Source organism: Astatotilapia calliptera, chromosome 16 (assembly GCF_964374335.1).
Source record: "Astatotilapia calliptera chromosome 16, fAstCal68.1, whole genome shotgun sequence".
NCBI classification, from domain to species: Eukaryota; Metazoa; Chordata; class Actinopteri; order Cichliformes; family Cichlidae; genus Astatotilapia; species Astatotilapia calliptera.
The window spans coordinates 32,496,630-32,727,107 of record NC_137437.1 but is presented as its reverse complement, the minus strand read 5'-3'; the positions used below and the strand labels follow the sequence as shown (position 1 = coordinate 32,727,107).

General features: G+C 39.6%; 3 protein-coding genes across 19 annotated transcripts; all 3 read left to right on the top strand.

Moving 5' to 3' along the window:
* The first annotated feature begins 28,824 nt into the window (after positions 1-28,824).
* Positions 28,825-70,576, top strand: col18a1a (collagen type XVIII alpha 1 chain a). 6 transcript variants are annotated; one of them, XM_080291176.1, is made up of 42 exons: positions 28,825-29,540; positions 37,529-38,067; positions 40,869-40,952; positions 44,306-44,377; positions 49,165-49,225; positions 51,179-51,241; positions 52,053-52,171; positions 53,448-53,474; positions 53,820-54,017; positions 54,389-54,415; positions 54,508-54,570; positions 54,690-54,767; positions 54,839-54,889; positions 55,001-55,132; positions 55,268-55,330; positions 56,114-56,158; positions 56,953-57,102; positions 57,764-57,832; positions 59,348-59,374; positions 59,717-59,815; positions 60,122-60,157; positions 60,341-60,430; positions 60,516-60,548; positions 61,595-61,630; positions 62,033-62,092; positions 62,184-62,261; positions 62,391-62,426; positions 62,543-62,596; positions 62,754-62,825; positions 63,492-63,566; positions 63,665-63,689; positions 64,086-64,139; positions 65,494-65,528; positions 65,616-65,738; positions 65,838-65,982; positions 66,185-66,249; positions 67,578-67,706; positions 67,856-67,888; positions 67,966-68,286; positions 68,696-68,893; positions 68,999-69,114; positions 69,227-70,576. In XM_080291176.1, exons 1-42 carry the CDS (start codon positions 29,018-29,020, stop codon positions 69,438-69,440), a joined length of 4,518 nt encoding a protein of 1,505 aa, XP_080147302.1. In that variant the 5' UTR covers positions 28,825-29,017; the 3' UTR covers positions 69,441-70,576. The 6 variants fall into 6 exon arrangements, with proteins under 6 accessions (XP_080147302.1, XP_080147301.1, XP_025999546.2 ...); XM_080291175.1 differs by having other exon boundaries at positions 37,526-38,067; XM_026143761.2 differs by having other exon boundaries at positions 28,825-30,536; positions 37,526-38,067; positions 56,953-57,084.
* A 10,516-nt stretch (positions 70,577-81,092) lies between these two features.
* On the top strand, positions 81,093-165,580 carry pcbp3 (poly(rC) binding protein 3). Of its 12 annotated transcripts, none has more exons than XM_026145923.2 (17): positions 81,093-81,439; positions 113,167-113,228; positions 113,385-113,451; positions 114,738-114,843; positions 115,213-115,334; positions 140,238-140,397; positions 144,182-144,205; positions 144,285-144,317; positions 144,526-144,642; positions 146,964-147,095; positions 150,121-150,249; positions 151,685-151,759; positions 155,964-156,005; positions 156,978-157,053; positions 160,566-160,618; positions 161,047-161,216; positions 165,393-165,580. In XM_026145923.2, exons 6-17 carry the CDS (start codon positions 140,323-140,325, stop codon positions 165,427-165,429), a joined length of 963 nt encoding a protein of 320 aa, XP_026001708.1. In that variant the 5' UTR covers positions 81,093-81,439; positions 113,167-113,228; positions 113,385-113,451; positions 114,738-114,843; positions 115,213-115,334; positions 140,238-140,322; the 3' UTR covers positions 165,430-165,580. The 12 variants fall into 12 exon arrangements, with proteins under 12 accessions (XP_026001708.1, XP_026001707.1, XP_026001706.1 ...); XM_026145922.2 differs by having other exon boundaries at positions 156,975-157,053; XM_026145921.2 differs by having other exon boundaries at positions 144,511-144,642.
* Positions 165,581-193,398: 27,818 nt separating this feature from the next.
* Positions 193,399-196,536, top strand: lrrc3 (leucine rich repeat containing 3). Its single transcript, XM_026145232.2, has 2 exons — positions 193,399-194,048; positions 195,198-196,536. The coding sequence occupies exon 2, from the start codon at positions 195,555-195,557 to the stop codon at positions 196,353-196,355; it is 801 nt and encodes a 266-aa protein (XP_026001017.1). The 5' UTR covers positions 193,399-194,048; positions 195,198-195,554; the 3' UTR covers positions 196,356-196,536.
* The last annotated feature ends 33,942 nt before the right edge of the window (positions 196,537-230,478 follow it).

The following is a 230,478-nucleotide window of genomic DNA, read 5'->3' as shown; positions in this document are numbered from 1 at the left end:
ATATCTTTCAGCCCAATTCTACTTTTTCTACATAATCCATCATACAAAATGTAATCAAATGGAAAAGTATCTTCTTTTTAACTTGTTTTATCAGTTTTAATCTTTTAACTTTATGCATCAAGCAAAAATTTAATTATATGCAACATTCTCTGAGTTGAATAAATTAGTTTAACATTTAAACCTATTTTCTGCACATTCCAGCACATAAAATAAAATATTTTTGTGTTTACACTCAGTCTTTCAAATACATGCAAGTAAAACACTAATGTTTTTGTCACTTTTTATGGAATCAAACTCAAAGTAAGGTCAGTACTTCCACGCCTTAAACGCTGCACGCTCATACTCTCTCCTGCACTCGATATATTATCCATTGTTGATCTGCACACAGCTGATGTCATGAACGTCGCACTTGCTTACGTCACTGTCGTGAGACATTCTCGCAAAAAAATCACGGTTTTAGTAGCGCAGTAACGCAGCGTTCCTACGGGAAAGTAACGGTAATCTAATTACAGTTTTTGTAATAGTAATCCCTTACTTTACTCGTTACTTGAAAAAGTAATCAGATTACAGTGCCCATCTCTGTTCAGGACACTCCTGCAAAAGAGATTTCTGAAGATTGACAATTTCTTGGTTAAAAGTTAAAAGTTTCAGTCAATAAAAAAAACCTAAGTGACAAATATCTAAATCATGGAGTATTCAGCTCTAGAAGACATTAACTTTGTAACAGTGTATAGACTGGAGCATGTTCCCAAGCCTCTTGAAGAAGGGTGAACACAGCTCATAGTGGCAGTGTTGTAGTTTTAGACACCCAAACGAAACTTGCAAAAGCCGCTGAGCTCCTTTAGAAAGCATTACATTTTCATCAGGGCTCACTTTCAGTTTATCAGCACTGCTGGCTCTCGTTTGGATGAAAACTGGTTTCCATGGCCACCAGGTGCAGATTTTTCCACCACAAAGCCGTATTTGGCTGTAGCAGGGGAAACTGGATCTATCTACTGGCACTTTGTCCCAGTCTCCAGCTTTAGGTAGTGTTCACTTGTCCTCACTGACAGCCTGTTGAACACAGAGGCATGAAACTAGAGACCCCCACTCCACCCATTTACATTCTCTTGTCCTAAGAAATCGAAGCCGTGGGCTTTTCACTCTCCACAATCTATGACTGGTTCAGAGGGACCATATAGACTGCTTTATGTCTTTAGTTATGATGTGATCTTCTTACACTATTTAGAAGGTACTTTGGAGATTTCAATCTGAAATTAGCTTATTTTAACTGTCAGATGTGAACACTGTTAACACAGGCACCAGCTACCACCCAATGTGTTTAAAAAAAAAAAAATGAATGAATAGACCATTCAGCATTTCACGAGGCCCCTCTCAGGAATGCCATTGTGCGTTTTGAACCTCATGTTGCCGTTATATCCCTCTTTTTGCGCTCTCCACGTCGTCTTATCTTCTGATTGACTCTCATGATGTAGAGACTGCTTTTCAAGGCATCCTTGAATTCCACTCATTCACCCGTCCCTCAAGAATCTGCTGTGTCTGTAGGCACTTCTCTTTTTACCCTGTCACAAATCTCACGTGGGGGTGTGGGCTGAAGAGAATCCCTTGGGAGAGGGAGATTACCATCAAACCGAGAGATCTTCTCACAAAAGAGGGATTTGCCGAGTCCTATAGCTCGATCCTTTACTTTCCTATGTGTTTGCCGGAAGTAGGACTTTGAGCAAGGTATGAGATTTGATGACCTATCCTTACTGTACCTGCCAGAAACCAAGAGGTGAGGTTTCCAGGTGCACTTGGTTTGAATTAATAAGATAGAAAAAGAATTACAGGAACAAATTAACTGACAACTGAAATCAGCCATTGACTCTACTGCTGTTTTGTGGACAGCCCGACCTTAAAAATGCATCAGTTTGCTCTGAAGGTGACTTCCTTTCATCATCAACTTTGGAAAGCATCCAGTATCCAATCCTTTTCCATTCATGTCATTGCTTATCACTACAGTGAGATGGAGGACTTACGGTCTTGTTTGATGATGTGCTAAGCCTAGACTTTTACAAAGTGAATGCCTCAGCTGCTCATAACTTGGAAGCTGCTAATTGTTGTGTGAATCATAAGCTCGCGGATAATAAAGGATGCCCTCCATTCACTCTGTGGTTGTTACGGACCAGGTGGCACAGCGCCATCCATTAATAAGAGACTTAGAGAGGAGGAACATAGGCCAACCATGGGGATGTTAAATATTTAGAGGTCCAGTGAAAGATTTGCAGGGTTATTTGTTTGCTGAGACAGCCTGGAAGGTCTGCAGTCAAATTCTCTTCCACACTGACCACCTCATTGGCTGAAACATCCATTGAGACTCTGCGCTGGAGTCAACTGAGCCCTTTTGTTTCACAGCTCATGTTTATAGCCTTGTTATTTAGGCTTGCTAAGTAGTTGTGGTCATGTAAAGTCCTTGTAACCTTAAGTTTCCTTTTGCATCCTGTCTTACCAAGACAAGAACAAGGTAAGAATGCAGTGGTGGACTAAATTTACCTCCCTTTGGAACATCTTGCTATCTTGTTTTAAACTCTAAATTAATGAATGGTTTGCGCAGCAACTGTTTCAGTCGTTCATTTCATATGAATGTCTGTTTCAATCTCCTCAAAGACCCTGTAATTTCATACAGATCTGACTCTCACAGTTCAAGTATGTTCAATATATTCAACCCAACCTAAAACTGACCCCCTCTCAGATGTACATCTTGGATAGAACTGCTAATGCACTACAGTGCTTACAAAAGGGTAAATCTTCTAAATCCAGTGTGTAGTTTACCTTGTGTTTTTATTAAAATACATGCATTTTCTAATGATAGGTCTTATATTGCCAAGCAGACTTTCATGTTTCATGTGAAGTGACAAAAACAATTATTTTCACAGCCTGTTTGGGTCACTTCATAACACAAGAATGAGATCAGCTTTCAAATATCTAGTCCCTCATGTCACCTTCAAGTCACCCCTATCACATCATTTCTACTCCAGTTGAGTGTGCTGTAGAAATGCATACTCTCTGCACCTGTGTGAGAGGAAGTAATCAAGTCTGTATTTGGCAGTTAAACGTGACCCGACTGTATCCGCATGATACGGTCCAGGCCCTTGAACAGGCCTGTGTTCGCCTTAGGCTTTGGCTAGTTTTGTGCTGGTTTTCAACCAGTCTCTTATTGCCTCCCTTCTTTTCTTTCCCTGTGTGAAAGTCAGACAGCATGTTAAGGTCACTGTTCTATGAATGCCCTCAGGTAAGAGTAACTGTGTTGTTGTTGTTGTTTTGGGTTTGGCATACCGTACATAGATGGGACCTGTGGAAAGTGGCTGTATTAAATTCTGCAGTCTGTGTTTATTTTTGATGTTTATCTGGTCATTTGTTGGTCTGTGTTCAGCCCTGAAAATAAATGTTTCCTGTTACTCCTCTGAAAAGCTTGTGGAGCAGAGTCAAAGTTTACTTTGGAATACCAGTAATATCTACTATCATTTTTCAAGTCCTCTTTGTGGGGATATTTGTTCCTACCTTGTTGGTTCACAAAGTTCACTTGTTTTAAACCAGGTTGGTGCACCAGCTCAAACAAAGTAAAATCCTAGTCATGTGTATTTTAACATGCCTTTGCTTAGCTTAAGCTGTAGTACAGGAAAACCTGTGGACTTTTTGTGCTAAGTGGCTGGTGGGGGGACAATCAATGCTGGCACCCTAGTCTCCAGTCTGGCTTGCACTAATTGAGAGCTCTGATATTGTCTTGTGGATGAAAGGCCTCTTTGTACCACTTATTTCTCTTCATCTACTGTATCCCCAGGCCTCTGATATAGCTATAGGCATAAAGTCCAGCCACTGTCTCTGTTCATTACAGGGGATTAAAGTGTCAGTTGAAGGTGGAGTATAAGCTGGCCAACATAATTCACTGACAGACATTTGAAGGTGTTGCCTGGTAAGCTAAATGTTTATGCCCTTCCAAGAGGGTTTAATAATATATGTGATTCTCATCTGGGGCTGTTGTCTTGGTCAATATTTTGATATCAAACATTGTTGTTTATTGTTTAAAGCATTATGCATTTACTGAACTAAAAAAAAATCTTTAGCTTTAAATATATAAATAAACTGGAAAAAAGGAGGCGGAGGAGCTGGGAAATGGGCACTTGGTGTGTTGGACCCAACGTCGCAGGTGTTTTTGACCATGAAGTTTGGCCTGCAGTGCCTGCTGTGGGAGATCTGTGGGGACAGAATCGACCGGAGAGAGGCTGTAATGGCAGCAGACTTGTACACCTTGAGTGACCTGAGCCAGATAGCCAGAGGGAGATTGATGGAAATCCACAACTGACAGCAAACCACCATTTTGGTTGCACTCTACTGAAACAAACTGCAAGACAGTGCGATCTTGAGGCGAAGGCAGCTGCCTAGGCTGCAGAACAGCTTTTATTTCCTAAATAAGTCCCTCACTGACCAAAAGGTCTCTTGGCATCATCTCGGTTTAAGCTGAACTCAGTATTGAGTAAGTTCTGAGTTTTATGGAAGAATCAAAGTGCACTGCTATAAAGGAAAAGGCTTCCTTGATTTCATGACAATTAAGGAAAATTAAGGATTAAAATCAATCTTTGGGCTCCAGTTAAAGTCGGTGTTTCATTTACTTACTTACTGTATGTCTGCATTAGCCAGTGAAGGGCAAATATGAAGGGAATGATATCAATTTCTTCTCTTTGTGACAAAAATCGAGCGTTTTAGCCTCCTTGGATTTACTCTCAAAGCGTTGATCTGCATTGACATGTTCTTGAAAAGCTGTACAAAGCTGAAACTCAACACTTGAGTTAGGCCTAGCAGGCTCAAAGAACCAGAAAAGAACAAAGGGACGGCACCGGCCAACAGAATGAGCTAACAGTTAATTCCTTACACGACTGAGCTAGTGCAGAAACAAGAACTGTGTGTGCATTCTTTCCACTTGAAGCCCATGACTTCTGCAGAGGATGCTGTTTACTCATGCATTCAGAAAGAACAACAGGAATGGAAAGAGATTCATCTTTGGCGCATACTGAACGCTGAAAGGTTGTGCACATGCATCTGCACCTTTGCCAGCATTTTTAGCTGCTCAGTAAATCACAGACCTGTGTAGGCAGGTAGAAATGTTGCATTCATGGTGAATACCGTTTGTGTGAGGGAGTATTTGAAATGGCACGATGCGATTAAAGCCTTCAAATGGGGAAAAAAACGTACTGAAGCTGAAAGAAAAACTTTTCTTTATAATTCAGAGTTTTAAAGGTTGAAGTCAAATCTGAACCACATAGATTTTTAAGCTTGTTGCACTGAATAGACTCTAATCTGGGAATACTCAAAATGACCAAAAGGGGTGAAAACCTGAGGTTTTAATTAAAAATGGTCTCAAAATGACACTTTATAATCTTGGTTACATGTAAGACACCATACAAGTTCTCTGACATACTGTGATCTAAAGTTTTGCTAGGTAATACTGTACAAATGACTGAAAATCTGAGAGCCTCAAACACTGAAGCACTCCTAGCTATGGATGATTCCTGATCTCTCTGGCCAAACCTTTTCATGTCTTAAATAATTACAATGCAAGATTAAAATCAAGCAGGCAAACACTGTCTGCTGTTCTCTTATTTAAGAGTACAACATTTGAATATTGTTTGAACAATCATTTCCTAGACACATGCCTGGACATATTCCTTTCAGTTCATAGCCACTGATCCAGACTTCTCTGTTGGGTGTTTGATCTTTCGGAGTCTTAAGTGTGTCAGGCTGATGAAAACGAACCTGCTCCTGCCAAAACCTTGACGTGTCAGTGTTTGTTGAGCAGATGTTAGGGTTTTAAAACACTGTTGTTGTGCAGCTTACAGTATTGTTATGGTTTACTTGTGTAATGAAGGAAGTGAAAAAACTTGAATTTTGTGTTTGGGAGCAGTTGCTAGATGGTCGGTCAATAAGTTGCCCTTTGTGACTGACAGGAGAATCTTAAGAATGTCGATAGCCTGGGAAATTTGTCAGTGGACAGTCTGAACACTAAAGAGGTGGGCCTCTATTTTATTAGATATGAACATGTCTCGGAATGTGACCATAATGCAGCTTTTGACTCACAGAACCTCGAGACCTTTGAATGCCTCACTGTTTGTTAAAAGTACTGACTTATGGAGAATTTTTTTCTTTTTTCATTTTTTCCCACTTTTGTCACATTTTAAGCTCTTGAACTGAAAGGACTGATTGATATAGTCAGATGAGCATTTTTAACCAGTGTTTGGTACCCTCGCCTGTTAGCAGAAAAAGCAGACGGAGTGACTCGTCAGTCAGTGCTTTCTATAGCTTAAAGCTATCGGGCAAATTAAACTCAGTCGTGTGCTACAACACAGTAACATATTGTTAAAGTGAACTGCGCTGTTAAATTACACTCAAGGGCATGTATTCTGACATTACATCAATGAGTCAGTGGTTGCGGCTTCAGTTTAATTTGATCTGATTAACATCAGCAGACACTTATCATCATCATCATCATCATCATCATCATCATCATTAACACGATTGTCTGGGTGAAAATCGATCAATCAGCCAATTTTACAAACGTCTAATCAGTCAGACATTGGGTGCTCCCAAATATTTGTAGAATATTAAATCTTCCATTTTTTTAAAGCTTTATGAATGTGTTAATTTATAGTAATTAGAATAAATATGTTTTTTAACATTTCTCTTAACAGCTGTATTATTGCTTTTTTTAAAAACCCAATGCGTTCTGAACAGAATCAAACTTCCTGGTGGTTTTTCTGTTTGAGCAAGCTGCTTTGAAAATGGGTCAAGAGGGGAGATTAGAGTGTTAAGCACACAACGTGTGAACCCTGTGGTCTGTGGTTTAGGCCCATGATGTTTGGGGATTTGTCTTATAGCAGCAGTCTCTGGTTACACTGTGTGCAGATTCTTTTCTTTCCGCAATTCACGTTGTTAGAAAAGCTGCGCTTCGTTCTTGGTTTCACCTCCAAAGAGAGTTGTTTTAGTCGATGACATCTAGCATGCCCTTACGAGTTCGCTGTCTGGTACATCATATATGAAGTCAGAGAGAATCTGCCTCTGAAAGGAGTCTGACAGGCAGGGTATTGATTTAGCTCATGTTGTTTATCCAAGTTTGGAAAAGATGTTTCAGGCATGTTGAAAAAATCTCACTATTTGAGGTTTAGTGTTTTGTTTTTTTTTTATTTAAAAAGGTGTGATTTATGAAAAGGTCTGTAAGAGCTTTGTAAATATTACATTTTACCACATTCGATTGAGAGTAGATGTCAGATTTAAAGTCAAGCAAGAAGATTGTTGGTTGCTTATTACATTTCTTATCGCCATTACTCAGGGTGCATCATGGAAGAAACTAAGCCTCATGCCTCTTGTAATCTCTTGTATGTACTGGTTGTTAAACCTCACAATGGTTGTTGGCCTGATATATTTCTAACACTTGATCTCGGGTTGATCTAGATCCCCGTGTTTCAAACCTTGCACAAGAAAAATAACATCACAGCCAATTCCTGTTGCAGTGTCAGATCAGAGAGGCACATCCCAGCTCAGTGTACAGGCTTCAACTCGTTCACAGAGCCACCAAAAGTCTTCCACGCTGAAGTAACTTATAGGTTTGAAATGTCTCCCTCCAGCTACAAGATAATTTAACATTATAGTTATTGTAATGATGATGGTTTTTATTGTGTGTAAATGCTGTTTTACTGATATGGATCAAAGAGATCATTTACCTTATCTATGACAGTAAAGATCAGTTGGAGTTTATGTTTGGATGTGACATGGGAATATTCAGGCATGGGTTTTCTTTACCCACCCAAACCCCCCACCCCCAATACCACCAAACTTGCCTTGAGGGCAATTCAAACCTCCCACGTCTCCACCCCTCTAAAGATCTTGCCTCAGGCCTGTAACTGTGTCTCAGGCCAGGACAGAAAAAACATTGGGTTGATGAGGTTTGTCTGTACGTGGGTGGGGGGCAGGGGGGTTCCTCTAAGAGTTTGGCTGTTTTCCAAAAGTTCAGTACATCACTGAAAATTCACAATAGGGTGAAAAGTACATGGGTGACAAATAACTCCTTGATAAACTCAGTGCGAGGCTGAGCTAATGGCAGCCTATTTTTCAAAGGATTGTAAAGGTGTACTCAGGGTACTGAACAGAATCAGTGTATTGTGCTTTGTATTTGAATAGTGTCAGGATGAAAAAAGCTCCAAGGATGTGTTGGCTCACATGCAGTGTGCATTTCCCTCCACTGCCTACTCTTTACCTTCCATATGTCTTATTCATCCCGCCATGCCACGCATACCACCACTCAGCCCATACAGCTGAACAATACTATTGAGTTACTGCAGAGCTACCTAATAGGTCTAAGCTAAAGAGTGCTGTAGTTGCAAGACTGTCTTCCTTTTATTAAGCTAAGGAAGCAGAGGAAGTTATGATATAAGAGCTGAAGCTTTCTACCTACTGCAATACTTAAAGACCCTACAGCTGCATGATTTCCTTCCCAAAAAACCCTTAAAAGATGAAAGTTGACCTACTGGTGGCAGATCAGCAACTCTCCCAGGGGTTGTTAAAGGCTTTTTCAATGTTAATCGACTTCTAACAAACCATGACTGATAGTTTCCTGGATTTTTATAATGAAAGTGGATTTTTTCCCCCCTGTTTTTCTTGGAGCAAGAGAAGGCAGAATAAATCTAAATCTGCTGAATGACTTAATTCTGGCAAAAAATTCTTACTTAGCACTTGGTAATGGGACAAAATTATAACTTGGCATGCTGCTTCAAAAAGAATTCGAGAGCTATTAAGGCTCTCACGTAATTGCTTTATCTCTTGTGGGTGGCTTTGTGAAATTCAACCTCTGAATGTCCTTCCTGTAACAATTTGTAGCTGCAGCGGCATATTTTTGTAGTTTTTGTTGTATTTATTCTCCAGTTGAATGGTGCATTGTTTGTCAGAAAGAGGAAAACCAGGCCCCACACACACACACACACACACAACACACTGGAGTTCACCTTCCTCCACTGCCAGAAATACCATGCCACTCAGCTGCAAGTGTGTGTACTTTCAGATTATGGTGCATGTTAAATCAGCTAAAGAGTTTTCTGTCACTTACAATTAAATGGTCCCTTACTACTCTCCTTCACCCCATCTTTATTTCCAGACTTCATTTTGCGTCTGCTCCCCCTCAGTGAGTCCAAATAGCCATAAGCTCAGTGGCTGAAGTCGGGTCAGCATGCCCTCTCTGACAGACACACACACACACACGCACACAAAAATCTCCCTGGTGAATAGTCACAACTTGTGGGGAATGCCTCAGTGCAGACAATAGCAAGTATCCCTGCTTAACTTCTCCCACCATCCAACTGAAACTCTGAGGAATCTGAGCTCTTTTGTGTGTTTCCCCCTTGGCTCAAAGTGCCCCAGTCTGACACACATAACTGAGTGTGTAAGTAGCCTGACATTGCAGATTTTTAATCTGTGAGAACAGCTAAATGCTTGTGACAATGATCCAGACAAAAATGTTGCGAAGCTTAAAACGATCTTAAATCTCTTACGTCCCGGGTTTGGGCTCATTTTTCTGGAGCAGAAATGATGGAAATTTGACTAGAAAATTCACTTTTGCAAGAAAGTCTGTAAATTTGTGCAAGTAAAGTGAATATTCTGTCAATAAAACTGAATGCAGTACAAAGCAGTGCAGATGAAAGAGACAGATTAGCTTTGCATGGGCAGATGAGTGTTAATGTTTCTTACATGAACACATGAAACAACCTTGATTGTCTTTGTTGTGCTGGGAGGGTAACTTTGTAAATGTATTTCACTGCAGATTACAGAACACGTGTTTGAAAGCAGATATTAACGTATTCTGTTTGCTCAGCGTGAGAAGCACAAATACTTTAGGATTACTGCACAACTGTCTTACATTTTATTGCATGTGGCTGTATGCGGCATTTACACAGTACTGCTGCCTAAAGTCTGATGATGAAGTCACTTTTAGTTCTCTGTCAAACATATCCAAGACCCAGTTTTCTAAAGCATGAAGTTAAAATTTTAACTGAACTGTTGAAAATAAAGATGAAAATAAAACTGTTCTCTGAACATCTTTTCATTTTTTTTCATGAATGACACAGTTTGGGCAGGAAGATTAATCCAGAAAAGAGAGATTTTTATCTTATCAGCAATGCACAATGTGGGTAAACTAAGATGCATAGAAAAATATTGTAGCTCTCAATTGATTATTCCAAATTAAAAAGCATGTAATCTGCTGATTTTAAACAGTGAATATATTCATTCATATGTGAATGATTATTTTTATTTATATTATACCTGTAACTAAAAACTTTGGCAGAATCAGATCCCGACCTTGCGCTGTGTGCATTGGTGGGAGTGATGCCGAAATAGTCACATCCTATCTGGGAGTTCAACTGGATCACCAGCTGGAGTGGTCTGCCAACACGGACGCTGTCTACAAAAAGGGTCTGAGCCCACTTTACTTTCTATGAAGGCTCAGATCCTTCAATGTATGCAGCAGGCTGCTTTATACGTTTTATCAGCCTCCTCAGGAGGCCCGAGTCTGTCTTCCCACTGCTATCCGACGCTTTAATTCATGCACTTAGGTCAGGTCCACACATGTGGAACAGAACTACTCACACCTCAATGCACCCTGATTCTGAAAAACACCTACATTTTGTATTCTTGAAGTATAACTTTGTTATGCATGCAGTGCCCAACACGTGTTTGCACCACTGTTTTCCAGTGTTTGATGGTTAACTCTTTGACTGAATGACATGCTGACACCAGCATGTGCAACACTCTTCATAATTGAGAACCTTTTTTATTGCATCACTTTAGGATTCATTACATGGGTGTCAGCTTTTATTTTTCTGGACGTTTACTTTCAATACACTACATTTAGATTCAAGTCGTTATGTGTCTGTGTCTTTGTTCAGCACTAACTTTGGTACTCAGTGGGATTGATGTTTGTTTAAAATATTTGATCTTTTGCTCTTGTGATCACTGACCCATTATTGTAAACACTGGTGACCATATTTGTATGAGATGTTGGAAAACAAGACTAAAGAAATTCAAAATAAGAGCTGTGTGTGACTAGACTTGGACATAATGATTCTTTTTGTTTTTAACTGCAGAAATGTTCACAAGTAAGTGTCAACACAGGCTGCAGATGTTTTACAGGTTGTGTTTCCCTGTTTTAATAACTGCCCTGAGCTGATTTTCAGTTTGTACAGCTGAAACTCGGTTATTATTTTTACAGGTGTTTCACCGTTAATGTACTTTTCCTCTGTCGTGCCAACATTTCACAAATGCAGCAAGAAAAAAAGAAAGTTGAAAATATTCCAAGAAGTAGATGGCAATATTGACAGTCACTTTGTAAAGACAACAGGTGTAGAGGAAGGAAATACCGTAAGAACATGACTTGTTTAATAAAAATACACTTTTATTTTCTTGTAGCAGCTGAAAGGCTTTACTGTTGAGCCCGGGTTCACTGCGTCCTGTCGGATTGTTTGGTCTTGGATTGAAAGCGTGTAGCCTTCAAGTCTGTATCAGTGTCCCCCACACCCATCATGTTTTCCACCTGGACAAGGTAATAAAAGTTACCGTGGAGGAGACAGAAAGAGAGACAAGTAAAGAGAGCTTGCAGTCAGATGTAGTCAGACTGTGAAACTTGCGTACCCCACCCAGACTTTAAAAGGTAGTGTTGTATGTAGGTGACACAAACCTACAGACCTACAGACCTCTCTTACTTTGTGTTTTATTGATCTCAGACCCTGCCTTGTAACTTTTTGTTGACATTTGTTTGGTTTGGTTTTCCTGCCTTCCTTGAAGCATGTCATTAAAGTTTTAAAATAAAGTCAATAGTAAAAGCATGACTGGATGTAAAACTTGTTCTTTTCACTTTTATTTTATTTTTTTCAATTTTTGAACTCTTACAAAGAGAGAGGATATATAAACACACTTTCCATAGCTGTGTTTCACAGGCCTTGTTTGTATGCACTTTTTCTATTAAAAAATTCAATTGAATCTATTTGGTGCACCAGCATAGTAACACCTGTACAGGTTTCCTGACAGGTAAGATGTTGGAAGCAGCTTCTGTGACTGGTTTAAGTGGTAGGAGGATGTTTGATCTTAACCTTGCTTGCTGGCAATGTGACACTATCTACACATTATAACGCAAACTGTGGAGGAAGGTAGAAAATGTGTTAGGAGATAATGAGAAGGCGTCTTGATGCATGCTCAGTCATCCAGGTAAGTAAATCCCAAAAGGTTGATTCTGTTCATCTGGACGTAGCATTTTCAGTGGGAGAAGGTGCTAATGTTTTTTCAGGTATGAAGAATAATTGACACAGTTATGTGAAAGACTAAGTACATCCAGTGATACAAGAGCTTATAGAACCACCTTTTACTGCAATAACTAGAAGCTGTTTTCTGCACGACTTTATCAGTTCCTCACACCACCGTGGAGGAATTTGGTTGAACTTAAACCAAGCTTAAAGTCTCAGCTTGTCTGTCAGGTTGAAGTCTAGACTGTGACTCGGCAGCACATTGATTTTTATTTGTTCTTTTGGTAGATTTGCTGATGAGCTTGGCATCATTTTCAGGGAGAATGGCCTCCGATTTCACTCTTATAGTTCGTGGTCATCTAAATAACATGTAAGGTTCCCAAGACCTGTGGCTGCAAACTGAGCCGAAATCATTACCCCTCCACCACCGTGCTTTACAGCTGGCAGAGGTGTTTGTGCTGATACAGTGTTTGGTTTTTACTATGACCATGCATCTGCACTTTGGTCTCATATGTCTAAAGGACATTGTTCCAGAAGTCTTGATGTTTGTTCAAATGGCTCTGTAGTGTTGTGGTTGACAGATAATGGGCAACCAGGAAACGGGCCTGATTTGATCCCAGGAGGAGGCACAGATACTCTGGGGTTTGCTTTAGGAAGGGCATCTGAGGTAAATATGTATGTAATGTAATATCCTTGTGAGTAGGAGAAGAGCTGAAAGTAGCTTTTCTATGTGGTTTGTTCAGATGCAAGTTTGCAAACCTTAGCTGTGCTGCCATGTTCTTTTTTTAGGGAGAAGGGGATTTCTCCTGGCAAGCCTTTCAAATAAGCAATGGTTCAGTTTTTTTCTAATTGTGCTGTCATGACCTTTACCATTTAACATGCTGAGTGAAGCCCGTAGAGTTTGAAATGTTGCTCTTGGGTATTTTTTGCAGTTTCTTTGAGCATTGCATCGTCTGACCCTGGGGATGAATTTGCTGGGAAAGTTGTGGCATTGTATTAAGACACAGCTGAATGCTTCAGACCGACAAATGAGTTGATGGACATCAGATATCACATCATAATTTTAAGTTTATCATATTTTTAAGTTCAGCTAATGAGTTTTGACATGTTTGTACTTGGAGAATTGAAATGAAATGGTGAGAAAGCTCTTAAAGTGCTGACAGTGTAGAAAAATTTCCACGTTCATCACTTTAGAGATGCATATGATCACTTCAGGTAGGATTTAGTGATATTCTGAATCACCTATAATTGAGACCACAGTAATTTCCCCATCTTCAAGTCCTCGCATGATGAAAATGATTATGCAGCCATCTGTAGCCATTCAGTGACATGACTAATGCAAAGCAACACCGGAGGAAATCCCTGTACGTCTGTTTAAAAGATTGAGGGTCATTGTAATACAAATTCAGCCATAACCTTTCCCTTTCTTTCTCTGTCCTCCTACACCCTCAGCTATACTTTTTTCCCCTAATGCGTCACAAAAGTGTTACGGGTATACAGTAAATCACATGTGGACTGAAAAACCTCTCCATCTTTTCCCCACGCCACATCCCTTTAGAAATCATTTAGACATGCACAACCAGAAACGCTGGATTTTTTGTGTGACTCCCCCGCTTGCAAATGTGGACCGTAGACAGAAGATTCATTATTTACAGCTTGCTTGTTGCTTTCTTAAAGGAAAAGGGAGGAATTCGCAAAGAGTAAAACTGCTTTCTTATAAGCTCATCTTATGCCTCGGGGGGGTAGTTTTTCACATTTGTGGGATGGGATGTTGTAAGATGTACCACTGTTTTTAAGACTGAAAGAAATAAAGTTATTGTAGGGACAAATCTCAGACAGCCGGACTGAGTCACACTGTCTTCATTCCAGGCAGCTGTAGGTGGTGGGGAGCTCCACCCTCTTTAACTGACCACAAAAAACATCAGCACCCAGGGCGATACTTTTGGTGACTGCCGTTCCTCTTTCAGCTTTTTGGTATTGCAAAGCCTGAAGCAACATGAGTGGAATGCCTTTTTATCCGTCTTTTGTCCCATTTTCTTGAACAGACACTCTTTTTGTTTTAATTGGTTAATTTAACTAGGATTGTTTTCACTTGAGGCTCTGGGGATGGGAGGATGTTTTGGGTTGTTAGTAAAGAATGAAAAGATGGACATTAATAAAAGAGTTTTGTTGGTAAGATGCGGCCTCCCCAGTTTGTTTCAGCCCAGCCTCCGATGCTTTATTTCTTTGATTAAAGTCAGAGTTGGACCATTTTTCATCCTGGAATATTTATGCAATGCTGACACAGCATCTAAACAGCTCTCTGCTCTCTTCGTATCAGATCTTTCAAGTATGCGCTGCCTGCCCTGATTGCAGTTAAAGGCGAACTCCAATTTTACAGGCTATTAGTCATGGTTAGTTTACATCAGTCTGTAAAAACATCATTAAATTTGAAAAAATAATCTCAATCATGTGAAATTTATAACGGAAAGCCTTCGTTCAGACGGTCTGAGAAATGCAGGGTTTATTTATTGAGACAAGCGGCTAAAAATGTTTAAATATGTTGTCGTAAAATGAGAAGACCGCCCTCATCTATGGTTTCTGTGGTCTAAGATATGATGCGTATTCTGATGATGACTCAGCAGCATTTCCAAGTTTAATAGCACAGCCTTTACATGCCTGTGTCGTCTTGTCTTGCATGAAGGCTTTTCTTTGCTTACGGCAGATTATGTAGATGAAGTTCCAATGAGAACTCAAGCCCTGAGAATTTCCTCCTTTTTATCCCAGATTTCCCAACACAACATCGTCTTATGCACAGATCTGCTGAGCTAAGAGAGCAGTTCCCTGTGGATGGGCTGCTTTTTTATTTATTTATTTAATATCTAAAATGCTATTGAATATATATGGTGAAATAACAAGTTCATTGGAAGAAACTTTGGAAACTCTGACTCTAAACTCTGACATTCATTAAAAAAGGGGTTAATTTATAAATTTTTAGGTTTTCAACAAACCATTTCAAGGGACTTCATGCTTGGTTGGCTGAGTAAAGCTTCTGGAAATGACTCCCTTTCACTGGGAAAGTCACAGAAGAGTGCCCCTGTAACGGCCACCATCTCAGGACCTTTTGATGTTTGAACACATGCTTCGCTCATTATGGGATTAAGAGGCTGAGGAAATTGTGCAGTTGGCATTGTTGAAATCACTCAATGACTTGCAAAACTGCAAAAATATTCTGGGTTATATAGTTTCAAAAGTGAGCACACTTTTTGGTGGCATTGTTCCTGGAGTTATAGATATGGGACTATCTCCAGTGAAAATGCAAGAAGGTGTAAGGATAATGCTGATGTCTCTGTCCTCAGACCTGAAAGGATTGTGGCAAAAAAAACGCTTTGTCTAGCAGAGGCACAAATGTTTGTGAAGGTATAAACGTTTGCAAATCCTTCTTGCACGACAGTCGCCGGTGTATTGGCCGTGTGGTCAGAGAGACGTCTGGATTTCCCCTCCATCTGTTAGCAAGTTGGAGAAATTTCCGATCTACATCCGCTCACCCTGACTCATGCTCTTTCACGGCACACCAAAGTTTTTGTTTTTTTAAACTCAGTTTGGAATGAGTCAGTGAGTGGAATTAAACACTGTGTGAGGCTTTTTGAGAATAGATAACATCTTTAATGAATCCATGTAGGATGTAGGATCTGTGACACACGACATGGACTTTTAATTTAAACCTGTTCCAGTGGAGGAGAATTCAGTAAGGGTCTACATTAGGTAGCTTTGTGAATTACACAAAAGAGCTTTGCCTCCTGTGAGGTGAATATAACTAGCCACAAAAGATGCTTCAGATCTTCTGTGAATTCATGTCTCGGCATATCACCGTCTCAATCCGTTCCTGGCAAAATGACGACAGTTGGTTTGTGCTGAAGCCAAGTCTGCCAGCCTGTCTGCCGTGCCTGTTTGATTAGATGGGTGAGAAACTTTAAAGAATTCACTGTTAAACAGCCAAAGACTTCCATTGTGTAGATAGACGGCTAATTACCCGTATCTACAATCATCACAGAAGTTCAACGTGATGTGAAATCCCAGCTAAAAGAACAATAGCCACAATATTTCTGTGCAGTTTTCGTGTAAATTGCTCTTTTTAATGCTACATTGGACAAAGCGAGGCCAAACAAACACCAAAGTTCTTTTTTTTTTCTTCTCAAATCGATGGTTTGATCTTTCACCACGGCGCCGTTTTCCATCACGGGCGATAATTTACCTTTAAACAATCTGGCACTTCCAAAAAACCTGTTTTTACTTTAAAAACAACAACTTTGCCAAAACTTTTTTTTTTCCCCTTCACAAGTCTGACATAAACTGAAGGTTTTTCAAGATTTTTTTTCTTGTTTTTATGCGGTTCTCGCTTCAAAGATCAAAGTTTGCTTCTGCGCACCACTTCCCTGAGACGACACAAACTGACAGGGATTCTCATAACTCACTGTCTTTGTGTGTGTTCTCATGTGGGGAGTAATAATAGTAAAGGCAACAATCACCCACGCACAAATAAATATGTACCAGGGCAAATCTCCAGAGGACAGTCACTTTGTATATGTTAGCACGGACATTTCACAAATGCAGCCTCTTTAAGAGAAGATGGAGAGGTCAGGGATTATTTCCATTTCCATTTCCCTGCAGTCACTTCAGATGCCTCTCAGAAGTATCAGGATAATTTGTTCTCTTCTGCCCATCCGGTTATGGATCCTAATCCCCAGAGTCAACACGGCCAATTCCAGACTTCCGATCTCCGCGCTGTTTCATCTTTGTGGGAAGCAAGAATGACAGCATTGTCATCACCAGCTGGTCAAACCTCCCTTACATGCAGCTGATCAGGTAGCAAGCATTGGGGTCCCCTCCCCTCTCTGATTGGTGATGGGTTGGAATTCTTTTTCCGAGCTGTGGTCGAGACCAGTTCGCTGCTCAGTGCTGATGCATTTTTGTCTTTTGTCTTTTGACTTTTTCTTATGAGGTGATAAAATTTTGCCCAAAATTGGCCTCTTTCATGGCAGTCATATGCACAGAAAAGGAAATGTTCAGACTCGCTGTGGACAGAGTTGTTTGTTAGACAGCCACAAAAGGGAAGCAGCTGCTATGTGCAATCCATCTGCTCATCTCTCCACCTCCAGAGACACCACGACTGGTGTTTAGCAGTGGACTGTCTCTGGGGCGGGAATTAAAAATTTAAAGAAGAGACACTAATCAGACTTCACACAGGTTGTATTTACAGCGTGTAGCTTCTGGCAGTGTGTGTGTGTGTGGGGACAGGAAGGATTTCAGGGACAGGTATTTAATACATAAATGGAATTTAAAGAAAAAAAAAAGCCACAGTTATAGTTGAAGTGCATAGTCACAGTGTTTACCTGGTCAGTAGCTCTAGTAAGAAGTCTAAGGACTGTTTTGTTCCAGTTTATCAGAGGAGAATGCAACTTTCCTGATTTCCTTTTGACTCCTTGGGGATCTTTTTCCATCTATCTAAAAGGTTTTTGATTTCTGTTAGCGGCATTAGTCACAAGGTTCTGAATGGATTGCCATTAAAGTTTTACCTGAGGCAGGTCTTGGGCCAAACTTGCTAATCATTAACTTTTGAAGTCATCCTATAAGACTTCTTTACCATCATGAGGGCAAACATGGAAACTGCATGCTTTGTCAAATGCATATCCTATAGAAATAAGAAAACTGGGAGGAGACGCTGTCTTTATGAAGTCATGACAGTCTCCCAGAATATTCCAGTTCGGTTCATGTGTAATGTAGAGGGAATTTTCAGCTCTGCTGAAGGTATGCATTCATGAAATGCTCTTGTTTTAACCTGAGGTGATGCCTCCTGCTGACCCATGAAGTACTGCTCAAATAGCTTCTTCTTCTTTTTTGCATAGTCTACAGATATCAAACTTCCCCTCCCCCACCAAAAATGCTATTGGGTAAAAGCCCAGTCATTCGTAAATATTTTTCTCATTTCCGCGCTCAAGTTTAGTACGGTAAATATGTAGCTTTACACAGTGAGACATTTTAAACCTGGTGACCCTCAAACCCTGCCCATGCCAGACAAGAAGTGTCTGGATTCCAGGTGTGGGAGAGTCCCTCTCCATTCTTTTCATGCCCACAAACCAGGTAAATGATTTGTCAGAGCAGGATGACCCTTCACTTCAAGTTCATGCAATGACTTGTTCTGCTGTAGATTTGAGGGGGAAAAAAGTGGGTGGGTGGGAGTGGGGAATTCATTTTAGGATATACAGTGGATTTATGATTTAGAGAAAAAAAGTTTTTAACTTTGTCGTTTTTTGCTTATAAATTGTAAATAAATAGATTTATTTAATAAATGCATAAATAAATATAAGTAAATTATTAACTTGAATTTTCTGTCATATAATTTCAGTCTCATTTACAGCCCAAAGCCTCGGACTGCTTTTTTTATACTCTCAGCTCTGTGATGTCATAGATGAGGGGCTATCCCTGATATGGTTATCTCAGGCACACACAGCAAAGAAAGCTTACCCACCCACTGTTTGTGAGGGGCAGCCAATCAGAAGAAGGCTTGGTTAATGTGAGGATGGCCTTAAAGGGAGAGGAGCTAAAATTAGATAAAGAATATTTTAACCTGTAGGTCATCCAGAGTTCCTCTGCTACAGTCAGGGAAGAAAATATGGTGTTGAAAATGACGTCATAGGTTCCCTGAAGTGAGAATTATAGCAACTATGAAGGAATGTGATGTTGAATAATGGTTAGAGGAAGCTATTCATCTAAAACTCCCGCGTGCAGGGTGGCTCTTTCCTGAGGGTTACCGAAACTAAATATTTAGGGTCTGTTTCCCATGACGACCTGGATGGACTGTGTCATCCTGCTTGCCTTCAGCACCGGCTTCCTGTTTCATATGCGTGTGCTGTTAGGCCCCATAATTAACCCCTCACTGATTTGGTCTCCCTCTACTGGAGGACATGGCAGATGAAACGCTTCCCAGTGTATCTGAATTTTTCACACTGTGTAAAACAGGCTTTCTTTTTGGCAGGGATTCAAAAGTAATCGTATGAGCTTCAGTCGACACATTAAACTCGTCAATTCCCATCATGTAGGAACCAAAACATCTAAACACATGTTTGTGGGGTTTTTCTGGGCTGTCCCATCAACAGCCAAAGTGTGTTTGAGTGTTGTGCCGAAGGCTTGACTGACGCAAGATTGTAGCAGAAGGAAATAAAAACCTTGTAATTACTCTAGTAGCTCTTTGAGCATCGATTGAAATGTTGACTGTGGGAGAGATAATCGTTCCCCTTCTTTTCTGCTACTCAGATACACTTTTAGTAGCAGTTTTTTTTTCTTCTTCAAACATGCATATTTTGACTTGAGTGGCTGTTGGCACTTGACAGGCCTCGTGTACGCTGTGTTTGGTTTTCCACAGGTGTGTTTTTGTTAGGCGAGCAGTAAAGTTTGCTTTTGGTCATTTGGTGAGGCCTGCAGCGGTAAGCATGCGGGGAACTAAATTTTACATGTCATTGTAAACATGTAACGTATGTTAGCACTCATTCATTTACACCTGTAGTTGTCAGCAGGAGAGGTGCATGACCGGGACGCATGTTGATCTCCTTATGAAAGACATTAAGTACAAAGTTGGCTGATGCTGTCTTGCTCGTGTTCATTAAAATTGCACTTGGATTACTTTTATTCCTTATGGATTTATAAAAAACTGAAGTGTGGAGGAGTGGAGGAATTTTTTAGCTTCTTAAGGGAAATCAGAAATGGTTTGAGAACCACTAAAGAAAAAAAAAACATGTTTTCATCTTTGAGGCATAAAGAAAGTTTAGTTTTAAATACACCTCAGTATTAACCTGTTTATAGTATAAACCTTAAGAAAGGATTAGTTTGAGGCAGGATCTCAGGCTTCTGTATTCCTCTCCAGAAAGTTGTGGCCCACTTTGTGGACAGTAGAGGGAGCTATTTCCCCATAGCTACACATCACCGCTGGGGGTGTGAGCTCACACCAACAATCAGATTTTCATTTGTAGCCAGCTGGTTCAAATTAGTAGGTCAGGAAAATAGCAGACATGCACATCCTAGCACCTTATAAACGCTGTGCTGACGTTCTGGTTCTCCCCTGCAAACATTCACAAACCGGCCACACAACTTGTAAATTTCAAACTCAGCCGAGCACACATTTAAATGAAGAACCCTTTCAGCTTATCTCCCCTCCACGTACTTCAGTCAGCCAGGTTTTCGTTTCAGGCAGAAGATTCAGTTCTCTGTCTGTCATTAGTTGCGATAACGGCTGGCAGGCATGGTGTTGAAGGCCAATTACAGTTTAGACATTTCCGGATGCTCTGACTTGACAGTGTGCTAATTAGTGGAGTCATCGCAATTACAAGAGGCCTCGAAGTAGTCCCTTTGGAGCTGGAATTTTTTAAAGATCACCAGCAGGCAGCAGGCTCTGAGCTCTTTGGTAATTTCCTGCATTGCACCTCCTTTTAATTACTCTTATCATTTGCCTGAGTGATGATTGAGCAGAGTGGAGCTTAGAGTGGTGCTTGTTGGTCTTAGATCTTACTGGTTTAGTAGACTTGGGTTACAGAAACACTGTTTGTAGTTAACTCTCACAGTCACTGTAAAGAATTCGACTTGCTGGTGCATGAGTAGAGGTTCCCAAAACATACATGTGTCGTGGGGTTTGATTAAATCTCAAGAATAAACAAAGAACCAAACTCTTAATAGCCAACAGGGAATTTTATGGTACATATACTTGACATGTTCTCAGGGTTAAACCCATGTATGGAACAGTTATCCATCTTTGATCTGCCCTGGATTGATGCTAGTGTTTACTGAGAAAATGACATTTCTCTAATGCAATAATTATGGTAAAGCATGGGTGTCTGTCTTCTATCGCATATACGGTGCACGCCTTTACCTCCTTCCTATACTGTAACAGTTGTTTAGGCACCACAGGCTACATATTCCTCTGTGTTTGTGGAATGTGTCTCTTTCAGAGTGACAGCCAAGCTGTTTCTGCTTGTCTGAGCAGGACTGCGTGGATCCCTGCAGGGCTCTGTCTGCCTGTCTGTCTCTTTCTGCAGGATACTGGGTCGCTCAGTGCAAAGATGCACCCTTTAAAAAGAAAAGAAAGAAAAAAGCAGTAGGTCTTTTCTGCTGCTTTTCAGCACATAGATTACGCACAGCATCTGCAGGGATTTCATGGGGTTGTACCTCGCCATGTGATGAGCTCCTAAGTCTTCTTCCTCTCTTTGAAGATGGAATAAGTGACGAGTTAACAAAAACAATGTTGGAGCAACTAGTCAGTGATTTAAAAAAAGAAAAGAAGCTTAAGATTAGAATAATAGAAATGGTAAACACCCCTGATTAGTCTTGGGTTTGGGCCTGTATTCAGTTAACCTGCATGTCTTGAAGGAGTAAATCTTTTAAAGGACAGGAACAAACTGATGGTTGGGGAAGCTGACTCTCGTAATGCTGCGGTCTCTTTATATCGGGCAGTGGCAGAGGATGACCATGTCCATTTTAAACGATGACTCCACCCCTTATATGGGGAATTTTAGCTTCTTCAATCTGGGTGAAGATTTGCAGTGAAACAAAGCATCACAGAAGTAGCTTCATCTGAATTGTCCATCTGACTAAACTATGGGAAACTATGCACATATCTTTTCCATTTATTCATTTTTTTAATGGGAAGCTATTTATTTATTGTAGTATTTTTAGCTTTTTTGTATTTTAGCCTGAGGGTTATGAAGTTGTGGTTTTAGTGAAGCCAGGAGCAATGCTTATTTTCTGCATCTGGTAGAATAGTTGCCCGCTCTATTAACAAACCTACCTAAACGCATCAGCAAAGGAACCTGAATCTAAACGTGGAAACGGGTGTGGGTTAATGCATGCTTTAGCTATCAGACATCACAGCTTACAGTTTGTGGCAGTGTCAGTGAAGAGCTAACAACACATTGTTAGCTTACATAATTATGGCTCCAGAAAATGCCTGGTTTCACAACAATACATGTGTTACTCATACTTGAACAGCAAAACATGAGCATCACAGCCAACACCAGCTCATAAGTGAAGAGAATCTCTGACAGAGCAATCCATCAGTGTCTGGGCGCGAGTCTCAACTCAGTGTCTTTTCTTGGTATTTGTAGTACATCTGTTTGTTGTATTATATTATAATATTACTGGAATAACCGTTAATGTGAGCTACTCCTACTTATGGCTAATTCATCTGCAATTAGAAGACATAAGTCGTAAGAAACCTTCTTCATATTGAAATGAAACCCAATGTTATGTTTGCTTTTCATCAAGAGATTTTTGATGCTTGACTTTTTTGTTTCTTCCTCTTCATGTTGAACTTCACTGGTTATCTTTTCTGTTAATGGTCAACTTTTTAACCAATCAGCAATCAACCTAAGGATTACCACACTGTGCATTGCTTCACGTGTTGGCTGTATTTCCATAATCCCTCTCTTATTGTGCAACCAAACGTGCAGCCGTGAATTTGCCCCAATCCAGAAACACATCCATGAAGAGCGTGCATTACACGGACAAGATCCACCCGCATGTTTCTATTAACGGGTACTTTACATATGAATTTGAATGAGAAACCAACCACGAAATCGACCAGTCACATGTAGTAGAGCTATTGAGCCAATTGCCAACTTTAAATACTACCTCCATATTCCACTTCCTGATTCAAGTTCATTGGAGTGGAAGTTTCTATGTATTCTGTATGTTTAATTATTAATTTAAGACATTTTAACAGTTTCTAGTTTACAACAGTTCAGATGTTGCTACAGGAGGCATTTAACATGGTACCCTGCTCCTACAGGTCACTCCTGGACTGTGATAAGTGTCTGTGGGAAACAGGACGCTCTTCCCTCCTAATGTGATAGCTGTGACCTTCTGACCTCCATTCTTATTAGCCAACCCCCACCTCTCATTTCCTGGCTGTCTCTCACACACACACACACTGACATACATTCAGCGGTTGGAGATCCTGCAGATGTAAGAGGATGTGATTTGAATTAGGTTCTTTCATTCTGACTGAAAGCCAGAGCATAGTGGCAGTATAGGAACACTATCTACTATCTGTCCATCTACAGCTGATAACTTGAATTACAAGCCTATAGCACGCATGTCCTGAAACAAGTGCTTCCCAGGCCTAACCTTAGGCAGTGGATTACTCCACTTCACTGACGACTGATTGTGCTTTGAAACTGGGTAAAAATAGATCCTGCTTGCAGCTTTTTTCTGTTTTGGACTCAGCTGTTTACCACTGTGTTGAAACCTGTTGCTCGGGGTTACATGAGAGAGCTTTTCTGTTTGCAAACAGGGACTTGCAGCCTGCAGAGAGAGAGTGGAGGCATGGTGCTGAAGATTATCAGATGATAGTATAACAGGCGCTTCCTCGTGCTTTTAATTTCTCCAGTTGATTCATTTTCAGATGTACTGCTGCTCGACTGTGACATGCTGGACTGATGCCCTCGCAGCTGCAGCTCAGACACGGGTGTGGTGTGTGTTTCAGCCATATATTCACTATAGTTTGTATATGTTTTTGTCTGTTTTTGTCCAGCAGATGTATTTCAACCATATGTGGCTTCGTACTGGGGATGTTAGGATGTCCTAATTAGTGTGTGTCATTTAAAACTCCCAGCTCTCCGATTGCCGTGGAACGTAATGCTTGTATAACCACTAACACTGTGACTACACCATGACTCATAGCGAGAGGTTAACAACTCTCACATGCTGAAATAACATAGGTGCATATGGAGACAAGGATGTGTAAACGTGTGTGTGTGGTTGTTGCCAAAAGGCCCTTTAGCTGGACTGCCCACATGGTCTTGTGTTGTCACCCTGGATTGTGCCTGGTTGGGGGTTATTTTTTCCTTTAGGGTAATAGAGACTGCATAGAAAGTCGATGGTGGAACGCATACTTTTCTCCTCTGTCAATAGTCTAGGCTATTGTGTTTCTAACTGTTATTAAATTATTTATAAATGCTATATTTAGCACATCATACAAATTGTGAGTCTGCACATGAAATGCAATATCTGAATGACAGTCAAAGTGGCGTAAAATAACGATGCGAAGTGACGGATAATTGGCTGCCTTCGGCCTCTTCTGGATTATGTTCAGAAGCTTTTTGTTGGTGTTGTAATTAGTCGATCATTCACTTCCCATTGATGGTCTCAGTCTTCAGACGCGGTCCTGGTATTAGGTTTCATGCTTTTGTCTGTGCATTGTGAGGACAGACACAGGGGAGGCCTGGAATTTCTCCTCCTTAAACATCTGAGGAGTTTAAAGATCAGGCATCACAGAAATGCAAAAGAAAAAGGCCTACCACCAAGCAGGATCTTCATAATCCTATAATGCATAGCCGATGTACCTTCATTACCTGTGGAGGACCCGAGACTTCTACCTCATGGTCTTCCTAAGCACCACCTTTTGTTTCACATTCTTCATTCATAATTTCCCCTGGCAAGTGTAGTTCAGATTTTTAGCCATCATTTTAGGTAATAATTTCAGCTAACAGTTAAATTGTTATTGATGCTTTTTTTTTTAATTTAAAAAAATAACATTTAGCTATAAAAATCAATTGCTATCTCAACAATAAGCTAATCAACAGTTTCTTTATTTTTTTATTTCAACCTTTTTTAACATTATTTGGACATTTTATTCCTTCATGCATTCATACCAGCTGCTATTTTGTAATCCATATGCATTCGTTTTAGTTAACTAGTAACTGCTCAGCTCAGACTGGTTTAAGTCCCTTGTTTGTTCATTTATGAATAATTAGCTAATATTTCCATTACATGCATGGGTAGTGCAGAAGTGCTCCCCTGGGTACCTCTGTTTAGATTCTTTTCTGGATGGATCCAGATACAGCGTTTAGGGCCAAACCATAACAGTAAAAACTGATAGATTTATAATCTGAGTCCACATAACTGTTAATTAAAAACAAAAACATATTTTAGTATTGAGAAATGTGCATCGTTTTAATTTCTTGTCTTGCTAGGATATCCACTGTTCCGTTAATGTGTTTTTGTTAATGGGTGAACTGGTCCTTTGAACAAGTAGGAATCCCTGCTGAGATTATAACCCTCTGTTAGTGTGCAGGCGACCAGCACGTGACCTTAGTTAAAGGGCGGCTCTTATAGAAGACATGGTTCAACTACACATAAGCAATTTTGTCAAAAGCACCTGTTCCTTTTAAATGTATAAAAACAGGTTGTTTAACGTGCACGCCTATTCTTGGCACATTCTAGTGCACCTTGAAGGCTTTGCTGTTTAAATGTAGGGCTGATGCATTCAATGAAAAGACTTTAACTAGTCTTGCAGTAATTTTCTAGCTTCCAGCTGTGTTGTCTTCTTCTTTTATGGTTTGTACACATATTAAGGACACATATTACTTTTCACATTTTCACATGTTCATGATATGGAGATTGCCTTAGTCTAAAAGACTGATGAATGTCCTGCATTTTTTAATAAATAAACTAATCATTTTCTAGTTGTAGTGACAATCTTGACAGGGGGGGATGCATTACACGTTGGACATGCTTCACTGTCTGGCAAGTTCTAATGAAAATTTTAAATTGCGTGTCTTTGACTCACACGTGAATATACCCCCGGGGTAATTCATTGTCATCTTTAGAAAAATAACACTCCTGGTGATTCATTTTCTTTCACGCAGTTTCTTCTTTTTGTCTGGATTTAGAACGTCACGGAGGTTTGCTATCTGATTTAGTAAAGGAAACATGAAGGGCTTAGTTAAAAGAGCAAATCTTGCTGATGGGACTCCCCACAGTCTGTGGATCGTGCAGAACAGCTAGGTTTTTGTTCATGTAAAGGATGGATGGATTAGGCAGGGAATGTACCACATGATGTTTCTATTCTGCTGAGATCAGGTGAAATTTAACTTGAACTTTTCTGGGGGGAAAACAGCAAAACCTCTGTAAAGTCTAAGCTACACCATAATGAAATGCACAACCAAATGCCTGACAGAGGATTTCACAAGCTTTAGGCTAATCATTATCCATCACAAGACTCGAGTCTGTTATCCTAAAGTTTATTACCCAAGTCGCTACCACAAACTTTGGGTTTGTTTCGGTCTGCAAGACAAAGATTATCGAGCTTGTCTGACCAGTGCTCCAGACTTTCAGTTCTTTCTCAAACATTTTGTGATGGACTATGTTGCACAGCAATGCTTAAAACTCAACTTCTCAGCCCTTCTGGAACTCTCTCGCTGAGCCTGGGATCTCAGAACTGTTATCTTTTTATAAAGTAGATAAAATCTCATTTTTTTAAAACTTGCTTTAGAGTATTCTTTTGTCTTTCTGTCTTGTTGTGTGCTTTATTACTTACTCTTGGGAGTTATTTCCCCCAAGAGATATTATTACAATGACTTATTTAGTCAGAAGCAAACTTCTTATCATATGATTAAAGATAACAGTTTCCTTTCATCAGGATGGAGAGCGTGAAAAAGCTTGGCCTTGTGTGAAATGAGCCATACTTTCCTTCATAGGGTAACCAGTTAACAGAGCTAACCATCTTCTGCAGTTTTTATGAACTCTTTTGCATTAAATGTGTGTTGTTGAAGACTGCATTGCTCTCCTGGCGACACCCTACCAGGGCTCCAGGCTGTGGCGGTGTGAGTGTCATCATTTCACATGGTTGCATTTGTGCAAGTGCATGATGATCATTAGTCTGTTTCGGTGCGCTGCTGGCACAGCCAGCTACCGTCACTGTGGTTGAAAGTAGTACTTTATCTCTTTTTCATGTGCTTAGCAGGTGATGATGAAAGAGTGAAACACTCCATTTAAGCTGTTGTAGTGTTTTAAAGATGAAGCAGTCTGGAGCTGATTACTGTTTGCCAATGAAAGGTCCCGGCTCAGACACTTATGATGAAAGGAAGTGCAGGTGAAGGGAGGAAGAAGTGGAAATGTGAGAAAGTGCAGAACAGAAAATGTATATCAAATTCTATTAACCATATTCGTGAATGATGCCCATTAATAAACTTTTGGGACAGGAAATTTTACTGGTTCCCAGAAAAGTGGGTTCCAGCCTGAGCTCCAGCTCTAATGAAAGAGCGGTGCTGAAATGGATAAATGTTCTTCTTCAAGTAATCAGTTCTGAGAAATAAATCCCTGTTGATGCCAAAGTTTGTGTAACCTTTTGCTTTTTTTTTTTTTTTAATTCCTGGATTTTGTCTTTAGCACTCCCTTAAAATTTTAATTTTAAAGTGCAGCCACCTTTATTTTCCCCACCAAAGGTTAGGGTTGTGTAATGTTTACACTTGATCTACACATTGTCATTTAGTACTGCACCACACCAGCTACACATAAGTAGAGCGAAAATTGAGTTTTATAGTTATAGTTGAAATTGCTAAATGATAAAATCAGATAATGATAGAAATGTTTGATTTGAGTTTTGCTGCCTCACGTATCAGCCACATTGATCACGAGGCGGATTTTGTTCTTTTGTAGCACCAGTGTTACCAGTGAAAAAGTTAGTGTAGGCCCCAGTTTCTATAGTCCAGACACACATAATCCTGCAGGCAGGGGTCAGTTGCATCGTTAGTGACCCCAGGCCGAGAGAGAGTGTTACAGGGTAAAGTTGTCAAGCTTGTGTCAAGACATTTCCCTATATCCATGTGGGAGCTTTATGGAGATGACCTTCTGAGTTCCCTTCTATCAGCAACTGAAGCTGCAAGCAAATGCCAACGTATAAGAAAGACACTTACGCGAACCTCCTGTTCCTTTTATCGCTAAGATCCCATTAGCAGTCGTCGAGGGTCTCTGTCAGCCAGCCCCACGGCGATATGAGAAACCAGTCTGGACAAGAAAGCGAGGCTTGGATTACTGTGTACCCACAGAGCACTGAAAACAGGCGTGTAAACTAGACTGAACAATAAAGGGCACCCTGTAGACAAGGGACAACTAATGCACAGACAATGGGTTATGTTGGAGCGCTTAAGCTTGTGAAAGAAAATGGGACCAAGAATTTGCATTAAGAGATGATATTGATGATCAAAAAATGGACATTTCTCTTTCTTTACATGAGTCTTGACTGTCATTTGGAGATATTCCATACAAAAATACGATTACGCCAATAAATGACTGTTGTTAGATTATATTTAAATATAACCACACCGCAATGGCAACTTCTTTTCAGTAATTGGTGGCAATGGACCAAGACTAATTCAGTCTTTGAGGGATCTCAGCACCGCTCCTTGTGCTTCAAGCTTGTAACAGTATATAATTGAATCTTTTTGTTGGAATGTGACCACAGTTTACATTTTTTTGTAAGTCTGTGGTTTTCATATTATCGTAGATTAACAAAGCAAACAAATCAAGGGCAAATTGCTCCTGTCTGTAAAACACTAGAAAGCATCAGTATTGTGCTGTGAAAAGAAAGGCTGCTGTAATTTCAAGGTATCAGTCAGCGGGAGAGCTCGCTTTTCATTGCTCTGACAAAGGGGGAAGGAGGAGTTAGGGGAATAAATATTGCCAGAGCAGCCAATACGGAGACCACCTCCTCCTCCTGCTTTCCCTCTCTGCACTCTTTTGAATGGGGCACTCCTCTTCAGTTCTCCTCTCTGTTTAGTGAAGTGTGTGTAGAGACAGAGCTGAAGGAAAAGTGTGTGTGGAGTGACTGTGTGGACATGTCATAGTTCACTCTGTGAGTCTAATCGAGCCGGTGGACGTGGTTAAGACTTGACATTATGGTTATGATGAGGATCCAGTTTGGACTTGTGATTTTGTTGGCTCAGTGGGTGGTCCACTCTGATGCCTGGCTGTGGTCCTGGACTGATACGGCAACTTCAGCCCCAGCGGTAGACCCCGAGGGATCTGGCAGTCCAGCAGGTAGTGGAGAAGCGGCGTCAGAAACTATTGCGAAAATTGGAGAAGAGATCATTGATGAAGGACATCAGATGGAAAAAGCTGTGCAGACCTTGGATCAGACTCCTGAGGCTCTTAAACTGAACACTGTAGTGTCAACAACAGAACCAGAGAATGAACATGAGTCAGAAAACTTTGCTACAGGGATGTCATCACACACAAGTAAACCTGGTAATGCCACATCTTCACCAATAAGTTCTGAAGGATCTGAAAACTCAACCTTTACAGGAAATGTAACAAGACTCAGATCTGACTTTGGATCTGAATCTGCATCAGACAATGGGTCTGCAACAGGAACTGAAACTAGCTGGCGATCAAGATTTGGAACCCACAAGGCTCAAAAAGGTGCAGTAACGAACACCACTCGTAGTGAGTTAGATGGTAGAGTTAGTGGAGATGAGGACCACAGTCTTGGCAGCACAAAATCAGGGCAAAGTCTCGAGTCCCCCAACAACACGAGAGGAAATGGAAACAGTAGTTCTAGTTCGAATGCTATTGACTTCAAATTAACAATATATTCACATGAAAGCCAAGAAGATTTATTAACCCCAACTGTAAGCTACAACTCCCTAACGACTATTGAGGTATCTAAGGATCATCAACAAGTGAAAGTTACTCATTTACTAAGTGGTAAATTTATGGCTAACCAGAAACTTGTATCTAACCAAGCATTACAGAGTAGCAAAGCTCCACTTGCCAGCCAGGTACTTTCTACAACTAAATCCCCCCAAATCTCTAAAAGACAACCACAAATAGATAGCAAGAGCCCAGACACGACCTTAAGATCTATAGATTTCCAACCCAATAAATCACTGATAATAAGCCAGAAAACTGGTCACATCCCAGATGCTACTCAGTCAACAATAAGTGGGAAAAAACTGAACCAAGCAATCTTGTTCAGCCAGACAGTTGCAGTTAGTGAGCCAACAACTATAAAACAACCAGAGGTAGGTAGGCCAGCACTGGATGCTGAATCCCCACAATGCTTGTTGCTAGACACCGCTCTTCCTTTCTGCTCCTCCATGGCTGGGCAATGGTTTGTCGTGCCCAATTACTTCAACCAGAGCAGTGTGGAGGAAATCCAAGCACTCCTCAATGAGTGGGCTTGGCTGTTGAATTCTCAATGCCATCATAGCGTGGAGTGGTTTTTCTGCCTCCTTTTGGTACCAAAGTGTGGCTCTTTGGCCCCGCTGCCTGTGTTACCTTGCCAGAGTTTCTGCGAAGTCTTGCGGGACAGTTGCTGGACGCTCCTGGATGAGGGACGCCTCCCTGTGGAGTGCCACACTCTACCTGATGAGGAGGAGGATGGGTATCAGTGCTTGTCAGTTAGTAACCAGAAAGGTAATTACTGGCTCAAATGAATCTTGTTTTGGGATTCATTTTGAACCAGTTTTGAAACCCCCCCCCCCCCCCCACCCCCCCCCCCCCGAGTCCGTCTGGTATTTTTAACACTATGAAATACCCTCTCAATTAATCAAGATTTGTCCCTGTCAGCACCGAATGAGATGTATTAATTAATTATTTCCCATCCCAAAAGAGCATGCATACTTATTTTTAACTTGAAGTCTAACAAGCATGATGCCAGTACTTTGTTTAACCTGCTGCATGTATATGTGCTGTGTACTGTATGTGACTTACCTTGTGAAGGTCATAGTATACCAGCACCCTCCTACACACACACACGCACACACACACACGCATGTATTTCCTTTTTGAGTAATTATATTCAAAGGGTAATACTTTGCTCAGATGATAATTATTTGCTTTATTACAGTAATGTTATATGTAATTATATACTCAGTCTTGCCAGATGAAATAATTTCAATTCAAACAACCTTTCCAGTTTAACTACAAAGCTCTTAAAGCCAGACTGTAACACAAGAAAACACAAGTTTGCGAAAAGATTATTTTGGCTTTGCAATTATCTGGCATAAAATACAAATGTAATTATAATTATTTAATCATATTTATATAATTTTCTTGTTTGGTTTTTTTTTTTGCATTGCATTGCAAGACTAAAGAAATTGTAGATGCCTCTAATGAATGCATCTGAAACTGCAGAAGGCAATCTTCTCTGATATGTGCATGAAATGTATAACTTCAGCATATCTCTTTTGACAGTGAGTGGTTTGCAGGCTTGATGTGCGTTTGTCTGTTTAGGAATGGACACAGTAGCTTGGCATGCATGGGAAGCACTCATATTTGCATCAGTGCTTTTTAGATATGTGTTAATTTTTAGAACAAAATATTTCTCACAGCTGGACTAGGATGACATATTTCAACAGGTAAAGAATTTAAAGGTGGAAATAAAAAGAAATTAAAAGCAGCTGTTTCTCTCCTGCTGTGGTTGCACAGTTTAAAAAGGTGCTTTATAATCAATATTTTATAACAAATGATAGGATGGTTCTGTCACTCAGAAGTGTTAAGGTGTAAATTTCCAAAATAAACTAGTAGTTACAAATTGCTGATAAATATTTAAAGATTATAAGGACCAGTGTGCACTCAGCTGTCCTCTCAAAGACTGATATGTGCAGCACATGCCCCTAGTGACCATGAAATGCTGGAAAAAATGACTCATCTGTTTATTGCCAGTGGGCACCGATTCATGAGAGAAGTCTAACTCTGTTTTAGATGATCTTTTTCTAGAAAATCTTTTTTTAAGCCTGTTCCCTGATGCTGCACTTCTGCCCTGTCTCCCAACACTCTCCGTTTGTATCTCTGGGAGTTCAAGATTATGTCTTTTTACAGCTTCAGTATCTCTGTGGCAGCTTGTTCCACTGACAGACATGAGTGAACAAGATGTTTCTGGTTCCTGGACTAAGTGACACGCGTGAGCCTAAATAAATTTGAACTGTTTTATTTTTGGTTTATTGGCAAATGAAGTCATGGAGGATTAGGGTACCTTTACTGGTCGTCAAACTTAAAACATTATTCTGCCACAACCGCATGCACGTTTTTTTTGTGGGTTTTTTTGTGTTTTTTTTTTTTTTTAAATGTTGTAGACACAGTAATGCGGAAAATGCAGACAGGCCTGCAACACACTGGAAGGATCAATCGTGTTGCCTTCTTTATATCCTGAGGGCAGGTTTTGTTGCAACTCTAGAAGATAGTTCATCACCCAAGCATGCACGTTGCTTGTGAAAGTTGCCTCAAGGTATAACCGGAGTGCTCTCAGTTACTCTAAATCTTTCTGGGATAGATTGAAATCCACTGCAGTCAACACCATCTGGTATGACTCAAACAACAATCCACTGAAGCACATGGCTTGGTTAGAGTGATGGCTGAATAGATGTGATGAAAAGCATTGCTCTGCTGTAGAGTTACTACTGCACCTATAAAGTCTCCTCAGCCCCAAGTACTAAGGATATCTAATAAACTTTAAATTCTACTGTATGCTGCCTGTAAACAACTGCCTACTGATTTTATATTCTTCCTAATAACTAAATATGTCTCTTCCTGTTTCTCACTGCAGCAACCTCTGCTCACGCTTAAGGTTACACATACTGTAGCTGGCCAAGAAAATATTTTAAAGCCAAAAGTGCTTTATTTCTCAGTTTATTTGCCCAGTATCTTTCTCTAAGACTGTGCCCACCCGCTTACAAGCCTTTCAGCTTCTAAACAGAGCCCTTACATGTAGTATCTGAAAAGCCTCAACCCCACTTTACTATTTCAAGTTTGGGAGGAGGGCAGTCATACTCTCTATTTTGTCTTTGACCTTAAACCAGCACACTCCTACGTCATGCAAATATAACTTGTAATGCAAATGTTTCATGACATGCTGCCATCTTGGTCAGTTGATATTTTGGGTGAATTGAAGACAGACCCACTGGCATGGGTTGAAAAATACAAAGGAACAGTTTATACACTAAAATTACTGGCTGCAGTGTTGATGCATCCAAGCGGGAGATTCATGTGGGGAGTTTGTTTGAGGGTGGTGGGAAGGGAGATTGTTTTGCTTTTTGGCCTTTTTAGTGATGATTTGCATGGTTGTCTCTTCCCAGCTTGAAAGACGAGCAGTCAACCATGTCAGGCTCTGGAGGTCAAGCTTAGTTAATATTTAATATTAAACCATATTAATTTATAGCAGATTGGAGTTTTTATTGGAAATTACAAGCTATATGGGCTGTGCTGACAGACCTACATGTTACTTTTTTTTAATGCTACTTAAATGTCTGTGAACATTTTAGCTTATGTTTTTTAGCTAGTGTACTTTCTTTGGTGTTCTGTATGTTTTTTTAACACCATGGTTCTACTGAGCTGAGACTGATGTTTTATCTTATGACAAGAGGAAGGCCCAAAGCTGGCTGCAGTCCTTCACTACACTGCTTGCCAGGGAATCCTTTTGACTTGGCTCTCAGGAGGGTGCCAATTATGGGCACAGTGTGGTCTGACTTCTTTGCTGGCAGAAACCCGTTGCCCCCTCTGGTTTGTGTTGCAGAAGTAAAAAATGAGAATGAGGCTGTGTTGCAAAAACAGAAAAGAACAAAAGCACCGGGATGTTTTAAGCTGGTTAAGTTCTTAAAGTTTTTAATGGTTTACCAGAGTGATGTAATTGTGAAATTCTGGTACTGGTAACCATTTAGATCCTAATCACGCCATATTTGAACATTTAGCTAATTCAATATTATATCCATAAATGTCTTTTCTTCTGATGGGCTCATATGTCATAGTCAAGAAGGCCAATACGTTGGCTTAAACTGTCCCATCAACATCAAGCTGACACGGACATGGATACAGATGTTCAGCTGTTATATCCTGTGCATGTTTGAGGTGCTGTCTCTACCATTTGTATAGACGCATTTGCATTTTTTCTTTCTGTAGTTAAAAACACATCTGTGAACACAGCAGCATGGGGCAAGGGGGTGTATTGCCTAAAAAAATGTTACTTCACAGGTAGAGAACTGAGCTCTTTTCCAAAGAGTGAATTTCACAGCTGGCGGTAGACTCGTGCTCCTTTTTGTGGTTTAAGAATTACAGTTTAGTCTTCAGGTTGAGTCAGGATAAAATCTCCTTCCTGGACTGTGATGTGGGTTTGTTCTGAGCATTCGATTTAAAAAACAAAAAGTGGACTGCAGAACGGAAAGAACTTTATTATTTATTTATCTAAAAAAATCAGTGTTTAGTTTTTATTTCTTAAAACTACATTTTTTTCTATATTCATGTAACTTAAGACTTTTTTCAAAGTTCTCAGAGTATCACACATCCTTGACAAGAAGAAGATTAAAACAAATATTATACTGTTTTAAGCAACAGTGTAGCTTTATATTAAACTTCCACTAATCATGTGATCATGTGAGCACAATGAATTTGCTTTACTTTAAATTGTCTGAGAATTGCTTCACATATATGATTCATGCTGCAGATGCACAAGGATTATGGTGAAAAAAAAATCATGGGACTGTAATTTCAGCTTTCAGAGATGAACTCTGACCCTCCAAACACAGGGTCAGACCACTGCCCCGCCTTCTGTACACTGAGGGGAGAGATCGTTGCCCTCGTCTCAGCAGGCCTCAAGGGATGTTTTAAATGCTGATAGATTTTGTTGGGAAAAGCCGCACAGTTTCTCACTGTCCAGATGTTTGAATGTTTTCCTATGGTTTATACAGGATCTTGTGCTCTCCAAAGCTGTGCGTACAGCTGACAGTGTATATACAGCTTTATCAACAGGGTACCACAAAGTCTGCTACACCGTCTTGAAATGTGAAGAAATGAAAAGGAGTCAGTAAGCGGTCTTCCTGACAAGACAAACTAGCACCGTAAACCCTGCAGTGCTCCATTCATCACAGATCTTTTCTATTCCCAACTGACCTTGAAGCTGTCAGCGTTTAACAAAAGCTATTTAAGAAAACCTGAATTGAGATTGCACTTAAAATGCTAATGGTGACCTCTCTGAGGCCCCCTACAACTTTTGATGTCTGAGATGGAATGGCTGGTTGGCTCTTTGCTGACAATGCAGACACACTAAACCAGATTCAGTAAAAGCATTCCTCCGAAATCCTAAAGCAGGTCAAACCTTTCAATCAGCTTTAGATCTGAAGATGACATTTTAAGTCTCAAAATGGCATTAAGCACAGTTGCATCACAGTTGCATCAGGCTGTAAATGGAGATACCTTTTTTGGTCAATTCTAAGCATGGCTCAAAACAGTGCACATCTGGTCGGTGTAGCTCATTGCTAATAGGTGAGATGTTTTGCTAATTAGGGGTTTGGAAAGCTCGAGTCCGTGCATCCGTGTTCCAACAGCATGTCGGCTTTTTATTTGTTGAAGGAATCAAAATCAGATGCTTGAAATCCAGGTGAAAGAGAAATTGCGAGGAGTAGACGGTGAGGTCATATCCTCAGTTTGCACTGCAGAGAATTGCTGCATGCTGAAGGACAACCAGGATCTGTGTACGCATTCCACCTTATTACAGACCTTTCATTTTAATTTGCACACAAATCAAATCATTCTCTCCACTTTGCTTGCAGAAAAAATACATTGCATGTTCAGTTATGCACTGTAGCTGCATTAAAACTTCAACTTCCAACTGCTTCAGCCCCCAAAGCAGAAGGATTTACAATTCCCCAAATGATGAATTTCCCCTTTGAATTATTACAAGGTTTTTACCTTTTTTAAAACCTCCTTTGGCCAATTATGCACAAGACAGCGAGCCAGGATCAGACATGTCAGCACATGCCCACTGAAGGGACCCTCAAGGTGCCTCATTCTGATTTTATCAGAGTAAACATCTGGTCAGCCGGGTGCAAACCACAGTCAGTGACCTACGTCTGAGCTATTCTGAACCTGGAGGCTGTTGTGTCATCCTGTGGTGATTTGTTTCCCTTTCTTTTTTAATTTAGATAGGTTATACTGAAGTTTTGATTGTTTTGGGACTGTAAATTTAATTATTAGTTTTGATGTGTTGGCTTGTAATATGGCCTCTAACCTTCTAAATGATATAACGACTTTGGCTATGACTAAGTGTTTCCCAGGCTCCAGTAAAATATTTATCAGTCTTTGGACTTTACTTATATGTCTGTTGACATGCATATATGTATGTGAGTGTACATCTATTAATGGTCTCATCTGCTTACTGATAAATCTGTTCTAGAAGTCTGATTGGTGCAGAGAGGAACTGCACAATGGAAGGTATTTTTATTGCCATCCTGTTGCAGCTTGACTGGGTTCTCTGTTAGCGCAGATTCAAATAAATGCATCTGCAGTCCTCCGATAGTGAGCAGAATATTCAGACTGGTGTTTATGATGGTACTGAAGAGAGCGGGATCTTCGGCTCAGATAAAATATCTCGTGTGTTTAGGCTCTCGACGCAGCCAACTGCTGATCCAATTGATCTCCAGCACTCAGGCAGTGGAGAGGCTTTGAACTGAGCGATAGAGCTCGCTTGTTAGTCACCAGGTGGTAAACCAAAGCATTTCTTCAAAGAATCAGAAATGCATCACATGTTGTCCAAAAACAGTCATTTTGGTCATTCTGTTTTTAACACATGGAAACATTTTTTTCTTTTTTGGGGGGGGGATCAAAGAGCAGAGGTTTGGTTTGATGTCAGTACATCAAAATCTGTGTCCACAGTGCATGTGCATGAATACACATTGCTCTTTGTGTTTTTTTTTTGCCTTTCTTAAACACTTTAAATTATGCACTGACTTTGCCAGCGTCGCCCAGGGTGATGGAAGTGTCAGCACAGACATGCCGGAGGCCCAGCTGTTGGTCCCTGCAGTGCCCCAAGTCATGACATCTAGCAGATGTCATGCAAGTTTTGCGTGTTTTTTTTTTTTTGTCAGTGTCTTCAGGAATGATGCATAAATATTCATCTGTTCCATAGTCTGCATCAGGCTTTTCATCTACTTCCACTGTGCATGAGTAGAGGATAAACCTTGACAAGGTTTCTTTCTTTCTTACTTTAGGAAGTTCTTGCTTTTGGTGTGCAAGACTTCCAACGTCTGAGAAAGTGTTCCTTTTCTTACTCTCGCATTCTCCCTCTTTTTGCAGATGTTTTGCTTTCCATATTTTCAAGTAATAAAATCACTTGTTTGTTTGTGGTCCCTTGAGAGTAGCTGCTTTCCCCGGGCTTCTAGGAAAAAAAAACATGGTTTGCTAAAAGCAGATGTGGTACCATTTACATTCTCACATACATTTCTTTACAAAGGGCATTGTGACTGATTCAGCTGCAGTTAGTGCAAGTACCCGTCCTACCTCCATCACAAACATCCACATTTTGTCACCTACCAACAGCCTCCTGGTCTAACCCCTACTCTGCCATGCTGCCCTCCCTTTAAACCTCTGCTGTTTTATGCTCACTGTGGCCTGACATCTTGTTTCTCTCCCTTTAGAAGACAGTGGAGTCTCCCTGCTACAACTGATTGGAGATCCTCCTCCAAGTGAGATCACCCAAATCTACGGACCAGACAACACCCCTAGTTTTGTCTTTGGACCGGATGCCAATACGGGCCAGCTGGCACGCGCCCACCTCCCAAACCCATTTTATCGAGAGTTTTCCCTCATGTTCAACCTGAAACCCACCACTAACCAGGGCGGGGTCATCTTCTCCATCACGGATGCTCGGCAGAGTATCATGCATGTGGGAGTTAAACTGTCAGCCGTGCAGGACAACAACCAAAATGTCATTCTGTACTACACCAAGCCCAAGTCAGCTCAGTCCTTTGAGGCAGCCAGGTTCCTCGTGCCCTCTATGACGAACACCTGGACCCGTTTTTCTCTCGCAGTGATGGACGACAAGGTGCTATTCTACTTCAACTGTGACACAGACCCTCAGGTGGTGCACATCGAGAGGTCAGCGGAGAACATGGAGCTGGAAAGTGGTGCTGGCGTCTTTGTTGGGCAGGCTGGAGGAGCTGATCCTGATAAGTTCCTGGTGTGTAAACAGGCTTTCACCTTTTTAACCAAAACACTGATATAGTAAATACAATACATTTATTTTATATCCTTTCATAACAGGTAAAGAACTATCTGTCGATTGTGCATCGAGTAAATCAGACTGTTGCATTCCTAAACTAAAGCTTCATACAACCAACATTAACTTAGAGACCGGATTCCTGCTGCGTGAAGTCTTGGAAAGGTGCAGATCAGTGTTTTGATTTTTCACGGTTGTTATTATCCTGTGAAACATTTTGGCTGAATAACTCTCATGTGATCCAATTGCTCAAATTGCCTACTCCAAACCAAAACATTAATGTCTGTATTGCATCACCATCATCTGTAGATTCTACAAATAATTGGAAGACCTCACAGTAGTGATGTAATTAGTGCCAGTCGTTTGACTGGTGTACATCTCAGCGGTTGGCCACCACAACTGGCGGCCTTAGCTGCAGGGGTTGCAGTAGTTCAACCATGGCTAATTACACATTTTTCATTCTGCCTCTGAGCATGCAATTATTTTAAGTTTATCAACACAAAAAACAAGAGAAGAACTCAATATAAGAACTGAGTTATTTTTCATACTTGAGATCTCAATCAATCATTGCAGAGTGATTGTTTTATATCCATGTAATGCAATTATGCACTCTTTAGTAACAGTTGTGATTAAAATCGCTGAAAAGATTTATATCTTTGAGCCTTGACAATTCAACCAAACCCTTTTGGGTGTGGAACAATCTTTCATTTGTGCAATTTTGTTTTTGGAAAATAAAAAATGGAAGCTTTTTAGATTTGAATTTCAACACTTAATAGACAACACTCATGAAAGTCATGCATGACCTTATATTAATAGACAAATATAAGTATAAGTGAATCATTTTTGTCCCAGTTTCCACTTTTTTTAAGGTTACATCCATCAAGACTGACGGAATCTCCTACGTTCCCCTGGAAACTGATAGAAAATAAAATGAAATGGAAAAGAAATGTAGAAAAAGGGAAAAAATGATTTGCCTAATATGGGCACTGTTTTCAGCTTCGTCCCAGACTGCTCTCAGACTTGTATACTGGAAGCTTTCTGGTTTCGCTCTGTTGTGGTATTGACCAATCACGTTTGAACAGTGCTTTGGGCACGGACATCAAAATACCAGAAATGTAATAGTCCGTACCAACATCAGCAGATTTACATGATTCTTGATACCCAATCTGTGCCGTGGTTCTTTTTGGTAGATGCTGCACCACTTCTTTAAAAGTTCGAGGTATATGAACACCAACACAAATTTATTTCAAATTTTATTCGTCACATATATAGTACATAGTACAACATGTAGTGAAATGCTTGTGTCTGAGCTGCGGAAAGGCTGCAGACATAGCCGTGCCAATCCAGGCCTTGGTTCTAGCATGGGGGGGTCTAGCCAGGACCCTTATTGGATACCGGGTGGGAATTGAACTTGCAGCTCCTCCTCCAAAGGTGTGTAGTCTAGCCGAGTTAGCTTAGACATTTATAGAATGCTCTCATCAGTTTGTCTTCTCAAAGAAAATAGTAACATGCATTTCAGGACCCCATTAAAAAGGATCACACTTTCAATGTTGTTAATACGAAATAAAAGTCTTCCACCTTAGATACTTTGAACTGACTTTGAAATATATCTGAAAAGCATGACAGCATCGTGCATACATATACCATCTACGATAACTACTGCTCCATATTCAACATAATTTGTCTAACACATCCATTTGCTAAAAGCATCTATTTAATGAAATTGTTACATAAATGATAATACAAGATAGAATTTTGTTAAATATGTATATATATTTTTTTTTCAAACGACTACGTCCCATCTGGTTAAAACCCCTTAAATCTCGAGCCATCTCCCCGTTGGAAAATCATCTCTCGCTTCCTCTCTCAGCTGTAACACTAGTTTCAGTCTTTTTTGATGACTGACGATAGCTGCATATGTTGCTGAAAACCTAAAGCATATATATAATCCTAAAGCAATTTTTTTTAATAATCTGAGGACTTTTTTCCCCCATGTGTTATGTGTTGACCTGAGCATGGCCCTAGGGCTCCAGAGGTCTTGTGAATTTAATTTCCTTAATCAAATCAAGACTTGGCAAGCTCTTGCAAACATCTAAATATTTATATTTTGCATTTTGAAAATGGACATTCCATTCTAAAGGGGGATTTAGAAGTATTTTAAGTTCATCAGAAAACACATGCTGTAGTGACAAGTTTTGACCTTCATGTGAACAAAATCGAAGATTTATTGTGAAGATCTGAAGCAGTAAAGATTAAAAGGGACATCCACAGTATGGAAATGTTACTGAATAGGCCTTAAAGGTCTGTGGAGAGACTGGGTTAAAATGTCAAAGAGCTCTTTATCTTCAAAGTTCTCTTAAAAAATCCATTTGACTCTTTTTCTTGGGACATAAATGTGTCCTGAAGAAGAGTTGACTTCAAATAATGCCACAGCAGAGAGACCACCTCGACATGCACAGCTAATGAGCCTTTCATAGGCAGGAAGACGGTAAAAATGCTATCTGCGTGAGTGTCCTGTGTGGGAACGTATCAGATGGTGTGTTTGAGGCACAGATAGTGGTACTTCACAGACAGAGACATCAATAGCCCTTCTGATTTTGTGGAAGGGGAATTCCCTAAGAAATATAATTAAATCAAAGCACTGCTGAAAAAGAAAAAGCATACATGTTCTGGCAGCTGTACATGTTGTATATGTGAGAAGAAGAGCTGTACTGTTCTTTTATCATCAAACATTTAAATATCACATTCATGTTTTGCAACAGGGCGTGATCGGTGAGCTGAGGGTGATGGGAGATCCCTTTGCTGCCAGCAGGCACTGTGAGGAGGATGAAGATGACTCAGACATTGTGAGTAACAACTTATCACATACATACTGGATGACTCACTACACTGAACTCACTGGACATATGGCATAAACTCGTCAGGAAAGTGTTTACAGAGGTAAAGCTTCAGTGCTGTTTTCACATAGAGTTTCCAGGTTGGTGACTAGTCAAAAGAATGCCAGTTTAAACATTGTGTAAGGTGTGGATGTTAACCTCCAAGGAAAGGTGACTCTGGGTGACAACGTTAACATTGGCCTGCAAACTAATCTGGCATCATGCACTCAAAGTTATGCATGGTGCAAAGTGCCACAAATATCAGTATAATATTATTTGATCAGAAGTTTTCCTCTAAAACTGTATTAGTAGTTTGATTTTTTTTACAAAAAGGGTGCTGTGCTCACACCACATTCAACTCTGATAAATGCAATGCTACCAGCATTAGCTATGTGTGCACAATAGTGGCTACATACTGCAGTGGTCTACACATTTACTTAGTAGACCCAAATCTTTTTGGTGTTCGATCACGAAGTCCACCTTGTGTAGAAATCTGTCAAATCAAATATACGTTGCTACCTGTTGTGAATAAAGAGGCAGACAAACGTATGCTATGTGTATGTGATAAAATTTAAACAGGCTGCACAGTTTGCATTCGCGCTTTTTGTCATTTTGCAGCTACCTTTATAGTTTGGACAGTATGGCTTAAAAAAAATTAAGCTGACGATAATTCCACTTTGTAAAAGTAATCCAATCCGATCCATGTTTAAGATCTGTAATAAAAAGTTTTAAGTAATTTTCAAGGCTTCAAATTCAGATAATTGCACATTAGAATTTTTTAAAGGATGTGCTGAATCCCAGTTAAAAAATGAAATGTCCCAGCTTTTGACCACTTGTGTCTTTTAACCACTAATATCAGGGATAATTAGCTAGCTAGCTATCTAGCTAGATAAAACTGTCTCTGGAGTAGTTTTTGGAACTGGCAAGATGGCCAGTTCCAAAAAGTTGCTACATTATGTTTATCACAGTCTCAAATCAGGGATTTTGTTCTATGATATCTTTTTTTAGTTACAGCCAGCAGCATGTGTGTGCAGAAGAATGGACAGCTAATCATCGACATAGCCAAAGCTAATGATTTATTTCTGCAGTTTTGAATCAGTTAATCATGACTTTAAAGGAAATAACAACAGCCAAATCGTGGAAGAGATATCCTACAGTAACACAAGTGATGCCATTTTACTTAAAACTGATGCTTTAGTTCAGTATGCAACTTCACTTAAACCAGTAAGACCCTACCTAGGGATGGGTATCGAAAACCGGTTCTTGTTGAGAACCGGTTCCCACTGTTTCAATTCCTTGGAATCGTTTGCCACTTTTATAAACGATTCCCTTATCGATTCCAGTCGCCCCGAATGACGTCATCACGTTGAGTAGCGTCTTTTACCCAGTAGGAAACACGGCGCCTGAGCGGCACAAACGCTCAAAAGTTTGGTTACACTTTATGAGAAAGGATGACAACAGGGCAACGTGCAATACTTGCAAAGTAGAGATTTCATCAAAGGGAGGAAACACTACGAACATGCAAAAGCATTTGCTCAAAAAACACGCGATTGCGTTCAACGAATGTCGTGTTTTTGATCCGCTCCGGACTAGCGAAGCTCAACCCAGCAGCAGCGGTAGCGTTTCCACGTCCTCTCCCGTTAATACTGCAGGTAACTAATCAATTAGCATTGCACATTATGTTAGCGCGATTTACCTTATTACAAAACCTGCTATTACTGTGCGTTGCATTTAGATAACCATGATGAGAGAGACAGAGTCTGGCTCAGATGCTGGCAGTTCTCGCTGCAGTCTACCGGTAGCGTCTCCTTTCAGGCCAGGATAGACGAATGTCACCGAGCAGTGTCTAAGTTTGTGGTCAAAGGCTTGCACCCATTTGCCACAGCAGATGCCCCCGATTTCACTTTGGTAAGTGAATGTGTTTAATTGTAGGCAGGGACATTACTGGATATTCTTGTGTAATTGCTACAGAATAATTTATGTTAAACTTTGTTATTGCTACAGGAGAATATTTATTTTATTATTTTACATATACATTTTTTTTCCTGGGGACCCTGTGACACCCCATTGAAGAGCCGTAGGCTGTGGATCTCTTAAGATCTCACTGTTGGGTTTGTAAGGCCATGTTACTCCTAAATTTCTATCTTGTTCAAAGAGAAGATATAAAACACAGTTCTAAGCTAATCGACTTTAGTGTTCTCCTTTTTAAAAAAAAAGAATCGATAAGAGAATCGATAAGGAATCGAATCGTTAAACAGAATCGAAAATGGAATCGGAATCGTTAAAGGCTTATCAATACCCATCCCTAACCCTACCCATTAAAAATAGCCAGAAAATTCACATTTTTTGGAACTGAGATGTTTATTAACCTTATAACTACCTATAATTTTATTATATATTTTTTGTATCGCATTTGATACATCGGGTGTTTTTGGCAACTTTTTGTTAACAACAATGTTAATTTTATTCAAAAAAAGTTTTGTCCATAACATTTTGAAATTATGGCAAGTATTAATCATGTATCAAATATGATACAAAGGGCATCATAGGGTTAAAATCACCAGTAAATCTGTAAGGGCTGTAAGTCTGAGAGCAGCCTTTGCACCGCTGACCCTGACCACCCAGACACAAACACAGGTGCCTCGCCGCAGCCCACCAGCAGCCTTAACTGTTATTTAGTAAAACATTCACAGCTGTTCTGCTCACCCAGACCACCAAAACCATGTCTTTACTGACAGAATAAAGTTTGTGACTTTACTGCTTGTTGTCATCAAATCTTTTAGATGTTGTTTGGATTAGATGAGGGAAATCACAGGTTTCCCATTTCAGGATGTGCCTTTTATCTCCAATGGCAACCTAACAGCTGTTTCCATGTTTTGTCAACACATCAAATACGCTGATATATCAAGAAAGGTTGAATGTAATGGGAGTTTATTGTATGAAAGCTTCTTACTCTAAATTAGTATAGCAAATATGTATGCCTTTGACTTACTGGTGTTAATGCAGACATAAATTCTGTGTAACATGGAACCTAGCCAAGAAGGTAACACGAATACTAGATTTACGACAATAAACACAACACGGTCGAGCAAAAGAGGCCACATACGCTGTGACTGAGAGCGCAGGAAGGAAAGAGCTTCTGGTCTTAAACTATATATGCACACATATTTTATTAAAACTCTCCCACAGATCAGAACATTTCTTTGCACACAGTTAAAAAGGACATTTTCAGGTTTATAATGGTCAGAGCACTGAATAAAACCAAGAGCGTGGTCTTGTTAACAATAAAATGAAGTGTAAAAATGTATGATGGGTCTCCTCAGGCTTCAGGGGAAGGAAGCGGTTATGTGGAAACCAGACCCCCAAGACCAGGCACGGAAAAACACACATGGACGGTATGCAACATCTTTTGTGTATTCTCAAGTTTCTTTAGTTCCTATGAAGGTTTATCTTTGTCACTTTGCATTCTGCTTGATCGACTGCACTGCTATTTTGCTTGTTCCTCTCGATGCACTGTTGTAAACATGCTAATGAGTTTGCTTTAAAGTTGTGGATCAAACGTGCACAAGAATGCATTAATACATCATAAGGATTCAAGCCGGTGATCAAGTAAGACACGGAGTGTGTGCAGCAGACTGTGCTTCTGTAAACTCAGTGTTAAATATACCACTGATGTCTCAGATTACTCGATATAAGTGAGTGACCACTCATCCCCCCGTGGGAGATTAAAAACTGCTGAGTTGATGTCTGGAACACGAGCTGCTTCTGTCGTATACATTTAGGGACAAAGAGCTTTTACAAAGCAAATTTTAGGAGAGCGTCATTTAAGGCATTGCTACATGGTGGTTGACAATGACCAGGTATGCTTTCCACATATAAACTTTAACTTGCCATGCAGGTAAGTCAGCTGTTAGCAAACTAGATTTGGAAATCATCTCTTTATCACTGACGCTTTACTGATTTACTAGTGGACAGTTGTCTTGACCTTTTTTTTTTTTTTTTCTCCCCCCAAACATTCACTCACAGCTAACCGGGTAGCTCGGCTCTTCCTGTCATGTCAGGCCGGCTAGCTTGCCACTGTTGCTTTGGTGCACATTCATTCTGGTCTTGTGGTCAGATGAACTCCAACTCTAGTGTCTTAGATGACAGCTGGCCAAGACACAAGAATCCCTGTTGTCCTCTTGAGATCTGCTGCAACACAGCAGAGCAGAACACGGGCTACAAACTGCAATCCAAGACCATGCAGCTGGGGTCCATCCATGTGATGAGAGTCCCTGTTAAGGCAGCTCATTCTATTAATCCATCATCTTATGTTTTTGGACTGGAGTGTCTTATAAATGTATTATTTAAAACTTTTTTTGAGAAAGCATGCATGTGTAACCACAAAGATCAACACACAGATCAAAGCAGCACGCCTCCTCTGGTCTGTCCAATTTAACGTGAACGGAGCTGAGGCTTCAGAACCATTAGTCTGAGGTTAGAGACAATCTACTCTAAATGATCTTGTTTTTGTTTATTGGTGCCCTAATAAAAAGCAATAATTGCTTTCTGAGCTGTTACGTTCTGTGTATGTGGAGCTATCGCTGGTTCAACTTGTAACATGGATCAAACATGGCCCACAAACATTGCTGGGTTCACTTACATGCTCATGTTGTTTTGCGCATGCATCATCTACGACTATCTTTTAGTGACTTCCATCACCTCCCTTTTTGTCACTCTATCTGTAACCTCTTTGTCTTTCTGTCTTCCTCTCTCTGGTTTCTGTCTCTCTCACTCTCATAGATTCCACAGTCACCCACTCACATCTTCCCACCCTCACAGATAGCCACGCAGGCTGAGAAGCTAGCACAGTCCTCCACCCTGCACTGCCATGCGCTGTGCTTGCACGCATGCACTCCCACTCACAATTATAGTGAAGCGTTAGAAAAACCAGATGTCAATTTGGACTAAATCTGATCCAAGTTAGAGGCCCCCGGCCTCAAGGCTTTGTTATTCTGACTGGTTTCTCAATCAAACGTGTGTACAGGAACTGACAGGGGTGGAAAGAAAGTTGGAGAGGGCAGGTACCTCCAGTCGGAAGTATCTCCATCATTACAGGCCTACATTCACTGCCTTAGTGCCTCGCAGCATTTACAAAGGGGTTTTTTTTTCCACCTTCGCAGACTTTTACTAGCATCATATAATATACAACGCAATTTAAAAGACAACAGCTGGCATTTAATGCCCACATGTTAGTGTTTTCCATCTGATGATGATGATCTGTTCACACAAAGTATAACTTACACTCTGCACAATTGTCCAACTGGTGCAATTTAGGCAAGTCTGGGCAAGGACAAGTTAGACAGGGAGAGTTGTATAAGTGAGACTTTCCATTTTGTCATCCTGGAATTCACGGTGATAGATGGGAGAGCGAGTCAGTCATCCTTAACGCTGTCACAGCTGGGAGTGAGTATAGAAGAGTTTAATGCTTGAAACAGTTCTTCGTTAGCCAAGAGTTCGGTGGATTTTATCAATTCTAAATGTGAACAAGTGCACACTTCTCTCTAAAGTTCACGGGAGGACTTGATTCCTGGGTTTATCTCTACATGTTTCTCCCATTTCAACTATCTTAGATATGAAAGCATGCAAATAACGGTTCAATTGTTCAGCAATGAAACCGTGAACCTGTGAAAACACAATTTCATATTTAGAAGGGAGAAGACGGTGAACATTCAGACTGATACACTGAATGAACCCAAATCATGTAATTAGATTAAATGGCGAAGATAAAAATCTGCAGAGATCGCTGTTGTGAAATGACCTGTAACTCCAATGTGTTGCCTTTCTAGATAACTGCTGAAGAAATCTCCTTTTTCATCGTACCTGTAACCGTGTCTCACATTTTGTTTGCAGAGGGGTTTTTAATGAGACGTAGCATTGTTTTGGTGAATTGTTTCTATTTAGATCATTTCTTCTTCTTTTTCTTTCTAATTCTAATTCTTCAGTTACCCAAAACCCTGTTTGTTGCATTTTCTAAACACACGGGCTGTTTTCCCTTCGTCCTCAGGCCAACCACAAATATGTGCAGATTTCAAGAAGTTTCTCTGTGATTCTTTAGAGCGCAGAAAAAAAAGAGGGGAGAAAAAAAAGAGGCTAAACTGCTGTGGAGGTGGGATATGCTCGTTGCTGAGGGAGCTGCATACCTGCTCTTAGATTCAGGGGGTCGTGTGGTTCAAATCCATCAACACTATGTTCTAAATGAGCCTCCCACCCGACATCCCCCACTATGATGGATCGGTGAAGAAGTGAACAAGTATGGTATTCTCCATCACATTGATGCAATTTAGAGGAGTCAATAATGCTCCAGCCAGATTCTTGGCATAGTCAGTGCTGTGAAACGCAGTGGGAAGGAGTTTGTCCCGCAGAGGAAACTGGTTAATTATCAACAGTGGCATCACTCTGGCCCTTCATCTCCTCTCTCTTACATTCTTCAGCCCACTCCCCGCTCGAATTCCTCAGGTGACCATCTGAGGTGTGTCACCGGTGAAGAATGAGCCAAAGAGAGGGAGTATTTGCATTATTTCCTGTTGCTTTGGGAACGTTACTGACCTCGCCTCAGCTGACCTTTAATTGTTCCTGTTGCGTCTCTAAGGCCCGCTGATTTTAGTAACACAGGATTGTCAGCAGACTGCATGCTGTCTTTTCTAGGTCCAAAGAACCTGCTCAGAACTTTTCTATTGAAGGGACAAAAACAAAGACATGAGTCTAATTACGCTTGTATGCGAGCACTTTGCCCTTGTCAATCCTTTGAATTTAATGACTGCCTGAAATGTAGAATTCATGGACAACACCAAATTCTAAGCCTTTATTGCTCACATAGCTTAATTGTGGGGTCTCTCTGCCTTCAGGTTGCTCTTTATTAACTGAAAAGTCTGCTCTTTCTGGGGTTGAGATCGGGTGACTGACTTGGCCATCCAAAATATCAGATTTCTTTGTCTTGAGAAACTCTTGGGTTGCTTTTGCAGTAAGCTTTAGATCGTTATCCGTTTGCAGTGTGAACCTCTGTTTCAGCTAAGCAGAGAGTATAGCTCTGTACACTTCACAATTCATCCTTCATAGACATATGGACCATGCCATAACACCTACCTCCAGCCTTTCTGACAGAAAATCATGGATCACGAGCTGTTTCTCTTGTTCTTCATGTTTTTCTCTTCTTATCATTATGGTAAGAGATTGTTTTCAAAGCCTAATCACTGGTAACCACGGGTTTGTCCCTGGTTGTACATTCTCTGTATTTCTATTTCTATTAGATATGTGCATTTTAGTTGGAGTTGCTTTTCTTAATTATGGAAATAATTCTGTTCTGGTCTTTCAGTCCTTTTGGTGTTACTGAACTGAAGTAGCAGATTGTTGATTTGGCCACTGCCTCCGTCTGTCTGCAATATCTCAACATATCAAACAACACCTTTAACCGCCTTGAATTAAAGCTGAACATCTGCACTTTAACTGACTTAAAATCCACTGTGGTGGTGTACAGAAGTAAAATTACACAAGTTGTATTTTTGTCTATTACACAGTCAGGTCTATGGACCTAACTGTGTAATTCGCTTGCTAATCAAACAGTGTTCGCACAACATTTTTCTATTAATACCAAACCGATAAGGCAGCAGCAACAGCATGACTGAACGCACCGTGGATTGTGTTCCTCGTCAGCAGAGGAGGTCTGCTACAGAACCCAGGCATGAGACGTCTGACAGCGATTAACACAAAAATGGCAATTACAGTCGACTTGACAACAAAAGCAGTTTGCCAGTAAATGAAGGAAAATCTGGTACTGGTTCTCTAACTTGGAAAGCACATGTTGACTCAATCATGTTTTTCAAAAGGTTTGGTGTAGAGCTGGGAAACAGTTTTGTTAGTTATTAAGAGAGCTTTGGCTGCATAGTCTGTAAAGATTAATGCAGATGAATGGCACAGCAGTACCGAAACATGACTCATTTTGGTTGCCGTTGTTTGGCATCAATGTTAACAAGGATAACTTTTTCCCAGGCTGCAGGATTATTTCCAGGGCTCTTCTGCGGAGTGGATGGAGGGAAACTGAGCCATAAAATCTAGAGCAAGATCAGTGCAGCTTCCAGCAAATGTCGCCTCCTGCCCTTTTTAAATATGCATCTCTGTCTGTCATGTTGTTATTTTTCTGCAGACGGCTCGTCCAACTTTGAGGCCCATTCCGCGCCCACCGATGACCAGGAATGATGAGACTGGTGAGTTTATGTGACACCAGACTTGGATTTATTCATTTTCAGTTCATCATTTCATGCAACCCCCGTGTTTTTACAGGTTCTTTTGAATCAGCCCCTAGCGAATGTCAGTGTCTTTAATAAATTTATTTTACTTTCAAAGATAGAAAATAAGCTCTACACTTCCACATGCTGACACAGGCTCACCTGCCGGGTATAACTAGAGGAGTTTAATGGCGCCACATGTTGCCACTGAGGTCATATTCGTTTAAAGTGCATAGCTGAACCAGTCCAGGCTCGTTAGGAACAGATTTGCTGACAAATGTCTCCATCTAGTGGTCAACAGTAATGCACTATGGAAGCTGAATTATTTCTCATTGAACAACAAAAATGTCATTTCGCGGGTTTTTTTTTTTGCTTTCATGATGAATTTATACAAGAATGTATTCAGAACGATGTATCCTCATATACTAGCAGTATCTCACATACTGCTAGTATAAATAATAATTTAACTTCTGTATGTTAAAGACTTAATCTACACCATTAGTGGTATGTGTACTAATTAATAAAGGGGAAAGTGGAAACCATCAAAAATCACAGTATTGATAATTTTGTATGTAAAAGATGGAAAAAGCCAACCTCATGATGATTTTTTTCTTCTCTTTTTTAAGAGTCAGGAGAAATGTTATTTGAGAGAAGCACGTGCTAATCTGTTAGCTAAACTTTGATTATACACCATTAAGGATACAGTGTCAGTCGATGGACCCACGTGCTCACCATCTCATGACAGAATTTACGTCACTCTGGCCCCAGTTGATCCGACTCTGAGCTGTAGAAAGTATAATCAAGGGCTTAGACTAGCGGTCCCCAACCTTTTTTGCGCCATGGACCGGTTTATGCCCGACAATATTTTCATGGACCGGCCTTTAAGGTGTCGCGGATAAATACAACAAAATAAAACTAGTACCGCTACCGAAAAAAGAAAATTTATTCATAACACACGTGAAAAGACCCAGGAAAACCGAGTAAACGATAAAAACGATGACAAAATAAAGCTGAAAACCTATAAAAACCCTGAAAACTATACATTTCACACTTGAGCCTCAACTCTCGCGGCCCGGTACCAAACGACTCACGGACCGGTACCGGGTTGGGGACCGCTGGCTTAGACTGTATGTGCACAGTCCAAAAACACACTTACATACTCAAAGTAGTGCAGAGTAAGAGACGAATAAAATGCGACATGTTCAGTCATCAAGCCTGAAGCACAAACTGCTTGAAAGGTCTATATCTCACAGCAAACTATATCATTTTCAAACTGCTCTAAAAGGCACAAATGGCATAAACAAAGTCTTAAGGTCCACTTTGTGACTGGAATTAACAGATATGAAACCTAGTAGACTACAAGTTGTTACAGCTGCCTGCATCTGGACACCTGCCCAGGAGTTAGTGATGTTGGCCACTTCGCCATTTTAAAGTGCTGCCCTCTTAAGCTACAGGCTTTCTGTATTGTCTGGCTTACCTTAATCACCAGTTTATCAACACTTTCCTAGTTATGCTTCATCTAATCTTAAAGTCGTTCAGTTTACTTAGCTCAGCTGTTTACTAGTACATACTGCCCTCTGATGGTGTTTTTATGTAGTGTGCTATAATACATTACTTCAATTCAGCCAAAATATGTTTGGATTACTAAGCACTCTGTGTACTCTCACTGTAGTACTGCCCAAGCCTAACTATCGTTGCATTTTCAGGTAGGCTGCAGATCATGTCCAAGCATTATGTTGCTAATGGCTCTGGTTTGCACCCACGCTTGATGATGACAAAACAGTAACAAAACTTTTGACACAGGAAAAAAAAAACTGTTTACTATTAGAGCTTAATGAACAAAATGTTTGGCTTGTGTCCCAAAACTACTTTGTAGCTGACTCGAGGAATTCTGGAAACGTCATTTACACTGTATTTTTATATTGTGTTCAGCAAGGGACTCCCAGTACGTTTCACTTTCTGTGGAGTCCAGCCCCTTCCTTCGCGGGCCACAAGGTGGGTTGAGGGGAGTTTTAAAAACACAGACAAAGCATCCAAATCCTGCATCTCTTCTGCTGTCTGTCGAGATGCTCTGCTTATGGCATGTGTAGCTATCAAGCACGACTTCACATGGATTAAACATGCAAACAGGTACAGGAGTGCATGCATATACGTAAATGCTTCTGAATTCATTAACGGTGGTGAAATGTTAAAGTTTGGGCATTGATGGCTGTAATGCCCTGAAAAACTACATTCACAGAGAAATTTAGAAGAACTAAGAGTGAATGAGCAAGGAAGTGGAAAAAGTTAATATTTAAGAAATATTAAATTTCTTAAACAAATTAGAGAACTGAAGACGTGTGCAGGAATAGTTTCCTGTTGGCTTGGGCTGCTGATGCTGTTTCTTGTGGCATTATTTTATTCCAGCTATTTTTTTTTTCTTAAACCTGGAATACTAAAGATGTTCTTGCAGTGGGCATCATTTTGCTGTGCATGTGAGCACTGTTAAAAGTGACCAGCTTCATGTTCAAACTGAGAACAGTTGGAGGTCAAACCCGGTCACACGTGAATATCATCATGGTATCTGTGCATGTGGGTGTGACCACCGTTAAACCTTTGCGTGGCTGAAAATTATGGCTGTGCACACACACAGATTCATGCGCCATCAGGCAAAAAGTAATTTTCTTTTACCCCTTCCTCTTCTTTTGGGAGCAGGAAATATCCTGTTTATTGTTTGGGATGTGGGATACAGTCGTTACTCATTTTTGAGAGGTTTTCATGAGGATATTAACGACTCTCCCCTCTGCTGTTGTTTTTCTCGGGCCAGTCGAGGCTAAAGGACAAAAGGGCGACAAAGGGGACAGAGGAGAGAAGGGAGAGAGGGGTCCAGCTGGGCCGAAGGGAGAAGCAGGCTCCAGCTCAAGGAGTGGATCCCGTGGAGACAAGGTTTGGACTCAAAGACACGTTTCAGCCTTTATGGTGGATAAAATAAATGTAGTTACCTGGTGATGCTTGAAACAGTTTCTTATTTAAGGCTTCCTGAAGGATGCATGTTTGGACAGCACAACCGTTTGTCTGTAGAATAGTGAGTTTTGGCTTAAAATTGTTATTTTTATATTGGGTTATGAAGTTATGTCAGCTTTGTTAGTTGTAATAATGTTTGTCCACGTTTTAAGGGCTCAAATTAAATGAAAACGCTTTCACGGCCTCACTCTATGTGCTATATCATTAAACGATCGTTGATGAATGAAGCATACATTAGTGTATCCTTTCCTTATCTTAACATAAGTTGTTACTAAGAGCCACACTTCAAGAGCCTTACCATTGGTTGGAAAAGATAAGAGTAGCAGTGAAGAAGATGTGGTAAAAATACCCTGAAGGAACACTAGAGGGTGCAGCAAATTTCTAATGGAATATCAACACATTACTGACAGTCTTGTATTTTGTTGATTGGCCTATTTGTGCTACTGGCAAACTAATGTACTTTATCACATTGGGGGGTGCTAGATGTTGTTGATATGCTGAAAATAATTAATTTAGCACATTGCTCTGTGTTTGCAAGGGAACATAATATATAATATAATTAAACATTTGTGGCTATAAATAGAATGACAGGATGCTTTTATAAGGTGCTGTTGGATAAAATGGGCTGTTTTTAGCATCTAAGTGGTTGCCAAGCATCATGGTGATATAATAATGTCCAACATAGATGAGAACCTTCAGGGGCTTCAGAGATGGACGTGTGTCCCAAGTTTGGTTGCTTAACTTCTGATAGTCTAGAAAGTTTTTTTAGGCAAAGAAACAAACACTCTGACAGACAGCTTCATGCGTCATAGTTTTTATTTTATTCTGAAAGAAAACTACATTTGTGTTCTTATTTCGTAATTGTGAAAGTCAAAATGCACAATGATCACGGAAAACGAGAAAATCAAAATGAATCTATACTGACCTCATTATCTTCTGCCATGACACACATGCATAAAGTGAGGTGATCTAAATTTATGCACAGGCAAAATTGTGAAACTGACATGCAACAAGTGAAATATGATCATGTGTAGCATTTTTTTTAAGTGAATGTGGTTTTGATTCTGGATTTGATTTCTATTGATGCCACCTCAGCCACAGTATGAGACACTGGGGATGTGCTTCATGCCTGCTATTTTTTCAGGTCTAAATAGAGAAATTGTTTCATCATTGACTTTACTGTCTCTTCTATTTTCAGGGAGAATCTGGGACAAAGGGAGAAAAGGTAAGTAAGAGATTTCCCTCTGGCTCACTTGTAGCTCTATGATTTTGGTCGCTGAATAACACAAATGTAATAAACTACTAAAATTAAATGGGTGTGCCTGCTCTTCAAACCTCTTAACGTGCATCAGATTTCCAGTGATGCATTTGGGCTCTTAAGTAGCTAACATTTAGCTGTTAAATGTTAGCCACACTCCAAAAATAGTGCCTTACAAATCCAGTTTAACTGTTTGTATTGTTTCTCTAGTTGTTATCACTGAGAAGAATGTTACAGATGCACTTTAGAAAGACAAACAGTGAGAATATTACATTTCAACGTTTTTCCTGCAACAATGCTTTCCATTTCTAGGGCAGCGCAGGCTTTGGATATAAAGGTGTAAAGGGCGAGCCAGGCCCACCTGGACCCCCGGGGCCCCCTGGTTCTCCAGGACCTGCACCCGAGTATACAGTCGGCAGTGACGGCTCAGTTGTTTCGAGAGTTCCCGGGCCCAGAGGACCACCCGGAGCACCAGGACCCCAGGGAACTCCAGGAGCTGATGGAGAGCCAGTTAGTGGACTGAAAATTATTTGCTTACTAGAAAACACCAAACACAACAAATGTGCTGTTACTGTTGAACCAACGTTACTGTATCTGTCACGGTTTGCATGTTTACATATATTATTCTGATTGTTTTCACATAGTGCTGAGAGAGTGCAAAGCACCGAAACTTGAGAAAACACAAACTGATAAAATACAAGAAAACTAAGGAAGCTAATTAATCTGACAACACATCAGTTTGCTTGAATGTCAGTAGTTCCTGTTGTGAGATACTTCTACATCCTACTCACAGGGCCCTGAATTTAAAATCTGTGGCCAACCTGATTTATTTACATACTAGTCTGACTTCTAACTCATGTCATTCTTTATTCATCCTGCAGGGTGATCCTGGTGAGGATGGAAAAACTGTAAGTTGTTTTTAATAATGTATGACTTTAAATACAGAATAGGCATCTCACAACATCTCAACTGCCCTAACATGATGATTTTCTCAATACAGGGTGCTCAAGGACCTCCAGGCTTCCCTGGAACCCCAGGAGACCCTGGAGCCAAAGGAGAGAAGGTAAGATACACTGACAGGGTAACAGGAAAGGAAAAAAAACAGAAGCTGTAAAAAGAATCATTTAATGTGCACATGTGCTGAGCAGACCTACCTTGTCTTAACAAATGTTGTACCTACAGGGAGACCGTGGAGAAGGTCATGCAGGCCCGAGGGGGCCTCCAGGTCCTCCAGGACCCCCAGGACCAGGATTCAGATCTGTGAGTTTCAGCTGATTTTAGTACTTAATGATTGTTTTTAAGAGATTATCCTAATTTCAAATATATTTCAGACCTTTGAGGATATGGAGGCCTCAGGATTCCCTGATCTGGAATCTATTCGGGTGAGAAAAAAAACATTACTTCTTTAATTATCCAGGGTTTTGTTTATATATGTTTATATTGAGGTGAAAGTCTAAATGTAATGAATGTTTTTGTTTTGTTTTTAAATGCAGGGTCTACCTGGGCTACCAGGTCCACCAGGCCCCCCCGGACCACCTGGTCTTCCCGGCGCCTCTACAGCTGAAACAGCATCGAGTTCTGCAGCATTTGGACCACCAGGAAAAGATGGAGCACCTGGTAAACCTGTAAGTGTCAGGCTCACAACATGACTAATTAATACATATATCAACACTCAAACTCTCTGAAGTAACTTCTCAGTCTAACCAAATATCAATAATCAGCTAAGAATGTCTATCTGATCCTAATCTTTTGGCCTCTAGGGCTTGCCTGGCATACCAGGTACTGATGGCAAACCAGGAGCTCCTGGTCCCAATGGGGAGAAGGTAAAGACTATGAAGATAACGGTTTCTTCTCTAAGAACTAAATAAATCTGATCTAAAATGACATTTCGTCTAATGTGTAATAAACGCTAGTTTATTAAAGTGTGCAGTAGCTGCTGGGGTTCAGATATCAAGAGCAAAAATTAAAATCCAGAGAGAACTGCAATAAAAAACGTTTTCAAGCTATGCTAACTAGCTTTGACCTTCCAAGTGTTGGATAGAAAGGAATGTGTGGATCTCCGGGCTTTCTAGTTTCCCCTCCGGACTGGACAACTGGTAGTCCTAAATTTTCCATAGATGTAAATGCGAGTGTGAATCCTGAAAGACACTGGAAGCCTCTACAGGAAGTCTCCGAGAAATTTCAGTGATTTGGTGGTGTGACAGGTAAGCTAAGTGTTGGCGATCCAAAGTACTTGGTACTGGATTAAACGAATCTAAATTCCAAAAAAGATTCATCTAAGCTGAGTACCACTGGGAGCAAAGGATACTGTGACACATGACACAAACGCTACTCATTTCAACCAGAAATATTAGGGGTGGGAAATACAGTAGCAAGAGTTTTCTATGCAACTATATCCTTAAATGTCTACTGGCTACCAACTATAAGCTACTAAGCGAATGCTGATGAGTAAATTGCTCAGTCTTTGGACAGGCATTAGACACAACATGTCCACAGCCGCTTTTAGATTTTCTGAAAGTAAGAAAATTGTTCATAGTTCTTATTTCAAGTTTCTATTCAACTTTAAATGGTGTTGATAAGTGTTGTCACTGTGTTTCCTAAAATAGGGTGATGCTGGCGAGCTGGGTCTTCCAGGAGCAATTGGAGAAAAGGTGTGAATTGATGACCTGTTTTTTTTTCTCTCTCCTTTCCTTTTTAAAGATTTTATCTCAAAGTTAGTGTCATAAAGTGCTCTTGATGTAACTTGTTTTAGTAATTAAAAATTGTTTAGACAATCCTGAGAAGAAGGTAAGTACATTTCAAAGTTTATGGCACACTTTTGGGATCTCCAACTATGTAGAGGCACCCACAGGATAACCAGTATGTCATGTAATACTTCTAAAACTTTTCCTATCCCTTTCTCTTCCTCAGCCAAGTTCCTACTTTTCTTTTCTCACCAATCTGCTGCCTCACTATTTATCCTCCTCCTCCTCTCCTAAGCCTTCCCATCTGCAGGTAACTGGGCTCCAGCGTGTCAGTCATCAAAGAGGATTTGTGTCTTCTAACAATATGCAAATGTCTGTCAAATACTGTCAGTTGCAGACTTGACTTTAAGTCTAATCTGAGAATTGGATGTGTTTTATTTCACATATTCTGACATCTAAATTTAGTCCCAGGACAGTGAGCATGGGTTTTGTGCAAAACAGTGTGTGCTTTGAAAACTCCTTCCAAGTACTCTGATGGCTGCATGTTTAGTTTTGGATGATACATGATGCCAATTAATTAAAAACACATTGTAGCTTTATTTATTCAATTCAGTTTTATATATATATATATATATACAGTGCCAAATCACAAAAACAGTCACCTCAAGACACTTGTGAGGCGACTGTTGTTTATTATGCAGTCTACTAAGTATTAAATCTCTTATTTGCTTTGATTAATTTATTTAATTTTTGCCCTACAGGGTGCTCAAGGAGAACGTGGTTTACCAGGAACTCAAGGAGAGCCAGGATTAGCTGGTCTGCCTGGACCCAGGGGACCAGTTGGATCTCCTGGACCTCCCGGGCCTCCTGGACCAAGTTATCGAGTTGGATTTGTAAGTTATCATGATAAGGTACATTTTACTTGTATAGCACTGAATCCTAGCAACCATTACCTCAAGGTGCATTACATTCTAACAAGTTCCTATATCTTATTAGAATGTTGCTTTGTAGCTGATTTTGTCTTATTTTAAGTGTAATGAGATATTTCTACTAGAAATAAGACAAATATACTTGGCAAGATTTTGAGTTTTTGCAGTGCACTACAATAATACAGAGGAAACCCCAGCAATCAGACAACCCGCTATGAGCAAGCAGTTGGCAACAGTGGAAGGGAAAACTCCCTTTTAAGGGAAGAAACCTCAGGCAGATACGGGTTCAGGGAGGGGCAACCTCCACACTGAGGCATGACCTGATCTTTGAAGAGGTAGAGGAGGTGGGCAAGCAGAGGGAGGTCTGGTTTCTCTGCTTAGACTGCTGCGCCCATCATTCCAACCGGGATAAGCTGCAGAAAATGGATGAATGGTTGGGTGAAAGTAGACATATTTAGTTACGTATATATAGTGATTGGCTTATAAGTTAAAATATTTACTGGAAATGTTTCAATCAGTTTCCAGAGTTTTCCCCTCCCACGATCCAAAATGTGACAGACTAGTGACATGCTAGCTTTACTATGTTTCTTTTGCAAAAAACATTTAATCTCCAAAAATGCAATTTAAAATATTTCATTTGAAGGATGACATGGAGGGCTCTGCTGGTGGTTTCAATGGACGTCCTGGCATCGGAGGACCAGATGGAATACAGGTACACGTGTTCTTATCGACTTTGGAAGATAATTTTATATAAGGCTTAAATTCAGAGTAAAAATTTGAATAAGCAATAGTACTTGCTTAACCCTTTATAATACATGGAAATGTTCATTCACCGAACTGAGCACGTGTATACACCCTTATATAGGTTGTGCTGTTCTACAGTATGGTACTTGATGGGCTGGCTTCCATAAAAGAGACAAGCAGGAAGCATTTTAAAGCAAAATCCAGGCAACTTTGAAGGAACAATAACAAGGAAGTTTAGAATTAGTGAAAACAAAATATATTACCATAGAAACTGAAAATATAACAAAGTAAGTTAAAATAACATTATGTTGCAGCCCTTTTTTCATTCATAAATCAAAACAAATTACAAATATTGACTGACTAAATCATTTTAACGGTACTTGGATTAAAAACGAGGCGATCGTGGCTCAAGAGTTGGCAGTTCGTCTTGTAATTGGAAGGTTGCTGGTTCGAGCCCCGCTCGGACAGTCTCGGTCGTTGTGTCCTTGGGCAAGACACTTCACCCATTGCCTACTGGTGGTGGTCAGAGGGCCCGGTGGTGCCAGTGTACGGCAGCCTCGCCTCTGCCAGTGCGCCCCAGGGCAGCTGTGGCTACAATGTAGCTTGCCATTACCAGTGTGTGAGTGGATGACTGAATGTAGTGTAAAGTGCTTTGGGGTCCATAGGGACTAAGTAAAGCACTATACAAATACAGGCCATTTACCAAACAAACAAATTTACATATTCCTGTATATGAAGCCTAAAAAGCCCTTAAAATGGGGTAAACCTTGTATTCGATCACTGTGTAGTCATGGCAACATCCAATATACTGTTGACCACTACTGTCCTACAGTGAGTTTATGATAAGGTACTTTTTCTTTTTTTTCTTTTTAGAAATAACAAGTATGGCTTGGTAAATGCTTTTGGTGCATTCGTGAATAACTGACCTACCACCACTTGTGTTAGTTTTAAATGACCAAGTCATGTGATCCAATATGGTATCACCAAATTTCTAGAAATCCAACCCTAACAATACCTATTGAACTATATATAATGCAAGGGTTTCATCAACTTACCACAGTTAGTTCTGATATTATAACCATAAATTTTGGCGTAGGTAAGGATGAAAAACTCAATTTTCCAAATTCTGACATGGTTCTGGGCCATTGCTGATAGGTCAGATACACTAATGTCACTAGCTGTCACATAACCCGATCTTTCCTGATTGGCTAGAAGAAACTCAACCTTACAGTGAGTTATGGGATGGCCAGTTTTGATGTCCATTTAAATGATCAAATATGGTTCCATCAAGGGTTTATCAAGAGTCTATTAAGCCATCTGATTAAAAGGTTTCTGACCAACATGATCTCTCGCTTGCAGATTTCTGTAAGAATGTTTTTAGAACTGTTCAAACAATTTTTACGAGGAAACTGCAAATACATGATGAAGGATGAAGAAGCTATACATGAACTACCAAATAACCCAAACAAATATGTGCTTTCAGGGTCCTCCTGGATTACCTGGACTTCCAGTAAGTAAATTATAATTTATGTTGAGGTGGAAAGCTTGGAGTATGATCACAAATAACAACAACATGTCCTTAAATGTAATTAGTTGTTGACCAACATCCATCCAGCCAACAGTCGACACTGATTATCATTGTCCTTTGCATTAGGTTTTGCCCTCCTGCTTGCAAAACATAGTCCTACGCTGAGTTTGAAACATCAAATCTAGCTTGATGTGTTCCACATTAAGTCAAGGAAGCAAGATTTAGAAGTTCAAGTTCCTGCTCTGTTTCCTGTTTGCTGCCATTTTCTTCTTCTTCGTTTATAATTTTGTTTGCCACCAACTCAAATTGAGTGTTCTTCTGCAGGGTAACCCCGGCTTGCCCGGCAGACCAGGTGAGAAGGGTGATGGAGGTCCTGCTGGAAGAGATGGGCAACCAGGCCTGGATGGCTTCCCTGGACCTCCGGTAAAAACCCCCCGACAAAAACAACTTAATAAATAAAGATTAAATTAAATCTCTGAATTAGACAGATTAGTTGAAGAATATTTACATATGATATAATTTCTCCAAGTTTTTATCTTTATCTTTGGAATAGAATTTTTCATGTTGGCATTCATGGACAACTTGTATATTAAAACTGATATATGAAAGAAAAAAAAAAAACAACGTTTGTTGTTTGAACGTTTCATGTAATTAGGTTAGTCTGCAGACCGGTCATTTGACATACAGGTTTCTCTGTTGCTAAAGTATCTCACTCTTTGAATTTTACAGGGATCAAAGGGTGATAGAGGAGACAAAGGACAGATGGTGAATATCATTTGTAATTATGATTGCACTTGTTTTACTACAAAGCACTCATTACTAAGATATAACACGAATGATATCTCCTACCACAGTAGCCTTCCTTAACCTTCTGTCATGTTGATTATGTGATAAGCTTTCACTACTGGATGCTAATAAATTTTTTTTCCTCTTTCTTTCTGGTTTTAGGGTGAACCAGGTCGAGATGGAACTGGACTACCCGGTCCACCAGGTCCACCTGGACCACCAGGACAAATCGTCTACCAGACATCAGGCAATGTAAGTAACAAGAGATGAGCACTGCTGTTTGAGTCTGTATGAAGCTAAAATCCAAACCTGATGGTAATGTCTGCCTTTTCCACAGTTTGATGAAGTCGTTGGCAGAGCTGGCCCTCAGGTATGTTTGAACTCTGAAGGTGTTTTTGGACTAAAGACAAAGAGGAGTTTCACTTCATGTTACTTGCACAGATTCAAGCATGCTTGTGGTCCATGTCACAACCCAGAAATGTTACAATTGGTATTAACACTAACATTTTTTTATACAATTTACCAGGACGTCCTACAATTTTGTTTCCTAATGTTGAATCATGCAGCTTTGGTTACCCTCAAAGGGTACCAGTAAGTTATTCCTTCATTTCTAATCATCAGGCGAATCCACAATCTGTGGGAGAATCTCAGCCGATGGCCTTTGAAAAGAAAAAAAAACCAAAAACAATTTCAACCAACTAATGCTTATTCGCCTTTATGCATACTGCATGAAATATGCATAGGCTCTGTAATCACACAGTGGAAAAACCTGGACTTACACAATATTGCACAATAATACCAATATCAACATGTTACAAAACAGCTCTAACACTGGTATCACGGTGAGCATGGACCTGTAGATCCATACCAGCCTCGATATTTGCTGATACTGGCAAATAAGGGCCAAAGCCCATTTTGAAGTTGATGTTGGCAGCAGGGTCCCACTGGAAAAGTAAGTCGTACTCAAAAGAAACATCCAGGGGAATATTTTACAACTTCTTCTGCCATATTTTTAAATGTTTGCATTTGTGACTATAAGGAATAGTTCCCTTATAAAATGGGCTGTCAACTGAAACATGACAAACAGCTTCTACCAAGATTTATACCGCACAGCAGAGTATACAATTATGATGTTCAAAAGAAACCTCACTGCTCATTACAAATTTACAGTGTTGTAACAACTGTGGAAAAGTGACAGCCAAGAAACAAACACTGGTTTTCATTCACCTACACCAAGCAAAAGCAGCACTTAACTTCACAACCTGCATTTTTAGCCTTAATTTGTGTTAGCCATAAACTGTGTGTGGATTTGCTCATAGTTACTGGTAAACAAATGTTTGGCTGGTATTAAGGAAAATGAATAAAACTGATCTAATCAAGTTAAACAGAGGTGTGTGGTTTTGTTTTCCTCTACAGGGTGGGCCTGGTTTACCTGGTCGAGCTGGATTTCCTGTGAGTTTGCCTCTGTTACATAATTGTGTTTTCTTGCATAACTATATGCACAATATTAAAAATGTAATATGTAATTACATGAATGTGGGACATCAGATGATATCATTTTATTCTTTTGAAACAATACTGTAATGCTGTATTAGTCAGGGATTACTTTGAGATAAACACGTTTGGAGCGCTAGCTTGTATGTAAATCAGGAGGATAGGGTGTGTAGGCAGGTGACGTACCAATATCTGTATTTATTAATTTAGCCATCAACAAATGATTCTTTATACGAATGTCAATGATAAGGCCCATTATATTGGCTTATTTGCTTCATGGTAACAAAATGTTGGGTGCTGTCAAATCTAACTCATCTAATGTTTTCATGTATTTTATTGTATTTTTTTAATATATTGCAGGGTCCAATGGGGCCAAAAGGTGACCGAGGAGATCCTGGTCCTCCAGGCTATGGTGAGAAGGTAAAGTCTACATTATATGTTAGACTCTTAATTTGGCTGCTCTGATCATTTCTGTCATTGAGTATTTGTTGTCTTGGTGCTCTGTGTTCAGGGTGAAAAAGGGGAGCCAGGCTTGGTTATTGGCCCTGATGGAAATTTTCTGAATTTGGCACAGCTAGCTGGTCCAAAGGTGAGTCTCAGTGAATTTGACTATCTGGATTTCTTTCTATTATGCATTAATGTACTCATGGTCTTTGGTGTATTTTGTGATGATCATTTTGTTCTTGAAACTAATCATCCCCCCAAACCATGCATGCAGGGAGACAGAGGACTTCCAGGACCTGTTGGGCCCCCTGTAAGGTTTTCCATTTCTAAGACTTTTTTTGGTTAATGTACTGAAACTGTTTCAATTACCTTATTAAATCACCAGTCAATTGACAGCGCGTTTAATTATATAATTTATATGTGCAGGGACCATATGGGCCTCCTGGACTGAAAGGTGAAATTGGAATGCCTGGAAGACCTGTAAGTGCTTCTTTCTTATTGTTTTACTAAATACTGACCATAGTGAAGTGTATTCTATACCATTTTTTACTTTTGACCTTAGTGTGGTTTTTATCTTTTTGTTTCTATTGTCCAAGTTCAACAAAAGACAAATAAATCAATAACTTTCTCCCTTCAGGGTCGTCCTGGGATAAATGGATATAAGGGTGAGAAAGGAGAGCCAGGGGTTGGATCTGGCTTTGGCTACCCTGTAAGTATTAATACTATTATCAATACCTTAGCTTGGGAGGCTTAGCAGCAAAGATGGTTTGATGACATTGGCTTACTTTACATCCCTCAAGCCTGTATTTTACAGGCATTGTGTGACTTCCCTGCTCCCATGTTAAAGGTCACTTTAAAACACAACTGGCAATCACACAGAACTCTTGACACTGAGTGTAAATACAGAGTCACTTTCAACTTAAAAGGTTAATTTTAGCACATTATAAAAGTTTTTTTTAACCCCAACAAATATGTAAGTCTTTTTTCCCCCTTTTCTATTTTTTTGGTTTTAGCTTTCATAACTAAACATATACTGAGCATCATTAATTTGTTAGCTCTGTTTTTTAATCTTTTAATGAAACTAAATTCAACAATGACACCTTAGGTTCTAAATACTGCATTCAAGTGAACTTTCATTTAGCTAAGCATTACTAAAGCAACTTGTGATTCATTAAAAAAGAGCTGCACTTCTTTCCTCACACAAAACAACCTACTCTACTCTTCTTTTGTTTTTAAATGCCAAATGTTATGTTGCCAAACACATTTCTCCAAGAGTGGCCACATTTAATCCCAGCCAAAGCTTTACAGTCAGTTATATTAAACTCACAAAATTATTGAGTCCTCCAAAAATATTGAATATCTTTGTTTTCATTAGGGAGTGCCTGGCCCTCCAGGACCACCTGGGCCACCAGGACCCCCTAGCCCAGCCAGTCCTTTAGACCGTTTCAATGTGAGTACACAGCTTCCCAAAAATCTGGTCATGTCTCATCTTCCCTACCGATTATTTTCCTCTGTTGTTGTTGTTGATTGTTTCCCTTCTGTTAACAGCGCTATGATGAAAGGAATTATCCAGGTATGTCATCTTCACTTGTTTTATTGTTTTAGTGTGTAAAAATAAATACATTACAAAAATATATGGTCAGATTAAATTAATCAAAAAGAAGGATCACAGTAGAGAGGTTCAGTAAATATGGGAGGGGAAAGGAGGAAGGATTTTTAAAGGGTTCAAAGTGTCTGCAGAGATAAACAGTGCAATCTATGAATTTAATTTCAGTTCTGCTCCTTCAGCCTGCAAAGGATATACACTCCACTGTCAGGAGATTAAGCTTTCAAGTCTAGATTTGAAAAAAAAGAATGAAGAAGTCACTGGCAGTAGAGCACATGGCTTTCAAGGGTTCAATGATATTTAAACCTGCAGAGAGCTATGAGTAATTTTGTAATGTGAAAAACTTTGTATTTTGTGTTGTAGCAATTAAAGGAGAAAAAGGGGAGCGTGGTGAGACTGGACTTCCAGGGATCCCAGGTAAATCCTCATTTTTGAATTAAGAATAAATGAAATTTCATTCCTTTATGATTGTAAAGGGTTGTGCAATCTTTTCTGTTGACGTTTCTCACGTAAAGTCGTGCATATACTGCTTAAAGAGTTATGTGCTATACTGCGAGGGAAGTGTGTAATCTGCGATTGGTTGGGAATAGTTCCCGGAAGTTTCTGGCTCTCAATAAGTGAAATCACATACAAAGAAGGTGCTACACCAAAAACCTCCTAGTGATTGCTTTGGTCGCTAGCAGATTGCAGCTGTTGTCTGTAAATGCGCGTTTACTACTAACCCAGCAATAGTAAAATCTGAATAAGTGCAACACAAATAATCTGGATTAGAGTTGTTCCTGGTGACTAATTTCTTAGTCGACTAACCGACTAGTCTAAGACTAAGAAACACTCAGATTTAGGTTAAATTTGAGAACTGTTTAATTGAAAATATCAAAAACTAACAAAGGCATTTTTAACCATTTATTGCGTCCTCTACTCTGAACAGCTCCCAGTTAACTGAACTCCTCACCCTATCACAGGTGGGAGAGAGCCCATCCACCTTTTGGAGAAAGCTCATTTCTGCCAATTGAACCTGCAATAATAGTTTTAACAAAAACTCTGCTAACAGATTTATGGCTTTTCTCAACAACAATCTGATGGCAGATGGCTACAAAATTTTTTTTAGGAGACATTAATTTTCTGGCTTTGGGCATCAATTAATATTTTAACAATTAGATTAATGACTAGTACGTCTGGTATCAACTAGTGACAACAGCGATGATTAGTCGACTTGTTGACCTCCCTAATCTGGATCCAAATATACTGGTAGTATTGACTGAATGCATTAATGGAAAAATAAATTTTATAAGGAAAGACTCACACGTGGTCATTGTTTCAACACTTGAAGGTGGGCATGTGTGACATTTGCGGGGGTATATTTGTTGGCAAAATCTCACAGGGATGACAGCTAAACGTTGACATGCTAACCAGCTGTTTGATTGGCCCTTAGTATGACACAGACTGCTCGTGTAAAACACTGTGATTACTCACTGCAATGATTACCTTCTCCTTCATTTTGATTCTTAAACAACTACCCTGCTCTCTGAGGATTACAATGGCGTGGGGCAGTGAAACAGTTTCATTTGATTTACCAGCTGATCTACTAGCACCTGAAAAGTTGAACTATAGTGCTAAAGCCTGAAATTCGTACATGTGAATTACATGTCTTTGTGATCACACTGACCATTGTTGATCCCCGAGATCATGAACTGTCAGCACAACTATAATGCTGCATATCCAGCACGCTACACAACTGCTTCACTAAAGCATCTTTTTTTTTTTTCCCCAGGAGCATCCCCTAATGTTGATATCTACACATTGAGGGTAAGCTAGCTCATTGTTACTCCAGTCATTTTTTTTTTTAGTTTATTACTTCTTCATCAACAAACAAAGTTGAACTTCTTCTGACAGAATGAACTGAAGGGAGAGCGTGGAGAATCAGGTGTCAAGGGAGAAAAAGGAGAGCCCGGTGGTGGATATTATGACCCTCGATTTGGAGGAGTCCAAGGACCTCCAGGACCACCTGGCCTCCCAGTGAGTTCTGAGACCTTATTTGTTAATACAACCAAAAAACATTTGGCCCCGATCTAGATGTGATATTCCAGAAATTTCTGATTTTCTTTTCCACATTAGGGTCCAAAGGGAGATTCTATAATTGGGCCACCTGGACCATCTGGACCAACAGGGCCACCAGGAATTGGTTATGATGGTCGTCCAGGTCCTCCAGGACCACCTGGACCCCCGGGGACCCTTTCAGGATCATATCGTCCCAATTATCGTAAGTGTCTTTTTCCACAAAAAAAAGAAAAAAAAGACACTTCTTTATTGGGGAAAAAAACAATTCAGATTTACAGGTTTTAACCTGTAAATCTGAATTGTTTACAGGTAGCCACATCTTAATCTTACTGAATGCACTTTACTGGTTGAATACTGGAGATAAATTGCACTTCTGTTTCTAATTTTTTTTTTATATATGTAAGCTGTCAGTGTCCCTGGTCCTCCTGGCCCACCTGGGCCACCTGGAGCTCCTGGACCATCCTCTGGAGTGAGTACTATCACTGAATTTTAATCATGGCTCCATCACAAGACTCTGAATTCACAAAATTCATTTATCTGTAGAATGGCAGTTTTTGATTTATTTTTTGTACCCACCCATTCATATATCCATCCATCGTCTTCCGCTTATCCAAGGGTTGGGTTGCGGGGGCAGCAACCTAAGCAGAGAAGCCCAGACCTCCCTCTCCCTAGCCACCTCCTCCCTGGCAGAGTCCATTACCCACTGGGAACAAGTCCAACTTATTGCCCGAATGAAAACCCTATTGTTTCTCCTGTATCTGAGGTTCACTAATGGACAGACTCACCTTTTCAGCACCCTGGCATAGACTTTCCCAGGTAGGCTGAGGAGTGTGATCCCCCCATAGCTGGAGAACAACCTCCGGTCCCCTTTCGTAAAGATGGGAAACACCACCCCAGTCTGCCAATCCAAAGGTACCACCCCTGATCTCCACACAACATTGTAGAGGCGTGTCAACCAAGACAGCACTGCAACATTTAAAACATTCAGGAACTCAGTGTGAAGCTCATCAACCTCCAGGAACCTGCCACTAAGGAGTTGTTTAACTGCCCCAGTGACTTCACCCCCAGTGTGAGCCGTCCCCCTCATCCCGGGACTCTGCTCCTCTACCGAAGACGTGTCACTGGGATTAAGGAGATCTTCGAACAATTCCTTCCACCAAGCAGAAATATCTTTAAAGTCAGCACTACTCCACCTGCACTACATACAGTGCAGGTAGAGCACTGCTTTCCCCTTCTGAGTCACCTGATGGTTCAGCAGAATCTCTGAGGCAGTCCAAAAGCCTTTTTCCATGGCCTCTCTGAACTCCTCCCACACCCCAGTTTTGCTTCAGCCACTGCCCGAGCCGCGTTCCACTTTGCCTGTTAGTACCTATTGGCTGCCTCCGAAGTCCCACAGGCCAGATAAGCTTAGTCAGGCCTTCAGCCTGATGGTTAATTTGACTTCCGGTGTCCACTGTCTGGTTTGGGTTTACCACTAAGACAACAGGCACCAACCACTTCAGCCACAGCTCAGTGCAGCAGCTTCAGCAATGGAGGTGCTGAACATGGTCCATTTGGACTCAATGTCCTCAGTGTCCCTGGAATGCTGTCAAATCTCTGCCTAAGTCGTGTGTTGACATGAGCCCAACTATATCTAGCCAGTACCTCTCAACCTCAAGCACTAGCACTTGCTAGTTTTAGTAGAGATCAGTCCGCCACGGTCTCTGCCCCTGCCCGCCAGCACGCACTGTACCTTTTGTAATTTTTCTTAAATATATATGTCTGATGTATGGTGGTCTTTTTTGTGTGTATGTGCAGGTGACAGCTTTGAGATCATATGACACAATGATTGCTACGGCCAGACGTCAGGAAGAGGGCAGCCTCATCTACATCATAGACAGAGCAGACCTTTATTTGAGAGTACGCGATGGAGTGCGGCAAGTCATGGTACTTTTATCTACTTTTCAGTGCAGTGCTTTGAATTTGATAAAATCAACTTTAAAACCAGTTTACACTATTATAATGTATCACTAGTTTATAACATATGAAAAACTTAATGTAAAGCGACACTAAATGGTTGATTCCTCTCCTTTCAGCTTGGAGAGTACAATCCTTTCTTCAGAGATCTGGTAGGTTTCACAGAACCATGAAATAAAATGTTGTAACGTTCATATGACTTAATTATTTCTTCTATTTTCACACAAAGGAGAATGAGGTGGCAGAAGTCCAACCTCCACCTGTGATTCTGTACCCGCAGTCGCAGGACCAGTCCCAAAACAACGGAGCAGGCCATTACTCTGAGGGTTTCACTTTGATAAAACCCATTGAACCTCCAGCACCCACACCCGCAGACCCCCGTTACTTTCCAAAGTATGATCCCAGATTCCCAGACCAGACACACACAGGCCATACCGATGGAAGATTTGCCAACCAGCAGACGGAAAGCAGATTCCCTGTCACTCCTCAAAGACAACCCGTCCCTCCTGTGCTGGAGCCTGCTGGCCATTTCGACATACAGGGATCAGGAGTGAGTAAAGTGGATACTCAAAAGCTCAAAAATATAATAAATATTAATTTACCTTACATAGGGATGAAAACTAGCTAGCTTGCCTAAAATGAAAATCATAAAAACAAAACAATATTATGTAGAATCCCTTCTTCTTTTAACAACAGTCGGCAGACATTTGGGAACTGAGGAGCTTAATTGCTTGACTTTTGGGAGAGGAATGTTATCCCATTATTATCTGATAGAGGATTCTAGCTGCCACTTCCATAGGCTGTGAAACCCAGCCCAGGAGACGTTACGTTACTTAGATACTGATATAAACCATTAATCATGTAAAGCCCTGACCTTTGTAAAACATCTTAAGTTGTTCCACAGTTGAAGTAAAATGAAAATTTGTGTGATTTTCTTCTTGTGAATCTGTCTTTATCAGCTGCATCTCATCGCCTTGAACAGCCCTCACACCGGTAACATGCGAGGGATTCGTGGGGCAGACTTCCTGTGCTTCCAGCAGGCTCGTGCTATCGGCCTGAAGGGAACATTTAGAGCCTTCCTGTCCTCTAAGCTTCAAGACCTCTACACCATCGTCCGCAGGTCGGACAGGGACAGCGTCCCCATAGTAAACCTCAAGGTAAGACCCAACATTCCAACAAGGACAGCTGCATGACTGACACCATCTTTCTGAAAAACTGAATAAAGTCACTATGTTAAATGTTATTTTTCTTTTTCCTTGCAGAACCAAGTGTTGTTTAGCAGTTGGCACTCTCTCTTTGGTGACAATGCCAGCAAAATGAGGGAAAACGTACCAATCTACTCCTTTGATGGTAGAGACATCCTCAGGGATAGCGCTTGGTGAGTCTTTGTACCCCCCAAAAAATAAATATATTTAACACCAGCATGCGGTTGTTAACCAGCTTTCGTTTCTTTTGCTTATTTGCAATCTTTTGTTCTTAATCACCTCCAGGCCTGAAAAAATGGTCTGGCACGGATCAAGCAAGAAAGGCCACCGGCAAACAGACCAGTACTGCGAAACGTGGCGAACTGGCGACCACGCTGTGACTGGTCTGGCATCATCACTACATAGCGGCCACCTCTTGCAGCAAAGCCCTAGCAGCTGCTCCGGCTCCTACATCGTCCTTTGCATTGAGAACGCCTTCACATCACCCTCCAAAAAATAAATGTCCATTCTCCTGCTTTTTAAAAAAAATTGTCATAATTCTGGGCCCTAGCTAAACATCCATTTTACATCCAAACAGACATGTTTTGTTCTTAATTCCCTGATAACACAGCTTGTGAACATGTGGCGTCCAATGAACTGGCCCAGCGGCACTTCGCCCGGCAGGGAGACTTTGCATTGTCTGCTCCTCCCCTCCATACACGCCAAAGAGATGGGTTAAACCGAGGGGTGTTGGTCCCTTTTCTCGGGGGCATTGGCACATATTTTCTTCAAGGGGCAGAACAACAGCAGAGAAGCTAAAAGCCTTCTCAAATTTTAGCCCTTTTTAAAAATTCTGTATATTACATGTTTTTAATTTGTTTTTTAATGTTATCAGTGTCTTACCTTTTGTTAAAAATGCTATATCCATTTTTTTTCTCCATAACATAGGTATTGATGATTTCAACATTTCTTTTCCTCTGAATTCTTGTTTGGAATTGTGGGTTGTGATGGGGTACAGCAAACTTTTAAGGACTATTTTAAATTGAAATAAGATAATAGATATTTATTTTTAAATGAAGTTATGTAAGTATAAAAGAATGGAAAATTAAAAAATGCTAAATACCCTCATTTATAATCTACAAAATATGGAACATTTAAAAAAAAAATTTCTGTAAAGAGCCTGTGCCTTACTACACACACGGAAAAGCTTTACACAATAAGCGCATACTTCTTTTTTACTTGTTCTGGTGATAGCCGAGCATTAGAACAGTTTTTGCCCAGGTCACGACACTCCTGTTATGAATAATCATGTATCCAGAGGGCAAGATTCCTTCTCATAGAAATTGAGCCTGATGATTCTAAAGTGATTATTTCCCCCTTTTCGTCTTTCCACCTTATAAAAGCCTATCAGCGATTAAGCTGGAAATGATTAGCTTGCTGCTAATCTTTGTTGGAGTGATTGCTGTCTCAGGAAGCGGAAAACCGGAATAACTTTTTTTTTTGGCCTTGTCTTAAATTGCAGAGAGTAACGGCATTAATGCTACCGCTGTCTGAAACAAACCTGTGGATATCAGTGGGGGGAATTGTTTTATTATTATAACTGTGCTGTACTGTTTCTCCCAGGCACTGAATTAAAGTCTTTTTTTCAACCAGTAATGTCATGTATTGTACACAAATCTGTACACCGTGTTGAATTCTTCTCTGGAAGTCAGAGCCATGACCTTGAGCCCTCAACATTACCACAAATCAGATTATCCAGCAACAATTAATGCCCTTTTAACACTTTGATCATACGCCATCTAGTAAAACTTGAAAATTTATAGAGAAATATTTTACTTAACTAAAAAAAAAAAAAAAAGACTCGAGCCTATCCCAGCTGTCATAGGGTAAGAGGCATGCTACACTCTGGACAGGTCCATAACAGGGAAACACAAAATGTCCAGTGAACAGCAGTTCTTCAGATAAGAAAATGCATTGTTGATGTGTAGACTGTCAGCAACTTAAATAACCAACATATGTAGAAGAGCATCTCTGGACACACAACAGGTTAAACCTTGAAGCAGATGGGCTACATCAGTAGAAGTCCACACAAGGTACCATTCCCATCAGTTAAAAATAGGAAATTGAGGTACCAGCTTGCACACACTCACCTAATGGAACAACAGACGACTGGAAAAATGTTGCCTGGCCTGATGACTCTTAATTTCTGCTTCGACATTTGGATGGTAGGGTCAGAATTTGGAGTAACCATCACTGAAGAAAAACTAAATAAATTCTTCCTTAATTAAACTGTTCAGAGTGCTGCTGGTGGTGTGATAGTATGGATGCTACTTTCACTGCACATTTTGGGCCCTTAGTACCCTAACTGAGAATTATAGCACAGCATACTTTAGTATTGTTGCTGATTATTTCCATCTTTTTATGGCTAGAATGTCCCTAACTTCTGATGTCATGTCCCAAAACTCCAATCATCTCAAAGTGGTTTCTTGAACAGCTTCTTCTTTGTACTCAAATGTCCTCCATAGTCACTAGATCTCAAGATAATAGAGTACCTTTGGGATGTGATGAAAAGGAAGAGTCACATCAAGGATGTATGTATCTGCTGGAACTGTGTGATGTTGTCATGTCAGTATGGACTAAAGTCTGTGCCTTGAAAAATTCAGGCAGTGAAAGTAGGTAACAAGCTATACTTAAAGTGGCTAGTGTGGGTGTACTGCAATACTAAGACTAATACTAATACCACAGACTGGTCTTAACCAGCTCAAGCACTGGTGGTACAAACTTGCTTCAGCATGACAAGCCTGACTTGTTTCCAAATAAAACTGCCACTCAGTCATGGAGACATTGGCTGTAGTTTTATGAGAAAGGGAGATTTTAAAGGACTGAAGTAGGTCACCAGTCATTTGTGATGGCTTATGAAATTCTCTTAAAGCTCTTCCTCAAAGTTAGGAGGTGTTAAAGATAATATTTGATTAAGAAGATTATTCAAATTACTCAGAGTTGACCTAAATTGGTAGTTACTTTAAAATGAGAAGTTTAAGGTAAAACACCTACAAACCTAGATCACGTGGCATGGCAAAAGTAAAAGATTCGGCTAAAACATATGGGCAGCATGTCTTCTCACTGCTGTGTACAGGTCATCTCTAGGAACGATAGGTTAGGGATTAATTCTCCTTCAAAGTGCCCTTGACAAAAGCACTGGCTTAGAACTAGAGCTCTCCTGCCTAGGACCACAAAGATTTCCAAAAGTAAGCTACTACATTTGATGCTGTCAAAGTCACGCACCAAATTTCAAGAAACAGTTATTTGTCAAAATCTTTCCTTACATGTCATGATAAAAACCTGCAGTGAAGATGGTGGGTTTGCCTCAAACATATTTAATGTGGTGTGCATATTTATGCACGAGATCCTGGAAACCCTACAGCAACTTGTTTAATGAGCTTAACAGACTCAGATAACACATCCGAACTCTTCAAAGTTCTATACACAGGTACCCAATACACTTTTGAGCCGATGGGTCGATTGAATAGCCACCACGCACTAGCCGTGCAAGTGATGGCAACAGGCCATTTGCTCATTATCATTATTGACACTGTGTTGCCCAGTCAAATCTCCTAATGCAACCAATACATACATACATGCACGCGCACACACACACAGCCTGAAGTTACATGGAACACAATAGTGTTCCATGTAACTTCCAAGGACTCCAGGCCTCAAGGGCCGATGTCCTGCAGGTTTTAGATCTCATCCTGGGTCAACACACCTGAATCAAATGATTAGTTCATTACCAGGTCTCTGGAGTACTTCAAGACATGTTAAGTTAGCCATTTAAATCATCTGTATTGGATCAAGGACACATCTAAAACCTGCAGGACATCGACCCTTGAGGCCTGGCATTCCCCCACCCCTGCCTTAAACCAACTACCAGCAACTAAACTAACAGTTAACTGAAAGACCTCCATTTAATTAAAGAAAGAAGCTATGCATCATTTACTGAACTACTGCAGGCGTTGGGCTCAGTTCTCTGAGCTCATCACTATGTACTTTAGCAACACTTTGGTATCGGCTACATTTTCAGACTGATAAATGTGTTATAGTGAATCACTTCCTGTGGTGATTCACACAAAACAAGACAGTTTTTTGGACAGACAAGCCAGTGTGCATTGCACAAACTTTGGGGTCAGTTTCTGTCAAGTTTTATATTTTTTAGAAACTCTCACAGAAGTCAGGATTAAATAGTAGGAGCTGGAAGGCATCATCTGTCACAGCGTGTCATTGAAGAATCAAGGCCCAAACTTATCCATTCGCCCACCCCATAATAAGATGTTAGGGATATCCTAAAAATAATCAGTAAATGCAGCAACTTCCCACTCAATTCCATCAAATCTTAAGCATTGAAGCTTTAAGAGTGCTATAAGGCTTATATTAATTGACTGGGGGGCTCAGTGTCACAGCAGTGTCCCCAGATGAAAGAAAAATAAACTAGCATCATAACTCCTGTCCACAATGTCCTTGACAGAGTAAATCTTGAGGAAAAAAACCCCCCAACAAAACTCACAGAGTGGCATATTATTGAAGTCTAAGTAAGGTTAGAGTGGGAGGGGGTGGTTAGGATGTAATAACCCACAGCTGCAATGTGCTATCACACCAGCTGCCTGAGGACAGCTATATTTAGTGGGCACTAAGTAATAAGTAAGTACAGTGAAATGATCCAGCAACAGTAATGATACAACAAGGTGACAACCAGATATTGGGGGACTTAATTACATTGGCGGAGGAAGCGAAAAGCCACAGTTGTCAGATCTCTGGGTGGTGTTTATCCATTGGCGGTGACTCACTGTCACTTTAACCCAAATCTAACAATATCTAAACAGCGCGGTGCCATAGCCACTTAGTTTCTTCCAGTGTGTTCTCAGAGAAGAGATGCCTTTGTTTGGTGGTGTAACAACCTCAGCAGCACACAGGAAATAAATATGTATAAAAAGACTATTGTACTTATACACTATCAGTAAATGTGTGACTTTACTTTTATTAGTTTTAATGCATTCTCGATCAACATATTTAAAGGGTAATAAGGAGATGTGACGTTACATTTGTGTTGCATCTCAGTACTTAAAGCGTTCTATGAGGCTTTCACATCTCACTGACATTTAGATAGATAATGAGTAACACTCTTCCTGTCTTTAAATCCCCTTGTGAATCTTCTGGCATTTAAGTCTATTTTTTTTTTTTTTACATCTCGTCTTTAAATATTTGATGAGGATGATGTTATCTCCAGTGGATATTCCTGGCATTGTGGAGATGAAGGCTTTGACCACATCATCATACCTTTGCTGTCTTTTACACTGATCCAGGTATGTTGCTCTGATGACTTTTGTCACTAGGAAGTATAGTTCAGCATCAAAGTAGGGCCCATCAATCAATCAGTCTCAACAGCCTGGATGTTTTTTAAGCAAAGCAGATTGATATGTCACACTGCCTTGTACTGACTTTTTATTAGTGATTGCCTATATTGAGTTGATGCATTTTAATTAATGCAATTTGTGCCCGTGCTCTTGCTTTAATGCATTTTTTATGTTTTCCTTTTTCTTTCCTCTAAATGAAAATGTCGCTTGGCAGCAGCGAGGGAAGAGAAGACTTCAGCTCATGCCAAAAACTCTCAGCCAAACTGTAGCAGCTCACGGATAATATAATTACTCTTTGTTAATTTCCGAAGAGCCGTAAAGCTTTTCAGACTTCCTCCTTTAAATAAACGATGGTGTAGCTACTATAGATAAAAATAAACATTTTGCTCGGTTTATCAAGCTTCCAATTTTGTACTTCCGTGATGGCATAATTTAGAATTCACTCAGGTCAGGTCTGCAGCGCCGTGTTCGCTGCTACCACGCCAACCTTACACAGCTCACTGCCCGTGGTCGTCGGTGCAGCTGGGTACATATTCGATGTGACATCTCTTTCCATCTTCTAATGAATTTTTTATGTCTCTTCCTCTCACGCTCTCACACACACACACACACACACACACACACACACACACACACACACACACACACACACACACACACACACAGGCTTCGTTTCAGGCCTATTCTGAAGAACTATGCCACTGTAAATGACAATGTTGCCTCTGTCCATAACCCTTCTGCTCTGTCACTGCTATAGATTTCAGTATGGTTCCAAACTGATTGTATATGTTCAGAGACATTCATCCATACATGAGATCCTTTACAGGATGTGCTGTTAACAGGGATAGTCGTGGTCATGAAAGGAGTGGAAAAAAACCCAGTCGATGGGATAAATAACCGTGAGGTTATTTTTTTCAGATACACACTTATGCATTTATATCCAAGCCTAACGGCCATTTCACAAGCAAAAGGCCAACACAGATGATTATTATTATTACTATTTTAAGAAAGTCTATCCCTGTTTGAATTCATTTCAGAGAAAGTTAAACTCTGGGGTTTCATTCACCACTAAACTGAGTGTTTGATGTCATGTTTTTGCTGTGCACATACAGTATAAACAAACTATAATGCACTTGTGAGTGCATTGACAGCCCCCACTGATTTTCAGTGCTACTGGAAACCTGCAGCCCCTAGACATGCACAGAGTCTGACCCTGGTGATGCCTTTTCTCCAATTCTCCAAAGAGCTTGGATCATTTTTTATAAAGTAAGTCACTGACTCGTGTTATCCAAATATAGTTCCATTAATCTTACAAAACAGTAATCGTACCAGGTTGACCCCAATGACAGTTCGGTGACCTCTCCGAGTCTAATTAAATGCTTTGCAGCAACACTATTAAAGGTGTAGTGATAAATTTGTCAACTAATTACAGTTGAAAGGGTTATTCAGGTGTCCGAGTCATTCAGATTTGATGCTCTTCTTTACATGTCCTCCAAAACCCTCTGAAGGATATACAAAATCTAAAACCAAGTGAAAAGCTAACAACATAACCACTGGGAAATTGTCTGTCCAAACAGAGTTTATTTATTTATTTATTTTAAATAAATGAAAGAATGACACAGACCCAATCAATCAATTAACTAGTGGCATCTCCATCCATCTTCTCCTGCTTATCCAATTCAGGTTTCACCAGTCTATTCCAGGGATACCAGAGAGAGACATACAACAATTCACACTCATATTATCACCTATGGGAAATTTAATCAGCTGCAAACCTAACCCCACAGAAATGGTGTGGAGTCATGCTCTTATTTTTGAAAGTTCAGTCACTGCTGACCACCAGCTCCAACCCTTCCCTCCCCAGGTTTCCCTACCATCTGACTAGATTAATTCTGTGGAGATCCTCTAAACCAGGGGTGCCCAATCCCGGTCCTCGAGAGCTACCGTCCTGCAGCTTTTAGATGCATCCCTACTCCAACACAGCTGAATCAAATGGTTTGATCTCTACAGCATGCCATCATGTTTGGCAAAGGCCTGATAACAAGCCATTCATTTGATTCAGGTGTGTGGGAACAAGGATGCATCTAAAAGCTGCAGGACGGTAGCTCTCGAGGACCGGGATTGGGCACCCCTGCTCTAAACCATTCAGCTGTCTCTCCAGTGTGCTTCCCGTCCTGTGGACATAATCCAACTCCAGTGTCTCACTGAGGCTGCAGAGCTGAAAGAGGACCAGGTAACTAGTACCTAAGACGTTCAGCCTGACTGCAAAAATAAGAAGCAGCTGGTTCTCCGCTAACCATCTGTGGCTCTCTGGCTAGGTTGGTAATGCAGTGATCCAAAATGCAGCAGTCTCACTAGTTACTCACACCACAGTCAGACAGACAGACTCTAAATCCACTGGGTGTGACTGAAGTTGGTAATAGTAGTACTTCTCCTTCTCTGGAGATGCACTGCATAGGTAAGTGTAACTAGAACCTGCAGCAACTGGAGAACTGGTTTGTGTAACCAAAGATTGATCCTACAGAGCAAAGAAATGACCTACAACCTGCAGTCTAAGACCATCAATGAGAACTTTTTAAAGTGATGCACACGTATTCCTCTAAGATTAGGAGCAATATGTTTGCATACCTTTTCTTGCAGACCTGGATAGGATGCAAACACATTTTCCAGGATGTCATGTTGCGGCCAAAGATAACTGAATGAGAGCCATTTGAATAATGCTTCTTTATAGAGGTATTCATGAGTTAAAAAGTCTGGCATTTAGCGTCTGCTCTTCTCTTTCCTTTAGTGTGTGGCATCATCATGCTAAGAGCTAAAGAGCTCTGTAAGGCCTTCAGAAAAAAGGTTGAGAGTATCCAAGAGCTTGCCAAGGGATTTAAATAGATTTCCAAATATATCTACAAGTGGTGTAAAACTCAGATTGGTCCATGATGACCCCCCGTCCTCAGGAGAAAAAAAAAAGACAAAATCAGCCTTGGAGCACGCCATTTGCTACAAATGCAAAAGTGTTGATCTCAAAATACTAAAAAAGAAAAATACTTGATTTATCAAATCATGTGTTTAAAAAAATAAATGAAAGAACAGTGAGGTGAAGGTCATGATTAACCAAATAACATTTTTCTTTTTTTACATGACGCATTTTAACATTTGGAAAAACCACAAAGACAAAGCCCAGGCATTTAAGTGAGTTACGTTTCAGACATTTTAAAAAAAGGATGAAAACATAACTTTTATATAAGAAATGGAACACAAAAAGGAACGACTAAAACAGAGGAGGAAAAGAAATTTCAGCCACGTAAGAATCAATTAAAAACAATGCTTGAGTAATTATTGAGCTATTCCTCACAGGAACCATCCCTGAAGGTGAAACTGAGCACCATGGTGGTTCTCCACAGGGGTGGATCGTTGCACAGGAAGCAGATTGGCGTCTGGTGATTGGTGAACAGCTTCAGTCATGCTCACAGAGCTGAAGAAAATTAAATAAAAGGTACCAAAAAACCCAGAGCATGAAAAGATTTGTGTGCACTGAGATGGCTTGTCTGAATCTTGTTGGCCTTTTCCAAACACGAACAAGTTGCTGGCACTTTTGTGAAAGATCACTGCACTAACTGCACTCACCAGCTGCTTAATCCTGGAGTAAGGCAAACTCAGGTGGTATTATTTCTAACAATCAGTGTGCCTTTAATAATCATGCTTTGTTCATTGTTCTTTCAGCGAGCTTCCATCTTCCAAGCACGACAGCTTACAGGATGAAATTTTCCAATGGAAAAAAGGTGCAACGTTTCTTAACTTTTCTTCTCATAAGTAATTATTATCTTTTTGCAAAATTGCAAAAGGCACAAAACACATTGCAAACATTGGTATTAACACCAAGTCCCCATTTCCCGCGGTTAGAAAGAAGAAAATGCAAAACTCACTTCACACCTGACAAAATATCAGCTTGAACTGAAATTGATCAAAATGTCATGTGTGTTTAAATTACAATTATTTAAAATAGTAGCAATAATGTAAAAGAACACTACACAATAGAAAAATGCAACTTGTTCTTTGCCATATCTGACTGCACTTTCTTTCATGGCACTTTGATCACACACTTAGCCGCTCTAATACTGAGAACATGGTGGGTAAACTGGCCCAAAGCACGTCTAATTTATCAACTTTATCTGGTCGCCACTGTTTTTGAACAATTATGCTAATTGGACTGAGAGTGTGTTTTGTAAATGTATTCGTAATTTACCTTCTCCCGGAGGGGAATATGCATGCACAAGGTCAGGGTACCATCTAAAAATACATACACATTGCAACATATAAGATCACTGATTAATTCTACGCATGGAAACCTAGGGTAAACCGTGCCCCAGGCATTAATGTGCTTTGGAAAGGAGATACAAAGACAGCACCGGTTGGTAACTGTAAATAAAGCGTGAACCAAAGCCAGCTTTTCAGGAGAACAAACGGAAATCAACTTCTGGTTTGCGGCTGCTTCACTGCCTCGGGGACTGGGCAGCTTTGACCTATAAATAACAAAAATTTCTACTAAAGGCGACTCTGATGTGGATCTTTAAACAGTATGCAAATAGTTTTCACCAGGAACAACACCAAAAGAAGATAAGGGTGTTTATGAGACAGACTGGAATCTTACTTAAAATGTGGCTGAAGGAATTTTACAGGACAAGCAGTCAAATCTTCAGCAGTTTCACCAAATTTCTCCATATTAAAGGAAAGTTGAATCATACAGCTCCAGCACAACTTTCTTCCAGAAGGATTTTGCCTGAGATCTTGTCATATGACCTAAAAAGAACCACTGAATCAAGACATCCCAAAAATACTGATGAAGAGAATGAAGGAATGGTCCAAATTACCATCTCATTGTTGTGCAAGTCTCATAAAGAGGTTCTCTGAGTTGAGTTCCGCAATTTCAGTTTAGTGTGATGAAAATAATCAGTAATTCCATATATATGTATGAAAACTGGTTTATCCACCATGCTCTCAGCCACTGGTTTGTGAGGACACTTTATAAGCCTAAAGCTTTTGTGCGCATCGTGTTGTTTTGGAATCAAATATGATGAAAGACAAGACAGCCAATGAGAATATCATAGATACTCTTATTTTCTGACTAATTTTCAGCAGAAATTACTCGAGCCCAACCAATATAGGACTTTTAGACCTATAACAATATTTGGTGATTTAAAAATCTAATTTTCTGATATTTCAGCATTTTCCTAACATTTTTTATGTGCAGTTAATTATTTATGTGCTTACGCTCCACCTGACTACACTCTGACCAACTAGTTGTTGCGTTTGTGGCTACTACACAATGTCAACACTTCATGGCTGAAGGGTGTTTCTCCCATCTCTTCTTTACCTTTACATTTTGCATTTACCAACTCTTCTAAAAGCTGATACAGATAAATATTCAAACATCTAATATAATATCAGCCTGTGGATCTAAAATTTACTAAAGGAACACAGTGTAAGTATTTTGGCAACCAAAGAATTTGCCTCCTGCTGGCTAGGAGAAAGAATGCAGGTTCACTTTTCAGACCCAGTAGCTATGCAGATCATTTATGGTATTTATGGGTTTATTTATCACTATTCATGTTTCTATTTCACGTATCATCCCTATGTTTTCCTTTGTGCTAGAAAGTTGTGGGCTGTTCGTCATGACAGGCATGCACACGTTTGGTTACTGGAAACATTTACACGGTGCGAGTGTGATTTAAGGCGTCTGTCTGATCAACTGCCGGTCTCTCCACTCTATACTCACTTCTTATCCAATGGATGCTGGGATAGACTGTAGCAGAACTCAGAACAGCAGTTAAGAAAATGGGAGTATCATTTTCCTTGAGGAATGTTCTTTTTTCAAAAGGATATCAGGGTATTGTTAATTGTGAACCAAGTGAGGAAAGTGCTGGGTTTCATAGCGCCGTTTCAAACCCTGCATCCTCCACAGCTGGCGGCCCTTGAGAATTCTTAAAAAAAAAAAAAAATCTACTTTTCAGCAAGTCATCAAAATGTGCTGACTAAAAGAACAACCACTTTTCTGTTTTTTTGATGTAATAGTATAACTGGTGTTTCCTTTGTTTCCTGAATTGGTCATGTGCCTCTCATTCCTCAACCTGACCGCTCACCATTGATCATTTATTATGCCCGCTGCCTGCCGGAGCCATCGATTGAGAGGGAGGAAATAAAATAAGACTTGTGGAAGTGAGGTATGGTCCTCAGTGAGCGTGAGAGCAAAGGTGCCTGATGAAATTTCACACTCGGTTCTTATTCTCCGCTCATAGTTGACGAGCCTGTAGATGTTCAGCGTTAAAGGTACAGAGCGTGACACATGACAATTCATAAGGTTTGCATGTGACAGCCTGTGAATATAAACACATGAGTGCTTATGCTTTTTTGTGTGTGTGAATGACTAATTCTCAAACTCCAGTGAACTAGAACCCTCTTTAGTTTTTACTGTCAAGCAGCAGTGGTATGGTGCTGGGATGATTGGCCCAGAATCTAATCACTCTAATGTCTGTGGCAGCCCTAAATCACACTCTGTGGCAGGAGTGTGACGCCTGTTCTGTCCTTCAGAAGGGAAGCCTTTCATGACTCCTTCCATATTGTAATTATTCCAACTGGATATGAGCTACTGCACTTATTGGCTGGGGTAAGGCACCGTCTGCCTCTGCTTTCATTGGCTGGCTGGACACCTCTCTGCCACCTGCCATTGGCTGCCTGGAGGAGAGTGGGAGGGGAGCTCACCCCATCCTCCCCCTGTGGCAGAGCTTGTAAATGTAAAGACTCTTTCTCTATCTATTATCTGAGTGACTCGGGCTTTTGGAGTCTGCCTCCGAGCGCGTGTGTGTTTGTGTGTGTGTGTATGTTGGAAGGAGAAAAGAGATAAAGAGAGAGAGAGAAAGGGAGGGAGAGGCAAGCGGCGTTTATTCTCCCCCCTTTAGCCTCCCCGTCTCCCTGCTCCCTGTCACTCCATCCTTCCTCCCCTCTCCTGGACCACCCTCCAGCCCCGCTTCGAGCCGGACCGAGACCCCCTACCACCCAGACCACCCCGGGACCCTTTGACTCTCCTCACTTCTCCGTCCCACCAGCCACAACCTCTGAGCAGGTAAGAGTCTGCTTTTCTCAGTCTGCACTGAGCTGGAAAAAGTACTTGCTGCCCTCTCCTCTTCTTTTTCTTCTTCACTCACCTAAAGCACCTCTAAAACTGCCGCTCTTTTCTGTTCTCTTCTCACCTTTTTCTGTCTTCTTTGCCTTATCTATACGCATATTACAAGTTTTCCCTGCAGCACTTCTTTCCCCTTAGAAAAGTGACACGGAGATGCTATCAGTGAGGTCACCATATTTTTGTTCTTGCACTGATATTCTGCTTTGATATCAACTTCCTCCTCCTTCTCTACCCTGCAATCGCTGCATCTCCTCCCCTTTTGTCTTTTGCAATCTCATACCCTCCAGCTTTAACCACGTGCAAATTCACTGAGAAGTCTTTTCTTTTTTTCTTTTATTTTGAAGTCTGCCCCGGAGCACAAATTGACAAGGACAGCATGCTGTATTTTGGTAGCGGAAAAGGCATCTCTAATTGATTTCTGAAAAGTGTTTATGTTAGTTGGTGATGGCTATTTATAGCTGCTGACGTGCAAGGCACACATGCTTTCGCTAGGCCACTTCCTAGCAGAACATGGGTCCGTCCGCTGGCTCCAGAACACATGACATTGCACAAAGTGTAATGACTTTACAAGGCAGCGACTTGCTTGATTGAATCAAGTAATCTTTCTACCCAGAGAAGTCCAATATTAACATGGCCCATAAAGCATTCCTGGCAACAGCAGAGGAGGAGAAAAAACTGCTTAGTTCTTGAGCCGCACATCCTGTACTTCACCAGGAAGGGGAAGTGGAGTGTGTATATGTCTGTGTGTGTGTGTGTATTTGTGACTGAGACAGAGATACAGCTAAAGTGCTTTAGACATCAATACTGCCAGCCAAGAGATTTTAAAGCCACTCAATCATTTCTGAAAATTGGACCTTACAACAACATCAGCTGCTGCTTCCCATGTGGGGTTTTGAGGGTGGTTTTTGAGGCGCAGGTAGAATGCATAATACTAATTTAACTTGTGTTTTCACTCCACCGAAAAACCTCCTCTTATATGCAGAGTTACAGGTGTGAAGAGCTGAAACGATTTTTATTATCAATCTCTCTGCTAAATGCAACACGGCAATTAAAAATGCCCGTTTCTTACACACCACTTTCAACTTTGCATAGTTTATTTACATGTTCACATTTTCCTATGTGAGAAGTTAAAAACACCATCATTTGCATGTATATTCACATTATATTTCCATAATGCAATCATACTAAGCCTGCCTGTGACTTTTAACTTAAAAAGAGCTCATTGTGTCTTGCAGACAGTTTGACCTTTCTCTCTGTGATAATCATTTTCTAATTTAGACAAAAAGAGCATCTGTGACAAAGCCTTGTGGGAGCGTCAGTCGTCCCAATAGGGCCGCCTCAGGGGAGAGCAGCATCGTTAGTGACAAACAAGAACAGAAAGAAAACACAGAAATCTGTAACTGTGAGCAGTACTTTGATTTGGCATCTTTACGGTGTTTTTGACTACAAATATGTCAGTGTAGAGAGGATTTATGATGCTGCCGACTGCATGCTCATACTCATTTCTTCAAGTGTCAGGCTGTTAGTTTATTAGGAAGTGTAAATTAAGAATGAAGGAACGTGCTGGTGTGTGTTTGCACCAGTGCACAGCAGAAGCTCAGCTGGCTGTGGCCAAGATGCTGACTCTCTTCTGTCTTTCATTAATCCAAACAATTAATTGTTATTCAGTAACGAAATCTTAGGCTTAATAATGTTGTAGAGCTACTATGGTGAAAGTTCTAATCAATAAGTGTAATCTTGATTAACTCAATTAGTCCTTAACTTGATAAACATCCATTTATTAAACTTAAAATGTGCCTTTTATATGGAGACATTCCTAAAGACATTATGGGGGCAAAAAAACGCTATGGTGGGGGTGGGGACATGGTCATCCAGTACCGAGTTGGGACCAGGCTAGCGGGTGCTTTTGACATCGCTAGGGCAAACTGCTGCCCCGCATCCTCTACTGTGGGACATCTCCAGGTGGCAATGACAGAGGCAATTATGGGCTCAGGTAGCAGCAGATTCATGCGCCTGAGGATACCTGCACCATACCAAAAGGCCACGCTGACAATCAACCAATACCTCAGTTGAGCACCATAAAGTGGAGTTGATGGCAGACCCTTGCAGGTGCAGACGTTAATGCTTCCACGGGGTCACCTACAGACGCTACCTGACGTCGGTTAGATGAATCCCACTGACAAAAGCTTCTCTTCTATATAAAGATAAAGACAATTCTTAGTGAGTTTGGAGATTTAGAGAGGCTTAAAAAACAGACCTCTGTAAAGGAAAGGGGTGCAAAACCAGCAAAAGAGTATAGCAGCAAAAAAAAGTGATTTATTGTTTTCCAAATCATTGACAGACAATTAAATGAAAGACACAAGAGGATGCAAGGGACAGGGTGACAGGGAGGCTGTGGTGACTGCTCAAAGGAGCATCTGAAAAAAAGACGACGGCCTAAACGGAAATTAAACAAAATGGCAAAAGTTGGAATAAAAGATGTAGGTCTGACCAGTAAACGCCATCATTGTGAATGCACCGTTTTCATCAAATAGTCAGCTGCATTTAGTGAATCACAACTTATATTCATGAATTCAGACAGTAATTCTACTGTAAGTAAAAAACATACACCTCAAAGCAAACCTAAAAGGACTATAGGTACATGAAATAAAAGTGGCCTTGTTTTCCTTCTTATGGACACAACTCTCTCATGAGCCCAGGAGCTCCCGTGCAGCTATATTTAATGCACTTACTGCGCTCTTGCACCGTAAGCTCTCATAAGAATGCATATGCAACATCCCTAGAAGAATGAGATATTTATGAACCCCTGTGATGTGTTTGCACACGCCTGCTTGCGCACTTGCGTGGCTTTATAAGCCACCACTTTATGCTTAAGCTGAGCTGCGTGTATTTAATGCAGACAACGAGTGTTGCTCACCGTGTCATGGCAGTTTTATACCTTCACTTCACAGAATGCCACAGCTGTCAGTTTAGGGCACTAGGTGTTTGTGGAGGTTTGACTTGAGCAAAACACACAAATGAAGTGCTGAAAGAGCAGCAAATGAAATGTGAACAGGCAGGAATTGTTTTTACAAAATAAAGACTGATTAAAGCTGAGCAGAGATCTATTAAAGGGGTGCAAAATGTGTTAATAGAGCTTGTTCATTTCCCCTAATTTTCCAAATCTAATAACTGCACTGGAAAAAGATGCATCACATGTATCCAGTACTTCCTCCTATGTAAAGCCAATGCAATGCAAGCAGCTGGCCCTTTGTGGCTTGGCCCTTTTGAGCCATTCCGGATCTCCCACTGGCCTGGCCCAGTGCACAGTGTGGTGGGAGCTGCCTGTGTGGGGACTGGCTCAGTGTGAAAAAGACCTGTGACACTCACTGGATGCTGTCATGCAGTAAAGGAGAGCAAACGGACACGAACAAAAGGCCTGACAAAGAATTCCTGTCTTTACACTGTGGAGTTCTTCCCTTTGAGCCAATAAATGATAAACTAACTGAGGACTAGTGTATATATTTCCATAATAAAGATTGATTACAGCATATGAATAACATGGAAAGTCATTTTTACTTCATCTTTGCTTTTCAAGTGGCATTTCAACCCCACCTCTCAAACCCTGAACCCTCCCTTTTTGTGGATGTGATTTAACACCATAAAATGACAGCCTTAAGGATTAAAATGTGTACACATGTGGCATGCTGTTTACATTCAATCATCTAATAGCATAAGATTAAGGTCTTGTTCTGTAAACTACACTTTCAGGATAAATCCACACTATTAAAAACCAAAAAAAAAAAACCCAGAAAAATCATCAGGGTTCTTGGTTGTTTGTTTGGTATTTTAATGAAGCGTTCCGTAAATAATAAATTCAATGTGTAGGTAAATTTAAAAAAACTGGGTAAAAAAAACAAACAAATAATCCAGAAAATTCCTAGAAAATCGTAGAATTTCTTCTAGCAGTGGAGGGAACCTAGGTGTTTGTGGAATGATGACACAGAAAAATAAAATGAAATAAAATAAAAATATAAAATAGCTGCAGGTATAATGCCATGTCCATACTCTGCACATGATATTTGGCATACATATAAATACAAGTGTGTCTTTAAATTTTTCTCTTGCCAACACAAACCTGGTGTGTACGTATGGACTGAAGCCAAAGTGGTTTAGTTCTCCTAAATCAACTGTCAAACTGGTACATATACCAAATCAGATGACCTACAATAAAAAAAGCCTAAAGCTGCTCATCTACGGCAAAAATGATCATGATATTTAACAGGGGTGCTCATTAACTTTAAGAACACGTTGCATTTACTGTATATATTCTTTTAACAATGGATTTCCTGGAACCATGATTTCCTGCAACTGTGACTCAACAGTCAATCATTCAGTGCAGACTGAACTGAGCCTGACGCAGGCTGGTGGGAGTGATTTTGGACTTTTAGGAATGGGTACTGTTGTAAAAGGAATGGGGGTGTCGGTTTTATAGAACACACAAGGAAATTATCATGAAACAATTTGTGGCAGCTATTTCAATTATCTTGTTTTCATAATTGGAGGAACCCAAAATTTAATTTGAAAAAAGGTTAATTTTCCATGTATTATACAAACCAACTGACTCCAAGTACAGCAGACGAGGTTCATGTGGTTTGAGCAACAGTAATGAAAATGAAATTAAAATGTGCTTCACTACTACAGTCACACTATTAGACAAACCAAACCAATCATCTAGTCACCTGTGTTGCATGTTTACAGGAAAAAAAACGACATTTTGTAATGAACAACTAATGGTCTTGGTGTCACAAACATTTAAAGCCACTGTGCATCAATGCCACTCACATGAGCAGGACAGAAAATTTAAAACCATTTTCCATACTGTATAATTAACCAATACACCTTTAATTTGGGGTGTACCCGCCATAATTATAGGGTGTTGCAAAAACTCTGTGATACTTAGTGAAGCTGCTAGATGGCTAACTTTAGCTAGCTTGCTTCCTTGCCAACGTTACCATTAGCAAAATACTGAAATCAGTTCTTTGTTGATATCAGTGATTAGTGGAATACATTTCTAAGCTACCATTCATCACTGTTGATGATGTTGGGAGCAAAAAACAGCGACTGAGGCAGTCAGAACTTAACAGGCTCTTTGAGGCAGCTGTGCTTAGGCATGCCATATTTTTTAAGATACATTACAGTACTTTCATACATCAGACAACTAAAAATGAATAAAACAACTTCAACCACATTGAAAAGACCCTTGCACTTAATTCAAATTAGCAGTTGGTCAGATGCTATTAGGTATAGCCATACCAAAACATGAAAGTATATATATTTTTTCATTCTAGCTCGAGTGGTTGAGAGCATCAAGCGGTACAGCAACCAATGGGCATTTAGAGAAATTATACCCTGGGTAGTTGATAAAACACTTGCATAGGAACTGTGCAAACAAACCAGTGGGCACTCCTGAGGCCACCGTCTGTTTTTTTACATTTCACTCCTGCCTTTAGACCAGTTGATTTGTAAGCATTTCTCTGTCACTGAGCTGGGCCATAAACTTAAACAATCTATCAGGTGTCATAATTCAAAGCAATGGATGGGTGTGAGGCACTGCTGAAATTGAACATGGCATCTCTTAAAAGTTGAAGCTATTGGAGAGAATTATGATCTATGAAACCCGAGGGCCGTTCTGTCTCCGCGCAAAAGCCACTGGCTGATGTAATTTAAGCTAGCGAAGGTTTTTGAGATCAATCAGGGAGGATGGAGAGTAGGGAGGGGGCGAAATGGAAGAGGCTGCTGAGGGTTAAGAAGCAAAAGGTGAGGCAGGAACAGAGCTTTAGCCTTCCCCGCTGCTTTCCTTGCATCGCTATGGGTGGTGAAGTATGGTCATAAATAGGCAACCCCTCTGCCCCGTGTACTATTTTTATACTCGCTAATACGGGCAGTGGTGAAGTGACAAGAAAATATTATTGTTGGCTTGGAGTAAAGCGGACTGTAGTGATTAAAGAGCTATGCACAAACCCAGAGTGGAGGGTTGTGTCAAAATTAGCCTTGTGCTCCTCTGTTTTTAGGTTTTTTCTTAATTAGATTAGAGCTCCACTGTGTTCATTTATTACCGTGTCTGACATGTGTTGAAAGGTCCATTTTATGCTTTGAATACGAGTGCAGTTACTCATTACTTTTCTATTTAAAAGAACAAGCACTTCTATGCAGATTTATTGTTTTCTCAGTTAAAACAACAGCAAAGCTGTGACAGCTTCAAATGAATTAAATATTCCAATTGCCCATGGGAACACTGATATTAAGATTTCTCACGGGAAATTTAAAAAAAATGACCTGGAAGAAACAAGCACAATGGAATATAAGATTGATAGAGTTTGAGTAGTGCTAAAGAAGAAATTGAGTGTCCAATTTTCCTGTAATTCCATCCATGTCATACCAATATCAGCTGCTCTCACCATTTCAACATCGACAGTTTACACCTGCTGATGCAGTCACATACTGTGACCCAGATTGTGACAGAGGAACACTGTGCATACCTTATTGGTGTCTCTCACATGTAACAATCAATTATTCAGAGGACTTTTTTAAATCCACACACCCACCCACTGACTCAGAATTTCCAACCACTCCTGCCCCACCCTCCAGAGAATCATCAGCCTCATGACAACAGCCCAAAACCGGTGCTATTAATTTTATTTTTGGCGTTTGACCTCAAAATTCACCTCACTGCTATATGGTATGCACCTAGGTCATTGTGTGTGAATTTAATTAAGCTACTATTTATTCATCTACTAGTATCATTATTATTATTATCATAATTGTTCTTCTAATGACCTAAACAGCACAGACTAAATGATGAATTGCAGTCTTTTTACCCAACTCTATAATAAATTAGTGTAAAGACTCTAAGATCCTAAATTTTTCAAAACTCCTCTACAATTAACAGTCTTACAGCTTTTCAAATCAGTCAGATTTTATCCACTTTTGACAAAGAAAATTGTCAAAACTCTTCCTATGAGTCACACTATGCCAGCTGGAATAGAATCCAGCCCTTCAGGCACCAATAAGTAAGATAGGCAGTTAAGAATATGGATGGATGGAAATAAATAATCAATGGTTGGTTAAAAAGTTTGTGTAACCCCAACCCCTCACTGTTCTTCTGAATGAGCAGCTGGCTTGCAGTCTGCCATTTCTTGCTTCATCCAAGTCTGAAATGTGTCAGAAGCAAGCAAGACACTAAACATTCTGTTGTTTGCTATAAGAAACAACATAATCAGTATTATGCACACACACGTTTTTTTATTTATATATATATATATATATATATATATATATATATATATATATATATATATATATATATATTTATTATATACATTTTTTTTATCCCTGCAACATAAAAATATGTTGTATATAATTTAGCTTTTTTAAAGATACTTTTCCAAAAGGCACGAAACTGATCAAACAGTGGCCAACATAGTTGTATGTTAGTCACTGCTCTGCAAAGCTAAAGTCTCGATCTTATAAATGGTCTTGCCACAACAGCACTATTATTCTTCATGGTTTGTGCTATGCAATAACAGTTTGTCACACAGCTCAAGAGCTCTTATACAGCGTTCAGGTCTAAATTAGTTGCTGCACACTGGACTGTCAGTGAACCGCAGAAACAAAGCATTCAGACATCGAAGCTAACATCAACTAAAAGCTGAAATTATGTGTCTGAACTTCCTGAATTACACAACACAAGTCTGTGTTTGTATTGGCCATTTGAGAGGAAAGGTGGTTTCCAATCCAAGTAGACATGTTAGGAATTTTCTTTAATGCTTAGGTAGCATGTTGTGGGCAGAAAACGTATACATACCTTAGATTTGTTATGCGTTTCTGCCCAAGAGGAACAGATTTAACAGAATATGTTCCTGATGGGTCTGTGAGCTGATATGCTATGTTTGGCTTTCTCCAAATGTACCTCTGTGCATTATGGCCAAACATCTCTACTTTGTTCTTGTCTGTCCAAAGGATAATGCTCCAAAAGTCCTGTGATCGTTTAGATGCAGCTGCTAAAACCTAAACAGTGCTGCCATATTCTTTTGTAGAGACGAGAGGCTTCCTTCCAAACAAGGGATACTTGTTCAGTCTGTTTCTAATTGTACAGTCAATAAGTTTAACATTTAACATGCTAGCTGAGGCCCATAGAGTCGGAGATGTAGCCCTCAGCCTTTTTTAAAATTTCCCTGAGCATTTCACATCTTGGGGTGAAATTGCCATCTTTAATGTTTTCAACTTGTGAAGAACCTTTCTCACTGTAGAATGACGGACCTCAAATTGTTTGGAAATGGCTTTACAACTGTTCTGGAAGCAACAATTGCTTCTTTAAGACCTTTACCTTTAAGACCTTGCCATTGTGTTAACACACAATTGCCAAAACTTGAGCTTTTATGAAGGTGCTCACACGTGTTGATGATCAATTAATCAAGCCCAAGCATCACCTACATTCTACCCACCCCCTTATTTCCTGTGGCAGTAAGGGTGTATTTTAGTTTTTCCACAGTTGCCCTTTGATTTTGTCCAATCCAAGGCAGTAGATAACGTCTGGGTTCATAATCTAAATTAGACTGTCACAGTTGAGCAATGCTGTAACTGCGCTCTGCACCAGGGTCTCCTGTAGTGCAGTAGGTCATGAAAAAAATGAGAACAATAGACTAGAAACTACACAGATTGCCTTCATTCACAGTAAATGTGAAAGCCATTTGTAGAACGCACACATGAATCGCGCTACAAGGCAGCTACACTGAATATGATGACTCACATGGAGTAAAGGACTGGAGAAAATGACTGTGTCCTCTTTAAAGAAAAAAGGAAAGAAAAAAACAGACGTGTCTGCAGCTTACAGTGAAAATGCACGTCTGGTAATGTCAGGAGAAAGTGTAACAGATATTCTAAAGCTCATCTCTTAGCCTGGGCTCCTGGCACTCGCCACTGCCTCTCAGCATTTTTGCTTGATTAAAAAGCACCCAGGAGTTAGTAAGCGTGTGGTAGGTGCGAGCGCACACCCTGACAGCTTAACATACTGATTATTCAAGCCTCTTAGGCTAAGCCACGGCACTCGACTGATGAACGTCAACTCCCCTCTCTCCCTCACACAGTCTCGGTTTCTCCTCTCTTTTATTCTTCAGTTGAAAGAGTGGAAAGCCAGTGACAGCTTGCAGAAGGCAAACCTGTTGTCTGGGAAGCAGAGGGGATCAGTGACACAGTGATTCATACAGTGCAAGGCTTTATTTAGACATAATCCAGCCAATGTTGGGTCCGCTCACTACTTTTTATGTGCAACTGGCTAACAGGAGCCAGGCTCGAGTGTTTCTCCTGTGGGGTTTAACACATTATCAGAGCTTGTCTATGGCAACATTGTGAGGTTAAGACATCAGTTAAAAACAAAAAAGATCAGTCGTCCAATGTACGTCTTTGATCATTTCTGTTTTGTTTTTGTAGATGAATTGTACTTTCCACATCACTGCCCCAGTTCAGTTACAGTGATGGGAAACACTCTGATTTCTGTCAACTCAGAGAATAATGTTCCTGTTTCTATTTAGATGCCCTTCAAGATTAAAAAGAAACATTTGAAGAACAATGAATTGCCACCAGAATACAGTGTGGATTTTATCCTGTGTGTTGCACTGCAGTGTAAGCAGTGTTCCTTTCTGTATTTGTGCTGTGTGCACTCTCAGCTTGCTGGCAAGGCCATGGCTGCTACCGCTGAGCCACACCTGACCAACAGATTGGCCCCAGCTGGAGGCCGAGGCCTGAACAGACACTGTGGAGGCCAGTGATTCAGCCGATGTCGTGGACTTGTACAGGTGTAAAAAAACAACTTCAAGAGCTGTGCATAAATCCTGGGTAGCAGAGCTGCTGATTAATAATCTTTGATTTTTTTTTTTTTTGTATTAGTAATCTTGATTATTATTAAACAAATTTCATTATGTTGTTGCTTCTCAACTTATAGGATATTTTCCTGAACTTTAAATAAAATTCTAATGAAAGAAAAATAAATAAATGAGAAAAAAGGGATGGCCTTTATTATGGAGTATTTTTGACACCTGTCCCACCTCAGGGTGGCAGATGGGGGGTGGGGGTGAAAGAGAAACTTAGGTGGTAAAGGACAATGATGGGAAATAGAAATCAACTTTAACTGCTCAATCTCCACCACCCAGGAATAATGAGGATCTGACACATCCTCTCAAGCTGATCAAAATAGTTTGGGGTGGGTTTTTTTGGGGTTTTTTTTTTTTTTTACAGAAGCTGCCCAGAGCAGATGAAGAGGCAGGAAGTCAGACACGAGAACAGCACAGAGAATCAAGACCAATTTCAAAATAAAAGACCAAGTGGAGAATTAACGCTCCACTTCTAACACACTCTTGGTGTGACTTGAAAGATGAAACTAATTGTAACGCAAAGGCAACGTCAAAGGCACATGCTGGGTATATTCCTAGTGTGACCCTCTGCAATCCAGAGACAAAAGTAGCAGCAGGCAACCATTAATGATTCTTCCACACACTCCCCTACAGATACAGTCTTTCAGTCATCTCAGCTCCAGCTGGCCTAGGTGCTAGGTGACTCTGGGTTTTATGCAAGGGGCAAAGGCACATCACTGTATAAAAATGGGATGCATTTGTTTTATAGCACAAGACAAGACATGTAATCTTTGCATATCTTGTTTTCATAACTGTTGGAAGCTAAAACCAAAACTAGGATGGAGTACAAAATAAACTGCAGCATGATTTGTTCAGTGGTTACACTAGATTTTCTCAACGTGTGAGTTTGAAGGACAAAAATAAGAGAGACATTGACTGAGTGGCTATTTTCATTTCAAGCCCCTCTCACAGCAAATATGCAATTCATATTTTCCCCCATAGTGACAGTGGCAGGCAGATGTTTTTGCCTGTTTCTAAAGAGGCAAATATGAACTAAATGGGCTCAACTGGGTACTTGTTTGAGCATAACACTTTAAGGGAGACTGCTGCAGAAGAGACTGTCATTCGGATTGGCGTCCATGGCTCAGACAGTCAACTTTTCCCGTCTTATTTATTTGTTGTGAAGGCTGAGAATGCACTTGACTGCTACACTGTAGACTGGAATTACCAGAGATGCTTCATCTAAAGCTTTTTAAAGCAAGGAAGCATTTCTCCAAGCAAACTTGTTGGAAGTTGGTAAGACTGTCTAAATATTGGACTCCCTGATTCTGCAAATTCTCGCTTCAGTGGACGGAAATCTTGTAGCATGCACTTTGTCTGCACCCAGCTGAAGCTCCACCCCTCAGAGTAAGTGGTCAGGGAGCTGAAGGGGGGATTCGACAGTGTTATGTTCGACATACTGTTAACATTGAATCATTAACCTGAGGTGGCACAGCATTGAAAAAAATTAATTAATAAGAAAAAAAAAGCTAATTGCTTAAAACTTAATTATAAACAGCAGGGGTCTTATTAACAAGTCACTCTCAGGTAATGATGTAGTATACACAGGATCATAAATAACAGTTTAAATCACACTAAATATCCTCCCTGTTTGAAGTCTTACACATACAAGAAAAAGAAAGAAGAAAATCCTTGGACACCGACCATTTAGAGTTTAGGAGTCTGAAGCCTGAGTGCATCAACAAGCATTTCAATAGAACTAATAGTTAATAAAATGGTGTGTGAGTGTGTGTGGCATCCTATTCGCATACTACTTTTAACAGCCATTACAAAGTGTATTGTAGGTGTGCTATCAACAACATTTAAAATAAGATTAAATATAGGACAACTGTCAAAATCGAGTAAAATCAACTAGAGTAAGAGTATTGCTGATAAAATTAAAACCACATAGAAAAGTAATACAAGTATAATTCAGAGACCTAGGACTCAGAAACAACACTAACATAAAGATGATTGAGCATGGTGTTTCATGTTTGTCTCTTATCCTTGACCTGCAAGGGGAAAATAATGGTATAGCAGTGTTTTCCGTTTCCCTGACACACTTTTTCCCAATGCTGTCTTTATTTATTCTTTTTTAATACATAGGTGTATATATATATATATAAAAACACACATACACACTTCTGTGTGCAGCTCCAGAAGCATCCGCAGAAGAAGCTGCTAAGTCAGCGAGAACTCAGCCAAGTGAGCTTAAGCAGAGGGGGGAAAAAGAAAGAAAGAAAAAAAAAAAGGAAGCAAGACCGCTTCAGGAGCTTGAAAAACTGTTCTCCGGGTTGCTGCCACTGGCGTATACTCAGCATCTTAGCTAGTGGGTTTGATGGGAAGAGGAGGAATGATGAAATAGGGGTAGGTCTGAAAGAGGAAAGCTTCAAATCTTATTAGCCAAGGCCGCGATTTTCCACCTCTCTACGTGTACAACCTAATTCATTAATCAGTAAAAATTCCAGACATCCTCCAGGAGACACATTTAAGAATTCAATCATGTACGATCAGGGTTGACATTTGAATGCTTTGTTGCTCTGAAATAATGCTTTAAGTGTGCAGTAACTCCTGCAAAACCTAACAAACATACATGCCTTAGTGTAGATGCTTTCCCTTCTGTCTTTCCCTTCTTTCCACATTAAGAGGAAATGCTCTTAACCCTCCCTTCTTCCTCTATTATTCATTCAATGGAATACTGAAACTGCAACTACTCATACACTGAACCAGCACTCCCTCTCCTGCCTTGTTCTCTTTGCTTTCTTCTATGCTCACTAACTCATCCTCTAATCTCCCGTTTGCTATGTCACCTCATGACAGAAGAGACATGACATTTCACAATGCTCTTTGAGACACACGGCATCTGTTTTAGCACGGCACATAATAACAGCGGCAATAAGGGAGACTTGTCGTTCACTGTCTTAATGCTTCAGTCAGCTTTTCTTTAACTAACAGACACAGCTCTTCTACTACATTTACCTCTCTGTTGGTTGACATTGTGACGCCAAATCTGGCACAAAAACTATAAGAACATCCTCTTGATGTTCTTTTTAAATTTTGCACAGCTTGATATGAGTGGAGCTACAGTCTTCTTCCCTGCAGGGAAATCCAAAGCGGAAGCAGATTATTTAAACAGCAGGGTGTGATCTCCGTGCGCCCAGATTTAACAAAACTTGATCCACTGGCTAATTTGCTTTTGTCGTCCTGTAAAACGGAGCTGTGTGACGTCATTGATAGCCCATGCAATGACAAGCACACACTCTGTAATTTCTCTGTAAACTTTTTTAAATTATCAGTGTGAAATCCCAAGCTACCACTATAAAACTACTTGTCTTTGTGTGTACAAGTTCAGAAACATAAATTTCCTCCCTCCCTCTTTGGGATTAAGTGGTTACATACTGGGACATCAAAGAGCTTTGGTGCCATCTCGATATTAAGGGAAGGCTCTGTGATGAAGGTGTGAGGATGTCAAATGCTGCTTAACAACACAGGATATTCCCCTGACACACAAACGGAAAGACAAGCACAGTCAGTGCCTGTTTAACACACCAATGAGCCAAACACACCATTTCATGATTTTGTGCTGCTTGTCTTTTTTGTGCAGTCGCCTGCATCTTGCACCTTTCTATACTCCTTCGTGCTGTCATTCATGACCCAAATTTTCTCTCTCTTTCTGAAGGCTTTTCACAGGTTTAATCATGTTGCACAGCTAAAAAAAAATGCTTGTGAGTGGGACACAGGAGGGGCCATGTACAGGAAAATTGCATCAATTATAGATTCAGCGACTGGTGCTCAACCTTCTAGAATCAATAGCCAAATACAGTCACATGTCACTAATTTACAAGACTGATGCAAACAAACAATATGAGTTCCTTTAATGGAGATACCATCATTTGGAAATGCAAGGAGAGAGATTGATGTGTTTGATATGTTGTGATTGTTGTGTATGTTTAGACTTTACTGGGCAAGCAGTGCCTGCCTTGCTTGCACAGATAGCACACCCATAATATAAAGAGGACATATACACAACCCTAAAGGCTTTACTGCTTGTCTTAATGATGCTGACAGTTGGATATAACAAAATTTTCTTTAACCTAATACCTTGAAATTCAAAATTGCCTTGTTTTATTCATACACACCGACAGAATTAGATCTAGCACTAAACTTTGAACCTGACCTTAGAAAAGTTGTCCAGTCCTTCGTTTTAATAAGATTAATGACCAGAATTGAACTGATGTGCCATTTCTAACTTTCTGGAATAAATGAAATGGTAGTTCAAAATGCAGCATCGAGGTGTGTTATTGGTTTTACTGATCAGTTTAGAGCTCTTCTAGCGCTTGTCCTAAACAACATGGTAGAAATGTGGACCCTGTGTGAAACATTTGAAGCTTTAAATCCTCCAAGGCACTCCTGTCTGTTTCAAAGTGTCAAATCTAAGGTAGCTATGGTTTGACATCAGGATCCCTCGGTTTTCAAATGACCTGTCTGGCTCAATTTTTTTTTTTTTTTTTTAACTGTAATTTTAAGACAATTTTATATCCCTGTGCAACATTTTCTCAAATTATTGCAATTATGTATGTGTGTTTGTTGTTGTTTTTTTTGTTTTTTTTAATTGCTTGTCATTTATTAAGTTGACAATATTGTTGCTTTTTTGTATTAGGTTTTGTAAAACGTATGGCCCTCAACAACTTTAGATTTGTCCTGTTTTGTTTTTTTATCCCTAATGGGCATTTGATTGAACTTAGCATTTAGCATTTGCACCGGTATCAAAGGATTCTAAAACTTAGTTCTCAGTGGTACAATATAAATAGAATTGTTTTTATTCCAGATATAAACACACATTATTAGCACACACATGACTGCCTCTTTCAGCAGTACAGAATTGGTCTACACTAGGCTGCAAAGGATATTGAGATGTGTATAAGCACAGGGGCAGTCACATATTGAAATCTCCCTAGACCACAAATAGGACAACTACAGTATTTTAATCACTGCAAATCTGCACATCCAAACTTGTAACATCAGCTCACTGGTACAAAAAACAGAAATAAGACTGGATGATTTTTACATTTGATGTCTGGCTCCATTAATTTGTGTTTTCCTCAGAGTTCCAAGTGCCATCAAAAGGTCTTGTTAGCCAGTGACCTCATTAATGTGGTTGGATCAAACAGACTTGTATCTGATTCTAGCGACCATTTAGCAACAGGGTTCTCAGCTGCAGGGTCAGAACACCACAGGGGGTCAAAAGTCAATTTTACTTCACTGAGTCTTTATTTATGGGTCACCAGGAGTACTTTCATCCCCTATAATAATTGCTAAATATACAGGGGCACCTCAAATAAGGTAGTGCAGCTTATTAAGACATTTTTTGATATACTTTGGATAAAATATGTAAACACATTTTTATCTGCCTATATGATTTATATACTGTTTTACCTTTTAACTTTGGAATCTTTTGTTATATGGATTGTTGGAATGTACGATGATGACTTATGATGCTAACCTTTTGAGTCAGGGCAATGGTTGGTCACAACAATCCTGCACACCTTGTGCAATTTGATATGCAATTAGTAAAATATGTGATCAATGCTGGTATGAATGTTTTACATTTTCAAAAATCGAAGGTCTGATATAGGTTAGAAACTGAATGTCCTTGTGGCTTTGAGCCTACATGGACTACCAGGCCTTGTAGAAAAAAAAAAAAAAAAAAACCTAAGTAAAATAAGGCCGAAAATAACATGTTAGAGATTTTTCTTTTCAATGCTAGGATGATACTGTATGCATCTCATGAAGAGGGATCATAATAGGGCATTCCTTTGATCATTACCCATAGGGGTAAACATCATACTGTATTCAGCACAACAACATGTCAGTCAGGCTCTATTTATTATTCAAGGAAGCAATTATAGTAATGATAGTAATTTTATTCCAAAAATAATAGCTCCTTTGTGTACATCTGCTTATATCTTTGCTTGTGTTTGAGCAAAGGAGAAACTGAACAGCTGAGAAACTGAGTAACTGGCTCCTAACTGAGAAAATTCAATTGAGATGAGAATGCTCAGTTAGTTCAGCATTATTAAATCTGTAATTTACCACCGTAGGGAGCAATCAAGCACCATATGCAATCCATCTTTATGGAAAGGAGAAACTCAGGTAATACACCCTGTCAGAGAAAGTGACTGGTCAACAGTTTGCAACTGGTAATTTATCAGATTTATTAACGCTGGCAGTTTTCATCTGCTCAAAAAAAATTGTACTAGTAAGGGAAAAAACAGCTGCACAATTTCCACACACAAAAGGGGGTGTGTCTCATGATGCATGAAACATATTTGGCTGACTACGTCTTTGTGTACAAACAGGTGACAAATTAAAGGAAAATCTGTATAACACATCTTAGTAGGCGTTGTGACACCAAGTGCCACCACACCAGCTTCAAAAAGCCTCATCTTTGGAACTATGCTGAAGGGATAGACACAGTTCTTCCAAAAGTTATTCCCGCAGGAGTCCAAAATCTCTCACAGGTGTTCGGTTGAGTTGAGTTCTGGATACATTTTCAGTGCCCTAAGGATGGTGGCTCATGCTGGAAGAGACCATTTTATCAAAGGATAAAGGTCACTCTGAAAAACTACAGACTCTCCATGACTAATGTGAGACGTGGCCCCTCATTTGTATTTGTTTCTGTAGGAGGTACTGTGAGACTTTAGGGAGTCTAAAGGCTATGGAGATGCACTTGTGGGCAGTGCTCCAAAAAGGCAACAGCTTTTTGTCCAGGGGAGACTGCACAATCTAGGGGAAAGCTCACTGGTTATAAAGTTGGCATGAACAGGACGATAAGAGACAACAGTTCTTTCTGTGAACTATAATTGATGGCAACTAAATTCTATTTTTTATATCCATAATAAAACAAACTATTACACATTACAAATCCCACAAACTACACTAAGTTGCAACAGCTTCTCTCACTTAAACAACTCAAAATAATGTGCATATAATTTTTAAAGATAACTGGATGTCAACTCTTTTCTCTTTTTTAATCAATTCCATAATTTTCCTTGAAACTGCTTTGAACCCGTGTTCATACCAGCGCTCATGCTGGGGCTGGTGGCTTGTAGCTGGTTAAGCTTAGCCTTTGTTAGTTTCTTTAAATATATCCATGTTTACCTGGATGGAGGTATTTTAAATGTCTCAGTTTTTCTGGTGTCTCTGTGGTTTGTTTTGGCAAAATCTCTGTCTACACTCATGGTGAAGAGCTGCAATGTCAATCAGTCTTAGGTGAAGAAATAAATAATAAATAAGTTGCCTTTTTGTCTTTTCCATAGCAGGGGGTAAATTAAAGGAGAAACAGAGAAAAATTGGTGTGTTTCAAGATAGTTACAGAGTGGAGAGACTTGCTTTTAGAAGCAAAGAAGAACAGTGCATATTTTCATTTACTCAATTTTATTCTGATACTGCCCCCTGGTCACAACAGACACCCCCAACATGACACGACTATGCTGGACCTAAAGGGGAACAACTGGACCAAACCTTGTTCAGACACCCCCCAACATAATAGAGCCATAAGACCTAACTTTTTTTCTTGGATACGTCAAACGCCAGGACGAGTGGAATACATTGTACAGCTTAAAAGGGCTAATTATAGACTTTAATTTCTCTTTCATTAGAAATATTTGAAAGAAAGATATGAATACTTGAGCTGGACATAAGTGGAGCAAAGAGGTGGTTAGCTTCTTTCCTCCTGAAGATGTGTGCAGGATTAATAAGGCTCATATCCTCTACTCAGGGAAATACATTACTCCTAAAGCACAGAGGAATAAGCTAAACTATAATTAGAGTGATAAAAAGGAAGAAAAATATTGATAATGTCTTTAAAAGATTTACATTAAATTGGGTTTAAGTCTTCAGTGGAAATGAGTAAAGATATCTTGCTTGAGCCATATACTTTCAAATGAAAGTTTCTTGGATGGATGAGCAACAATTATCTGTTCTAATATCAGCATTCAGAAACAGACGGCAAGAGATTAATAAACACCAGTGGCAGAATCTGATCAAGGGTACTTGATCTGATGCTTGCAGGGTACCTATCCCGTCAGGCAGAAAACAGACGTGGCTGTAAATCAAAGGAATACTCATAAAACTGACCTAGCAGGTCCTGACTCACTGCTGATCAAGGAACTAATTGATGGCAAGACTTATTTATTGAACAAGTTGCATGTCGCAGCAGATAAGACCCAATTCCTCTATGCAGCTTGCAAAAAAAGAAACAATCTGTGGGTGACCACCAACTGCTGGCTGGAGGCACTACACTCACTTTTAAAACAGGACTTGAGGTTTGAAAACATTAACTTTTCAATTTGTGCATATTGTCAGATTAAAACATGGCTGTTCAGAACATAGATTGTTTACTTGCTTTGACACAAAAATGGCAGCATTTTTCACATGGGCAGTTATATACACGTGTATACAACTATCAGTGTGCTCAAAATTCACTCACACAGGTTGTGAATTTACCTGTAGAGGTGGGTGGAGCTGTGTATAACTAATCTGCATGCAGACAATAAAGCAGCTTATGGCAGACATTGTACGCCAAATGCGTTGCAGATAAGAGACCCCTTCATTTTGTAGAGAGATACTTCCATCACATCAGTCCTAAGCTTAAATCTGAAATGAAACAATCAGTGATTTGTTTCACATGATAAAAACCTTTCACACTGCACAAATATGTGGGTAAATGCCTTTTAACTTAGTCTTCAAAAGTGACAAGGGAAGTGTCAGAAGAAAACAAACAAAAACATTTTTAGAAATGTGCCATTAGTATTCCCAGCTCCGTGTCTCAGTGCTCATTCATGCAGATGTCACACAGGATGAACTGATTCTAATAACCGCTGTGAAACGTAATTCATCAGACAGTAACGTAACAGCCCATAAAATTAACCTGACAGGCCTCAGTTTGCTCTCTGCATTTGTCCTTTATGCAGTTTGACTTCATTAAGTGGACGCTCAAGTCACATTTTCACATCTCAGGGTCAGGCTTCCCCTTTTATATATATCAAGATTCTGTTTTGCTGCACACACAGTAATCAGAAAGAACTGCAGCAAATTTATGGAATAAAACAAATTTGGTGAAAATATAATATATAATAGGACAGGATGCGAGACAGATATTAAAACGTGAGGCTTATAAAATTATAAACAGTATAGAAGATTACTTTATTAATATAGTGGAAAAATACCCAATTAAAAAAATATTTCTCATTTATATATAAAAGGCTTACAAATGAAAACATGCAGAACACTGCAAATATTAAGGAAAAAAATAGGAAAGTAAATATTATAACTGCTGATAAAGTGCGGGAGGAGTCGTGTACAGTTTGCCATAAAGGAATTGAAAGCTAACTATGGAAAGAATTTGACTGGAAACTAAAAAATCTCTCACAATCTCTTCATATGTGAAAGAACCCAACTGTTGGAGAAAATGTGGAAAAACAGGAGCACTCACATATCTTTGGGACTGCCCAGTAATCCAAGGATTTTGGCTACGGGTCAAAGAAGAAACTGATCAAATCTTACCAGTGAATTCTCCATTAGAGCCACTGATCTTTTTTTGGGAGCTACACCAACAGAGACATACAGCTCAGACCAAAGGCACAGTCTACTGATACTGATTGCTAAGAAAATGATAACTGTAAACTAGAAAAAAACAGAACCACCATCCATAACTCAGTGGGTACAGAGACTGAAAAAGGTCCAACACAATGGAGCGAATGACGACAAATCTGCAACTGAAACTGGCCATTTTTCAACAGAGGTGGAACTGCTGGGTTACACCGTACCTGAGTGACTGAAGGATTTGGGTTATTGTAGCAAAGCCACTATTGTGATAGAATAGTTAGAAGGAGCTGTGCTTTTCTAGGATCGATATGGTTTTGTCACAAACTTCCCTTTTTGTATCCTTTTTTTAAAAATATGATTTTAATTCAAGTCGTATGTCAGTGAATACTGTCGTTTTGTGGAAAGATGAAAAGAAGTTAATAAAGACAGGGTTTTTTTAAAAGTGAGGTGCAGTTAGTTTCATGTGTTGGCCTCATGGTCTGATACGCTCTCACACAATTAAATCTTTTTTTAAATACTTTAGAACAAAAAAAAACATCCTTACTGAAATTTTCATACGCACGATGCAACTGTATTAACATGTAAAAATGCTAATTCTGAAAATTGTGTAGCAAGTTTTCATGTGTTGTATCTTTTCAAAGACAGAATTTATCATGTTTGCTCTTCCTCCAGGTTAATATTTTTGCCTCATATTGATAATAGCCCGTTTCGACTAAGTGCACTATTCTTTATTTTGTATGTCTTTCTTAGTTTGCCTCCGATTCTTGTTGTCCAGCGGTTGTTGTTTTCCTAATTTGCACTTATTTTAGACTGATTAACGAGATTTCAGTGGGACCATTTTCTATTTAACTGAATAACCAGTTGAGATAGTAAGTAGAATGTTTATACTGGTTTTGTGCACCGTTTTCTCTCCAATCTAAAAATGGAATTGGCCTAAATGAGCTCAGTAACCATTGTTCAATGTGTTTGTTAGAATCACAGACAGTACAAAAGATGGACATAGCTTCTAAAGTTGGAAAAGTAGAGCAAATGCTTTAGGGTTTAAACCTTTATTACTTATTATTTTTAAAAGCCACCAGGGGGCGATGCCTGCGGTTGCTAAAAGACTTCCAGTCCTGTTGAAGTTTAATGGAACACAGTCCTCTGTCCTGGCTTCAGTGATCACATTCCTGATGATTTTATAGCCACACTCTCATTTTACATCACAATGAATAAAACATAATTTTGTAAACTTTAAGTGTCAGTAAGGAGGATTAATCAGAGAATGCTCCTTTGCTAATCACTTCTAACAGTTTGACTCTCAGACATGAGTCTTGCTGAGTCTTGTCACATCTAATTTAAAACACCAAGAAATCATCAAACTTCTCACCTCAAGGTCTCAAAACAGGATTTCACAGTGGCTACTTCCATCTTTTACACCATCTATAGTTAGATTGTATAAACTATGCATCTATTTTTAAATCACAAAATAAAAGGTTATAGTTCATGTTCACCAATTCTGGCAATACTTCTATCATCACAGTAAAACACATGTAAACTTAATATTTAGCAAATAAATGATAGGAAATAACTTCTCCCACCTTACATTAGAATTTAGGGGATTTGTAATTTATTTACATCAAACACAAACAAATAAACGTGTAATCGCATACAGTAAAAAGTATGCGCATGCAGTGGGTCTCGTCTTATCAACACTGCACATGAAACGAGCAGAAACCCCACACACCACACGGTTGACTACCAGACAGTTTGTGTGATGAGCAGGCAGAAAGGCGAGCCTCTCCGGACATAAATATGTCCAGCTTTAAGATATACAACTGGCAATTCCATCTCCAGTCGAAGTCTCACCAATTGCTTTTTGCCCCTTCCCTACAACTCATGCAGGCGTATAATCCACAAGACAAAAACACGGCCTTGCCCACGTGCAGGTGCTGCACAGGCTCATAATCACACCGTGGCAGTGTGAGAGAATGGATATTTAAAACAAAATGAAAACGATGCCTGCGTTTAAATGGAGGTCACACTAACAAATCCATCAATGGGATGTGGAAGCTCTGCGCAGTCAAGTAGAAATCCAAGAACACAGATAGAGTCTTATTCATGATAACTAGCAATATTCGAGGATCGATACTCTCGGACTGAGGACTTTAAAATGTGCTTTGCTTAAATGTTACTTTTGGACAAAAATTGAAATTTATAAATTGTCCCAATAAATAAAATGTTTTAGTCCAATGTCTCCAGTGCTTCCCATTTACAGGCCTTATTTTGATTGGGCATCTAGGTATGCTAACGGCAAACCCCTATTAGCATTATTTATTCATATTTTCCATCCATTTGTGATTACGAAGCCATTAGTGGTCAATTAACTGGCCATCTAGCCTCGGCTCCTTCACTGTACCCATTTATTTTACTAGCTCAAGTCAGGTCTACTTACATTGATATATGTTCTCTGGTATTTTACTTTATGTCCACATTTGAAACTGAAGTTAAGACCATAACCTCTAACATCTGAGTGCTCATTTTACATGGAAATAATGTTAGAACCATATATCTTATGTCATTAGTGGCAGCTGGGCTTGCCTTTGCATCATTCTAATCTACAGCTTCTCAAACCTCAGGAGAAACTAAAGTATTTCTCCTGCTTGGGCACATAAGCCGATTTCTTACCAAGAAAGCTTTCCCTCTCTTTCACAAAGGCCCCAAACTGGCTGTCATTTGTATCAGTTGGATACTGTTGCAGTTTTGCGCTGGCAGCTATTTGGCTTATAGTTCTTTTTATTATTATTATTATTAGTATTAGTAGTAGTAGTAGTAGTAGTAGTAGTGTTAATATTATTATTAATACCTTTTCTTAGTAGCTGCTGTGTGAATCTCCTTTCGTTGTGTCCTGAATGAGCCGGGCTTAACAAAAATCATAGCAAAGCCACTGTCATAAGTTAAATTATGACATCAAAATTTAAGCAGTGGAAAAACAGCAGCTTGAAAGTGATTGCGAGTTAACGAGAGAGAGAGAGAGAGAGAGAGAGAGAGAGAGAGAGAGAGAGAGAGAGAGAGAGAGAGAGAGAGAGAGAGAGAGAGAGAGAGAGAGAGAGAGAGAGAGAGAGAGAGAGAGAGAGAGAGAGAGAGAGAGAACACTGGCTTAATCTGTAAATTGACTGGTTCCCTTCTATTCTACTTGAGCAAGTCTAAGTGTTCAAGTAAAAGAAAAAATTATATGAGTATGTCTGAATGTTAGAGCATAGCACCTCTATGCTCTAAAATCCTGCTAAATACTATAAGGTATATATAGCTTATATAGTTCATAATTTATAGCTTCTAGTTTACAAAGAACTTTAGACTTGGCAATGTGAACAAAGCTATTTTTATAAGTCAGCTGTATCAGAATTTAGTGCAGCTGCAAAGTGATAGATTTCATCCACAGCATATCATTGGCTTTAATAAATAATATACAACATGTGAGGTATGGATAATATCACTTTTATAACTAAAGATTTAGTTATAAAAGTGATATTATGTAGGCCAGTGACGCAGCAAGTGCACATCAAAGTTCAGCAAACTTTAATTCTCTGTGAAGTCATAATGGAAATTCACGACAATGTAAAAATGTTTCCGTGTGTGTTGCTCACAGAGTGTCAGTGACGGGCAAAAACACCTCAGAAGCAAAAATCCTTAAAACGCAGCACTCAAGAAAGCTGATGCACACTCTCCAATAAAAATAGCATGACTAATCCCTCCTCACAAATGACAAGGCCTAGTCATCTCACACACAATGACTTCAAAGCTAGGCATTTGCCACGATTCAGACCGGAGTGATGGAGCTTCATTTCTCTCCGTAGCATATAGGGTTAACTAAACAAGCAATTTCAGTGCGGCAGCATTTACTAAAAAGCTTGATGGGGCCAGCTAAGCTCCTGTGATTGGCCTTTGTGTGTAAAAGTGACCACTTAAGTGCTGTGCAGCCTCTCCTGAGTGTGTTTGTAGGCATAAGCATTTCCTCTGACTTTTTGCCTGCTTGCACTGTGCATTTGTGTGTGTCCTTGGGAACGTATTGGTGTGAGTTCCTGCTCGCTGGTGCATTTGGGGTTGATCTGCTGTGTGCGCATGTGTGCAAGAGAGCCATCTGTGTTTTTAAATGCCTTGATTTGTTGTGGTGCCGTAACAATTTAAACAAGCTTATGGTAATATGCTCATTTTTCAGCATTCACAGAGTCACATGGAATTTTCCTCAGTTAAAATATTATTTGTCATCATTGAAATGTTTTTTTTTTTTTCTTTAGCGTAATTTTTATGCCCCCAAACATTACTTAAAAGGCGATATAATCATTACAACACTGATGTAATTTGAAATGTTTTCATTTCATTTGTTGACATTCAGCTGGATGATATATGTTTAAGTTAAAAGCATCTATCCACTTGTTAAGTGTGACAACATGTCCAGGTGCAAATGCTAACTCAGTTCCCTGAAAGAAAGTACCTAACCAGGGCATCTTTCAGGGCTAAAATGGTCTTTTAACTACAATCAAGTGATCAGTGTGGCTGTTCTTCAAAGTGTCACAATCAAGCAAAGAGAGAATCATAAGGCTGAACGAAATCAGACATAGCTGTAGTCTAGCTAGCTCAAAATTGACATCTGAAAATTATAGATGTCAGTTTTGGGGGGTTAAGCTATTTGGCATAGCTTAAAATTCTCATTAAAGTGGCGGGGCTCAACACCAGTGGTCTGGATCAAGGCCAGTTAATGTACCCTGGCAGGGCTAATGTTTGGCCAATGTGGGGTTTGCTTTGGTTTGACATGCTGGTGCTTTAATGTGAACTTTAGTTTTTTTAAGTTCTACTTACTGCACACTGTTCACATTCATACTATACAGCACATGACTTTAGAAGAACGTTTTATGCTCGTGGTCCATTTAAAAAAAAAATGCAGCAGACAAGGCAACTAGCCAAGTGAGGAATTGTTTATGGCCAAGTACTGGCAAGGTTTTCAAAAGCCACCACAACCCTTTTAATCTCAATGCAGCTTTTGAGCATCACTTACTGACAACTGGGCTGACTGCCGTAGTGCCTGACAGATTATCAGAAGTGTAAACAGCTGTATTATAGGCCTGGCACAGCATTATCAGGTAATATGTGATTGCCAGCATTCAAGTAATTGTTTAGTTATTGATTACAAAGGATAATGCTGCTAAAATATAATGTTATGGCATTAGAAATACTTACTGGTTTATCATACAAGTAATAAGTATTATTATTATTACTACACACTGGTTCAGTAGCTATCCGTCACAATCAATAGCTCCCCTTACCTTACCCTATATATGTATTAGCTGAGAAAAGTTTAAAGTAAAACCAGTTAGCTCCAGCAGTGTTTTGATCTAGGAAATGAAAATCAGCATTCAGGCTGTGTCCGAATGAACTGACATATAAGCATTCAACAAGACCAACAACAACAACAACAACAATCTTTATTTATAGAGCACATTTAAAAGCCTTGGGCATACCAAAGTGCTTTACATAAAACAATAAAAGGTTCAAACATTGATAACGGATAAAAAAAATAAAAAATAGTTATGTAGAGTTATGTTCATAGATAAAAGCTACCAATAAGAATGACTACAGCACATGGGTAATAGCAAGATAAAAGCTGTACCACCATAATAAAAGACACCAATAGAAAGATAGGAGGGAATTAATACAAGAGGTCAATAGGTCACAGCAACCAAACAAACAAACAAACAAACAAACCAGCAATTAAAAGGTGGAGAAGGCAAGTTTAAAAAGATATGTTTTAAGCTGTGATTTAAAAGAATGAATAGAATCAGATGCCCGGATGCCAATCGGGAGATTGTTCCACAGCACAGGTGCAACAAGAGCAAACGATCGATCACCTCTAGTCTTAAGTCGAGATCTGGGCTGAGCCAGCAGTAACTGTGACGATGACCTTAAAGCCCTAGCAGGAGCATAAGGGTTTAAAAGGTCCTTAAGGTAGCTGGGTGCAGTGTTGTTAGTAATTTTAAAAGTAAACAACAAAATTTTAAATTGAATACGATATTTGACAGGCAACCAGTGCAGATCGGCAAGGACAGGAGTAATGTGGGCAAACTTGCTGGTTTTGGTTAGAATGCGAGCTGCAGCATTCTGAACTGTCTGTAATCTCTGTAAAAGGGAAGAGTGGAGACCACAATAAAGTGAATTACAATAGTCTAGCCTCGACGTTACAAAGGCGTGGATGAGCTTTTCGAGATCTTTATGCGGGATATAGCGCCTAGCCTTAGAGATAAGACGAAGCTGGTAAAAACTAGATCTGACAACAGCAGACACTTGTTTGTCAAGTGAAAAGGAGCTGTCAAATAAGACACCCAGATTCCTGACATTATCAGAGAGAGAACAACTAAGAAAACCAAAGGCATCCCGGAGTTTGGCACGAAGGGCATTACTACCAAAAATCATAATCTCGGTTTTCTTCTCATTAAGGATAAGAGAATTCGACAACAACCACTTCTTGGCCTCAGACATGCATTCTCGGAGGCTATTCAGAGACAGAGCAAGATCGTCGTTTAGCTCAAAATAGAGCTGGATATCATCTGCATAATAGTGATAAGCAATATGGTATTTCTCAAAGATGGCACTTAAAGGAAGCAAGTATAATGAGAAAAGGGTAGGGCCCAGCACAGATCCCTGGGGGACACCACAGCAAACAGGTACAGCCGAGGAAGAGGATGTAGCCAGATGTACCGTAGAGAGCCGATTGGAGAGATAAGATTTAAACCAATCCAGGGCAGCGCCCTTGATGCCTACAGTGTGCTCAAGTCTCGCTAATAAGATATTATGGTCAACCATGTCAAATGCCGATGATAGATCCAAAAGCACTAAGACTGAGGGGCGTCCATTGTCAGCCATTAGTAGGAGATCATTGAAAACACGAAGCAATGCTGATTCTGTGCTGTGATGTTGTTTGAAGGCCGATTGAAATTTATCATTTATATTATTCTCATCAAGGTAGGTCTGCAGTTGGAGCAGAACCACCTTCTCAAGTATTTTAGCCAGAAAGGGAAGCTTGGAAATTGGCCTAAAATTGGCAAAATCACTAAGCTCAAGGTTCCTTTTTTTTAGAACAGGTTGGATTATGGCATGCTTGAGAGCTGAAGGTACATAGCCAGAAAGCAAGGAGAAGTTCAATATGGACAATAAACAAGGTCCAATTACACTGAAACAATCCTTAACAATACGGGATGGGAGAGCATCATGTACACAGTTAGTATTGTTCAGTTTATCAATTAGACGCTTCAGAGTGGAGAGAGAAACGGGTTCAAATTGATAAAAAGTGGCCGAACAATCAGGAGTAGACATACAATCAGTCACCAGAGGAAGAGTAGATCTAAGAGATAAAACTTTATCTAAAAAATAGTTTGAGAATTTTCCACAAAGACCCGGGGAAGACAGCAGTGGCATAGAGGGACGGGGGTTCACCACAGAGTTAAAAATTTTAAATAGAATTCGTGGATTATCACCATTAGTGGTAATAATTTTAGAGAGAAAAGCCGCTTTAGCCGTTCTGGCAGCAGTTTGGAACTTCGAGCGGCTAATACGTAAAATATCATAAGAAGACTGAAGTCTATCACTCCTCCACTTCCTCTCATCACGCCAACATATACGTCGTAGGGCACGAACAGAATCATTTAACCAGCATTGTGAGAAAGTTCTAGGGCGTTTCATTTTGATGGGTGCAACAATGTTAAGAATCGAGGAACAGGTGGTAAAAAGAGTATTAGTAGAGTTCTCAAGTGTGTGTGGGGAAGAACAATCCAGCATACTAAATGGGGAGTTAACAAAAGACGTAGTAAAGTTGACCACAGTATTGGCATTAATAGTGCGCATAGGATAAAGAGGAGAGTTTAGGTATTGTCCAGTATCACCCAGGTCTACATCGAAGATGACCGGGGAATGATCAGAGAGACCAGTATTCCTGATTTCCTTAATGCAAATGTCCACATTGAATGAAAAAACCAAATCAAGGGTGTGGCCTTGAACATGGGTAGGCTCATTCACCCACTGAATAAGATTAAAAGAATCAGTCAGCACAAGAAAGTCTTTAGCCAATTGGTCATCCATACAGCAGACATGAATGTTAAAATCTCCAGAAACAATAACAGAATCATATTTAAAAAGAACGGATCCCAAAAAATCAGCAAATTCAGAGATAAACATCTTATAATATTTAGGCGGACGATAGACCACGACACACAAAGTGGTCCGAGAGCCCGTCAGTTCCAATAGCTGAACTTCAAAACTGGAATAGGTTGGAGAGGATAGCAGCCGTGCATCATGTTTATTATTGAAAACCGAGGCTAAGCCACCACCTCTACCAGTTAGCCTAGGTGAGCTAAAGAAGGCACAGTCAGGAGGTAGAAGCTCAGAGAAGGGGATGAACTCACCCGGAGAAGTCCAGGTCTCCGTTAGAAATAGGACATCCAGTCCCGAGGTGCGAAAAAAGTCATTTAGGAGGAAGGCCTTATTAGAAAGAGACCTGACATTAAATAAGGCCATCCGAATCCGGGGGGCCAGGACCTTTGTAGTAGCCCGTCGCAAGGAGCAAAGGTTGTTATGTTGAACACCGCGGCCAGGCGGTGTTATCCAAAATCGGGCAGAGTGATAAGCCACTGGGCGAGCAGGGTAGGTTTGAAGGCCGACGGAGCAAATCCAACGGTGGGTTAGCAATCTAGCCGCAGAGTGGCTGCTGAGATAGTGGAAGAAACAGGATAGCTCACGGCTTGTAGAAGGGAAGTCCATAGCCATGGCTCTGATATAAGCCTTAACGCGGACACGGACGCCGCTCCTCCTACCCCGTTTCCTGAAGCGTTTCCTACGGAGCATGGGAAGAGGAGGATAGGTCACATAGGTAGGGGAGACAGGCATCAGGGGGATAGTGGCACCGGCGGTCCCAAGGCAGTCAGGTCGTTGAGAACAGGAAAACCGAAGATTCAGGAGCGTGTCTCTGTCATAAGTTATTAGTGTACAATCACCTAGAGAACATAAAACCAAAGATAAAACAACGAGAAGTACAACGCCAAGGCGAAGACGTGGTCGGAGACGGTCAGCCATGCACACCGGCGCCATCTTGCTTCCACGTAAGGACCATTCACTACAAACTCATTCACTACAGCTAAGTGGCTGCTAACCTACAAACATAGACAGATGCTGCTGCCTCAGTGTTAACAGTAGCCATGCTCTGAGTGACCTTACTTTTAAACTAAATGATTAGTCTAAAAGTAAATTAGCTTTTAATTGAATCACAAAATTAGTAAGTACTTTCTTTCTTGTTTCTTTTATTCCTAGAAGACCAGATGAAACATCAGGGGACTGAACAGAGATCCACTGTGAATTTTACACTCTTTATTCACAACTTCCTTGTTACAAATACTTCATATAACCTGGCCTAATCTCAAACTTGTAACCCAAAATAGTCTGAAACAATTCACTCGTTCGCTGACTACGTTGGGTCACCTTGTTTAACAGCTCTCTGAGCTCAGCTATTCAGTATTTAGTAATAGTATTTATACACATGTATCACGGGAACAACAACTTTGCTTTAAGACACAGCTAATGGGGATTTTATTAAACAAACAATTAACAAATTAAGCAAAAAGCCTGTCTAAGTTTGCTGGTTTTACATAACACATGTCACAGATAGCGCTGAGACACAAGATGTAGTTTCCTTCCTACTCTTTTGATTTAAACACTCACAGCTTTTCCTGCATACGAGTCACTTTTTAACACCTCCATATTTCATATGGTCTCCCCTTAAACACATCTTAAACGGCACATTAATTTCATTCATGTCATGTGTGTGTATGAGAGAAGGATGCATTTACCATCAGTGAAGGGTGAGTCCTTCAGTAGACAGGGTCAGTGCTCTAATCTGAGGAGGTGATGATATTGTGAGGATATTTAATGAGAGGATAAGAGCAGAAGCGAGAGGTGGGGGAATTAGCCTTTTTAGATATCATTAAACATTAATATTCTCGGGGGACTGGAGCACACTGGGGTCCTTTTCATTGACTTTCATGCTGCGTGCTAATAGAGTTTCACCTCTGGGGACCTCAGCACCCCTCACCCACCCCTAAGTGCAGAGCTAAAGCTAATGGAAGATCAGATCGCCATCCCGCTTCTGAGGATGAGATTAGTGGGTGTGTGTACGTGAGTGTGTGTGAGTGTGTATTCGCTGTATATTGTAAGATTTCGTACTCTCTTTTGCACCCTTTCTATCTTTTGCTCACATATACATGCAAGCGTAGCATACATTAAATATAGCCATTAAAAGCTATTAAAATTCTAATGGACTTGCATATGTTACCATAATACTTAATCTGGGTGCCTAACATTGTCTCCTATGGCATGTTATTCTTACAGTATTAAGCAAATTGACGTTACCTGCTCTGTTGTTCAGGGGTTCAATCTGAATGACTGTTTAAGATATTTGCATTTTCACCTGCACGTTTGTGGGATAATCTATAATAAAGTTCAGGTTCTTCTGTGGTTTATATCAGAGACTGCTATAAACGCTCTATTTCAAACAGCTTCTTTCCAGCCTTGGATCTGTGTGATGTCATGTTCAGGTGATATCCCTAATATAGCCATGTCAGCCATACAGCTATGGGTGTCAGCACTGACGTTTAACTCACTGGCATTTACAATCTTTCATTTTTCGTTTTTTTTTTTTCTTTTCTTTTTTTTTTTTTTTAATGAGAGACAACCAACAAGAGGAACATCGACTTAAAGCTTAGGGTGGACTTATAGGGGGACATTTCAGACAGTCAATAAAATGAGGGGCTGCATCAAGTAGAGATGTACCAGTCCAATATTTGGATCAGATTTCTGTCAGGTCCCGATTCAAAAAACTGGATGTGATAGTATATGCGAGTCTCGTCCTCGCAGTGTACATTACAGATTAATTTAGCACTGGTACAGGATCAGTACTCTGCGTCGGCAGATCCGTTAACCCCTGTGTCTGTATCAGCTCAGAAATGGTAATGGCTGGATTGGTGTATCTCTAGCATCATTATAAGGCAAATGAAGATCGCAAATCACCAGATACTACAGTAGCTTTGCATGAGTCACAGACCAAAGTCCAAGAATATAAATATTCAAATGGAAATGTGCATGAGTCACATTTAAAACTGACCAGATTACTTTGAAATATGTTTTTTTAACTTAAACAAACATAGTCTGGACGTTTGGAATTTCATGTGAATCAAATCATGTAAAAGCAAATGGGTGCTGGTGATGTACTGGATGGTTTTAACCACCTGAGGCAAAGCCTTCCCATACTGGGCGGCGCATATTCCCATACCAATTTGTGATTTTTCCAGTTAGCACGCTTTCTATAGCTCCCTGACACGGGATTAGTCGTCTTAACATTCCTCAAGAAGATTTCTGAGTTTTCTTCGCCAGTGTGGAAGTGTGTGTCGAGCATGGCAGCTGTTCTGTGCATTCACCTTGTCCACCTGAGTGCGTGCCCTTGCCTTCTTTTTAGCTAGAACCTTTTAGATTAATAAAAATTAATTAATTATCAATTTTAATTAATTTAACATTAACTAATTTTTTAATCTAAGCACAGGTTACAAATGTGCATTTTGGACTGTACAATGTTTGTGTGTGTGTGTGTGTGTGTGTGTGTGTGTGTGTGTGTGTGTGTGTGTGTGTGTGTTATGCATTATATAACAATCAATTATGGAAACAATTATCCAATTGTCCTCTTTATGGCTCCTTTTCTATTGTTCTAAATATCTTTAAAATGGGTGGTGTATGGCACATGGAGCGCCAGCAGAGGGCGGTGACTCCCTTCTAAAGAGAAGAGGCTTGGCCATCAATACAGGAGCTCCTTTGCCCTGTGTGTGTGTGTGTGTGTGTGTGTGTGTGTGTGTGTGTGTGTGTGTGTGTGTGTGTGTGTGTGTGTGTGTGTGTGTGTGTGTGTGTGTGTCGTTCAGCTGGGTGTGGCTGCGCCTGAATGAGCCCATGTGCCCACTCTGCTAAGTGGGATGTGGGCAGATGGTGACACAGGGAGCTGTTATCGTACAAAACCCAAGACACACTGATACTGCAATTAATAAATGAATCCTTTTCCCCCCCCAGGGATTCCACTCGGGTCCTCTCCTCTCTCGGAGTGCTGTCTGTGAACATCTCAACCGCACAATGTAAGAAACATTAAGCACATTTTCATTTTTAAAGTTGAAACCCTTTAAAGCTTGCAGTTCATGCAGTTTGATAACATAGAAATCATCATGGAGTGAACGATGTGCTTTTAGATATTACACATCACCCTTACAGCAGTATTTTTCTTTCTTCCACAGATCCACTTAACCCAGCTGCCACGCTTAATTTGATCTAAATAAGCTTCTGCTGACCAGGCGCAGCAAAGTAAGTGCTTGTACCAAATTTGATTTATCTAAACACACAGAGCAAATTCACATCTTTTCCACGGCCTCAATCACAATCCCCTCCTAATGAATCACTTTTCTCCTCTTTGCACCTGACTTGCATTTTTGGAAAACCAAAGGAGTAACCTTTGCTTTGGGGGGAAAAAAAAATATCCACAGAGTTTTCGGCCTTCCTCCACAAGCTCAATTTTGAAACTTAATTTACTCGAGCATAAAATAAATGTTTGCTTATTGAACTAACTGTAAAGTAACACATAGAAATGTCTTTAATTATGTGGCCACCAATCATGCTTACATGGCTGAAAGGACCTTCCTGAACAAGGACCCTTGGTTATGGAGGTCACATTAGCCTTAGCCACAGATTTACAGAGGCCATGGGAAGCATGTCAGTCATTTTAATTTAAAGGTTTTTCAGTTCAAATGGTTACTATGAGAATGTCTTTCACACATCCAGCCATGCAGCCATAAGTAATACATTGTCAAAGATGATTACGCCTCAGTACGAGAAAAGTGTAGGTATGCATTTGAAAGTGTCTGACAACTTTTATTTCCAGGCTGGAGAGCTTCTATTCTCTCCTAGATGTGTTGACTGGTGTTAGAAAGAGGATCGATCTCACAGAGTTAGCAGAAGTTATATTTGTGACAGTGACAGCACAATAAAAAAATATGATAGTAGCACAGCTGGGCAAATATACATTTTCAAATGAAAATCCCCACTGCTGATTACAAATTGATAGGCACTGACATAAAATCATCAGTTGTTAATACAACTAATGATTTTTTAAAAGCAGGAAGAAGGAAGGGGAAACTTATCCCGTTGGATTATTGTAGACCTAATAAACAATATTTTTTTTGCAGATTACAGATGATAAACTTAGTAAGTAAGACCATCAGACAACCATTGATTGCTGATATTTGCATCTGATATTTGCAGATGGGTGAGTGTGCAGCAGAGGAACAAGGCACCACCTTGTGGCTATATTCATCAATTGCCCCTTACAGGCCAATTATTAGCAGACTTCTATTCTTAAAGAAAGAGACTACTAACAACTATGTGATCAAAATTAAGCACCACAAAAATTACCCTACAAAATCAGTGTGAACAGTAGCTGCAGGAAAACTTAAATAAAGGATCTATATTTATGTGTCTATATCTAATTTGCATGTTCCGACAAGTTTATAAAATCTTAAAACTAGTAAAAGCCTCATAATTCAGCCAACATGCAATAATTTAAACATGGCCACGCTCTCATATGATCTGTTTAGGTCCATCAGCCAGACGTCCAGTCACCTCATTCTGCTGAAAGGCTGATAGCCACAGGTCACATGACCTGGAAGAAAAAGCCTTGGAGACTTTTGGGATCCCTCTTTGGTCAGACACACCTTCTCATTGTTATTTCTTGCACACACTGTGAGTAACTTGACTGATGGGCTTGTCTATTCTGATTGAAAATCTGTGGTGGGAGAGGCTTAGTTTGCTTCAAAAGGAATTGATCCAGTGCAGAAGCACAGGTTTTATCAAGAAAATCTGCTCATTTATTGATAATCTATACTGCAATGCAATAACAAACGCGATTTGAAGCGAGCTACCAATTTAAAGTACGTAATTATAAAAATATGTGAAAAGAGCAGATTAGTGCTGCTATGTCTCGTGCATTAAAATGTATTCAAACTGTTTAAAGCACAGCTACAAAGAAAAGCTGATAAAGCTTTTTTTTTTATTAATTTTATTGTGTTTTAGCATGGACTGGTTATCAACCTGAAGGGAAATCCAAAGGCTGATGAACTGATCCGTGTCTGTGTGAGACCACATTGCTCTGGTGTCCTATATGCACTGCGAACACACCACGCAGGGCAACTCTGGTGAGTAACACCACTCATTTGATCATTCAAGGTTAAACTGATGGGATTTACTCCATTTCATTACTGAAACATTTTAGTAAGCAGGCGTCCTTGCTTTGAAGTTTTGGAAAGGACAACAGTTGATGAAGGAAGGCTGATGATGAAGAGGACGCTGATGGTGTCAATGATTTTTAAATAGTCTCATCTTCCAATGACATGATTTTGTTTATTTGAAATCAAGAGCAATAAGCAAAAGCACTGGTCAACTAAACAATTAAAACATAACCCTAACTAACTAGAACCAGACATACTCTCCAGTTTAACTAATAATTCATAATATACACATTTTAATTGCCAGTTCACTGTTGGTTTCCTCTCTCTCTACATAATGGGAAGAGAAGAAAAAAAGCTGTGTGGCGCAGGGCAGCTCTGCAGTACTTCAATCTGTTTGTGTATAGACCGTATAAACGTAAATTGGCTCTCAACCAGAACAATGCACAAATGTGTAGATCCTAACCTGCTAGGAAGGAAGGGTGTTGTTGTGCCACTGCTATCCACAGACAGAATAAAAGATGGACACAGTTTGAGAAGTGAAGCCAACATCAAACTGCCTTAAACCTGCGTTCTTTTCACTGGCCACAAGGGGCGATACCTGTGGATGCAAAAAAGATTCCTACTTCTATCAAAGTCTACTGCAAACGGGACCTCAGTCATAACCTCATCAGACACTTTCCTGATGAGGTTATAGGTTCACTCAGTCATTTCATGCCACACTGAATAAAACATGAAGCCTATTTTTGTGATATTTGGTCATTCTAACAGGAAGGACGATCATCAGGGGTATGCTTACTGGCTAATGACTTGAGCCTGCAGTTGCACTGGGAGTTACACCCCTTGCTCATCACATTCAGTTTAAAACAGTCATATCAAGGCTTCAAAGACAAAACTTCATAAACCAGTGGGTGAAGCCAAGGTGACTTTGTGCATCTTTTGTACTGTCTCTGCAGCTAACATTAGCCTAAACTGACCTTGTTTTTGCGTAACCTTCTGCACAGTGCAATTCAGCAACATGTTACTTGATTATTGAAGAATGTGATTAGTACAGGTAGGGTTGCAAAGCGAATAGCTCATGTGTAGCAAGCAGTCAATGTAACATCTATTTACTTATGTCTACTACAAGTAAACGTTCTTTGTCTAGATTTTATTTAGTGTTTAGTGTGAGGTAGAATTCCTGAAGGGGAAATTTAGCCTCTAATGCTTTAACACTTTCCAACATAGAAGTGGTCAGTGGCTGCCAAAGAAAGGAATGACCAACATTTTTGAAAACGGCACAACAACGACAAGTCGACACTAATACAAAGCCACAAGAACAGCCATAAGGAAAAACATAGTGCTTAAAGTTTACAGGGAAAGTTCAGAGTTTAGATGTTTTTATCTAACTGATTTAATTAAGATTTGTAGTTAATGGCCTAAAGGCAGATTATCTCAGCTTTCACATTTTACCTAAATGAGATGGTCTACACTCACAGAAAGCAAAATTAGAAGTACATTTGTTTTATTTTGGCCAACTTGTGAAACTGAAACTTGCTAACAGTTTTTTTTTTTCACTTAAACAGCTTCCCTTATTCGAATGACCCAACATTAAGACAAAATACACTCCAGCAGCATCAATATGGTAATCCATTTGGAATTTGCAATATTAGCTATAATGTCCTAATAGACAAACAGTGTAGAAATGGTTTAAATTACAGAAATCATTAGCCCTAAATCAAACTCTACAATAGATTCTTGATTGTCTAGTTTATGAGGTGAATTTGCCGCTAACTGGTGACAAAAATGTAGTTGTAGTAGAGTGGCAACAATGCATTGGTCAACAATGGATTATCACACATAGAATAATTATAGAAGTGCTTGTGTGAATTGGTGAATGGGACATGTTGTCTTAAGCGCTTTTCTACTCTCCTGGAGTACTCAAAGCACTATATATGAATCAGTCCATTTACATGTAGCTGAGTAGGCATCACAGCTGCGTAGACTGTATAGAGTCATGTAGTCTTCATGGTTCAGTGAATCCATGAACTGTCAAGGATACACCTGCTAGGTCTTGGCTTAAGGCACCGGAGTATTGCAGCAGTATTTGGTGAAGTCAGTAACCAAACAGTCTAATTAGTTTTGAGACATTCAGTCTTGAAATGTGGACTTTCAAAGAGGCAGACACATAAAAGCCACTTATCCACGTGACTCCAATGTAGAGTTAATTAAATCTGCCCCAACAACAATAACTACAAATTCATTTACTTTGATGGTACAGATGCAGAATACCCCTTATTCCCAATTAGCTGATATTGGTCTTCCTGCATTTGACTTCATCTTACAAACTACCCTGATGCGCTTCCGGCGATTGTTTATTTCCTAAAGCTATTCAATGCATTTCTACACGTAATCCTATATAACTGAAGTAAATTTACAGTTCAAACACCCATGTGGTAGAGTTATTGAATGTTATGTTATCGAAACATTTCCCTCATTGTTCCTTCTCAGCTGCTTTTCCAATACATACAGTCAATATAAAAATACAAAGCTATTGTGTGGCGAATGTAAACAATACTGAGGCACCAACTAAATGCGGCAGACCATAATGGCCACATATTATAGTTGCTGTGACTGATAATGGCCACCTTCAGCTGTTTTGAAAGCAACAAGGAGGAAAAGGAATAAATGTGTGCAATTCCTTTCAGGTTTTTCCTTCACTGATATATTTTATATTTGTCTGACCGTCTGCCTGTCTGTATTCAAGTCCTTTGAGCTTTTTATACATGTCACTGCATACACATGTATGTGTGTTTTGACACTTTAATACTGGCAGCAAAGCTTCAAGAAAAAATATCTAAGCCGGCTCCCTCTACAGAGAACTGCTCTGTACTGATAGGACTAAGTCAGGAGATACCGGCATTCTTTTCATAACTCTGTAGGGGAAGAAAACTGCTATTTCTAACCATAGCATAATTCATAAATACACAAAAACACGCTAGGGTATTCATACATATACATATAGTTCAGACAATTTCTCTTTCACAAACTAAACTGAACAGGCTAAACTATTCATACAGTAATCAATGTAAAAATCATAACTAAAAAATCCTGTGTGGAAAAATTGAAAAACATAAAGTACATTAGATGCTGTTTAGCTTTTGTGAATGCAACTACTTTGCCTAATGCAGACAGTACCTTGTGTTATTTTGTGGCCCTAATGATCAAGCATTAACAAACTAACTAAAACTGACTTTATGTGCATGTTACGTTCTGTTCTTTCAATAATTGCTGCAGTGTTGACTTTGTCAATAATGAGGATAATTAGAGGCTTGTCTCAAAAAAAGAGCACTATACTGAGTACAGTAGGATCTCTGTTGGAACTGTATGCTGAGTAATTCTGACAAAAGGCTATCTCATGACTAACAGCGATAGAAAGAGTTCATTCCAATAAGTGCAGCACATCAAACTGAAACACTAAGGCTTGCAGCGAGTTATACACACCATTTCTAAAAATGCTGGGATGTTCTTTAAAATGTAAACAAAAACTGAATTAATTACTCAGTTACACTACATTTAACTGAAAAGAGTATATCAGAGATTTTAATTACCTTTAGTATATATATATATATTTATTTTTTTTAATTTACTATAATATTTTACTTTATGAAGCATCCTTATTCCATTACATTCAACTTTTTACTTTTTATTGTATGCTATTTAGCTTTGTACTTAATGACCTCTTCTGTGTTATTTAATCTGACTTAATTTTTTGTATTCTAAAACAATTCTCATTTTTAAACTGCTTGTGAAGGAGAGGAAGCCTCTTCCTGCTAAAAAGAACATGGCACCATCGCTGCATGGTTGCATCTGAACAAACTGCAAGATGTCTGGAACAATGTGCTTTGGCCAAACGAGAGCAAGGTGGAGTTGTCTGGTGTACCACAGAATGACTAAAACAAAAATGACCCAGTCAGTCGTCAGCCTGATAAAGATGCTGTAGCTGGAGCCATGCATTAACGAACAAATAAGCAAAGCAAGAGCAGGTCAAAGTTGATTCTACAAACTACTAAATGATGGGGTTTTCAAAGTTGTCTTTAGTCTATTTAAATTAAACTGTGGTTTCTTTTCTCCCCTCGGTGCAGCCAAAATGCTTTGTTTATGGTGTGAGCGTGATTCAAACCAACTACCAGATGTATGTTATCAGTTTGAGCTAAAAAAAAACAACAACCCCAAAACATTATGTAGCCACGTATGCTTTATATTCTCAATGCAGGAATGTACTGTAGATCTGCACAAGTGAGTACAGGCCAGGAACTAGCTGTGAAATGAATGTAAATTCTCTGTGTTCACAAATAATTCAGAACACAGCACCTTCTTCTGTACTTACTTTTGTTGCTCCCGCCCCACACACATCTGCCCAATGAGCAGACTGAACATTCTCACACAGTTTGTAATGATGCATTCTGGTTTTCTTGGAGTTCACTTGGATTTGTTTTTCTATGTGAAGGCAAACCTACAAGTTTGTAAACTCATCAACTGATTTTGACCAGAGTAAAGGAACTATAGGTGTGAAAACATTTTTTCACAGGACTACTAAGGTTTTGCATGTCTTCAGTTCAAAAGAGGAGAAACATGCTGATAAACCCTACCCACTTTTAAGGCTTTTAATTCAGTCAAATTCCCACTGAAGTAGAGCTGGGCGATATGAGATTTTTTCATATCACGATATGTTTTTTTCATTTCAGGCGATAACGATATCTATCACGATATAAGCCAAATAACTATATTTGTAAGATTTAAATGTGCCGTTGCTCACAAGTAAAATGTGAAAGAATCAGCAGCTTGTTTTTATTTAAATATTTATTTCCCATAATAAGTTCAACAGGGTAGATGTACTTAAGGAACATGAGTTTTTCAGATAAATAAAGGCAAATATTGCAAACTACACAAAAGGCAGCCGCTAAAGCGTTTAAGTTTCAAAATAGAACAAACAAAACAGACTAAATTGTCAATTCCACTTAGAAACAAAATATTAATTCTAAAAATAAATCTTAGTTTGTTTTACAGAAGAACAGACAAAACTGACTAACTTTTGTCAATATCAAATAAACTGAGAACTAAAAGGAAATTCTCAATCTCTCCTTGTTGTATAGCTGAGCTTTTCAAACAGTTTTAACAGTTACTTTAGTCTGACAAAAGCCGAATTAGCGCTTCCAGTCAGAGACTGAGGCTACGTCCACACGTACACAGGTATTTTTGAAAACGGAGATTTTCCGTTTTCGTTTTAAAAAATAATCCCGTCCACACATAAAGGCAGAAATGAAGGAAAACGCTGCTATGAACATGCCAAAGCAGCAGGTGGCGCTAGATTCCTAACTGTGCAGAAATGTTGGCCAATCAGAAGTCTAGAAGCCTCGGTGGGAAAAAGTAAACAAAGCTGGGGCATAGAAGCAGAACCGAGTCGTATGTGTGGAGGGACAGTAACTGTGTGTATATGTAAGCATTTAAACACTGCAGAGAGTAGAATTAACAGTAACAGTATTGTAGAAATTCATTTCACCGAAACAATAACGTGGCGCAGTGTGACGCATGCACCAGTTTATTGTATTTCCAGACTTGCTTTCGGCACAATTTACAGTGCACGCTACTCTGTTTTTTGTCAGACTTGAAATAGCCGAAATACCTTCACACTACGGAACTTCTATGGCTCTTCCGTTTGACAATCTCTCCGGCGTTGGAACCATCATCTGTTTTCTCTTCGGTCACGCTCGGTTGATTTTTCTAGTCGGCACACTCATTTCCTCCATTACGCGCTGGCTCCATTACCCGCTGGCTGCTTCCCAAACAAACACACGTGCGGCTTGGCACTTGTGCTGTACGTAACAAGTCACGCGACGTGACGCTGCGGCTGTGATTGGTTCGGCTCTGCGCTACTTAATTTGGATTGGCTGACCTTTTTTTTTTTTTTGAGGACAAGAGCGGCGAGGTCTATTGCGATAGCTTAATTTCTCTATCGAGTAAAAGTTATATCGCGATACATATCGTTATCGTTCTATCGCCCAGCTCTACACTGAAGAGATCAACACAGGGCGATAGTTTCAGTCAGAAATAAGCCTAGTTCACAGATTAAAAGGGTATTTATTTAAATTTCGAAAAAGTAGTTCTCTAGGGATCTGTTAACAGAACAAATATTACTGATGTGGTTGTGATACTTTATAATTTAGCATCCTTTTTAATGAATATCTCTTCATTTTAAATTTAATATGTTCATAAACTGATTTGTTTACTTGTGCTTACAGACTGCTTTTGATTCCAATTAGACTAAAGTTCAGCCCACATAATAAGCTTGTGCGTCAGTAAATGACGCACACAGCTCAGACTGGGTGTGTCAAACACAAAAGTATTTAAAGGTGCAAGATATGACAATTTGGGAGTAGGAAAAAAAAAATGCAGCCTTTTCATGACAGCTGACGTGCATCAAAACGCTGCCAGTGTGGGCCTATGTGGAAAACAATGGATATGGGTGTTGTGATGAACATCAGTCATACTGTGTATTTGTGTGCTGCTCTTAATTCTTTGCCAATTTAAATAACAAGCAGAAGCATCGGGATAGGGGCTGAGATTTTAGAGTGCTGTCTGACCAGTATAGCTATTTCTTATCAAGCATTTATAATCACTTGTGTCTCTAAAGCCAGAAACATCTCATTTGGACTTCATATCAGAGAGTATATCTGCAGACTCTACGTCATGGCCTGTTTTAATTAAACAAAAAGCTCACGGGCAGGAGGTTTCCATTCACCTTTTTCCTGACTATTTACAGCTTCACAGCTGCATGCCATGGCCACATCTGAGTGAACATCAAAATGTGTTTTAATGAAAGGATGCCATCCTCATGATGACCCACCCATTATCACTCAGTTCCCCAGATCAAATTCTGATGCCAGGGTTACATATGCCTGAGCAACTTAATGAAATAAAAACAAGTATTTAAATATGCATCAATCACTGCCACCCTGTACTGCATCCAGAGAAAACTATATTTCTCATTTTCTTCGTCATTGTGGTCAGTTCCTTTGATATAAGGCAGCAGAGAGTAGTCAGACTGGGAAACCAAATGTGACATGTTTCTCAAAGTTAGTCATTTTCAAACATTTACTCACTGCCTGCAAGCAGCAGCTGCCAACATATCTTTAAAATGCATATTGAAAAGAGGCAGGGGAAGCTCTGTACACACACCAAAAGCAACATTTTTTTGTATCACAAGAAGGCCTCTGCTTCTGATGGCCTGACAGTATAAAAGTGAAAGCTATTTAGACAGCAGCTTTCAGTCATGCAGTGCTTATTAAAAAACACTGCATGACTTTTAATAAGTGCAACAGCAAAAATGCAAACCCACTAAAAAACTAAACATGTGCCGTTATGAACCAGTGAAAGTGATCAATACCGTTCCTGAGAGAAGCAATAAACGCTAGTTAAAGCTCATTAGTGTATTCCCATGAGCAATAAACAAACATGCCATCAGTTAAGGAATGTGTCATTAGTACACTGAAGAAAATAACAAACACACACACACAAAAAAGCAGATGCCATCTGTAACCTTTGAATTGCTGAAGGATGAAGGACACAGAATTTCTTTCTGAATGGAGAGCTTAGGAAGTTCAGCCATAGCTTTAGGGAACTTGTCATTTGTTCTCATTGATTGATTTGAGCGGAAGTGAAGCCAAACGAATCGAGTCACCGCTTGTTTATTTCATACTAAAGTAACCCAAGCTGCAAAGCTCACACTGCAGCTTGCAGTATGAGATTTGAGGGATAAATATTATTTAAGTGATATATCCGAGAACGCCGTGGCACAAGAACGTCTATGTCAGCTTACTTCCACTGATCATAGCAACAAACTTAGACATATTACATTAAGATCTGTGGATCAAACCATGTGACTATTGAAAGAGCTGCTGAATGTGCTGCTGCACATTAGATTTTTTAAAGTTTTCACATTAAAAACTTAAAGAGTCTAGAAATGGAGCACTGAGGCCAGGCAAGGTGACTCCAGTGCCAAATAGAAATCCACCCATACCTAAGGAACATCAGGAGACATGATTATGGTTATATGTTAAACTGGCCAGACAGTTGCAGAATACCACAAAGGAAGCCACTCCTCTCTCAAAATAAAAAGAACAACAGATAAATTATAACACTAATAATAATTATGTAAAACAATTTTTAATCACTGCTTTTGAGGTTTGGTTTTTTTGGCTGATCAAACTTTTTTGTTTTGGAGAAACACTAATGTATGTAAAGAGGCAAGACAGATGGGACGAGACCAGCACTGATGTGGTGACCACAGACGGTGGGATTTGCCAGTTTGTAGCAATGACAGGCTAAATTATTATTAGCAACGAGACTCTGAGATAAGAGGCTGAAACAGCTACGAGTGGGAGAAAAGGATTACGCTCAATGATGGAGCCTGGAATCTCCACTGGCGATAAACTGTTAGCTAAAAAGTGAGGGGTGATGAGTGACCTAAACTTAAGAATATAAATCTGATGAAGCTGTTCTGGGAGAAAGAACAGTCAGTTCAAAATGTATCCTGGATGTTGTTTAGGTCTGATCTGCAGCTACTGAAATAGTCAAAGTCGCTGCTGTTAATAAATCCAAGAGGTTCTCTCCCACCAGCACCGGCAACATGTGCTTGCTCGCTTATGTCTTGATAAATTTAGATTATGCTTGTTTGTGCTTGTGATTTAGATTAAGATAAGATCAGACTGTGGTACTTTAATGAACAAAAAATAAATAAAAATCAGCAAAAAAAACAAGGTAATTACGAAAAGTTTCATCTTATTCTTGTTTATTCTTGTTTAAAAGTGCCACCAAGCAGGTTTTCATCCCCAACTGTTATACAGTATTCGATATATCCTGATGTAATATTTAATGGATATCTGGTTTGTGTAGGCAGGATGTGAGTGTTCAAACAATGCTGTGGGCATTTTTACTGAAAAACTCTGTGGGAAGTCATTTTAGTTTGATCTCGGGAACTGGTGTTATCCATCATCGTGTTTTAATTTGTAAACTAAACCGCTTGATTTCTGCAATTCATCTCACGGTCATGAAGAAAAATGTTTTACTGGAAATGAAATTACAGACCATGCCAAGTCATTTGTTATCTACTGAAATATATATCCCACCTGTTGAGTTTACTTAATTGTAAACCCATTTTACATTTAATAAATGAAATTGTTTAATTTTTAATAGAGTTTAATTATTTTTTCTCTGGTAATGGATACTGTGGTGGATAAACATTTGGAGAAAGTATTTTTTGCTTGGACTTGTTCTTTGCTTAACCTGCAGTTAAGCAAGAATAATCTAATGTGCAAGAGGAAATGATATACTCAAGATTAAGATGACCTCACTGTGGCTTCTCTTCTGTTACTCTACCTTTCTGACAGGCTTTCACAAGAGTTCCTAGTGAAGATGGATGTTTTGTGTGAACATGTGAAAAACAATATATATCTCACAGTGACTATTACCTCATTTGACCTTTTCATTCTCTTCAGAAAAGGTCAAGGTTCAGTTTGATACTGTCACCATATTAGGAAAGATAATAGCTTGAACCTGGGAGGTCCTTGGGGTGGGGTGGGGACCATGCAACTTACACCATGTTAGAAGCAGGTTGCTATGAGGGATGGTGTATTGGTTCAAAATATGTTAATATAACTTTTTTTTTTTTTTACCTAAAGCATCATTAGGGGGGAAATGGTTTAAGACTGACAAAAGTGTCCTATAGCCCCTCCCCCAGAGCAAAACTGCAAAATAATGACTTGCACCTCATGCCCTGCTTTAGACACACATCTGAATGCTGCAGGTATCAGGTTTTGAAAGCAGTTACAGTAACAATCACGAGTTTTGTCAACTCTAAAAAAAAAAAAAAAAAAAATACTGGCACCCACCAGTGCTACAAGTACCTCTCAGACTCCTAGCAGATTAATTTGGAAGTACCCGGTTAAGTCCTTCTAGAGTTACCACGTTCACAAGATTTTCAGAAAACGTGACCACTGACCCTCTGGTCCCTGGGATTCAAACTAAAGATATTTTAGTAGATGCAGTGATACGAATTTTCTAAATCCTATGTTACCTCATTCTCGAGTTACAAACTTTGGTGTCTATGCCGCCCACCCTTCAGGGTGACAACAATACCCCATCTGGCTTTTATGGCTGAGGGTTAAAAACATTTCCTTTCTCTCCACATGGGATCACTGTCTTTGCTGTGTTGCCGACTCTTCACAGTCTGTTCTGTGTGTGTGCAGAGCTGCAAGCTTCACCATAAACTACCCATAATGCCCTTTTCATTCCTGCTGTGCTAACTTTTTTAATGAGCAATATACAGACTACCTAATGCAAGATGTGAATCAACTGCCCCCAGCGGTAACATTATAGTGGAATAGTAGTGACACAGTGATATAACAAATATTCAATAGTCAAATGTAAGCACAAAAGTAGCCTAGGGTAGAAAAGTGGGTTTGTAAAATAAGGCTACGTCTACACTAATCCGGATAACTTTAAAGATGGCGTTTTCTTCTAAAAACGCTCCGCGTCCACATTATCGTTTTCATCCACACGGAAAACGCCACGTTCCTGTACTACGAATGTGTGAAACGTAAGACGATTCGACCTGTGTCATTTCCGTCTGCCGTTTATTTACTTTCCGGCTCTTGAAACGTTGCGGCAAAATGTTGAGGGAAAGTGCCGAGTTTTATCTGGAGCATGTACAAACTGATATTAATCTTTAATAATGCTGTCCAAATTGAGAGCAAGCAAAAGAACTGCTGTACAATTCTGTCCTCCATCTTAGTTGAATTGGTCACATGACTGCATCACATGACTAAAATGCATCACAGTTTTTGAAAGCCTCCATTTTTGCAGTCCACACTGCGACGCAAAAACGGCATTTTCAAATTTATCCACTTTGGAGAGCGTTTTCAAAAAACTCAGTTTTCCTTGACCAAAAACGCCATCTCAGTGTGGACGAAGGCCAAAACGGAGAGAAAAAGATGCGTTTTCAAACAAAAATGCATTTACTCTAGCAGTAACTAAAGTAACATAACTTTGTAACTCCCCAGGAGTCTGCACAACATAATACAATTGAAACAAAAATATTTTCTACCAGAAATGTTGTATTTTGGGTTTGGCCTGTTAACCACGTGCTCAAGGCTTTCTTTTAATACTGCTTATTATAAAACTTTTGCTCTTCCTGTCATATGAAGTGCAACTAACAAGTGTTCCAGTGAGGTCATTTGTTTACACTGAAGTCATATATCGCCAGCTGCGAGTGTCTCCTTCCATGTAGCCTTGCTGTACTTGACTTGAAAGACTTTATTAAAAGAAATATCAGAAAAGTTTTTAAAATAAGAGAAAGAAAAAAAATGCATAAAATTCTATCAAACAAGGTCAGGAGAGCTTCATTGTCTTGACTGTATTCAATTGCTTTGTTGCTTTATTTCAATTGCAAGGCCCATTTAGAGGTAGTAAAAAAAAAAAACCAAAAGGCAAAATGTGGACGTGGAGGATGCTGGTTAATGAACAAGATAGTAGAAAGACCAAATGTACTTTTTTGTTCATGGTTCTACCATAGTGGATAAATTACACAGAACACTGGCTACTTTGCATGCAGGGTCCCCCTCGGGATGCTTACAGCACCAGACGTATCTATGATTTACAGACAATGACAGCAGCATTATCAGAATGGGGAGAAATTAATAAAAAAAACAAACATGGGAAAACAATAAGATAAGAGGAAAGTTTGCAAGTGTCATTGTTGTCCCGAATAGTAATTGGCAAATGCTCGGTCAATCAAAACATATTCTATGAGTTCAACAGAGTCCTACTAAAGTGGGTAGTGAACTGGAACCATTCAATTTCAGACTCTTAATGCTCCTTTTGCTTGTAGCAATACAGTGACAGTGTATGCAGCAAGGAATTACTTTATCAAACAGCAAATGCAGCTTTAGTGTGTGGTTTAACAATATGTGCAAGTCAACCCACAATGCAGGCAAACCAAATACTTGGTTAAATGCAGATTAAAGGTCAATCGCATGTTTTTATTTGTTTTGTTTTTTTTTCCAATTATGTCATTATTAAAAGGTAAAATCACAAAATCTGAGATGTGGTACAGAAGTTGATTTTAGCAATAGGCTGACAGAAAGATTTAGCATCCATGTTCGATGGATTTACCAACATGTCACTGAGAATATCCTGGCGCCCACTGCAGTTGTTTGCCACCTCCAACCTCCCCCCAGACCCTGAGGGGGACCCTAATCTGGGGCACTCGTGTCTTCTGTCCATATAAAAGAGGACGCTTGTCCATGACGAAATGGACAGGTCTGCTGCGAAACTCATCTGAATCAGGGACTATTTTCGGGTTACACTACAAATGTGACCTCACCATTTTTGATTCGCCCACATGACCCAACGTCTTGGCCAATGGCTTGGCGGCTTTTTGTCTCGTCTTGGTGGTAGGAAGATATATTATTTCGATTCCGATTGATTCATCTTTTGTTAACAGCTGAGGCGGGGGTCATCTCTTTGGAACTGCGATCAGGTAAATTTATTATTCTATTTAAAGATGATGTCCCATGCGTTTTGATTATATTTTTCTGGCCAAAGGTTAAGATTTCCTAAAAGTAAACGTCTTATTTAGGATGGCTTTTCTGGAGAAACACATTAAGATCAGACTCTGAATTGCTTTAAATTGATGAGTTGAGATGTTTTATCATGTTAATTTATCCGATAGTTAGTAGAAATTTGGGGTCATGATTAAGGCTAAACTCAACTCTTAGATGGCAGCTTTTCATGTTGAATGCTTAAATGTGACTTCTTGGTGCAGAATGTCTTTCAAGGTGACTGTGCCAATCTTGCACTGTTGGTTACAAATATAATTTCAGTTCATGGTGAACCGGAAAACCTGAATACTACAATTTTTACATAAGCAGGGGAGACATGGTTTCACTGGTAGCAGTGTCTACTTAATCAACCAACGACCCTGTAAGAGAGGCATGCTCTCCATTAACGATTACTGACACGATGTACAAAATAAATAATTTCTCTATATATTCTTGGGAAAACTGACAGCTAATCACAACGACAACACATGTTAGCCATCCAAGCTAATCCTAAGAGGCAGAGGAACAATGCAAGCGGCCGCCGGCCTGTGAGTCTAATTTAAGCTGAGATTTTAACCAGGCTGACTGATTGGAGATGACAGGCTACAGCCAGCTTTTGGGGGCAAATGGGGGGGGACTGGCTGGATGGTTGCTTACAGACAGAGGTGCAGCAACAAAATTCTCCTCGGCATATGTAAATGCAAATATATTATTCTCTTTCTGCTCTAATATAACTCAATACCCTAAATGCATCAAGGCTGTTGTTTTCTGAGAGACCATTTTGATTTTTTAGAAAGGGCTCTTCTGTGGAGCGAAGGTGCTAATAGGCCACAGAAGCTAGCAGATGATAATTAATCCAAACAAAATGATGACAATTGTTCTTTGAGGTTATTCTTGCAAAAGATGTCCCCGGTAAGCAAAATGCACAAAATTGTTCCACTGATATATACATATATATATATATATATATATATATATATATATATATATATATATATATATATATATATATACATATATATATATATATACACATATATACATATATATATATATATACATATATATATATATATACACATATATACATATATATATATATATATATATATATATATATATATATATATATATATATATATATATATATATACACACATATATTTTTTTTTTTTTTTAAACACATCACACTCTTTACCCATATGGAAAAGATATATATAAATCTTATAAAGTTTGTATCTGTCTTGTGTGAAACTTGTATGAAAAGCATACAAGAGTAAAAACAGATATAAGATCCCTTGAAAAATTATATAATGAAACTTGTATGTTTTGGATACTTACTAAAACAATATATGAAAGTAATGTGAAAGTGGCCACTTTCATGAGTTAAGTCATATATGTTTTTACTATTTCTTTTCCATATGGGTATGTTTGAACCACAGGAGGCAAAAACACTAAGTGATTTCTAAAATACTAAGGGTCGCTTTTCAAAGAGCCTTTTAGTATAGTTACTGACCAAACTGTTTGGGTGAATGTGATTATAAGATTACTGCATGTGATTTATAGAGAGTATTTTCATGAAACTGGATAATCAGAAACTTCTGCTTTCGTTTTAGTAAATGCTTATAAAACAGGCATCACATTTATTTTAATACAAAAAAGTGTATCTCACCAATTTGGTTAAACATTTTACTGTAACTTTTCCTGTTATAGTCCTGAGTTATTTTTGTTCCCAATTCCGTCTGTCCTTGTAGACACAATAAACAGACATCAACAAAGATCAGATGGCATTCAACTCACACTCGTTTATCACCAAAGACAACTATCATTTAGAAATCATGATGATTTGTGTTGGATGTTCGACGCTGGAAAATAAAGATACAAATTTAATTTAAAGTAACTGGAAATATCAAGGAATTGAGCAGCATATTTATTTATAGGACTATTTATGGTTATATAATACCATCAATAGCCTTTACCAAAATAGTTTTTTAACCTTTTTATATAGCTTACAGTTCAGTCTCTGTTTTCGGTTGAACATGCTCCATGATTGTTAAAACAGGACAGAAACGATCAGGGCTTTATTATAAATATACACTGAATACAAAACCCATTTGCTATACGGATTTAATCAAGCTTATAGAGTGCAAATTCTAAGAAACACCATTTAAACACCACAAAAAGTTATATTATGACTAATATAACTTTAAAGTATCTGAGATTACGAAACATTTTAATTAGTACAATTCTACAGTATCATATATATTTCTGCATGCAAGTGTCTGTGTGCACATGTAAATAAATAAATTAGGCCTTTAGAGTTTTTCTGTCAAGCTATCATTTTTCCATCCGACATGTTGTTTATAAAATCTTGAGTAATTTCTTTTTTCCCCCCATGACGTCCTCTACGCATTCCTTCATTTACTTTCAAAAAGCTTCCACTTTAAAAATCTGCAGCATTCAAGCATTCAAGCTTGTATTTTGTTAATTACAGTAGTTGTGGATTAATAACTCAGTGTCATCTGAAAAGAGGCTTTTAGCTGTGCAGTTACTTTGAAGTTAAAACTATAAAAAGAGCAATAAACTGAACAAAACACAAAAACAAAACAATATGTTAAAGGTTTATGCCCATTTAAGGTCTCACAACTCATGATTTACTTTGTGGTTTTTCATTTGAGAGGTTATCATTTTTGATTTGGACGTCATTTGTCTTTCAACTGAACTATGATTCATATTATGAAAGCAGCTCCAAAAGCCTGCCTGTTAGCGTCATTGAAAATGGTGCACTTGCTTTAACTGGATGATGGGTTGATTGTTCCTTTGTGTTAAATCTAATCTAAATTTATTCGTAAAGCATCATTTCATAAAGAGGTGGTTCAAGGTGTGTTCTTGCAGTCCTTAAAAATTAACACAAGGTCTATTTACTTTGCTTTTTAAAAAGACTGTGATTGGTGCACTGATGATAAATGCTATCTCACTTCACTTTGAAAAACCCTAGAACAGGGGTAGGCAACTCCAGGCCTCAAGTGCCGGTGTCCTGCAGGTTTTAGATGTGTCCTTGATCCAACACAGCCGACTCAAATGGCTAAATTACCTCCTCAACGTGTCTTGAAGTTCTCCCGAGGCCTGGGAATGAACTAATGATTTGATTCAGGTGTGATGACATAGGGTGATGTCTAAAACCTGCAGGACACCGGCACTTGAGGCCTGTAGATGCCTACCCTGCCCTAGAACATGTAGAACTACCAGGTGACCCAAGCGGTCTAATAGGTGTGTGTACTGAAAGCATGTTTGGTACGTATTAAAAAAAAAAAAAAAGCACTTATGTTTGAAATGTTTGTTTGTCAGCAGGTGACAGCCTTTTGATAATTTTCTATACAGTGGAGGTAGTAATTATTTGATCCCCTGCTGAATTTCTAAGTTTGCTCGCTCGTGCCTGAGTATGTTTCATCGGGAAATCTACGACTAAACTGACGTGCACCTCCAGAGAAATGAACGCAGCCCGCAGCTATTGTGGTTGTCCTGTTTCACCTGATTCCTCCTGTGCATTTTTTACTACTTTTTCACCCGAGTTTTTGAATTTATGAGCGAGGCACTTGCAATCGTTGCCTTAATATAATGAATAACAATCATAGCATCAATTTCTGCATAAATGTCTGCAAGCTCTTGGAGCGAGATTGGTGCAACTGTCAGAGAGGATGTTAGGGGCTGTATAATGTATAGATGTAACCATGTATCTTGGATAAAAACTAAAGAATGCTCACTTACAAAGAAATGCACAAAGTTACAAACTGTGGACACTGTGGAGCAAAATAAACAAAAAACACTATAAAACATATAGCCTTCTTACTTTTAATTCTAAATATATTATGCAAAACGTGTAAAAGACAACCTCAACTGGCTTTCTTTAACAGACATTATGCTGAGTAAAGCTAGCTATCCATATAGTTAAAACTGTGCACAACCTGTGACTACCTTTCACAATAACAAGAGACAGAAGCTGAAGAAAAGAGAGCAGAGATGGACCAGAATAAACTAAATAAAGTGACCAAGTGAGAGCTGTGTAGAGGGATTTTACATGCATGAAAGTATGAAAAAAATGAAAGACCTAGGCCATAAACCCATGAGGAAACCATTTACTGAGCTAGGGCAAAGGTCTGTTTTCCCAGAGGCCTCTATAGGAGCACGGACGTTTCCCCATCATAGCCAATCAAATAAATCCTGGCTTAAGGCACTTCCATACTGGCTTCTCTTTTCAGACACGAAAGCTAAAACTAGCTGTCAAACTGTAAGTGTTTTTGCAGCTCTGTGCAGGCCAGTCTTAATAGTGACTAATCAAATGAGTCATAAGTTGATTTTGTTTGAAAATAATGTCAACGTCTAAATAAAAAGCATAAAAAACAATGTTAAACACTGTTCCACAGGCCCATGGTAAATATTAAGACCACACAATTTGCCGTTTTGGGTGTGTGGTCTATTTAATTTTTTTCCAATGACAGCAAATTTATTTGTATTATATATACTCTTGAGAGAAGAATGAGGTATTATAAACTCATTCTAAGAGCCCACTTATCCAAAAACAATATTAATACTATAATAACACGAAACATCAGAATGCAATGACAAAAATCTATTAGAACCTACACATCACTTTGGTTTTCTCTCAGATATCTTGATTACAACTGTTCCTACACTAGCTGCCTCTGAGCTGCAAGGACAAGAGCAGGATTTCACCTTCCCCCTCAACTGAAAAGTGAAACATGTGCCATCATAGCCTAGGGAGAAGTGATATTGTTTTAAAAATGCACATATTTGCAGACGCTCTGCAGAAACATATTCCTAGCATTGTAGAGTGTATATTACTTGCTTACAGAAGAGTTCAAGCTGTCTCTTCTGTACACTTAGGGAATCATGACTTGAATTCAGTAATGCCAATGTCATAGCATGTCATATTTTCAGGAAGTCAGGGAAATTGTCAGGAACCCTTTCCTTCCTGACATCTGAGCAGTGTTTGGGAGGGAGGAGTCATTACACCAAACAGGAGTAGAATGGTGCCTTAATGCACTGGATTGAGTTGAATAATGTATACAAAAACATTCAAGGTGTTTCCAGTGGATTTTTGTCACTATTTTATGAAGGAAGTCTACTGGCCTCATAAAATTATTAACTATTTTTTAATGCTAGCTAAGATACAGCAGTTACATTTACTCCCTGAACATTAGTCTTCATCCGTCCTATGTACTGATTCTTGAAACGGAGTCTCGCACTACAGACCCCAGTCACATATTTTTACACTTCAAATTTGTTTAGTAAGTTACTAAATTTGGTCTCGTCACTCTCTAGTTTCTGTTCTGTCATTGTCTCTCTTTGCCCTCTTCCACTGGTACCTACTCGGGTTTGGCACTGCTCAGCTTATAGGGTTTTCTATTAGGTAGTAGTACATGGTGCCAGATACTTTTTTAGTACCTACTTGGCCAGGATTACAAGTGAATCTGAGGCAATCTGAAAATGTGGCATCAACAGATTGCATGCTACCAATTGGCTAGTCAGTGGGTCACTCAGGGAGCCATGATGGCGTCTTCTTCATGAAAATCCAAACCGCTAGTTTTTAAACTCGGCAATAAGGGAAATGGCTACACAAAAAACAGTCTGTCAAAAAGCCATACACAGAGCAGCAGGTAAACTACTGGCTTAAGTTTGGGAAAAGTTTATGGTTTAGGTTCAAACTAGAATTAACCTTATAATAAACCGTAAAAACTAGTCTTTAGGTTTGACAGAAATAAATACAGAAAATTGGCATGAAAAGATCTTTCCCCCCATTTTCACCCATCCTAAGTTTACATTCTGCTTGACTCTGTTCAGATCACGTGTTTTCTGTTTATAGTGTTCCTAACATGTGTGCAGCCTCCTAGTGGACAAACTACGCAATGTCAAAACCCAACATATGTATGGTGTTTCTCTCATCTCTGCTTTTCTTTCCTTCATTTTCATTAATCATTATCGTTTATAAATGCTGATACTGATAGATTGCCAAATAGGTAATAGCAGCCAATAACACTGACCTGCCAGTAAATCAGTCAGGCTGTACATTACTTCATTCTTTGTTATGAGACTGCGCTGAATGAACAGTTTCCCATAGCTGCCAAATACTCTTTGTTTTGATAATGCAGTGTTTGCCCTACAGCTTACTGCTTTGGGTGAGAGATGTTACTGCGTTATTTTTTGCGGAGTTTCATTTCAACAGCAGCTAGTTTTTTTCCTCAAGTGTTACTCCATCTCTGCAGCAGAAATGCCACGAGGGTTAAAGCCTGTGTTCATCTGTGTTTGCTGCGTGGCTGTGCTGTAAATGAGCAGCAGAGCTGTTTTTGCTCTAGCCAAGACTAGCTTCCCTGTCATCGGATGTACAGATGTTTGAGGTTGTTCACCACCAGTCCATCTTTTAGATTTTAGACTAATTAACCCTTGCTGGAAAACTTGAAACTGGGGTGTTATTAACTCAGTTAATTTTGCCTTCCCTTCTGCAACTGTGCCACATGCTCTGTTCCACCACTTTCCCCTTCACACATATGCACACAGTGACAGCCATGAATAGAAGTCAGGCGACAGAATGAAATTACATTTAGTAGAGATGCTCAAAGAAGTTAAAAGAAAAAGTTTCTATAGTCCTAACTGAGAGGCTGGTTTAGTCAAAATTTAAATTGACAGGTAAGCCAATCCCCAAGAACATCCCTCGAACAAACTGTGCTATAGCAGTTTAGAAAGAAGAAGACAACAGGCGCAGAGGAAGCAGGAGAAACTGATGTTTTAAAAACAGCAAGACTGATATGTGAACAGTTTACTATGGGGTCCGATTCACATGTGGACAATTATGTGACACATGATGCTTGTTAACACCTTTGCTGCCACACGCTGTCTGACACCTCTTGACAAAGGCACCGTGATCATTAGACCCGGAGCAAGATGAACACATTTGTGAGCATTTTTCTTTTTGTACCTTTATTTACACGTCAACACGGTATGTTTTTTTGTTCACAGCTCTCTAGGTGGTTAGGGGGAAAACAAACAAAAAAAACAAAAAAAACAGCATCACTACGAGGTGCAAAAAGCACAAAGCCCAACGCACCATGTTGGCAGTTTTGTCTGACTCATTTGTTCTAACACCACAAAATATCACTCTGCAGTTGACCCTGTTTCTCATAGCAACACGTGAAACAGTCATGATAACGTCGTCTAAGTGTTTGTGCTCATGGATATGAATCCTCTCAGTAGTCAGCACACCTGTTAAGCAAATTTATTTGTGTTGCTACATTTTATTATCATCAGCAGGGACACATCACTCTGGCAAACAGCAAAACAGAGCTTTAAAAGAATTTGCAACTTCTGTTTTTAAAAAGAAAATCCAAAAACATTAAGTCGTTTTTAATGAGAAATACCACATTTCAAATTACTGTACCAGCCACATGCATATAGAGGCACATGCTACTAGCAGGTAGCCCTTTGTGCAGCTCTCTGGCTGTGAAACCCCAGGCAAGACCCACATTAGTAGTTACTTGAGTCAGGAAAGGGCAAAGCAAGAAATGCAGTATGAGGAGACAGACCTGGACACCCTACTGATAAACACATGTTTGCTGAAGGTTCCTCTGACTGCACGGAAGCAGGGTAACCCAAAATCCTGCAATGGGACTGTATTGCAGGAAAACTAACAGACAAGCCTACAAGGTTCTGAGCAGGTGTTCACATAACTGCCCATTTATAACGCATCAAAAACTGCACCTGCATTTTACATTAGGTGGGCCTCAAGAAGCCTTGAAAGAGGTATAATAGTAATGACTAATACTCTGTGACGTCACTTAGGATAGATGAGGCATCTCACTACCAAGCAGTAACAACCCAGGGGGGAAATGCAGGGGAACCTGTCTCAGACAAGGTCCCTGTTAGGACAAGAGGCAAGGCTGTAGGACAGAAAAACTAACCATGCCAGTGCAATGGCTGGGCCTGGCTCTTACCACTTATTTCACAACTTTGTGAAATATTCATAATAAACTAATTCTAGTTTCAAAATGCTGTAAAATTATGAACTTACCAGAACATTTTAACTGAAACATCTGTTACCTGTCCTGTACAAGAAGTGATCTCATCTACTTTGATTTTTATTTTAAGATGTGTGACTGGAGGTTTTAAAGAACCCAAAGCAAATCATAACATCTCCCATGCAAGGAGAGGAAGGGTACCACAAACACCTTGAATGTGATCAAAAATATCTGATAAACTCAGAATAAAATTTAACACACAACTAAAACTACAACTACTGAAACACTTAAAAGTTATGTTTACAAGGAAGTGCCAACAAACGGACTTACATTTGTCAACCAAAAAAACCCGAAAACGCTATATATCTATAGTTTATAGTTCTAGTTTATTTATTTATATAGCACATTTAATTACAACAGTACGTTGACCAAAGTGCTGTGCAAGAATACAAAATACCTAGTAAAATAACTTTGTAGACATTTGTGGTTGTATAATACATTATACAACATCTCAAAACCAAACCATGTTTGTAAATATATAAAGTCCTTTCTACCTATGCAAGAAAGACATTTACACCTTTAAAATGAAAGAAATAACCCGCACAAAGACAAGAAATGTACAATGTATACATAAAGGCAGGTAGGGGGGTTTGCTTTTATAGAGGAATGATTGTAAACTATAAGAGAAAACACAATTTAAAAAGTGCTTTGCTGTGTTTACAAGTAAAACTTTAGCGGCAAACAGCCAGTCAACACACACGAGGTTGTATATAACACGGAGAATGTAATTACCAAACTGAAAACAGCAGAGGTGGATTGTTTTACTCACGGCATTCAGATGAAGGTCATTCTCTTTGTCCGGGAGAATTACTTGAAGCCCATATTAGTTCATTTTCCTGTTGGATCTGTCTGGGCTCGTCTCGGCCTTCACTCTGTGCCGTTAGCGTGGTTAGCTAGCTGACAGCATTAGCAGCACACTTGATAGTAGTGTGAGTCAGTGTGACGTTGAAGTTGTTGCCTTTAGTTCACTTTGTCGGGGTTTACTACAGCTTCACAATGGCTTCACGTACATTTAGAAGTTTATTGTTAAAGGACTGAATCTTACAATCTGGCTGTCTCCATGCAAACCTTTTTGAACACCTTCCTTGGTTTTGCAAAGCTGCTACAGCTCCAGCACAACCTCAGCACACCTGTGGGCAACTCTTTTCCCAGAGGGCCATGCTGGCTAATAAACATTAAGAGAAAGACCCCATTATTTCAACTTTTTTCTTATGAATCTGATATATAATCTCTTCACCTCCCCCCCCCCCAGGTTCTTGTGCCTCCACTTCTATTACATCTCATTAATCTTGTGCTGTGCTGAACTCCTGTTTTTTTATGAATATATATTAATCTGAAATTAGACCACCTTTAGCCACAGCAGTTTAATTCATTGCATATCACAGGAGTATCTATAGATGTGCCACACTTACACCTGCATTCCATAGTTATGCAAAAATTAATGATAAATCCCACTTTTCTGTAGCACAAGTAGGCACAAATATTGGTAGGCTACAACAAAGCAATCTTTATTTCCAAAGATATATAACAAAAAACAAAAATAACTGACTGGTGTAAGTGTGTTGCATAAAAACAAATTTTGCATTAAAATAATATTTTAATTGATTAACCATAAAGAGTATTTTTGTTTATTAAAATATGAACTTTGTTTTCAGTGTACCAGATGGTCATCAGTGCTATTTTTTGGATATAATGAAATATCCATTCTTAACTGATGATCTGACCTGGGGTGGCCTGAAGCTTATCCCAGCTGCCACTGTGCAAGGAAAGGCAGGGTGCACCCACATCACCAGTCAGTCATCGGGCTAACACACTCTAATGAGCATGTTTTTGGACTGCTAGGGACTTGTCTTTATTGGATCCCTGTTAAATAATTAAATTCCATTTAAAATGTTTTTGCTTACATATGAGGTCTAAAATGATGAGGTAACTCTGGACCATGTTTATATCAATCAAATTATATTCCTGTCTCATGTCTGTGCCTACCAATCATCCCTCAGCCCTTTGTTTAAAAGCAGTAAAGTTTAGGGATGAGTGTTTCTCGTGGGAAACACAACACATCTGATTGTTTCAGTGGGTTCTAAGCTAGACATATTTTTGGTTCGTGGATGTGATCACTTCAAGGTCCACAGTCTTACTGCTTCTTCTTGTAATAAACTAAACTTTTACCTTTGAACCACATAAAGCTCAATTTAAGCCCAGGTGGCTTGTCTGACCCGCAGCTGTGGGCCTGTTCATTGCACTGACATCAGGGCTTCCTGGTGACCAGACAAACCGCTCTTTGTGGCTGACTGTATGTGTGGGGTTACTTTCATGCTGCAGAATGAATTTAGAACCAATCTTATGCCTTCCTGGTGATGCAGAGTGATAGACAGGAATCTGCATTTAAAGTTGTCCCCTGCAGGTATATTTAAGTTGACCTCTAAAATGTAACTTACATATATCCAGTGTGGATATCAGTATCTGTGGGTTTTGCCCTCACTTCAGTGCAGTTAGCATGATTTATATTCCTTTTCTCACAATACTCAAACCAACCTCACTAACCAAAATGGGTGGGGAGGGCTGCTGTGCTAATTTTTATATATCTCCTCTTCGTCTTTGTTTTCATAGGATAATATTGTTCCATTTTCTTATATGAGCACAAAAAGTAAACAGTAGCCTAAGGTTGTGTCTGGCTGGAAATTAGAAGCTGTAGCCAAATGAGTCTCCACAAAAACGCAGAAAATAGAGATTGGAGAAGAATCCCCTGGGGCTGCTTGATAAAAATTTAAACCTCAAACTTGCAGGTAATGATAACAGCAGTAACTCAACAGGATGGGTGATTACATCAGATTGCAAACTGTATCTACAGAAAACTTAATATTGACATTTAGATGGTATTGTCTGAGTGAAATGACAATAGCCAAAGGGTTACAGAGCACCACACTAACCACGGGACAGTAGGAAATGTGAAACAGACTGGATTCAGGCTCTGCATCACATCACACATGATATATTGACATTCGTGTAACAAAGGTCATTCTAAACTTGGCAACAGTACAGAAACTTTTCCTTTACTCATTAAAGATTTCTTTGTTATAGACTTTACATAGACTTAACCAGAACACCAAGTCATTTCTTATAACTTTTTAAAACACAAAAAGCAGCTATGACTTTTTGGCACAGCCATCCAAGCATACAGACTGGTCTGTTTGCCTTTGCCTTAACAGCAAAGGCAGAGGAGAGCAAAGTAATTTGACTAACTGTAATAAGGGCACAGGAGGAAGACTTTAATGTCTGAGTCAGAGGAAAAAGCTTTTTAGCAGTGAAGACTCGGAGGATTCTGCAAGTCATCGTGCTGCACCTTCAAAGCAACATTACATATATGCAGATAAGGCATTCCTGTAGTCCATGTATTCATTTATTCACCTAGTTTCATCTCAATGGCACGGTCCTCCGTCACAAATGTTGCAAATTATTTTATTCCTGTATTGGTCAGTCTGGTATTTCCAGTATATTCCTAGATAGTTCGTGAATAAGAGCTCAGAAGAATTTTCTCTCTCTCTTCTGATCTGGCCTGCAATTAAAAACAAAACAAGTGATTGCTTTGTTTTTGCGTTTGAATTTTTAACAGAGCAAATAGACGGGGGAAAAAAATACCTAGGGGGGAGCGGAATGTGATTACATTCGGTTATCTCTCGATCTTCTCAACACAATTACGTGTCATTCATGAAACAAATATTGAGCAGGCAGCTCATAAATGTGTTGCTTAGCCACGCTGTAGTCGAATGGGCTCTGCACTTTGGATTTTAAGCCTAAAGTCATCACTTATTTTTAATTTAGGCATTTGTGGTTAGTATACCCCAGAAAACAAGTGTGTTATTTGGTGCTGAAGATATGAGGAGTGTGCAGTGTCACAAACTAATGAACCACTGAACATTAGTTAAAATCGCTGAAAGCTTTATGTTGTGTCAAAGCAGTCTGTAGATTAATGGCTTTAGAAACTATTTTATGTGTCATACAGCAGAAATATGATTCCGTTACCGCATCTGCAGAAGCACCAAACTGCCTTCTTATAATAATTTAATGCAACTGGACGTTGATATCATCTGCTGGTTGTGAACACACCGACTGTGTTTGCTTATGTGTGATGTTGTGTTTTGTAGGTGACTGGCTGGCTGGAATACCACCGCACTCCTTCTCCTTCTGAGGACATCCTACTGCTGGACCACCAGTTTTTCCTCCCCCAGCATGGAGCCAACAAAAGTCCAGTCAGAGGGTGGCCTCAATGTCACCCTGACCATCCGCCTCCTCATGCATGGAAAAGTAAGTGAGCACAGTGATTGAGTGCTATATTGACTGTTAGGAAGCCTGAAAAGTGAGAGACATGCAGAGGGATTTATTTCTTCATTTCAAGATCCTTTCAGTGATGAATCAGGTGCCAGTTTTTACATGGCCTCTCTTCCTAAACCTTTCATCTGATTTTAATGAAGTTGTATTCAGATAAATTGGAATTGTACAAATTGTGCAATGAAATCAACTTTCAAATCGTTTCTCTATTTGTCCTGTTAACCTCAACTCTGACCTTAGATTTGACTGTCCTAGTAGCAGGACATCTGTAAATTAAAAAATTTAATTATATGTCACAACCTGCTGTAATTCATAGGACTTGCATCATAGTGGTGCCTTAAATTTTAAATAATTAAATTAAGTAAGTTGGTTTGTGGAGACATCTGTAGACGTATACCAAAACATCTATATGTCACAATATTCAGGATAGGTGATGAAAAAGAGAGAAATTACAAAATATTTTTAATTGTTTACCACACTTAGTTCCACTTTACTGTCAAGGTGTGTGCTGTGGCAGGCGGCAGGTAGGATGTAGGACCCAAACGCAGGACTTGTACATGGAATGAGAAAACTTTCCACAAAAATAAATTTCACAACAAACAAACCAAATCCTCAAATAAGAAAACTAAACTGGACTCTAGAAAATAAGAAACAAACCACGGACTGAGAACTAGAGCTTCTGCAGGAACACAAAGGCAGAAACACAACACTGTGAGGGCACAACATAACAAAGCACAAATGGAACACAGGGCTTAAATGCACAGTCAAGACAACGAGAGGATGGGGAACGGATGGGAACACATCTGGGACAAATGAGACATAACGAGACGAATGAAGCAAAGCAGAGTACATTGGCAAAGGACACAGACTGTCAAAGTAAAACAGGAAGCATGACACAGAGATATAGACTTGACACTGAGACATAGAAACATGACAGACTCTGGAACAGCGGGAACATGAAGCACAGAGACAAAAGTAACAAGACGTGGGACACAGGAAAGACATAAAGACAGAAAACTAAGACTAAGCATATAACACACAGAGAACAGAAACAGAACAGAAACCTAGAAACCAGGAACTGTAAATATAATACAAAACAGAAAACCATCATTCAAAGAGTATAACTTAACCCAAAAAACACAAACACTGGATCACCAGACCCAGTGCCTTGACATTTACTATTAGTTCTTTGTGACTAATATTCTCCATAAAGTACCAACAACAGTACAAAAATAAACAATTGTAGCCCACAGACAAGCGGTTCCATATACTATTGATACATAACATGTAGACGTGGGTTTAAAAAGCTCCTACTAACTCCTACTAAACTCCGCCTACTAACCAACAGGGGCTAAAAAGAATCCTGCTAACGTGAACTACCGAAAGCCACTAAATGGTAAACAAAAAAAGTACTTTAAATGTTAAAAAGTAGAGAACTATTGTATATTAGCATCCTGGAGGCCTAGGGGTTGAAGGTATTGAGTAGCATCAACATTCAAGTCCAGATAGCCATCTTTGTTGTTTGTAATTACCAGTCTCCTTCCTCCCTCAGTTCCGTCCATCCATCTACTTGTCTAATAAAGGCCCAAAGTGCTTGAAAAATGACTGGTGGGCATTGAGTTTGAAAGATGCTTAGGAAGTGCCAATAAAATCTGCAATTTGTCCCATTATGGAAACCGTTAGAGCCAACAATAGCTTTGCTTTGACAACAGTCTAGATCAGCTTGAATGAAAGTACAACAGCAGCATATGCTGTTTCCACTTACTGTACACAGCATTAACTCATATTATGTAAGATCAACAAAATAAGCTAATGGCAGCAGATGTATTTTGCCTTCCCACACCAAAGTCCAGCTTTGCTCTACTTTTACCTTTCTTTACTGTGGGGTTATGTAAGCAAGCTTCACTGAGGTTCAAAGGCCTTTGGAGACTTCAGGCCTTTAAGACTGAAAATCTCCTGCTGTGTGTTTCTCTGCTGCTGACTCAGCTCAGCGTGTTCTTGTTCGCCCTTAGTATTTTCAGATTTCCCAGGGCATGGTGTATAATGTATTAATGGGCACCAACTTTTTAGCAGTTCTTATTTTTTTAGACACATGTGTACCATCCTCACTCCTTTCTACTCTTTAAGTGGCCATCAGAATTAGTTTGTGTTCACCTGGTTTTATAAAGAATGCTGTATTATCATGGCTCTTGCTTTCCATCCCCCACCTCTTGTGCTTTACTTTGTAAATAATATCTGTATGCAATGACCATTACTTTCTTGTCAGTGTAGAGTTTGTAAAAAAGCAGATTTCTTCTTGTCTAGAACTGTATGAACGTTACATAACAGCAGCTCAGTTACAAGTTTGCTTCAAGCTAGGCAGCTAAAACCCGCAGCACACATGCGTAGCTGATAATGCTGGTAGATTCTGCAGGACAAAGAATGAAGCTCACATCTTCTCCTTGCCTGGTGTGCCAAGCAGCCTGTGAATGGCCGTGCAGGTCAGCCTGCATGACTGCTCATGTAATCGCTTTAAAAGCCAGTGACCCTGTGACTGTTTGAATAACCCCACATCCTGGCAGGGACATAACCACAGCAGCCACAAGGGAGGATTTTGGCAGGATTACCCACGTCCTTTCTCCACAGCAGTGAAGCCCTCAAATTGAGAAACCATTGGGTTACATTGGGTATTGGAGCATTTTCATCATTATCTATTGAGGGCAGGCAACCCTCCAGCATCCTGTTACACTTTCAAATGACTTTTTTCCCCTTTTGTGATGCCCAGAAAAGAGTTTTTGGTAGGCTCATCTCTGTGTCCCTGAAGCTGGAGTGGAGTGGCACAGGTGCCATTCTCCTTTCTCCCTCTGAGAAGAAGTTTATATGAGTATAAGTCATTCAAGAAGCTTGCACCTCAGCCATGTTTGCAATTCCAGGCAGTTATTACGAGATAACGTGACCAAATACACATCTAAAAGAATTGGAAGAGACATCAAATGTATTTCAGTTGTTAGTGGGACAATACAGGAAGACAGATAAAGAATCACCCCTCAAATATGATTAAAAAAAGGCTTTGATGATGAGCAGGTGACTTAGCCTGAAAATATGGTTTAAACCTTTTTCCCCTGCAGGTTATACTTGTATTAAATGAAGGAAAAGTTCCACTTCATTACAACCACATGAATGAATGCAATTGTAATTTGATTTACTTTAAGAAGAAAAAACAATATAGTTAATGAAACAGGGCTGGATGGGTAATCTACTGCACTTCTGGGACAATGAGTCAATGCAACGGCCCTACAAGCACAGACAGCAGCTCATTGGTTCATTTGGTTTAGAGCTGGCACTGACCATTACAACTGAAACTTGTTATGTTTATGAGTATATTGTCAGAAAGTTAGTTTTGGAGTGTAATTTAATGTAGCACTTGATAAATATAAATGATTCTTATAGGGTAGAACCTGGCGCTGTGAACTGCAACTACCTGCAGCTTTAACGTCACAGTAGACGTAACCCTCACACTTTCTGAGGAGAGGTCGGGGAGTGTTGACGCTTGCAGCCAGCGCTGCCTCTGTGCCCTTTACCAGCTGCGCCACACCAAACCCATAAAGAGTGATTCAACAAGCATGGAAAGTCTGACCCTGAACATGCCTGTCTTCATGTCTTGGCACAGTTTTTACACCCTGTTCAGTAAAAAGAGAAGCAAACAATTAAAAAGTACACATTTAAACAAATAAATATGTTTATTTTCTTCACTTTTTCTTGTTGTGTTTTCATGTTACAGGAGGTTGGAAGTATAATTGGAAAGGTATGTATTTTCATACTCATTTTCATGATTATGGAAAGATTCTGATTCACTTTGATGTACAAATGTACTTTTTTTTCAGAAAGGAGAAACAGTAAAAAAGATGCGAGAAGAGGTGAGTTTGAATATAGAAAAAATTAGCAAAAATATTTATTACCCTGCCGCCCATTGCACCCCCCCCAGCAAGTCACTAAAAATCACAATGAAATACCAGGCGAAGTTAACTTTGTAATGCATGATTCAAATTTGCTCAGGATCTGTTTGAATAATTAAGGTTTCTTATCACCGCCACTGAAAATGAAAAGTAGTTGCTGGTCTTCCAGAGTGGAGCGCGAATCAATATTTCTGAGGGCAACTGTCCAGAGAGGATTGTTACCATCACCGGACCAACGGACACCATCTTCAAGGCTTTTGCTATGATTGCCTACAAATTTGAAGAGGTATGATCAGTCTGTACACAATCAAAATGTACTCATTTTGTATTTCAATTCAGAGGTGTGGACTCGAGTCACATGACTTGGACTCGAGTCAGACTCGAGTCATTAATTTTATGACTTTAGACTTGACTTGAAAAAATGTTCTAAGACTTGTGACTTGACTTGGACTTTTACACCAATGACTTGGGACTTGAATTGGACTTGAACCTGTTTACTTGAAAAGACTTGATATTTTACCCCAAATATAAAATTTAACACGCATATTATATAGAGATTGAAAATGTGACGTCATTCACGGGTAGAACCGCAAAGGATTCTGGGAACTCGTGGCAAGAGGTACTAGCGCACACAGACTTTCAATTGAAATCAGTTATACAGCGATAAAAAGAAACACAAAAATGTCAAGAAGCTGTTGTATTATTAACTGCAATAGCCGGTCGCATGACAGCCACGGGAAGCCGACGGGTAAAGAGATCGGTTGTTATCGGATTACGTCGTTGAAGAGAAATTGTTCGAGCCATGTTTCCGAAGTAACAAAGACGCGACGGATGGCCTGGATCGCAGCCATTCAAAGACCAAATATAACGTCCCAGAACACTCCAGCTCACAGGTTAGTCTGCTCCAAGCATTTACACAAAGGTCAGTGTTTTTTAGTAGTTAATACGTCATTTTCATAACATAATTGGTGATATAGGTTACAAGCAAGTCTGGCGCTGAACAGAAATTGTCGCGCTATGCTCCTTTGTTTATTGTGCATAAATAGTGAATTGTCCTGACAATATTGCGTTTCGCTTCTGTTATTATGGTACATTGACAAAAACATACTTTTATTCACAGGATAAAACGGGTTTTTTTGTATCACTAATTGCCCAGTACGATTACAGCATACAGTATTATTGTCACTGCTACATTTCTGTGATGCTACCAGAAATTATTTCCACTACTAATTAATTATCGTTGAGCTCAAAGGTCCTATTAATAAACGGTTAAGGAATGTGTATTTATGACGACAGTTTGTGAGACTGGTAAACTTATGATACGTACGATGGTCTTTCGTTCTACACGGTGCATTTCAAGGTCCTGTACCCATCCGTCGGTAAACTGTACCTGGGCTTGTTGCAGTGACCTGAAGTTACTAAACTTCATGAGTGTATGCACTCACTCCAAGAACCGTATGATTATAAATATGCATATAAATATGCTACGATGAGATAGCTGACTTCATCTAACTAGCAAATGTTTTCCAGGCTACGTTGGTGATGCAGTTTTTTTTAATGTGTATGATATTTTTGTCATGCGATTTTAAAGCCGGTCCTACAAGCGCATCCAAGAATAACATGCAGCTTATCTCAGAACTGTCCGTGAAAATTATTCTTGGAGCTAGGTTTAATTGAGCTGCATTTTAAAGAGGTGCAATTTCACAATTTGTGTATATTTTCTAAGTTCACTATTTTGTCATGTGTTGAGAAAAACACAGATTTAAAAATTACATGGTCTAATATTTACATTTAGCATATAACTGCAACATGCTTTTTTTCGTTTTTTTGAATGACTCGAAAGGACTTGAAATTCAAAGTTTCAGACTTGTGACTTGACTCGGACTTTTACACCAGTGACTTGAGACTCGACTCTGACTTGCCTGACATTACTTGAGACTTGACTTGAGACTTGAGGATAAAGACTTGAGACTTACTTGAGACTTGCAAAACAATGACTTGGTCCCACCTCTGTTTCAATTCACCTTTTGCTCCTGTGGTAGTTCCAGACATTCAGCTTTCTTTATGTACACACAGTTTTCCTGCAAGCGTGGGTTTCTCGCTTTGAGATAAAGATCTGTCTGCAAACACAATCTCAGTGTTTGTATTTAGATAAAACCAAGCCAGACTCATATACATACATATATACAGTACACCTGCAAAGGGAACCTGTATCACTGAACAGTATGAGGTGAATTTTCAGCTATCTTTCTGCTGATGTTGTCTTTGATGTGTCTCCTCTTGCTAGTGCTGTGTAAGTACTGTGACTGGAACTTGTAAGAGGAGACTGACTGCTGAGTTCTCGGTGATCTGTGTAAAATGTGCCGTGCCAATAGGCTGGGTGTTTACAGGAGGGTGCATTCAGCGAGCGGAGGAGATGAAAATACTCAAGGAAAATTTAAAACAAGTGTGTTTTTGCAGGTCATTTTGCACCACCTTTGAAGTCTGGAAATTTATTTGGACATTCATTACTGAGACAGTTAACATCACGAATGTCTCGATGTCACATCAAGAAAACATTACCCTTACAAGATAAAAATACTTGCTACTTTTGTTGTTGTTTTCCAGGACATAATCAATTCCATGAGCAACAGTCCAGCAACTAGCAAGCCTCCTGTCACCTTAAGGCTTGTTGTGCCAGCCAGCCAGTGTGGCTCCCTCATAGGGAAAGGAGGCTCCAAAATCAAAGAAATGAGAGAGGTGTGTGAAACATTTTTCTGAACGACCTAATTATGTTAATAATGTTTATCCTGTTTTTTAAAGACAAACAGAACATTTACAGACAAATAGTTTTATTTTACGAGCTTACATTCTTCATGAGTAAATAAATATTAGATATTTGAAAATTAATGAATAGTTTAACTAAACTGTGTCATTTTTCCTAAATAATTAACTGTAGGCTTGTTTTTACTTGATTATGTGTTACTTAATAAATTATTAATGAAATATCTGGAACGTTCAGCAGCAGTTATGATCCTGCAGCCACAGGACATTTAGCGAGTGCAGTTTTTTTTTTTTTTTTTAAATCAGGACAACATTTCAGGCCTTAATGCTAGAAAGCCTCAGAAGAGGAGATACAGTATGACAGGCAGCTGAGCAGGACTCAAAGTTTGGATGATGCCATCTTGCGGTATATACCTTCACAAGGCCATCATAGCACCATCTGCACAGTATCGCTATAAAAATTTGTTAAGACATGTCACTAAACCAGAAAATTGCCCACCCCCTGTTGCTGGTGCTTGAGGCAAAGTCAGTGCATTTTGTATTCTGGGTGGCAGGAACATTTACCGTAAATGTCGGGCTATAAGCCGCTACTTTTTGCACAAGCTTTGAACCCTGCGGCTTTTAGTCAGGTGCGGCTTTTCTATGGATTGTCCGTGATTTTTGTCATATCGTAAGACGATTTGTTTCGTGTGTTCCGCTGTTGTACGGCACTACGTTGCCTGGCGGAAGGATCGGGGTTCAAGAGTGGTATGTTAGTCACATGTCCGTCCGCCAGGCAACGTAGTACCGTACGAAGTAGCGCGAAAAACAAACTTCAAAGTAGCGCTACGCGTTCAGCGGGAGTCGTGGATGATGAGCGGCGATAAACTTGCAAGTTATGCCCAAAAAGCAAGTTATGCCCAACTCCACCGGTGGATTCTGACAGCGTGGAAAAGTGTGAAAACATCCACGATCACCAACGGATTTTGAAGGGCTGGACTGCTGCATGATGGAGAGGAGGACACCGCCACGGCCCTTCTGAGGGTGTTCGACTCTGACAATGAGGATTTCTTTGGTTTTGAAAGTGACAACGAAGGAGAGAAGAAGAGTGGATGACGAAGCCATCATGAGCCTGTTTGTATCCGACACTGGAGAAGAGGACTTTGGTGGTTTTAGTGCGGAAGAAGAGAAAGATGGTGGTGAATGACTGACTTTTCTTCTTGTTAAAGCTGTGTCACTGCACCTGAGCCTAAAAGGTAGGCCGAATCTATTGTTCTGGTGTGCTGTAGGTTATTGTTATGTACTACATGTGCAAATATGTACCCATAACTTGTTTTTCAAAATATTAATAAAAGTGATGTCTCCAAACAGCCATCTCTTTCCTGACAATTCCCTTTGTGCATATTCTCTTACATATGATAAGTCAACATTGAAACACCTGCGGCTTTTGGTCAGGTGCGGCTAATGTATGTACAAAACAGGATTTTCCCCTGATTTTAGCTTGTGCGGCTAATATTTAGGTGCGCTTTATAGTCCGGGAAATACGGTATTTCAAAATTTGATGCGAAGCAGTCCGATAATTGTTGAGCTACTTCAGTCTGGATCAAAGTGTTGGACCGACCAAATACCACTGCTATCGCTAGAGCCACACTGCTAGTGTGTCTAAAAAATAAGTAAATAATAAATAAAATATCAACAACCCTTTAAAAATGCCAGGTGACAGTACAGGGAAGCATATGACATTTGCTGTTAACTCATTTGAATTGTCTGTGTGCTATACAGTTCCCTATGTACAAGCCAGACGTTTTGTGCAGGTCTAACTTTTAACTGTGTGTTTAATGGATTCTCTATTGCATTACAAAAACTGTCACGAGTCTTTAGATACAAAACTAATGTGATTTTAAACTCAGACGTCTTAATTGTGCTGTGGCTCGTCTGCTCTGTCTGAGCAGCAGGATTTTAATTACAGTCAACTGCCGTAGTGACACTCCTCAGTTTATCCACTGTCTGAAAAAGCACTGTTTTAGCGCCTCTCCCTGCTTTTAAGCAAAATTTCTTCTGATTGGCTTCCTTAAAAATCAGGTGGGCGGGGCTTCTGTGCTCACAGCCAGGCTATTTTAGGGACCTCTGCTCGCTGAGACGTCTTACATATCAAAGAATGGAAAACACTGAAAAACTGTGAAGCCTGAGCTTACTTTGATCCAGTGATTGATACTCAGATTAGTTTATATATGACAAAAAAAGCTATTATAAAAGTTTGAACCATTTTATGTATTTTACAGTTTTGGAAGTGCAAGTGTCATTAATTCACAGTCAGTATCATGAACACTAGCATTTAATAGCATATCAAAGCTACATTCCCAGTCATGATTTTATAGGTGGGTAGATTACAGCTGTTGTACATAAAGTTATCTCTGTACAGATTTGTGTTAGAAATAATTTGTGGAGAGAGATGTAAATTTTAACATCCAATTATCCAAAAATAGCAACTTTTTTGGCAGTGGTTTTAAAAGTGGTGCAATTAGAGATAATTATGAATAGCTGGTGGACACTAATGGTGGAGCAGTGCATCCAAAAAGTCTCCGAAATGCGTCAGCTGTAGTCTATGCTTGTTTCCCAGTGATGTAGCAGACACTACACAGTGGCTGAATGAGTGAGTGGGTGAAGTGTGGGAGGATGCATCATTATTGTCTTTTTGATGGAAGCTGAAAAAAAGAAGACGTGGAGACAAAATACAGCCATGAAGGCAACATGTTTTGACCCCAGGTGGATATGTGGCAATTGAAGGAAATAGTAAAGGACAAACTAAACATCCAAATTGCCATGGTGCTCTTATAGAGGCTGAAACGGAGTCTATCATATAGCCTGCACCTTGAGTACTTGAAGTACCTTTCAATTTTAATTTCCCTGCCAAAGTAAGTGCCTGTACTCTTGAGAGAAATGCAAAGCACAGCCTGAATGTGTTACAAATGAATTTCTTTCAACATCATCAAGCCCCTCAGAGTCCCTTCCTCTGCTCCAGTCCACAGGGGCCCAGGTCCAGGTAGCAGGCGACATGCTGCCCAACTCCACAGAACGTGCAGTGACAATCTCTGGGACCCCAGAAGCCATCATCCAGTGTGTCAGACAGATCTGTGTGGTTATGCTGGAGGTAAAGTATGTACAGATTTAGCAAAACGACTCTAGTTTAAGTGCCAATATGACTTACTATACAGTCTCAGAGAAATGTATTGAACAGACAGAGTGTGCGTCGCATTGCACTTCTGGCTAGACCTATAGCGTGCCTCTTTAAGAATTTATATTTAGTGCTTGTGGTCGTAAAGCACATTTTCTAAGAAATTGATTTTTGAATGGTCAGAACCACCTGGCAATTGTTGTCCATAAATGTCAACTTGACAGGCAACCGGCTCGTGCCAAGAAGGGTCTACATGCGTACATTTTCTATTATGCTGAAAGTGAGAAATTGTTTGCAGCATAGCAAAACAGACTGCAATTTAAATCATTCTGATGCAATTTAGAGGGAGAAATCTGTAATTATCGATCATTTTTGTGCATTAGTATCCAACTGAACTGTCACGGAAAGAGTAACACCATTACTTTGTCTGGATATTGTATCTGAAGTGGATTCTCCTGCTGCTGCAGCACAGCAGCTACAGTGGAAATTTGATTAAGCCTTTCCCCCCGTCTTGAATAGTCTTGTTGCTGATGCACGGCATGAATCAATAACTTGGTGTCATTATAGTAAGTTCGCAAACTGGAAATCCCCTTCCTTCTCATTCGTCATGGCTCAGAAAAAATAAGGTGATGCATTTACACAGCAGTGCATGAAGACTAAAGACATTTTCTTTGTGAAAACTATAACGTTTCTCTCAGCAAGACACTTTATTGCCTCAGAATACTTCCTCTGCTTTTCTGCAGTAAAGCACTTTGGAAAATATGATTATATATGTGAATTGATAAGTGGGTGGATGCTATCCCGCTTCATATGCATTACACTGCACACAGTGATACACCAAGTCAAAAAATATTACAGTATTTTAAAGAACTGTTCACTCTCTGTTTTTTCTTTTCTAGGTTTTATTAACAAAAAAAAAAAGAGCACATCAGTACCATTAAATATACACATTAAATAAGAAGCTATTTTATGTGTATATTTAGCTAGTGTATCTTAGCATAACAACCATTTAGCTAGTGTATCTTAGCATAACAACTCTAAAGACAGGGAACAAAAGCTAAAAAGAGGTAACAAAACAGAAACTAGCATCACCTTGTAGCCACTTTTGCTAAAATAATGGAGTTTACTTGCTATATGTGGGACTAGGCTTTGGGAAAATTTCCTTGGTACAATAATGAACTGATTTTAATATTTTCACTTAGCATGCTCTGTTACCTTCAAACAAATTGTGGCACGCATCCTGCTCAGCTAATTGGCATCTTTAGCTTTATAATTTGCTCATCTTTAAACTAGTTTCCGTTCATTGTTGAGTATAAAAAAAGTAAAACAATTCTTGTGCAGATGTGAGTTTGACACACTTACATTTGCAATTATCTTGCTTTAGACTAACTCTGACTTTTGTTTTTCCTAGTCCCCACCAAAAGGTGCCACTATCCCTTACCGCCCAAAGCCCACCTCCACCCCTGTCATTTTTTCTGGTGGCCAGGTAAGTGCTGAACTAGCTTTAGCTTGTTAGTTTGTGCCTACAGCCAACTTGAGGCTTTTGCTGCAGCATCAGCATCACTGCCTCTTTAGTGCAAGCTTCTGTTAACTTTTATTCGCACACTTGCAATTTCTGCAACTCTGTCGCCTAAAAATAAATTTTATATAAGACTAAACTATATTATTTAGCAGATTTAGGTGCAGCATATTAGCTGGTTGTATCGTATTTTTTAAATGACATTTAGAAACTTGTAAGGATGTGGTTGGGGTGAATGACTGATGTACAAATCGTTCAATTTTCACGTTTTAGGCTGGAATAAATGGAAAGCAGTAGATGAGAGAGCACTTCTTAAATGTAATTAAACCTACTGTGTCATAAGACACAATGAAGTACTTTTATATTGATCAACTACTACTGTGTGAAACTACCTAATCATTGTTCCTTTTGCATAGAAAAGAGAGAAATTGGTTCTGACAAGGATGATTGTCACAAAAATTACAGCTTTAGTTGTTTTATATTGGGGGAGTGGCTTCAGTAAAAATAGAAGTTTTATACCTGTAGTAATTTCTATCTGGTTGCTTGGCTTTTGTAGCAGTAGGAACCTCTCTGTCAGAACTAGCACTGTTACCATGAAATGAATGTGGCTTATATTTGACTGACTTATATTTAAACGATCTTGCATTTGTGCAAATGATAAATGCTCAATTTTATTAGTTTGATTAGGTGCACCTAGCTGGTACCCAGTTGGACCACTTGTTGGTGTCAGAACTGCCTTATTTAATGTCTTGGATTCAACAAGGTTACTGGAGACATTCCTCAGAGATTCTGGTCGACATTGACACGATAGCATCAATTATTGCAGATTCTTCTCCAACACATCTATGATGTGAACCTCCTGTTCCATCACATCCCACATGTGCTCAATTGCATCGGGACTGTGGATGTCAATTGCGTAGCCAATTCACTGACATATTCAGAAAACATTTTGAGTTGGCTTGAGTTTTATCACATGGTGTGGTATCCTGCTGAAAGCAGGCTGGGGTGTTTAGAATCGGAATCAGAAAGGGTTTTATTGCCAAATGTTGAGCAGGTTTACAACATTAGGAAATTGCTGCGGTACTTAGTGCAAACATGCTGTCATATAACGCTTAAATAGACATAAAAATAAGAATTAAAACAAGCCTTACTGGCTACTAAGGGGCCTAAAGTGTGCCAGAAATGTCCTCCGCACCATTATACCACGAACAGCAAAAGAAGTGTTGATACAGTGCAGGATGGAACCATGTTTCCATTTTGCTAATCTCAAATTCTGACCCCACCAACTGAAAGTCAAAGCAGAAATCTGGACTTGTTGAGCCCAGCAATGTTTTCCCAATCTTATGTTGTTCAGTTTTGATAAATCTATGTGAATTGTAGCCTCGGTTTCCTGTTTTTTAGTTGACAGGAATGGCACGCTGTCTGCTGCTGTAACCCATCTGCTTTAAGGTTCATGCTATGTATTCAGAGATGATCCTCTCCATACCTTGGTTGTTACAAGTAGTTATTTAAGCTACTGTGACTTTACTGTTAACTTTAAAGTAATCTGGCCAGTCTTTTCTCATCCATTTTCACTCATCTAACTGCTGCTCTCTGGATACTTTCTCTTTTTTGGACTCTGGAAACCCTTAGAGATAGTTCTGTGGGAAAGCCCTAGCCAATCAGCAGTTTCTGAAATACTCAGACCAGCCTGCCTGGCACCAACAACCATTCCACATTCAGATTCACTGGTCTTGACCATGTTTACATGCCTAAGTGCATTGAGTTGTTGCCATGTGAATTTTCCGATTTAATATATGTATTAACAAGCAGCTGGTGTACCTAACAGGTGTACCTAAAAAAAGTGGCTGGTGAGTGCATTTTGGCTGGACAGTCATTGTTGTTTGAGTGCACCGGATAGTGAAAGAGGGAAGCAGGGACGGTAGCAGAACCATAATGTGTGAATCAGTAACAATGGCATTAATGTCAACAAGAATGCTGGGTGCATACTAATGTCTGTCCAGCCATATCCATAAGTTAATTGCAGATTTGGACTAAAAGCTGTTGAATGAATTTGAAAACTTAGCAAACAAGAGATGCGCTGGAGGACCAGAGCACATAAGAACTTGTAATGACTCCAATTTTCCTTTTGTCTGGGAATAATCATCATCACTGGGTGTTAAATGGAAAAAAACCCCCCCACATCTGAAGCCTTTAGAAAACAACTTACACGGGTCTGATTTAGAAAAAACAAAACAAAAAAAACATGCACAGACAGAAATGCAAAAACATCTGTCCAAAATAAGGTAATTCAGTTGACTAATATGCTATGTTTAACGTTAGTATATACATACACAGTCTAGACTGGGATTTGAATGATTACTCACCTGAGACCGAGGCAGCTATTTTGTTTATACAGTTGAATCCATGAATTAAAGATGAAACAGGAGAACCAAAAATGAGGAGTCATAAAGCAGCACTAAGTTGCATTGGCAGCCATCAGCAAATGCGCTTTATGGACATTATGAAACATTTTCTGCCAGTCATCGGATATATTTTATTGTATTTTTGGACTTCCAAGACTTGGATGTCATTGTACTTCATCTACATATAATAAGCCTTTTCTGATACTGCTTTGAATATGCTAACACTTAAGTGGATCATCAATTAATGTTAGTTAATGTCATTGCTAATGATGCATAAGATTAAGTGAACCATCACTTTAATGTCATTACCACTAAATGGTAAATAAATGGTAAATGGCCTGTATTTGTATAGCGCTTTTACTAGTCCCGCCTAGGGACCCCAAAGCGCTTTACACACCCAGTCATCCACCCATTCACACACACATTCACACACTGGTGGAGGCAAGCTACAGTTGTAGCCACAGCTGCCCTGGGGCAGACTGACAGAAGTGAGGCTGCCATATCGCGCCATTGGCCCTTCTGGCCAACATCAGTAGGCGGTAGGTGAAGTGTGTTGCCCAAGGACACAACGACCGAGACTGTCCGAGCCGGGGCTTGAACCGGCAACCTTCCGGTTACAAGGCGAACTCCCACTTCGCCCCACTAGAAACACATACCAAAATTTATAATCAGTATTATATGTAATATATACATTATATATAGTACATAGACACATAATAAGAAAAAGGAATATTCAGTTGTGGTCAGAGGTTTACATATATTCATCCTGGGCATGAAGGTCAAGGTTATTTTGTGTTTTTCATGATTTTTTTTTAACTGTTTTTCATCCGTTGTGGAATGATTGCACAGTATACAACTTTAATGACGTTTTAATTGAATGTAAGTTTGAAACAGGGTCAAAAATATTTACACTGGGTCAAATATATAACTACACCACTAACTAATATTTGGTTAAATATTAGTGGAAGTTGCACATCAGCTAGACACTTTTGGAAGCCATGAGCAAGTTTCTGACATAATGTTAAACTGAGGTAACGTTTACGGTGAAGGTAGTCCTCCTTTATTGTTTCATCCACTTTATGGAATGCACCACTACCAAAAGTAGAAAAACTGTTCCAGAGCATGATCCCATCATAGGTTTGAAAGCCTCACCTTTACTCCTCCAAACATAAAACTTTTCTCCAGATGGTATTTGACTTACCCATATGGGTTCAATTGAGCTTAAATGTGTTGGTTTTTGAGCAGGGGATTGTTGCTTGGTCAGCTTGGAACATCCTTGATCTTGGAATCTGTAGGTCTTTAAGGACTGGCTTTAAAAGACCTTCACCTGTCAATCAAATCATTTTTATTCTGGCAAAAAGAAACTATGAGTTGTAGGCAGCAACTCATTAACAAGTTAAAAGGCATTGTAGAACCACTTATTAAAAGATTTAAGTGAGTGTAGGTATAAATTAAAGCTTGTACATAAACTTTTGACCCTGTGTGATCGAAGGAAAATCGACAATAAATTCAAGCTTGTGCACGCAATTCTTGTATTTTTAAAGTAATTAAAGATGTATGCAGTACAATCATTCCACTCCGGAAAAAAGAACACTTCAAAGAATTGATTAAAGCCCAAAGTGATTCATGCCCAAGATGAGTGTTTGTAAGTGACTGAAAGGCTTTTTGAAAGTGTTTGAAAGTGTACAAGCTGATTTGTTCTTTATTTGATTTTTTCCCCCTCTGATACTGAAGTCTGATTTTTCTTCTATGTTTTACCTTTCCAGGCCTACACAATTCAGGGACAGTACGCCATACCACACCCAGATGTAAGTTCTTAGTCTCTTTTTAAAAATTTAATTTTGAAACAAACCTGCGTTGTTTCGTATATAAAGAGCAGACATTTGATTAGATGCACACATCAGCTCTTATGAGATAAGCTATAAAGCCCTTCCACTTTCAGAACCACTGGCTGTCTATAGTTTAAGGTTTTATTGTGGCTGAACTACCAGAAAGATCTGGTCGATAACAAGCCAGTGGCTCCTGGTGTTAACGATCAAGGCAAAGACAGTAATGGCAGTTTTGATGTAGACAGCTCTTTAATTCCAGTGGACCATATAGTCTCCATTAATAATCTGCCTTCATCTGTCCTTGTCGTAAGAGCATCTCAAGAGCTACCTTGTGTCAGATCCACTAATTCAAAGTTGGGCAATGATTGATGCCAGTGGAGGTGGTGGTTGACGGTACAATCACTCAAGTACGGGCCTGACACCCTCTTCCTCCCTCATTAAAACTCCTCTTAAAAGGAGAGGAAGCCTTTAAAGTATCGGCCTTCCCTTATTCCTGACGGAAATCATATACAGCAGCGGATGGACATCCTGTGACCATACTGGCTGGGAGAGCAGGTGCTCTTGCAGTCATATGGGTTCTCTGAGTGTGAGTCAAAACTGCCATTTAGAAAGACGTGGTAATTAAGAGGGCAATAAAAATTATTTCCTGCAGTTAATGTTAATGTGCTCACCAGTGGGTCCACATTTTCAAAATCACTATGCTAAAATGATAAAGAAACAGGCAGAACAGAAAGGAAAATATCAAATTATCTAATAGAGTCCATCTCCACGACAGACAATCATCCTCTCTCTGTATCTCTTTTTCTCTTACTTTTTATCCTCCACCACCCCGTGCCATGGCCTCCTTTTCCTCACCGTTTCTTCACTCTAGTTTTGGTTGGCTTCATTTCTTGGTGTGACCTGTGTAACAGTAACCTCTTAGTTCTACTTTCCCTCCTAACCCTTCAGCAGTTGACCAAGCTCCACCAGTTGGCTATGCAGCAAACCCCCTTTACCCCTCTCGGACAGACCACCCCTGCTTTCCCTGGTACGTACCCACGAGGCCCGATAGATACTTCCTTCTCTTTGCATCCAGAGAAACATTTTTCTCTTTCCCTACCTTGCACCCTATCTCTATTTTGGCACAGCATGTCTTGGCCCCTGTAGTTTCTATCTTTCTTTGATTTGCCCATATATGGGTTTTTTTTTCTTGGATATGTCTGATATTTTGCCACTGAAAGGTAAAAAAATGCCTTCAGGCTTCACTTTAAAATGATGTATTCCAAACTGCATTATCTCTTGGAAACAGGGCAAATTGTTTATGCTGTTGACTTTCCATTAAGGAGGGAGACTCCAATGCCACAGGCCCGATTCTACAATAATAATTGTGCCTCTAGCTCTTTTATAGCTCTTGGTGTTTATATTAGCCTATGTGCATCGCAACCTCTGCATCTGTGCAGTTGATCAAATGAAGGTCTCGTGAGTACGTTTTTATCCAAAAGCCTTAGCTATAATGAATGCAGAAATGCAAACTTAGCATTTTGAGATCAAAAAAGGTCACCTATGAGATTTATGTGGATTCAAGGCTTTCGGGAGTAGTCCGGGTGGATAAGAAACATCTGTAGTTCACCTCTGTGGAATGCATATTTCAGTCTAGCAAGGTTGTAGGTTATTGGTTTGGCTTTTCCTTTCTTCCATATTTTATTTTATTTTTTCAAATTCTAACTTGTTGGGAAAATAAATAAACAGGACGGCAAAACTCTTGAAATTGAGTGTAACTTGTGAGACAAGTATGCTGGGCTGAGATAAAACAGAATATCAGGATATTTTATGAGGCCTGGTGACCCAAAGCACAGGGAGAGCATGCAGGCGCCACACAAAAAGGCCATGTGCTGGTTTGTTGCAGTTTCAACACCAAAACACTAGTTGGTGGTGGAGTTTCTCTCTTTGACCTAGCGGCGAAAGAAGACGTGGAGAGTACCGTGAATCAACAGTACTGAATGGGCTAATCACATTCATTGTGTTGAGTCAACGTTGCATTTCTTGTGAGATGCATGTCAAGTTACGGTGAAGGGTTTCACAAAGGTTTGGAGTTATGATTAATCACATTTAAGCCACCATGCTACTTTTATTCCATTTATATCCACATATCAAGTTCTGGATTTTTTGACAACTCAAATAACGTTGTCTCCCCTCATCGTCTAACCTCAAAAAGTGAAATAAACCTAATGGGTGAAACAGAGAGCAAAGGAGTCAAGCTAGTCAGACTGTAAATAACAAAACAATGATGTAATAAACCAATCACACTTCTGATATACCGGAACAGCATTAGTAAATAAGCAGCTATAACCTGATTTCCATTATATGCTGTTTGACTTATAGGTGCATTCGATTCACACTTCTACTGATTCCTCGTGTGTTTTACGTAGGGTCATCTATCCCATGGTGGTTGTTAGATTTCATTTCATGGCAGCTGTATATCTTTTAATTTTGTTACCTGAGCAGCCACACAGCGTTCTCTCTCTTTTTCTTTTTTTAACCCTTACTGTGCCTGTCTGCATAGCTGTACATGGAATGAGTAACTGATTAAACAAAGTTCATGATCCCCCTTCTGAATGTGTTTCCTTTTCTCTCCAAGCAGGAAATTTAATTTACAGTGGGGCAAAAAAGTATTTAGTCAGCCACCGATTGTGCAAGTTCCCCCACTTAAAATGATGACAGAGGTCAGTAATTTGCACCAGAGGTACACTTCAACTGTGAGAGACAGAATGTGAAAAAAAAATCCATGAATCCACATGGTAGGATTTGTAAAGAATTTATTCGTAAATCAGGGTGGAAAATAAGTATTTGGTCACCTCAAACATGGAAAATCTCTGGCTCTCACAGACCTGTAACGTCTTCTGTAAGAAGCTTTTCTGTCCCCCACTCGTTACCTGTATGAATGGCACCTGTTTGAACTCATCATCTGTATAAAAGACACCTGTCCACAGCCTCAAACAGTCAGACTCCAAACTCCGCCATGGCCAAGACCAAAGAGCTTTCGAAGGACACCAGGAAAAGTATTGTGGACCTGCACCAGACTGGGAAGAGTGAATCTACAATAGGCAAGCAGCTTGGTGTGAAAAAATCAACTGTGGGAGCAATCATCAGAAAATGGAAGACATACAAGACCACTGATAATCTCTCACGATCTGGGGCTCCACGCAAGATCTCATCCCGTGGGGTCAAAATGATCATGAGAACGGTGAGCAAAGATCCCAGAACCACACGGGGGGACCTGGTGAATGACCTGCAGAGAGCTGGGACCAAAGTAACAAAGGTCACCATCAGTAACACACTACAACGGCAGGGAATCAAATCCCGCAGTGCCAGACGTGTTCCGCTGCTGAAGCCAGTGCATGTCCAGGCCCGTCTGAAGTTTGCCAGAGAGCACATGGATGATACAGCAGAGGATTGGGAGAATGTCATGTGGTCAGATGAAACCAAAGTAGAACTTTTTGGTATAAACTCAACTCGTCGTGTTTGGAGGAAGACGAATACTGAGTTGCATCCCAAGAACACCATACCTACTGTGAAGCATGGGGGTGGAAACATCATGCTATGGGGCTGTTTTTCTGCCAAGGGGACAGGACGACTGATCCGTGTTAAGGACAGAATGAATGGGGCCATGTATCGTGAGATTTTGAGCCAAAACCTCCTTCCATCAGTGAGAACTTTGAAGATGAAACGAGGCTGGGTCTTCCAACATGACAATGATCCAAAACACACCGCCCGGGCAACAAAGGAGTGGCTCCGTAAGAAGCATTTGAAAGTCCTGGAGTGGCCTAGCCAGTCTCCAGACCTCAACCCCATAGAAAATCTGTGGCGGGAGTTGAAAGTCCGTGTTGCTCGGCGACAGCCCCAAAGCATCACTGCTCTCGAGAAGATCTGCATGGAGGAATGGGCCAAAATACCAGCTACTGTGTGTGCAAACCTGGTAAAGACCTATAGTAAACGTTTGACCTCTGTTATTGCCAACAAAGGTTATGTTACAAAGTATTGAGTTGTATTTTTGTTATTGATCAAATACTTATTTTCCACCCTGATTTACGGATAAATTCTTTACAAATCCTACCATGTGAATTCATGGATTTTTTTTTCACATTCTGTCTCTCACAGTTGAAGTGTACCTCTGGTGCAAATTACTGACCTCTGTCATCATTTTAAGTGGGGGAACTTGCACAATCGGTGGCTGACTAAATACTTTTTTGCCCCACTGTAAGATTTTGCTGTGTAATTTGGGAAATATGTTTTTAATTTCTTTCACTTAATAAATATAAATTAAATAATCAACTGCAGCTAAAAAAAAATTCTAGTGGCTGCACTTTACTAGGCATTACTCGTAGTGCCTTGATTAATATAAAGCCAGAAAAAACAGGGTAGTTTATTTTAACTCAGCTGACCTGCTGCTAGGTGGATGTGCTACCTTTGATAAAAAAAAAAGAAAAAGTTCCTTTTAGAGATGAACTCTGCTAAAGTATTGAAATTGCAATGTCTTTTCTTATAATGTCCGCGGTGCAGGTTTGGATGCCAGTCCACCAGCCAGCACCCATGAACTCACCATTCCTAATGATGTAAGTAATGCTGGAAAGGTTTCACGAGACATCAATTTCAAGAATACAGTCATGTATTGCTGTTTCCGCCAGATGAAATTTCAAAAATCTCCAATTTGGTCTCATCTGTTCTAATGAAACTGTTCCAAAAGTCTTGTGGTTTGTTCAGATGTAACTTTTCAAACCTATGGAAACTTTTTTTAAATAATAATATATATGTTTAAATATATTATGTAGGGGATTTTTTATAAGCCGGAGAGATAAATTGATCTAACTATTTTATGTAAATTTAATAGAAAGGATTACTGTCTATTTGTAAATATATAGAAATAATGATTGCACTGAGATGCCATCTTTTTAAAAATGTAAGTGTTATAAAGAAGAAATGATTGTCATTACCAGACGTGAAGCCTTGTTCAGATTCAAAGACTTTTGCTTTTTCCCCACAGTTAATAGGGTGCATTATTGGACGCCAGGGCACCAAAATAAATGAGATTCGACAGATGTCTGGGGCGCAGATCAAAATTGCAAATGCCATGGAGGGCTCATCAGAGCGTCAGATTACCATCACAGGGACCCCCGCTAACATCAGCCTGGCCCAGTATCTCATCAATGCCAGGTAACCTTTCAACTCTGCTGGGCTCAAGCACAACATTAAAGATAAAAGTAACATCTGAATGAGCATGCTCATAGTGAAGATCCAAGAAAGCTTCTCTCTCTGATTGGGCTTTTTGGAATAAAAGGAGGTCGCTGACAAGTTTACTTTTGACACTGAGACTTTGATGAGACTCTAGAAAATGCAAAAAAAAAAAATCTGTCAGATTTACACAAGCAACAGATAAGCCCATGAATAATGTGAGCCATGCTGGGTCCTCCCCCCTATTTCCCTTTGTTTGTTCCTTTTGACTTTTGTTCTTTACATCCAACCAAGTGTAGACATTAAAATGCAGTAAGTTTCTGGGAGAACACTCTTTGCAAGTAAGTGTCTCATGGGAGCAAGGCCAACTACTGGAACGAGTAAGCTGTGCCTTTGAACAGAATCTGCAGATTAGTAAATTGGATGATCAATAAATGAATCATCAAATGTTCAATGCTTACTTCAGTTCACAAAGTTGGCCGACACAAGAAGGTATACAATCTCTGCGAGCTTAATTTAGAGATATAACTGCTGTAAGACTGTTTTTGCACATAAGCTGTCAGTGTAATTAAATAAAAAGAAAATGACTCCAAGACAGTTACATCTAAATCCCATGCAGGACTAAAGAGCAGTGGCTGTGTAGTAAGATAGTATACATACCAGTAGATAGTGTGAAACAGTTTTTAAGTTTTCTTGGCATGCTCCACTACCCCTGTTTCTCCTCTATCCAGCGAAACCTAATTCATTATCACCAGGTAAAATAAATGTAAAATCCGCAGCTCTGAGAAAACAGAACAGCACTGATGTCCACAGGCTACCTGCACCTCAAAGTCATATGTTATCAGCATTAGTGCAGGGGAACCCACATGCTCAACACAAAGCGATTTTTTGTTTCTGACTTCTAAAGGGGATTTTAGAGAACAGCCCACAAAGAAACTAATGGCTACTGCTTTCCCGCAATTCCAATGGCAGGTTCAGGGACGTGGCCGCCATGTGGAATGACCCTTCATCCATGACAACATCCTGAAGTCGCCACAAATCTGGTTCTGTTTTCAGAAGCTAACATCAAAACCACAACTTCACGATAAACCTCTATGTGTTATCCTGTGGGACTTTTGCTTTGCTAGTTGTGCATATAACTTCAGCTCTAGCCTGTAAGAGGCCTGTATTGACACCGGGGTCTGTTTAACAATCGATGTAGCCAGTGTATAGATTAAAAAAATAGTTTTTACTTTGGAAAATATGCTTATTCACTGTTTTTTGCAGAAATGTTGACAAGAAAATTAATTACAATTTCTGTGTCTTAAATGGGAAGCAGCTGTTACGTAAAGGAAACAAATCCACCCAGAAACACATCTAAAAGCGAGTGACTCATTAGCTAATCAAGGCTATTAATGGCAAGCTGTTGTCGTGGATTTTTCCCTAGACTTTACAGGTAAAACCCAGAAACACAGATACTAGTGATAATTAGTGCTAAGCAACAAACAAAGATTTCTTTTGTTGAATTTCAAAAACTAATATTTGGAGTCAACTTTTTTCGATGGTCTATTAGTACAATCAAACATGTCTAAACACACATGAGGTATCTGCATTAAAAATCCTTCAAAAGGAACCAAAAACCAACATGGATGAGAAGTCCATTTCGGCGTCTTGAACCACCACTTGTACCACCTCCATCCATCTTATCAGATCAGTCAGTTCCATCGGCATTTGGACCTCGCCTTGCTTACATATTGTCACAGTTTTTTATCCTAAATTACACTGACAATGTTGTGAAATAAATATATATTAATGAGAGAATACTTTTACTTTCTCTCTCTTCTCTTTTTTAATTTCTTTAACCTTTTCACGCATGAATTATGACAACCTTAATCAGGATTTTTTTCTCAAGTATTTTTATTCATCTTTAGGCATGAAAAAAGATTTTTAAATTTCTTTTTTTTGAGATTAGATGAGATGAGATGAAACTTTAATAATCCCTCGGGTGGGTTCTTCTGGGAAATTCAGTTTCCAGTAGCACAGCACCGACAGAAGTTGCATGTTACAGATACAATAAAGGGGAATGAGAGTAAGGATAAAAGCATAAATATACCATATATACATATATACACATATATAAATACAGAATATATAATATGGAATACCAGTGGTAACAATAACATGTACTTTTCAAAGATTTTTCTTACATGTCCACTTAGGTGGACAACATCACCTTTGGTGTGGGTGGCAGGGTATGGAGTCACACATCAGTGTCCAATGTAGTGGTTTATGTGCAAGTATATATGGAAGCCCGTTTCCGCCACTAAAAAAAAAAAAAAAGGATCCATAACTCAAAATTTCGAGTTATTTTCTCGAAATTTCGAGTTATTATCTCGAAATTTCGACATATTAACTCAAAATTTTGAGAAAAGCAACTCGAAATTTCGAGTTAGCGCTGCCAATCAGTAATCTACGTGAATGACGTCATTTCCATGTTACCCGGAAGCTGAAGCCCTCAGCTACAAATGCTACAGCTAAGCTACCGGTATTACATCCAGTCGTGAATGCACAGATTGCTGAGTGTTTTCAGCCTGGCTTCACAAATGATGAAATCCCTGTGTTATTAGCTGAATCACATGGTGTTACTATCAGCAAACATACTTTAATTTGTTGGGATCCGTTTTTGAGTGCGCGGTCCTGCGCCATATGCTTCCGGGTAACAAGAAAGCGACCTCATTCACGTATATTTTTGATTGGCAGAGCTAACTCGAAATTTTGAGAAAATAACTCGAAATTTCGAGTTATGGATACTAGCTTTTTTTTTTTTTTTTTTGTGGCGGAAACGGGCTTCCATAAGTATACCATCAACACTGACACAAATACAAGAAAACAGCCCTTTCACGCATAGTGGTCACTACAGTGGACAGTTATTTAAAGGCTGAGACTGGATACTTTATTCTTTAAAAATTTGGAGTTGAGCACTGTTACTTTGTACCTTGGTCAGAACAGTCGTGCCACTACACTGCATGAATTATGGCCAAATGCAGTTTAAATTGAGTATATAACCCTCCTATACAGGGGTTCAGGAGGGAGAAAATTGTTTTGTGTCAAGCTGTAAACATGTTTACATGCTCTAGATTTGAGCATTTCAACATCTGAGTCTATGGAAACTGAGTTTTGGAGTTAGAAATCCAGCTTTTAGAGCGAGCCTGAGGTTGTTTTTTTCATCATTTTTTGTCACTTCAAAGTAGACTTCATATTGAAACTCTGGAGGTCGACGCTTGGTATCAAGCTTAAAGCAACATTTGATTCAGATGGATACTTTGGTCTCTGGTGATTGGTTACAGGGAAATCAAATCCCCACTTCTCTTCAGACCAAAGATGAAAAAAAGAGTAATGCACAGTTTGATAATTACAAAGAAGCTTTACTTTACATGTCTAAATAGGTAGATTATGTTAGCTTCCAGCAGAGCCAGGTAACTTGTGTTCACCTGTCCTCCCTTCCTCCAGCTTCACATTTAAAGAACCCACATCAGAATACCATTGATCTTCTCCTTTTACTTCCTGCAATGCAGCGAATAAGCATATTGTCCCCAAAAAACAAGCAAACAGCTTCTTCAACTATTTATTTAGCATGCCTCATTTCAAGAATATCGTGTTTCTTTTTGGTATCGTTATATAAATTTGCCTATAAAGTCCTCTTGTGTCATTGTCTACAAGGAGTAAAAATAATATTTAAAAAAAAAAGGGAAAATAAAAAAATAAAGTAAAAAAAAAAGGCAGGAAACGTGAGTGCTACTGAGCAATGCTGTTAGTAAGAAGAGTGATGTGATGCCTCTGTAATGCAACTCACTATTTCATAACACCGTTTTTCTTTTAATGTTTTTATGTTTTTTTGTGTGTTTTTGTTTTTTTTAGTCCACTGCATGGCTTCATGAGAGGCTTTAGTACTGCATGGTTATGTATCCACATCTGTTTTATGTGAATGGGTGCAATGAGAATATGGTGTCAAGTCTCTGTGAAGAAAATGCACCAAGCAAGAAAATTCAAGCACAAAGGCAACCATTGCAGCATAACTTTCACTGCCAAGCGAAAGTTCTTCTTTCACAGTTGTTTTATTTTCTGTCTACCCCCGCCCCCCCTCCCCCCTCCTCCCCCTTCTTCCCTGTACTGTTTTAGGCTGACGTCTGAAGTCACTGGAATGGGCACACTCTAGTTTCAACCCATCTTTCCTCAGTGCATCACATGACCCTTGAGCGAATGAATGGCATTGTACCTAATTTATTGGTTTCTCTGTGTTTGGTATTTTTTAAGTGACTTTAACTTTGATTATTTATAGTATATAGTGTAAACATGTGTATCTGCACTGTTGCTAGGACTCCTCACACCTCGTTTTACGTTTTTGAAAGGTTTTACTCCACTCTAGCATCTTCCATGCCATCTCATGCACTACATCACTGTGTTGTATTTCGCGTTTTATAAGACATCACCATACTCGTTCTTTTGTAATGCAGGCACCTGAAAGTAAACACAAAGTAAACCTAAGTATTGGTTTAACAATTTACAATGAGGTTGTCCCTCCTCCAGCCCCACATCCTTTTACACTGACCCATTTTTTAGACTGCTAGCTGGGACAATACATTAATCAACACAAAAGTTCAGCAGCTATATCATTTACTTTATTCCAAATCATTTCACACTGATTTCATGATTGATGAAATTAGTGCTCTACTTTGTGCCTGTAGACATTTGCCTGTTCGTCCTAGCATTGTATGTACACTATAGAATGATCTGCATGACGCACAAACCAGACTACATTTCACATTCATTTTCAAATCAAACAGGTGGAACCAAACGGAAATGGAAGAGTGAAAGGGATGGGTGTATCACTCTGACTCCAGTCTGAAATGACCGAGGGTGTGAGCCAGAACAAAAAAAAAAAAAAAAAAAAAAAGGAAACCGTGCTAATGCATAAATATTAGCCTTTCTGAGTTTCTCGTGAGACCTGACAGAAAGCTGGGATAGAAAAATGAAAATATATCAAGAAAATGACTGGAGCAACAAGTGAAATTCAAATGCATGCGATGAATAAAGCCCGTTTTATTCACCTATACTCCACCACCATATTTACATTATTCATGTCGTCATGTCATAGCTACTGTGTACAAGCAGCATGGGCCATATGGAGCGATTTCAGAATTCTCTAGTGTATATTTGCGCTCACATGTAGCTCATGTAAAGATTTCATTGTAAATCACAAGAGCTGAAAAGCTCATGGGTAGTGTCCTTGAAGACACTTGTTACAAAGTGGTAGGAAGCAAGCCATTTTAGAAACAGAAAGTGTAGAGTATTACTGGTAAGCATGCATGAAACGTTGGGATATTGAAAACACTGAAAGCATATTTTTCAATTTAAGTATTTACACATGATTCAGTTGATAGCCGTGCTTACATACACGTATGTATAACTCTCTGCAGCTGCCATCTAATACAGAGAGTACTGTGGGTGACTGTACTGATTTTATGGTATGTGTTCACAGGGGCGTTTCTGGAAGTAAGCAGCTGCACTCAGAACTTGCCACTAGGTAGTGTCAGTGTCCATATGAACACCTGACAATCTCCTACTGGATTTTAATTATGACCCATATGCCAGCTTGCTTAATTTGACCAACATTATAGAAACAGTGGGACCCAAGAAATAAGCCAAGTATATCATATATTTAGTTTCGCACCAGTTCTTTCTGTTGAAAGGTAAACACAGGATAGTAGAAAATAGCCACAACAATCTGAAAAATTGCTATAAGCAAGCACTTAGCACTGGTGGGGAGGAAAAACTCCCTTTTTGAAAGGAGGAAACCTCAGATCCAAACTTATGGAGGGGCAGTCATCAGCAATTATTATTTGACAATGATTATGAATTCTGGCATGAGTTTCCAGGGCTGATGAGTCATGCCACTGTGGCGTTATATGTATAAGTGCATCCCTACACATTGGGTCCAAATTACTCCAACAAAATGTCTACAGTGTTTCCATTACTCCCACCTACAATATCTTTTGACTGGTATGACACATCACAGCACATCAGGCTAAAATATTTTTCAGAATAGAAATACTTTCAGCTGCATACATGATCCCTGGTGGTAATAAAGATATGCTTAATTGTTGTTAGGATGATGAAGAGGACCTGGCCCAAAAGGTTTGAGAATCCAAGGTCTGGTAGCATCAACGGGAATATTGATGCTACCAGAAATGAAAGATCCTGTGAACATGTACCATTATCTCTAAATGGACACACAACTTTTGGCCCTGTTGCTCAATCTGAAGCTGAATGTACTTCAAATATGTGTTTTTAACTAATATTTACATGTCACACTGGGCTATAGTAATTACACGGGTATATTTTCAATCAGGTGCATCAAAGCTAAATGATGTAAACAATTATTTAGCAAACGTTTTTGAACGTTACAAGGTTAAGAAGGTCACCCTCAAATGAAGTCGGTTTCAAATGATGTATTAAATAATTACCATATTATTACACTAGATACATACAATATTACATGCTGAAATTATTTTTCATTATGGTAAATAAAAAATGTAAGCCTAAATGTTCCTGTATTTTCTGCAAGAAAAAAATTTATTTAGCAAGTGCAGCGCTTGTTTCAGCTTGTGTAGGCTATAAGATCAAAACTAGGGGATACCTTCATGTGTCATGTGACTGAAGATTGTTTTGGGGGGATATTTTTACCTTTTTTGATAGCTGAGGTAGATATAGGCAAGAAATGCTGAAAAAGATAGGACGTGCAACTATTACATTTTTTTCTCAATCCCACTCTTTCAAAAATTCTGACTATATTACAATAATTACACAATTTACTTACAAAGTGTTCATACATGTATGCATAAATCTTATATGAACTATTGGTCGGGCCATTACAAATTTGGCCCAGGTCCTGAGTATTTGGATAGAATGGATTATATATGGGTTATTACTTTTGAGTATAGAGTCAGTGATATTGTTTTGTTACATTTCACATCTTTACACACTTACATTGTGAATGTATCTCTCTACATTGTACATTATCACTCATCTGGCTGCATTCAGATGAACAAATGGAGCACTCACTGATTGAAGGCTGATGCGTTTTAAACATTGTGTTCATGTAAAACTGTTCTAACTGTAATTACTTGAGCAGAGTGGGTAAAAATTGTTCACATTACTATGAGATTTTGATATCAGGTATATAGCTGCCTGTTGTCAAAAAAGACTTGCAGAAATATTTTGCACTAGCACTAAAAAGACCAATGCAGCAGATGTTACAGACCACACAATGTCTAAAATATTACATGGCAACCATCTGCCTCAAATGTTCAACAAAACAAAAGAAGCTAATGTGAACAGTTTATGTGGCACACGGAGGCTGACCACCTATTCCACTTCTCTATAATCTAGTCATTAATGTGTTTATTTTTTCATGTTGCACAATAATGGTTGTGCTTGTAGGTTCAGGGTATCTGCTGGTTGTGTGCACAGAGGTCAACCAAGATGCAGCCCCTTACAACTTTGCAAACAACTCAGTTGCCTTTTTGATTGCCATACTTTTCTCATTTATGCTCATGGCATCATTCATGTTCTCTTCACCCTAAAATGCTCTGTATGTCGTCCACCTATTGTTTTGTTGCTTTTGTTGATAAACCGAGTCAACACCTTTTTTTCTGTGCTAGAGCAGCAAAAAGTTAAAGGTTAGCACTGAGGTAATATATGATGTACGTAGTTTGGTGCTGTTTGAGGAAATGTGTCAGATCATGTTTAAAGTTGATCATTTGCACCATGAAGGTCAGTATTGGATCTATTATTTGTTGGGGTTGATTCTGAAATGTTTTGTAAAAAGATGATAATAAAGTTTGTGTTTTTTTCCCTTGACGTCCGTCTAATTTGTATTTCAGAAAGTCCATTTCAGTCAAACATCCATCACTCACATAGATATGGATACACACAGGCAGAGCTCCATTGCAGTTAAATGTTTTCACACATCAGTAATAACATGAGTGATCATTAACCCGGCCAGTAAAATTAGTCAGAAAAAAACAGACTGATCTCATACAGTTCAATGGTTGGCCCTCTGAACTCAAAGCTCTTAAAATAACTTGAGCGATTTCAGAACGATTAAATAAGCAGCCTCGAGAGACTGAGGTGAAGGTTGTTAAATGAAGTCATGTGTATGGAGGCAAAGCATCTAAGACAGGAAGATGACTGTGTATGGGAAGCTAATGCAAAAGCATCAGTGCAAGTAAAATATGATGCAACCTTTTTCCTGCCCTGAAAAAAAAATATTGGCATCGGTAGTAAGTATAATACCACAGGGCATGGATATCTAACATACCCAGCAAACAAAGCCCACTGGGTGGTTTTGCAAAATGAAAATCTGCATACAAGGAGGGCATAGATTTTGCACTGGACAATGAAAGAATGGATCACATCCCAACTGTTAATTATACCTGAGCCAAAGGTCGAGATAAATGTCAGTTTGACAGCTTTTTCACTGACAAACATGTTAGCTATGGACTTTCATACTACACCAAAGAAACCATTAAACCATTTTGAAACAGAAATTTTGCCTTGAGCTGATGATTTTGTTGTAAATGGCACTACATGAATAGAACTGAAATAAACAGGAGATCAACACGGGCGTGGATGAAAAGGGCATTTTGGTTATCATTAAAGTTTTTCCATTCAAGCTACACTTATGTAATACAGTGATTTGAGATCCATTCAGAATCCAGCCTCCTCTCTTTTTAGGACATAACATGGGCAGAATACCTGTAATTATCCCAAACTGAGTAGATTTGAATACTCTGTACAGCTACTTGATCAATAAAGCGGAGATAACCCTGCATGAGGTCAGTTAGTTAATACTAATGTACAAGTTAAAGACCTCAAAGTGGAGCCAGTCACAACAGGAAATCTGCAAACTGCAGCCAAGCTGTTTGATGATTAAGACGGTTCCAGACATCCGTGTGACTGACTCGTGTACCTAAGGGCAGCGGTCTCCCACTGTGTCAAAAATTTCCATCCATTCTCACAATGAACCCTGGTTTCAAACTAACTGGAGAAGTAGTTTTCTTGTTATCACATAAGGCACTGTACTGTCAGGCCTTTCGAGATTTTTGTTGTGTGCAAAGTAAATCGGCCACTGTGTTCTGGCTAACAGCATATATAGATCTGTTGTTTTTATAATGTCTGAATGTATAACAACAGATAGGGATGTAAAGAGGGTGGACAAAATACCAGGAATGCCTTGCAATGTGATGCAATAGAAATATCCAAGAAAAAAAAAACATGTGCAGTTAATGATGTTCTCTTCAAGCTGTCAGTGAAGTGCTGCTTCAACTCTGTGCATTAAAAAAATAAATAAAAACATGTTCTTTTTACATGCAGACCTTTTCAGACTGTAACAGGTAGCAGTGTTAATTATTTTCCCATCTTAAAACACCATCAACGAAACAATTATTAATAGAGTGCACCCATAAGAAAATATGTTGTGATGGGACCAGTCTCAGTGCCAGTTCTATGGTCACATCCATGATCGAGGCTTAAAAAATAATGATAAAAAAAATAGGTCACCTATTGTATTCGTTTCCAGCTCCATATTTTTGTTCTTGAACTCTTTTTAAGTAGGTTAATATTATGCTGGGGCTGGTGCAGCCCCTCACTTGAATCTGTGTGAAACAAACCGTTTTAGCTCTTTCCAACCTTCCTTTAAGCCAACATCTTTCTTTGCCCATCAGAAACAGAAGGTTTGAACAGCAGGTGGGAGGGGCTTCAATTCTCCCAGCCAGATCTGTGTGCCTGTGATGACCATATTAGGGATATCCACTCTCGTAGAAATCACACAGATGGGAGAAAACGGAGCTCTTGGTTCACAGTCATTAATTGCATATATGCTGAGGGTAAATTGAGAAACTTTAATCGTGTTTAATATCAGCATGCAACATTTGAAAAGTACACAAGTACACATGACTTAAAGTACGAGTTCCCATTGTGGAGGAATATCAAACTGCTAAAACTTCTACTTGCATGTAGTTGGTCTCACTTGCTGATGACCAATTAATAAAGTGCATCTGATTAGCAGCACCTAGCTTCTACTTACCCTCTTCATTCTATTGAAAGCAGTGTTTACTTAGAAGGGATTATATATATTCAGTTTTCCACATGAGTGTATGTGACGGATCATAAGGAAAAACATAATGTTTAAGTGCATAAATTGCAAGGAGCCATGGGGCCACTGCCCCCCCCATCTGTGTACATGACCTCCATTATAATCCCATCTACACACATATAAATGTTCCCGACTATAATTTACATGATTACAGCATTGACAACCTGTGTCCACAGGCAGGTGTATGAACATGCGCCAAACTACTTCAAACTCCCTTTTTGGCATGGCCCATTTTGCCTTGTTGACACAGACATGCAGATTCATCAGGTGACAAGACCAGCCGGGCTGTCGTAGATGGTAAGAATTTAGCCCGAGAGCAAAATGTGAGCAAGAAAAAAGCCCTCTTATCGTCTCTCACTGTGTTAGCTCCTTCTAAAAGAGTCACTGCTGTTAATTGGATGTAGGTCTGACATTCAGCTGGAGTGTGAGTGCAAGACACTGAGCCACAGGGGACGCCTTTGTCCACAGGCATGTTGCAAATTAACAGTGTCCCTCTTCTGGGGCAACAAGAGGTCACCTTGTATACAGCTCCACCATCAGTCGTCACCAATCTTTCATGGGTGTTAAATATGCCCGGTTTCAAGCAGCTCTTGATTACGCTCCCAAAGTCCCTTATTGCATTTAGTAGAACATTCACCAAGACTAAATAAGGAGAGATAATCCCCACACTAAACAATTGACAACCTTGCCAAGTAAAGAGCAAGCTACAAATTGTGATTTTGCCTGGTTCAATAGCTTCATCATGACACCATTGTCATTTCCACTCAAAGAACCAAGACACAAACTTCTGTGCAAACGTCTCTCAAGACAGGTAAGATATGACATGCCAGGTCTATAATACACAAAGTCATGCATGGTCTTTCCACACAGTTGGCAAGTAGATGAATGGACAATTTTTATTTTGTTCCTAAAGAAATATTATTGATAAAATAATCAACGTTGAAGTTTGGTTTTCAAAAGTTGTATGTAAAATTGTTAAATTCCAAATTGACATCATAACCACAAAACACTTCTTTTATTTAAAGCCCCCCATAAAGTTTTCAACGTACTCAAATATGGTGTTTGATGATGAATAAATGATGAATTTTCCTTGTGGTTTGTTATATAAAAGATAATCTTTTTACATTAACGTGTGATATAAAACTCCTCTACTAAGTTTGCAGAGCAGTGAAGCTTAGGTGATATTTAAAAATAAATACATTAAGTCATTTTTGATAAATTTTGGTTATTCTAAGGTTCAGAAAATAGCCCTGGTCAGCTTTTATGAACATGCAGTTTCAGAGGTACCCAAAACACCAAGATGGCAATAATGAAAAACACTCGTTTCTGGTAGCATCATCCATTATTTTTACTGTCTACATGCTCAGCCAGTAGAGGTCAGGTTTCATGAGAGACATCATGTCTATTTAGTGCAGTTGACAAAAATTCATTTTTTACTACTTCAAGGTGATTTTATATAGCTTAAAAGAAATGCAGTCCTGTAATGCAGAGAATTTTCCTGAAGGTTTGATTGAGGCAATATCATCACCATTGGTTTCCAAACTGTTCTGAAGCATCAAGATGAATATTTTCACTTGACTCCATTGAAGTAAAGAGCATCACCAGGAATGTTCAACTACGGGATCAAAGAAATAGCCAATCTGTATATGACTAATAATCCACTTTGAAACCGAGCTTTACAAAATTGGTCAAAATATTTATTCAGTATCACCTGAAATGAGAGGCTGAGCCAAAGAAATCAGGAGGAAAGTGTTTACAGACATCATGTCGGAAAACTCGTTTCTAAAACACTTCTGATGCCTTCTGCAACCACAGATATCGCCATCTAGTGGTCTTAAGCTAGAAGACAGGTTTAACACACTACTGCATTGGCTTCATATTTCCTCCCCTGAATCTACATTCATGTGTTATTCAAAACACATTATTATGGATTTCAAAATGCTATTTGATTTTTGTATGTACCAAACAACCTTTATTTGACCACAGCATAATGAAACTGGAAATTCTGTTTTTGGTGTGCCAACAGAATATTTTTAGTAACCCCCATATGGCCACCCCTATGAAAAATTCTGGAGGCACCCCTGCTTCTCAGACTCCTATATTAAAATGCTTAGAAGAACTAAACATGTTTGCAATCTGGTTCAGATAGAGCTAATTACCCCTTCCATGACAACTACATGGGTGGTATTTTTTTTAATAACTTGATGATTCAGGACACCGTTGCTTTTTCTGACAGGTGGATTCTGGCACAGGTGGCTGTAGTGATTGTACAATCATATATATACAAATATGACTGAATCAGATCATAGTTTGGGTTTAACTGTGCTCTTTTAACAATGTCAGCCACGTCTTATAAAGCCTGCCTGGCAGAAAATCCTGGAGGCAAACTTCTCCCATGTGCTAACAGGTCTCTCGCCTAGTTACCGTTGCTAATGTCTGACTGGACATTGGCCTGTTATGCGCTTAGGGAACTGTCAGATGCTTCATTGACATTAAAGAGACATGCACCAGACTCATTTCCCAGTTCTATTCAGCATTTTATTCCCATACAGAAATCAGAAAACTGGAAAATATGTCTAAAGGAACTAAAAATAAATAAGGCTGGCTGTTTCAATTTTTGATTTTCTTCTTTTGGCACTGTGATGGTAAAAGAAGTGTGCTGCAGCAAAACCCCAAATTTATTGGACACTTCTAAAAATGCAAATAACGGACAACATGGGGGGGTATTAGAAAGTATTTAGGGAAAATTACTTGAAACTTTAATGTATTCTATAATTAACAGCTTGCACCAAAACCTTCCTTGCTTTGGTCAGGCCCATCCATCTGGCACTCGGTGTGTGATAAAACAGTCTCTGGTTGAAGTTTTGCAGCTTAGTAATATCAGATGGTGCACTGTTTAGCTGGAATGGAAACCCTTAGCTCTGTGCCGCACATTATTTAAGGCCAACTCATTTAATCACTGATGAGTGGCTACAGATAAATACTTCTAACTTCATTTTTTAAATATTCTTTTTTATGTTGCTTTGATAGAGAATGTTTTATACGCCAGTCAACAAAAAACTCTTTAGTGCCAGCAACGCATTTCTAAAAAGTTTTGAAATGAGCTCATATTTCAGAAAAAGAACATTTTTTAGATGCAACATTTCACAAGTGCTGTTTGCAATATTTTCAAAGAAAACATAAGGTTTAGATACTTCAATGTTTCCTGTTTTATAATGAATGCAGACTATTAGTGTTATAGCAGTAACCATAGACAAGACTAACTCATACCCTCATTATTCTTACCCCTATTATGTGTCCGTGTGACAGCTCAGCACTGAAATAACAGGAAACTATGTTCAGCTGATCAGTGCTCAGGATGGACAAAGAACATGCTGGGCAAAAGTTCACCACCACCAGGACTCACAATCCATAACTCAACAGCCACACACTGAACAACTGAACCAAAGAACGCCACATGTAGTGCAAAATGTATGTTCAAGTTTGGTGGACGAGACTGTAATACAAAAAGCCTGGACCCTTGATTTAAAAACAAAAACAAAAACACAACAACTCTTGGACTTTCTTGGGTCATTCTGGTGTATTCTGACATAAAACACGCCCACATCAGTGAATGCAGGAGCTATTCACATTCACATTTGATTCCAGTTATGAGCAGATACATACTTGACTGCTGTAAAGACCTGCCTCACTGACAGGATATTAGGTTAAAACGTACTATTTTTAAGCAAACACGTTTTTCCATTTAAATTGTTGGGGGCTCGGTCGTATAGCTGAGATGAAGGACACCTCCAAACTAGCTTATGAGAATGAACTATAACTGTTAGATCCTTTAATGACATGTCGTGAAATGGTGTCATTTAGCCTAATGGGAACATTAGAGACGGTCACCTCTCTTTGCAAGACCATCAAAGTCTGGCGTCATGTCTGTCTCAGCCGTGAGCAGTAAGGAGTCCATCAAGGAAAAAGTTTGTTTGGAATCGAGTTAAATCGCAGTGCAGACTTATTGCAGTTACGTTAATGAATCTCAAGGTGAATAACATTTCAGATTCATTAACATTTCAGACCCTGCATTTCCAACAATCCAGGGTCTGACTTTTTAAAAAAAAGTTGATATTGATGGTTCATCCTGTGGACTAACAACTCTACATGTGACGACACAGCACTGGAAAATTAGTCTGAAGCCAAAATGTTCACTCTTTACTTTTTATGTTTCTTAGAATAAAAAAAACAAAAACAAAACACTGATAGATTAACATGTGAAAAACAGATTTGAAATATTTTTCTTGCCATGCTTTATATGGATTTTTAACATCCATCAATTTTCTGGTACACCCTGGACAGGGTGTCAGTCTATCACAGGGTTAACAGAGAGACAGACAATTCTTACTCACGTTCGCACATACGGTCAATTTAAAATCCAACTGTGGGGTTAAAAAATCTAATCCCACTAACTGCATGTCTTTGGACCCGGAGAGAACCCACACAAACATGAGAAGAACATGCAAACTCCACACAGGAAGGCCCTGCCAGATGGAGGATCTGAACACAAGGTCACTGTTGAATTTTTAAATTGAAGATGTCAGAATGAGTCTGTTCCTTACATGCTGTAGCTTGGGCGCTAGAGCAGGTCATCTACTGATCGCAAGGTTGGTGGTTCGATTCCTGGCTTCCCCTAGTCTGCATGTCAAGTATCCTTGGGCAAGATACTAACCCCAAATTGCTCTCCGATGCATCCATCGGAGTATGTGTGTGTGACTGTTACTTAGAAAGCACCTAGAAAAATGTGCTTGGGTGAATGCACAAGTTGTGTAAGCGCTTTGAGTGCTCAGAAGAGTAGAAAAGCGCTATATAAGAACCAGTCCATTTACCATTTACATTATTGTAGCTTACTATTGATACAAATTGATAAAATACTCACTTCTAGCATTGTAAGTGATTAAATTTCACTAGATGTACACAGGAAAAAGAAAAGCTCAAGGAGTACCGAGGACTGAGCAAAGAGCTTGAGAAGATGTGGAGGGTGAAGGAAGCAGTGGTCCCAGTGCACTGGCCAGGTTGCTAAATGGCTTCCATATGTTGCTGACATGTTTGCATGAGAAGGATTTGGGCAAACAGTGCACCATTTATTTGTGTTTTTTGCATCAGAATGTGCAGACTGCATTTCCAGACAGACTTTTGAGAGATATTCTAGACAGTTATAAATAACCACTGTAAATATCAGAAAGTCTGGTTGTTATTGGTGGCATCATTGCTCGGCTTTTTTTTGTGTGCACTCAGGAATTTTAGTTTGATTGTAGTTTGGGCCATAAAACCAGAACAGGAGAATTTTAAGATTTTTTCCCCATCTTATTCAATGTTTCTTAAAGCAAGAAACACCGTCTGCACTCGTCATATGACTTCCCTGTGATTATTTGAACATGGCGCTGATTTTCATTCAAGTGTGGGCTTCTTTTTTATCTGTTTAGAATTAAAAACCACACTATAATCAATGTCCCTCCATGCTATATTTAAGGGTCTTAAACTGGCAACTCTGCTGGCACAGTTCTTAGTGCCAGGTGCCGATGCAGCAACAGGCCAGAGATAAGAAGAGATTAGCTCATCTTCTGAGAGGATGCTGAGCGTGTGAGTTATTATTATATTTTTTGCAATGCAAACTACAAAGGAAGGAAGCTCTGGTGCCGTAAATCTATCATGGTTCATTAAGAGAGTGAAAGCAGTTAGCAGCTGATATTAAGAAAATATCAGGGTCAAACTGTGACATGACTCTACAGAGAATTTCTTTTATCCTCTTTTTTTTTTCCTCTGGCATTTTCCTTCTGTCTCTTAAAAGACACTCGGCTCTCCCAGTCTCAGAACAAATTGCAAGGCATGCTGGGAAGGAAATGAATCCACCCTTGGGTTTAGATTAGTTCTTTGCAGAAGTTTTGGGATTTGTGTTTCATAAAACTGTGAGAATGGAAAGCAATTAGGTAATTTACCTCATGAATCATTCATGGTCTTAAAATTAGCTGTAGGGTCACAAACATCTGTTTAAAGAGATTTTCTGCAGTGCAAAGGTGACGACACTGAGCCCTCAAACTAATTATCTTTATTTTAACCACAACAACCATATTCTCACAGCAGTGTTAAAATCCTGTGAAGTAATTAGTAAAAATGTCAAATATTTATTAGATATAGGATTCTGAACAAATTCAAATAATGGCTTGTAAAGTAAAAGGTTAAATGAGGCCAGACTTTCATGTCGTATCTGTGTGGCAGAAAGGTAACAAGTGACGCTCACCCACGGTGTTCAGTCTCAGTGAGGTAGTTTATTTGGCACAAGTGATTTGCAGTCATGAAGCTTCTATTCTATGTTCAAAGACACTGAAATAACCTTGACATCCATGTGGGAGCCACTTTGAATGGCGACACTGTCATCCCACGCAAGTGGAGCGACTGACAGACCGGGCATCTTGGTGCCTGCGTCAGTCCGAGCGTCTGTTACTATTTAGTTATTATTTATTATATATGTATTTTTTTAAATATATTTTTAGCGAGACTGCTATCTGACGACATCATTTCATCTCTGTATGGAACTGTAACTTTCCTAAGAAATAAACAGAAATGTCTATAATCACGAGCAGTCTTTGTACCTTCAAAAGCAAAAGATTTGACTCTGATGGGTATTTTTTTAAAGGCTTTAAAAGAAAACTCTTTCACTGGCACAAAAACAGTTATTTGCGGATTTTTTTAAAAAATTTGCTTGGATTCCTGCAGCTTCTGCCACAGTAGTTTGTAGTCTTTCTGCACAATTTTGAAACACATTGGAATTGGAGCATGGACAGATACATAAAAATATATATTTTTAAACAAAAACCAAAAATAAAAAAACAACCCCAAGGTAACTAGAGATTTTTGTCACTTGCAACAAAGTAACAGGAGATGCTTAACAATGTACTTACATTCCCGTGTTTAAAAAGTTGTTTAAATTCCTCTGATCAGAATTTGAAAACACACCTGTTACGACTTCATGTCCAAAACAGGGCAAAGTAGGGCAAGAAAGAAACAGCAGACATTAAAAGAACTGCCGCAAAGAAGTGAAAATACTCAGCGACCGTGGCAATTAAATGATGCTTGGTTGTATGCAAAAAGTCAAAATCTTACCAAGTATATTTGTCTTATTTCTAGTCAAAATGATCTCGTTACAATTAAAATAATACAAAATCAGCTACAAAGCAACATTCCAGTAAGATATAAGAACTTGTTTCGAGACAGTGAAACTTGAAACTAGAGAAAAACTAGAGAATTTTCTCTTGTTTCATTGGCAGATTTTTTCACTTATTTGAAAAAAATCTGCCAATGAAACAAGAGAAAATTCTCTAGTAAGCTGCAGCTTCAGTTTCCTGTTCTTGCACAAGTGACAGCCAGTGTGGTGTTCTGCAGCTGTAGACAGTCTGTGTCAAGGCTCAATGTGTTGTGCATTAAGAGATGCTCTTCTGGATGCCTTGGTTGTTATGAATTTTTACAGAGTTACTGTTGTCTATCTACCAGACTGGAGTACCCTGACCATTCTCCTCTGACATCAAAGCATTTTAACGCAGAGAACTGCTGCTCACTCTGTAAGAGTGGAGATGGCTTCAGCAGGTCATAGCTTGCTTTCAGAGTAAAAGTTGTAAATCAGTGCTGCGGTCAACATGTTTCAAAGAGCACGGCTCTTACATTGGAGGCAATGCTTCTCCATTTCTGGTTTGTGTCGCACTTTCAGTTTGTGCTACTGCTCAGCTATTAGTTAGCAAGACAAAAAACTACAGGAAACTGTGGCAGAATGTGGATAGGCTCAGCTGCAGGGGGAGGGATGGAGCAGTGGGTTTAGGGTGTGGTGTTGGGGGGGTTAGTTGGCACTGCTGGTAGTCATACTTCTCCTATTTCAGTAGGACGCCGGGACTGGGAGAGGATGGACAGAGACAGGAGCTGCACTACGCAGTACTGGATGTATGTGGAAGTGTGACAAGGACTGGTCAGGACTGACTGGAAAGCTGCACTGTAAATAAAAGTGCACAAAGCAAAATCTGAACTGCGTGTCTGTTGTACCGGCTCTGTAGACTCTGTGAGCGTTGCACAAACAAAACAATTACTTTTGTACAGCCTCTTCTTTACAACAGATTTCACCAGTAAGAGCCAGCAACCTCCAGGAATCACCACCAACCAGTCTGGAAATATACTTTTCCCTAGTAACCAGCGGTTATGTTACAGGTGTATAACAAGCTGAGTTCTTGTAAGGAACTGATTCATGCCGAGTTTGCACCAATATGCTATTTGCTCTCATGTAAAGCATCTGCCATTTATATAACATGTGAGTTGTTTCCAGTTTGTTTTCTAAGTTTTGCAAAGTTAAATAATCCTGGTGCTTCTTTAGAAAATACACTCAAGTTAAAATCTGCTGTAACACCAGTGAAGGACAAACCCAGAGAACTACAAAAATTTAAAAGTCTAATTTGAAAGGTACAGTAAAGAGTCTGGACATGGAGTTTTGAGATACTTTGTCATACAGAAGCAAGCTATCAGCTTCACGGCAATGCAAACAGTTCATAGGATAGTTTTTTTTTTTTAAGGGCAATGGTTAAATACTGCGAATTTTGGCAACAGAGTTTATAAGGATGCCTTCACTTGTAACAAACCCAAAAGTATCAATTTGAGAAGGAGCATTTTTTGCCACTTTGTCCCTTTTCCCACTGCTACTTGAATAAGCCACATCACTGGAAACTTTTTATGTATGCAAAGAAATTCACACAATCAATACAAACATACCAATAGTATCACAGATAGTCCTGCCAATGATGCCAATTTGATGGTGTGTTACATTTGCTTTTTCTCTTTTATGCTGAATAAACACTGTTTTTCTTTTACATATATGTGTTTTGAAGCTCTGGACATTTCTCCCTCATCACACTAAGGATACAGTGCAATTACAATAGTTTCTTTACAGCAGTGGTGAATATGCAAGCCTACGTGTTTAGTTCATATGAAACATGTTTTTAGAAATACATTTTTATTAACTAGGTTGAGTGACAATTGATCAAATCTGAACATAGCCAAGGCAAAATCTTGTTACCTGACTCTGTACTTACCCACTGCCCTCTGCTGTGGGGAACATTGTCAGATTCAACTCCTGCAGCTACCTTCAGTGCTGCTACCATTACTGCAATCAAATTACACACTCGTCAGTGATTTTCTTGTACTCTCCATTTTGCAAATGGCATCATATTCCTTCATATAATAATGATGATAAACACGCACAGGTAAAGGGAATCAGTGCTTTTAATTACTTAAACACCAGTTCCAGTTGCTTCCAACCAACTGGTACAGATCACATCCCAACCCCTTCTCTTAGTTCAATTCTGCGTCACACTGAAGCTAAAGTGCTGCATTAAAGCAGCAAATTAGTAATTCAGCATACTGGCATTCTAACAAGACTATGCCCCTTTCTTATTTTTTTATTTTAATGACGTCACAAATGCTCGCCCTCTCCTTAAATTGTAGACAGCTGTAAACAGTTTGTCCTTCATTAGACCCTCTGCTTATTTTCAACAGCATTCATCTCCGCTCAAGCTGAAAACTGCTGAAAAACAAGAGTTGAAACTGAGGTCATTTTCTCTGGTCAAAATGGTTTGGTTAAAACTGCAGAAACATTTAGTGAAAAAACAACCCCCCCCCCCAAAACAAAACAAAAGAAATTCACCATCATTAAAATTGCCCATCATCTCTAAAAGCACCTTGCTTATGTGGGTTTGCTTCAATGAAAAGTTGTATAAATTTCATAATTACCACATGAATATACTCAAAGAGCTGGAGCCAGAGACTTGCAGCAGTTTTAAGAGATCAGAATCAGAATCAGAATACTTTATTGATCCCTGGGGGAAATTATTTTTTGTTACAGTGCTCCATTTTAAACCAACATTAAGACAAGACAGACAATACGCTAACTAAGAATAGTACAATATATACATATATATACATACATACATACATAAGTCACTTATAAATAAATATTTGGAAAAGAAACATGTGTAGTTGTAGCAGCAAACAGTGTGTTAAGTGGATGCGTTGTACAGGGAGATGGCCACAGGCAGGAAAGATTTCCTGTGTCGTTCAGTGGTGCTTTTCGGTAATCTCAGTCTCTCACTGAACGTGCTCCTGTGACTGACCAACATGTCATGGAGTGGGTGGGAGGTGTTATCCAACATTGTCTTTATCTTGGACAGCATCCGCCTCTCCGACACCACCTTGAGGGAGTCCAGCTCCATCCCCACAACATTGCTGGCCTTACGGATTAGTTTATTAAGTCTGTTGGCATCTGCGACCCTCAGCCTGCTCCCCCAGCATGCAACGGCATAGAGGATCGCACTGGCCACCACAGACTCATAGAAAATCCTGAGCATTTTCTGGCAGATGTTGAAGGACCTCAGTCGCCTCAAAAAATAGAGACGACTCTGGCCCTTCCTGTAAAGTGCTGTGGTGTTTTTAGCCCAGTCCAGTTTATTGTCAATGTGCACTCCAAGGTATTTATAGTCCTCCACAATGTCAACACTGACCCCCTGGATTGAAACAGGGGTCAAGTGTTTCCTGGTCTTCCTGAAGTCCACGATCAGTTCCTTGGTCTTTGCCACGTTGAGCTGCAGATGATTCTGCTCACACCACGTGACAAAGGAGTCGACCACAGCCTGGTACTCTGTCTCATCATCCCTGCTGATGCATCCAACCACCGCAGAGTCATCAGATTTATATACGGCAACTGGGAATTTAACAACACAAGGAGTGAAAACAAGAAGCAAAGCTGATAATATAGCGGTTTCTATTCCAAAGTTGACTGTATTTTTTTAAGGAAATGGTATTAATTGCTTTCTAAGTTAGGATATTGAGAAATTTGGGAATAACTTCAGCCATCCTTTCATTGGAGACAGATAAGAGAGCAAGGTTACACGGGACATGAAATAAGAACTAGTACTCAGCATGGAGTCAATTACAACCACAGCAGCAACAACAATCTGTTAGAGGCTGGAGGCACAAGCTGGTCTTTAAATACTACTTCACAGATGAGGAGATGAGAGACAGGTGTGGCTGCTGAAGCCTGGGAAAACAGAGGATCCACCAGCAGGTGGGCTGGGAAGGTAGGGCCAGCCATCAACTCTACTTGAGCGAAAGAGAGCAAAGGGGGGGAAACAGACTGCCTGGCTCATGACAATGTTTCACAATAGTCTACGCAAGAAAAAAAAAAGAAAACATAGCAAGGCTAAATGGGATCCATTCTAACATTTCTGATGTGTGAAAACTAGCAGGTTCATTGGATTGGATCCATTGGATCACCTCTAAAGTTTGGCAGACTATACATAATCCCATAAATGGAAAAGGATGAATTGCTGGCTAAACTTTATTAAATATAAATTTATTTAGCCCATCTGAATTTAGGAAACACGTGAAAAATATATCCTACAGATGCATGGAAACACATCATTACCTATGTTTCCTAGGTTCAGTGGAATCAGTGGGATCTTACACCTTTGCCTAGGCAACCTAGCGAGGGTTGATCAAGTCTCAATCTGCGTCCCAACAGCTTTTAGCGATAGATCATCTCTCTTGATCCAAAGCAGCACCGGAAAGCTCTCTGCTGCTGCTTTTATTGCAGTCTTGATGGCTGTACTTCTGAGAAGCCCCTCATGCCCAGCAGGATAGGGACTCTGTAGTATCCAGCAGAGCTTCTGCAGTCTACCTCAACAGGATTGATCCTGCTCACCAACCCTGCTAAGCTCATAGTTAGGGCTGGATCAGGTGACCCTGAACCCTCTCTTGCCTCAATAGGCTGCTGGGAGCAACTCAACTACGCATTGAGCATTTCTTCTTATCTCTTTTCACTCTCTGTGTGTACACCACTCTGCATTCAATCATTAGTTATTATCAAACTCCACAGCATGTCTTTTGTCCTGTCTTTGTCCCAACACCTCATGTCAGATGACTCTCCCTCCCTGAGCCTTGTTCTCTTGGAGGTTTCTTCCTGTTAAAAGGGAGTTTTTTCTTCCCATCATCACCAAGTGCTTGCTCACAGGGGGTCGTCTGATTGTTGGGATTTTCTTTGCATTATCGCAGGGGGCTTACCTTACAATATAAAGCACATTTGGCTTTATATAAATAAAACTGAATTGAATTGAATGTTTTCTGGCAATCCTCCAGGCGTCCCTGGTACTTGGCCACCTTCCGTTTAAAGGTCTCCTCCTCCTGCCAGGGTACAGTCAATTCAGGGCAAATTGTTTTAAGGCCTCTGACAGAATGACAACATCTGATTGATGAGTTGCTTGGTGAGATCGACCATTAGCTGCCAGTCATGTGAGCTGAAGAGCAGGCCTCTATTCTGCTCTATTCTGTTGTTTCAGCTGCTCTCCTGCCTCAGTGAACAAAAGATGCTTTGTGGTAGGGCTGATGTCTGCTTGTTATTAATGAGGTGCTCTCAGCCACCGCCTTTAGCACCTGGTCATGGCACTACACCAATAGTGACTATCCCTTTGGGCCTTCGGGCAACTTGTTGACCATGCCCATCCCAGGACAGAGAGGGCAGGAAGGCTCAACCAGATTTGCTTTTTTATTTTGTCCGATGGGCTGGATCTCTACGTCTGAACGTTTAAGGCATCCTGGAGTCCCACCACTTTACAATGTCATTCTACTTGCACTTGAGCAAGAAGTCTGTCACTTGACTTGACAAGATGGTAAAAAAAAAAATCTTGCCTTTGACAGTGAGCAGTGATATAGTGCTAAACTACTCAGTGCTTGTTGAAATTTCCTCCACTGATTGGTAACAATCCCCCAGATTGTATGTAATTACTTCAGGAGGAGTTGGTGTTATGAGCACCGATTGTACACACTGTAAGGTACTCCAGTTAGTTAAGCCTGAGCTGGCTCTGGCTGCTTTCATCACCTCTTGCACTCTTTTTGAGTTTGGCACTCTTATGTCAAAGTTGACCTGGCTGGGAAGCTTGAGAAACGAACACATCGATGACACAGGGACAAAGACAAGAAAAGACAAAGACTAGAAAAACACAAACTAAAATAATAGATAGGAAATCCAAGGCTATGATACTAAGAAAGGATGGGACCTATACAGTATACAGTACTGTACATAAAGGGGGAGAAGTACAACAACAAGAGACTATGGCCATCTGTAAAACATGTTGGAGGCTCTGTCATGATTTTGGGCTACATTTCAGCCAGTGGTGTTGGAGGCCTTGTCAGAATTGATGGAAATATGAGATCAGAAAAGTAGGTTCAGGATGTGATCCACTTTACAAAACCATCTGGGAAGCATCTGATTGGTTGTGGCTTCATTTTACAGCAATTTACGAAAAAGACACTGCCACTAGTGTAAAAGCACAGCTGCTTCTGGATTCAGTTATAGGTTAACCTGTCCATAACTGGGTCTCAATAGTATTAAGGCAGTGTGGGATCACCTTGACAGAGAAAGGAAGGGGGAAAATAGCCATCTTACAAAGAAGAGCTTTGAACGTCCTTCAAGAAGCCTGGAGAAATATTCCCGGAGAACTATTACTTAAAGAAATTACAAGAAAAACTTCAGGGAAAGAGTTCACTTTGTTGAAGAATGAAGGTGGTTATGCCAAATATTGACCTTCAAGTCCATTAGAATTGCACAAACCTTGCTTTTGCACCTATTTTCTTAGAATACGCAGAAATGAGGGGTAGCTGAAGACATTTGTGTAGACTGGAGATGTTGGGGAATTTGAAACAGATGATGTGAGAGTGGGAGTCAGCTGTCTCTAAACAGAAGGCGAGTGTCATCGAAGGAAATACTGCTGATATGACAGGCGCCGTCAGCATTGTAAATATACACACACAGAGTCCTCTGGCCAAACAATCACCTTTTAAATAGTAATACAAAACCAAACTAACAGGGACAGAGGCTTTTCAGTCAGTGGCACCGAGGCTTTGGAATAATCTAGAACTCATGCTATGTTTAGGTGACTCTGTGGACGCCGTTCAAAAGCAGGTGAAAACCTTTCTATTTAAAAAGGCTTTATATTGAGATTATATTATAACTTTTTATAAGATAACCCAAGGATCTTAAATAGACCTTTCATTGTCAAAAACCCTCCTTTGTGGCTGAATTAAAATAATTCTTCAAAGAATGCACCAAAATACCTCCACAGCAATGTGAAAAACACAGTTATCACAAATGCTGATATTTAGAATATTGAATTTTGTTTTTCTATTTTTTTTTTAATCTAAAACATTTAAGTGACAGATATGCAAATGATCTGGCAAATTCCTTTTTTTCAAAGCACTGTACTAGTTGGAGGCTAGTGAGTGGATTAAATGCCAGATTGCTCATTTTCTCAGTAAGGACATCACAGTCAATGTCTTACTGTTAAAGTTCAGAAACCAAAAACTATTCAAGAATTCAGTTTTGGTTAAAATACAGGCTGTCACAGGGAGAGAGTCGGATATATCCTGGACAGGTCTCTAATTCACTGCAGGGCTAGACTTGTATCTCTATAGTGAAATCCGGACACCTTGTACATACTTGTGCCCTGGGAATGTAACTGGGCTGGACAGTGACCAGGAGTGAAAAGGTTATACATACACAGCCACTGTGACAGCTCCTGCTCATGCTGGAGGTCAGTATGACTATTAAGAAAAATCGTTTTTAAATGTAACTTCAGTGAAATCTTCATAGGACAGAATCCATAGTCCTTATTCTGTGAAAGAAAATCTATTTTGGTGTTCTCCTGAAGTCAATATATGACTGCAACTGTTTGAGTTAATCAAAGTATGAGGGTATGATTCAAAATCAGCCTTTTTAATTAAATTAATATTTATTGACTGCAGTTTCAAAGGGAACCACTGCAGAAATGGAGCAGTGAATTTTCTAGTGAAAAGATTTTACTTTTGACTCAGACTATAAAAACTTAGGTGTGTAAAGGAAGAAATATTTAATAGAATGATTATAAAGAGATCAAAATCAGTAAGGTTGGTCTTTATGACAGACTTATGTGAACACGTCTTTGATCTGTTGAATCAAATGTTATTTTAATCTGAGCAAATTGTGATTTCACATTCAGAAAGAGTCAGTTTAAACCCATTCCATGTTTGAGCCTTTCCTCCTTGAGATGTGTAAACTGAACCAAATAGCTAGTCTAAATAAAAGAAACACAGTTAAGTAATGAAAGTGAGCCTATTATACTTAAAAGCCTAGCTCTCACACAGAGAGCGCTTTCTCCATACTCTCTATGAGATCTATGAGAGTGAACGAAGACACACAACTTTTACCATGAGCACAGATACACCCCCCCCCCCCCCCCCCCAAGGGGCACCCAATCAGAAGAAAGACAAGTCTCACACTCATGTTATCATTGAGAGTCTGCCACACCTCTAAACCTCAATTGTTCACTTTTGTTGCTCTTTTAACTTGAAGACTATCTGTTCAGCAGGTTGGATGACTTCCATTGAAAGAGGTGATGACAACTTCCCAGTATGTGGGGGAGGACACGTTATAGGCATATACATGGTAGCAATAACATCTGAGAACAGCCCTTCATTGGACTTGAAAAAAGTTGCACCACGGACAAAACTATGAAAATAAGTCAACAAAAGTCAATAAAATGCCATCCATCCATCCATTCGCTTCCGCTTATCCTTTTCAGGGTCGCGGGGGGCGCTGGAGCCTATCCCAGCTGTCATAGGGCGAGAGGTGGGGTACATCCTGGACAGGTCGCCAGTCTGTCGCAGGGCTAACACACAGGGACAGACAACCATTCGCGCTCACATTCACTCCCGCATTCATACCTAGTGGCAATTTGGATTAACCAATTAACCTATCCCCACTAACTGCATGTCTTTGGACGGTGGAAGCTGGAGTACCTGGAGGGAACCCATGCAAACACGGGGAGAACATGCAAACTCTTATAAAATTATAAAATGCCATCTGATGTATTGAAGTGAGGTTGCACAGGGTAGCATGCATGCTATGATGATCACATATGGTTATGTAATCCTTTAAGCTATATATCTTTTAAAAATGAGGTGGTAAAAAGGGTGGTGATAAATCATCCCGGTCATTTACTTCTTCCCTTCCATCTGTGCTATTACAAGTCATCATGTCACACACAAACAGCTGTAAATGTATTACAGCAGCTAATCAGACAGTCACACCCCACCTCTTCCTCTGTGGATGCTATTAGCTGCTAATGCTCTGCTCCCTTGGACACTTCAACGGCAAATAAATGTAATTGTGATGAATTGCTTCAAACTAAAGGTTTCACTCATCAGTATCTCGACCCTCCTCAAAAGAGATGAATTTACTTTGTCAAAAGAAATCCAGGGTGACACACTTGGGTAGGCAAGTAGGTGGCAGGAGGCTGAATTGACTGGAAGAAGGTGACGTGGGTAATTTGTTCATCCCGAAGGGCTGGAGCATTCATTAAGGGAAAGCTGAACAGGAAGATGAGGGGAAAGGCCCGCTGGTGACAACTGAACCCATGGTTTACACCTGCAAGGTAAATGCTGCCGTACTAACACACACAGATACCAAAATAGACCTCAGCCCTTTATCGTTAGTGTCACAACCAACTGGTCATAGATCAGCAGGCCATCGCTCCTGGCAGAGTTGGATAAATGTGTTTTGTGTTTGGACCTGTTATTGGTTGTTCCAGGGGCAATTACAGGCAAGGACTAGTCAAATTTGTTCTAAGCAGGGTATAATTTAAATGGATGATGATCATTAGCAACACCAGGTTGACAATCATAGGGTAAATATGGATTTATCTCATCTTATTTACAGCATTCCTACCGACGAGCTTCACACACTTGAGCATTTAGGACAAAACATGTTTTGGCAGGAAAACAATCCTGACGTTAGGGGGATTTCTTCTGTTGCTTTAATAATGATGATATATCTATGCAGAGTGGGTGGTGGGGATGGTGGGGGTGTTCCTCAAAATGAATAGCTGCCTCCTTGCATCCCCTCCAAACCCTCAGTTTCTCCATCCAAGCCTCTTAAATTGATTGAGGAAGGTTAGCACAAGTCGCTGACGTTGAAACCCCGCTCCTCTCTGCCAGCAAATGTGTGGTGTTTCTCCTGCTCCAGCTGTGCTCCGAATTCTTGACCTTGGCTTCTTTTTAATCTGCCTGCCACAGTCCCTCTATTTTCTGACTCAGTCAGTGTGTGTTTTGGCAGAATGAAACTACCGGTGATCCCTTTTATGACCTTTTATATACTCAGACAAAGCATAAAATCTGTGTGTGGAAGTGTCTGTGTGAGAACTGTCAAGCTCAGCAGATCTGCAGAGATAAAAATGCCCCCTCCAGCTGGTTGTGTTGTCTCCGGGCCATGTTTTTCTATTCACGTTAAGTATTGTTCTGCCTTTTTTCTTCTAATTTAGCATATTTAAAGCTGCTGGAGTGTTCCTTTGTTGGGACTAAATCAGTGATGATCGTTAGCGGTTGTGTGTGGTGCATAAAGTAGGGGGCAGGTAACGATGATGCTCCGTGACAGTCAGTGGAAGTAAACTTTGAATGTAAGTGGAGCCACCATGCCTCCCAGCATGAGGACTCCAAATTTAGCTCTCCACCAGTGTGTGGGTGTTAAAGCAGTGCCTAGTTTTTAAGGGTTTTAGCCCCTTTAACCTCATGAACCTTTGGTTGTGATGCATCACTTGTTAAAATATAACGTGTGCTCAAAGTCCTGCTCTGCTGCCAGAGAGCCTCTGCCTTTTCCGTTTGTAAGGGAGCCAATTTAACATAGCTTGAACATCACATGAATCTGGAGAAACTTCATTATACAAGCAGAGAAATTCATTTTGCTCACTGCATGACAATCAGGACTTACCTCGGCTGTGTAGAGCAGATAGGTAAATTTAAAAAATGCACACCTCCTTATCTAAATGCTTGCATTCTCATTCTAACAACACGAGCACCACTACAAAATACAAAGAATGAGAAGGAGATAGCATCTTCTATCAACTATCACCAGCTCAGTCAGCTGATACAGCCATAGCCTCAATCTGCGCGATAGCCCGCTGGTTCATTTACATGATCCGTGTCTGATAATTGGGGAAAAAACAGAAATCTCAAATCTGGCTACAAGAGGAGTTTTTTTTTTTTTTATTAGATCTTGTATCTTTACAGGGATTGATAAACCAAACATGCTGAGAAAAAAAAATATGCACATTTATGTATATTCAGTATTTGCATGTACCAGGTTGGTATAGATTTAGGGAGTATTGCACATAACTATTCTTTGTCCTGTGTGTATCGTATTAATGGTGCCTGATTTTTTTTGTGGTTCTGTTTTTCTGTTACTTGCTCAGAGGTCAAGGATATTAATCAAATTGGTTATTAAAAGTTTAATTTTTCTAATTAAGAGATTTCTCTCAGATGAATGAATTTACAGTGATTGCTAGGAACATTTGAAGGCCAGTACAAATGAACTACTGTAAAGGCAGGCAGATCCTTGTGATGATAAGCCCACAACTTTCAATCTATTATTATTATTTATTTATTTGCTTTTCCTACCTCGTGGGGGCAATGCAACAATTTGAAATAGAGACATTGAATACTGGCCTACCTTACAGAATTGGCCCCATAAAATGTTAGCAATGAGTTGGAAAGCATCTGTTAAGAGGCGCTTTTTCTTTTGTGTTGCTCGTGCAATCTAAAGTTTGGCTACTTGGGGAGAGCTTCTGGAGGTTTCAAGGAAAAAGTGTTCAGGAGTCTTCTTTTACTTAAGTATGTACAAAAGTTAAAGGAAAGCTTTCTAAATTCTAAATTGGTTGTGTTGGCTGCAGAGCAGTTTATTTTATTTTTCTTCTTTCTGTAGCCAACACATCAACATTTCCATCATCAACACCAAACCTTCCAACTGGCAAGACAAACACTGAAGTCAAAGTCTGGAGTTCCATAAAAGAGTCTTGTGGGTTGCTTCCTGTGTGGGACCATTATTTTGAGACTTGAATTTTCTTTCATTTTAGACTCTTTGTTTTCAGTCAACAATCGGTGATGTTGAGACACTAAAACTATTTTTGATTTTTAAAAAAATAAGATTTAGCAAAGGATCATATTTTGCGTAAAATAAACCATTGCATGGAAAATCAATGTGCTTAAAGCATGTCCTGCTTTTTCGTGGTTACTTGAGCAAAGATTTACTGATTAGAAATATATTTCACAGAAAAAAATAACCCTGCGAGAGGCAGGGTTAGTGGCAGCTGTCTTAGTTCGAGAGGCAGGGTACACCCTGGACAGGTCGTCTGTCGCTCTAACACATAGACACAGACAACCATTCACACTCACACCTATGGGAAGTTAACCTGTCCCCACTAACTGCACGTCTTTGGACTGTGGGAGGAAGCCGGAGTACCTGGAGAGAACCCACACAAACACGGGTCAACATGCAAACTCAACCACAGAATGACCCCGGCCTGATGGTGGAATTGAACTCTGAAACCTTCTTTCTGTGCAACAGAGCTAAGCGCACACAAGAAAATACATTTCCTCCCCCAAGACACTGCAAATAAAGTTTAGGTGTAGAGGAATTCCATTTCAGGGGACAAGGCTGGATCTGCATGGACACTTGCTAGCTGTGAATTCTGTGGTAGATTATGTGCTGTATTCAGAGGCACTGCTTTCCACTAGGCAAGCCGGGCAACTGCTTGGGACGTCCTGCCAGTGGAGGTTCCCCAAGGTATCAAAATCAGCAGTGACACTAGAAGAAACCAAAACCCCACTAAAAGGCCACCGCCTGATGCCACCGTATGAATCTGTTTAAACAAACCGATGACACCAATGAAAAGCACTTGGTAAAAATGAAGAAGAGTTATCCTTATGTGAATGAAAAAAGAGAATGGGAAGGTGAAAAAAAGCAAAGCATCGTTAAGTGGAGCAGATAATGATGCTAAATAATTTTAAATATGGTGATGAATACTTTTTGGAGAAGCCCCCTGTGAAATTTTGCTTAGGACACCAGCACACTCTAGAACCAATACTACCTGTACTCACATCCAGGCTCAATTACACCGATTCTATGTTAACACTGATTTTATACCCAATGTCTGACTAATTCAGGGATTTTCCTTCTAACATGCAACTTTTCCAGTTAATTTCTCCAAAATCTCAGTACATATGCATAATGTCGTAATGATATCACTGTTTATCATCCATCCACTTATTAACTTATCCAGTTTAGAGTTTTTTGGGCCTGGAGCAAATTCACATTCACACATAGGGCCAATGTAGAACCACCAAGTAACCTAACAAGCTTGTTTTTGGACTGTGAGAGAAAGTTGGAGTACCCGGAGAGAACCCGCTGTCACTGCTGTCAGAGACACAATAAAAAAAGATCATTTTTTAGCAAAAATAATCCACTAAAGCTTCACAAAGTGAAAAGAAAGAAAGCTCTCTACACATGCTGAGAGGAACTTCAGAAACTGTTGATAATTCTCTGTGAGCTTCTTACTGAGTTGACCGTTTTCACATTGCACATAATAACCTATTGCTAATACAGAAGTATGGATTAGTGCAGCTTCTACATGTTACTATTTAGTGTTGTTAATTGCCATGAATCTCTTGTAACTCACTGTGAGGTCTTAATGCGACAACCACAGAGGCAATTATCTTGTAAACTGAAAACTTAGAAATTCTCCAAGGAAATCCTGGACTTCTCTGTAGCATCCATATGGTCCCACGTGAGATTGGATTCGTTCAGTACATAAGCACCACATATAGCACAGTTCATTATACCCGCTGCCACAGCATGAGGTCTGAGACTGTGACGGGACTGGGCTCCATGAAAAACTTGCACTTCTTCGTAGTTCAAATGACACCTGGAACATTGGGACAGGCTGACCTACATTTGAATTACATGATGGGGAGTACAATTGGAATTGAAGCGCTTCGTTTGGCTGCCTCTCTGCACATATTTGCAGATTATTCTCCTTCTTGCCAAGGTTATCTGGAAGATTTACATAGCACTTTGTTTTTTTTATAACCTGCACTAAATTGTAACATTCGCACATTTCACGAGCAGCTGTCAAAGACAATTTAAAACTGCTGTGCTATGGAGAAAACACACACACACACACACACACACACACACACACACACACACACACACACACACACACACACACACGTATAACGCCCAAGCCTTCATTTTATGTCTGCACGTGTGTTCATCGATCTGTTAAGGTCACATGAGAGCTGATCTTATGACTGATATTGATGCTTGTTAGTTATACACATAAAATTACTAACAAATGCTGAATGTCACACATATGGAAAACAGCCATGATAAAACTGATAGCAAATGTTTAAATGTCTTGTATAAATTATGCTTTAATATAGTTAGGAAGTTGCCCCTTTATACATTTTTCTCATGCAGCATAACTGTATGAAACAAATGTGAACCATAAGAAAAAAGAGAAACACATTCCACATACTGTAAAAGAGATACACTGGTGGAAAATTCTTATTCCATTACTTACTTTCCATCTTTCCAACATTACTAAACGCATAATTATGAGCTAATATAAGGCAAGTGTTCATATTTACTGTGCTGATGCAGAGATGCATGGTGCGTGAGTGAAACAGAAAGTGGGGTTGCATTAAATGCATGAAAAGAAGACAAAACCTGCACACTGTACTTTCTATGCAGTTTGTGAATGAGGAATAAGCCTCCGCCGCTTGAATAAAGCACTTACCAGCGGAGTGTGCAGACCTCAAAGCTGACATCTTGATCCACTGCTGTGCAGCCTAAAATCCCTTGGGGTGTTGGAAATAATCAATACAGCACCTCTCAGTCAGACATGAGCAATCGGCCTCGAGGTGGTGGCGGGGCGGGGGGTTATGGGATCAATTTTATGTCTTTGACTAATTATGACTTTAAGAAAAAAAATCACGGACTTCAACAAGACAAGCATGATTAAAGTGATTGTGATGGCTTAAGTTACCGCAGATAGTGCATCGCCAAAGAACGGTTACTATTGGTGCCATTTTCAGACGGACTGGTTCCTGTTTCTTTTTTGGCTAATTTGCTTAAAGGGGAGACGGGGGAGGCATAGCTGAGGGGAGGTGCAGGCGGGCAGGGAGACAAGGAGGAGGTGGGGGAGCTGGGGAGCGAGCGAGGGGAGCTGCCAACAGAACAGCAGTCCAATCCACGCGCAGCCGGGACTCCTTCTGGCGCCAGGCGCGCGCTGATCACTGAGATTCAGAGCGAGAGAGGGAGAGGCGCGTGACGAGTCGGAGCGGTGTGGCTCCTCGAGACCCTCGCTGGGACACCACCTCCTCCTTCTTCGCAGTGATAGTCAACAAGTGCGGCCGTCGCGTTGAGTTTAATTAGAAGAACCAACATCAGCCGCATCTGGATTCGGCTCGAGATTTGGTTCCACGCGCACCGCTGAGGAACTTTCTCGCGTTTCCAGCCCCTTCATATACGGACACACTGAAGTAGTACTTTTTAAAAATAATGGGCTTTTTCTGTTTGTTTTCAAAGACCTTCTTTCTATCTAAAGACCCGTACGCGAGTGTTTTGTTGGGTTGCCTTTCTGCCGAGGCTGGGTGGAAAAAAGTGGGTAAAAACCAATTTCCAGGTAAGTACCTTTATAAGTAGTAAACCTGCTATAAAAAAAGGACTTATTAGCCTGTATGTCTTTGCTTTTCTGCTGCCCACAGAACCACATCATGATTAAAATCCGCAATATTACCAAACGCTCTCGTGCTGCCTTCCCATAATAAATTTAAATCTCTCTTCTGTGTTTTCTTGCCGCTGTAGGCACCTAATAATATCCTCAGCTATTAAAGATACATAAATGTTAAATTCCTTTATTCTTGTGCCAGGCTGAAACGCCTTGTTATAAACCTTAATACTTTTACATAATTTTATTACATTCCTGCAAAAATACATTGAAAACCACAGCACAGTGTGTAAATCCTATGGTGTACTATTTTACTTACAAATGCAGGGGTGTCATAACACAGCTGCAGAATGCTTTAGGTGGACAAGACGCCTCATCTTGTCCACACCTCCTGCTGAGCGCAGGCTGATGAGGATATGAGGGGCCCTTTTTTTGTCTTTTTGAGAAATGGTGTGTGTGGCCTTAAGCTATGAGGCGCCTGCCAAAGTGATGGGTGCACAAAAAATGACAAATGAGAAGAAGACACCGCAGCTCCATGGGGCGGATGACCTCGAACACAGCGAGGGGGGCTCATTGTGTGCTCAGTTCAGCCCACCAGAGGGTGCGCAGTCCTAAAGTGATGATCGTCCTGCAGGACAGATGGGAGCAATTTTAGAGCGCACAGCTATATCTACCGTGAGGCTGTGAATGAGTGGCAGCAGTCCTTGAGATGCAAGAGTTCTGCAGAAAAAATGCTTTTCCTGGGTTTTTTGGTAATATTGTTTGCTTTTCTTTGCTTAGATATTAAATGTAATGTAATTAAGATCGATCTGCACGGTGCTCTCAGATTTATGAGATTTGCTGAAGTGAAATGGATTTTTTTTTTCTGCTAATAATTGCATCACACCTTTAGCAAACATTGTGGGCATATCATTTTCTCCGCTCATTTTGGCAAGACAAAGGCAGCTGGCTGTGCACTCAGAAAAGAACTTATTTAGCAGGAATTACTGGCTCTGTTAGTTCTTTGTGTATAAACTCTGTGCACACGTAACTGCTCCTTTTACATAGTAGTAATTCTTTTTTATTATTATGAAGAATAACTTGTTATTTCTTTGCTTTTTTCAGTGCACAACATGGTGAGAGGATTCCAGCGTTGCTTGGTTGGCTCCTAGCTCTCTGAAGCTTTTAACATCCTCACAATAAAACCTGAAAATACAGATCTCTGCTGGAATATGTTCAGCAAACAGCTCAATTTTTGGATGAGCACCTTCGAAATATATTTCAAAAGGTTATATAAAACTCTTTCAAATCAATTTTAAAGGATTATCTGGAGATAAGCCCAGATGCTTCTGTGAATAAACTGATCATTTTGGTATTTTTTAAGCGCTAATGAAGCTGTGATTATCCTCATTAAATGCTGAGAAACAGGTGATACTATGTTTGCTTTTGCCTGACAGAACTTGCAGGAGGTCACTGCTGAATATGCAGGACTTAGCAGGGCCTGATATGCACAGGAAATCCCTGATCTTCAGCGGCTTTGCCCTCTTATGGGGCTTGCTGTTTGGAATATTTTTCACAAGTGTACCAGTGGTAGCTTGTCCCACAAGCTGTCACTGCGTGGAGAAGAATGGCTTAACCGTGGTCCAGTGTATGTCTCGTAACCTGGAGAAGATCCCTGCGGATCTTCCAAGAGATACTGTTATCCTGCTTTTGGCGTCCAACCACATCACCCACATCCCCCATCATGCCTTCAAGGAACTACACTACCTTCAGGAGCTGGATCTGTCTAACAATGAAATAAAGACTGTGGACGCTGGAGCATTTCAGGGTGTTTTTGACAGCCTCCTTGTACTGGATTTATCAAACAATCGCATCAAAAGTGTCCCCAAAGAGGCATTTGCCCGCCTACGAGCAAAAATCAGCCTCTCGAACAACCCGTGGCACTGTGAGTGCACGCTGCAGGAGGTGCTGAGGGAGCTGCAGCTGGACCCGGAGACGGTGAATGAGGTGATGTGCCACACGGCCGTGAAGGAGGAATATGCCGGCAAACCACTAATCCAGGTGCTGGACTCAGGGATCAACTTCTGCAACTTTCACCACAAGACAACTGATGTAGCCATGTTTGTGACCATGTTCGGGTGGTTCACGATGGTGATCGCGTACGTCATCTATTACGTGAGGCACAATCAGGAGGATGCCAGGAGGCACCTGGAGTACCTCAAGTCACTGCCAAGCAGCTCACAGATCAGCAAGGACTTTGACACCATCAGCACGGTTCTCTAACAGGCCTGGTGACTCAGGAGGTGTAGTGTGTGTGTGTGTGTGTGTGTGTGTGTGTGTGTGTGTGTGTGTGTGTGTGTGAGTAAATGTTTGGTTATGTTCAGAATGACTAAAAAGCTGTTGCAACACATCATCATTTATGTTTTCAAGCACATCATAATCATTGGGTGTCTATAATAGAAAATACTGATGTATTTTACATTATTCCCAAACATTTGCTTTGGTTTTATGTAATATACGTAAATTGTTAAAGCCCCCAACCAAACAAGGCAGCAATGAGAGCACAAAGTGAGCAAAATGCTGCTGAAAGTCACAAATACACAAGGAGTAATAGATCCAGAGTGGAGAGATGAATGATCGTTCCCTGGTGTCGATCCTCCATGTGATTGAATTTGGACTGAGACGAATGAGGAGGGCTACAGTGTCTCCCAGTTACTTTGTATCGACTGATTTATGTTCTTTGTGTCACTCTGTCAAGGTGAAGGCTATTTTGTGAGACTCCTGCTAATATATGAACACGATCGAGATGTTAAAATTCAGTTTGTATTGCACACGCATAACGGTGTTCTGACAAACCATACTAATTTGGCAAAACGTCCATAAGTAGTTTATGCACATTTCTACTCTCACAGAGTAATTCCAGCACAAATGTAAGTAGGTATGACAGTTTGCCACTTAACTTTGCCCATCAGAGTATGCTTGTAGCTCATATTCATAAAGCCAGGACGGTTTGCCACTTCATTTTACCCGTTAAAGTATGCTTGTAGGTCACATTCACAAAGGTAGCATGGTTTGGCACTTAATTTCGTGTTGTGCGCATGCACAGAAACAACAGGTAGGATGGTTTGTCAGGTAGGATGGATTCCCAGAACACCGGCCCTGCCTTCAAAAAACCTTTACACATCAAACTGTTGGCCCAGGAAATAATAATTTTTTTACTTCATGAAGCATCATGTCATGTTAAAGACTAGGAAAGCCTGCCATGCACTTACAGCTCTGATATGTTTTTTCTGTAGAAGACTTAATCCTTTCTGGTCTAGGTTTAATGTCAAAGAAGGTGAAAGGCTCTGATCCAAGTTCTTTATTATGTAAGGAAGTGAAATAAAAACAAAATTAGCACACTACAGCGCATCATACATCTCAAAATATGAACCTAGTTTCTCCGATCCCAATGACTTTTGGATTTTCACAGGTTGATAACAAACACTTATCTTTTTATATTATAGGCAACATACAGAAAATGCAAAAAGATCTTTACGCACACTCTATGTTGCATCTGTTTGTATTTTAGCTGCCTGGTCTCAGCAGTCCATGATGCGACATAATGCAATTTATTTTGCAGTGTACATGGATACAAATTTTCAGTGGATCTTAATTGGAAGTATGTTTCATTTGTGCACCTCTTAAATTTCCCAGACTATGCTGTAATCAGACTGATCACTAAAGCAACACATAGAAAATTTCTTATTGATAAGCTAATCTCTATTGCTATAACACCCCAGATGTCAAACCCATGGTTTCAAAATTGTAGTCCACCGATGTCACAGCAGCCACGTCCATCTTCTATTTACGACCCATGATTTTATCCCAAACGTTGATCTTTTTCAGCCAGTGAATTAAATTCAAAAATAATAACAAATATACCCAGAACTCTAGTTCTTCACCCATTCAAAATGGACATAATTCAGTTCCTGTTCATTTACATAGTCTTCATAATTTACCTGCAGATTCATTTTACAAACTGCTGCCAGCCTTTTTTGCACATTTACACACAAAATAATTAAAGATTTGTGTACATTAATGTGGATTAATAAATTCAGTTCTTTCATTAACTGACATGAACTGTAATGCTGATGCAAAATGACCTTTCCTAACTTAGTGTTTTGCTCCAAAGGGTTTTATAAGAACAGTAAAGTGGAACTGAATCCTTAATCTGGAATTATTCTCATCTGAAAATACTATGTCATTGTCTTCAGGAAACTATGCAGATAAAGGTGTAACTTACAGAGACCCATTTAATATCTTCAGTTTGTGATTCTTTACAAGAATGTGTCCTTTTGTGCAATCAAGATCAGTGATGGATCATGGGGCAGATATTTGGTCAAATATTCTGATAGCAATGCTTTGCTGCCTTGTCCCTTAAGAATCATGCCATGGGAACTTCTGTCACTTAAATGCATCTAAAACTAAATAACTGATGATTGGGTTTAGACACAGCGGCTACAGCTAATGAGTACAACATGTCCAGTTGTGTGAATGATAAGGTGATGCCTTATTTCCATTATTAAATTAAGTCTGAAGGATAAGTTTATCATGGATCGGGGACATCAGAGAATTCACTGAAAACTAAATTCCTTTTCTGTCAGTTTGTCATCCTCTTGTGTTGCTTTTATCAATCTTTTATTGAGAGTCTCATGAGTTTTGCTTTTATCTGCTGGCTTCACAGCCTCATGGTAAAGAGGCAGAAACAGCCTGAACAGCATCACCAGAGTATATTCTGTCTGCAGCCAATAAATCCCCCAAACTGCAAAACATTAGGCATGTTCTGAACACGCGATTAGAGCCGTTTTATCTGTTTGTAAAAAGACTTACTGTTTATTCGCACTTTGCAACTCAGAAATTAAATGGTCTGTAGATTATTATTTTTATTTCTTTAGTCCTTAATGGTGATTTAAAAATACTGTCTTCATTCATTTATTTTGCCTATTCATGGTGTTTATTTTTGGTTTTTGCAGAGTTTATTCCACATTTGATTTAATCTGTTTATTACTGTACCAGAAACATCTCCAAACAAATTGCTTCTATTGGGATTAATAAAACCGTTTATACCATATTGTGTTGTACAATACTGGTGGCCCAATGTGCGCAAATCTCAACAATGTGTCTCCTGGATCTGTGTCAGGCAGGTTGATTTGGTCCTGTCAGATTTGAAATGGAGAACAATGCAAGTAGCGTTACCCTGCAGCCATATCTCCAGACTCTCTGTCCAGATTATAAAAACCCAATTACTGAGCTAAAACACCCACAGTCTAGTCAGAAATCTCCAGATGTTTGTCACTGTGAGGGAGCCCTTCTGCATTCCTGCATTACACAACCTTCCGATTCAAGGTTACACTATTTTGTGATAACCTGACACAGTAGCAGTGGCCTGTATAGAAGGCAGGAATTCACAGCTACAAGGTGTTAAGAATATTTCATGGGGGTTTGACAACACACTCTGACACAAATGTGGTAATGATGCTGAAAATGGCTTTTTCTTGCTAAAAAATATGCATCACTTCCAGTTCAATATTCAAATGTTACACAGGCGTGCTATAATATATGTGCGCAACATACAGAAACTAAGTTGAGCTAAGTATTTAAGGACGTCTTAGGTCAGGCAAGTAATCAGTGCAGGTAAAAGAAAAAAGCCATCACAAAGTAACTTTAATGTACAAATAAATGAATACAGCTTTGAATCGCAATTTTACTGTCTAACTTCAAGGTTTGTATGAATATGTGTGTTGAGTGTTGCAGTTTGTTACTGTCAAGCATCACATATTATCAGTTACCTTACGCCTCAGTCATACAGGCCTTGAAACTGGGTGGTGACCCCCTGGCAACCACTGGCTACTAGGAAAAATCAATCTGGTGAGAGGTTGCTGACAGTTACTAGGTTAGAATGATTGTAAAGAGGAATGCAGCACTGCATTAAAAACCTGTAATCGCAGGAGATGGCCATCATCACACACAGTTGCCATGGGAGACGTTGACATGCCTCCAAACACTTGCCAACTACTCGCTGAGCGTTAGTGAAAATGTGAAAAGTCTGTTGCAACCCAGTGATGGAGACTGTCCTCGGAGTAAATCATGCACCCAGGAGACATGCTGACAAAAAGTATTTCACACAAAGCAACATAGCGATTAGAGATCATAGAAAGCCTTTTCAAAATGCTATGTCTGAAAAGAAGTGCTGGAAATGTGAAGCCGGTGGTGCCGAGATTAAGGATGCTGCTGTTCGAGATATGAGTTGAGAGTAAATACAGTATAGTATTACCTAGGTAACTGGTGCCTCCAATTCTTCCAGTGTTGATGCAGCTTAAAACAACACTTTTAGGCTGAAGGCAAACGTTTTCTGTTTTGTGTTAAACTTCTTTGAGTTTAACTCTAGCCTGGTGAGTAGTTGGAGAGTGTTTGCAGACAAGTTGGTCCCTTTCACGCAAACTACGGACAACTTCTGCAATCTGAGTGACCAAAGCAATCACAAGGAGGTGATTGGAGGAAGTTTTTGGTGCAGCACCCCCTTAGGAAACTGTTTCACCTAGTGAAAGCCAGCGAACTCCAGCAACCACTTGCCAACCAGTTTGGGAACACTCTACCACTAGTTGCCAGAGGATTGGTAACCAGTCTTGAAGCCAGTGTGGCTAAAGGTTTAATTAGCATGCCTTAGGCTTATGACCTTTTTTGATTGTAGCATACCTGTGTTTGGACACAAACTCAACTTTGTTGGTCAGGAGTTGATTGTGTCCAAGTACCTACTCTCTGGGATTTCTACACCATAGCACTGTGCGTTAAGCCCTCTCGCTATCCATCCTCACCACTGCAGAAACAAAAACATCTTCTGTACTTTCCTCATGTAGTGACTCCCCACTCATGTAGTAGTTCAAACAGGTTAAAATAAACACAAAAACACAAGTACTCAACCTACTCCAGGGGAAGATTTGTGTTTAATTTTGCATATTGTCATTCAGTTTTTAAACTATTGTAAGTATCTTTGTTACAAACGTGTCTGTATGTGTAGTTTCGACCTGTCATATAACAATGTTTGTGCTGGCCAATGTGTATAAAACTTTTCTGAACAATTTTCTGAAGGAATGCACATGCCATCTGTGTTGTTATTTTGTAAAATACGTCTCTAGTTAAATCAAAGTGTCGAGGTATCTTTAGGAAATTGTACCTGTCAGTTTTCTTTTCTTCGTCAGTAGAAGAATAAGTCTATGAGCTGTGTATTTCTGTGATGGAAATGAAAGGGCTCCGATAATCATAGAGATTTGTTTCAGTAATTACTGTGTGTTTGTTTTGTTTCTCTAAATTAATGGACACCATACCAGCATTTCAAAAATAAACATTTCTTTTCAAACACGCTTCAGTGGCCGATTTTTGCTGCCCCCCCCAGCAGTGGTGATTTATAAGCTCTGTAGGTAGTTTCTCCCTACACCCTCAGCCTCTTGGCTAGTTCAGGAAGCTTGCAGCTTGCATACATCACAGCATGTCTCGCTACCATCTTGTAAACCTTTGCTGCTATCCTTCTGTCACAAATCCTCATCATCCTAGTGTCGATCCCAAACCTGGATAAATGGGGAAGGTTGCTTCAGGAATCATCCGTAAGTGTCATATTAGAACACACACGTTTAATTGAGTATTTTAATTTAAGCTATAGTCTTTTCCTAAACATAATCTGTTTGGTTTTCTTTATATATTAACATATAAATATATATAAATGTTTATTTATATAGAGCCAGTTCACAGCATAACTTACCTCAAGGTGAAGACTACAATATTATTGGAAAAAACTCAACAACCCAATGAGGAAGCACTTGGCAATGGTGGAAGGATGAACTACCTTTTAACAGGAAGCCTGATCCAGCAGAATAAACTTCAGGAGGTGCAGCCACCTGCCTTGACCAGCTTGGGGGTGAAGGGAAAGAAAAGGGAATGAAAGGGAGACAATTTATTGACATGCAGTAGTGTTAGATAAATATGTTGAGTGAACTGAAGGGAGTGGAGAAGAGCAGCAAAACTAAGGAATGGTCACTTGGTGCAGCCCTGACTGTAAGCTTCACAAAAAGGAAAGCTAATCCTAAAAGTAGAGAGGTTGTCTGTCTCTGAAATCAACACTGGGAGCTGCTTCCTCAGGAGAGGAGTGTGATCACTGAAGCCTCAGCCTCAGCCTCCCATTCTACTTTTAGATTATAGATTTGGGAGCCTCTCCTAAATCCTATATGGAGACTTTCACTTCTTAAAAACAGACTACTCTTGACAGTTTCACGTCAGGACCCAGGATTGCACTTGCTGATGTGTGGAGGCATCAGTGCCAAAGGAAATCTTGTGTGCAACACCGGTTGTTTGGGAAAAATTAGTGGTATTTGATTTCATGGACTCAATGTGACTGCACCTGTCAACCTATCAATACCCACAGTAGTGTTTCATAAGCTTTTTGTTTTGGGTGTGGTGCATGGTTGTCGTGCCAAGGTGGGTTATTAAAAGTTTGCTCTTGATGTTCTGGCAGCTTTCTCTGTAGTTTATAGACAGCTTTGTAAATAGTTGTACCCTTTTTCCTCAATGAGTTCCACATATAAACGAGCTGTATAAAAAAAATGACATTTTTGTCAAGTATCTTTAATTTTAGTCCTTGCTTATGTAAGGACTCACAAGAATTATTCTTGTTTGGACAAAGAGAAGCACACAAATGGAACAGAAAACAGAAAAATATGGGATTTAATTTGCTTTAGTGAGTCATCAGCTGTCAAGGATTTTGACTTACAAGTTTGTTTTGCAAGGATTGTGGTTTGGAGCACAGTGTAGTGATTGTTCAATGCAAAAAGAAAAAAAGAAAAACAACCGATTGTTAATCTTCTCCACAGCTGCTTCTCAAGGAGTGGCCTCTTGTGCTGTGAGTAGGGCAAGCTTTTGACTTGTCCCGCTGGCAGTTTGAGAGTGGAGATCGATAAAAGACACATTACAGAGAGAAACACGTCCCTGCAGTACCACTGTTAAAGGCCAGTCTCTAAAGCTCTGCGACATACTTTACTGTAGCATTTATTTTAATTAGTGCTTCCTGAACCTTCAGCGAGTGACTTTTTTTAAACTGTTGTGCTTTTTTTGGATGAGCACGGCAGCGATCTTTATGTCAAAACTTAATTTGTTAATTAGATGTCCGTGCGGAAGTTACGGAGCCAAAAGTGACCAGTGCAATCTTTCAGTGTTATTTAAACTAACCACAAGACTCCTGGGCCAATGTGCTTTGGACAGACGAGACCATGTTTGGCCGTAATGCAGAGCACGGCATTTGGTGAAAACCCAGTGCAACATATGAGTCTTCTCTCCCCACTATATATTAGTATTTTAGAGCCAAATGCAGAGGTAGGAATAAAAAAAGTACAAATACTTTGTTACTATACTTAGATACAATTTTCAAGTATCAGTACTTGATATCGCTACTGTTTCATGACAGACTTATTACTTTAGGTTTAATGAATATGATGCGCATATTTAGTTACTCTGCCTTTGAAGAGGCAAAGAAATTTAAGTCTCATATTGCATTGTATAAACCATGGACGTAGCTTCTTGGTCGGAAAAAATTAAGCCAGCGCATAAGTGTCTAAAAACCTGCATTTTATCTGAAGGCCACTAGATGGCGATAGGTGTTGCAAAAAGATATCTTGTCCTACAGAAATCTATGGAAACCTAGCTTTCTTAGATGACCTTTGTCAACATTTCCTTGCTGAATTCATACTGGGTCATACTGAACATAAAATAAGGGTATTTTGTATACTATCTTTCAAACAGAGAATTATCTGTGTGATGAAGCCTTATGTTTGCTGACCAACGAGCTAGCAATCATCAGTTGTTAGCCAGTGACTGTGAGGTTTCACAGACAGATCTTAACTTCCTTACGTTTTTTTTGCGACTAAGGTGGCAAAAGTGGAAAAGCTAATCGCAAGGCTTGTGAACAGGACTTTAGAAACCAAAGTGTGATGTCATGGTATAAGGTTGGGCGATATGTAAAATTTTTCCAACCGACATTCGTCAGTCCAATAACTGACAATAGGCAATATATTTGTGCAGGTGACTTTTTGATGGGCGGAACAATGTAGTCATGCACGGACTGATTTGCGTGTTTAGAATTTATATGTTTTGTATGGAGGGAATATTTTACTTTCTTTTCTTGTTTGTTTCAGTATTAATATACCTACCTTTTGGATTATTCATTTATTTATTCATTTGAGATGGGCCAAAATGCACAAAAAACGTAACTTTAGGTCAGAGATTTTTTTTTTTAATGTTCGCTGGAAGAGACATTTTGTTTTTAACTTACTCTTCGAGTGTGTAAATAAACACTGGAACGGCCTGTAAACATGGTTATAGTGGAAAAAAGAAGCCAGTTGTGTGTGTAAAAAAAGATTTGTATGTGTAAAAAGAATTTGTGTGTACGTAAAAAAAGATTTGTGTGTGGACTTAGCCAAAAAATACGTGTGAAACTCTGCACCCAAGTTTCAAGTTACAAGTACGAATTTTGACTTCCTTTCATCTGATTGGTCAATGTCATGTCAATCACAAATTTAACTATCCAATCAGAGAATAGGTGGGTTTGACTGTCGGAGGGGACACACACAAATTCTTTTTACACATACAAATCTTTTTTATGCACACACAAATTCTTTTTACACACACAAATTCTTTTTACACACACAAATTCTTTTTACACATACAAATCCTGATTTACAAGTACAAAACTGATTTACAAGTACAAAATTTTTATGACCACAATTTGAGCCCATACATTTGTTCGCAGCTGGAAGAGGGTGCTGAAAAACAGCCCTATTGTTTTTTCTGTTGACTGCTTCTCTTAGTTTCAACCAACATTATTAGCAAACTTACTAATCAGAAAATAAATAAATTGTTCTTGTTAAAACTCAGCCTACTGTCGATAGTCGATATATTCATCCAGCTACCCAACCTTATCATGGTACCTACGTCCATCTTTTATACTGTCTGGGGTTAAAGTGGGCCAGAATGGTCTGGAATTGACTTAAAGGAGCAGATGTCCATCAACTGGAATTTCAGTACTTCAGAATGTAGCTAGAGCTACTGAAGAGGAGTGAGGGCAAACAAAGTCTTTTAGCAGGTAATTTTAAATGCAATATCTCAAATACCAAACAAATATCAAACACACAAACTATTCCAGTGCAGTGTATCTGACACTGTGTCTGCTAAGTGAAGGTACAGTCGTAGGGAGAGAAAATAAAGGTTAATGTGCGACTCTCAGAGATGGACGAAGGTGCAAAAAAAAAAAAAAAAAAAAAAAATGCGGTGGGAATGGCGGAGTGGCTAATAATATTATTTTTGCCATTATATTAATACAACATGAGGTCAGTTGGCAGAAAACATCCTTCATCCACCAATGTTAGAATAGAATAGCCTGCTATTATCATTGTACATGTATAATTTGTATAACTGGTATTCAATACCTACTGCTCAATCCACTTCGTATTGTCTCTGTCCCGTCTTTGTTTATTGTACATAGATATAGTTAGTAATAGTACCTTTTATCTCTTAAGTTTACCCAAATTTAGCTAGTTATTATTTATTTGTAATTTCTAGTTTTATATCTCTTGGAGATATATTTTTTATGTTCTTTAAATGCACCATGGGGGGCTTGGGGTGAAACGGCATTTTGGCATGCTGTACACTGTGTATATTGTTGTATTGACAATAAAGACCTTGAATCTTGAATCTAATGAAATTATAAAACCTGTACTTCAGGTTTTAGCATGCATTTTTTAAGACAAGTAACTGTAGTTCTGCTTTAGTGACAAATACTTTTGTCACCTCTTGTTCAATGCAAGGCCGTCTGGAAGTCTAGAAATAATAATGTCTAGAAAAGAAAATAATCAAGGCATTGCAATGGCCCAGTCAAAGTCCAGACCTCAATCTGACCGAAATGATGTAGTGGGACTTTAACAGAGTAGTGCAAATTCACACAAACCTTAATAAAATTAGGTAATGTTGTAAAGAAGCATGGGCCAAAATCCCTTCATATTGATGTGAGAGACTGAAATAGTCACACAGAAACAAATGGTTGATTCAAGTCATTGCTGCTGAAGGTGTTTCTACAAGCTACTGAAACATAAGCTGTACTTAGTTTTTCACACACTGCTTCTGTGTTTTGGCTTAGCTTGTGTTAAATGATTACGTGGTGTAATATGTCAAATGTTGTTGTTGTTAGCCTAATGTTGTGTTTAAATATCTTGCTATGTAAAACTTCAGAATTGAAAGACGTAAACTTTCTTTTTAGCATGACTGCCCGTCTACCACTGTTCAATGAATATATTACCTGAAACTTAGCATTCATTTTAATTCTGAGGTGGTGGGAATTCACAGCAGTCAATATAAGCATGTAAGCGATTGTAAGGCCACCTTGTTGTCAGTATAATAGCCTCAAAGTTTACTTTTTGTTCTGTGTGAAAGCTATAATAAGTCACCCGCTGATTCACATTATAATTCAATTCAGTTTCAGTTCAGTTTTATTTATGTACCTGCAACAGCTCTTGGGGCGCATTGTCCTTTTGACAAAGCACTTAGCAACAGTGGGACAAAAAAAAAGTCCCCCTAACAGGAAAAAAGCTCTAGCAGAACGATGCTCAGAGAGGATGACCAGTGGCCTTGAAGGAGGAGAGAGGAGAAAACAAAGAGAAAAATTCAAAGTGGTGAGAAACAGCAAACAATAACCCAGGGAATATACCACACCTGCCTGTGATGTTGCACCTCCAACATGGTATTGTTTAACCTTTCACGTGGTTTTAAATGGCTTTAAAGCTTTTAACAAGGAGGGCAATTGATCCACATAGGGCCTTTTAATTTGAAAACTGTCTTTTTCCTGTGTGGCCATCTCATCTGCTACATGCAGTTTCATACAGTTTCAATTCAATTCAGTTTTATTTATCTAGCGCCAAATCACAACAACAGTTTCCTATTGAAAGGTAAAGTCCCTATAATATTACAGATAGTACCCTACAATCATACTGGAGTCTTTTAATTTAAAATTTGTCAAAAATATCAATGGCACATATTTTAGCAACACAGACAGCTGCTTGAGGGACATTTGTGAAACATGCTGTGTTGCATCTGTTGGAATTACAAGCATTAACTTGGGTTGGCGTGATAAATTTCGGAGGCCACATCACAGCCAGAACATTGCACAGCTATCCTCGGTGGGAATGAGGTATCAGTGTTTAAGTGGAGAACTGTGAAGCAGCCAGGGCAATTCTCAGTGTGGTTATTTATCGAAAAGGTGAAGAAAATGGTCACTTCTGACACCAGATCAAGATTTTATATTATTTATTGTTTATATTTAATATTGAGTAATGAAAAAATACATTACAGGGAGCAAGTAAATAATGAGATCAAGACAACAGCTTGCATGCCTGGGATGCTCTGCTGATATGTACAGAACCACCTGCATCATGTTCATTAGCCTATGAAAAAAAAAAAAGATTACAGTGTGAACATATTGATTGATATCTTCATGAAAACAATACAAGTTGTTTAGATGCCTGGAAACTGAAACCCACTAGGGGCTCATTGGCTGTTTCTAAAAAACAAAGCTGCTTACTGTCTCAGTGTCTGCCAACAAAGTTCCAGTACTGCAGTCTTACAACTTTAAAGTTAAGGAACTCAAACATGTTTAGTCTGAGTTAAGCAAAAGCTCCTGTTTTTGTGGATTAGTTGTTTTGGATGCAGTGCATATCCACCTACTTCTCCCACACTCCATTACCTGAATTAGCACATTGGCCTCAGATTTGGAAGTTTTGATCCTCATCCCAAACCACTCAATTCCTGGGACAAAAATATCAAGTCCTTGGCTGCATTTTATTACTGACATTCAGCTTTTCCCGTGCAGTCTGGGTCTTAAATCCTCTCACTGACAGTTTTCCTGGCTAAATCAGTTTTTGTTTCCTCCATGAACAGCATAATGATTTGTAATCTTCTGATGATTAACATGTAGAACAACACACTTGGTTGGAATGTGACCCAATCGTTTGCCTCCTTGTGTTTGTTCACTCTGGCTGTTTGCCCTTTGCGCCATCTGTTCATTGAAATATCATTAACATTTTAATTAAAGACCCTGACTCTTCTTATGAGCAATACTACTGTTAACGGATGTCAGTCCTCCTTGTTGGGAAGCCCTTGGGTTTAGCTGTCATCTTTATCCAATCCAGGTCTTAAGGCAGCGAAAAGAACTAATTTCCAATTTATAGTTCATTTAAAAACATTTACTGCTTCTGTGCAAGCATATAACAGGTCTTGTTTCGTGTCAAATACTGAGTTAATAAAAACTGGTAGAATGTTTTTTTCTGGAGATCACATTATGTCACAAATTCAGTTATACTGTAAATGTTATACTATAACCCATAAGAAAACATGTGAAAATAAGAAAAAATCCTGACCCATTCAAGTTGATCGGCTGACATTGCTAACTGCGCTTTATTATTTGATCTCAATGCTCTAAAGTGGTGTGAGTGGTGATGTGGCTTGTTGTCGAAGCATCAAGACTGTTTTCACTAGTGTGACTGTAGTAATTGATGTGTTTGTCCATCCTACCTAAGCAGCTGACGTTCTTTCCTACGATCTTGCATCTTGGGTTAAATGTGAATCAGCTCAGGAAGAAGATATTTTGATTGGAATGAAAACTTCTTGCTAATGTTAAGGATCTCATATCCAATATCGATGATATGGACAATCAGTGAGCAATATTAGACTTTTCTTATTTTGGAGTTACTTAAGCAGACACTACATGTTCTCAGTTTAAAAATTACAAATTGTATGCATAACACTGAACTACAAGTTAACTAAAAAAAAAACCCATGATAATAATGAAGACTTGAAATATGCTCAGCGGTATATACCACCAGAAAAAAACTGTGACTGTGCAAAGCGGCCGAGAGAATGGCTACAGTTCCAACAGAACATATCACTGTGTAAATAGTAATGAATTGCTGACTACTTGTGGTTTATTTTATAATGCACTTTGATGGTGCATGTGGTCCAATCATACCGCTTCTACTAGCACAATCCTGACACTGCAGAAGTGGTGGAACAAGAAATTGCTGAATGCCTTAAGATGACGGTGAGTCAAGAGAAATAAAATCTTAACAATTTCTGACAAAGCCATATATTTATATGCACCATGCTCTAACTTCTGTTTTGATTAAAAATGTAACTAGGCAGCTGTAGCTGATAGTTATCTGCTGCGCCTCGCGTGAGCTAATTCCAGTCACGGGACTGGACGTTTCTGGAAAACAGCCCATGCTCCAGTTTTAATGAGTGAAGTTCTCCAATTTTATTAGTGCATTACTATAATAATCAGTTATCTCTTTTATAAGTACATACCATTACAGTTTTGGATGCAGCTTGCTAACAAAGCTTGTTAGAATTAGCAGCTAACTTAGCAGATTGTGTTCTAAACTAAAAAATGTAGCTCATAGTTTAAATGGCAAGTTCGTCTAATAAAAAGAAACAAGAAAGAAAAAGAAACACATCGCAACAGCAGACCACCTTCTCTTTATTCCTGGCTCCTCCATGGTTATTATCGCCTCAGTTAGCAGCAACTAAGTGTCTCCATCTTTTCAATGTGAGTGTATGAGAGAGAGAGTGCAATTATTGTAATTAACCTTGTAAAGCCTGCACATTGAAATAATTGCCAGGAAATTCTAATTTTTGAAATTCATGTGTATATTGAACCTTCTGACAAAAATAAACCAAGCAAATTAATTATAAATGTGTATATATGAGTTTTAATTTGTATAATTTTAGCGTGTCAGGGTTAAGTTGACCATTTAGAGGCAGTATGAGCTCATTATTCATACTCAGATTGAAAGAGCCTCATTCTATCTTTGACAGTCCCACAAACGAGAATACATTGATGTGACTGACGCTCAGAGCAGTGAAAGGGTTCAAATGTCTCAATAACTCAGTTTAAGAAGGACAATTTAAAAGTAAGGACTACAAAGAAGTGCACATTTGGGACAGCCAATCTAAGCCATGACATGTAGTACAAGAAACATTAAAAGAAATCATCGACAGGGGATAAAATAGGCCTCAAAAGCTGTCTACGTGTATTTAGAATCTCAGTGGACTTTAAATTATACCTCAGATGTTAAGACAGGGTTTTCTGCCGTATGTCATTTATGTAAGCACGGCATTCAAAATGTTCAGCAGCGGTGCTATTACAAGCAATTTTATCTATTTGAAAACTGCTTTTGAACCAGTAGGGTAAAATAATTCACCGGTCTTGCAAAAACAGAGGACTGGAAGGAGGAGACAGTCACAGGTTGCAGCACAGCATGTGGCAATATATTTAATTCAGCACTCACCCAAACTAAACAATCACACCAAAAAACAAATCTACAAAGTCAGATGCTGACGCAAACCACACGGTGCCCACCGGCTGCTGACAGGAAGCCCTGGAGGAATACATAAGGACCAATGGCAAAAATTTCAGAAGCAAATGAAAGCATCCAGATTATCACCAACTTTTTCAACCACTGACAATTTGTTTCACAGCACACGCATGCAGTATCTAGGGGGCTATTTTAAGCCAGCCTCTGTAGTTCAACAAAGGGTACTTTTCATTAGGCTAACAAACGCTTCGTGACCTCCTCTCTTTTCCTATGACTCAGAAATCATTCATTCTCATTATAGAGGATTTTCTGGGTCCTCGGGGGATAGAATGATGCATTTTACTGTCAACATACACATATTCTTTTGCAGCTGTGTGATATTTTTTAAATTGTGTAAATAAACATATAAAATACAAGATATGCAAAATCCTAATCAAGGTTTAAAAATATTGTATTACAACTATATCAGTAACACTACAACTAATAATTGGCTATGTTAATCAATTTACTGAGCTAAATATGCTCATGTTACATATTACTCCATACTCCTTGCATCATATAGGCCTAAACGAGAAGTTCACTTAGAGTTATGGAAGAAAAGATTTTACTATATGCAGGTTTCAACTTCTAAATTTCTGAGTATCAGATCTCTCGCTCTCTCACATCCTCGCTGAGAGAAGTTGGGACCAGAGGAAGAGATGCAAGCAAATGAAGAGAGTATGCCTTTTTTGCCTAAGCACCTCTTGCTAATACATTATTTGTATCTTCTTCTTTGGTCCCTGTGGGAATTTTATCAGTAGCATTTTAAACATTCTTGTATTTCAATGTCCAGTGAGCTTTTACATATATTTTATTTTCATGTACATATATGTTTGTTGGGAGGTGTGGACAATAATATGTCCTTAATTGTGTCAGATTGTTCACCATACAACCTATCTTGGTTGAGTTAATCTGCAAGTTGTGCCTGAATTTAAATCAAATTAGCCTGACGCCATTGTGGCTTTATAGTTTTCTATCCAGCTAAGAAAGTCTGTCCAACCAAGTTTATTTTTAATTTGTTTTTAATGCAATGCAAATAGGAACATTGATGATAATAAAATAAAAAAAAAGTATGCCATCAACTATTTCATTATAAAATGATTAGTTTCAATATGTCACAATTCAAAAAGCATTTTTCTCTTCTGACAGTATCCACTTTGTTTTCACTTAACCTAAATTGGCCTAATTGTGTTTTGTAAGAGCTCATTTTTTAGCATATATTGTTTTGAGAATTGAAATGGCGCTTTCAGCCATAGCACAAGTCACGTTCACTAGATGAATGAAAACCTTAATTGGATGTGCACTTTAAATTTGGAGATGATGACACAATAGAGTCAAGGCTGATAAACCCACATTCCAACAACTACGAGAAAGAAAGGCTGCAAATACAAGACCTATGCACAGGTTGCTGATGCTGAAAAATCTTTAGGCATGAATTTTCAGCACATCTGTATTTGTATGTGTTTCAAAGCTAAAAAAACACTCCAATGCTCCTCCGTGAGTTCCCCTATTACCAAAAAAATACTGACTGACTGCAGGTTTAATGAAATGGTCCCTTTTTTCCTTTTCCAATGTCTCTTTTGTTTTACCTTTGAGAAACTTCTGTCTTTGCTCTGTGTAGGACGTAACTTTACACTGGCCTTAAATGACAACACCATTTATGGTGTATGACAGTTGGGGTTGTTCCCGGATCGTTATGTTCTCTAACCCCATGTACAGTTCACTAACCCAAAAGTCTCAGGTCTCATAGATTTGGACAGTTCGGACCATTTGGAAAGCGCGGGGAGCAGGTGGCAGAGGGACTCCCAAGGAAGGTCACAGTTTGATTCGCTGAAACTGTGAATGTGCTTAGCTGAATCAAAGTGTCCTTGAACGAGACGATAACCAGCCTCATGTCAAAATCTGTATAACTTCATAGATACTGATATGCTCAATCTTTTCAGACATTTCTGCTGCTGCCCTTTAGTCATCTGTGCTAAAACAATGAATTATTCCAGCTAGGAAAAACTGGGAAACTTGGTTTAAAAACCAAGAGAAATGTGGCATTTGTGCCAGTGGTGGCCCTTAATGCAGAACACTAATATTCTCTGTTGAAATACTGACAAGAAAAGGTTTAGCCTTGTGAAGAAATAGTTTTTCCCTCCTATGTCTTGTTTTTATTCAACAAGGGGTCAGATTGTTCAAGGCCTCTAAAAAGCTAGGACTCAGATCAGATTGACTATTACGTAATTTCTTCTTTATTTTGTTCTGTTTTACTGCCCGTTGGCAACCCATTTAATTAGAGCAGGTATTTGTACTGACTTCTAGTGGAAGATAATGTAATTGTTCTGCCCGTTACTCACGCCGATCGCTTAGAGTACTAATCAGTGGAACCAGATAATCTTCACATAGTGGTTGGGAAACACTGATATAAGGGACACTCTGGCATGCCAGGAGCACAATGCAGCCAGCAGTGGAAATATGCACTGTAGGTTAATATTCTAATAATAAAAATGCAGTAAAATGTTAGTATTCAGTATAATAAATGCACCATCAAAAACAATAAAGAAAAACACAGTAAATAATAACAGAAATCACATGGATATTTCCTTTGGGAAAATAAGCGAAAAATAAAAAAAGTTCAAATAAAATACTGTAAACAGGGCCTTCAATTATCCAGTTTATTATGCTATGCAGCCTTATTATTTTTATTCACCCATTACTCCTCACATCTGGCGAAAGTGACAGGACGTCACTGAGGTCTGTAACTGGACACGAGCACTCATCTGATACAATTGTGGTCAAATTAGATTTGGTATTTATAAGAGGGCCATCTGTTGGTCAGAATGTGGCATTGCAGGTGACGGTGACTATACGGGACCTTTAAGGTACAATAAAGGACAAACCAATTTTGCTAATTTCATGGGATGTCCTGGCTAAAACAGGACAGTCGTCAACCCTTTTGGTAAGGTCCATCTACTACAGTGTCTCTGTTTGATGTTTTAAGGTCTTCCAGGAATAGTAAGCGCTTACCAAATAGGTGTTTCAATGCCAAAATGTATCCACCATAATGACAATAAGTGGGTGTTGTATGTAGTTTATTAAAAATATTAATGCAGGACACAGAATTTTGCTGAATAAAGAACTGGTTAGTTCTGAATTCAAAGAGTAGTTATCTCCTCTTTTAGTCAGCTTTCTGAGCCACGCCTCTCAGCAGGTGTTTTGTAAGTAAGCCGTGAACTATGGGTTCCTGCATTGTTCTCATTAATCTCACTGAGACGTGAAGGCACTTTGCTTTCCCACAGGATGAGGAGCAGTTCATCATTACACCCTTTCTGAAAACTATAATCACCATCTCAGCTCCACAGGTACAGCAAGGAGAAAGGCTTCTATTAACCTCCTGCTGTATTTCTCCGGCAATTGCTGGCTCATTAGCTACTGCTTCATTGGTTTAAACTCAGACTGTCACTCTCACTCACCATCATTTCATTCTGTGGCTGGATATTTAAGAGTACGAGGTGTACCTCTGAGAATTCATATTTGTAAATTGTGATGAGTTTTGAGTGGTCTGTTTGTGCTTCGACTTGCATGGAATACTGAATAGGCTCAGAGTGGCTTGTATTTTGGACATGCCCAGCGATCAAAGAAATGAAAATTGCAGTTTCAACAAAGTATTTTGGATCGTGCAGTTTCTCATCGCACCGCCCACCCCTCCCACCTTCAGGCAGGAACTCTCCCTACAGAGATTAATAGGAGCCTGTTAAGTGCAAGTGTAAATGCTATCTATACATGAGTCTAGATTTTGGAGAGCAGTGGACTTAAATCAATACCCAAGATTCAATAACACAATGACAGAAAGTGGCATGCATCGGTGTAGTAAATCACATTTTCAGATGTACTACGCTTCAGATAGCCAATAAACGAGGTGACCTGCTTTAGGTCAGTGTTTACCTAATAGCTTTCTAAAACAGGGACATACATATCTGTGTCACAGGCCAGGCCAGTAGATGCGTGAGTGGTGTAATCAAAGTACAGGGTGTAGTGACTAACAAGGCATCAATCACTGCACCACAGGAACCCTATGTGAATTAAACTTACTTTCAGATGTTTTCAAGTGCTGCAAGTGTGACATTCCTCCTTATTACTCCTCAGAGATTGCACAGAAGAGGCTGAGCTTAAACCTCGGGCATGTTTTTTGGTATTTACCCTGATTGTTCTGGTATGTCCGGTTTTGGAGACATCAGTTGTAGTAACGTCTGATTACTCCTGATTATAATAGAACAAAATGGTAGTACTTTTGTGGTTCTCGTACTGACAAAAAATCAGCAGAAATCTTCAGCAGGTTGCTTTAAAAACAATTTGGGAACTTTTATGGGAACCATACTTACTTTCTTCTGGGTTATACACCTTTCCAAGGTAAGACTTCACAAAAGTGTCCCACAACCTGTGTGAAGAGACGTGACAGCATGATGTGTGTGAGCACTCTGAGCATTACAACCTTGACTATAAAAAGAGTGATTTAAAGGATTTCTAGAACCCCCAAATCTGCATGTAAGCTGTTTAATGTCTGCTTGTTTTTTGTCTTTAACTTGTGTTTTTTATCAGCTGTAAGAAAAAAAAAGTATTTTCTGGGATACAGGAAAGAAAACCTATATTATCCTAATATTTATATAAATGAGCCTGAATGAGTGTTAGTAATTTATTTCATTCATTTTTTTACACTGAAAAAAAAAAGGAAAATGTCCTGGTAATTTTATGTCAGTACATTTTTCAACAGAGGTTTCTGTAAATAGATACAGAAATTTTAAAACAATACACTGTATCTTTTTTTAATGGATCTTTTATTAATTTTTTCTACAGTGTGCCATTTATGATTTCATATGTCAGCGCTGCATTTTCATTCCAGTAATATCATATTTGTTCTGAATTCATGCAATTGTAGAACTATAATAACTAAAACTGTTCATTACATTTTTGTTACCAGGAAAATGAAACCACATTGAAGCTGATCGATGAAAACATCTCTTGCTCTTGACGAAGTCAGTCGCACTTTTCTCCTCTCCCTTAGCTTCCCTGCTTAGCCTCTTATGTCCTTGTCTAGTCTCGTGTTTTTTGTATTACTTTTCCCTGGAACACTCTCTCACAGTCTGTTCTCTAAAACCTAAAAGAGAAATTATGGATTTGATCAACTGGTCCCTAAATGCAACTGACACCCTTTTCTCAATGAGAAGTTTGGGCTTGGGTGAGCCTGAGTGCTGAAGATATCTATTCGGAACCATGGTAACGGGGTTCTTGCTGATCGGAGCTGGCTTGGCCCTGACTTATCGAAGAATTAAGAAAGTGGAACCGGCTGTTCAAACCCCCACAAGGCTGCCCGCTGGGATTGAAACGATGGGAAGAGGTGTGAGTTTCTCAAAATGGGCTCATTGAGTGCAGCATGGATAAGATCTTGGAGAAGCTTACGGCTGCCGTGAATACTCAGAGTAAGATCTCTGAGTGCAAACTGTATCACATCTTGGAGAAGCTCATTGTGGTCGTGAGTTCTCAGAATCGGCTCTTTGAGCACAAGAATGACAACATCACAGAGCGCAAGTTTGATAACATCATGGAGAAGCTCATGGCTCTCCAATGGGAGATTGAGAGACCAGTGTTGGACTGTTAGAACAGCTTTGAAATTCATATTAGTTGTTCGCACTAAAGTAAAAAGCACCATCACTTCATGCAGATACCCTTTCGGCGCCAGCTGCAGTCTCAAGGCTGGAGCCGAACAAAAACACCCTGATAACGACTGCGTTTAGACTCATCCCCCCTCCCTTTCCAAACGCCTTCGATGCTTGTTCCCTCCTGGGAACACGGCGGGTCTGAGCCGGCGCTGGAATAGTAGCGCTGGGCAGGATGGCTGCTGTGTTTGCTCCGGATTACTCCTCACCCCCCACCCAACCCTGTGGCTTGTCACGTGTTCCATAATGTTGTGCTGTGGACATTTATGTGCTTTTTTATGCAGAGGAGTTTTTTTGTTTCCTGTTCTCATGCTGTCCTCCCAGGACCCCAGCATGAGTAGAGGTCTCTCTCTTTTTCCTCTTGTACTTTCCCATTGTAGTGTATAGTGTTTGTTTTCTGTAACGCTACCGATCTCCGACCTGTATCCCCATGTGATGTCTGTGTTGTGTGTGTAAGGTCGGGGAGGGGGGGGAATCAATCAATCAATCAATCAATCTATTGATTGATCTGTCAGCACCAGTAGGTCGGCTTTGAAACAGAGAAGCTTTAAAGTTCCAAAGAGCACTTTGAGTCGTACCTGTGCACATTTAAAGGAGTGAAAATACATGCAACATAATCAGTCTAACAGCTTTTAAAATGGGAATGTTTCAACTCCACTAGAACATCAACTATACCAAATCTTTTGTGATTTATTTATTATTGGTTTTGTAATCCTTGGAACTCAGAAGTATCTGCTGGCCACAATTTTGTTATAAATGTTTTTTGTCGGAGACACTGGAGGTGGGTAAAGACAGGTAATAAAAACCACTTGCCTACGGTTTAAGAGAGATGGATGTTTTTGTTAAAACAGAGACCTTAATAGCATTAAATCTGCTTGGTAAATGACACATGCAGCTTACAAATTAAGTAAAAAAATTAGAACCAAATGTTCTTTGATCACATGTAAGATCTATTTTCCTTCTATAACTCCCAACTGTACCACTGTCCAGAATTCAAATGGAGTTTTTGTGCTTAAAAAAACACATATTAGTCTAGATCAGGGGTCAGCAACCTTTCACACCCAAAGAGCCATTTGGACCCGGTTTCCACGCAAACGAGAACACTGGGAGCCGCAAATATACTTTTTGATATCTAAAATGAAGATAACACTGTATATATTGTTTTTTACCTTTATGCTTTGTGTGAATAACTCAAGTGTGTTGCTTATGAAATCTATGAAGTGCTACAGAAAAAATTACATTTTGTTTATGTAATGTACCACCCTTATATCGCCTTTGGGCTTTTGGAGCCTTGACCTGACTTTTAAAAAACAATTGGAAAAAAAAGCAAAAAAAAAAAAAAAAGATATTTGCAATATTCTGCCTAAATATGTATTTTACCTGGTTAATGTGTGTGGCAAGGCGTGGTCTGCAGCACCGCTGAGCTGCACCCGCAATCACGCCTCGCCATCTTCACGTCTGTGCTATCTATGCTGTTGTGTTGGTGTGTGTCAGGCTGTGAGCTGAAAAGCTACAGCCGGCTGTGTGCGTACAGCAACCGTGTGTGAAAAGTGGTCAATAAAGAGATGGTGAAAAGCATGTTCATGCAAACATCGTCGGGTCTGCCGTGGTATGTTTATAATGGGAGTTCTGCTCCTGAACCTCTGCGCACGGCGTCTGCAACTCGGGGCTGTACGAAGTCACTTTCATCGTTACGCAGGACTGTAAGCTGTCATCTGTGAGGCGTGAGCGGTGTTTGTTTTTAACATAGTTCACGGTGGAGAATAGTTGTAGTTAGTTCCGCGAGTGTGACGCTTATTTTGAGCGATGAAAAAATGATAAAATATAATTGTATTTTTATATTTCAATATCACAATCTTCCAATTTAGAACTACAAGTTTAAAAAGAACTAACATAAATAAAATACACTTCAGCTAAATACTTCTAATTTATTTTCCCAAACCACGTGGAGCCGCAGTATAAGGACTAAAGAGGCGCATGTGGCTCCGGAGCCGCAGGTTGCCGACCCCTGGTCTAGATGGTTAAACAGCACATTTGATTAAGTATGAACTCTCTTCAGTTCTGATTAATTGGTAAAACATAATTAAACAAAATAAATACTCAACACTTCACTCTCTCCAAAGTCTAAACGTACTCTTTCTAAGGAGAAAAGCTTCTTTTTCTATAGAGCAAACAGGATAAAAATATTTTCTTTTACTGCCAAATTAATTTATTTGCAGCTGCATTTGTAGTTCTGTAAATTATTTCAGTGATTTTAGTTCATAGTTTGATTACCTGGTATTCAATATGTTAGCTTAAAATGTTTGTAAAAAATAATTCAGAGCTTCACAGACGAGATTTAGGCTGACGGATAACATTGCACCTCACCCAGATTCAGGGTTGCTCAAGGCACGCTGTTATTATTCTTGGGATGACATTGCACCATCTCATCCAGCAATGTGCCACATCTTTCTCCTCAATTATGTATTTGTGTTCATGCACCCGAGGGCCATTTGAAGCTAGCATTAGCTTCCAGTCCCCGTGTGTCTCTGACATATGTCTCTATCTCAAGAATGTAGGATATTAACTTTATTGCCATAGTCCTTTCAGTAGAAGAGCACCTTTACTGTAGCAATAAACATGCACTGCAATAAGGCAAATTCACAGAGGATCGATTTAGGACTTCTAGTAGTGCCGCATTTTCACCTTAGTCTGGACGATACCTCCTTTAAGGAGAGATAAAGTTTATAATGTTCTCTTCATATCTTTCCTTCATTTTTGTTGTTATAATCAGGATACAGCACCAACTTTGAAGCAAGTTGCCCAAGTGTGCTTAGGAAACTTTTACAAGCTCTTGTCTTTCCATGACCTTATCGTCTCGTTTTGTTGACTTGTCTATTGTTAGTCCACTGTGCTGGACTAACTTTTAATATCTTACTTGCACAGGCTCTGTGAGTACCCTTCAATTTTATAGAGCTGCACAGTGAACACTTTGAAGTCAGTAAAATCCCCTGTTTTTGTCTTCTTCTGAGATTGTAATGAAAAACAATAAATTGTATTGTCATGTTAAAATTGCTCGGAGTTGTCTTCTGCCTATAAATGAGCTGAATGTAATAGAGAAGCCATGCATCTCAAACCTTGTGTAATTCAAGATAGTCTGTTTAGCACAGCGTCAGCCACTGGCTTGTAACTCCAGCCTCTCTACAAAAAATACTAGAATTAAAAACTGAATTAATACATTTTTAATAAATTAAAATTGAAGGGCAATATTGACGATACTGATACTTTTAACCTATAAAGGGAACTTATGTAGGGGAGAGCAGTGTGTTATGATTTATGAGCTGAATCATTGTACATTTAACAATTTCTGTACCCATTTTAATGAACACCAAACACCAGTGACGTGATTTTTACCCTTCACAATGATTAGTTAACACAGTAAAAAAAAACAAAAAACCTGTCATCTTTTCTTATATATTGTTACTGTATTTTTTTTAGAGACCATTAATATAAATGTGCCTGCCTTTAAAGGATTCTAGGTCAGCTTCTGTTGTTTAAGTGTGCTATAGGCTATAAAGAACTGATGTGACAGTCAACAGAAAAAGGTTCATGCATTTTTCATAGTGCATGTTTGAGGTATGGTTTTCATTTAAAAAAAAATGATAATACTAATGTATTTAACACAGTTCAGTGGGATTCATACTGAAAATTTAGGATGAAAAAATGTATCGATGTGATACTGTGATACCATTGTTGGTATCTATGTTAGTATTTGGATCAATTTCCTTGGGAAATGATATATAGAGACCAAAACAAGTTTTACTCCCGCGTCATTGGACATTTTATACTGCGAGTCTTTGTGAACTGAAACCAGCCTCAAATGGCCATTTGAAAACCTGCATGCAAAATGATTGTACGAGTCAATATTGTCATCTTATTATTTACAATTTTTCAAACTCCAAACCATGTAACGTCAAAGGATTAATTAATTTTACCAGTCCTACATATCTATAGTCCTAAACACCCTGTTTTAAAGACTGCGACCTATATTTGCTCAACTTTGTCATGTTAGGTAAAACAGGCAAGAAAAGAAAGAGAAATTCAACTGAGGTAGAAAATCTGTGTGAGCTATTTCAAGTCTGTTCCATCTTACGTTAAGATGACTGACCACTATGAATAAGACTCAATGCTGGAGACTCGAGACTGAGCCAAGACATTTCTGTCTCTCTCTCTTCTTTACAGTGTGATGATTGAGAGCAGAGGGGCAGACCCAGGACACGCTTTGGTATTCCCCCGGATAAGCTGGAGGAGGTGGCTGGGGAGAGGGAGGTCTGGGCCTCTTTGCTTAGGCTGCTGCCCCCGCGACCCGGCCCCGGATAAAGCGGATGAAGATGGATGGATGGATGGATGATTGAGAGCATTGTCTGTCCTCAACAGTAAAGGTAAAACTTTTTTCTACTAACTGTACACGCTGTGTCATTCTACCCATCTTTGCTATGCAGGACAAAAAATGCGGTTACTAATAACCAAGCAAATCAGCATACATCATAATGTCCTCCTCTGTTATTGCAAATTAGGACGCAGTTGATTTGATTAGGTAAAGCAAGGTCACAAGATTAATCTCCAGCGTTCATCTCTGCAGAAGTCTCCTTCCACGCAGCGCTCCAGCGTGACCTTCCTGTGCTGGGAAAGCCTTTGAGTAAATCACAAAACAAAGATTTCCTACACAGGCTCTGAGATAAAAACCACTTCGAGCTTTGCTTTTTTTCACCCTCATACTTCAACTGCTACAGTCGCTCTGAACACGTCAGCAAAGTTAACATATATGAAACATATATCCATGCATCTTGAAGATTTGAACTACTTGTGATTCACTGAACCTTCTTTTAAGTGCTCCTGTCATGACCGTTTAAAAGTGCCACATTACTGGTGCGTGCTTCAGTGGATCCCCTATGTATCCACGATGACAAAGCTCCATTTATTAAGCAATGATTCACTTGTCGATCTAAGTAAAGAGGCCCAATATAAATTGCAAGTACAACACAACAAAGTGAAGCACTGCACAGCAACTTGCGCATCCCATGGCCAAAAAAAACGCCTCACCTGTGGATGCTTAATTGGAAAAACGACCAGAAATGCCTTCACAGAACAGGTGGTCCGTCTCAGGCTGGAAACAAGAGTTGAGTCATTCATTTGATCATCTTTAATTATATTTGTTGCACCTGCCTTTTATCAGTGTGCCATTAAAAACATCACGAGTTCCGTCCAAAACGACACTTTCTGCGTAACTGGGATATATAACTTTCCTCTGGCTTAATTTGAGCGAACTGTCCCTTTGGAAGCATCCGTTTTATCAATGTGTTGCCAGCACATCATAGGTAATTTGAACACGTGTTTTCACACTCACACTGGTTACGTGTCTATGCTTGGCCAAAAAAAATGTTCTGTTGTATAATCAAGTTACCAGACCGCAATATATCCAAACAGCTGGTGGCCTGTTTTAGGTGGTGCTGGGGCTTCAAAGGCACTGCATCTGTTTTGGATCACGCCAGTGTTCATCAAATTAGGTGAGCTCACATTCCGGTCTCGACTCACTCTGGCCGTGGTAGATCGCACTCAGGTCTGTGCCTGGAAATTTCATTACAAGGAAAGGCGAGGTCAGCTGCTATCTGTGCGGTCCATTTTCTGTCAAGCAAATTTTATTACCATGGCCAAACAAAGACGCTCTCTCTGAGCAAGAATTGATTAAAGGTTTTGCTTCAGTGCGCTTTGATACATTTTATGACTTTAAAGATGCCATTTCAGCATTAAGTTGTGTTTATGTAAGCAAATTGGTAAATGGAAGTGTTGAAAGGAAAAGCATTAAATACGTTAAGGTTTGAAGTGGGATGATGGTTATTAAAGCTCTAAGGATGATTATGTCTTTTAAGAGAAAAAGCAGCTGGACTTTAATTACTTCAGCTTGTAAGGATACCTTTATATAAAGCTGTCTTTTTATTTTCACCACATTCACAGTGTGGTTGGTAAGCTCATTTGTAAAAAATTACCTGACTGAAACATCCTAAAATTTGGGATGGACTTTAAAACTGTGAACAAGTGGGAACCTCAAATGTGAAGTGAAGCCAACATGGAAGTGCCTACTGAGGCTGACTCCAAAAAAAAGTTCCCATGAAAAAGCATAAAAATGGTTCTGCTATCTTTGCATAGACCCCATCTTTATAACAGCTTTAAGGTGGGGGGCATTCCATTTTCTTACTGTTCTCTCAAAGCAGACAAATTCACATTTTATTTAAACATAAAGTTTGACTTTATTTAAGGTGATGTTTCTGCTTAGATTAAAATACAGACAGGCAAAGTATTTATTTATGCGAACCTATACATTTATGGAGTTTATCCATGAAGAAAAGCAAATGTGGCATGATGGACTTATCCTTAGAAGTTTGGCCCCTTTTTTAAGAAATATCTTTTAGGTTTTGAAGTTGAAGGGTGGTGGACCAAAATACAGACATGAGGCAATAAAGCAGAAGTAAAATGTGAGGCTGTAGCGAAGGTGGAACTGCTGGACCCAGCGCAGATAGAAAGGTGTGACGGGTCAGCTCAGACTTGATCAACTGTTCATTAAGAGCGCGTGTGCTGGTCTATTAAGGTGCTGAAACTAGAAGAGTGTACTCTAAAGTAAGTTCAACATAGGCAGGCTTTATTTGGAATAACTGGCTTAACAAAACCTGTCCCAACCCCAGACTTTCTCCAAAAGGCTCTGTGAACACTTGCGTAAACAGGGATGTCTGATGTGTCATTTGCCTCTTCTTCTGCACGAAATCCATCAGCTGAGTGCCGACCACTCCAGCCAGAGACGTTATCAGAGGAGCAGGTGATAAATATGTACAAGGAACATGACAAATATAACAGTAAAATATAACATGGTTGTCACAAATAAGGCATCAGAGTAATGCTGCAGAAAATTGGTAACACTGAATTCATGATCATTACGAGCTCACCAAGCAAAAAATATCTATTTTGCTGCACTCAGTGCTGTGCATATTAAATATGACAGCTGCACTAATATTAGATACTTTAAACTGATTCCATTTAAGCGTTACAGGTTAATCAGAGTGTTCAGGTGTTTCACTCTCCCATAGCCTTAAAAAGGAGACACAGAATCACTTGCTGCTGTAACGTTACAGCAGGGCTTCGTTCGGCTCGATTACAGCTCAACGGGTTGCATTTATGAAAAGACAAATCCATATAACACTCAAAACTTGCTGCTATTAAAACTGAATATCTGAATATAACCGGCTGTGGATCAGGTTAAGTGTTCAGCAGTGCTTGCTGGGTAAAGAGACAGCCTTCTCTGTAACATGCAAACTCTGACTTTATCCTCAACATAGCTTCCTACACTTTACTCTCACTTCCTGGTGAGTCCTACATCAGAGGGCACAGCCAAGTCAAAGCAAACATGATACATAACAAGAGAGAGTGCAAACTCTGGAGGCATGACAGTCGCAATCTTTAGCAGACATTACCAGGCTTATTGGTTTCATTTCTCACATAACTGCACATGAATCCATCTGTAAATATGGTTTCTTCTCAAAATTGCTATAATTGGTTTTGTGGATGACTGTGAGAAGCTGCAGTGACAAGAACCCCCACTAACACACAAAACCAACTGTTGTCATCACAGAGAATAATGCTCCGACACACCACAGACTAACCATCTTCCTTTTCTCTTTCTGTATAGACAAAAGTCTCCACTGCTATGCCTTTTCGTTTGTTTCCCATTATCTGTTAAATAAATCAAAACTATGGGAGTGCCACACATGCCCGCTTCTATTCTTCATGTTATTGAACTAGCAGGTTGGAGAAGAGGATGACAATCCCCAGCGAAAAATGATAATGATTTGTTCTTCCTGCTGCTCGGTGACTGCGGTGATTATTCCTAAGTGTTTCTGTGACAGTGGTATTGATTCACCCTGATATTCACAATCCAATCACCTTTGTACTCTATGTGAGCTGGACCAGCACATTTTTCTTTAAAAATCACTATAGACCCTCCTGTCATGAAACGTGCTCATATAAATCTGCTCATAACAAATTGCATGATTTTATTTTAATGAAAAAGGAAATGAGGAACAGCAGAAACTACAGACAAACATACAGTGAATGCAGTTTTAGTAAATACAAGCAAGGATATGAACTCTTCTTTTACCTGTTTTCCCTTTTTTTTATTCCCAAAGAATACCTTCAGAGCAGCCACAGGCAATAGAAAATACAATACTGTGGCGAACAGTTCAAGGTAAATTATATATAATGTTGGTCATATGACGTCCTGTGATTGCATCTCATACATCCAAACAGCTGCCACTGAGACCGAAAGCCACTGTGTGACTGTGAATTTTCAAAACTTCAAAACTGTGTACTTCAGATGGACTCATCCCTGTCCTGATTCTCAGCTCTGGAGTCGATGACGCTCACCAAATGCTTGAAAGCCCATTACCTGGAATAGGTGCTCTTGAAGTACGATTCAATTTGAAAGGCTTCTTTCCTGCAATGTCTGTTTTGATATCTTGCCTTCTGGGAGTTCTTTGGTGTGTTGAGAGGGGAAAAGATATTAGAGTGGTGCCGTTTCCAAAGACTGTTACAACAAAAAGTATATATCTGCTGTTAGGAGAACATAACGACTGCAGTGCAGACTATGCTTCATGCAAGAATTACAAGTTAAGTAAGTTGGGTTTTTCTGTACTAGTTGTTGAACTCTTAGTAATGTTAATAATAACACTGGTGAAGAGGAAAAATAGCATGGCAGAGTTATCAGCTGTTAACTTTTGAAACAATATCAGTATCAATTAGAATAGAATAGAATGCCTTTATTGTCACTATACAGTTGTACAATGAGATACAGAGCATCTCCTACTCAGTGTAAACATGCTGGGGGGGGTACAGTTCTGCAGCGCTATGTACATATGGACAGTATTAACATAGGGAAAAACATATATATATATATATATATATTAGGGGTGCAACGATACACAAAATTCACGGTTCGGTTCGATACTTTGGTGTCACGGTTCGATATTTTTTCGATACAAAAAAAATGTTCATGCCTTTTTAATTTGTCATTTATTAAAATTATAAATATATATTTTAACTCAAAAGTACAGTTTTTAAATTTAACCCTAACCCTTGTGCGTGTTTTTTATTTTGACAGCGAATGCGCACCTGCGGACCACTTATGTGCAGCCCTGGTTATTTAGCTCGTCATATTGCAGCCACAGAAATTCTTTTGTCCATGAAACCATAAAGCTGCACTTTCTTTTTGCCTTATAGTCTGATTTGTCATAACTTCTCCGTTTTGTGGTAAGCTTTTCTTTGGCTGTCACTTCTTCACCCTGACCTGTCTTATTTGGCTCAGCAGAACTGAAATGCTTTTACACACGGACTCACATAAGCTCAGCGATTCTCTGCGCGATCAACCTCTCACATGTTTAAGCTGCAGGAGATTTCACTTGTCATGTTTGCATAGTAAGCTAACGATTAATAAGACGATGTCAGAGGAATTGGTGCACAAATTATCATCACTCACAGATCAGTGCTGTCGCTCTCTATACACAGTTCGCGCGATTGCAAAGTGAAAGCAAAAAAACAAGCGCAAATTCAAACGCGATTTCAATATGTCACATATTGACAGTGGCTCACCGATGCCAATGACATAATTACCCAGCTACATTTCTGAAAGAATGCAAAAGCATTGACATATATTTTTCCTTCCTACAATAGCCCGACAGGCAGGGCAGAGATAGCCCCGGGACGTCGGGCTAGCGATATTGCAAGCCCTGTATCTGATTGAGGAATCACTCATCTTTGGAAAAGAGAGTTTATTACAGAGAAATGTCTCTTTCCAAAATAAAAGCTATACTATCCGCTTCTTCTGGGCTATATTCTCAGCAGCATAAGGAGAATCATGTGCTAACAGCTGTCTAAATGACTCGGCTAAAGTTAGTAGCATGCTTGTTGTTTTGGTCTTTGCACTAGGATGATGTCTGCGTAAATGTGCAGTCATATTCGTTGTGTTCCCACTAGTGCTTTCAGGTTAATCTCATTGAAATGACCTTAACGCCACAACACGGCAAATCTCCGTTAACGAGCTACCGCCGATCGCCCCGTGTGTGGGGCTAGACGGCCAACAGTTAACGAGCTAACTGCGCTAACACACTAGTTCCCACCAATGTAATTGAGCATTGCATGGCACATCCAACATACTGTTTTACTTTAGTCCATGACTCGCTTACCTTCAGGGTCATACGTCACATGAAAACCAAAATAATTCCAAACGCCAGATCTGAATGAGGGTGGGGGAGGTCCATGTGTCTTGCTAGCTTGCCCTGCGCTCTTCCTTCTGACTATGCTGTCTGTGTTGAGTGCTCAGTGGATCTGCGCTCGACAGTGCAGCCTAGGCGGAGTAGTCGAACGCAGATTCACTGAGCGCTCAACACAGACAGCATCGTTGGAAGGAAAGTTGATAAAATAAATTACAAATGTTGTATTGTTCGATACATATGCGTACCGAACCGAAAGCACTGTATCGAACGGTTCAATATCGATACGAATATCGTTGCACCCCTAATATATATATATAAAATGTACAATATACAAGACGTAAGTAATATGTAATAAATAGTGTTATGTATATACAGTTGAGTTATTGCACATAGAATTGGTATTGCACAGTGGTGGTCCATAGAGGAAGTGGGAAGTGGGGGGCTGTGTTATCTGTGCATGTGTGAGTTCAGGGTGGTTATCGCTTTAGGGAAGAAACTGTTTTTGAGTCTGTGGGTTTTTGTGTTGATGCACGTGTAGCGCTTCCCTGAGGGAAGCAGGCTGAACATGTTGAAGCCAGGGTGGGAGCTGTCCTTGATAATGTTTGCTGCTCTGCTGAGGCAGCGGGAGGAATAAATGTCCATCAGGGAGGGGAGAGGGCAGCCGATGATCTTTTGTGCTGTCTTGACCACACTCTGAAGCCTCACTCTATCTGCTTTGGTGCAGCTGCTGTACCATACCGTGATGCAGTAGGTTAGCAGGCTCTCAATGGACGAGTGGTAGAAGGTCAGCAGCAGGTTGGAGTTCAGCTTGTACTTCCTGAGGACTCTCAGGAAGTGCAGCCGCTGTTGGGCCTTCTTGATGACCGCTGAGATGTTTCCTGTCCAGGAGATGTCAGCAGAGATGAGGACACCAAGGAACCGGAAAGTGTGGACCCTCTCCACACACTCCCCGTTGATGTAGAGGGGGGCCAAATAGGTGCTGTGTCTCCTGAAGTCAACAATGAGCTCTTTGGTTTTCTTAGTGTTCAGTGCCAGGTTGTTTTCTGAACACCATGCTGCCAGCTTCAGGACTTCCTCTCTGTACTCTGCCTCGTCTCCCTTCGAGATGAGTCCGACTACCGTGGTGTCATCAGCAAACTTGATGATGAGAGTGTTGTTGTGGGTCGGACTGCAGTCGTGGGTGTAGAGAGAATACAGGAGGGGGCTCAGCACACAGCCCTGTGGGGAGCCTGTGCTCAGTGTGCGAGTGGAGGAGAGATGAGGACCAAGTCTTACAGTCTGGGGCCGGTTTGTGAGGAAATCCTTTATCCAGGCACATGTGAGAGGAGGGAGGCCAAGAGTGACCAGTTTGGTGATGAGGATGTCCGGGATGATTGTATTAAAGGCTGAGCTGTAGTCCACAAAGAGCATTCGGACGTAGCTTTGCCGCTGCTCTAGGTGACTCAGCACAGCGTGGAGGGCTGTGGCGATGGCGTCTTCTGTGGATCTGTTTGCACGGTATGCAAACTGGTGGGGGTCGAATTCTGGGGGGAGGTAATCCTTGATGTGCTGAAGGACTAGTCTCTCAAAGCATTTCATGATTACCGGTGTGAGGGCCACAGGGCGGTAATCATTCAGGCTGGAGATGGGAGACTTCTTCGGCACTAGGATGATTGTGGCTGATTTTAGACAGGATGGGATGGCTGCCTGATCCAGTGAGAGGTTGAAGAGTCTGGTGAAGATGAGGGTGAGCTGGTGTGCGCATGCTCTTAGTACCTTGCCAGGTACTCCATCTGGACCGGCCGCCTTCCTGGGGTTCACTGCTAGGAGCACACGTCTGACATCGTGCTCTGTTACAGTGAGTGGAGCGGTGCAGGAACCAGGTGAGGACGAGGATAGGAGCAGGGCTGAAGCAGATGAGTGTTGCTGTTGTGGTGTTTCAAAGCGGGCGAAGAAGCTGTTTATTTCCTCTGCCAGCTGCCCACTCGGGTTTTCTGTTTTCGCAGTACTGCCTCTGTGGTTGATGATGTCTTGCATTCCCTGCCACACCTCTCGTGTGTTGTTGCTGGACAGGTGGGACCGTGCCTACGATGGTGTAGTGGTTAGCCGATTGCAAAAAGTCACTGGTTCAGTTCCAGCTGGAGACTCATATCCTGCTGAGAACCAGCCTATTCATTATGTCCTCTGTAATGGACATTATTGAACTATATGCTTTGTACCCTGCCTCTCGCCCCAAGACAGCTGGGATATGTTCCAGAGACCCTGAAAAGGATAAGTGGCAGAGAATGAATAGATGTCAGGAGGATATCCCTGTGAAAGGATAGTGAAAACATGCAGACCTGCTTGCTGCGGTGGCCCCTTCTGGCAGATTAGTAGTTTTCTGATGACCGTACTAATAAATAAATCTTATTTATTTAATCATTACTAAGCTCACTTTTCACTGGGCGGCTCTTCTTTCTCGTTTAATAATAACAACTTTTAGTAAATGACTAACTCCCTTTCCTGTTGCTTCTCTCACACACCAGTGCCCTGTACTATGAAGCAAAGTCAGCATACCTGGGATATCTTGGCGATGGCAGCATCTGACCAATCACAATAATGGATAAGTGTGCTGGCAGCAGAGCCTCTGTTTTTATAAACAAAGTAGAAATGATTCCATTAAAACTCCAAAAGTTGATTCTGTTCATCTGGACGTAGCGTTTTCTGGGAGAAACGTTTCGTCACTCATCCAAGTGACTTCTTCAGTCTCAGCTGACCGCAGGTTTCCCCAATCTTATAAACAGTACATTTGCATAATGACTGAAACCAGCCCACTGAAGGAACAATGGGCTGGGAGGTCAGTTCCTTAATCATAATTATGCAAATTCTCATGACCATTGATCAACAACCACTGACCAAAGACCACTGATCAATGGCCATGAGTACCATTCACAGAGAGTTGGGGAATGGCTGCAATCAAAGCATTGTAAGATGGTGAAAGATGAACCCTTAGGCCCCCTCCTCGATTCAGAGATGGTCTTTCCCTTTTCACAGAAATGGCCTCCTTGACTCCGCGCTCAAACCAGCGTCCCTCCCTGTCCAGGATGTTACATCCTCATCATTGAAAGAGTGTCCACTGGCCTGTAGGTGTAAATAGACTGCAGAGTCCTGGCCTGACGAGGTAGCTCTTCTGTGTTGTGCCATCTGCTTCGCCAGAGGTTGTTTGAACTGACCTTCCAGCCCATTCTTCCCTCAGTGGGCTGGTTTCAGTCATTATGCAAATGTACTGTTTATAAGTTTTAGGGAAACCTGCAGTCAGCTGAGACTGAAGAAGTCACTTGGATGAGTGACGAAACGTTTCTCCCACAAAACGGTACGTCCAGATGAACAGAATCAACTTTTGGAGATTTACTTTCCTGGATGATTGAGAATACATCAAGACGATTCCATTAAAAGTACAAGGAGATTAAACACGTGATACAGCGTGAAACAGCGCAGCTGCTCCAGATGTGAGACAAAAAAGCAGTTTAGTATTAAAACCACTGTATGAATGTGTGTGTTTTTTAAAACATTGTGGTTAGTAAGACTGAGATTGAGCTGATTTTTAAATGAAATTTAGTCTATTTGAAGTCTGGAAAGAGAGAAAAAATGGCGATCGTTTCAGTGAACAGATTTATCAACACTCTGTGTCACTAAGACCTGGGAGAATCTGATGGATTATAATTAAATGAATGTTTAAAAGACCGTTTTAGTTTTTATTCTTTCAGCTTTTCTGGAGAACTGACAGGTAAGTATTCCCTAATTTCATACCCCTAACTCTAATCTGGAGCATAACCTGTTGCTTGTAGTGTGCGAAACAGAGCTGATCGTATGGGCTAGTAATTCTAATACCATTACTGACACTTATTTAGAAAGTTTATGTATGGGAGAGTGGTGTGTCATGATTTGTGAGATGAATCCCCATTAAATTTGA

Coding starts and splice junctions, on each gene's coding strand:
- col18a1a (XM_080291173.1), top strand. CDS start 29,018: ATGGTTATGATGAGGATCCAGTTTGGACTTGTGATTTTGTTGGCTCAG. Junction 60,431..60,515: donor TCTACCAGACATCAGGCAAT/GTAAGTAACAAG, acceptor CCTTTTCCACAG/TTTGATGAAGTCGTTGGCAG. Junction 64,140..65,493: donor TGGACTTCCAGGGATCCCAG/GTAAATCCTCAT, acceptor TTTTTTCCCCAG/GAGCATCCCCTAATGTTGAT.
- pcbp3 (XM_026145911.2), top strand. CDS start 140,323: ATGGAGCCAACAAAAGTCCAGTCAGAGGGTGGCCTCAATGTCACCCTG. Junction 144,318..144,510: donor TAAAAAAGATGCGAGAAGAG/GTGAGTTTGAAT, acceptor AATGAAAAGTAG/TTGCTGGTCTTCCAGAGTGG. Junction 147,096..150,120: donor AAATCAAAGAAATGAGAGAG/GTGTGTGAAACA, acceptor CCTCTGCTCCAG/TCCACAGGGGCCCAGGTCCA.
- lrrc3 (XM_026145232.2), top strand. CDS start 195,555: ATGCAGGACTTAGCAGGGCCTGATATGCACAGGAAATCCCTGATCTTC.